We start from the raw sequence: 244,957 nt of genomic DNA on the forward strand, positions 1-244,957 counted from the left end.
CCTGCCCAAGCCATTTTTCAGCTTTCAGCGCTGTCGCATTTTGAATGACAATTGCACGGTCATGCAACACTGCACCCTAATGAAATTTTTAACATTTTTTCCCCACAAATAGAGCTTTCTTTTGGTGGTATTTGATCACCTCTGCATTTTTTATTTATTGCGCTATAAACAAAAGAATAAGGACGAGTTTGAAAAAACACAATATTTTTTACTTTTTGCTATAATAAATATCCAATTTTTTTTTTAAACAAATTTTTTCCTCAGTTTAGGCCAATATGTATATTTCTACATATTTTTGGTTAAAAAAAATCGCAATAAGCGTATATTGATTGGTTTGCGCAAAAGTTATAGCGTCTACAAAATAGGGGATAGATTTATAGCATTTTTATTATTTTTTTTTTTTACTAGTAATGGCGGCAATCTGCAATTTTTATTGTGACTGCGATATTGCGGTGGACATATCGGACACTTTTGACACATTTTTGGGACCATTCACATTTATACAGCGATCCGTGCTATAAAAATGCATTGATTACTGTGTAAATGTGACTGGCAGGGAAGGGGTTAACACTAGGGGGTGATCGAGGGGTTAATGTGTGTCCTAGGGGAGTGATTCTAACTGTGGGGGAAGGGGACTGTCTGGGGGAGGTGACCGATCGGTGTCCCTATGTACAAGGGTCACACATCGGTCTCCTCTCCTCTCTGACAGGACGTGGATCTGTGTGTTTACACACACAGATCCACGGTCCTGCTCTGTTACCCGGCAATCGCGGGTGCCCGGCGGACATCGCGGCCACCAGGCACGCGCATCGGGTTCCCACAGCTGCCTCGTCCCGCCGTCATATGACAGTGGGCAGGCAGCTAGTGGTTAAGCATTACAGACATTACCCACAATGGTTAACATAACATCTATAAATGCTAAGGGACATGAGGCAAAACTTTTATTGTAGATTATTATTAATACTTCTGCCCCTGTTAGGGAGATTCCCCTCTCTATTTGTTCTGTTTACTGTTATCATCAAAAGTGAGAGTAAAAGAAAATCCCAAATTGTGGGTTGTCCCCAGAACAGTAATAGAGGGGAAATCTTCCAATGGGGACACTCGTTCTGGTGACCTGGGGGCCCCTATGGATTCCCCTAACTCACTTTGGAGGGGTTTCCTCTCACTTCTTGTTCTGGCTATGGGACAGGAAGTAAAGGTAAATTTATCCAATGGGACACAGATGGCAGGAAAACTGACAGGGGGCTATCACGTCCCTATCCAAAATGAAATGTAGCGCAAACCCCAAGTTGGCCCCACTGTTTGCCCCAGATTCTACTCCCTAGTGGGTGCATGGCAGCCAGGCACACAGCACTTTCTCAGTCTCTCCCCACAATAACCAGACAGAGGTTCCTTTTTTGGGTTTAAGAACTGGAATGAGTGTAGCGGGTGTCTCATTTCTTCCTCAGCCCTGCCAAGAAGGCCGCCACGATGTACACAGACTTTCCAGACCTGAAAGAGGGAGAGAGCTGCCTGTCAGTGTCTGCATGGGCTTTTCACCCCTCTCCTCTCAAACACACATAGGCTATTTTGTTTCTCCCCTGTCCTTTTCCCAGGGACCCTACGGCTGACTACAAAAAAACCTTGGTTGAATAATTAGATGAGGGTTTTTCATTGGGGATTCTTAATAAAAAAGAGAGAAGCTTTCTTGTCCCTCTGGTTCCTCTATACCTTCCAAAGGTTTACAAGGACCCTGTCAATCCCCCTGGCCGACCTATAGTCAGCGGGATTGATTCGGTCACTGCCCATATTGGAAGATATATTGATTTCCACCTCCAACCCATTGTTCACTCTATTCCATCATATCTCAAGGACACTAGAGACACAGCTCCTTGAGTCAGTTGAATTCCGAGAGGGGATGATTCTGGTAACAGCGGACGTGGCCGCATTTTATAGGTGTATATTCTATGGTTTGAGTTTTGATGCTGTTGAGAATCATCTAAGGATACTAGGTTCCCACTATTACAACGGAACTCTGTCATGCAGCTTCTCAAGTTTGCCACCCAGCACAACTATTTCTGGTTTCAAAATCAATTCAATTTACTGAAGAGGGGAGTGGCCATGGGGGCAAATTTCGCCCCCAGTTTGGCCTACCTCTTCATGGCTCAGTGGGAGGAGGATGTCGTCTATGCCTCCCAGAGACCCAAATTGGTTCTCTGGGCTAGGTATATAGATGACATCCTCCTCCTATGGAGTGGAGACCGTGAAGTTTTGGATAGTATCATGGCTACACTCAATCTTAACGACAGGGGCATAGTTTTGAGCTATGAGGCTAGCTCAACTTCAGTCCACTTCTTAGACCTTGAGATTATGGTGGTTGAGCAACATCTGGAGTTTAAGTCATATTTTAAGTCTATCGACTGTAATGGATATATTCCGGTTGACAGCTGCCATCAAGCTCAATAGCTAAAACCGGTCCCTCATAGCCAGTTCTTAAGGTTATGATGTAACTGTACGAGGACTTTAGATTTTCTTTTACAGTCTCAAGTCCTCAAAAATAGATTTCTAGAAAGGGGTTATAACTGTTGGGATTTAGATGCTGATATCAACAGAGCTTTACTAACAGACAGAAGTTCTACTCTTGTGGAAATTTCTAAAGAAGTTTCTGATTCCAGATTTAGATGGTCTTTTTTCACCACGTATTCCATCCAGTCTAGACAGATTGGAAAATGTTTTAAAAACATTGGAAGGTGCTTTGGAATGACAGGATTTTGGGTCCAGTTCTCCCCGAACAGGCCGCTGTTATTTTTAGAGGCGCATAGTCCATTCAGGGGCAAATTGCCCCCAATGTCATCGACCCCCCTTAAAATGTTTTCTTTTTCCAGCAGTGTAAGGGTTATTACCCGTGTCGAAAATGTAATGCGTGCCTCCATAACATTGGGGGAGACATAAAAGTGACACATTTATGTCCACTGTCACTCTACACACTTACTCTATGAGACACTTTACCACCTGTGCTACCCAATTTATTGTCTATTTGCTTATAAGCAATATGTGGGCCGAACCATCAGGACATTCTCCATTAGAGTGAATGAACATTTTGCAGGGATTAAAAGTGGGAAAAGTAAACACACAGTACCACATCACTATTTACAGTATCATAACAAAGACCCCACTGGCACACTTTTCCAAGTGATTGACAAGTTTGTCCCTCATTGGAGGGGAGAGTCCCGCCTTTGCGGGGTCTCTCGCCTCGAGACCTATTGGATATATGAACTCAGGTCCTACTTCCCGTTCGGGTTGAACGTTAAGTGGGACCTCAACTTATTTATCAATCTTAGAGTCCCTTCATTTATTTCTTTTTCTATTCATTTAGATCTATATATTGTTTTCTGCATTTATTTTATTTTATTTCATTTTCCTATTGATTGTGTATTTTCTCATTATCCTTATTGTTATTATTTATGCTGGACATTTTCAGTTCAATTATTCCAATTTTGATATTTTCTTTTGGGCCACTTCCGGAGTTTGAGACAATTTCCGGTTTGGTCATTGCATCTTTCCCACTTCCGTTAAATTAGATATTTAGAGGTTTAATATTGTTATTTCCTTTTTTTGTATGTATTTGAAGTTTTTCTACATTAATAGGCCCCGGTCATGTGATGTTAGTGCAGTCACATGTTTGAAACTCGGTCGCGTGACCTCAGGCCCGTTTTCACGGGCTTTGTTCAGGAATCACTTCCTGTATGGTCAGATGTCAGTCTTCACATGTCACGTGGCCCTAGACCCGCATTTTCGCTGACTTTTAATCACAATGTCCTACTTGTGGTCATGTGTCTGAGTTCCGGTCACGTGACCTCAGAGCCTGTTTTTCGCTGGCTTTTGCAGGTATGTTTCTTCTGCGGTCATGTGCCACAATCTCCACGTGTCACGTGACCTCATACCCGTGTTTTTGTGGGCTTTTCAACATGATGGTCCTCATTTTGTTTGCCATGTGACCATTCAGTTGTGGCCACATGCTTTTCCGGTCCACCTTCTGATTGGTTCATTTCATTTGGCTCAAGTGCTTTGAATATTCCTCATATCATTGGACTACACAATGAGGCTTGGATTTTAGTGATCAGATGACCGCTATACTCCTATTGGAAGTCCCTATGTGGTTTTCCCTGCTGATTGGTCTTGTAATATTTATAGTTTTTTATATATATAGGCAGTGTGGAAGAGGTGTTTCATGCCCCTGTTGAAGACCCATTGGTCGAAATGTGTAGGGCCATTTCATTACTCTCCATATTGCCCTCATTTTATTTGTGATCACTTTTATTGCAAGTCATTTTTTAGAAATAAAATACCTCCTTTTACCTGCACTATGGAAGCTTTTATTTTTTCCACATATGCTCTGGATGTGAGCGGATATGTCTTCCTGGTGAACCTACCATCAAAATCCTACCCTGACAGTTCTTGGATTGGATCTTTTTGGAGGTCACCTTCGGTTCCCATGGATCCTATCCTTGAGGTCTGAACCATCCGGATATAAGTACATTAAAGTCCACCGGTTCCGGTAAGAGCATTCATATGGCATTCAATTGTTGATGTTTTTTTCCATTTGAGGTTGCCTCTACGGACGAAGTCGTATTCCCATTTACACCGATCTTGGTTTCTTTACATTTGGTGTTGGATCATTGTGTTTATTTTCCAGTCTTTTCCACATCACTTATTATTAGAGATTTATTATTGTTTACAGATGGACTTTTTTCTGTATATGGACTTATGAGTTTATTATTTACTTGACACATTTATCACGATTTTTGTGTTTATTTATTAGTGCTACATTTTTTCACTACTTTATTCTGTTCCTCCCCTGTGTTCCTATTGGCAGGAGGAAAGAAGCCAATGAAAGGAGCAGTTACAGGAACCAATTAATGGGACTTTAACAAGCAGCAGCTACAAAGGATCATGAAGTCTCAGCACAGAGCGGCCTCACTGACTTTTAAAGAGGCAGGAATGCAAATCCCAGCATGCTCTGCTGGCAGGAAAGGAGAGACTCCATTTTGATTCGTGAAGAGATTTCTCAGTCACTATGAGGCAGTGAAAGAGATCAGACCTGAAAAAGAGATGCGGTCTCTCCAGGGCCACTGATAGAAATCATGGGGCCCTTACAGCCTACCTGATGGGGCCCCCTTTACCCCCACCCTCAACCCTACCCCTGGCTCTGCCCCAGACCCAGCTTGCACATGTGCAGTAGGAAACTGGCTGTGAAGCCTAAAGGCTCCATTGCCAGTTTTCCTTAGTTACAATGGCGGCGCCTGCATCTGATCCAATGGATGGATCGGCCTCGAGGTGCCGACATCGCGGGCTCCCTGGACAGGTAAGTGTCCTTATTAAAAGTCAGCAGCTACAGTGTTTGTACAGTGTTTATAGAGTGTTTTTACAGTGTTTGTACAGTGTTTGTAAAGTGTTTGTAGAGTGTTTGTAGAGTGTTTGTAGAGTGTTTGTACAGTGTTTGTACAGTGTTTGTACAGTGTTTGTAGAGTGTTTGTACAGTGTTTTTACAGTGTTTGTAGAGTGTTTGTAGAGTGTTTGTACAGTGTTTGTAGAGTGTTTGTACAGTGTTTGTACAGTGTTTGTAGAGTGTTTGTACAGTGTTTGTAAAGTGTTTGTAGAGTGTTTGTACAGTGTTTGTACAGTGTTTGTAGAGTGTTTGTACAGTGTTTGTACAGTGTTTGTAGAGTGTTTGTACAGTGTTTGTACAGTGTTTGTACAGTTTTTGTACAGTGTTTGTAGAGTGTTTGTAGCTGTTGACTTATAAAATAAAAATTGCGTCTGGAACTCCACTTTAAGATTCAGTGAAAGGGCTGAGGTGGGTGGGAAGGGGTTAATGATGTCAAGAGTTTCCCATGTCTTACTTTGTAAACGTACACTGTTTATTCATATGCATTATATTAGAGCATGCAGCATAGTCAATATAACTGCCAGAAGATACAGATACAGTATGTAGACTCACACGAGTGTTTTGCTACATGACGGGGTCTCTCCAAAAAATCATCATTTATGTAGGGCCCCTCCCCCATGCCACAATGTTGCAGTACAGTAAAAAAACATAAACCTGTGGGCAAAACAAATTAATTTGATTAAAAAAATGTACTAAACCTGCAGCTTATATGTGCTCCTCCACCCCTGATAAATCCCGTTTCTTCTGCTCCCTGTCAGCTTCCTCTCCCTGTTGCCACTGCCGCCACCGCCTCTCTCGTTCTCGGCTGCTGAGCGTGGAGCTGAGCGAAGGAAGATCACTCCACCAGGGAAGGTAATAGGCATCCGGGACTTCACCTGTCAGCAGCCAGAAAACATGTAGATCCAGCGCCGGGCGTGGAATAGACATGCGTCTGCAATTAAAACAAATGTCCCTCAACTGCTCCTCCTCCACCATCAGAGGAGGGCCCTGGAAATCATACTAACCACTTAAGGACCGAGCCTCTTTCTGAGATTTGGTGTTTACAAGTTAAAAACATTTTTTTTTTTGCTAGAAAAATACTTAGAACCCCAAACATTATATATTTTTTTTCTAACACCCTAGAGAATAAAATGGCGGTCGTTGCAATACTTTCTGTCACACCGTATTTGCGCAGCGGTCTTACAAGCGCACTTTGTTTGGAAAAAAATACACTTTTTTGAATTAAAAAATAAGACAACAGTAAAGTTAGTCCAATTTTTTTTATATTGTGAAAGATGATGTTACGCCAAGTAAATTGATACCCAAGACGTCACGCTTCAAAATTGTGCCCGCTAGTGGAATGGCGACAAACTTTTACCCTTAAAATTCTCCATAGGCGACGTTTAAAAAAATCGCGGAAATACCTCACATGTTTAGTTTGAACACCGTTTTCATATGCGGGCGCAACTCGCGTATGCGCTCAATTCTGCACGCAAGCTCGGTGGGACGGGGCGCATTTAAATTTTTTTTTTCATTATTTTACTTTTTATTTTTCATTTTTACACTGTTCTTTAAAAAGCAACAATTGGGTCACTTTTATTCCTATTACAAGGAATGAAAACATCCCTTGTAATAGAAAAAAAGCATGACAGGTCCTCTTAATTATGAGATCAGGGGGTCAAAAAGACCTCACATCTCATATTTACACTAAAATGCAATTAAAAAAAAATGGATGTCATTTAAAAAATAAATAAAAAAATTCCCTCTAAGAGCATTGGGTGGAAGTGAAGTTTTAGACTGCCTTTTGTACATTGTACCTCTACCCATTCACCAAAAAAGTGTCAAAAAGAAATAAAAACACACATACAGTTTTTGACAATTTTCTTTATTAAAAATAAAAAAAAATGTCCCAAATGTAGATCCATCATCAGTCATGATGCCGACGCCACCACCACACCCCCAAAAAAAAAAAAACGCTCCATCTGCTTCGCTATCTGATAGTTCTTAAATAGGTACCACCTAGCGATGTTACCTGGTGGCACTGCCCTCATATGACGTCAATGACCAAGCATGCACCAATCGTTTTTTTTTTAATTTGGTGTGGGGTTCCCTTTAAAATCCATATCAGACCCAAAGGGCCTGCTATGGATTGGGGGTTGGCCCCCACGCCATTTTGTTCACATTTTTTTATTGCAGACAATGGTATTGTATTGCCTGCAAGTTAACCAATTCAATACCGGACACTTTAACCCTCTTCCTGCCCAGTCCAATTTTCAGTTTTCAGCACTGTCACACTTTGAATGACAATTGAGCGGTCATGCAACACTGTACACAAACTTAATTTTTATCATTTCTTTTCTACAAATAGAGATTTCTTTTGGTGGTATTTGAGCACCACTGGGGTTTTTATTTTCTGCGCTCCAAATAAAAAAGACCAAAATGTTTTTCTTTGTTTCTGTTACAAAACGTTGTAAATAAGTATATTTTCTCCTTCACTGATGAGCACTCATGAGGAAGTACTGATTGGCACTGATGAGCTGGCACTGATGGGCACTGATGATGAGGCACCCATATGCAGCACTGATATGCAGCAAGTGCCAGCACTGATGGGCACTGACAGGTTGCACTGATGGGCACTTATAGTTGGCACTGATAGGTGGCACTGGTGGGCACTTATAGGCCCCACTAATGGGTGGCACTGATGGGCAGCACTGATCAGGAGGCACTGACAGGCAATCACTGAAGGGGACAGAGTGCCATTTTAATGGGCACCAATTGGCATCCCTGGTGGGCTCACTTGGAGGTCTCCAGGGGGCATCCCTGTTGGTCTCCACTGGACATCCTTAATGGGTCTGCACTGATAATTAATGCATTGATCATCAGCACACACCCCCCTTCAGGAGAGCAGCCAATGGGCCCTCCTCTACTCACATCTGTCAGTGCGTGTAGAGGAAAAGTCGATAAATGGCTCTTCCTGTTTACGCTGGGATGAGCTGTGATTGGACACAGCTGATCACATGGTGAAGAGCCTACGTCAGAGATTCTTTATGACCGATCATGGTTCCGCGTGGCATTTGGCATTATGGCAGCATGCTTGGATGCTTATATTGGCTGCATGCTTGGATGAGTGTCTGGTATGGAGTTTAGGGATGTCCCCATGCCAATTAAGAAAAAAACAAATTGCCATGGGGTTCCTCTTAAAACCCATACCAGACCCAAAGGGCCTGGTACGGATTGGGGGACCCCCAGATAATTTTCTTTGACATTTTTCTATTGTTGGTAAGGTTTTTTTTTTTTTTTTCATTCAGCTGTCAGCGGGGAAGCCCGTTGACATCTGATGAATCATCAGTTGTTAAGGATGTAGCGGCTGGCTTCCCAGCCAGCTCCTTAGCAACCAACGATTCACTATGCCAGGGATATGCAATTAGCGGACCTCCAGCTGTTGTAGAACTACAAGTCCCATGAGGCATAGCAAGACTCTGACAGCCACAAGCATGACATCCAGAGTCAGAGGCATGATGGGACTTGTAGTTTTTCACCAGATGGAGGTCCGCTAATTGCATATCCTTGCACTATGCCCTAATTGGGCAAATCTTTGCTCAATCAGTGCTTAGAATGCACTGTGCAGTGCATAGTTCATTGTGGGATGCTCAGCGGTCGAACATCCCGCCAAGTGCCCCCCCCCCCCGCAAATTTTGTTGTTTGTCGAACGGGCAAACAAGCGATGTCTGGGTCAAACTAATGCTCAGTCTGTACCGCTCGCCCTACACTACTCACTTTGTCCCTGTATACATGGATGCCTCATTTCAGTATCAGCCAGACCCTGCACTGTGAGCATCCCAACCAGATCCTCAGCAGACTTCCCTCCAGTCTGTTCCTGCAGCCTCAGCAATCAGCCCCCTCAGCTCCCCCTTAGCTGGGACCACATTGAAATATGTGTGAACTCCTACTAAATATTCCAGGAAGGCAGACAGCCCCCCCAGGCTGAGTCTATCTCCCCCAGACAAAGGACCCTGATGTTCTGGGCCCCAACCTATTTATGCACACCTCAGCCCCCTGCTGGTCACCACCCTGACCAGGAAATGCAACAGCCTATGACCCAGAACAGCCCAGAGAGTTCTGAATTGCAGGGAAGAACAATCAAACCTGCAAATTGTGCAACCCAGAACAGCCAAAAGCAATCTACTTGCTCCACTGGCTACGGATAAAACAAAAACAAAATGTACCTAACCCTTTTAGCATCCTAACTACAGTAGGAGGAAAAAACATGATACACTGGTTTCATGTCTCTCCAATCTCACAACCACACTTAAAGGACTTCTTTTGCATTATTGGTGTACCAATTCCTATTGCATTCTTATTGCTCTATACTTTAAAATGTATTTTGAGATTAATGGAACAGAAGATACTTCTTTCTCTATAAGTTGGGTGGCACATAAAGCTTCTATCAGAGGATTCCTTATCCAACTTTCCTCATGATTGAAGAAGGCTCATAATTCCTACTCTTCTTAATAGAATTGAACATGTGCACTCTAGGTTAAACGTCTGACTACTACAGCAGAGAAGTCACTGAGGTGGGCACATCATAGACTTTATACATGGCAAAATAAACCTGGATCTCTCTTGGACAATAAACTTAACCCTAGACCCCATGTTCCAGCATTACCTTGTGGAAGTCCAAACCTAACTAACTCTGAACCTACTTTAAGCCACATTCTAAATCTAATATATCTAGCCCGGTAAAGCAAAAATTGCTATACTTACCTATTCTGCAGCCACTCCGGTCCGGTCCTAGCATCATCGGTCAGTGGCGGCATCAGTGAGTAGGAGTGTGCACCTGATAATGGAAGCCCCATATTAAGTCTATGGGTGACGTCATTTCCCAGGCATTTCACAGCCGTTGTCAGTTTTTTCCTGTATACAGCAGCCATCACTGGAGACCAGAGTGGCTGTAGAACGGGCAAATATATCAATTTTTGATTTACAGGGCTAGATGGATTAGGCTTAGAATGTGGCTGAGAGTAGGATTAGAGTAAATTAGGTTTTGACTTAACTTTAAAGCGGAGTTCCACACAAAAGTGGAACTTCCACTTTTCGGAACACTCCCCCCCTCCAGTGTCACATTTGGCACCTTTCAGGGGGGTGGGGGTGCAGATACTTGTATAATACAGGTATTTGCACCCATTTCCGGGTATAGACTCCGGCGGGAGCTACGTCACTTCCCGTCCCCCCCGCTGTCTGCTGGGAGACACACGGGTCCCAGAGACAGCTGGGACCATTCAGATTGTGCAGCGTGACTCGTGCATGCACAGTAGGGAATCAGGAAGTGAAGCTACAAGTGCCCTGGACAGGTAAGTGTCCTTATTTTAAAAGTCAGCAGCTGCAGTATATGTAGCTGCTGACTTTAAAAAAAAAATTGGCGCTTTAAGTTTAGGTGATGCTGGAACATGGGGTCTAGGGTTAGGTTTATTGGCCAAGAGAGATCCAGGTTTATTTTGCCATGAAATGTCAATGATGTGCCCACCGCAGTGACTTCTCTGCTGTAGTAGTTAGACCTTCAACTCAGTGTGCACATATTCTATTCTATGAAGAAAAGTAAGGATTGTGTTGGCTAACCAAAGCTCAGACTTTACTCCCGCTTTGAACTGGCAGACAGTACAGTGTCCTAAAACTAATTCTTTACAAATTTTAAGCAAACTTTACCAAAAACCAACTGCTAATGTGCAGACCTCTCTTCAAAGCTTTCTGACAAATCTTAATCTTCCAACTCTTACACCACACCAAACTGAACTTATGGACTGACCGATCATTAGCAAGGAGCTAGTTAGAACCATTAACCAGTTTCCGACCGACCTATAGACAAATGATGGCTGGGTGGGACATTCAGCGCTCGGGGTGGATGTCAAATGACGTCCTCCTGAAAATGCACCTAGCATGCTGCCTGTCACCCGTGTGTGTCCACCGGATGACTGATCAGTGTACAAGCCACTGCCGGTAACATGCAATCACTATGGCCAGCAACCACACCAAAGACTCAACCTGAGGCATACTAAAGGGAGGAATTAAATCATTATGGCCATAAGATGTAGCAGGTGAAGGTAATTCAGAGCAAATCTGAATAAAAGTCTTTATTTCTTCAGATGCAAATTTCCCCTGATCAGCTAAGGTATGCAAAATGTCTAACAAGGTAACAGGAAGCCTAGCAAACTATATACAATATGTACAATATATACAGGATAAGGAGCACAGGTAACTGGGAATACCAGGGATGCAAGGAAGAGGGGGAAATAAGAACTGGGATCAGGAACAAGGGGAGCAGGGTACAAGATGCAGAGCTAGAGCAAGAGCAATGATCAGGCGCAGAATGGCAACAGCATCAAATTAGCCCAGCAAGCATATCAAAACACTAACACAAAGGAGTATCAGCAGAAGAGGACCTATATACCCTCTGAGCAGCCAGCATCAGGTGTGAACTGATTACTAGAAACTGCAGGCTTCTGGGAGGCACTCACTGGTGGACACTGGAACTACAGCATTCGGCTCCAGGAAGCACAGTGCCACCAGCAGATGATCCAGGTCCTGACACTCTATGTTCAGATATTTCTGCAACTACCGCTCATAAACAGAGACCATTCAAACATGTAACAAGTGATCTCTGAGTGCAGAAGATTTTCTACAATGGGACTTTGCAACTAAGTTTCTTACCTCTCATCAAAATCAAATTATACCCATCATGACTCTAAATGATGGGATCTCAATTCAGTGTATGGGGTCTATTACATGATACCCCCCACACACCAACAGGCAATGCTCCAGCCTTCTACATTTCTAATGGCTGGTTCAAAGACCCCAAAACTTGACCCTCCTGCCTTACTTGTCCCCATATTCTTTCAGTGACCTTTTGTATAACGAGTCAGGTGATTGGGATACAACTTGTTCAGGTGTTATTTATTCATCCTGTTCAGAATGAGTACGCCAACCACACAGCCATTGTGTTTTTTATTGGTTTTGGATTATTCATTACTGTTCCATGATGTTCTGCATTGTTTATTCAAACATTTGCCCATTCAGTCCTCTCATCACTGATGTACTTACTGTTTATTCTTTGTTCTTAATGTCCTTTATTATTCTAAGAGCCATCTTTTTGTTCTTGATAATCTTTGGTGGGACACATCTTCACACCTACCCCAGGTCCCTTTTCTTTTTGAAGAGGGTTGTCACCTACCCCTGCCTCCTCCCACTTTGCTCTCCTAAGAGGGCTGTTTTATGTCAAATCTTTCAATTTATAACTGACAAGTAAAGCATTCAATCAGTTAAATTCTAAATTGTGTCCATAGGAAGTTCTAGATCTTAAAAGATCCTAAAAGAATTGAGTTCTGTAATTTCAAAGCCATTGTATCTAATTTTTAGGGACTCATTAAAGGCAGAAATAGTACCACTGGATTGACGCAGGGCTAATGTGGTGCCTATATTTAAAAAGGGATCTAAGTTTTTACCAAGTAACTATAGACCTGTTAGTTTAACTTCTATAGTCGGGAAGATACTGGAGCGTTTAATAAAAGACCACATAGACGAGTTCTTGCTGGAAAAAAACATTTTAAGCAACAGACAGCATGGATTCATGAAAGACAGAAGTTGTCAGACAAACCTGATTTCTTTTTATGAAGAGGTAAGTAAAACCTTGGACAGAGGGGTGGCTGTGGACGTGGTATGCTTGGATTTTGCAAAAGCGTTCAATACAGTTCCGCACACACGGCTCATGTGTAAGGTAAATTCTACAGGCTTGGAAATATCAGTTTGTAAATGGATAGAAAACTGGCTAAAAGACAGAATTCAGAGAGTAGTGGTTAATGATTCTTACCCTGAATGGTCTAAGGTTATCAGTGGTGTACCCCAAGGTTCAGTGCTGGGACCCTTACTCTTTAATATCTTTATAAATGATATAGGGTCTGGGATCAAAAGTAACATTTCTGTCTTTGCAGATGACACCAACTATGCAGTGGAATAACGTCCTTAGAGGATGTCTCCAATTTACAAGCTGACCTCAATGCTCTGTCTAATTGGGTGTCTATGTGGCAGATGAGGTTTAATGTTGAAATGTGTAAAGTTATGCACTTGGGGGATAAGAATATGCATCATACATACTAGGGGGAGTACAACTGGGGGAATCCATAGTGGAGAAGAATCTGGGGGTTTTGGTAGATCATAAGCTCAAAAATAGCATGCGATGCCAAGCTGCGGTTTCCAAAGCGAGCAAAGTCCTTTCTTGTATTAAGAGAGGTATGGACTCCAGAGAGAGAGACATCATTTTTCCCCTGTTCAAATAATTAGTAAGACCTCATCTGGAATATGCAGTTCAGTTTTGGGCACCAGTTCTCAAAAAGGATATCGGGGAACTGGAAAAAGTGCAGAGAAGGGCAACCAAACTGATAAGAGGCATGGAGGAGCTCAGCTATGAGGAAAGATTAGAGGAGCTGAATTTATTCTCTCTTGAGAAGAGGAGAATAAGGGGGATATGATCAACATGTTCAAATATATAAGGGGTCCATATAGTGAACTTGGTGTTGAGTAATTCACTTTACGGTCAACACAGAGGACAAGGGGGCACTCTTTATGACTGGAGGAAAAGAGGTGGATCTGGCCAGCTCAGTAGATTTCTTTAAGAAAGGCCTGGATACTTTCCTAAATGTACAGAATATAACTGGGTACTAACATTTATAGGTAAAGTTGATCCAGGGAAAATACAATTGCATCTGCCCGCCTCACAGCCTGTCAAGTCTCACTCTATGGGTCCTGGCTACTACTAGGGGGGAGCAGAGGAAGATCACTCCACCCAGGGAAGGATTGGAGATAAGCAAGCAGGCGGCTGGCCGGGACTTGAGCCAAGGCAGAAGAACACGCGAGCGGATCTGAATGGGCATGCAACCCGAAACTGAAGATATATTCCCTCCACTCTGACCAGCACATGATCATCAGAAAGGGGCACAGATAATGGAAAAAAATACACCCCATAAACTAGTAGGAGCGGCAGAGCGGGTTGTGGAATTCAGATTTTTTTCTTTTAATTCAGCACTGACTGTCCTTGAAATTGCCCCAGCCCCTGTTTAAATCCAACCTGGGGACAAAACCGGGGACAGACTTGGCCCGGGGACGGTGTCCTCAATCCGGGGACCGTCCCCAGAACCGGGGGATGTCTGGTCACCCTAAGCTAAAGGTCCCCTTCGCCCTCCTCCTGTGATGGGAATGTGATGGGAGTCTTTCACGGGCTGTAGGTGGTACGTCCCTTGGCTCTTACTCTTTCACAGAGAAGTTTGTGGGTCCAGTGTGTGCTTCTTTCTTTTAATCAATAACAACGTTGTTATTTGGTGACAGGTGGAGGTTTGATACATTTTATGATGTTTTTCTTTACGATGTTCTGCGTCCAATAAACTGATTTCAATTTTGATACTGCATAAACATCTGGGGTCACTTTATACCAGCCCCTCTGGGAAATTCTCCCATTAATATATTCTGTTAATCCTTTTTCTGGTATGCAGACCCTCCCCTCCAGAGGGGGAATGACAAATGCTTCATAAGTCACAAGTGATTCCCCTCTATTAGGGTGAGTCCTCTCCTTCATTTAGAATATTAAACTACCATATAATGCAACACAACATACTGTATGTATGTTCATTAAGCCTCGTTTTATTGTCTTTGCACTTTGTCTAAATTGATCAGTAATAAGGAGGATTCTCATTTTATATTTTTTTTACTTATTTTCTTCTATTCAAAAATAAATAAAAAATAATCAGAGCCAGGCTATCCCAGCCATATATTGTTCAGTAGTTTGCATGTTTTATTATCTTATCCATAGTGGATGGGAAGTTAATTTTGGAAGCTGTTTTTTTTAATTTATTTAGAACGGTTCTTTGGTGTGATCAATAAGATAGAGATTGCAGAATCTTCCATATAATCAGATCAATGTACTACATTTCACATACACTCTATGTATGTATGTGTCTACATTTTTGTAAATATTTTATTATATCTTTTCATGTTCAACACTGAAGACATGGCACTTTGCTACAATGTAAAGTAGTGAGTGTACAGCTTGTATAGCAGTGTAAATTTGCTGTCCTCCCAAAATAACTCAACACACAGCCATTCATGTCTAAACCGCTGGCAACAAAATTGAGAACACCCCATAGTGAAAATGTTCAAATTGGGCCCAAATTGTCAATATTTTGTGTGGCCACCATTTTTCCAGCACTGCCTTAACCCTCTTGGGCATGGAGTTCACCAGAGCTTCACAGGTTGTCACTGGAGTCCTCTTCTCCTCCTCCATGATGACATCACGGAGCTGGTGGATGTTAGAGACCTTGCGCTCCTCCACCTTCTGTTTGAGGATGTCGCACAGATGATCAATAAGGTTTAGGTCTGGAGACATGCTTGGCCAGTCCATCACCTGTACCCTTCGCTTCTTTAGCAAGGCAGTGGTCATCTTGGAGGTGTGTTTGGGGTCCTTATAATGTTGGAATACTGCCCTGAGGCCCAGTCTCCGAAGGGAGGGATTTATGCTCTGCTTCAGTATGTCACAGTACATGTTGGCATTCATGGTTCCCTCAATGATCTGTAGCTCCCCAGTGCCGGCAGCACTTATGCTGCCCCAGACCATGACACTCCCACCACCATGCTTGACTGTAGGCAAGACATACTTGTCTTTGTACTCCTCACTTGGTTGTCGCCACACACGCTTGACACCATCTGAACCAAATAAGTTTATCTTGGTCTCATCAGACCACAGTTCCAGTAATCCATGTCCTTAGTCTGCTTGTCTTCAGGAAACTGTTTGCGGGCTTTCTTGTGCATCATCTTTAGAAGAGGCTTCCTTCTGGGAAGACAGCCATGCAGACCAATCTAATGCAGTGTGCGATGTATGATCTGAGCACTGACAGGCTGTCCCCCCACCCCTTCAACCTCTGCAGCAATGCTGGCAGCACTTACATGTCTATTTCCCAAAGACAACCTCTGGATATGACACTGAGCACATGCACTCAACTTCTTTGGTTGACCATGGTGAGGCCTGTTCTGAGTGGAACCTGTCCTGTTAAACTGTTGTATGGTCTTGGCCACAGTGCTGTAGCTCAGTTTCAGGGTCTTGGCAATCTTCTTATAGCCTAGCCCATCTTTATGTAGAGCAAAAATTGTTCTTTTCAGATCCTCACAGAGTTATTTTCCATGAGATTCCATGTTGAACTTCCAGCGACCAGTATGAGAGAGTGAGAGCAATAACACCAAATTTTAGATACCTGTTAACAATTCACATCTGAGACCTTGTGACACTAACAAGTCACATGACACCGTGGAGAGAAAAGAGCTAATAATGGTGGACATACAAAACATTGACACTTTGAGCCCAATTTGGAGATTTTCACTTAGGGGTGTACTGACTTTTGTTGCCAGCGGTTTAGACATTAATGGCTATGTGTTGAGTTATTTTGAGGGGACAGCAAATTTACACTGTTATACAAGCTGTACACTCACTACTTTACATTGTAGCAAAGTGTCATTTCTTCAGTGTTGTCACATGAAAAGATATAATATAATATTTACACAAATGTGAGGGGTGTACTCACTTTTGTGAGATACTGTACATACCTCCCAACGTTTGAACTTCAGAATGAGGGACAAATGGGGGACTAAGTGAGCTTCGGCATGCATAACAGCAACATGTGGATGTGGCCAACATCTTAATGGTGGGAGGGGCTGAAGGTGTGTAGTTAAACAAAACCCAGCTTTGTCCCCTCTTAAAATCCCCCACCCTAGCTTTCTCAGCAATCCCCCCCAGCTCTCTGAGCAATGCCCCCCAGCTCTTTCACCAATGCCCCCTCTTGTCTTAGTAATGCCCCCAGCTCTCACCAATGCCCCCCAGCTATCTCAGCAATGCCCCTAGCTCTCTCACCAAATCCCACCCCCTCTCTTACTAATAACCCCCAACTCTCTCACCAATTCCCCCCACCTTTCTTACTAATGCCCCCCGCCAGCTCTCTCACAAATTCCACCCCCCTCTCTTACTAATGCCCCCCCAGTTCTCTCACCAATTCCACCCCCTCTCTTACTAATCCCCCCTGCTCTCTCACCAACTTGTTCCAGCCCTGGGCTCTGGGACTTCAGCCCAGAATTACGGTACCCAAGGACTTACTTCAAATCGTGGGGCAGTCCAGCGGCATCCAGGATGGTTGGGAGGTATGTGCATATACTATATATACAGTATAAATATATACATATCTATAAATATATTAGAATATGCAATGGACATGTACAGTATGTGTTCTCACTATAGGCTATGCTGAGCAGGACCAGACAGGACTAGGGATGGCCCGAACGGACCCCTGTTTGGTTCGCACCCGACTTTCGAACACCGCAAAAGTTTGGACCCGAAGAACGAACCCCATTTAAGTCAATGGGACCCGAACATCAAATATCAAAAGTGCCCATTTTGAAGGCTTAAGTGCAAGTAATTGGGCATACAATGGTTATAGGGGTCCAGGTCCTGCCCTGGGGACATGTATCAATAAAAAAAGTTTGTGAAAAACTTCATTTTTAAATGAGCAGTGATTTTTTGATTTTTAAAGTGCTCAGTTTGAAGCTGTGGAGCTTGGTGTAAGTGGAGCTGGATTAAGTGGGAGTTAAAAACAAGTGTTAGAGTATACAAGTCTTGCTGTCTGTTGGTGTGTGTTGCTGTCTGATGGTGTGTGTTGCTGTCTGTTGGTGTGTGTTTGCTGTCTGTTGGTGTTTGCTGGGTTGCATTTTGGGGACTTTTCCTTTTAGTTTTTAATTTGCCTTTTGCTGTCACTTTTTAAATAGCTTTTTTTTTTTTTTTTTTTCTTGTTTCATCAGTCCATCAATTAAGGGGTGTGGTTAATTGCTCACAGGTGCCTATTTAACTTGTTGTAGGACTCAGTCTGAGCGTGCCCAGTTTGAAGCTGTGGAGCTTGGTGTAAGTGGAGCTGGATTAAGTGGGAGTTAAAAACAAGTGTTAGAGTATACAAGTCTTGCTGTCTGTTGGTGTGTGTTGCTGTCTGTTGGTGTGTGTTGCTGTCTGTTGGTGTGTGTTGCTGTCTGTTGGTGTGTGTTTGCTGTCTGTTGGTGTTTGCTGGGTTGCATTTTGGGGACTTTTCCTTTTAGTTTTTAATTTGCCTTTTGCTGTCACTTTTTAAATAGCTTTTTTTTTTTTTTTTTCTTGTTTCATCAGTCTATCAATTAAGGGGTGTGGTTAATTGCTCACAGGTGCCTATTTAACTTGTTGTAGGACTCAGTCTGAGCGTGCTCAGTTTGAAGCTGTGGAGCTTGGTGTAAGTGGAGCTGGATTAAGTGGGAGTTAAAAACAAGTGTTAGAGTATACAAGTCTTGCTGTCTGTTGGTGTGTGTTGCTGTCTGTTGGTGTGTGTTGCTGTCTGTTGGTGTGTGTTTGCTGTCTGTTGGTGTTTGCTGGGTTGCATTTTGGGGACTTTTCCTTTTAGTTTTTAATTTGCCTTTTGCTGTCACTTTTTAAATAGCTTTTTTTTTTTTTTTTTTTTTTCCTTGTTTCATCAGTCTATCAATTAAGGGCTGTGGTTAATTGCTCACAGGTGCCTATTTAACTTGTTGTAGGACTCAGTCTGAGCGTGCTCAGTTTGAAGCTGTGGAGCTTGGTGTAAGTGGAGCTGGATTAAGTGGGAGTTAAAAACAAGTGTTAGAGTATACAAGTCTTGCTGTCTGTTGGTGTGTGTTGCTGTCTGTTGGTGTGTGTTGCTGTCTGTTGATGTATGTTTGCTGTCTGTTGGTGTGTGTTGCTGTCTGTTGGTGTGTGTTTGCTGTCTGTTGGTGTTTGCTGGGTTGCATTTTGGGGACTTTTCCTTTTAGTTTTTAATTTGTCTTTTGCTGTCACTTTTTAAATAGCTTTTTTTTTTTCTTGTTTCATCAGTCTATCAATTAAGGGGTGTGGTTAATTGCTCACAGGTGCCTATTTAACTTGTTGTAGGACTCAGTCTGAGCGTGCTCAGTTTGAAGCTGTGGAGCTTGGTGTAAGTGGAGCTGGATTAAGTGGGAGTTAAAAACAAGTGTTAGAGTATACAAGTCTTGCTGTCTGTTGGTGTGTGTTGCTGTCTGTTGGTGTGTGTTGCTGTCTGTTGGTGTGTGTTGCTGTCTGTTGGTGTGTGTTTGCTGTCTGTTGGTGTTTGCTGGGTTGCATTTTGGGGACTTTTCCTTTTAGTTTTTAATTTGCCTTTTGCTGTCACTTTTTAAATAGCTTTTTTTTTTTTTTTCTTGTTTCATCAGTCTATCAATTAAGGGGTGTGGTTAATTGCTCACAGGTGCCTATTTAACTTGTTGTAGGACTCAGTCTGAGCGTGCTCAGTTTGAAGCTGTGGAGCTTGGTGTAAGTGGAGCTGGATTAAGTGGGAGTTAAAAACAAGTGTTAGAGTATACAAGTCTTGCTGTCTGTTGGTGTGTGTTGCTGTCTGTTGGTGTGTGTTGCTGTCTGTTGGTGTGTTGCTGTCTGTTGGTGTGTGTTGCTGTCTGTTGGTGTGTGTTTGCTGTCTGTTGGTGTTTGCTGGGTTGCATTTTGGGGACTTTTCCTTTTAGTTTTTAATTTGCCTTTTGCTGTCACTTTTTAAATAGCTTTTTTTTTTTTTATTTTTTTTTTCTTGTTTCATCAGTCTATCAATTAAGGGGTGTGGTTAATTGCTCACAGGTGCCTATTTAACTTGTTGTAGGACTCAGTCTGAGCGTGCTCAGTTTGAAGCTGTGGAGCTTGGTGTAAGTGGAGCTGGATTAAGTGGGAGTTAAAAACAAGTGTTAGAGTATACAAGTCTTGCTGTCTGTTGGAGTGTGTTGCTGTCTGTTGGTGTGTATTGCTGTCTGTTGGTGTGTGTTTGCTGTCTGTTGGTGTTTGCTGGGTTGCATTTTGGGGACTTTTCCTTTTAGTTTTTAATTTGCCTTTTGCTGTCACTTTTTAAATAGCTTTTTTTTTTTTCTTGTTTCATCAGTCTATCAATTAAGGGGTGTGGTTAATTGCTCACAGGTGCCTATTTAACTTGTTGTAGGACTCAGTCTGAGTGTGCTCAGTTTGAAGCTGTGGAGCTTGGTGTAAGTGGAGCTGGATTAAGTGGGAGTTAAAAACAAGTGTTAGAGTATACAAGTCTTGCTGTCTGTTGGTGTGTGTTGCTGTCTGTTGGTGTGTGTTGCTGTCTGTTGGTGTGTGTTTGCTGTCTGTTGGTGTGTGTTTGCTGTCTGTTGGTGTTTGCTGGGTTGCATTTTGGGGACTTTTCCTTTTAGTTTTTAATTTGCCTTTTGCTGTCACTTTTTAAATAGCTTTTTTTTTTTTCTTGTTTCATCAGTCTATCAATTAAGGGGTGTGGTTAATTGCTCACAGGTGCCTATTTAACTTGTTGTAGGACTCAGTCTGAGCGTGCTCAGTTTGAAGCTGTGGAGCTTGGTGTAAGTGGAGCTGGATTAAGTGGGAGTTAAAAACAAGAGTTTAAAACAGGAGGTTATAACAGGGGTCATAGTACCTGTGTAGTGTGAGTATCTGAGTGTTGTCTGAGTAGTGTGTGTGGATCGTTAGTACTTGTGTATTGTGTACCTGTGTATTGTCTTGTCGTGTACCTGTGTATTGTCTTGAGTATTAGTGCCAGGAAGCTAGTTGTTAGGTAATTTGGACAGGGTAAAATCCCCAAATCCTCACCAAATTTAATAGGTACGATGCCCGGCGGGTGTGGAGAGGTGACTCTTTGTACATCTTGCCGCATGTATGCGTTCCTTGATCATCCGATCGAGGGCAAATACTGCTGTGCAAAATGTAAGCACATTGTTTCCCTGGAAGCTCAGGTTCTGAATCTGGGGAAGCAACTGTCAGCACTGAGAAGTCCCTCCATACTAAAGGTGAGCCAGGAACGTACACGGCAGGTGTCGGCAGGGGCCAGCACAGAGGCGGGTGGAGACAAAGAGGTGCAGGCACTAGCAAAGAGTAGATGGGTGACAGTCAGGAGGGGTAGAGGGGGAAGTGCCAGGGAGGCCGATCCAGGACTGGAGCATCCCAATAAGTACGCTCCATTGAGTGACATTGGTGTAACCAGTCAGGGACCAGCACTGCTGGAGATGAGGGACTCTCCTAACTGCCAGGGGAAGAACTCCTCCAGTGAGAGTGGGGGGGCAGCAAAGGGAAAGGAAAGACAGATTCTGGTGGTAGGGGACTCAATTCTTAGAAGGACAGAGAGGGCAATCTGTAACCAAGACCTGAAGCGCCAAACAGTATGTTGTCTACCGGGCGCTCGGGTTCGGCACATCACAGATCTTGTGGACAGATTACTGGGAGGGGCTGGGGAAGACCCAGCTGTCATGGTGCACGTTGGCACCAATGACAAAGTCAGAGGCAGATGGAGTGTCCTAAAGAACGATTTTAGGGACTTAGGAGCTAAATTGAGGAAAAGGACCTCCAAGGTAGTGTTCTCAGGAATACTACCGGTACATCGAGCCACACCAGAGAGGCAGAGGGAGATTAGGGAAGTAAACAAGTGACTGAAGAGCTGGTGTAGTAAGGAGGGGTTTGGGTTCCTGGAGGACTGGGCCGACTTCTCAGTCGGTAACCGGTACTATAGAAGGGACGGACTGCACCTAAATGAGGAGGGTGCAGATCTGCTGGGAATGAAGATGGCCAAAAAGTTAGAGGGGTTTTTAAACTAGGCGATGGGGGGGAGGGTCCAGAGACAGTGATAGCCAGCGCGGAAGATATTCCAGAGGGTAGTATTGGGGGCATTAGTGGTAGGTTAACCAAAGCACAAAAACACAAGGTGAGTATAGTAGCAAGTCCAAGTTGCAATCTTGAAACACCCAATACGAGGACAATATGCGACCGGTCTAAACTATGTGGCATGTTCACCAATGCCAGGAGCCTGGCGGACAAGATGGGTGAACTAGAGATACTGTTGTACAAGGAGGATTTGGATTTTGTGGGAATTTCAGAGACCTGGTTCAACAGCTCTCATGATTGGCTGGCAAACATTCAAGGGTATACCCTATACCGCAAGGACAGAGAGGGTAAAAAAGGGGGAGGGGTATGCCTATATATCAAGAATAATGTACAAGTGAATGTGAGAGATGACATCACTGAGGGGGCTAGGGAGGAGGTGGAATCCTTATGGGTAGAGCTCCAAAGGGATGAAGCTAAGGGGAAAATAATACTGGGAGTATGCTATAGGCCCCCTAACCTGAGGGAGGAAGTGGAGACGGATCTCCTATCACAAATTGGATTAGCAGCAAGGATGGGAAGTGTTATCATAATGGGGGATTTTAATTATCCAGACATAGACTGGGCGGAGGGAACCGCGCATTCATTTAAGGCTCGCCAGTTCCTTAATGTCTTGCAGGACAATTTTATGGGTCAGATGGTAGACGCACCAACTAGAAATAAAACATTACTAGATCTACTGATTACCAACAATACAGACCTGATAACAGATGTGGAAATACGGGGCAATTTAGGTAACAGCGATCACAGGTCAATTAGTTTCAGTATAAATCACACAAATAGGAGACATGAAGGGAACACAAAGACACTGAATTTCAAAAGAGCCAACTTCCCTAAACTACAAACCTTGCTAAAAGGCATAAATTGGGATAAAATATTAGGAACAAAGAATACGGAGGAGAGATGGGTTTGCTTTAAGAGCATATTAAATAAGGGCATTAGCCAATGTATCCCATTGGGTAATAAATTTAAAAGAGCGAACAAACATCCTGGATGGCTTAATTCCAATGTAAAAATGCATATAAAAGCAAAGGAGAAGGCCTTCAAAAAATACAAGGTTGAGGGATCATCCACAGCATTCAGAATTTATAAAGAATGCAATAAGAAATGTAAGGGTGCAATTAGGTTGGCTAAGATAGAACATGAAAGACACATAGCGGAGGAGAGCAAAAAAAATCCCAAGAAATTCTTTAAGTATGTAAACAGTAAAAAAGGGAGGACAGACCATATTGGCCCCATAAAGAATGAGGAAGGACATCTGGTTACAAAGGATGGGGAGATGGCAAAGGTATTGAATTTATTCTTCTCCTCAGTCTTCACGAGTGAATCGGGGGGCTTCAGTAACCAAAACTGCAGTGTTTATCCTCATGACACAACACAGGAAGCACCTACATGGTTAACAGAGGACGGAATTAAAATTAGACTTGAGAAACTTAACATTAATAAATCACCTGGACCAGATGGCTTGCATCCGAGGGTACTTAGGGAACTCAGGTGATTGCCAGACCGTTGTTCCTAATTTTTACAGACAGTCTATTGACTGGAATGGTACCAGCTGATTGGAGAAAAGCCAATGTAGCACCAATATTTAAAAAGGGCCCAAAAAACATCCCTGGGAATTACAGACCAGTTAGCCTAACATCAATAGTATGTAAACTCTTGGAGGGGATAATAAGGGACTATATACAAGATTTTAGTAATAAGAATGATATCATTAGCAGTAATCAGCATGGATTCATGAAGAATCATTCTTGTCAAACCAATCTATTAACCTTCTATGAGGAGGTGAGTTGCCATCTAGATAAAGGAAGGCCCGTAGACGTGGTGTATCTGGATTTTGCAAAAGCATTTGACACAGTTCCCCATAAACGTTTACTGTACAAAATAAGGTGCGTTGGCATGGACCATAGGGTGAGTACATGGATTGAAAACTGGCTACAAGGGCGTGTTCAGAGGGTGGTGATAAATGGGGAGTACTCAGAATGGTCAGGGGTGGGTAGTGGGGTTCCCCAGGGTTCTGTGCTGGGACCAATCCTATTTAATTTATTCATAAACAACCTGGAGGATGGGATAAACAGTTCAATCTCTGTATTTGCAGACGATACTAAGCTAAGCAGGGCAATAACTTCTCCGCAGGATGTGGAAATCTTGCAAAAAGACCTGAACAAATTAATGGGGTGGGCGACTACATGGCAAATGAGGTTCAATGTAGAAAAATGTAAAATAATGCATTTGGGTGGCAAAAATATGAATGCAATCTATGGACTGGGGGGAGAACCTCTGGGGGAATCTAGGATGGAAAAGGACTTGGGGGTCCTAGTGGATGATAGGCTCAGCAATGGCATGCAATGCCAAGCTGCTGCTAATAAAGCAAACAGAATATTGGCATGCATTAAAAGGGGGATCAACTGCAGAGATAAAACGATAATTCTCCCGCTCTACAAGACTCTGGTCCGCCCGCACCTGGAGTATGCTGTCCAGTTCTGGGCACCAGTCCTCAGGAGGGACGTACTGGAAATGGAGCGAGTACAAAGAAGGGCAACAAAGCTAATAAAGGGTCTGGAGGATCTTAGTTATGAGGAAAGGTTGCGAGCACTGAACTTATTCTCTCTGGAGAAGAGACGCTTGAGAGGGGATATGATTTCAATTTACAAATACTGTACTGGTGACCCCACAATAGGGAGAAAACTTTTTCGCAGAAGAGAGTTTAATAAGACTCGTGGCCACTCATTACAATTAGAAGAAAAGAGGTTTAACCTTAAACTACGTAGAGGGTTCTTTACTGTAAGAGCGGCAAGGATGTGGAATTCCCTTCCACAGGCGGTGGTCTCAGCGGGGAGCATTGATAGCTTCAAGAAACTATTAGATAATCACCTGAATGACCGCAATATACAGGGATATGTAATGTAATACTGACATATAATCACACACATAGGTTGGATTTGATGGACTTGTGTCTTTTTTCAACCTCGCCTACTATGTAACTATGTAAAGTGAAAGCCTGAAAATGAAAAATTCCTTCCAATATAGTGCCTGGGGGGATCCCCTTAGTCTAACTGTAAAGTGGCAGATCTGTACCATGTCTAGAATCTGCTGCAGCAATAATTGAATTTATAAAGCCAAAAAAAATGACATTTTTCCTGCAAGCTGCCTTTATTTTGCTCAGCAACAGCTGGGGAGCCACTGTGTATGATGAGGCCACAATGTAGTGCACTGGGAACAAGATTAGAGATTTTTTGGATACATTCTGGTGTCACTTTGACTTTGAATAGAAGTAACGGGTGCGTTAAAATTGGTCTTTGGGTGTAGTGGCGCCTTCCCACCGTAACCCAATAGAGATAATCTTGATGAAAGCAAGAATTTGCCTTGCTGTAATAAAATTGCAATAATATGCACCTGTCAAACAGGTGCTGAAAAATTGGTCTTTGGGTGTCGGTGGCGCCTTCCCACCTTAACCCTATAGAGATAATCTTGATGAAAGCAAAAATTTGCCTTGCTGTAAAAAATTGCAATGATATGCACCTGTCAGACAGATTCAGAAAAATTGGTTTTTGGGTGTCGGTGGCGCCTTCCCACCATAACCCTATAGAGGTAATCTTGATGAAAGCAAGAATTTGCCTTGCTGTAAAAAAAATGCAATGATATGCACCTGTCAGACAGGTGCAGAAAAATTGGTCTTTGGGTGTTAATTGTGCCCATGAAACACATACCAAAAACATTCTTCCAGATGAAATGATTGAACACCCTCAAAGCTAGGCAGCCTCGAAGTCCTGCAGAAATTCCACATCCCAAAAAGACTTAATCAGTGACATTGGCATCAGGGGCTTCATAGCTGGTAATCCAGGACTGATTCATTTTTATAAAATTCAAACGGTCCACGGAGTCTGTGGACAGATGCGTTCTATGATCAATAATGAAACCTCCTGCAGCAATGAATGCCCGTTCTGTAAGCACACTGGATGCAGGGCAGCCCAACAACTCAATAGCATACTGGGCAAGTTCTGGCCAGTGGTCTATTCTCATGACCCAGTAAGCCAGTGGATCATCAGCTGGAAAGCTCTACATCTCTGTTTTGGCACTGAAGTAATCGTTCACCATGTGATGCAGACACTGCCAATGGGATGTGGAAGCTGACAGCCCTGGGCAGCGAGGACTAAAAAAATTCCAATATGCCTCACTTAGATAGATGCCTTCTCCAACGCTCCTTTCTTGACCAACGGAAGACTCAAAATGACGTTTTCCACCACACTGTAACCTACTAGAGTCAGGAAAAACGTTCAATAAAATCCTCTTTAATGTGTCCTCAAGAGATTTTATCCTCTGCATTCTCTTTGGGGATGGGATGAGTTCAGAGACCTTCCCCTTATAATGGTGATCAAGGAGGGTTGCCAACCAGTAATCATCCTTCTTCTTTATGCCATGTATTCTTGGGTCCTTTTGCAGGCTTTGAAGCATGAGGTTTGCCATGCGCCTCAAATTTGCAGAGGCCTGAGAAGCAGACTCCTCAGGGGCACTCAGGATGACAGCATCTTGAACTTCCTCCTCCCAGCCATGTACTACTCCCAAGGGTCCTGGGGTTGGAAAGCCAAAGCTTACAGATTGACTCATGTCTTCCTCTTTTTCAAAGCCTATGAAAGTGCCAGAATCCTCCTCCTCATCCTCCTCCCCTCTCTCCTCCTGTGTGTTCTGTGACATAGGATTGATGTTGTCTGCATAAAGTGCACCTTGAGAGGAAAGGAAGTCCTCCTCTTCCTCCTGCTGTTCTGCCTCCAGTGCCCTGTCCATAATGCCACGCAGAGTCTGCTCCAGCTGGAACACAACAGGGATTGTGTCACTGATGCATGCACTGTCACTGCTCACCATCCTTGTGGCCTCCTCAAATGGTGACAATACAGTGCATGCATCTTTAATGACCAGCCATTGGCATGGGGAAGAAAAGCCGAGGCGGACTGAGCCTGTCGTCATGTTGTACTGACACAAGTACTTATTGATGGCACTCTGCTGCATGTATAGCTGCTGCAGCATTCCCAAAGTTGAGTTCCACCTGGTGGGCATGTCACAAATCAGGCAGTTTACGGCAGGTGGAATTCCCGCTGAATTTCAGCCATCTGAGCACTGGCTATGTATGACGGCCTGAAATGGCTACAGACTCTTCTGGCCTGCTTTAGTACATCTTGCAAACCTGGGTACATACTTAGGAAATGCTGCACCACCAAATTGAGGACATGTGCCAGGCATAGCACATGTGTCAACTTTCCCTGTCTAAGGGCGGACAGGAGGTTTGAGCCATTATCAGACACCACCATTCCTGGCTCCAGCTGGCGTGATGTGAACCACCTCTGGGCCTGTCCCTGCAGAGCAACAAGAATCTCTGCTCCGGTGTGGTTCCTGTCCCCTAAACACACCAGCTGAAGCACTGCATGGCACCTTTTAGTCTGACTCTGGGAAAAGCCCTGAGAGGAGGGCATGGAGGTGGAGAAGGAGGAGGAGGAGGGGGTAGAGCTCACAGGTCTGGCATCATCACCACCAGCTATATGGAGACATGGGGGCACAACAAGCTGCAGCACTGAGCCATGTCCTGCATCCTTTCGAGTTGCAAGCAGCGTTACCCAGTGTGCTATGAACTAAATATATCATCCCTGCCCATGCCTGCTGGACCACGTGTCAGCAGTAAGGTGGATTTTACGGCTGACTGCCTTGCCCAACGATGCCAGAACATTCCCTTTCACGTGATGATAGATGGTAGAGTACGGCCTTACGTGAAAAGTAGTATCGACTGGGAACCTGCCATTGTGATACAGCACATTGTGCAAATTCACGGAAGGGGGCAGAATCCACCAGGCTGAAAGGCAGAAGTTGAAGAGCCAACAGCTTTGACAAGCTTGCATTCAGGCGCTGGGCATGTGGGTGGCAGGGACTGTATTTTTTTTCTGCTGCAGAAGATGGGGCAGAGAAATTTGCCGGTTACAGTCTGCAGCTGGTGGTGTGCTGCTGGCAGATGAGCTGCTAGGACCCTGGACACCCTGTGCTATACCATCATCCCTGTCAGTGGAAGCTGCTGAAAGGTAATGACTCGGTATCACAGGGGCAGACTGAAGTGGGTAAGGAGGAGGAGGAGGAGGGACAGATTTGTGCCCCTTTTGTGTGGCTTTTAGGTGCTCTTGCCAATGGGCTTAGTGGTTGGACGTTAAATGCCTTGTTAGGCAAGTAGTACCCAAATGGTTGATGTTTTTGCCACATTTGATGTGCCTGTGACACAGTTTGCAGATAGCAACAGTGCCATCTGCTGCAGATGTGCTGAAAAAGGCCCAGATAGCTGAGCTGTGTGGAGTGGGCCGGGAGATAACAACTACAGAATGTGATGGAATAGGGTGACTGCTCTCTACCCTTACTTGATATCGACCTCCTTGGGGTTGTGCCACCTCACCTTCATTTTTCCTCCTCTGCTCTATCTGGCACCCGAACCGCATCAGTGACCTCATCATCATCATCATCTCCATCTCCTCCATTTTCATCATTACCACTGGAGATAACTTATCAATACTCTGCGGCTTGGGAAACATGAATGCCAATTTGACTACCAGTGTTCCTCTCTCTCTTTCTAGGCTCATGTTCCTGTCATCCTCAACCTCAGAACCAGCATCTGAATCCAGTAATGGCTGGGCATCATCAAGGTGGAAGTGGCTGACGCTGTGGCCAAATAACTCAGCTGACTCCTCAATGGCTGATGTTAGGGCTATGGCAGGAATAGATGTGGACAAGAAGGCAGGTTTATTCACTCTGACAACTGCAGGGGACTGCACACTTGTCTCTGCTTGTGTGACAGAAGATGAGGAGGATGAGTAAGGTTTAGTAAGCCAGTCCACCACCTCCTCTGCTTGCTGTGGCTGGATAGCATGGGCAAACTCACTAAACAGAGGAAATTATGTCCTGCCTGAGGACTGACCACCACGTCCTCCTTTGCCTGTGGACACATTTGTTGCTGGCCCCCTTACAGTGCCAAGGGAACGTTTGCCTCTCTTTGTTGTCCTCCCAGACATTATTGGGAGGGAGGGGGCGATGCTTATAAGCAAATGTAAAGGAGAAGTTGAAATCTGTACGTAGATGCACTTTAATCAATTTAAAGAGGTGTTTGGTGTACTTTAATTTGAGTACTCACACTACACAGACACACTCCACAGATACAATATAATATACTGCAATATAATGTGCCAAACGTACAGTGACGCACAGAACTATATGGCATTAAAATGTCAGTAACGCACGCAAAAATATATGGTGTTAAACTAGCAATAACGCACACAGAACTATATGGCATTAAACTGGCAGTAACACACAAAACTATATGGCGTTAAACTGGCAGTAATGCACGCAAAACTATATGGCGTTAAACTGGCAGTAACGCACACAGAACTATATGGCGTTAAACTGGCAGTAACTCACATAGAACTTTATGCCATTAAACTGGCACTAACACACGCAAAACAGTATGACATTAAACTGGCAGTAACGCATGCAAAACTATACGGCATTAAACTGGCAGTAACGCACACAGAACTATATGGAGTTAAACTGGCAGTAACGCACGCAAAACGATATGGCGTTAAACTGGCAGTAACGCACACAGAACTATATGGCATTAAACTGGCAGTAACTCACACAGAACTTTATGCCATTAAACTGGCACTAACACACGTAAAACAGTATGACATTAAACTGGCAGTAACGCACACAGAACTATATGGCGTTAAACTGGCAGTAACGCACACAGAACTATATGGCGTTAAACTGGCAGTAACGCACGCAAAACGATATGGCGTTAAACTGACAGTAACGCACACAGAACTATATGGCATTAAACTGGCAGTAACGCACAAAACTATATGGCGTTAAACTGGCAGTAACACACGCAAAACAGTATGACATTAAACTGGCAGTAACACACGCAAAATTATACGGCGTTAAACTGTCAGTGACGCACACAGAACTATATGGCGTTAATCTGGCAGTAACGCACGCAAAACGATATGGCCTTAAACTGGCAGTAACGCACACAGAACAATATGGCATTAAACTGGCAGTAATGCACAAAACTATATGGCGTTAAACTGGCAGTAACGCACACAAAACGATATGGCGTTAAACTGGCAGTTATGTACGCAAAACTATATGGCGTTAAACTGGCAATTATGCACGCAAAACTATATGGCGTCAAACTGGCAGTAACACACACAGAACTATATGACGTTAAATTGGCAGTAACGCACAAAACTATATGGCGTTAAACTGGCAGTAACGCACGCAAAACAATATGGTGTTAAACTAGCAGTTATGCACGCAAAACTATATGGTGTTAAACTGGCAGTAACGCACACAGAACTATATGGCGTTAAACTGGCAGTAATGCACGCAAAACGATATGGCGTTAAACTGACAGTAACGCACACAGAACTATATGGCATTAAACTGTCAGTAACGCACAAAACTTTATGCCGTTAAACTGGCACTAACACACGCAAAACAGTATGACATTAAACTGGCAGTAACGCACGCAAAACTATATGGCGTTAAACTGGCAGTAATGCACACAGAACTATATAGAGTTAAACTGGCAGTAACGCATGCAAAACGATATGGCGCTAAACTGGCGGTAACGCACACAGAACTATATGGCATTAAACTGGCAGTAACGCACAAAACTATATGGCGTTAAACTGGCAGTAACGCACGCAAAACAATATGGTGTTAAACTGGCAGTAATGCACACAGAACTATATGGCGTTAAACTGGCAGTAACGCACAAAACTATATGGCGTTAAACTGGCAGTAACGCACGCAAAACGATATGGCATTAAACTGACAGTAACGCACACAGAACTATATGGCATTAAACTGGCAGTAATGCACAAAACTATATGGCATTAAACTGGCAGTAACACACGCAAAACAGTATGACATTAAACTGGCAGTAACACACGCAAAATTATACGGCGTTAAACTGGCAGTAACGCACACAGAACTATATGGCGTTAAACTGGCAGTAACGCACGCAAAACGATATGGCGTTAAACTGGCAGTAACGCACACAGAACTATATGGCATTAAACTGGCAGTAACGCACAAAACTATATGGCGTTAAACTGGCAGTAAGGCACGCAAAACTATATGGCGTTAAACTGGCAGTTATGCACGCAAAACTATATAGCGTTAAACTGGCAGTTATGCACACAAAATTATGTGGCGTCAAACTGGCAGTAACACACACAGAACTATATGACGTTAAACTGGCAGTAACGCACGCAAAACAATATGGCTTTAAACTGGCAGTAACGCACACAGAACTATATGACGTTAAACTGGCAGTATCGCACGCAAAACAATATGGCGTTAAACTGGCAGTAACTCACACAGAACTTTATGGCGTTAAACTGGCAGTAACACACGCAAAACAGTATGACATTAAACTGGCAGTAATGCACGCAAAACTATACGGCATTAAACTGGCAGTAATGCACACAGAACTATATGGCATTAAACTGGCAGTAATGCACGCAAAACGATATGGCTTTAAACTGGCAGTAACCCACGCAAAATGATATGATGTTAAACTGGCAGTAACGCACGCAAAACGATATGGCATTAAAATGGCACTAAAGCAATAAAATAGATGGTGTTCAACTGTCCCTACTCTAGCTATACACTAATGTCAAGATTACTGACACGGTCTCACTACACTACACAACAGTGAAACTACCTGAGCTGTCCCTACTCTATACTAATGTATGTATAAATGACACAGTCTCACTACACTAAAGTGAAACTATCTGAGCTGTCCCTACTCTAGCTGCACACTATGCAAAGCTGAATGGTGGTCTTCCTCACTACAATCACACTATCTCTAGACTGACACTAAACTAATATTCTACACTGACAATTGAAGCAAAATAGCACAGTATAGCACACTAACTAACTAATAGCACTGAACAGAGCCCTGTTCTATCTCTCTGCACGCCAAAATCACACTGAAAATGGCTGCCATTGAAAGAATACTTTTATGCTGTGGGGCAGGAATGAGCCATGATTGGATAAAGTTATGATCACAGTTTCCATTAAAGACTCTTACAGTGATCTGTGCCCTGATTGGCTGAAGCTTTCACTGCTTCAGCCAATCAGGGCTTGCAATGCACTGTTCAGCACCGCAATGCATTGTGGTCGGTTCGGGGGCCGAACAAACAGGCCCGTTCGTTCAGCTGTTTCCTGAATGACTGAACAACGAAAGTTCGGCCTGAACTTATGTTCGGGGTGAACCGTTCGCCTATCCCTAGGCAGGACAGGACCCACAGGATTGACATGTTCTGCTTTTCTTGGGTAAGAGGACGATTGTAATGTCTATTCAGCTTATATATAATCAGTCAGGCAGTCAGGGGAGAGCTCCAGGTTTGTTGGTAGGACAATTTTATCCTTCCTTATCAGGAAATCTTTAGCAAATCGCAATATTCCACCAATGTGGGCAATGAGGAAAAATATGAGGTGTTACAGGAGAACGTCACTTATCAAGACTCTCGCTGAGTGATGAAATCTATAATTAGTCCATTTATCACAGTTGGGGATTGGCCTAACACCCCCCTGTTCGGTTTGCAGCAGAACTCCCGAACTGGGGAAATGTTCTAACCCAGACAGCGGACCCCATTAAAGTCTATGGGAGCCGAACAGGAAAGTGCCCATTTTGATGGCTTATATGCAAGTCATTGGCCATAAAAGGGATATAGGGGGTCTGGGTACTGCCCTGGGGGACATGTATCTCATATTTTTTTGGCTATATTGTCGCTTGATGCAACAAAAGCTTTTGATAGCATAGAATGGGATTTTCTATGGCACTTTCTAGAAAAAAATGGTTTTGGACCCCAGTTTATGATGGATACAACTTATATACAATGGTCCCAAAATAGTGTCAAAAGTGTCCGATCCGTCCTTCGCAATGTCGCAGTCCTGATAAAAATTGCAGATCGCCGCCATTACTAGTAAAAAAAATAATAACAATAAAAATGACATAAATCTATCCCCTATATTGTAGACGCTATAACTTTTGCGCAAACCAATCAATATATGCTTATTGCAACTTTTTTGACCAAAAATATGTAGAAGAATATATATTGGCTAACTGATGGAAAAAATAGGGATATTTATTAAAGCAAAAACTACAAAATATTGTGTTTTTTGCAAAATGTATGCTTTTTTTTGTTTATAGTGCAATTGTCAGTTAAAACTTTGCAGTGCCGTATCGCAAAAAATGGCCTGGTCAGAAAGGGGGTAAATCCTTCCGGGGCTGAAGTGGTTAGGTGTTTTGGGCAAGTGGGGAGAATCTGGAGTAAGTTGCCTTTAACAATAATAGGTAGAGTTAATCTGATAAAGATGATATGGATGCCACAATTATTATATTTGTTACATACTATAACTGTCCCATATGGCTACCACGGAAAGTTTTGAAACAAATAGATACCTTGTTTAGAGATCTTATTTGGAGATATAAACATCCTTAGATTGGAAATTCTGCCTTAGGATGAAGAAGGTTTGGCTGTTCCTAATGCCAAGTCTTGTTATCTGAGATCCCAACTTCAGCAATTATATGAATGGAATACTATAGATTGTAAATGATGCTACACGACGTGTTTCGACCTGTATGGTGTATATATAGCATGATGACATCAATCATGCCGATTGTACATTTAGTAATTCCGTTCATTAGGGCATATTGCTACAAAGATAAGGACTAATTATATTCTTTATTAAGCTTACACAGGAGTTGTGTGTTGATTCAATAGCCCCAACTCTTTACATATATATTTCCAGAACAAATATTCTTTTAAATATTTGAACATACTGCAATACAGGAGTCTAAAATAGATTTATCCTGATGCATCAGGGAGGGAAAATATAGGGTTTCAATCTGATCCCCCAAAAATGGGTATCTCACTTAGACATGAGGTTAGCCCATCTACCACCCTTAGGTATTTATCATATTTGAAGAATTTGCAATGCAAGAGTTGAGAGAATTGCAAAAGAACACACAGCTCCTCCTAATTAACAAATGGTCATTATTTGGGCACTCGTTGCAGGCGCCGATTCCTCCGTGCCTTGGAAGGCATCCACAGTGTGGCTCCTTGTAAGCCCCCCGGGGTGGGCTCCTCCCTCTCCTGGGGAGGTGGGGGCAGCCATGAAGCCCTCCGGATCATTTAACAGCTTTTAACATTTCTTGTCACAAGATTACTCATTCTATTCTTCAGCAGTAAATATACCACTATGGCTTATTCAATGTGTTGTATGATGATATGCTTCTTTAATTCTGAATATAATTAATGTGTCTTTTACAGCCAATTATTCCCCTGAAGAGACCGCATACAGGTCGAAACGCGTTGGGTTTCGCACACCGTATAGCATTATGTAATGTAACAGTGTGTATAATTGTGTTTGTATGCTGTATTGTGGAATATGTATTGTGTCACCGGACCAGATTTCATTTATATATTGTATTTTCATTATACTATCGGACATTTTTCTAAATAAACAATTCATAAAGCATCATTTATTCTACTTTTTTGACCCTGCTACATTGCTGTTTTAAAGCCCCACTGGGGAAACTTTTCCATATTATCTGTTTTTGGGGTGTGCAACTTTTTCATCTCTCCCATATGTGTCCTTCCCATACTATAGATTGTAAGGATCCCATACAAATTATATTTTCTCAGTCGCTGATAGATCCACTAGTGCAGTTAATAGTAGATTACCATTTTTATAATAAATGTAGATATCCTACATTTTATCTGATACATACGATTTGGACCACTATTCAGCAAGACACTCAGAATGAGGGATATACACAATATATGTGTTTGAAAAATATCTCAATGTGCAAAGAATAAATCTACGGTATTTAGAAGTCAATATGGAAGTGACACGTGTAGTATATACAACACAATATTTAGATTCCAGAAATAAACTAAAAAATAAACAAAATAAAAGTGACTAAAGTACATAAATGAAGTGATAATACCACAGTAATAATAATTACAAGAATGTGAATAAAGTGCCAATAGCGACAAAATCTGGTAATCAGACACTAAACATCTTTGTAAAAGATAAAGTCCAGAGTATAGCTGACAAGTATGTTTGTAGGTAACAAGGTCCAATAATGGAGGGATGATCCAAAACACACTTGAAACGGACATTCATCAAACGCCACCACTCCAAAAGGACTAATATAGTGAATGAGCCACCACCAGTGAACAAAAGGGAGACTTACCAGATGTCGATGACTTGGAGAGGCTTATACCACCCAAGTCATAAAGGCTTTTAGATCAGTTGGCTTGAAGGATGCGCCTGGCTGGGCAGGCACAACGGATCCTGGATTGAATTTACAGCTTGGCACGACCGTTTTCAGACATCAACTTGAGATAATAATCCAGTAGGAGCCAGAGGCTCAACATTCACAAACCATGCGGGAAATAAATTAAAAAACTCACATAACGTGATAACATTTGCAAGGGGTTTATTAAAATTCCATTTTTATATACACAATATATGCCCATATGGAATAATTTGGAATTGCCTGAAGTGGCGAAGCTTGAGAATTGTGATCTATGGAAAAAGTCTGGCATTTTGCTCCTTAGTCAACTTTATGATAATGATGTTTTGCAATCATTTGATAAACTGGCAGTGAATTATCATTTGTCCAATAAATTATATTTTCAATACTTACATTAACGCTTTTGCAGAGTCGAGCAAGAACCTTTTAATTAAAATATAATCCTTCATCAATCCTAGCTTTGGCAGTAACTACAAGATGTGCTAAACAGGTACTCATAGGAAATATATATTCTTCTATACAAATGATAGCTAGAATTAATTAACAAGATGATAATTTTAGACGAATAATGATACAGAATCTTGAAAGAAAATAACTACATATTAATATACAGTGGGGGCGGAAATTATTCAGACCCCCTTAAATTTTTCACTCTTTGTTATATTGCAGCCATTTGCTAAAATCATTGTACACAAAGCACCCCATATTGTACACACAGCACCCCATATTGTACACACAGCACCCCATATTGACAGAAAAACACAGAATTGTTGACATTTTTGCAGATTTATTAAAAAAGAAAAACTGAAATATCACATGGTCCTAAGTATTCAGACCCTTTGCTCAGTATTTAGTAGAAACTCCTTTTGATCTAATACAGCCATGAGTCTTTTTGGGAAAGATGCAACAAGTTTTTCACACCTGGATTTGGGGAACCTCTGCCATTCCTCCTTGCAGATTCTCTCCAGTTCTGTCAGGTTGGATGGTAAACGTTGGTGGACAGCCATTTTTAGGTCTCACCAGAGATGCTCAATTGGGTTTAAGTCAGGGCTCTGGCTGGGCTATTCAAGAACAGTAACAGAGTTGTTGTGAAGCCCCTCATTCCTTATTTTTGCTGTGTGCTTAGGGTCATTGTCTTGTTGGAAGGTAAACCTTTGGCCCAGTCTGAGGTCCTGAGCACTCTGGAGAAGGTTTTCATACAGGATATCCCTGTACTTGGACGCATTCATCTTTCCCTCGATTGCAACCAGTCGTCCTGTCCCTGCAGCTGGAAAACACCCCCACAGCATGATGCTGCCACCACCATGCTTCACTGTTGGGACTGTATTGGACAGGTGATGAGCAGTGCCTGGTTTTCTCCACATATACCGCTTAGAATTAAGGCCAAAAAGTTCTATCTTGGTCTCATCAGACCAGAGAATCTTATTTCTCACCATCTTGGAGTCTGAGGAGAGGCTTCCGTCGGGCCACTCTTCCATAAAGCCCCGAATGGTGGAGGGCCGCAGTGATGGTTGACTTTCTACAACTTTCTCCCATCTCCCGCCTGCATCTCTGGAGCTCAGCCACAGTGATCTTTGGGTTCTTCTTTACCTCTGATAGCTCAGTTTGACTGGACGACCAGCTCTAGGAAGGGTTCAGGTCGTCCCAAACTTCTTCCATTTAAGGATTATGGAGGCCACTGTGCTCTTAGGAACCTTAAGTGCAGCAGAAATTTTTTGTAACCTTGGCCAGATCTGTGCCTTGTCACAATTCTGTCTCTGAGCTCTTCAGGCAGTTCCTTTGACCTCATGATTCTCATTTGCTCTGACATGCACTGTGAGCTGTAAGGTCTTATATAGACAGATGTGTGGCATATACAAAAAGGGGATTTGGGACTTTATATGAAGCGCTTAGGTAGTGGAGATAAAAAGTGCCATATTAAATTACATTATGAAATGTTTATTGGTTGTTGTATTTTCCCCCTTTCCCTTTTGTCTACTCCACTGGCTGTTCCTTTGGGTTCAGATGCCCCCCCCTGGTGATCCCACTTCTTCCTGCCTTTTCCCTCTTTTTCACTTGTCATCTCTTTTCCTTGCACTATTGTCACCACTTCTCATCATAATTTGGCCACCTTACATTTTTCACTTCCACTATCATTCACAGTGTAACATATAGATTTCCAACACTCATTCACTTTTTCATTACACACACTACCACTTTTTTTTTTTGGAGTTCACTGCGTTCACTATTTAGACTGACCATTGCTATTTGTGCAACAATATTGCTAATTTATATATACCTCATATTTTGTTCCCAGATACGCTTGCTCCCATCACCACACACTCCTGATTTTGAGCATATTCTGCTCCATCTTGCCCTTCTTCACCCTGCCCGTTGTTGCATCTATATTTATGCCGCCTCAGCTCCCGTGGAGAGGCTATGTTTCTGGCCCGCCCTACGCCCATTGCCGCGCACCGCACTTGCTGTCAGAGTTGGTGAGTGTGTTTGATCCAATTATTTGGATACATCAAACAATTATAGACATATTTACTTTCTATTTTTTTTACATATGGACATCTTGGTTCATTATATTGTTTTCATGTGCATTTTCTAGGAACTTTGGTTACATCAGCTCCTGATGAGTGGGGAACACCCACAAAACGCGTCGAGCTTTGCTTTTGATGTCCCAGCTATATTCTATATGGAATTCTACTCTTTTATACCATTGTTGTTTTTTCCAACCTCTTGATTCAGTATATACAAATATACCATGCGATTGCACCGATCGGTACCAGGCATGTGTCTGCCAAGAATACTATGCTATTTCAATATCGAACCATGTACTGTATACGTGCATATATATTTTCCATTATGTTATGTGTATAATTCTTATATTTACATGATATGAATACATTTGTTATTGTATTTAAAATGAATAATTTTTTTTTTTTTTTTATTGTTTGTTATTTATTACAACCAATAAACATTTCATAATGTAATTTAATATGGCACTTTTTATCTCCACTACCTAAGCGCTTCATATAAAGTCCCAAATCCCCTTTTGTATATACCAAATATCGGGATGGAGGCACTTAATTGTGCCTCGTTTAAAGTCCCAAACTCCCTTTTTCTTTTTTGACAGATGTGTGGCTTTCCTAATCAAGTCCAATCAGTATAATCAAACACAGCTGGACTCAAATGAAGGTGTAGAACCATCTCAAGGATGATCAGAAGAAATGGACAGCACCTGAGTTAAATATATGAGTGTCACAGCAAAGGGTCTGAATACTTAGGACCATGTGATATTTCAGTTTTTCTTTTTCAATAAATCTGCAAAAATGTCAACAATTCTGTGTTTTTCTGTCAATAGGGGGTGCTGTGTGTATATTAATGAGGAAATAAATTAACCTAAATGATTTTAGCAAATGGCTGCAATATAACAAAGAGTGAAAAATGTAAGGGGGTCTGAATACTTTCCGTCCCCACTGTATGTACCATCTAGGGGTAATAGTGTGATGGAGGGGTCTGAGGAATGATTGAAGCATAGTTTGGTGAGCGCAAACAAGAAGGATTTTATTTTTCTTTCCTGGTATTGATGTTGGTTGAGGCTATGTGAAGGAAATGTTTTATGTGTTTTTTTTTGTTGTAGAATGAAGAAAAATTCTATAAAAAAAATATTTGATAAAAAAAAGACCATCATCTGCTCCATTTTTCATGTTTAGAAGAGCATTGTGGTTGCATTACTCTTTGTTATTTCCACCCCTTGTACCTAGATGATCCCTTATTTGGCATAAAGAAGCTTCCAGGACATGCAGAAATTTTATCATCCGAACTCGGGTCTTTTATATAAAATGGGCGTTTTTTAATTAAATTGTTAAATATTTTTCCTAAAAAAAGTCAGTATAAACAAAATTGCTCCATATTCCTGCATATCAGCGTGAGGACAGAGTGTCACCAAGACAGAAAGTAAAGGTAAAACTCCTCAAAACCGAACCATGCCTGACTACTGAATACTAAAAAGAAAGTTTCATAACAGAGATAGAAATGTCTTGTAGAATCTTCTGAACTTCATCCCGTGTCTATGGATATTACAAGTCTCAATTTGTGTACCATGACCATGCAGGAAGCACGTCCTTTAAATGTAATAAGTCTGCCAACCCATACATATATCACTACACTCTCTACATAGGAAGAAAGCTTAGAAGACACATTGATGACACTGATCACGTTCTCACACCTAAAACTCATATAAAATGAGAGTTCTACTTTAGTAATAAGAACTTACTCTGCTGATGCTCTTGATCTGGATAGGCTCAACATTGGAGTACTGATCATGTAAACCCAAGACCACAAGGTCTAATCAGATCAATGTACTACGTTTTACATACGCTCTGAAAAAATATATAATATTTTTTATGTATTGTATGTTTTAAAAAATTATATAAATTATATATATTACAATGGGCTACAAACATCCAATACATGTACTCACCATAGCCTGGCTCTGATTATTTAATATTTTTTTTTTAATGGAAGAAAGCAAGTAAAAATTCTAAAAAAATTAAAATTCTTCTTTATTACTGATCAATTTAGACAAAGTGCGATAAAAAGACACTTAATGACCAAACAGACGTTGTGTTGTATTATATTGTGGTGTGTAACAATGTATTACTGACAGTTATAATAAGAACATATTTTTCTCAGGTTGCGGTGTTCCCGCCATCAGGCCTCTTATATCCGACTACGCCAGGATTGTGAAAATGCCATCTCTGGTTCTTGGCCATGGCAGGTGTCTCTTCAGGTACGATCATTTCTTAACACATTTTCTTTTTTTTGTTTAAATTATAACATTTCTGTGATTAATGTCATTTCTAGGGATCGGTCAGCTCAGAATGCCATCCATTGAGTACAAACACATGCCAGTCCCCAATCCCCCAGATCTAGGGCTTCCTATGAACACAATTTAGAATTGTCAGTTATAAATTGAAAGATTTGACATAAAACAGCCCTCTTAGGAGAGCAAAGTCGGAGGAGGCAGGGGTAGGTGACAACCCTCTTCAAAAAGAAAAGGGACGTGGGGTAGGTGAGAAGATGTGTCCCACCAAAGATCATCAAGGACAAGAAGATGGCTCTTAGACTAATAAAGGACATAAAGAACAAAGAATCAGCATAAGTACGTCAGTGATGAGAGGACTGAATGGGAAGATGGTTTGAACAAACAGTCCAGAACATCATGGAACAGTAATGAACAATCCAAAACCAATAAAAAACACAATGGGTGTGTGGTTGGCGTACTCATTCTGAACAGGATGAATAAATAAAACCTGAACAAGAAGTATCCCAATCACCTGACTCGTTATACAAAAGGTCACTGAAAGATGAGTGTGAAAAGTAAGGCAGGAGGGTCAAGTTTTGGGGTCTTTGAACCAGGCATTAGAAATGTAGGAGGTTTGAGCATTGCCTGTTGGTGGGTGGGGGGGGGGTATCCTGCAATAGACCCCAAACATGGAGGTTGGAGATCCCATAATTTAGAGTCATGATGGGTTGGATTTGATTTTGATGAGAGAAACTTAGTGGGATAGACCCATTTGTAGAAAATCTTCTGCCCTCAGAGATCACCTGTTTCACATTTGAATGGTCTCTGTTTCTGAGTGGTAGATGGAGAAATATCTGAACATAGAGTGTCAGGACCTGGATCATCTGCTGGTGGCACTGTGCTTCCTGGACCAGAAAGCTGTGGTTCCAGTGTCCACCAGCGAGTGTCTCCCAGCATCCTGCAGTTTCTAGTAATCAGTTCACACCCGATGCTGGCCACTGGGTGGGCATATAGGTCCTCTTCTGCTGATACTCCTTGCGTCAGTGTTTTTATCTGCTTGCTGGGTTAGTGAAATAAATGGCTTAATATTGTATAAAAAGCCTTCAATATTGATGATTCTCGTGAGACGAATTTTGGAATTATTTCTGCTTGAGTCAGCTTAAATCAAACTGTGTGTTTTGTTGAACACACATAAACTTGGAAAATACTCACAAAAATAGTACATTCATATTCAGAATTAGTGTTGTTTCATATATGCAAAAAATGTTCAAATATAGTTCATTTGTTTCAAAGATCTGAAAGTCTTTAGACATGTGCTTCCCTTTTGTCATGGCCTATTAAAAATGGCCGATTAACCTCTTGTGTCCTGGCTTGAATAGGTAGCTTGGAAAGCTGTTTGTCTTGGGAGGAAGATGTGTGTAAAGAGAGCTGTGTCTTGGAAGCAGGATGTGTGTGTCAAGAGTGCCCCAGAAGACTGGATTCCTTGTGTCTATATGAACTCAGTCTTTCAAATTCGCGCCCAAACACAAATCCCTCCCATACACTCCCCTTTTCTCCTCCTTTCCAAGAGTGGGGGCTAGAGTAGATATACAAGCCTCTTTAACATCTGTTTCACTTTAACCAACCCTTTTAAACATGAAACAGGATATATGTGAGATAGACGTTCAGACCAAACATCAGACCTCTTAAAACATAAACGCATAAATCAAACAGAGTATCGGTTACATAGGAAAATTTCCAACCAAAACATATATTATTTACAAAATCCATCAAATTCTGACAGGGTCTTGACCTGCATTTTCAGTCAATGAATGGTCATCTGGATATCACTAGCTCAAAGTCCTATCATTCAAACAAATATGGAAAATGCATATTCTTATTAATAAAGCCAATTAAAATTTAGATATTAAGAATATAACATTCCCCTCTGAAATATGAATAACAATCATATTTTCCAAGGTTTAAATTCATCATAGCATCCATGTCCCATTCATTCAGACTTTGATCCAATAATTCCAAATGTATTTCCATCACCAACCGAGTTTGCAATACCAAAACCCATCTTTCTCTTAAGCTTATTTTGCAATAAATCATCTCCTTTCTTGATTTCATTTCTAATTCGATAATATAATTTTTTCATTCTAAACATCAAACATAACTGGAATATAATGAATAACATAATAATAATAAAAAGAATAACTATAGGATGTGATAAAATATTTCCTGCTGCTGAGGTTATTGAAGTTTTTCCCCAAATTGATACACTATTACTGAATTTTTTCCACCAATTACTTCCTGAAAATTCTGACCATTGATGAGATATCTCTTGCAAATTACCTTGTTCATGTTTAAATAATATTTCTGCATTCTGAAGTTCCTTAGCCAAAGCTATCAATAAACCTTTATCCTTATGAATTACATTTGCCCATTCTTCCCAAGGAAATTCATCTATCTGAGATATATTATATTGTGTGGGAAGAGCATTTATATTTTTCATAAGCATATTTGTTAAATTTGTTCTAAACCCATTAATACTTATTGCTACAATGTCTCCTTCTATACAATACAAGCCTTGATTTAGGTTTTCTGTATTTGTACAAGAAGAGAAAAAAGTTTTAACCCTTTCTGTATCTGACATGATCTGAAAACAAACCTTCTTTTTATCTACACGAGTAACTAATTCAGAAATTGTTTCAACTTTTTCTATTCTTGCTGAACATAATGTATGATTATGATAACAAGAATGAAAAATACTTTTATCTTGATTAGGTAAACAGATAACTTTAGCCTGAAATTGTAAACATGATGACAAATCTAATTGTTCTAATTCAGAATTTTCATTGTTAAATGCAAAATCTGTATACTGTAATTTATAATACAATAATTGTGTATTGCTGACGGGTAATCCCAGGACAGTGATTGGAACCAAAATTTGTTCTTGTCCTGCTATTGGAATCATAGAAGAACTATAACAAACATCCTGTTTACATCCTATCCATTTATTTACCCATAAATCTGTATGATTTATAGCATATACATATTCTCAGGGTAAATTCTGTAAAATGCCAAGAGGGGTTATTCCACGCTGAAATGCTTGTGCGATTATTTTAAAATTAGTGGAATATTCAGTCTGGATCTCTAAACATGCTCTGGCAATATGAGAATGTTGTTCACTTAACATTAAATCAAGAGTAATATTTTGAAGATGTAAAATAGATGGACCCATTATATTAGCTGTTTTAATAACCATATTTTCTAAAATTTCATTTAAATTTCTCTGTATTTTAATCCCATTACTACCCACTAAACCAGCTGTCTCAAGATCAGACTTTAAAGTATTAGTAATACTCCCAATTGTGCCAATCCCTCCTAAAATACCTTCAACAATACCACGCTTATTTCTGTTATGATTTCTATTATTAATTCCAAACCATCTTTCAATACCCAATTCCATATTAACCAAATGTCCTTGACATTGTGGAAACCTTGTAGAAATTTTCCATTCTGAAACATTAAAGTTCCACAATATAATGACAAAATTTCCCTCTCTCAAAAGAGTTCTGGATTGGAAATGGTTAATCTGAAATGGATTTGCTGAGACACTTTTCTTACCAACACATGGAGTTTTCCTAGGAGACCTTACAACAACACTTCCCTTCGCACATTTCATTGGATAATTTACTATTGATATGCAACATTCATATATACTAGTATCATTCAAAGATACTCTCATTTGTTGATAAACAAATGTATTATTGATCCAATTCACACTACCATAAATTCCTTTATGAATTATCATAGTAGAACTGTGAAGAAAACTTCCCAAAAATTCATCGTTTCTTAACCAAGTTACCAATGAAACTTGAGGTACATATATTTTTGTTTTACATATCAAATGCAAACTATCATTATCTTCCAAAATGTTTAAAGATTGTTACTTTTTACAAATACTGACCAAAAACTCCTTCCCAATATATTGTGTTCAAAAGTTCCGGGTTCTGTTGTTTAACCTATAAGATCCCAGCATTTTAACAAAATTTGTTTTGGATTCTATTTTAACATTGACCTCAACATTATTACTATGAATGAAATATAATTCCATACAGCAATCATATCCCTGTCCTACAAATACATATCCATACAATTCTTCAGCTGTATTGTTATCAACGTATCTAGAATTATATTCTGTTATTTGTATTAAGATCAATATCTTTATCACTTTTGTCATCTATATTGATATCAGTATCTAGATCTCTTTCGTCTCTGAATAATGTAATGACTTTGTTGTGTAATTCTTCAATCCTGTTAACCTCTGCATAGCTGGAACAGTTTGTGATATATTTTACCACAGATAAAATTGTCACTAGGGAAAAGATGCATCCTGTGATGATGATAAATCTTCTCTCTTTAACACTTTCTTTGTTGAACTGTCATCTTTCTTCTTTTTTGGAATCCATGATTCCTCCAGGTTAATGATATATAATTCATTCCTAGGAAAAATAAAAGCAGCATCATTTATCTCAGAATATTTCATTTGTTATACCCACATTTTTATTTATCCATGCTTTTTCACTAAATTGAGAAATCCTTGAACTAATACCATTGTCCCTTGAACATCCAAAATGTCAAATGGACCTTCCCAATTATTTTGCCATGGTCCACTTCTCCTGAACCTTTAGTTCCGCCTGTGACGTGTATCTCACCATCTCTGGGTGTGACCTTACACATGGCAACTCTTTAATCACCATTTTTCTTTCTGTATAAATTTATGCTAACAGCATCTAATTTTTGATTTAAATAAATCTTTCCGTTCTTAATCATCAATCTTGATAAACCGTTTATCTTGAATAAAAGATAATTTTGGTTTTAATAATAAAATAACAAAATGTACACAAGAATCAGATATGTGTGTGTGTGAATGTAACAACAGTTTTCATGCTGTATATGTGTCTTGTGTATACTGGAGTGAGTGTCTATTGCAGCATATGCTGGAATGCATGTCTGCCAAAAAACTCTGTTACAGGCATTCTACTCCTAAAAAAACAAACCCCCTCCTTTCTTATTCAGAAAGGTTCTTTTTTGTCTTATAGTCCCACAGATGCAGACCCTCAATGAGTAGTCCCCCCCTCCTTTTTAAAAAGGATGGTGTCACTTCACTCTCAAATTCCTAAGGGTCGGGCTATGTGCTCTGTGAGTAACCATTTAACTTATACAATACAAGTTTCTTTAAACTTTTAAACAAATACTACATATCAGTATATATACTGTACAGGACGCCGTGGCTGGGTCCTGGAAGGACGCTATGTTTCCCCTCTGTTTGGACTGTGGTCCCTTTAAGGGAACAAAAAGGGTTAACTCACCTGTCAGAGGAAGTGGGTTTAAAACAATACAGGAAGTTGGAGTGGATGGTGGAGGAGTGTAAAGGAGAATGTGGATGGTGGATGGTGTTTGTTGTGCAGCAACAAAAGTGAATAGCAGTGTCCTGCCTGGAAGTCTCCTGCCAGGGGAAGCTAGCTGCAACAGAAATTAAGGACTGTTTAACTGCGATAGCAGTTCTGGACTTTGCAAGTCGGTGAGACTAAAACCTTTTTCTTTTGTTTTTGCTGCTGTAAAGCTATTTAAGTTCAATAAATCTCCTTTTGAGTGAAAAGCCTGTGTCCTGCGATCTAGCTGGTCCCCCAAACATTACAAGTGGTGCTCGAATGCGGGCAGGACAGAGTAACAGGCATTTTTCTTGCTGGTTTTTTTTTTTTTTTTTTTTTGTGTATTGGACTTAAAACTGACATTTAAAGGGACAGTACAGTGGATTTATGTCCTGGGTTAAAGCCGCACAAACCCTGAAAGCTGAAGCAATGGAGGAGCTAATTAAACAGCTGTCCTTGGCTAATATACAAGCGCAGACTCGCCATGAGGTACAGCAAGAAAACACTCGCCTGTTGGTGGCCCAGTTGGCAGCCCAGCAAGCGACCCAGCAAGAGGTTATGCAGGCTCAAGTGACTGCCTTAAAAGAAGTAGTGCAGCAGCTTTCTCAGGGCCGTGAGCAAGCGGCTGTTGCCCCTGGCAACCAGGTGACCGTGAGGGCAAGCCATTTTTTGCAGAAATTGTCCCTGAGTGATGATGTAGAGGCATTTCTTGCTACATTTGAGAGGACGGCAGAGAGAGAAGGGTGGCCCCAGGACCAGTGGGCCGGCCTAATTGCTCCTTTCCTAACCGGAGATCCGCAAAAAGCCTACTTCGACCTGCCACCAGATCACGCTAAAGACTATCAAAAATTAAAGGCAGAAATATTGGCTCGTTTGGGGGTAACTACAGCTGTTCGGGCCCAACGAGTGCACCAATGGAAGTATCGTCCAGATCGTCCACCACGGTCTCAAATGCATGACCTGGTGCAACTGGTAAAAAAATGGCTGCAGCCCGAAATGTTGTCTGGCCTCCAAATCGTGGAGCGGGTCGTGTTGGACCGATACCTAAGGTCACTGCCAGACGACCTTCAACGGTGGGTCAGCCATGGAGACCCCAAAACAGTGAACCTCCTTGTCGAGATGGTAGAACGATACACAGTGGTGGAGGATCTGCTTGGCCCTACCAAGCGCCAAGGACCCAGTCTGCCACGGCCTATTCGTTCGACTGCTGCCCTTCGAAAGGACGTTCCCCAGGGCCCTGGAACCAACACCCCAGAAGGTCAAGAGTCACTCCCGATACCTTCTCAGCGACCTGTTCCTGTTCGGAGAGGAGGGGATGTACAATGTTGGCGATGTCATTCCTGGGGCCATACCCGGGCCCACTGCCCACTGCAAGAGGAGCCCATGGAATGCGGGGTTCTTCGGAGGGGGTCTTTTTATGCCCATAAAGCATGTACAACACATATCGATCTTGGAGAAGAGAAATTCGAGTGTGAAGTCCAAGTGAACCACCTCCCTGCCCGGGCTTTGCTGGACTCCGGAAGCATGGTAACCCTGATCCATCCTAGAGTGATTGGGAAGATCGGTCCGGTAAGAAAAACTTTACGGGTGGTGTGCATTCACGGGGACACTAGAGAGTACCCTCTCATCTCGGTGACCATCTCCGCAGCATGTGGCACTGGTACTCAAGAGGTGGGGGTGGTAAAAAACTTGGTACATGATGTGATCATAGGACGAGACTGTCCGTTATTTGCAAAACTGTGGGGACAAGGAGAACTACCTGAACGGTCCAGAGACTGGGGAGAAACTAGTCCCTCTGTTCCTGCGGTTGAGAGAAATAACCCCGAAATGCCGAATGTTCTTGAAAATGCTAATGATTTGGTTAATGGTGATGAAAGTAGTGCTGATGTTATTAAGGGTGTCAAGATGTGTGGTTCACAGACCTACCTGAACACTGAAGAGGGGGGGGAACCTTTCCCACTTCAGGTAATGCTGGGGGAAGAGGATGAAGAAGTGGTCATTACCCCTGCCCTGCCGGATTTGGGTGTTCCGCAGGGGGCATTTGGTACTGCCCAGATGCAGGACCCCACTTTGGCCCATGCACGGGAACAGGTGGTAGTATTAAATGGGGTTCCCCAAGAGCCAGGTGCGAATGAGCGGTGGCCACACTTTGCAATATGTAATGAATTGCTTTATCGGGTTACCAAAGTGAGAGAAAATGTGGTAGAGCAATTATTGGTACCCCAACAGTATAGACGCAAGGTCCTGGACCTGGCCCATGATGATGTTTTAGGGGGACACCTGGGAGTTGAAAAGACGGAGGCACGGATCACCGACCGGTTTTACTGGCCAGGTCTGAAAGCAGAGGTAAGGAGATACTGTACCTCTTGTCCCACCTGTCAGTTGACCGCTCCGGTGACCCACTTCCGGAATCCTTTGGTCCCTCTGCCCATAATTGAGGTCCCATTTGAAAGGATAGCCATGGATATAGTAGGTCCCTTGGTGAAGTCGGCTCGAGGTCACTCCTACATACTGGTGATTCTCGACTATGCCACCCGATATCCTGAGGCGCTACCCCTGCGAAATACCTCCTCTAAGGCTATTGCCCGGGAATTATTCCAGTTGTTTACACGGACTGGTTTTCCCAAGGAAATACTAACGGACCAGGGCACCCCGTTTATGTCGAGAGTTATGGCCGACGTGTGTAAGCTCTTCCGGATTAAACAGCTGCGCACATCGGTCTACCATCCCCAAACGGATGGGTTAGTGGAACGCTTTAATAAGACCCTTAAATCTATGCTTAAGAGAGTTGTACAAAGGGATGGGAAAGACTGGGACTGTCTGTTACCAGCTCTCCTGTTTGCTATCCGGGAAGTGCCCCAGGCCTCCACTGGGTTTTCGCCCTTCGAGTTGGTATATGGGCGGAGACCTCGCGGACTACTGGATTTTGTTAAGGAGGAATGGGAAAGTGAACCTAGTCAGCATAAGAGTGTTCTTGAATATGTTTCCCAAATGCAGGAGAGGATCCGAACTGTGTTGCCACTAGTCAAGGAACATTTACAAAAAGCTCAGGAGGCTCAACGACGAGTCTATAATAGGGCTGCTAAAATAAGGAATTTCCAAGTGGGGGATCGAGTAGCGGTGTTGATTCCCACTGTGGAAAGTAAATTCTTAGCCAGGTGGCAAGGCCCCTTTGAAGTTGTAGAAAAAGTGGGAGAGGTGAATTATAAAATCCACCAACCGGGTAAGAGGAAACCCTATCAAATATATCATGTAAACTTGTTAAAGCCCTGGACAGAGAGGGAACCAGTGACCTCCCTGGCTAGTGCAAGATTGGAGCCTCGGGTTGGGGTGGAGAGTGTCCAAGTAGCAAATACCCTGTCTAAAACCCAAAGCCAGCAGGCAAAGGAGTTCTTGCAGAGAAATAAAGAAAAATTTTCAGACTTGCCAGGGCTCACGAGTACCATAGAGCATGATATCATCACGGAACCAGGAGTCAAAGTTTTTGTCCGGCCCTACCGCATCCCAGAGGCCCAAAGGAAGGCTGTTTCAGAGGAAGTGAAGAAGATGTTAGACCTGGAGATTATTGAGGAATCGCAGAGTGAGTGGTCGAGCCCGATTGTGTTGGTACCGAAGCCCAACGGGACTCTGCGATTCTGCAATGATTTTCGGAAACTTAATGAAGTTTCACGGTTTGATGCCTACCCCATGCCCCGGGTAGATGAGCTTATTGAGAGACTAGGTCCAGCCAGGTATATCACTACATTAGACCTTACCAAGGGATATTGGCAAATCCCGTTGACTAAGGCTGCTAGAGAGAAAACTGCTTTTTCTACCCCAGAGGGGAGTTTTCAGTACAAAAGGATGCCTTTTGGATTGCAAACTGCTCCAGCCACATTCCAGCGAGCAATGGATAGGATTTTACGACCTCACCAGAAATATGCCTCAGTGTACTTGGACGACATAGTCATTTTTAGCAGAGACTGGGAATCACACTTGCCCAAAGTCCAGGCAGTGCTGGACTCTCTTTGGAAGGAGGGGTTTACAATAAACCCTGAAAAATGTGCTTTGGGAATGGAGGAGGTGAAATACCTGGGCTATATCGTGGGTAGAGGGGTGGTGAAACCTCAGGTCAGCAAGGTAGAGGCTATACAGAGTTGGCCCCGTCCCCTCACAAAAAAGCAGGTACGTGCATTCTTGGGCATGGTGGGATACTACAGGAGGTTTGTACCCAACTTTGCCACGTTGGCGGCTCCATTGACCGATCTGACTAAGGGTCGGAAATCGGTCATGGTGGAGTGGAATGCAGACGCTGAGAAGGCCTTTTTGGAGCTCAAGTCGGCACTGTGCCAACACCCTGTCCTGGTAGCACCCAATTTTTCAAAAGAGTTTGTTGTCCAAACTGATGCTTCTGATGTAGGATTGGGAGCGGTGTTGTCACAGGTTATTAATGGAGAGGAGCACCCGGTAGTCTTCCTCAGTAGGAAGTTAACACCAGCGGAAAAAAACTACGCTATAATTGAACGAGAGTGTCTGGCCATTAAGTGGGCTCTGGAATCCCTCAGATATTACCTTTTGGGGAGGAAGTTTAGGCTGATTTCTGACCATGCCCCTTTAACATGGTTGAGACAGGGTAAAGGGAATAATGCCAGGGTTACTCGGTGGTTCCTGGCACTCCAGGAATTTAAATTTGTAGTGGAGCATAGGCCCGGGAGACTGCATCAAAATGCAGATGCCCTCTCCCGAGTCCATTGTTTGAGCTCCACTGTTGCCTCCACCTCCATGGCGTTGGGGCACAGGGGGGGGATATGTACAGGATGCCGTGGCTGGGTCCTGGAAGGACGCTATGTTTCCCCTCTGTTTGGACTGTGGTCCCTTTAAGGGAACAAAAAGGGTTAACTCACCTGTCAGAGGAAGTGGGTTTAAAACAATACAGGAAGTTGGAGTGGATGGTGGAGGAGTGTAAAGGAGAATGTGGATGGTGGATGGTGTTTGTTGTGCAGCAACAAAAGTGAATAGCAGTGTCCTGCCTGGAAGTCTCCTGCCAGGGGAAGCTAGCTGCAACAGAAATTAAGGACTGTTTAACTGCGATAGCAGTTCTGGACTTTGCAAGTCGGTGAGACTAAAACCTTTTTCTTTTGTTTTTGCTGCTGTAAAGCTATTTAAGTTCAATAAATCTCCTTTTGAGTGAAAAGCCTGTGTCCTGCGATCTAGCTGGTCCCCCAAACATTACAATACAAATTGTCTCTTAATAATCTCCTAAACAAGGAATATTGTAAAGTAAAGTAATTATGATCTTTTAACTCAAACTTAAAAATGTGTAGAAGGACCATTTTTCATACAAGTAACTGCATGTAACACAATTCTGTTCAAATTGTCCTGTATCATCTATAACCAAAACACTGTTATGCAAAAGGAGCACAAAATACCAAAAAGAAATATAATTTTCTGAATGACATTCAATACCTTTAAATAACATCCTAATATCCCTTCTCAAATCACAAGCATTACAGTAAAATACACTTCAAAGGGACACTAACAATCCTTGCTGTATATTGCCAACAATAGTTCATTGTGAAAAAGTTAATTCTTCCTGTCATTAATTCAAATGAAGAATACTTTATAAATGAAAAAACTATACCTGCAAACTGTGAATGATATGATACATGAAATCTCTGTCCTAGTCCCAAGATTTTACACATTACCTGCATGATTTTACCTATAAAATGGAATCCTCTGCCACTACTGAGATTTGCTAGTATACCCCAAACTAGAAAAACATGATTAATCCATATCCTGTCAATAATTAAAATATCTTTGTACACAGATTAGACAATATTTAATTACTCTGTCTACCGTCTCTTCCATTTTGTCCCAATAGAATTTCTCTTTAAGAATTTCAAGCAATTTTTGCTTACCAAAGTGATCTAAACTGTCATAGTTAAATTTAGTGAATTCCACCTGTAGGTGTTGTGGTACATTAAAATATAGAAAATCCATCTAAGTCATGATATTAGTTCTAGTTATCATTAACAAAAATATAGATCTTATACCATCCGATGAGGAAGAAAAGATTGATTTACCACCTTTCAAACCTCTGAAAACGAAGGAAAATCTTATATTTGTTTTTTCCACAACATAATTTTGACCATATTCAGGTTAAAATCACTAATTCTCCATACAAATCTGCATCCTTTGCTAATTGAGTACAAAGCTGTTAATTACCCCCTTATCAGATGAACTAAACCTCTCAATGTTCCATCTGAACAAAACATGAAAAATTAAAATCATAATAATCATAACTGGGAAAAATTAATAAAAAATTAATAATCCAAAGGATTATCCTTGAAAATACTAAAAAATATATCAAATAAAAACCAAATCTCTAAACCTCTAATCATAACCTTATTATCCATAGCAAAGAATCAATAACCAGAAAATCCTTACCATCCATGCAGTTCATTTAAGGACTGCTAACATTGTTTTTCACAGTGTTATATGATACATAGTGATACCTTTCCTGTCTTAATGGACTATTTGCAGTTTGCAATCTTTGCATTTGGGTCTTAAAAGGGAAATTAGTTTGATTATTATGGCCTCTATACCTCAAATTACTACACCAGCGCACAGAATACACTTCATAGCGCCTTGGCATCGTTTTTGGATAATACAACCTCTTCTGTATATCGTTATTATTAGCCATCACACAAAACCTAGCTATGTGACCCTCTCTTTTGCAAACTAAACATTTAAGAGTTGTTTTTTTTGCATATACCTTTCTTTGAGTATATGGCGATGAAAATTTACATTTCTGTTGAATATTACTATTATTCAAATCAACAGACTTCACGCTTTCATTGTCTGAGGAAATATTAACCTCCTCAAATGACTCCACTGAGTAAACTCCAGAATCAGCATCATTATCCCTCGCCTCTGACTTTGTCACGTGTTCATAAGCTAAACACTGAGCATGTGCAGAAGACTGAGCTTGCAATAATTGCGTTTTAAGCAAACTTATAACATTCTCTTGTTCAATTTCTTTCTGAGTTAAAAAAGCAATACAACTTTCTTTTTCTTTAACCGATTCCAATAATGCATTCATTTTATGTTCTAATGCATCTTTTTCAATCATTAATTGTTCAATATGTAAATTCTCCTGTGTTTGTGCAATTTCTGTTACACTTTGCCTTTGTTTTCCTGGCATATCAAAAACCATTGCATTGAAGACTGTCACTAATTTCATCACATTGCTTAATTTCTTCTTAGATTTAGCTAATGAAAATCTATTCTTCTCAATTTCTTTATTTGCCTGTAGGCATTGCTGAAACATAGATTTCCATAACTTAGCATCAGAAAAATGACTGGCTAAACCTTCAAATTCTAAATTACTTTCGTCAGCTATAACATTTATAAATTCCATATTTTGGTACTCACCGAATATAAAACTTTTCCGTTTTCCACTGGACTCTAATTAAACCGTCTGTCAAGACTTCTGTATCCAAAATCCTCTGGTCTTCACACAATCATCAAAAACATCAAGCGATTCTAGGTTCTTTCAATAATTGCAAAGTTTTCTCCTGTTCATCACATTTCCCCTCTGAACAACGGAAAAGTGGCAAAAACTTCTGACGATTGAAACTGGCTGGCGTCCACCAATGAAATAAATGGCTTAATATTGTATAAAAAGCCTTCAATAATGATGATTCTCGTGAGACGAATTTTGGAATTATTTCTGCTTGAGTCAGCTTAAATCAAACTGTGTGTTTTATTGTACACACATAAACTTGGAAAATACTCACAAAAATAGTACATTCATATTCAGAATTAGTGTTGTTTCATATATGCAAAAAATGTTCAAATATAGTTCATTTGTTTCAAAGATCTGAAAGTCTTTAGACATGTGCTTCCCTTTTGTCATGGCCTATTAAAAATGGCCGATTAACCTCTTGTGTCCTGGCTTGAATAGGTAGCTTGGAAAGCTGTTTGTCTTGAGAGGAAGATGTGTGTAAAGAGAGCTGTGTCTTGGAAGCAGGATGTGTGTGTCAAGAGTGCCCCAGAAGACTGGATTCCTTGTGTCTATATGAACTCAGTCTTTCAAATTCGCGCCCAAACACAAATCCCTCCCATACACTCCCCTTTTCTCCTTCTTTCCAAGAGTGGGGGCTAGAGCAGATATACAAGCCTCTTTAACATCTGTTTCACTTTAACCAACCCTTTTAAACATGAAACAGGATATATGTGAGATAGACGTTCAGACCAAACATCAGACCTCTTAAAACATAAACGCATAAATCAAACAGAGTATCGGTTACATAGGAAAATTTCCAACCAAAACATATATTATTTACAAAATCCATCAAATTCTGACAGGGTCTTGACCTGCATTTTCAGTCAATGAATGGTCATCTGGATATCACTAGCTCAAAGTCCTATCATTCAAACAAATATGGAAAATGCATATTCTTATTAATAAAGCCAATTAAAATTTAGATATTAAGAATATAACAGTTAGTCTGATGCTGTTGCCATCCTGCTCCTGCGCCTGATCATTGCCCTTGTTCTAGCTCTGCATCTTGTACCCTGCACCCCTTGTTCCTGATCCCATGGTACCGGCAGTGTCCCACCCAGCCATCATTTGTTTATAGGTTGGTCGGAATATGGTTAATGATTCTGACTAGCTCCTCGCTAATGATCAGTCAGTCCATAAGTTCAGCTTGGTGTGGTGTAAGAGTTGGAAGATTAAGATTTGTCAAAAAGCTTTGAAGAAAGGGCTGCACATTAGCAGTTGGTTTTTGGTAAAGTTCGCTTGAAATTCTTAAAGAATTAGATTTAGGACACTGTACCGTCTGCCAGTTCAAAGCGGAAGTAAAGTCTGAGCTTTGGATAGCCAACACAATCCTTACTCTTCTTCATAGAATAGAATATGTGCACACTGAGTTGAAGGTATAACTACTACAGCAGAGAAGTCACTGCGGTGGGCACATCACCGGCTTTTCATGGCAAAATAATCCTGGATCTCTCTTGTTCAATAAACCAGCATCACCCAGACTTAAAGTGAAAACCTAATTTACTCTAATCTCTGCTGTAGTAGTCAGACGTTTAACCTAGAGTGCACATGTTCAATTCTTTTAAGAAGAGTAGGAATTATGAGCCTTCTTCATTCATGAGGAAAGTTGGATAAGGAATCCTCTGATAGAAGCTTTATGTGCCATCCAACTTATAGAAAAAGAAGTATCTTCTGTTCTATTAATCTCAAAATTAATTTTAAGGTGTAGAGCAATAAGAATGCAATAGGAATTGGTTCCCCAATAATGCCAAATAAGTCCTTTAAATGTGGTTGTGAGATTGGAGAGACATGAAACCAGTGTATCATGTTTTTTCCTCCTACTGTAGTTAGGGTGCTAAAAAGGTTAGGTACATTTTGTTTTTGGTTTATCAGTAGCCAGTGGAGAAGGTAGATTGCTTTCGGCTGTTCTGGGTTGCACGAGCAGCAGGTTTGATTGTTCTTCCCTGCATTCCAGAACTCTCTGGGCTGTTCTGGGTCATAGGCTGCTACCTTTTTCCTGGTCAGGGTGGTGACAAGCAGGGGGCTGAGGTGTGCATAAATAGGTTGGGGCCCAGAACAGCAGGTTCCTTTGTCTGGGAGAGAGTGTCCCAGGCTGGGGGGGCTGTCTGCCTTTCTGGAATATCAAGAAGAGGTTCACATGTGTTCAATGAGGTCCCAGCTCAGGGAGAGCTGGGGGGCTGATCGCTGAAGCTGCAGGAACAGACTGAAGGGAAGTCTGCTGAGGATCTGGTTGAGATGCTCACGGTGAAGGGTCTGGCTGATACTGGAATAAGGCATCCATGTATACAGGACAAAGTGAGTAGTGTAGGGCGAGCGGTACAGACCGAGCATTAGTTTGACCTGGACATCGGTCATTTACCTGTTCGGCAAACACCCACATTTGCGGGGGGGGGCACTTGGCGGGATGTTCCCCGCTGACAGCTAAATTAAAACTAAAAAAAACATTGCCAACAATAGAGAAATGTAAAACAAATTGATGTGGGGGTCCCCCCAATCCATTCCAGGCCCTTTGGGTCTGGTGTGGATTATAAGGGGAACCCCATGGCAAACTAAAAAAAAAATGGCATGGGGTCTTCCCTAAAATCCAAAAAGCATGTAGCCCCCAAAAAACAAAAATAAACAAAATTGCTCCATATTCCTGCATATTAGCGTGAGGACAGAGTATCACCAAGACAGGAAGTAAAGGGAAAACTCCTCAAATCCGAACCATGCCTGACTGCTGAATACTAAAAAGAAAGTTTCATAACATGACCATGCAGGAAGCACGTCCTTTAAATGTAATAAGTCTGCCAACCCATACATATATCACTACACTCTCTACATAGGAAGAAAGCTTAGAAGACACATTGATGATGCTGATCACATTCTCACGCCTAAAACTCATATAAAATGAAGGAAGATAGAAGAAAGAAGAAAGAAGAAGCATTTAAATAAAGGAATTATCAAAAACTGTCTCTTGTCATTTTTAACATTTTTGACAGTTTGTTAGTGAAATGGTAGGGCTAAGTACCCCCTTACCATCAACATGGGGACAAGGTGTTTTGGGGGGCTACCCCAAAGCACCCTCCCAATGTTGAGGGCATGTGGCCTGGTACGGTTCAGGAGGGGGGGGCGCACTCTCGTCCCCCCCTCTTTTCCTGCGGCCTGCCAGGTTGCGTGCTCGGATAAGGGTCTGGTATGGATTTATGGGGGGACCCCATGCCGTTTTTTTTGTTGGTGTGGGGTTCCCCTTAAAATCCATACCAGACCTGAAGATCTGGTATGGATTTTAGGGGGACCCCCACATCATTTTTTTTTTTTTAATTTTGGCTGGGGTTCCCCTTAATATCCATACCAGACCTGAAGGGCCTGGTATGGAATTTAGGGGGACCCCCACGTCATTTTTTTTTTTTTTAATTTTGGTTCGGGGTTCCCCTGTGGGGAATTCCCATGCCGTTTTTATCAATGAACTTCTATGTGTATTGTCGGACCGGCAATGCAATAGCCACGAGTAGTTTTAAATGTTTTTTTTCCTTCGAAATGTCATTTTGCTGTCAGACTGTTCTAAACACAGGAAACATGCGCCCCTTTACAGGCATACTATAGACACCCCCCAGGTACGAAATTTAAAGGGATATTACACTTTTATTGTTTGACTTTAAGCATTATTAAAATCACTGCTCCTGAAAAAACGGCCGTTTTTGAAACTTTTTTTTGCATTGATCCATGTCCCCTGGGGCAGGACCCATGTTCCCAAACACTTTTTATGACAATAACTTGCATATTAGCCTTTAAAATTAGCACTTTTGATTTCTCCCATAGACTTTTAAAGGGTGTTCTGCGGCATTCGAATTTGCCGCGAACACCCCAAATTGTTCGCTGTTCAGCCAACTTGCGAACAGCCAATGTTCGAGTCGAACATGAGTTCGACTCGAACTCGAAGCTCATCCCTACTCTCCAGTTCTGTCAGGTTGGATGGTAAACGTTGGTGAACAGCCATTTTTAGGTCTCTCCAGAGATGCTCAATTGGGTTTAAGTCAGGGCTCTGGCTGGGCCATTCAAGAACAGTCACGGAGTTGTTGTGAATCCACTCCTTCGTTATTTTAGCTGTGTGCTTAGGGTCATTGTCTTGTTGGAAGGTAAACCTGCGGCCCAGTCTGAGGTCCTGAGCACTCTGGAGAAGGTTTTCGTCCAGGATATCCCTGTACTTGGCCGCATTCATCTTTCCCTCTATTGCAACCAGTCGTCCCGTCCCTGCAGCTGAAAAACACCCCCACAGCATGATGCTTCCACCACCATGCTTCACTGTTGGGACTGTATTGGACAGGTGATGAGTAGTGCCTGGTTTTCTCCACACATACCGCTTAGAATTAAGGCCACAAAAATTCTATCTTGGTCTCATCAAACCAGAGAATCTTATTTCTCACCATCTTGGAGTCTTTCAGGTGTTTTTTTTAGCAAACTCCATGCGGGCTTCCGTCGGGCCACTCTGCCATAAAGCCCTGACTGGTGGAGGGCTGCAGTGATGGTTGACTTTCTACAACTTTCTCCCATCTCCCGACTGCATCTCTGGAGCTCAGCCACAGTGATCATTGGGTTCTTCTTTACCTCTCTCACCAAGGCTCTTCTCCCCCGATAGCTCAGTTTGGCTGGACGGCTATCTCTAGGAAGGGTTCTGGTCATCCCAAACATCTTCTATTTAAGGATTATGGAGGACACTGTGCTCTTAGGAACCTTAAGTGCAGCAGAAATGTTTTTGTAACCTTGGCCAGATCTGTGCCTTGCCACAATTCTGTCTCTGAGCTCTTCAGGCAGTTCCTTTGACCTCATTATTCTCATTTGCTCTGATATGCACTGTGAGCTGTGAGGTCTTATATAGACAGGTGTGTGGCTTTCCTAATCAAGTCCAATCAGTATAATCAAATACAGCTGGACTCAAATGAAGGTGTAGAACCGTCTCAAGGATGATCAGAAGAAATGCACAGCACCTGAGTTAAATATATGAGTGTCACAGCTAAGGGTCTGAATACTTAGGACGATGTGATATTTCAGTTTTTCTTTTTTAATAAATCTGCAAAAATGTCAACAATTTTGTGTTTTTCTGTGCTGCGTGTACATTAATGAGGAAAAAAATGAACTTAAATGATTTTAGCAAATGGCTGCAATATAACAAAGATTGAAAAATTTAAGGGGGTCTGAATACTTTACATCCCCACTGTAAAACAGCCCTCTTAGGAGAGCAATGTGAGAGGAGGCAGGGGTAGGTGACAATACTCTTCAAAAAGAAAAGGGACGTGGGGTAGGTGAGAAGATGTGTCCCACCAAAGATCATCAAGGACAAGAGGATGGCTCTTAGAATAATAAAGGACATAAAGAACAAAGAATCAGCATAAGTACGTCAGTGATGAGAGGACTGAATGGGAAGATGGTTTGAACAAACAGTCCAGAACATCATGGAACAGTAATGAACAATTCAGAACATTGTGGAACAGTAATGAACAATCCAAAACCAATAAAAAACACAATGGGTGTGTGGTTGGCTTACTCATTCTGAACAGGATGAATAAATAACACCTGAACAAGAAGTATCCCAATCACCTGACTCGTTATACAAAAGGTCACTGAAAGATGAGTGGGAAAAGTAAGGAAGGAGGGTCAAGTTTTGGGGTCTTTGAACCAGCCATTAGAAATGTAGGAGGCTGGAGCATTGCCTGTTGGTGGGTGTGGGGGGGGGGATCCTGCAAAAGACCCCAAACATGGAGTTTGGAGATCCCATAATTTAGAGTCATGATGGGTAGGATTTGATTTTGATGAGAGAAACTTAGTGGGATAGACCCATTTGTAGAAAATCTTCTGCCCTCCGAGATCACCTGTTACACATTTGAATGGTCTCTGTTTCTGAGCGCTTGATGGAGAAATATCTGAACATAGAGTGTCAGGACCTGGATCATCTGCTGGTGGCACTTTGCTTCCTGGACTGAAAGCTGTAGTTTCAGTGTCCACCAGCGAGTGTCTCCCAGCAGCCTGCAGTTTCAAGTAATCAGTTCACACCTGATGCTGGCCGCTGGGTGGGCATATAGGTCCTCTTCTGCTGATACTCCTTGCATCAGTGCTTTTATATGCTTGATGGGCTAGTCTGATGCTAGTGCCATCCTGCTCCTGTGCCTGATCATTGCTCTTGCTCTAGTTCTGCATCTTGTACCCTGATCCCCTTGTTCCTGATCCCAGTTCTTATTTCCCCCCTTCCTTGCATCTCTGGTATTCCCAGTTACCTGTGCTCCTTATCCTGTATATATTGTACATATTGTATATAGTTTGCTAGGCTTCCTGTTACCTTGTTAGACATTTTGCTTGGGGTTTGTTTTGGCATTAATACAGTTATGTCACTATATACAGTGTATGTATCTACACAGATCTGGCCATCTCTGCTGCTGACTCCTGACATGACACTGACACCCACTAACGATATGATCAGCTGCACTTGGGAACTTGGTGATCTCTGTATTTCAAGATGCTCCCAGTGGAGGTTATTTATCATGTACAGTTGGCATTAGGGAGTAAAGATTTTTGATTTTACAGGATTGCATTAGTGAAAAACTGTTGAATGCATTCATGTAGTGCATACCTTAGCTGATCAGGGTAGATTTGCATTTGAAGAAATAAAGACTTTTAATCAGGTTTGCTCTGAATTACCTTCACCTGCTACATCTTATGGCCATGATGATTTCATTCCTCCCTTTAGTATGCCCCAGGTTGAGACTTTGGTGTGGTTTCTGGCCATAGTGATCACATGTTACTGGCAGTGGCTGGTACACTGATCAGTCATCCGGTGGACACAGCGGGTGACAGGCCACATGCTAGGTGCATTTTCAGGAGGACGTCATTTGACATCCACCCCGAGTGGTGAATGTCCCACCCAGCCATTATTTGTCTATAGGTCGGTCGGAAACTGGTTAATGATTCTGACTGGCTCCTCGCTAATGATCGGTCAGTCCATAAGTTCAGCTTGGTGTGGTGTAAGAGTTGGAAAATTAAGATTTGTCAGAAAGCTTTGAAGAGAGGGCTGCACATTAGCAGTTGGTTTTTGGTAAAGTTTGTTTAAAATTCCTAAAGAATTAGTTTTAGGACACTGTACCATCTGCCAGTTCAAAGCGGAAGTAAAGTCTGAGCTTTGGTTAGCCAACACAATCCTTACTTTTCTTCTTAGAATAGAATATGTGCACACTGAGTTGAAGGTCTAACTACTACAGCAGAGAAGTCACTGCGGTGGGCACATCACCGGCTTTTCATGGCAGAATAAACCTGGATCTCTCTTGGGCAATAAACCTAACCCTAGACCCCATGTTCCAGCATCACCTAGACTTAAAGTAAAGTCAAAACATAATTTACTCTAATCCTACTGTCAACCAAATTCAACCAAACTCCAAAGCCTAATCCATCTAGCCCTGTAAAGCAAAAATTGCTATACTTGCCTGTTCTGCAGGCACTCTGGTCTGGTCTCCAGTGATGGCTGCGGTGTGCAGGAAAAAACTGACAACGGCTGTGAAATGCCTTGGAAGTCACGTCACCCATAGACTTATTATGGGGCTTTAATTATCAAATGCACACTCCTACTCACTGATGCCACCACTGACCGATGATGCTAGGACCGGACCGGAGCTGCTGCAAAATAGGTAAGTATAGCAATTTTTGCTTTACCGGGCTAGATGTATTAGGCTTAGAATGTGGCTTAGAGTAGGTTCAGAGTTAGTTAGGTTTTGACTTCCACAAGGTAATGCTGGAACATGGGGTCTAGGGTTAAGTTTATTGTCAAAGAGAGATCCAGGTTTATTTCGCAATGTATAAAGTCTATGATGTGCCCACCTCAGTGACTTCTCTGCTGTAGTAGTCAGACATTTAACCTAGAGTGCACATGTTCAATTCTATTAAGAAGAGTAGGAATTATGAGCCTTCTTCAATCATGAGGAAAGTTGGATAAGGAATCCTCTGATAGAAGCGTTATGTGCCACCCAACTTATAGAGAAAGAAGTATCTTCTGTTCTATTAATCTCAAAATAAATTTTAAAGTGTAGAGCAATAAGAATGCAATCGGAATTGGTACCCCAATAATGCCAAAGAAATCCTTAAAGTGTGGTTGTGAGATTGGAGAGACATGAAACCAGTGTATCATTTTTTTCCTCCTACTGTAGTTACGGTGCTAAAAGGGTTAGATAAATTTTGTTTTTGGTTTATCTGTAGCCAGTAGAGCAGGTAGATTGCTTTAGGCTGTTCTGGGTTGCAAGAGTTGCAGGTTTGATTGCTCTTCCCTGCATTCCAGAACTCTCTGGGCTATTCTGGGTCATAGGCTGCTAACTCAGCCATTTCCTGGTCAGGGTGGTGACCAGCAGGGGGCTGAGGTGTGAATAAATAGGTTGTTGACCAGAACAGCAGGGTCTTTTGTCTGGGGGAGAGAGATCCAGGCTGGGGGGGCTGTCTGCCTTTCTGGAATATCAAGAAGGGGTTCACATGTGTTTCAATGTGGTCCCAGCTCAGGGAGAGCTGGGGGGGGGTGATTGCTGAAGCTGCAGGAACAGACTGGAGGGAAGTCTGCTGAGGATCTGGCCGGGATGCTCACGGTGTAGGGTCTGGCTGATACTGGAATAAGGCATCCATGTATACAGGGACAAAGTGAGTAGTGTTGGGCGAGTGGTACAGACTGAGCATTATTTTGACTCGGACATCGCTTGTTTGCCTGTTCGTCAAACACCCAGATTTGTGGGGGGTGCTTGGCGGGATGTTCCCAGCTGACAGCTGAATGAAAATAAAAAAAACTTTGCTAACAATAGAGAAATGTAAAACCAATCCATTCCTGGCCCTTTGGGTCTAGTTTGGATTTTAAGGGGAACCCCATGGCAAATTAAAAAAAACTTTGGCAGGGGGTCATCCCTAAAATCCATACAAGACCCTCATATGAGCATGCAGCCAGCAAAAAAACAAAAATAAACAAAATTGCTCCATATTCCTGCATATCAGCGTGAGGACAGAGAGTCACCAAGACAGGAAGTAAAGGGAAAACTCCTCAAAACCGAACCATGCCTGAATGCTGAATACTAAAAAGAAAGTTTCATAACAGAGATAGAAATGTCTTGTAGGATCTTCTGAACTTCATCCCGTGTCTATGGATATTACAAGTCTCAATTTGTGTACCATGACCATGCAGGAAGCACATACTTTAAATGTAATAAGTCTGCCAACCCATACATATATCACTACACTCTCTACATAGGAAGAAAGCTTAGAAGACACATTGATGACGCTGATCACGTTCTCACGCCTAAAACTCATATAAAATTAGAGTTTTACTTCAGTAATAGGAACTTACTCTGCTGATGCTCTTGATCTGGATAGGCTCAACATTGGAGTACTGATCATGTAAACCCAAGACCACAAGGTCTAATCAGATCAATGTACTATGTTTTACATATGCTCTGAAAAAATATATAATATTTTTTATGTATTGTATGTGTTAAAAACTTATATATATTACAACGTGCTGCAAACATCCAGTACATGTACTCATCATAGCCTGGCTCTGATTATTTAATATTTTTTTTTAAATGGAAGAAAACAAGTAGAAATTTAAAAAAAAATGAAAATTCTTCTTTATTACTGATCAATTTAGACAAAGTGTGATAAAAAGACACTTAATGACCAAAGAGACGTTGTGTTGTATTATATGGTGGTGTGTAACAATGTATTACTGGCAGTTATAATAAGAATGTGTTTTTCTCAGGTTGTGGTGTTCCTGCCATCAGGCCTCTTATCTCCGACTACGCCAGGATTGTGAAAAAACGCCATCTCTGGTTCTTGGCCATGGCAGGTGTCTCTTCAGGTACAATCATTTCTTACTAAATTTTCATTTTTTTGTCTAAATTATAACATTTCTGTGATTAATGTCATTTCTAGGGAACGGTCAGTGCAGAATGGCATCCATTGTGTACAAACACAGGCCCCTCCCCCAGCCCCCAGATCTAGGGCTTTCTATGGACACAATTTAGAATTGTCAGTTATAAATTGAAAGATCTGACATAAAACAGCCCTCTTAGGAGAGCAAAGTGGGAGGAGGCAGGGGTAGGTGACAACCCTCTTCAAAAAGAAAAGGGACGTGGGGTAGGTGAGAATATGTGTCCCACCAAAGATCATCAAGGACAAGAAGATGGCTCTTAGACTAATAAAGGACATAAAGAACAAAGAATCAGCATAAGTACGTCAGTGATGAGTAGGGATGAGCCGAACACCCCTCTGTTCGGTTCGCACCAGAACATGCGAACAGGAAAAAAATTCGTTCGAACATGCGAACACCGTTAAAGTCTATGGGACACGAACATGAATAATCAAAAGTGCTAATTTTAAAGGCTTATATGAAAGTTATTGTCATAAAAAGTGTTTGGGGACCTGGGTCCTGCCCCAGGGGACATGGATCAATGCAAAAAAAAGTTTTAAAAACGGCCGTTTTTTCAGGAGCAGTGATTTTAATAATGCTTAAAGTCAAACAATAAAAGTGTAATATCCCTTTAAATTTCGTACCTGGGGGGTGTCTATAGTATGCCTGTAAAGGGGCGCATGTTTCCTGTGTTTAGAACAGTCTGACAGCAAAATGACATTTTGAAGGAAAAAACTCATTTAAAACTACTCGCGGCTATTGCATTGCCGACAATACACATAGAAGTTCATTGATAAAAACGGCATGGGAATTCCCCAAAGGGGAACCCCGAACCAAAATTAAAAAAAAAAAATGACGTGGGAGTCCTCCTAAATTCCATACCAGGCCCTTCAGGTCTGGTATGGATATTAAGGGGAACCCCGGCCAAAATTTAAAAAAAAAAAATGACGTGGGGTTCCCCCTAAATTCCATACCAGACCCTTCAGGTCTGGTATGGATTTTAAGGGGAACCCCGCGCCAAAAAAAAAAAAAAAAAACGGCGTGGGGTCCCCCCAAAAATCCATACCAGACCCTTATCCGAGCACGCAACCTGGCAGGCCGCAGGAAAAGAGGGGGGGACGAGAGTGCGGCCCCCCTCCCTCCTGAACCGTACCAGGCCACATGCCCTCAACATTGGGAGGGTGCTTTGGGGTAGCCCCCCAAAACACCTTGTCCCCATGTTGATGAGGACAAGGGCCTCATCCCCACAACCCTGGCCGGTGGTTGTGGGGGTCTGCGGGCGGGGGGCTTATCGGAATCTGGAAGCCCCCTTTAACAAGGTGACCCCCAGATCCCGGCCCCCCCCTGTGTGAAATGGTAAGGGGGTACATAAGTACCCCTACCATTTCACGAAAAAAGTGTCAAAAATGTTAAAAATGACAAGAGACAGTTTTTGACAATTCCTTTATTTAAATGCTTCTTCTTTCTTCTATCTTCCTTCATCTTCTGGTTCTTCTGGTTCTTCTGGCTCTTCTGGTTCTTCCTCCGGCGTTCTCATCCAGCATCTCCTCCGCGGCGTCTTCTGTCTTCTTCTCCTCGGGCCGCTCCGCACCCATGGCATGGGGGGGAGGCTCCCGCTCTTCTCTTCTTCTTTTCTTCTCTTCTTCTCTTCTTCATTTTCTTCTCCGGGCCGCTCCGCAATCCATGCTGGCATGGAGGGAGGCTCCCGCTGTGTGACGGCGCTCCTCGTCTGACAGTTCTTAAATAACGGGGGGCGGGGCCACCCGGTGACCCCGCCCCCCTCTGACGCACGGTGACTTGACGGGACTTCCCTGTGGCATTCCCCGTGAAGAAAAGAAGAAAAGAAGAAGAGAAGAAGAGAAGAAAAGAAGAAGAGAAGAGCGGGAGCCTCCCCCCCATGCCATGGGTGCGGAGCGGCCCGAGGAGAAGAAGATAGAAGACGCCGCGGAGGAGATGCTGGACGAGAACGCCGGAGGAAGAACCAGAAGAGCCAGAAGAACCAGAAGAACCAGAAGATGAAGGAAGATAGAAGAAAGAAGAAGCATTTAAATAAAGGAATTGTCAAAAACTGTCTCTTGTCATTTTTAACATTTTTGACACTTTCTTCGTGAAATGGTAGGGGTACTTATGTACCCCCTTACCATTTCACACGGGGGGGGGCCGGGATCTGGGGGTCACCTTGTTAAAGGGGGCTTCCAGATTCCGATAAGCCCTCCGCCCGCAGACCCCCACAACCACCGGCCAGGGTTGTGGGGATGAGGCCCTTGTCCTCATCAACATGGGGACAAGGTGTTTTGGGGGGCTACCCCAAAGCACCCTCCCAATGTTGAGGGCATGTGGCCTGGTACGGTTCAGGAGGGAGGGGGGACCGCACTCTCGTCCCCCCCTCTTTTCCTGCGGCCTGCCAGGTTGCGTGCTCAGATAAGGGTCTGGTATGGATTTTTGGGGGGACCCCACGCCGTTTTTTTTTTTTTTTTTTGGCGCGGGGTTTCCCTTAAAATCCATACCAGACCTGAAGGGTCTGGTATGGAATTTAGGGGGAACCCCACGTCATTTTTTTTTTTAAATTTTGGCCGGGGTTCCCCTTAATATCCATACCAGACCTGAAGGGCCTGGTATGGAATTTAGGAGGACTCCCACGTCATTTTTTTTTTTTAATTTTGGTTCGGGGTTCCCCTTTGGGGAATTCCCATGCCGTTTTTATCAATGAACTTCTATGTGTATTGTCGGCAATGCAATAGCCGCGAGTAGTTTTAAATGAGTTTTTTCCTTCAAAATGTCATTTTGCTGTCAGACTGTTCTAAACACAGGAAACATGCGCCCCTTTACAGGCACACTATAGACACCCCCCAGGTACGAAATTTAAAGGGATATTACACTTTTATTGATTGACTTTAAGCATTATTAAAATCACTGCTCCTGAAAAAACGGCCGTTTTTAAAACTTTTTGTTGCATTGATCCATGTCCCCTGGGACAGGACCCAGGTCCCCAAACACTTTTTATGACAATAACTTGCATATTAGCCTTTAAAATTAGCACTTTTGATTTCTCCCATAGACTTTTAAAGGGTGTTCCGCGGCATTCGAATTTGCCGCGAACACCCCAAATTGTTCGCTGTTCGGTGAACTTGCGAACAGCCAATGTTCGAGTCGAACATGAGTTCGACTCGAACTCGAAGCTCATCCCTAGTGATGAGAGGACTGAATGGGAAGATGGTTTGAACAAACAGTCCAGAACATCATGGAACAGTAATGAACAATCCAAAACCAATAAAAAACACAATGGGTGTGTGGTTGGCGTACTCATTCTGAACAGGATGAATAAATAAAACCTGAACAAGAAGTATCCCAATCACCTGACTCGTTATACAAAAGGTCACTGAAAGATGACTGGGGAAAGTAAGGCAGGATGGTCAAGTTTTGGGGTCTTTGAACCAGCCATTAGAAATGTAGGAGGCTATAGCTTTGCCTGTTGGTGGGTGGGGGGGGGGAATCCTGTAATACACCCCAAACATGGAGGTTGGAGATCCCATAATTTAGAGTCATGATGGGTAGGATTTGATTTGGATGAGAGAAACTTAGTGGGATAGACCCATTTGTAAAAAATTTTCTGCCTTCGGAGATCACCTGTTACACATTTGAATGGTCTCTGTTTCTGAGTGGTAGATGGAGAAATATCTGGACCAGAAAGATGTAGTTCAAGTGTCCACCAGCGAGTGTCTCCCAGCAGCCTGCAGTTTCTAGTAATCAGTTCAGACCCGATGCTGGCCGCTGGGTGGGGATATAGGTCCTCTTCTGCTGATACTCCTTGCATCAGTGGTTTTATCTGCTTGCTGGGTTAGTCTGATGCTGGTGCCATCCTGCTCCTGCGCCTGATCATTGCTCTAGCTCAGCATCTTGAACCCTGCTCCCCTTGTTCCTGATCCCAGTTCTTATTTCCCTCTTCCTTGCATCTCTGGTATTCCCAGTTACCTGTGCTCCTTATCCTGTATATATTGTACATATTGTATATAGTTTGCTAGGCTTCCTGTTACCTTGTTAGACATTTTGCTTGGGGTTTGTTTTGCTATTAATACAGTTATGTCACTATATACAGTGTATGTATCTACACAGATCTGGCCATCTCTGCTGCTGACCTTTTAACACATCATATGGATATGTCTTGAAGTTATGGCAGTTGAATATATTACAGATAAAACACTGACAGGTAATGAGAAATTTGCCCTTCTTTGCAGGAAGGAGGCTTTCTGGATATTCACATTGAATACTTTGTCCCCCAACGGATTAAACTAATGCCCTGTACACATGATAGGATTTTCAGACAAACAAAACCATGGATTTTTTTTCCGAAGGATGTTGGCTCAAACCTGTCTTGCATACATACGGTCACACAAATGTTGTCGGAAATACCGAACGTCAAGAACGCGGTGAAGTACAACACATACGACAAGCCTAGAAAAATCAAGTTCCATAGCCAGTGCGGCTCTTCTGTCCAGTTTCAGTAAATCTCCCCCCATGTTGGGGGTCCTGTTCAAACTGGAGTCTAGTACAAATAATAGAATACTGAACATGTCGGTACAATGGGGTGTATCCTATGAATAAATGACACCCCAATACTAAACTCACATGTAGGTACAATGGGGCGTATCCTATGAATAAATGACACCCCAATTCTGAGCACACATGTAGGTACAATGGGGCGTATCCTATGAATAAATAACACCCCAATTCTGAGCACACATGTAGGTACAATGGGGAGTATCCTATGAATAAATAAAACCCCAATTCTGAGCACACATGTAGGTACAATGGGGTGTATCCTTTGAATAAATGACACCCCTATTCTGAGCACACATGTAGGTACAATGGGGCGTATCCTATGAATAAATGACACCCCAATACTGAGCACACATGTAGGTACAATGGGGTGTATCCTATGAATAAATGACACCCCAATACTGAGCACACATGTAGGTACAATGGGGTGTATCCTATGAATAAATGACACCCCAAAACTGAGCACACATGTAGGTACAATGGGGTGTATCCTATGAATAAATGACACCCCAATACTGAGCACACATGTAGGTACAATGGGGTGTATCCTATGAATAAATGACACCTCAATACTGAGCACACATGTAGGTACAATGGGGCGTATCCTATGAATAAATGACACCTCAATACTGAGCACACATGTAGGTACAATGGGGTGTATCCTATGAATAAATGATGCCCCAATACTGAGCACACATGTAGGTACAATGGGGCGTATCCTATGAATAAATGATGCCCCAATACTGAGCACTGAACACACATGTAGATACAATGGGGTGTATCCTATGAATAAATGACACCCCAATACTGAGCACACATGGAGAATAATCTCGTGGGGACAATTTTTTGTAAATAAATGGCACTTTAATGTTAATTTGTTGGTTTTAAAAGAAATGTTGGGGAACCTGTTTATATTGGGGGGTGTAGAGAATATTATTTATACCTGAACACATAGGAACTACATTGTTTGGAGGAATTTTATTTTATTTTTTATACAAAATGTTCCTTTCTAATGTTGATTTTTAGATTTTAAAATTACGGTTGTGGGTCCTGTTCAAAATGGGCCCCTAGTGCAAAAATATAACACTTCTCATATTGGAGGTACAATTCTTTGGGACCTTTTTTCTGTAAATAAATTGCACTGCAATGTGATTTGTACATTCTACAATGGATGTTGTGAGTCCTGTGTGAATCGGGACCTAGTTCAAATAATTTATTACTTCATATCTACACACATTTTATTTATTTTTTCTTGAAAAATGTGCCTTTCTAATGTTGATTTCTAGACATGAAAATGCCCATTGGGGTCCTGATTGAAGTGTAAAGAATTGAATATTGAATGTGCACTGAGGTCCTGCAGTTCTTTGGGTGATTTTTATACAAATAAATGATGATGTAATGTTGATTTCTAGATCTTAGAATGGATGTTGGGGGTCTTGTTGAAAATTTGGGCCGACTGCAGTTAATTTAATATTCTTCACATAAACAGAAACATTTCATATTTTTTTGTTTCAATTAATTCCATTTTAATGTTTCTAGATAATAAAATGGCTGTTGGGGTCCCGTTTAAAATGTGCCCTTGTGCAACTTATGTAATACTGTGCACTGAGGTTCTACAATTCTTTGGGGGGAATTTTATACAAATGAATGGCACTCTAATGTTGATTTATAGATTTAAGAATGGATATTGGGGGTTCTGTTCAAAATTAGAGCCTAGTGCACATAATTAATACAGTTGTTACATATGAGTTGATGTGAAATCTCCAATAACAGATGTAAATAATATTGCAATTGGGAATATATTTGACCATTGAGTGTGTCCTTCCATTATTCCGCTCCCAGCTTCCTCAATTTATGTTACTGTGAATATTTTTCTACTTCAAAGACCCCCTATTGCTTTTCCCCAGTCACATCTCACATGGGTTGTAAATAGGGATGAGCTTTATGTTTGGGTCGAACATGAGTTTGACTCGAATATTGGCTGTTCAATAAAGATCGAACATTATGGGGCATTCGCACCAAATTCGATATATATATATTTTATATATATATATATATATATATATATATATATATATATATATATATATATATATATATCCACTGTATCCAGTTTAGCTAGAGCTGACTGCAGTCCATTCCTGGTGTACTGTTTCTAACATACTTCAGGCAGGCAAGTGATTCAGCTAGCTGCGGTGCATTTAATATATATATATATATATATATATATATATATATACGCAGTCAGTCTCATATATATATATATATATATATATATATATATATATATATATATATATATCCACGGTATCCAGTTTAGCTACTTCTAGTCTAGCCAAGCCTATATCTGACTATAGGCCATTCCTTGTGTACGTTTTCAAATACACTTTCAGCAGGCAGGCAGGTGATTCAGTGATCTGCAGTGCATAAAGATATATATATATATATAAATTATCCTACATATATATCCACTGCATTCCAGTCTAGCCAAGCCTATATCTGACTGCAGGCCTTTCCTGGTGTACGTTTTCAAATACACTTTCAGGCAGGCAGGTAGGTGATTCAGTGATCTGCAGTGCATTAAATATATATACAGTCTCCTACATATATATATAACCACTGCATTCTAGTCTAGCCAAGCCTATATCTGACTGCAGGCCATTCCTGGTATACGTTTTAAAAAATACTTTCAGGCAGGCAGGTGATTCAGTGAGCTGCAGTGCATAAAATATATATACAGTCTCCTACATACACATATCCACTGTATTCTAGTCTAGCCAAGCCTATATCTGACTGCAGGCCATTCCTGGTGTACTTTTTCTAGCAAACTTCAGGCGGTGTTTTGCTAATAAAATTTTACAGAATGTCTGGAAGGCCACCAAGGAGAGGCAGATGCTCACAGGCCACTAAAAGAGAGCAAGCAGGCTCTGTGTCTACAGTCAACAGTGCTGCAGGAGGATGCGCAGTGTTTTGAAGGCTCCGATGATGGTACCCAGGTTGAGGAAGGCAGTAACGTGAGCCCAGAGAGAGGGGGTGCCCAAGAAGGAGAAGAAACTGGCAGTCATGTTCCCCCAGCTGCATCATATTGCCAGGTTTGCTCCAGTGACGAGGAGGGAGGGGATGATGAGGTTACTGACTATGTGGGTGCCTGATAAAAGAGAGGAGGAGGAGGCACATCTCCAACGAGGCAGGATGCCCTCCAGGGGCAAACTTAAGGGCAGCCACCCGACTGCATCATACCGCAGAGCTCCGCATGTGCAGGTCTCTGCTGACTCCCCGCATATTTTGAAAAGTTCTTTGGTGTGGGCCTTTTTTGATACGTGTGCAGCAGATCGCACCATTGCTGTTTGCAACATATGTCTGAAGCGTATCAAGCGTGACCAAAACAGCAGCCGCTTGGGCACCACATGCTTGACCAGACATATGTCAACCTCCCATGCAGTCCATTGGCAACAGTACTATAAAGTCCCACACCAAAGAACAAGACGGACCTCTCCTTGCTCCTCATCAGCTGGGATCTCCAACCCCACTATACCTTCAGTCCTCTCAGAAACCTGCACTGAGAGGAATGAAGTTGTAGAATTAGGTGTGCCAAGTACTTGTGGGCAATCTGCTATCGCTACACCAACATCCGATTGTAGCAGGCAAATTTCCCTACCCCAGTTGCTAAACTGTCGAAAGAAATTAGGTCCCAGCCATCCACATGCTCAGCGGCTGAATGCTAGCTTGGCTAAATTGCTAGTATTCCAACTGCTGCCTTTTCAGCTGGTAGACTCTGCCCCCTTTCATGAATTTGTGGAATGTGCGGTACCTCAGTGGCAGGTTCTCAAACGCCACTGAGGGCCATTCCAGCTCTCTACCAGCATGTGGAAGGCAATGTCTTGGCCTCATTGGACAGGGCGGTCAGCGGTAAGGTGCATATTAGTGCTGACTCATGGTCCAGCAGGCATGGACAGGGACGCTACCTTTCTTTCACAGCACACTGGGTAAATCTGCTGGCAGCTGGGAAGGATGCAGGACAGGGTGCAGTATTGTTGGAGCTTGTTCTGCCACACCTCTCTCATCCACCCCCTCCTCTTCTTCTTCCTCTATGGCCTTTTCCTCTGCAGATTTCTTCTTGGAACCAGCGGTGCTCCGTAGGTGTTCAAGGGGCTATGCAAGCACTTAGGCAAAAAGATGCCATGCGGTGCTTGAATTGGTCTGCTTAGGGGACAGGAGTCACACTGAGTAAGATATTCTATTAGCTCTGCAGGGGCAAACTAAGAGGTAGTTGAAGCCATGCCAGCTTCAGCCAGGAATGGTGGTTTGTGACAATGGCACTAATCTTGTCTCCACCCTCCGACAGGGACACTTGACCCATGTTCCCTGTTTGGTTCATGTCCTTAATTTGGTGGTGCAGCGGTTCTTGTGCAGGTACCCAGGCTTACAGGATCTCCTGAGGCAGGCCAGAAAAGTCTGTGGGCAGACTGTGGGTCATATAATGCCAGTGCTCGGCTGGCTGACCTTCAAAAGGAATGCAACCTGCCCAAGAACTGCCTCATTTTTGACACGCCCACCAGGTGGAACTCAACGTTGGCAATGCTGCAGCATTGCACCAGGACAGGGTCAGGGGAGCTTGGCTTTTTTTGCCACGCCAGTGGCTACTGATCAAGGATGCATGCACTTTCCTGTCACCATTTGAGGGGGCCACGAGGATGGTGAGCAGTGACAGTGCATGCATCAGTGATACTGTTGCTCTTGTCTTGCTGTTGGAGCACACGCTTTATCCAGACAGTATTCCTGTGGGCCCGCTGATCACACAGGAAGAGGAGGAGGAGGAGGAAGATGAGGATGTGTCAGCATGGAGGTGGAGCCTAGCACTCAGCATCAGCAGCAGTCTTCAAGGGATCATTTTCAGTCCCCAGAAACCCATGGACTTGTACGTGGCTGGGAGGAGGCGGATGTGGATCATGTCATCCTTAGTGACCCAGAGGACTCCGGATCGAATGCCTCAGCAAACCTTCGCTGCATGGCCTCCCTGATCCTGCAAAGCCTGCGAAAGGACCCTCAGATTTGTGGTATCAAGGAGAGGGATCATTACTGGCTGGCAACATTTCTTGATCCACATTACAAGGGTAAGGTTGCAGAACTTATCCAGCCTTCACAGAGGGAGCAGGGGATGAAACATCTTCGGGAGGCCTTGCAGAAAGGTTTGTGCAATGCGTTTCCAGAGCCTGGGAGGTCACAATTTCCTTGTCCTCCTGGACAACTTGTTGCTGAGGTGGAGAAGGTGGCCATCTGACCGATGCGTTCAGACAATTCTTTAGTCCGCAGCCCCAAGGTCTGATTGGTTACAGCAACCATCGCCAGCGTCTGATTTACATGGTGCAGGAATACCTAGGGGCAAGATCAGACTTGGAGACCTTTCCAACCAAAAATCCACTGGGTTACTGGGACTTGAGAATGGATCACTGGCCAGAGCTTGCACAGTATGCAATTGAGCTACTGGGCTGTCCTGCATCCAGCGTTCTTTCTGAACGCACATTCAGTGCTGCTGGAGGCTTTGTAACTAATCACAGAGTGTGCCTGTCCACAGACTCATTTGATTGGCTCACCTTCATAAAAATGAATCAGTCTTGGATCACCACCAGCTACCAAGCACCTGATGCTGATGTAACCGTTTAATTTTTCTATGAATGTGAGATCCCTTGAAGACTACCTATGCTGAGTGACTATCCTGTCATGCTGAGTGACTATCCCAGGGATCCTCAAACTACGGCCCTCCAGCTGTTGCGGAACTACACATCCCATGAGGCATTGTAAAACTCTGACATTCACAGACATGGCTAGGCATGATGGGAATTGTAGTTCTTGAACAAATTGAGGGCCATAGTTTGAGGACCCTTGGACTATCCTATTCCTCCTCAATGTTCATTTTTTTGTTTTTTTTTTCAATAGATTTTATTGAAAGAAAATGTAATATAAGGTATCACAATAGTGGGTATACAATTTTTAAATGTTCATGTTGATAGCTTCTAAAAACATTTTTGTTTCAGGGCACCACCACCAGTGCCTAAGGCCCAATTTTTTTAACAGGGGAGTGTAATTACAATGTTTGCTGTAATATTTCACAGCAGGGCTCGTTCCTGCCATCAGCTAGAGTATCTGTGAGGGGTTACAGTGTTGTGCCACCACCACCACACCACCACCAAAGGCCCAATTTTCCTGCCCCTGTTCAACAGGGGCATGTAATTACAATTCTTGATCTAATATTTCACAGCAGGGCCCGTTCCTGCGCCCACCAAGAGTAACTGTGAGGGCTTTCAGTGTTCTGGTATCACCAACACCTAAGGCCCAATTTTCTGCAGAGTATATAGGGCAGGCCGCATAGTTAATACAGGCGGTCCCCTACTTTCAAACATCCCACTTACAAACGACTCCTACTTACAAACGGAGGGAGACAACAGAAAGTGAGAGGAAATCTACCCCTAGGAAGGGAAATTCTCTCCTGTAAGAGATAATATGGGAAAAAGGTGTCTCCACTGATGCTTTATCACCAATCCTTGTTTCCCTAATAACCCCAAATTTTCAATTTGATAAAAAGAGGCATGGAGAACTGATCTTGGAGCCTGGCAACCAAGTGTGGTTGTCCACAATGAACCTAAAAATGGCCTGTCCTTCTAGGAAATTGGGCCCTAAATTTATGGGTCCCTTCCCGGTAAAGAGGAAAATAAATGATGTTACCTAGGAACTTGATCTGCCTGACTCTCTAAAAGTGCACCCGGTCTTCCACGTGATGCTACTGAAACCTGCTACCCCTAATCCTTTTACTGGCCGCACTACCGGCCCACCCAAACCTGTCATAGTTGACAACGAAGAAGAATTTGAAGTGGAGGCAATCCTAGACTGTAGAAAAAGGAGAAATGGAATCCAGTACCTTATTAAGTGGAAGAGGTATCGTCCTGAAGACAACTCCTGGGAACCAGAGAGCAATTTGCATGCACCAGAACTTTTACAGACTTTCAAGAACGTTCATGTCTCCAAGCTGGCCCAACTGGGCATCCGGAGGCTTCCCTTAAGGAGTGGGCACTGTCAGAGAGCTCACCTTGCTGGTCGCGGTGCTGGCCGTCCTGGGGCGCGCTGGTGCGAGCTGGCGCGCGCGTTCCTGTGCGTTCTGCCGTGCACGCTCCTGCAGGCGCTGGTTTGTGTGCTGGCTTGCGGGCGCGCACGAGTGTGTGCGCACGCCTGTGAGCATCAACGTGCACGTGTGCGCACTGTTTGGTGCCAACAGCTCCCTGTGCCATAGTTCTCGTTGCCTGTCTTGTGTTCCTGTGTACCTGATCTCCTTATGACCCGGATTGCCTTTGGATTCTCCTGCCTCTACCTGACCTCGGCCTGTTTGACTCCGCTTCTGCCTGCTCCTATTGTACCTTTGCTGCCAGCCTGTTGCCGAACCCTGCTTGTGCCCTGACCTGCCTGTCTTGCTCCTGCTCAGCACTTGTTAGCCTGTGTTCCTGACTACTGACCTGCTGCTTGAAGATCATCTCTCATCCAGTGCTTGGATCCCCTCAGCAGGCTCTCATACCACTCTGCACTCCTGAGCCTCCTGTCTGCTCTACCAGGGTCCGTGAGTCGGATAAGTAAGGGAGTCTACACTCTGCCCAAGCAGACTCATCAGTCTGGTAAGTGGAAGTCTGACAGTCTATAGGCAGGGTGGGAAGTGGTTAATTATTCTGACTAGCTCTTTGCTAATGATTGTCCAGCTTGGTGTGTCTTAGGATTTGGAAAATTAAGATTTGTCAGAAAGCTCTGAAGAGAGGGCTCGGCATTATGAGTCGGTTTTGCTAAAGTTTGGAAGAAATTGTTGAAGTATTTGATTTAAGACCGAGTACCGTCTGCCAGTTTAAAGTGGAAGTAAAGTCAAAACCTAATTAACTATAAACTTACTCTGCCACATTCTAAGCCTAATCTATCTAGCCTTGTAAAGCAAAAATCACTATACTTTCCTATTCTGCAGTCACTCCGGTCCAGTCTTCATTGGCGGATGCTGTGTGCAGGAGAAAACCGACTATGGCTGTGAAATGCCTGGGAAGTGATGCCACCCATAGACCTACTACGAGGCTTCCATTGTTAGCTGCCTCTCCAGCACACTGAAGCCACCGCTGACAGCTGATGCTGGGACCATAGCATGTGCAGAATAGGTAAGTATAGCGAATTTTGCTTTACAGGGCCAGATAGATTAGGCTTATGTGGCTTAGAGTAGGATTAGAGTTAGTTAGGTTTTGACTTTACTTCCACTTTAAGTCTAGGTAATGCTGGAACATGGGGTCTAGGGTTACATTTATTGGCCAAGAGAGATCCAAATTTATTTTGCCACGTGAAAAGTCTGTGATGTGCCCACAACAGTGACTTCTCTACTGCAGTAGTCAGACCTTTCACTCGGTGTGCACACGTTATGTTTTATGAAGAAGAGTAGGGATTGTGTTGGTTTACCAAAGTTCAGCAGGCCTTACTGTGGATTAATGCCCTGTACACACGGTCGGACTTTCCGACGGAATATGTGCGATAGGAGCTTGTTGTCGGAATTTCCGACTGTGTGTGGGCTCCATCAGACTTTTTCCATCGGAATTTCCGACACACAAAGATTGAGAGCTTGCTATGAAATTTTCCGATGACAAAATCCGTTCGCGTAAACTCCGACCGTGTGTGGACAATTCCAAAGCACAAAGTGCCACGCATGCTCAGAATAAATTAAAAGATGAAAACTATTGGCTACTGCCCCGTTTATAGTCCCGAAGTACGTGTTTTACATCACCGCGTTCAGAACGATCTGATTTTTCCGACAACTTTGTGTGACCGTGTGTATGCAAGACAAGTTTGAGCTAACATCCGTCGGAAAAAATCCATGGAATTTTTTGTCGAATGTCCGATCAATGTCCGATCGTGTGTACAGGGCATTAGACTCCATAATCTTATTATGAGCCTTCTTCAGTCATGAGAAACGTTGGATAAGGAATCCTGTGATAGAAGCTTTATGTGCCACGCAGTTTATAGAGGGAGAAGTATCATCTGTTTTATTAACTGCAAAATTAGTTTTAAGGTATAGAACAATATGAATGCTTAATTCAAATGCCAATGAAGTCCTTTAGGTGTGGTTGGGAGATTGGAGAGACATTCAACCACCATATCGTGTTTTTTTCCCTCCTAGTTAGGGTGCTAGAAGAGTTAGTTAAATTTCGTTTTTGGTTCCTCCATAGCCAGTAGAGCAGGTTAATTGCTTTTGGCTGTTCTACATTCCACAGGCTGTAGGGTTGATTGTTCTTACCTACATTCCAGAACTCTCTGGGCAGTTCTGGGACATAGGTGTGAAGTAACCGAATAGGCAGCATGAATATTTATGCTACCTCAGCAAATCCCTGGTCAGAATGGTGACCAGCAGGGGGTTGAGGTGTGCATAATTAGTTTGGGGCCTAGAACAGCTGGATCCTTTGTCTGGTGGAGAGAGACCCAGCCTGGAGGGGCTGTCTCCTTTCCTGGACTATCCGGTAGGGACAGTTCAAACACTGTCCTAGCTTAGGGAGAGCTGGGGAGGGCTGATTGTTGAAGCTGCAGTAACAGTCCAGAGTAGAGTCCACTGAGGATCTGGCCAGGAGGCTCATGGTGCAGAGTCTGGTTGATGCTGGAAAGAAGGATCCATGTATACAGGGACACAGTGAGTAAACGCCTGAGAGATTCTGGAGAGACTGTTGCTGTGTTGTCCTCTATTTGTGAGTGGTACATATTTGCTGGTTCAGGTCTGTTTCCATAGTGAATCTGAAGCTGTTTGTCCACATCCTCTTACACTAGTGGCCTACTTTGAAGAAGTTCAATCCACCTGAGGGTGTCTTTTAAGTTGCATTAACTCTGCAGTATCCCAAGGCTCATCCTATTCCCTATCCCAGTTCTTCAACCAATAAACCAAAAAAAGAAGAGTAAGGAGTGGTTATAGTCCCCTGCCAGTTTTTTTGCCATCCGTGTCCCATTGGGGAGATTAGCCTTCACGTTTTGTCCCACAGCCAAAACAGGAAGTCAGAGGAAATCCCTCCAAAGTGATGAAATCCCTGCTAATTAAGGGAATACATACCCCCCCAGCAGAACTAGTGTCCCCATCAGAAAAGATTTCCCCTTGATACTGTTCTGGGGAATAACCCAAAGTTTAGGATTTTCTTTTACTTTCACCTTTGATGATAGGGAATCTCCCTAACGGGGACAGAAGTAGCAATAAGATTCTAACAGGTGTTCTCATCCATCTCCAGTCTGTCCAAAACAAAATAGTAAAGTTTTTCCTTAAGTCCCCTAGCATTTATAGATGTTATCTCAACCATTTTGGATAATGTCTGTGATTCTTAGAAGGTTCTTCATGGGCCCCATATATAAAGAAAAATATATCAAGCTAATATGCTTATAAAGGACATAAAGAACCAAGAGAGTCAATATACGTAAATCAACAATGAGAGCGGAATGATTTGAACAAACAATGCAGAACATCATGAAACAGTAATGAACAATAAACAATAAACAATGAACTAATAAAATACACAATGGGCGTGTGATTGGTGTCCTCCCTCTGATGGGGTGAATAAATAGTCCCCGAACAAGAGGTATCCCAAACTCCCGACCCATTATACGGAAGGCTACTGACTGGTGAGTGAGAAACGTAAGGCAGGAGGGTGAGTAGCATTACGTTTTTGGGACTTTGGACCAATCACTAGAAATGTAGAAGACTGGAGCTTTGCCTGTTGGTGGGGGAGAAGAAGAATCCTGCAATAGACCCTATACACTGAGGCAGGAGATGCCATCATTCGGAGTCTTGATGGGTAGGATTTTATTTTGATGAGAGATAAGCAGCTTACTTAGATATTCCAATTTGTAGGAAGTCTTCTGCCCCCAGAGATCATTTGTTACACATTTGAATGGTTTCTGTTTCTCAATGCGGTAGATGCAGAAATATCTGAACATAGAGAGATGTTTCTATGGCTTTGGGAGTTTACCAGTTTTCCTGGAGGTGGACAGGAGTCGATCTTTTATGTGGAAGAAATGTTCTCTAGCTAGTCCATCTCTGGGGACCGCAGGTGGGATATGTTCAGGCTTAACAATTCTGTGTGCCCCATCAATAAGTTCCTGGGGAGAGCTCAAATGTAGAATGATTTCATAGAACTGCTGAAGATTTGGAATCAGTTCAGTCTGGGTTATCTCCTCTGGTATGACCCTGAATTTAGAGTTTCTTCTTGATTTGTCCTCAAGATCAGCAATTTTATCCCTGAGCCCCCTTATCTAATGAGCTTGTGCCTGGTAAGCATCAACCAGCTCTTGTTCTACTTGGCCTATTTATGTTTGCATGTGGGGGAATGCAAGTTGTAAATCTTGTTGAATTTCCTGTGCAGGGACAGCAGTATTTGTTTTGCCATGTTTCGCCGGGCTGATCTGGAAAGAAATTCAAGAATCGAGGTGCAATTCTCTACCATGGCGGACACCCCCCCATATTATATTTCATTTTTTTGTTTCTTGACATTTTTTTCAAATTTGTTACCTGTTTTTTGAAACTCTGCAGTAGTCTATATACTATTTATTATAAAATGCACAAACCTCCACCAGAAGATGAAAGTATCACTAAAGGCAAAACTTTTTATTTACTTTTGGATAGAGTGAAGAGGGATTACAACCCTTTTCAGTTTGTATTGCTGTCTGTGTCCCCGTTAAAGTGGAGTTCCACCCAAAAGTGGAAGCTCCGCTGATCTTCTTCCTCCCCCCCTCCGGTGCCACATTTGGTACCTTTCAGGGGGGGGGGGGGGGGAAGGGTAGCTGTTTTAGACAGGTACTTATTCCCACTTTCGGGAGACGGGGCCACGGCGACATCCCTCAGAAGTTAGGCCCCCCTCCTCCTTCCTCTGCCGCCGGGTCAGTTAGAAAGCACAGCTTTGCGCATGCACAGTAGGCAACCAACTGTGAAGCCGAAAGGCTTCACTGCCGGTTTCCCCTACCACAAAAATCAGCTGAGGTGGCGGGCTCTTTGGTAGGTAAGTGTCCTTATATTCAAAGTCAGCAGCTACAGTATTTATAGCTGCTGATTTTTATTTTTTTTCCCCAGGTTGGAACACAACTTTACAGAGATTCCCCTCTCTATTAGTCCTGTTTACCATTGTCTTTGAAAGTGAAGGAAATCCCAAATTTTGGGTTGTCGTAGAGGGGAAATCTTCTGATGGGGACACTAGTTCTGGTGACCTTGGGGCCCCCAAGAAATTCCCTTAATTTACAGGGATTTCCTCACATGTCCTGTTTGGTTATGGGTGGGCTTAATTCACAAAATAATATCTCATAAGATAATTGAATCAGGTGACACATTTTCTCCAATTATCCCATGAGATAATCGTGAAGGGAAATCTCTGCAATGGGACACAGATGGCTAAACAAAAAAAACAAAAAACAGACGGGTTAAAATCCTCTCTTTCTCTATCCAAAATGAAAAAAAATATATATTTTATCCAATGCACATTTTCAGTGCAAGCAAACACAATATGATACCCAATTTTTTGGTAATATATAAAATATGGGGTTGCACCGAGTAAATAGATAAAAGCCTAAAAATGACTCACGTGAAATTGCAAAAAAAAAAAAAAAAAATGATGGTACCCAAGATTCTCCATAAAAGATGATTTAAAAGCCTTTACAGGTTATCAGTTTAAAGATAGACGTAAAATCTTATTTATGTTTACATACACGTGCTTGCCTTATACTGCGTTTTTTATATGAGGTGTGCACAGGGGGGAGGGAGTGCTTTACATTTTTATATTATTTTTACTCATCTTATACAATGTTTTATTTTTTACACTTTTTTTTTTTTTTACTTTATTGGTATCACAAGTGGGCTAACAAGACCTCTATGCATAGTTGTCAATTTTTTTTTTTTTTTTTTTCCCAGAGACACCTTTTTTTACTGTGCGTCAAGCCACCCACTGAAGGGGAAGTATGAACTTAAATTAAGGGTAGGGCATTTATTTAAATAGGTGTGGTTCTAATACAGGCATATCATTACCTTACAGTGCCTTAAAAAAGTATACATACCCCTTGAAATTTTCCACATTTTGTCATGTTACAACCAAAAACGTAAATGTATTTTATTGGGATTTTATGGGATAGACCAACACAAAGTAACAAAGAAATGCTGCAGAGATCCGCAGCTCAGGTGGGAGAATCCGTCCACAGGACAATTATTAGTAGTGCACTCCACAAATCTGCCCTTTATGGAAGAGTGACAAGAAGAAAGACATTGGTGAAAGAAATCCATAAGAAGTCCTGTTTGTAGTTTGTGAGAAGCCATGTGGAGGACACAGCAAACATGTGGAAGAAGGTGCTCTAGACAGGTGAGACCAAAATTGAGCTTTTTGGTCCAAAAGCAAAATGCTATGTATGGTGGAAAACTAACACTGCACATCACCCTGAACACACCATCCCCACCGTGAAACATGGTGGTGGCAGCATCATGTGGTGGGGATGCTTTTCTTCAGCAGGGACAGGGAAGCTGGTCAGAGTTGATGGGAAGATGGATGGAGACAAATACAGGATAATCTTAGAAGAAAACCTGTTAGAGTCTACAAAAGACTTGAGACTGGGGCGGAGGTTCACCTTCCAGCAGGACAACGACCCGAAACATACAGCCAGAGCTACAATAGAATGGTTTAGATCAAAGCATATTCATGTGTTAGAATGACCCAGTCACAGTCCAGACCTAAATCCAATTGAGAATCTGTGGCAAGACTTGAAAATTGCTGTTCACAGACGATCTCCATACAATCTGACAGAGCTTGAGCTGTTTTGCAAAGAAGAATGGGCAAAAATGTCCCTCTCTAGATGTGCAAAGCTGGTAGAGACATCCCCAAAAAGACTTGCAGCTGTTATTGCAGAGAAAGGGGGTTCTACAAAGTATTGACTCAGGAGGGCGCCATACAAATGCCCCCCCCACACTTTTCACATATTTAGTTGTAAAAAAAATTGAAAGACATTTATCGTTTTCCTTCCACTTCACAAGTATGTGCCACTTTGTGTTGGTCTATCACATACAATCCCAATAAAATACATTTACATTTTTGGTTGTAACAAAACAAAATGTGGAAAATTTCAAGGGGTGTGAATACTTTTTCAAGGCACTGTATTACCATACTTTAAAGTTGAACTTCAGGAATACAGCCACTTTCAAAAATATGCTTGCTTACTATTGGATAAGTCCAACGAGGTGTATGCCTCCTTGTGGACTCATCTCTGAGTAAAATTGCTAATTTTACTCAGAGCCGGGAGTACGGCTATCGCTATACTTTCTCACACATCAGCCGCCCTGCCTGCCACTCTATTCTGCTGTCCATTCACAGAAGGCTTTGTATTTTGTAAATGGGTTTGCCCAATACAGAGTGCTCTGTGATTGGGCAAGAAGAGAGAGGGGCGGGCAGAGTGACTGTGGAGGACACTACAGCTGCAGGAGCTTAGCCTTCAATGGCCCCCTCTCAGCACACTTATGTCTCCAACGCACCACCACACCACACCTCTGCCTCCATATCGGTCTCTCTGAACAACTGATAGAAGAAATAATCAGAGCCAGAATCCCTGTTACCCAAAATGAACTAATCAAGATGGCAACTCAGACTGCAGACTTAGAAATCTTTGGAAACAACAAAAAGTTGGAGAAGATGAGGCCTAACATTCGACTGGCCCATTATACTGAACCATCCTCTGTGACAGCCTCAACTCCAGTATATTTTCCTCCTCCAGAATTTCTGGGTGTGCCTGGGCCCAGGTAGTTTGGCTTAGCTCGATGTACCGTGTCTCATGAAGAATAATAATGTCATCGGTAGTCTAATTTCTGCCTCCACTGTGGAGCTCCAGGGCACTTCCTGGGTAACTGTCCAGTGAGGCCAAACAGTAAGAAGATTTCTCCTACCACCTATCTGTCCATATTCCATTAGCTAGATCAGCTCATATCACCCTTTCTTTGTCTCTGCAGGGCCCCAGAAAAATAACTAAAGTACAAGATATCATTCTATCAAGATCTAGCATGTGTTTTTTGAATGATACTCTAGCTTAACAACTCTGGACACCCCTCCATCCTGAGGCCTAATTTCTGTATATTCAGTTAGTCACACAAGAGACATTCTTCAACGACTCACAATGTCTCAGGGTCATTGAGAGTTCTTGAGCTTTGACCACTTTTTTCAATTACTCTGGGTATGCCCTGGTTGCTATGGGCTGAACCCCCCCCCCCCCCCCGGTTCGGTTCGCATGAGAACTCTCGAACATCGCAAAAGTTTGAACCTGAACCCCAAATCCCATTAAAGTCTATGGGACTCGAATTTGAAAAATCAAAAGTGCCCATTTTGAAGACTTATATGCAAGTTATTGGCCATAAAAAGGGTATGGGGGGTCTGGTTACTGCCCTGGGGAACATGTATAAATGGAAAAACTGTTTTTTAAAAAAGATCGTTTTTACAGGAGCAGTGATATTAATGATGCTTAAAGTGAAACAATAAAAATGAAAAATTGAAGTTGGGGGATTAAAAGAGAAAAATGAAAAATTCCTTTAAATATAGTGCCGGGGGGGGGGGTCCTCTTAGTCTGCCTGTAAAGTGGTGCATCTGTACCATGTATAAAACCTACTGCAGGAAAACTGCCAAAATTACATTTTAATGTGGTGGTAAACCCTTTACAACCACTTTTTACTACAAGTAAGCCTATAATAAGGCTTACCTGTAGCTACCCTGGAAATCTCCTAAACCTGCACGATTTAGGAGATATCCCCTGTATCTGCATGTTCCGACGTCATCGGCACATGCGCACTGAGGCAATGGTACGTAGGTGTACAAGGACCGCTGTGGGGGCCTTGATCTAAGGTAAGTAATTCATAATGTGCTAGTATGCTATGCATACTAGCTCATTAGGACTTTGTCTTGCAGGGTTTTTTTTTTGTGGGTTTACAACCACTTTAAATTGCCAGCAATACAATACAAATACCATGCAATACCATTTCTGGCAATACAAAAATGTAAAAAAAAAAATGGCGTGGGGTCTCCCCCAGTACAGTACATACCAGGCCCTTCAGGTCTGGAATGGATTTTACAGGGAACCCCACACCAAAATGAAAAAAAAATGTCAGAGGGTCCACCCAAAATCCATACCAGACCTTGTAGTCCAGCAAGTCAGGAAAGGGGGGACAAGCGAGCACTTATCTCCTGAACCATACCAGGCCACATTCCCTCAACATAGGGGGGTCCTCTGTCCCCCCACCCCAAAGCAAGGGCCTCTTCCTGACAACCCTGGACTGTGGTTGTGGGGGTCTGCAAGTAGGGGGCTCATTGGAATCTGGAGCCCCCTTTAACAAGGGGGCCCCCAGATCTCGCCCCCCATGTGAATGAGTAGGGGTACAATGTACCCCCCACCAAAAAAAGTGTCAATAAGAAAAAAAACAGGCCTTTCCTGGCCTGCCAAGCTGTATGCTCGGATGAGGGTCTGATATAGATTTTGGGGGAACCCCACATAGTTTTTCTTTCACTTTTTCGATTGCTGGCAATGTTTTTTTTTCATTCAGCTGTCAGTGGGGAAGCCCGTTGACAGCTGATGACTCATCCTTTGTTAAGGACACAGCGGTAGGCTTCCCGGCCCTGCTCCTTAACTAGCTATTCACTGTGCCCTGATTGGGCAAAGCTTTGCCCAATTGGGGCTCAGAATGCACTGTGCAGCGTGCAGTGCATTGTGGGGCACTCAGCGGGAAAACATCGCGCCAAACGCCCCGCAAATTCTGTTGTTCCCCAAACAGAGGAACAGGTGATGTTCAGGCCCGAATTTTGTTCAGCCTGAACCATTCTCCTAACCCTACTGGTTACAGGTTCATAGCCAAGTATCAATTAGTCCTCTGGAGAGATATTTATTTTCCTCTAATAATTGTTGTCAGTTCTGACTGGTCAATCCTGGGAGCCTTCTCTGTGAGAACATAAAAAAATTGGTGATGACCCCACTCGTTTACCAAGGATACTTAAAAATATTTGACAAGAAAGGGTCAGACTCTCTTCCTCCAAACTGTATTTATTATTGTTCAGTTGAACTTCTACCCAGAGATTTCATTCAACTAAATCTTCCCATTATCAGATGATTATTGATGAGAATATTGAAAAAGGTTCATTAATCCTGCTTCTCCTTGGGGCACAATCACAATATCTGTGGAAAGGAATGACAGCCCTCCTTACCTTTTTATCAATTAAATGGTCCTCAACAAAGTAATAATAAAGACATTAGCAACTCCTATAAGTTCCCAAGGTTTTCCAAAGATTGAGGTCCTCTAAGGTTTTCACCAAGCTTAACTTCTGATGCCGCGTACACACGAGCGGACTTTCCAGCATACTTGGTCCGGCGTACCGGAGTCCGTCGGACAATTCGATCGTGTGTGGGCTCCAGCAGACTTTTTTTTCTCAAAAGTTTGACGGACTTAGATTTGAAACATGTTTCAAATCTATCTGACGGACTCGAGTCCGGTCAAAAAGTCCGCTCGTCTGTGTGCTAGTCCAACGGCCAAAAACCGACGCTAGGGCAGCTATTGGCTACTGGCTATGAACTTCCTTGTTTTAGTCCGGTCGTACGTCATCACGTATGAAATTGTCGGAGTTTGGTTGATCATGTGTAGGCAAGTCCGTTCATTCGGAAAGTCCGTCGTAAAGTCCGTTGGAAAGTCCGCCGGGCAAAGTATGCCATAAAGTCCGGTCATGTGTACGCAGCATAAGAGTCCTGGGGGTAGATGAATGAAAGAAAACATTTTGCATCCAGTTTGTCTGAGTACACCATGATGCCCTTTGGGCTCTGTAATGCCCCTGAAACACACATCCAATCACTGTCCAGATCATTGTGCCTTAACCTTTGTAACATGTCCAAAATACACCCCATCTTAGCCAATGAAACCACAAACCCACTAATTCTTTCTCTGGTTATCTCTTGCCTCGACTATTGCAATTCCCTGCTCATTGGTTTACCTCTACAGAGGCTTCCCCCTCTTCAGTTCATCATGAATGCTGCTGCCAGAATCGCCCATCTTACCAGTCATTCAGTGTCCACCACCCCTCTCTGCCAATCCCTACATTGGCTTACGCTCACCCAACTAATAAAGGTCAAGATACTAAAAACAACCTTCAAAGCTGTCAGAAACTCTGCACCCAGCTACATCAAAATTCCAACCAAACCATTCTCTTTGCTTCTCCCAAGACCCTTCTGCTGTCTAATTTTCTTCCAGATAGGTGTATGGAAATTGTCCTTATAGCAAGCCTGGAGCTCTCCCCTGATTGGCTGACTGAGTGTATATAAGCTGAACGGACCTTACAATTGTCATCATAGCCAAGAAAACCAGAAAATGTCAATCCTGTGGGTCCTGCCCTGCCTGGTCCTGCTCAGCAGAGCCTATGGTGAGTACACGCATTGTATGTTTGTGGCACATTGTAACATACTGTATGTAGGGATGAGCCCTACATACAGAGACCAAGAACAGATTGGGTTGATTCTTGAGGGTCTCAAAATGGCTATGGAGAGTAACTATTTTTGGTACAAAAAGAACTATTGTTTGTTATGTTATTGTTTGTTATGTTATGTTCAGACTAAGGGGTTGGCAATGGGAACTTGTTATGCTCCTAGTGTTGCCAACCTTTTTGAACATGTGGGAGGAGGAACACATCTATGAGAGCGAACGACCACAATTAAAATTCTACCGAAGATACATAGATGATGTTATTATCTTATGGGAAGGACTTGACATTTACACTATGAGTGTCCCTCCTTTCCATCCATCCACATGCTGATATCCCGTGATTTAACACACCATGGAAAAGGTTCCTGCATTGGATAATGAATGAATAACTTGTATAGCGCTACATATGTAAACTAAATAGTCTCAAGGCGCTTTTGCCACCAGTGTCCATCTGGGTCTTCAGAAGAGATGGGTCTTGAGCTTCTTCCTGAAGGCCAGATGGTTTTCTACCGAGCGGATGTCTGCGGGTAGAGCATTCCATAGCCGGGGGCCTTGGACCGCGAACCTTCATTTGCCTTTTAATTTATAGCGTGTCTTGGGGATGTGGAGGAGGTTCTGGTTAGTTGACCGGAGAGGGGGACCTGGGGTGTAGTGCTTTATTTTTTCACAGATGTATTGCGGGGCTTTTCCTTGTGTACATTTGTGAGTGAGGAAGAGGGTCTTATATTAAACCTGGTCCTTCATGGCTAGCCAATGGAGGCTCCTCAGGGGTGGGGTGATTGATTCCCAGGGTTTTTTCCAGTTACCAGTCTGGCTGCTGTGTTCTGGCCGATTTATAGACGTGAAATTTGGTATTTGGGAAGTCCTAGGTAGAGTGAATTTGCGTAGTCGAGTCGGGAATTGATGATTGTTCCAACTACTGCTGCTGTATCTCCTTCCGGTATGAAGGGGATGAGTCTACATAATTGCCGAAGAAGGTAGTGGGATCTGCTGACTACTGATCCTATTGTGCATCCATTGTCATGTCTGAGTCAAAGATGACTCCGAGGCTTTTGGCTTTAGTGCTGGGGGTGATGGGTTGCCCGAGGATGGTGAGTGGTGCGGACATCATGCCAGGGTTTATATAGATATATATTCTTATCAGCACTTTATTCTGTTTATGGATGAAGATTTTTATTTGGCACTATTTGCAGTTTTGTAAACCACTTTTTATTCTTTATTCTTATTGATTTTTGGCACAATAGGATAATTTGGAGTCTTGGTAACAATTTGCACTTGCACATGCACTTTAGCACATTTTCAAGATCGCTTTGGTCAATCTATTACTAAGTCTCTTGGCAGTGCCACCTACCTCTTTATATTGCACTCTATTTCACGCGGTGAAGGTTCCAAGGGAGGCAGCAGCCATATTTACACCTAAGCGCGCCTATGCATATACAGTATATAGATGTTGCGTTGTATTATATGGTAGTGTGTAACAATGTATTACTGGCAGTTATAATAGGAATGTGTTTATTTTCTCAGGTTTGGGCATTCCTGTCATCAGGCCCCTTATCTTTGGCTACGTCAGGCTTGTGAATGGTGCAAAAACCGCCTCTTGTTCTGGGCCACGGCAGGTATCTATTCAGGTACAATCACTTCTTTCTGTAGGGGTCCCCAAGGCTCTGTCCCTGGAACCCTTCTCTTCTCTATCCACACCTCCTCATTTTGTCATTTGATAACCTTCTATGGCTCCTAGTACCAGCTCTATGCTAATGACACCCAAATCTATCTCTCTACTCCCCACCGCACCCCTTCAGTCTCCTCTCACATTACTAACTTACTAACTGACATATCAGTATCACACCACACCACTTCTTCAAACTCAATCTTTCTAAAACTGAGCTCATAATTCTCGCCCACCCCTCCCCCACCCATGCCCACCTCCCTTACTTTCAATAAAGATCAATAATACAGCTATAAGTCCCTCCCCTCATGGCAGGGTGCTATGTGCAATTCTGGACTCTGACCTGTCCTTTCAGCCCCAAATCCAATCACTGTCCTAACTTTGTAGACTTCACCTCAACATTATCTTCAAAATCTGCCCCTTCTCAGCCAATGAAACCTCTAAGCTACTCATTCACTCCCTTGTTATCACTCACCTTGACTATTGCAACTCCCTTCTCATACGACTGCCTCAGCAAAGGCTATCCTCCCTTTAGTCTATCATGATTGCTATTCCCATGGTCATTTCACTTACCAGCTTCTCAGGGTCTCTGCCAATATTTCCACTGGCTTCCATTCCATGTCTGCCACTTTTCTCTGCCAATTCCTCCAATGGCCTCCATTCAGTGTCCTCCACCCCTTTTTGCTAGTCCCTTCACTGGCTTCCATTCGGTGTCCTCCACCCCTCTTTGCAAGTCCCTTCACTGGCTTCCATTCAGTATCCTCCACCCCTCCCTGCCAATCCCTCCACTGGCTTCCACTGAGTGTCCTCCACCCCTCTCTGCCAATCCCTTCAATGGCCTCCATTCAGTGTTCTCCACCCCTCTCTGCCAATCCCTCCACTGGCTTCCATTCAGTGTCCTCCACCCCTCTATGCCAATCCCTCCACTGGCTTCCATTGAGTGTCCTCCACCCCTCTCTGCCAATCCCTCTACTGGCTTCCATTCAGTGACCTCAACCACTCTCTGCCAATCCCTCCACTGGCTACCACTTAGTGTCCTCCACCCCTCTCTGACAGTCCCTCCACTGGCTTCCATTCAGTGTCCTCCACCCCTCTCTGCCAATCCCTCCATTGGCTTCCATTCAGTGTCCTCCACCCTCTCTGCTAATCACTCCACTGGCTTCCATTCAGTATCCTCAATCTCTCTCTGCCAATCACTCCCTTGTTATCACTCACCTTGACTATTGCAGCTTCCTTCTCAAGCGATTCTTTGCCAGTCCCTTCACTGGCTTCCATTCAATGTCCTCCACCCCTCTATGCCAATCCCTCTACCAGCTTCCACTTAGTGTCCTCCACCCCTCTCTGCCAATCCCTCCACTGGCTTCCATTCAGTGTCCTCCACCCCTCTCTGCCAATCCCTTTACTGGCTTCCATTGAATGTCCTCGACCCCTTTCTGTCAATCCCTCCACTGGCTTTCATTTATCTTTTTCCACCCCTCTATGCCAATCCCTTCACTGGCTTCCATTCAGTGTCCTCCACCCATTTATACCAATTCCCTCCACTGGCCTCCACTCAGTGTCCTCCACCCCTCTCTGCCAGTCCCACCACTGGCTTCCATTCAGTGTCATCCACCCCTCGCTGCCAGTCCCTCCACTGGTTTCTATTCAGTGTCCTCCACCCCTCTCTGCCAGTCCCTCCACTGCATTCCATTCATTGTCCTCCCCCCTATGCCAATCCTTTCACTGGCTTCCATTCGGTGTCCTCCACCCCTCTCTGTCAATCCCTCCACTGGTTTCTATTCAGTGTTCTCCACCCCTCTCTGTCAATCCCTCCACTGGTTTCCATTCAGTGTCCTCCACCCCTCTCTGTCAATCCCTCCACTGGCTTCCATTCAGTGTCCTCCACCCCTCTCTGTCAATCCCGCCACTGGCTTCCATTCAGTGTCCTCCACCCCTCTCTGCCAATCCCTCCTCTGGCTTCCATTCAGTGTCCTCCACCCCTCTCTGCCAATCCCTCCTCTGGCTTCCATGCAGTGCCCTTCACTCCTCTCTGCCAATCCCTCCACTGGCTTCCAATTCCCCCTCAAAAAAATCTAAATGCTAAAAACAACATACCAAGCCATCCATAACCCAATTAACATCTCCAGTCTTGTCTCAATATACCAGTCAAACTGTCCTCTCCAATAATCCCAAGACCTCCTGCTCTCTAGAATCTCCCTTGTGACCTTCTTCAATGCTCACCTTCAGTAAAGGGGTGGAGGGGTAGGTGAGAATATGTGTCACGCCAAAGAATGTCAAGGGGCATAAGATGGCACTAGAAGTACCTAGGAGATGAGCCGTTGGCAAACTGAGAAGGTAGACGCCTGCCAAACATCAAAGAGTGAAGATATGTGGATAAGCTTTCTCTTTCTATCCTCAATGGCAAAACCTCTCTAAAGTCCAAGAAAAGAATACAGTCTTGCTGGCATGGATACATATAACCAAAAGGAGGGCTGAAGGTGCTGCTTTGGATTTCTGCCAGTGTTAGCAGCATGTCTGACTGCCTAGATAATTGCAGTGCCTTGAAAAAGTATTCATACCCCTTGAAATTTTCCACATTTTGTCATGTTACAACCAAAAACGTAAATGTATTTTACTGGGATTTCAAGTGATAGACCAACACAAAGTGGCACATAATTGTGAAGTGAAAGGAAAATTATAAATGGTTTTCAAATTTTTTTACAAATGTGAAAAGTTTGGGGTGTTCGCGGCAAATTCGAAAGACTTTTTTTAGTCTTTTAACCTTTAAAAGTCTAGGGGAGAAATCAAAAGTGCTCATTTTAAAGGCTTATATGCAAGTTATTGTCATAAAAAGTGTTTGGGGACCCGGGTCCTGCCCCAGGGGACATGGATCAATGCAAAAAAAACGGACGTTTTTTCGGGAGCAGTGATTTTAATAATGCTTAAAGTGAAACAATAAAAGTGTAATATCCCTTTAAATTTCGTACCTGGGGGGTGTCTATAGTATGCCTGTAAAGGGGCGCATGTTTCCTGTGTTTAGAACAGTCTGACACCAAAATGACATTTCAAAGGCAAAAAAGTCATTTAAAACTACCCGCGGCTATTAATCACTTAAGGACCAGCCTCGTTTTGGAATTTAGGTGTTTACATGTTTAAAACAGGTTTTTTTGCTAGAAAATTACTTAGAACCCCCAAACATTATATATGTTTTTTTTTCTAACACCCTAGAGAATAAAATGGCGGTCGTTGCAATACTTTTTTTTTGCACCGTATTTGCGCAGCGGTCTTATAAGCGCACTTTTTTTTGGAAAAAAAATCACTTTTTTGAATAAAAAAATAAGACAACAGTAAAGTTAGCCCAGTTTTTTTTTTATATTGTGAAATATAATGTTACGCCAAGTAATTTGATACCCAACATGTCACGCTTCAAAATTGCGCCCGCTCGTGGAATGGCGTCAAACTTTTACCCTCAAAAATCTCCATAGGCGACATTTAAAAAATTCTACAGGTTGCATGTTTTGCGTTACAGAGGAGGTCTAGGACTAGAATTATTGCTCTCGCTCTACCGGTCGTGGCGATAACTCACATGTTTGGTTTTGACCACCGTTTTCATATGCGGGCGCTACTCGCGTATGCATTCGCGTATGCATTCGCGTCTGCATTCGCTGCTGCGCGTGAGCTCGTCAGGACGGTTTTTTTTTTTTAAATATATATATATTTTTATTATTTATTTTAATTTTTTTTTTTTTTACACCATTTAAAAAAAAATTGTGTCACTTTTATTCTTATTACAAGGAATGTAAACATCCCTTGTAATAGAAAAAAGCATGACAGGACCTCTTAAATATGAGATCTGGGGTCAAAAAGACCTCACATCTCATATTTACATTAAAATGCAAAAAAAAAAATCATTTAAAAAAATTACATTGAAAAAAATATGCCTTTAAGAGGCATGGGCAGAAGTGACGTTTTGACGTCGCTTCCGCCCAGCAGTGTCATGGAGGCGAGTAGGCGCCATCTTAGCCTCACTCGTCTCCAGACACAGGACGGAGACGGACGTGATCACCTCCACCGCTACCGGCACCAGATCGCGGCGGGAGGGGGTCCCTCTCCCACCACTGATAAAAGTGATCTCGCGGCGAATCCGCCGCAGGGACCACTTTTATCAGAAAGCCGGCCACCGCACGAAAATGGGGATACCGGGGTTATGGCAGCTAGCTGCTGCCATAACAACGGTATCCCCCTTTTTTGGACGTACATCGTCGTGTGGCGGTCCGGAAATGGTTAATGAATTGTCGGTCCAACAATACACATAAGGGTTCATTCCCACAGGGGAACCCCGAACCAAATAAATAAAAAAATGCGTGTGGGTCTCCCTAAATTCCATACCAGGCCCTTTAGGTCTGGTATGGATATTAAAGGGAACCCCGCGCCAAAATTAAAAAAAAAAGGCATGAGGGTCCCCCTAAATTCCATACCAGGCCCTTCAGGTCTGGTATGAATAGTTAAGGGGAAACCCACGCCAAAATTTTTTTAAAAATGGCGTGGGGGGTCCCCCTCAAAATCCATACCAGACCCTTCAGGTCTGGTATGGATTTTAAGGGGAACCCCGTGCCAAAATGAAAAAAAAAATGGCGTGGGGTCCCCCCAAAAATTCATACCAGACCCTTATCCGAGCACGCAACCTGGCAGGCCGCAGGAAAAGAGGGGGAGACGAGAGAGCACCACCCCCTCCTGAACCGTAGCCACATGCCCTCAACATTGGGAGGGTGCTTTGAGGTAGCCCCCCAAAGCACCTTGTCCCCATGTTGATGGGGACAAGGGCCTCATCCCCACAACCCTTGGCTGGTGGTTGTGGGGGTCTGCGGGTGGGGGGCTCATCGGAATCTGGAAGCCCCCTTTAACAAGGGGACCCCCAGATCCCGGCCCCCCTGTGTGAATTGGTCATGTAACTGGGTGACCCTGCCCCCCTCTGACAACACGGGGAAAGCCTCAGGGAAGTCCCGTGAATTCCCCATCTGTCAGAGGAGGGTGGGGTCACCAGGTGGCCCCGCCCTCCATTATATAAGAAATGTCAGAAGAAGCGTCACACGGCTGAAGACTCCCACTGAGGCGGATCGTGTGGTCGGAGCGGAGAAGAAGCCTGGAGGAAGATGCGGGACGAGAAGAGCAGACGAAGAACAAGAAGATGGAGAAGAAGAAGATGAAGAAGAAGATGGAGCAAGAAGAAGAACACCAAAAGAACACCAGAAGAAAGAAGATGGAAGAAGAAGCCGAAAGAAGAAGGAATTAATAAAGGAATTGTCAAAAACCGTCTCTTGTGTTTTTTAACCTTTTTGACACTTTTTTTGTGAAATGTTAGGGGTACATTTGTACACCATTACCAATTCACATGAGGGGGCGGGATCTGGGGTCCCCTTGTTAAAAGGGGCTTCCAGATTCCGATAAGCCCCCTGCCCGCAAACCCCCACAACCACCGGCCAAGGGTTGTGGGGATGAGGCCCTTCTCCCCATCAACAGGGGGAGGTAGCTTTGGGGGGCTACCTCAAAGCACCCTCCCAATGTTGAGGGCATGTGGCCTGGTATGGTTCAGGAGGGGGGTGCTCTCTCGTCCCCCCTCTTTTCCTGTGGCCTGCCAGGTTGCATGCTCGGATAAGGGTCTGGTATGGATTTTTGGGGAACCCCCACGCCATTTAAAAAAAAAATTTGGAGTGGGGTTCCCCTTAATATCCATACCAGACCTGAAGGACCTGGTATGGAATTTAGGGGGACCCCCACGCCATTTTCTTTTAAATTTTGGCGTGGGGTTCCCCTTAATATCCATACTAGACCAGAAGGGCCTGGTATGGAATTTAGGGGGACCCCCACGCAATTTTTTTTTTCATTTTGGCGCGGGGTTCCCCTTAAAATCCATACCAGACCAGAAGGGCCTGGTTTGGAATGTAGGGGGACCCCCACACATTTTTTTAATTATTTTGGTTCGGGGTTCCCCTGTGGGGAAATCCCATGGCGTTTTTATCAATTAACTTTTTTGTGTATTGTCGGACCGGCAATGCATTAATAGCCGCGAGTAGTTTTAAATGACTTTTTTTCCTTTGAAATGTCATTTTGGTGTCAGACTGTTCTAAACACGGGAAACACGCGCCCCTTTACAGGCATACTATAGACACCCCCCAGCTACGAAATTTAAAGGAATATTACACTTTTATTGTTTCACTTTAAGCATTATTAAAATCACTGCTCCAGAAAAAATGGCTGTTTTTAAAACTTCATTTTGCATTGATCCATGTCCCCTGGGGCAGGACCCAGGTCCCCAAACACTTTTTATGACAATAACTTGCATATAAGCCTTTAAAATGAGCACTTTTGATTATTCATGTTCGTGTCCCATTGACTTTAACGGCATTCGCGTGTTTGAACAAATTTTTTACCTGTTCGCAAGTTCTGCTGCGAACCGAACCCGGGGGGGGGGGGTGTTTGGCTCATCCCTAGTCTGGACTGTGACTGGGCCATTCTAATGCCACGTACACATGATCGGAAATTCAGCCAGCAAAAGAGCACTGAGAGCTTTTGGTCGGAAAATGCAACCGTGTGTACGCTCCATCGGACTTTTGCTGACCGAATTCCAGCCAGCAAAAGATTGAGAGCATGTTCTCAATTTTTTGGTCGGAAAAAGTTCCTATCCGAAAATCCGATCGTCTGTAGCAATTCCGACGTGCAAAATTCCTACGCATTCTCAGAAGCATTGAACTTAATTTCCTCGGCTCGTCGTAGTGTTGTACATCACCGCATTCTTGACGATCGAAAGTTCAGCGAACTTTTGTGTGACCATGTCTATGCAAGCCAAGCTTGAGCGGAATCCCGTCGGAAAAGCCATCATTTTTTTTTTCCGACCAAAATCCTGATTGTGTGTACGCGGCATAACACATGAATATGCTTTGATCTAAACCATTCCATTGTAGCTCTGGCTGTTATGTTTAGGGTCGCTGTCCTGCTGGAAGGGGAACCTCCACCCCAGTCTCAAGTTTTTTGCAGACTCTAATGCCGCGTACACACGGTCGGACTTGCCAACGTGCTAACCTCCGTCGGCATTTCCGACAGAAAGATTTAGAACATGTTCTATATCTAAGTCCTTTGGAAATGCCGACAGAAAAAGTCCGATGGGGCATACACACAGTCGGAATGTCTGACCAAAAGCTCCCATCTGACTTTTTCTGTCAGGAATTCCGACCGTGTGTATGCGGACAGTACGTGTGTACAGGTTTTCTTCTAAGATTGTCCTGTATTTGGCTCCATCCATTTTCTCATCGACTCTGACCAGCTTCCCTGTCCCTGCTGAAGAAAAGCATTCCCACAACGTGATGCTGACACCACCATGTTTCACGGTGGGGATGGTGTGTTCAGGGTGATGTGCAGTGTTATGCCCCGTACACACGGTCGGATTTTCCGATGGAAAATGTGTGATAGGACCTTGTTGTCGGAAATTCCGACCGTGTGTAGGCTCCATCACACATTTTCCATCGGATTTTCCGACACACAAAGTTTGAGAGCAGGATATAAAATTTTCCGACAACAAAATCCGTTGTCGGAAATTCCGATCGTGTGTACACAAATCCGACGCACAAAGTGTCATGCATGCTCAGAATAAATAAAGAAATGAAAGCTATTGGCCACTGCCCCGTTTATAGTCCAGACGTACGTGTTTTACGTCACCACGTTCAGAACGATCGGATTTTCCGACAACTTTGTGTGACCGTGTGTATGCAAGACAAGTTTGACCCAACATCCGTCGGAAAAAATCCTAGGATTTTGTTGTCGGAATGTCCGAACAAAGTCCGACCGTGTGTACGCCCTATTAGTGTTCCGCCATACATAGCATTTTGCTTTTGGACCAAAAAGCTCAATTTTGGTCTCATCTGACTAGAGCACCTTCTTCCACATGTTTGCTGTGTCCCCCCACATGGCTTCTGCCTATGGCTCTCTTTTAACAATGTCTTTCTTCTTGTCACTCTTCCATAAAGGGCAGAGTTGTGGAGAGCATGACTGATAGTTGTCCTGTGGATAGATTCTCCCACCTGCGTTGTGGATCTCTGCAGCTCCTGCAGAGTTACCATGGACCTCTTGGCTCTTCTCTGATGAATGTTCTCCTTGCCCGGCCGGTCAGTTTAGGTGGACGGCCATGTCTTGGTAGGTTTGCAGTTGTGCCATACTCTTTCCATTTTCCGATGATGGATTGAACAGAGCTCCGTGAGATGTTCAAAGCTTGGGAAATTTTTTTATAACCTAATCCTGCTTTATACTTCTCCACAACTTTATCCCTGGCCTTTCTGGTATGTTCCTTGGCCTTCATGATGCTGTTTGTTCACTAAGGTTCTCTAACAAACCTCTGAGGGCTTCACAGAATAGCTGTATTATAAATACTATAAATACTTAGATTAAATTACACACAAGTAGACTCTATTTACTAATTAGGTGACTTCTGAAGGCAATTGGTTCCATTAGATTTTAGTTATCAGAGGTATCAGAATAAAGGGGGCTGTACATGCCTCACTTTTTAGATATTTATTTGTAAAAAATGTTGAAAACCATTTATCATTTTTCTTCCACTTCATAATTATGTGGCACTTTGTGTTGGTCTATCACAAAAAAAAACAACAAAATACATTTACGTTTTTGGTTGTAGCATGACAAAATGTGGAAAATTTCAAGGGGTATGAATACTTTTTCAAGGCACTGTAGTTATGTGATCATAGGCCAAAGAAATGTTTTGGAGTCCATAATGGCGGGTCCTTTTCTCCATGGGGTAGGTGAAGTGGTCTGTATATAAAACAATGACTTCATGATTCTTCTTCCACAGATCAGCCCTCGATCCCACTTTTGCGGTGTTTCCCTTATAAAAAATCAGTGGGTTATCACTACTGCCCACTGCGGATTCAGGTGAGTCTTATATGATAATATTCTACTACATCCAGAGCCTCTGGTTTATAGATCAGATATCTCCTAAATATAGAGCTATTTATCCTACTGTCCATCCAGAGCCTCTGGATTATAGACCGGAAACATTCTAAACATGGAGTCATTTATCTAGTTGACATACCACTGTTAGCTTCCACCAGTATATAGCAGGGACGTGCAGTCAGGGGAGGCAGGTGGCAAAGCCTCACCTGCCATGAACATTAAAAAAAAGACAGGAAAAAAACAAAACAATTGAGCTTCAAGGGTCATAGCTCGGCAACCATGGGTCACAGAGACCCCATATTTTGGGAGGGGGTAGGTAGCTGAAGTCCTACCCCACCACTGGGGCTCCTATCATCTATGGTTCTGGAGATACCGGGCTCCTTGCACAGCCTGTCAGAAGCTACATACAGAGCAGCCAGTTTAAATCCAAGCCGGCACACTCCGTTTGCAGCAGACTGAGAGGATGAGCTCACAGTGCCTCTCCTCACTTCTCAAAGAGAGAAGTCGCTCTAGGCGTCTGTACCTGAATAACACCTTCCTTGCCAAGGGTGCCGGCTCAGAATGTAGAATGCATAGGAGCAAATAAAGATCCGGATAGCCGGAATAGTCGTTTCCTTTATTGAAGATACAGTCTGTACAAAAACAAACTAAAACTGCAAACTGCTAACGCGTTTCACACCGCTCTCATTGGTGCTTAATCAGAGCTGTGAGACCAGTGTGAAACGCATTAGCGGTTTGCAATGTTAATAATTTTTTTGTACGGACTGTATCCTCAATAAAGGAAACAACTATTTTTTGGAGTGCGGCTATCCGGATCTTTATTTGCTCATATGCATTCTCCTCACCTCTTGTCAGAGGCAATGAGCTCAATGGACAGCTTGGAGCCTTGGACCAATGGTAAAGTACCATTTGGCGAAGCTGTCCAATAAAAATGCTGCAGTGGAGGCACGCCTCTCACTGCAGTGTCATAGAAGGGGGAGTGTTTAAAGATACTGTTTCATGAATAAAAAAATGTAAAAAATAAACAAACACTAAAGTTAGCCCAATTTTGTTGATATACTATGAAAGATGATGTTATGTCGAGTAAAAAGATACCCAACATGTCACGATTTAAAATTGCGCACACTTGTGGAATGGCGCCAAACTTCAGTACTTACAAAATCTCCATAGGCGACGCTTTAAAATGTTTACAGGTTACATGTTTAGAGTTACAGAGGAGGTCTAGTGCTAGAATTATTGCTCTCGCTCTGACGATGGCGGCGTATGTAACCCGTGTGTGTCTGGCTCTGATTCTAGCCAGTACCCTCACCAGCCACTCACCTCACCGCACCTCCCTGGTGTATAGAGTACACTTCATGGCTTTTGGTAGTAGGTTCTGGGAAATCCAGACCAGGCCAGAATGTATCCAGGCCAAGAATATCTTAAAATAAGACTCCCAATCCTCACAGTAGGTAACGTTTGTGTTTTCTCTTCCATCCAGACCTTCCAATGCTGTAGATTTTCCTATTTCATTTTCTGAGATCCATAGCAAGAGCTTGTGGAATGCTCGAGTAAGTTCTGATTACTGAGAGGAACTTTTTTTTTGTATTTTATCTATTTTAATACCGGACACGTTCATCCCCTTCCTGCCCAGGCCAATTTTCAGCTTTCAGTGCTGTCACACTTTGAATGACAATTACTCATGCAACACTGTACCTAAATGACATTTTTATAATTATTTTTTTAGACAGATAGAGCTTTCTCTTGGTGGTGGTATTTAAGTTAAGTTGTAGAGTTTGCAATCAATGGTATATAGAGTATATATATATATATATATATATATATATATATATATATATATATATATATATTCGCCTATTTTTGGTTCTCTTTGTATTTTTTAGGGTCCCATTATTTTCTTTTTCTTTTCTTTTCTTCTGGTTGTGTTTATATATAATATCTCTTCTGTCAGTGTTTAACCTTTCACTTGTTTACTTAACACACCTTTCATACCTTGTTGCCTTACACTTTTTGAATTTTATTATTCATTCATTTTTTTCACTTTTATGTCTTCTATGTTTTTTTGTTAAGTATTTTCTTGGCAGACTAGCTGTATAGCTTTTTATTTATAGGAGTTAGGCCGGGTTCACACTATTTCCCTCCACATCCAATTCGCAATATCAGGAGATTTTGACCGGCTCTCTTACATATCTCCCCTGTGGCAAATTGTGCAAATTCCCGTGCGTCTTTTTCAGGTCCGAATTCAGGCAAAAATTTGGGTCTGAAGTCGGACCTGAATCGGTGAATGGGGACGCACAGGAACCCACTGCTGGGAGCCGCATGTGAAGATAGTGTGAACCCAGCCCGAATCAAGTCTATAGGGCCTGCACCTCAGTTCCACCTCTTCCTTATTCCTCGTTTGTTCCCCTTGGTTTGCTCGTGGGTCGACTCTCCTGTTTCCACAGCCCCCCCGGGACAGACAACCAGTTGTAGGTTTCCCTGATGTTGGGATTGTTCGTTTTTTTTCCCCGTGGGTTGCTACCATTATTACTTGTAGCCACTTCCTCCTTCACTTCTTTTTTTCTCATATAATTTGTTCTTCATTTTGTAGATTTATTATAGACACCATGCCAGTGATGAAGTGAACTGTGTTTGACGAAACGCGTTGAGATTATGATGTCTTCCATTCTTCGGTGTTGGTTTACAAACCGTTTATTGCACATTTGTATGAAGAAATTTGTGATTATGTACCAAGAAGGAATATTTGTAATACTCATGTTTCTTTCTGGTGCACTTTTTTGCTCCTTCATGACCAGGCCATTTGTTGCTATGTGGCACTGCGCTACTTTAACTGGGGATTGCGCGGTCATGCAACGCTGTACTCAAATTAAATCGATATCATTTTTCTCACACAAGTAGAGCTTTCTTTTGGTGGTATTTGGTCACCATTGGGTTTTTTATTTTTTGCGATATAAAAACGAAAAAAGGTGAAAAATTTTGAAAGAAATATTTTTTTATTTCCGCCATAAAACACAGCCAAAAAAAAATGAATTTCTGCAAAATGTATTCTGCTACCTGTTTTTGATAAACGAAATCCCAATAAGTGTATATTGTTTTGTTTCACTCCGCCTGTGACAGAAGCTGGTGCTATACAATAAGCATCGGCTTATGTGGTTCTGCTCCGCGGCCGCATGTTTCCTCTACCGCTGCCTAGACATGTACACTGCTGAAAAATGTGTTCATTTTCGTTTCATTCTTTTTTTTTGTTTTGTTTTGTTTTTTTGGGGTCACTCGTTATGATCGAAAATCCGAAATTCTAAAATTTGGAAATTCTAAGATTCGGAAATTTGGAAATTCTAAAATTTGAAAATTCGGAAATGCGCAAATCCTTAAATTAGAATGAAAATCCAAAAATTTGGAAATCCAAAAATGTGAAAATCCGAAATAATAACTAACTAATAATAATAAATAACTATTAAATTATAGGTATTGGAATTTCCTTTCAAATGTGGCTGTTAACATAATGAATACGAATTTATCCGAAGTTACGAATTATCCGAAATAACGAATGCCGCATCTAAATGAATGGAACGTAACACATTAATAATTATAAATAATAATAATAATAATAATAAAAAAATGTTTTTATTATTATTATTTATTACTTTTAATTAATTAAGTTTCATTCATTTAGATGCGGCATTCATTATTTCGGATAATTTGTAACTTCGGATAAATTCATATTCGTTATGTTCACTAACAGCCAAATTAAAAAAAAAAAAGAAATTCCAATACCTATAATTTAATAGTTATTATTAGTTAGTTATTTAATTTTTTGGACTTTTTTCGGGTTTTCAAATTTTCGGATTTTCGTTCTTATTTTCGTTCTTTTGAATATTCGGATTTTCATTCTTATTTTTGGATTTTCAAATTTTCCGAATTTTTTAAATTTCCGAATTTTCTAATTTTTGGACTTTCACATTCTCAATTTTTGGAAAAATGTGTTAAACCATTTTTTGTCAATTTGAATATTTCCGAATTAACTAGTTTGTCGAATTTAGTCAAAAAACGAATTTGGGAAAAAACGAACATGTCTACCGCCGACTCCATCCTAGAGCAGGAGGTTGAGGGCCACATCAGAGGGCTCTCGTTGGGCATCTCTGGATAAAGAAGATTTTTTGCAACAAGAAGTAAAAATAGGATTTTTATAACAGCTTACCTGTAAAATCCTTTTCTTGGAGTACATCACGGGACACAGAGCCACAGTAATTACTGTATGGGTTATATGAAACCTCTAGGTGATGGACACTGGCACGCTCTAGACACAAAGTTTTGCTCTCTATATAACCCCTCCCCTTACTGGGAGTACCTCAGTTTTGTAGCAAAGCAATATACGTGTATTATAAGAGGGGAAGGACCTCTGTGTCCCCTGATGTACTCCAAGAAAAGGATTTTACAGGTAAGCTGTTATGCAAATCCTAATTTCTTTTTTGTACATAACAAGACACAGAGCCACAGTATTTACTGAATTGAATGTCCCAGAGCAATGCTATCTGAGGGGAGGGAGACACAAACAAAAAGTAGGGGGTGCAATCAGACCTGAGGACCTTATACTGCTGCCTGTAGCACACTGTGCCCAAAGGCGATATCCTCATGCCTTCTCACATCCACCTGATAGAATCTGGTGAATGTATGGACTGAAGACCAAGTTGCGGCCTTGCAGATTTGAGCCATGGAGGCCTGGTGATGCACCGCCCACGAAGCACTAATAGTCCTGGTGGAGTGCGCTTTGATTTGAAAAGGTGGAACTTTCCTCTTCAAACCATAAGCTTGAATAATTACATGCCGAATCCACTTAGCAATAGTAGATTTCGACCCTGCCTGTCCTTTTCTAGGATCTTCAGGCAACACAAACAAAACATCCGTTTTCCAAACCTGAGCAGTCGCCTCCAAATAGATTTTGACCGTTCTCACTACATCCAGAGAATGTAGTGACTGTTCTTCCTTAGAACAGGGTTCTGGAAAAAATGAAGGCAGAACAATATCCTGGTTTAGATAAAAACCTGAAACCACCTTCGGTAGAAATCTGACGATGAGGACACAATAATAATCTATCCTTGTTAATGATTAAATATGGCTCCCTACAAGAAAGAGCAGCCGATTCTGATACCCTTCTTGCAGAAGAAATGGCTACCAGAAATATTAGCTTCCTCGTCAAAGGGACCAAGGGAATATGTTGTATCGGCTCAAAAGGTTGTTTCTGTAATGCTGACAGAACTAAATTCAAATCCCAAGTGTTTAGGGGAGCTCTAACCGGTGGATTAAGCCGTGTTACCCCCTGTATAAAGCTTTGGACCAAAAAATGCGAAGCAAGCGGACTTTGAAACAAAATCGATAAGGCCGAGACCTGGCCTTTGATGGTACACAAGGCCAGCTTCATTTCTAACCCCATTTGCAGAAAGGCAAGGATTCTACCTATGACATACTTTCTGGGATGCCAACCCCTGGATTCATACCAAGAAACATATGCCTTCCAGACTCTATAATAAATGACTCTGGAGGCCGGCTTCCTTGCATTAATCAAGGTAGATAACACTGAGCCTGAAAGCCCGCGATTCTTCAGAATGTGGGTTTCAATAGCCAAACCGTTAAATTTAGCATTTGTAAGGTAGGACGGAACACTGGTCCCTGCGATAGCAGGTCTGGACGTGATGGTAGGGTACATGGGGGCCCTATCGCCATCTTTACTATTTCTGCATACCAAGATCTTCTGGGCCATGCTGGGGCCACAAGAACCACTGACTTCTTTTCCTGCTTGATCCTACGAAGAAGTCGTGGTAAGAGGGAATGCATAAATCAGTGAGAACTGATCCCACAGGGTCACCAATGCATCTGTTCCACATGCAAGTTCCCTTCTCCTGAACACTACAACATGGGTGGATTGATTTGTTGTCAAAGATAAAAAAACAAAAAATAAAAAACTGAGTGTGGGTGTGTGTGTGTTTGGGGGTTGATTAGACTATTTGAGGTAACATAGGCAGAGTTAAAAAGAGGGAAAAAATATAACTAACACACCTTGGGGATGCCCTGACCCTGCTGGTGAAGTGGCACATCAGCATAATGTATACAATCTACTACAGCAACATTAACATTTACAAAGGAAAAAAATGCTGTTTAAATTGCTGGCAAATTACAGCTTCAGCCACCTACCAATCAGTTGAAGGTTCACCCAATCTATAGCAGAATCTTATCCCAGGTGAGGGGATCTGGTATAGTGGACCCTGGTATATATAATGGTGGACCCCACACACAAAGTGTATAATTCCCCCTAAGGACCCTTTACCCTGATGAAGTTCTGATAAGGATGTCAAGGGGTACCCAAAAAAATGGCATATGCCCCCCCATAAATATTCATACCAGACCAGTAAGGTCTAGTATTGATTTTAAGGGGAAATTTCAGGCAAAAAAAGAATGTGGTTCCACTCAAAATCCACATGTGGCATTTACTATATATGATCGTGGCCCCTGTCAGGCCAGGAAAAGTGAGAATTCAGCTTCCCCACCTGAACCATAACAGGCCACATACCCTCAGCATGGGGGTACCTTGCCATGAGACCACTGGCAAAGCACCAGAATGATGAGGACAAGAGCCTCTTTCCCACAATTCTGGTCTGGTGGTTGTAGGGGTTTGCATGAATGAGTAAGAGGTAAACAGTAGCCATACTCATTCATAGAATAAGTGAAAAATAAACACACCACAGTTTTTGACAAGTCTTTTTTTTAGCACGAAAAAAAACCTCACAGCATAAATTCATCATCTGTTTGTCCAACATTTCTGATCCAACCCGCCAACACGAATGAATGATGGGGCAGATTATGTTGGAGGTTTCCTAAGAACCAGTCAGAAGGGAAGCAGTCACATTTATCAGCAGTAGTAATACTGATGCCAAATTTATCGCTTTCAGCTGGTGTCTGAGGTTTGACCAGGCCACACTCAAAATTAACAAACGTAGAGTACCCACGCTTAGGATAGTGGCTAGGTTGCTGCCTCCCGAAAAAAGACCTCTTTAGGAGGGGGGTCCAGAAATTAAGTGAGTAAGTAAATGGGGTGAGATCCAGGATCTTTTTGTTGAACCTGGACACAAACAGATCTACGCCCGGGATCCCCCATCTTTGGCATATAGCCAGGAAGATGTGGGGGTGAAGAGACCATTCCCAAAGGAACAACTGCTGGCAACTTAAGTAGTCCTGCCTGCCAGTTCTCTACCCCTGGAATGAAGATTGCCAATATGCATGGCACATGTTTATCTGCCCAGGTTTGGATCTAGTTTACCTCTCCCTGGCCTGCACGACTTATGGTGCCCCCTTGGTGATTGATATAAGCCACTGCTGTGGCATTGTTGGATTGGATCCTGACAGGACAACCCTGCAACCTGAATGTCCAGGCCTTTAGGGCTAGGTACGCTGCCCGAATCTCTAGAATGTTGATGGGTAAGGTCCTCTCGGTTCTGGACCATTTCCCTTGGACAGCGTCTCTTCCAGAACTGCTCCCCAACCCGAAAGGCTGGCAACTGTTGTTACCACCTTCCAGGTAACTGGTAAGAAGGATTTCCCTTTCCGCAGATTCTCGGTTATCAACCATCAACTGAGGCTCTGATGCACTATTGGCGACAAACGCATTGGAAAATCTAGTGCCTGGAGTTTCTTGTTCCAGGCAGACAGGATACTGTTTTGCAACAGTCTCGAATGAAACTGAGCATAGGGAACCGCTTCGAATGAAGCCACCATCTTTCCCAACAACCTCATGCAAAGGCGAATAGAAGGACCCTTCTTCGCCCTGACTACTTGAACCAGCTCCCTTATGGCGCTGATTTTTGCCTGGGGTAAAAACACCCTCTTCTGGGCTGTATCTATAACCAGATCCAAGTACTCTAGTCTTCTTACTGGTTTTAAAGAAGACTTCTCTAGGTTGAGGACCCAACCTAGGTATTCCAGTTAGTTGATTGTGGTGACCAAGCTTTTGTGTAAGCGGGCTGCTGACCAGTCTATTAAGAGCAGGTTGTCTAGGTAAGCTATAATCGTTATACCCAGGGCCCATAATCTGGCCAGAGGAGGGGCCAGGACCTTTGTAAACATCCGAGGTGCAGTAGCTAGAACAAAAGTTAGAGCTACACTCTGAAAATGAAGTTTTTCTACTTCAAAACGCAGATATTTCTGATGAGCGGGGAAAATAGGTACATGCAGGTATGCATCCTTGATGTTGATTGATGCCAGAAGTTCTCCTCCTTGTAGGATGGAGACTACTGATCAGATTGATTCCATGCAAAAAGATCAAATTTTTATGAACCCGTTTAGATCTTTGAGATCTAGAATAGGTCTGACATCTCCATTTGGTTTTGGCACAGTGAAAAGGTTTGAATAAAACCCCAACCCCTGCTCTTCCATGGGAACCACCATGATTACTTTTTGCGACAAAAGTCGCTCCAACGCTTGAAAGAGAGACTTCTTTTTCTGTGAGTCTTTGGGAAAATTTGATCTGAGGAAACGAGGAGATGGGAGTTCTCGGAACTCTAGTTTGTAACTTAGAGTTATTGTGGAGACCACCCATCTGTCCTGAAAATCCTCCTACCAGACCCTTGAGAACTGTAGCAGTCTTCCCCCACTCGAATGAGCGGGGGCACCCCTTCATAAAGAGGCTTTAGTGTTCTGTCTTGTAGATTTCCTCCCCCAGGACTTCTTTTGTCCCTGGGGTTGACTCTGAGTTTTACCTCTTGAACCTGACGGTGGAGGTCATCGCGATTGCCTGGAGGCTGATGCCCCTGGCACTGGAGAAAGAGCCATTTAAATGAGGGACGTTTATTCCTTTTCTTAACTGACAAAAGGGTACTTTTACCACTTGAGATTTTTTGGATATAATTGTCCAAATCATCCCCAAACAGCCTTACACCGTGGAAGGGGAAACCAGCCAGGAGCTTTTTGCATGGGGCTTCGGCTGACCAATTTTTCAACCATAAGGGTCTACGCATATGCACCAACCCAAGCGTAAGGTGAGAGGTCTGAAGGATAGAATCTCTGATTGCGTCAACTGCAAAACACAAAGCCGCTGGCAGCTCGGCTAACTCCTGGGCCTGCTGTTCAGGGAAAACCTTGAGCACCTGTTTCAAGTGGTCTCTCAAGGATTGATATACCCCAATTGCCGCCACTGCAGGTTGAGCTACTTAACCTGCCAAGGAAAAAAAAGTTTTTTAATAGGAATTCCAATTTTTTATCGGTTGGATCCCTAAGCATTTGAGCGTTGTCAACAGGATAAATCAAACTTTTATTTACAGAGGATATATCAGCGTCAATTGCTGGTATACTCTACATCTTAGTACATTTTTCCTCCATAGAATAAAGTGTTGAAAACTTTTTAGGAGGGAAAAAATGTTTATCTGGGTGATCCCACTCAGAATAAATAAGCTTTTCCAGCAATGAATGAACAGGAAAAGCATACGCAGCTTGAGGAGGCCTTAGTGAACGCAAAGAAGAAGTGGGCTTTTCAACCGACTCAGTTACAGGTAACTTAAATGTGGAGCGGACCATTTCAGTAAGAGAATGCACCAGCAATTTCTCAGCCTGTGAAGCTGAAGAGGGTCCTTCCCCACTTGATTCCTCAGAAGAGGAGTCATCAGTCTCTTCCCGGTCCCCTGAGGAGGATTCATCTTCCCTTTCCCAGTGTTCCTCTGTTTGAGGGTGCTGGGTGGTAGAAGAGGACCTAATGCATTTTCTTCCACTTTGTGAAGATGCGATTAAGGCCACTAATTTTTCCTCTAATCCAATCATGGCTGAGGAAAAAACCTGCTGAGTAATATATACAGGGGCTGAAATGCCAGAAACAGTTGCAGCCCCTAACCCCAACGGCTCACTCTGACCATCCTCCCTAGGTCTTTCAGGGGGAGATGGCGTTGCAGTTGCAGACGGGAGGTCCTCAGAGCTTGAGGGAGTTCCCTTTGAGCCCATATTTTTCAGGGTATTTGTACCTCCCTTTCTGCCCATAGTGCTAAGCACAAATGCAGAGGTACTACCAGAAATGCACCCCCTGCTGAGCAAAATAGTTTAGCAACTGCCACTGCTATCAAAGCTCAGCCTGATGCTAAGTACACGTGCCTGGGAATGCCTGTGTCACCCACACTCACATGCCATCCATCTGCTCTGTGTCCCTCCTTTAGCTGTGTGCACCTGCAAAAAGTGCATCTTTATAGCTAAGCATGGCCCGCGTTGTGGGCATTGAACCACGCTGTGCTGATGCTCTGCCCCCCCCTCCTCCGACCACCCCTTCCGCCCCCCCATCTTTTTTAAAAAAAAGACTGCTTTTCAGCACAAGCGGGGGCTCCGATCCGACCGGATCGCACTTGGAGGGGGGTCTGGGGCAGAGGAGAGAGGAGGGCAGGTGGACGGAGAGCCGCCATAATGGCGGCGGCAGCGGGAGAGGTGCGGCATATCGCCGACTGACCCATGGCCTCTAGCCTGGAAGGAAGCTGTGGGGGACATTCCTGAAAAGAGAAACCCCCCACCTGGAGCTTGGGCTCAGAGGAAGCGTGCAGCTTGTGACACAGAGCAAGACTGACAAGCATGGAACAGGTACGTGCTCTTGACCGCCCCCTGGTAGTGACTTTAGGCATAGCAACATTCACTTAAAGGAGAAAACCCACCAGAAGTAGAAAAATTCCTTAGGAATCTCCCTTACCTTATCCGGCTGCAGGGTTCTATGATAAACCAAACAGACCCAATCTTCACCACTTATGGTGGGCTCCGTTAAAAAAAAAAAAATTGTATTTAGTATATGTAGAACATCTGCACCACTTCCAGGGTCAATATAAAGTCACAACCTCACCAGGCCTTCCTAGAAGATTGTCCAAGTGTTTGCTGTTCCCATTACCATTCTATTCCTCACTATGGCGCCTATCTGAAGCCACATTTCTCATATATACATTTATAAGAAAATGTAGTCATGTATTCTAGAAAATTAGTTCTGATTTATTAAAAAATTATTAAAAATGCTACAAAAACTTTTCTACGTCTTTAGACACCCCGAGTACAACATCAGGACCACCCCCGATGACATCGCTCTGATCCAGCTGTCCAGTCCTCTCACCATCAATGAAGATGTGTCCCTGGTTTCTCCGGATTCTGGTTCTGACACCACGAACAAAGGAGACAACTGTGTCACCACCAAATCGGGATACGCCACTGATTCCAGTAAGGGAATATGATATCCTGCAAAAAAATGATTAACCAATTAAATTCCTAGGGCATGCCTCATGTCTGGGTCTCTTCCCATGTTGTCCCCATCCTGTCACCAATATTGGTGAGACCCGGCTGGCTGTGTGTTTTTTTGTTTTTTAATGAAATCCCTTATTTATGTGTATGTAGTGTAGTAAACAGTTACAGATCTGCCTGATTTATCTTGGAGGGGAATTATTACGGAATATTTTTCCTTACATCATTTAGTTTTCCCCAGAACAAGAAGGTATTTACTGTTCTTTTTGATGATGTCATTGTTCTTTTTTGATGATATCACTGTTCTTTTTGATGATGTCATTGTTATTTGATGATATCACTGTTCTTTTTGATGATGTTACTGTTCTTTTTGATGATGTCACTGTTCTTTTTTGATGATGTCACTGTTATTTGATGATGTCATTGTTATTTGATGATGTCACTGTTAATTGATGATGTCACTGTTCTTTTTGATGATGTCACTGTTATTTGATGATATCACTGTTATTTTTGATGATATCACTGTTCTTTTTTGATGATATCACTGTTATTTGATGATATCACTGTTAATTGATGATGTCACTGGTTTTTTTTTTTAGGATATCATTGTTATTTGATGATGTCACTGTTCTTTTTGATGATGTCACTGTTATTTGATGATACCACTGTTATTTGATGATGTCATTGTTATTTGATGATGTCATTGTTAAAGTGGTCTTTTGGACTTGTGCCTACAGGTAAGTCTATAATAAGGATAACCTGAAGTTACAGATAAGATATGGGGTAGAGCGCCCCCCACTAGTACTGCGTAGTAAAACACACTGATAATGTATAATACGACACCCGAAGAGCACACTACATGTGAGGTCCTCTACATCATAAGAACCAAATACAATGTGTGGAATATAGAAATAATCATACCTGTATGTGATTTTGTGCACAGGCTCCGGGGCGCGCCCAAGCAAGCAGCCGGCTGCCAGCTCCCGCTGTGATTGGACACAGCGGGAGCCAATCAGCGGGTCCATCAGACGAGATGTCTGCCGGGACCCACTAATCGTTCTCAGGTGAGGCGGAGCGGCAGTCTGCCTATGTAAACAAGGCAGGCCGCCACTCTGTGAGAGGGGAAGATGGAGATCCTGTGTTTTTGCTAAACAGGAACACAGATCACTGTCTTCCTCCAGTAAAAGCTCCTCCCCCGCAGTTATAAAGCAACCCCCTAGGGGCACATTTAACCCTTTGATTGTGCCTGATGTTTAACCCCTTCCCAGCCAGTGTCATTAGTACAGTGACAGTGCATATTTTTAGCACTGATCACTGTATTGGTGTCACTGGTCCTCAAAAGCTCAAAAGGTGTCATAAATGTCAGTCAGGTGTCCAATTTGTCCGCCTCAATGTCGCAGTCCTGCTAAAAATCACTGACATTACTAGAAAAACATATTTGTCCGCCACAGTGTCGCAGTCCCTCTAAAAATCGCTGGTCACCGTCATTACTGGTAAAAAAATAAAAATACCATAAATATATCCCCTATTTTGTAGATGTGATAACTTTTGCACAAATCAATCAATATACGCTTATTGGGAATTTTTTTTTTACAAAAAACATGTAGCAGAATACATATTGGCCTAAATTGATGAGGAAATTCGATTTTTTTACATGTTTTTTATTGGATGTTTTATAGCAGAAAGTAAAACAATATTGTTTTTTTTTCAGAGTTGTTGGCCTTTTTTTCTTGATAGCACAAAAAATAAAAAATGCAGAGGGGTTCAAATGCCCCCAAAATCCATACCAGGTCCTTTGGGTCTGATGTAGATTTTAAAGGGAACTTCCATATTCCGATAAGCACCCCACCTGCAGACCCCATCAACATGGGACCCCAAAGCACCCTCCCCATGTTGAGAGCAAGCGGCCTGGTATGGTTCAGGAGGGGGGCGGCTCACTTATCCCCCCTCTTCCTGGCCTGCCAGGCTGCTAGCTCGGATAAGGGTCTGGTATGGATTTTGGGGGGAGCCCACACAATTTTTTTTTAATTTTTGGTGTGTAGTTCCCCTTTATGTGTGGTCTTGACTTGGCTGGGCTTTGGAACATGGGGTTGTTTGTTCCTGAGATAGAGAGATCAACATTTCTCCCTGTGATCACATCTGTGATGCCTTGGGAAGCCGCCACTAGAGGCCCAGCGATGGACCGAGTGGATAGGGAGCCGCCGCCATTTTGGTGTAGCCGCTGGGACTCCGGCGGGAAGAAACCGGAGAGTTTATGGTGTGGCAGATGGTCCCTCTTACAGCGGGGAATGGCTGGAGGTGCGAGGAGTGGTGGAGATGGCGGAGAAGCCCAGGCATCTAGGCCTTTGTTGATCTTACTCGGAGGGTGTGAGGAGCAAACTGCTCAGACGTCCATCTTGCCGGATGGCAGCCACGCCCCCCTACAACTCACATTTTTCAGTGCACTCAGACAGCATGCCTAGCACAATAAGGGTGTGCAACCCCTTAAGGATCGCTTGGATGTAGTACTGGCAACCACCAAACAGGGTGCAATCTTCCTCTGAGAAAGTGCTGATGTCACCAGGTCCTGCCCTGACTAGTTTTGTCACACTCCACATGACTTTATCATGGAGAATAGGGCCTAATGACATCCTGGGGCTTATATAGTAAGTTATAATCAAAATTAATCATGGCATGATAATGTCTTATGGAGTGTGCTGAAACTAGTCGGGGCAGAACCCCGGTGATGTCAACACACTCACAGAGGAAGATTGCACCCTGTTTGGTGGTTGCCAGTACTACATCCAAGTGATCCTTAAGGGGGTTTCACACCCTTATTGTGCTAAGCATTCTGTCTGAGTGCACTGAAAAAGTGCACGCCGTGTAAGCAGCCTTATATAGTGTGGGGTGTGGACTTAGACCCCTGAGCCATGATTGCCCAAAGGTACCCTGCCTTTGGCCAACCATGGCTCTCACAGCAAATCACGCTGTGATTGGCCAATTATGCAGGTCATGTGCATGCTTTGACCAATCAGTTCTCCGTAACAAGATCCCTAACTGTCCTCCTATTCTCCTCTTATTTCCGATTTTGCCCATGATTCCCCTGCGATTAGCACCACGCTTGTTCAGGTGCCATTCATTTTCAATGGCACCTAAACCAGGATGCCAGTCTTTTGTGATTGTCACAAGGAAAATGTTTGCCAGCACACCATGGATCAACAAATTCTGTGTATGTGTCAGCTCAACCACATCTTCCACCTTTAATTGAAACTGGGATCTGCTTGCTAAATTCTGTGTATGTGCTTTTGGTGATTTATGCTGCCTTCAAATTCTTCACCTCTGTCCATATCACTGTGATGTTTATTTTACTTTATTATTGTCTATACCTAAATTATGAGCTGTTCCTATCTTTATGGCTCTGACCTTTCTGCTCTCTTGCTGCGTCTTGTAGTGAGCCTTGGTGTGAGAAGTTCATTCTGTTAGCCATGTGTTCCTCCTATGCAATCCTGACTAATGAATTGGCAATACCCCCACCAAAACTCAGTATACATTTAGGCCTTATCTAGGGGATGCACAGGCAGGGATTTTCACAGGCCGGAATTGCATTGGCAACTATAATCTTGGATACACTTCCGCTCAGCACTTCAGCGAATGCACAAAGCGAAAATACACAACAGACTTCTGCAAAACACTAAACAGACTACAGGTGACCTGATTCTCCATCAAACTTTTCCATCTCTCATTCAGGCTTCCTCTCAATTTCATCACTCTGTATCTGTATCATGCACTCCCTACTTTTCCTTCTCACAGTTGCATCCTCTCTCCTTAAACTCTCTCTCCTTTACCCGTCTTCTTCACCCCACAGCTTATATATATCACCCTCACTCCTGTCTTCACCTTAATACTGCACGTACAGTAGGTGACCGCAATATTGTGTCAATCTTGCCACTGTTATCGGCGAGATTTGACACCTGCGAGCCCTGTCACGGGAGCCAGCGCTGAGCTGGCTCGCTCATCAGGAAAGGAAATCTTTTTTCCTTTCGCAATGAGCGACAGGCAGTGCTGTCAGTTGTCTGGTATGAATCATGAGGGGGAACGCCGCAACAAATTTTAAATTAAAAAATGGCGTAGGTTCCCCCCCAGGGGCATACCAGGCCCTTATGTTTTGTATGGATTTTAATGGGAACACCCATACGCTGAAAAATTGGCGTTGGGGTCCCCCCCAAAATCCATACCAGACCCTTATCCGAGCACGCAGCCTGGCCGGTCAGGAAAGGGGGTGGGGACAAGCGAGCGCCCTCCTTCCTGAACCATACCAGGCCGCATGCCCTCAACATGAGGGGGTGGGTGCTTTGGGGCAGGGGGGCGCCCTACGGGTCCTCCCACCCCAAAGCACCTTGTCCCCATGTTGATGAGGACAAGGGCCTCTTCCCGACAACCCTGGCCGTTGGTTGTCGGGGTCTGTGGGCGGAGGGCTTATCGAAATCCGGGAGCCCCCTTTAAGAAGGGGGCCCCCAGATCCTGGCCCCCCACCCTATGAGAATGAGTATGGGGTACATCGTACCCCTACCCATTCACCTGAGGGAAAAAGTGTCAATAAAAAAACACACTACACAGGTTTTAAAAGTCATTTATTAGGCAGCTCCGGGGGGTCTTCTTTTTACTTCGGGGGTCTTCTTCCAACTTCAGGGGGTCTTCTTCTGACTTCTCCTCTCTCTCCGGCCTCTTCTACCAGTGTCTGCTTCATCTCCCGCTCGCCGGCCTCTTCTCCCGGTGTCCGGTTCTTCTGCTGAGCTCCTCCACTATCTTCTGCCGCTCTTTTGCTAGTGGTGGCCCGGTCTTCGCCGTCTTGTTCCTTCTTCTCTTCTTCCGTTGTTGACACAATGCTGTCTCCTGCTGTAATGCTGTGTGAACGGTGCGCGATGACTTATATAGGCATGGGGCATGGTCACTGGGTGCTGTCACCCGGTGACCCCTCCCCTTATGATGTCACAGTCCCTTTTAAAACCTGTATAGTGTGTTTTTTTATTGACACTTTTTCCCCAGGTGAATGGGTAGGGGTACGATGTACCCCATACTCATTCACATAAGGTGGGGGACCGGGACCTGGGGGCCCCCTTATTAAAGGGGGCTCCCGGATTCCGATAAGCCCTCCGCCCGCAGACCCCGACAACCAACAGCCAGGGTTGTCGGGAAGAAACCCTTGTCCTCATCAACATGGGGACAAGGTGCTTTGGGGTGGGGGGGCCCACAGGGCGCCCCCCCTACCCCAAAGCGCCCACCCCCCCAGGTTGAGGACATGCGGCCTGGTATGGTTCAGGAGGGGGTGGCGCTCGCTTGTCCCCACCCCCTTTCCTGACCGGCTGGGCTGTGTGCTCGGATAAGGGTCTGGTATGGTTTTTGGGGGGACCCCCACGCCGATTTTTCAGCGTATGGGGGTTCCCCTTAGAATCCATATCAGACCTAAGGGCTTGGTATGCCCCATGGGGGAACCTACGCTTTTTTATTTAAAATTTGGCGCGGAGTTCCCCCTCATGATTCATACCAGACAGCTGTCAGCACTGCCTATCACTCATTGCGAAAGGAAAAAACAGTTTTCCTTTCCCGATGAGCGAGCCAGCGCGAGATGCACAGTACCCTGTCGCTGAGAACCAGCGCGATGGGATCGCGCTGGAAACACAATCTCGCAGTCAGGTACTGTATCAGCTCCTGCTAATTCTGAACCCATATACCAATAAAACCTGCAGGACACTGGGACATGTCCCCCCACATAAGTCACACTCCCATATCACCTCTCTCACCCTTCTACTTCTCCTAACTTCTGGAGATATTTCCCCAAATCCTGGACTGCCATCATCTCCCTTCAGCCAACATAACCAGCACCCCCCTCCTTTGATAGCAGCTGTAATCCGCACAATGTCATTTCTATTCCTCTTCAGCCTAGAACCAGCCTTCCCTTCTCCTGTGCCCTTTGGAATGCCCGCTCTGTTTGTAACAAACTCATCACCGTCCATGACCTATTTATCACAAACTCCCTGAACCTACTTGCAATTACTGAGACCTGGATTCAAGAATCTAACCTTCCTTCTCCTGCTTCTATGGTGACCTCCTAGTGGATGGAAAGGAGGTGGTGTTGGAATCCTCCTATCCCCTCAAAGCACTTTTCAATTTCTTCATCCAACCCCCTCTCTATTTTCTCCAGTTTCATTGAGACTTGCTGTGATCTATCGGCCCCCTGGACCGGTATCAAACCTCCTGGATGACTTCTCTGCCTGGCTACCCTACTTTCTCTCTTCTGAAATTCCAATAATCATTCTTGGTGACTTCAACATCCCTGTTAATCTTAACACTCCCGTTACTGATAAGCTGCTGAGCCTAACCTCCTCTTTTGACCTAAAACAATGGACAAGCGCTTCTACTCACTCTGTTGGCAACTGCCTTGACCTCATATTCTCTTACCTATGCACTCCGCACAACCTCTCCAATATTGCTTTTCCTCTTTCTGATCATCATCATTAGTTTCACTTTCTCCTTGTCTGCCTCCTCCTTGCCTTCCAACTACCAAACTATTACCTGTAGAAACCTTCACCATCTTAACCCTTCTCTTCTTTTTTCTGCTACAGATTGTCTCTATGACAAAATCTCATCCTTGTCCTGCCCCAACTTGGCCACTTCTGTGGACAACAGTTCACTGTCAGCCACCCTGGATACCTTTGCCCCCCTCACTATGCACAGAATCAGGCCCCCCGACCGCTACAACCCTGGAAGACAGACAATACCAGAAGCCTCAAAAAAACAGAGCTGCGCTCTTGAGCGTCTGTGGCATAAAACTAAGTCAAAGCAAGATTTCAGCCAATATAAATCTGCCCTCCAAAAATCCCATTCCTGCCTCCACACTGCCAAACAGAACTACTTTATCACTCTCATTAACACCCTCTCATGCAGTCCCCATCGACTCTTTTCTACCTTTACCACTCTACTTCGTCCTCCATTACCCCCACCTACTAACTTACAGTAGGTGACCGCGATATTATGTCAATCTTGCCACTGTTATCAGTGAGATTTGACACCTGCGAGCCCCATCACGGGAGCCAGCGCCGAGTTGGCTCGCTCATCAGGAAAGGAAAAATTTGTTTTTTCCTTTCCCGATGAGCGACAAGCAATACTGACAGGTATTTGGTATGAATCATGAGGGGGAACTCCACGCCAAATTTTAAATAAAAAAAACGGCATGGGTTCCCCTCCAAGGGCATACCAAGCCCTTAGGTCTGTTATGGATTTTAAGGGGAACCCCCTACACTGAAAAAATGGCGTGCGTCCCCCCCAAAATCCATACCAGACCCTTATCCAAGCACGCAGTCCAGCCGGTCAGGAAAGGGGTGGGGACGAGCGAACACCACCCTCCTGAACCGTACCAGGCCACATGCCCTCAACATGGGGGGGGGTGCTTTGAGGAAAGGGCGCCCTGTGCTCCCCTCACCCCAAAGCACCTTGTTCCCATGTTGATGAGGACAAGGGCCTCTCCCAACAACCCTGGCCATTGGTTGTCAGGGTCTGCGGGCGGAGGGCTTATCGGAATCTGGGAGCCCCCTTTAATAGGGGGGCCCCCATATCTCGGCCCCCTACCCTATGTGAATGAGTATGGGGTATATCGTACCCCTACCCATTCACCTGGGAAAAAAGTGTCAATAAAAAACACACTAGACAGGTTTTTAAAGTAATTTATTAGGCAGCTCTGGGGGTCTTCTTCCGACTTCGGGGGTCTCTTCCGACTTCTCCGCTCTCTCCGGTCTCTTCTCCCAGTGTCCGGTTCTTCTCCTGCTCTCCGGCCTCTTGTCCTGGTCTCCAGCCTCTTCTCCCAGTGTCCGGTTCTTCTGCCGGGCTCGTCGGCTATCTTCTGCTCTTTTGCCGCTCTTTTGCTAGCGGTGGCCCAGTCTTCTCTAACGTCTTGTTCCCTCTTCTCTTCTTCCGATTATGACGCCACCCTCCCGGGGCATGATGGGACTGTGACGTCATAAGGGGCGGATCGCCGGATGACATCACCCAGTGACCACGCCCCATGGCTATATAAGTCGTTGCGCACCTCACACACTGCATTACAGCGGGAGAGAGTGTTGTGTCAACAATGGAAGAAGAGAAGAGGGAACAAGACAATGGAGAAGACCGGGCCACCGCTAGCAAGAGAGCGGCAAAAGAGCTGAAGATAGCGGAGGAGCCCGGCAGAAGAACCGGAGAGCAGGAGAAGAACCGGACACCGGGAGGAGAGGCCGGAGACCGGCAGAAGAGGCAAGAGAGTGGGAAAAGAACCAAAGTCGGAAGAAGACCCCTGGAGCTGCCCAATAAATTACTTTAAAAACCTGTCTAGTGTGTTTTTTTATTGACACTTTTTCCCCAGGTAAATGGGTAGGGGTACCCCATACTCATTCACATAGGGTGGGGGGCTGAGATCTGAGGGCCCCCTTATTAAAGGGGGCTCCCTGATTCCGATAAGCCCTCCGCCTGCAGACCCCGACAACCAACGGCCAGGGATGTCGGGAAGAGGCCCTTGGCCTCATCAACATGGGGACAAGGTGCTTTGGGATGGGGGACTGCAGGGTGCCCCCCTTCCCCATGTTGAGGGCATGCAGCCTGGTACAGTTCAGGAGGGGGGGAGCTCGCTCGTCCCCACCCCCTTTCCTGACCGGCCGGGCTGCGTGCTCGGATATGGGTCTGCTATGGATCCATACCAGACCTAAGGGCTATTGGAGAGGAATTCTTTCTTGCACTGGCTGCAATAGGAAAATGTATTTTTCTTATTGCAGCCAGCGCAAGATGTATAGTACCCTGTCACCGAGAACCAGCGCGATGGGATCGTGCTGGAAACACAATCTCGCGGGCAGGTACTGTACTCACTGCCCAGGAGATTGCTAATCACTTCAAAAATAAGATTGAGACAATTTGTCTCGAGATCTCCGCTCTACAGGTATCTCCCTCACTTTACACTCCTTGTCCTCCTGCACAATCAGTACTTCCCTCTTTTAACCCAGCTACTATAGAGTAAGTCACTAAACTTTTTTTTCTAACGTCCACCTAACCACCTGCCCCCTGGACCCTGTTCCTTCTCAAATACTACAGTCACATCTGACTCTATCCTACACTCTTTAACTCATATCTTCAACCTCTCACTCTCTACTGGCATCTTCCCAAACCCTCTAAAACATGCGCAAGTCACTCCTATACCAAAAAAGGCCTCAGACCCCACCAATCTTAACAACAACCCATCTCTTTACTCGCTTTTGCCAAACTCCTTGAACGTTTAGTCTACAACTGACTGAGCGACCACCCCATTGAGAATAACCTTCTTGATCCCCTTCAATCTGCATTTCGCCCACAGCACTCCACAGAAACTGCCCTCCTAAAACTCACAAAGGACTTAATAACAGCCAAAACCAATGGTCATTATTCCATACTTTTACTCTTGTACCTTTTCGCTGCCTTTGATACAGTTAACCACCCCCTCCTCCTCAAAAAACTCAATTTGCTTGGTCTCCATGGTTGCGCTCTCCGTTGGTTCAAATCTTACCCATCTCATTGTACCTTCTGTGTCACTTACAACTCCACTTCCTCCTCTCCAACTCCTCTTACCGTTGGGGTCCCCCAGGGTTCTGTCCTTGGACCTCTACTATTCTCGATCTACACGTCCTCCCTGGGTCAGCTGATAGCCTCCCATGGCTTTCACTACCATTTATATGCTGATGACACCCAAATCTATCTCTCTGCCCCTCAGCTCACCCCATCAATCTCGCATCACTGATTTACTAACAGACATATCAGCCTGGATGTCAAACCACTTCCTCAAACTGAATCTATCTAAAACTAAGCTCTTAATATTTCCTCCCCCACGTGCCCCCTCCCCTGACTTCTCTGTCAAGATCAATGGCACATCTATCAGTCCATCCCCACATGCCAGGTTGCTAGGGGTTACCTTAGACTCTGAACTGTCCTTTCAGGCCCACATACAATCCCTGTCCAAATCATGCCGCCTTAGCCTCCGCAACATTTCCAAAATACACCCCTTTTTAACTAATGACACCACCAAGCTTCTTATTCACTCCCTGGTCATCTCTCACCTCGACTGCTGCAACTCCCTCTTCATTGGACCTTTACTTAGACTATCCCCCTTCAGTCTATAATGAACGCCGCTGCAAGAATCATCCACCTTACCAACCGTTCAGTGTCCTCCACCCCTCTCTGCCAATCCCTCCACTGGCTTCCACTCACCCAACGAATAAAATTCAAAGTACTAACAATAAGTTACAAAGCTATCCATAACTCTGCCCCCAGCTACATCACCAACCTAGTCTCAAAATACCAACCAAGCTGCTCTCTTCGGTCATCCCAAGACCTCCTACTCTCTAGCTCCCTTGTCACCTCCTCCCATGCTCGCCTCCAGGATTTCTCCAGAGCTTCTCCCATCCTTTGGAACTCCCTACCCCAATCTGTCCGACTGTCCCCTAATCTATCCATCTTTAGGCGATCCCTGAAAACCCTTCTCTTCAAAGAAGCCTATCCTGCTTCTAACACTGTTTTACTTCCTCCATCAGCTCATCCCCCCACAGCTATTACCTTTTGTATCATTTGACCCTTCCTTTTTAGAGTGTAAGCTCTAACGAGCAGGGCCCTCTGATTCCTCTTGTACCAAATTGTAATGTAACTATAATGTCTGCCCTCATGTTGTAAAGCACTGCGCAAACTGTTGGCGCTATAAAAAAACCTGTATAATAATAATAATAATAATAACAAGGAAGTGTACAAGCGAATTATTTAAGGCATGATTATTTAGTGCAACATTTCGGGGTCACGCAGGACCCCTTCATCAGGCATGTGATAAATGTGAAATTACAGTGACAAGTATTTAAATAGCCATCAACCAATCAAAGGAAAGCAAGAAAAAAAGGATCCACCCGCCCCTTGACAGGAGTGATGTCACAAGTCCTGCCAAATGTATGTTTAAAAAAGTGTCACAGACTAAATGAAAACAAGAATTGCCAGAAATAATGTTAATGCATAAACCAACCTTTGTGTAATGCTTGTAGACCCAACAGTGCGCATCCCAAATGACAGTCTAAACAGGCTTGTCGATCGGGACCATAAGTAGGGGCATTCCGTCGGTACACTGAACAGCGTGAGTGCAGGGATCTGTGGTTTCTAGGCGGCAGGGTGCAGGGATCCGTGGTTTCTAGGCAGTAGGGTGCAGGGATCTGTGGTTGCTAGGCAGCAGGTCGGATCCAATTGAAACAGCGATCGTTGTCTAGCGATAGCTAGGCAACAGGGGGCGCTGCCAGGGTTGGGGGCTGGTGATGTCATGGCTGCCGATGTATGACATCAGGAGACTCCGCCCACCTAGGCAGATTGTGTCCATTCAAAAATTAAGGGAAGTGAAGGAAACGGTGAATTTGAAAGGTGTAAGTGCATACAGAGAAATGTAGCCATCAGATCGGGAGAGCAGCAGCCAAATCTTCCGGGGCTGAAGTGGTTAAGTTGAAGTGATTTAGGAAAATACCCAACGGGCCCCCCTAACATTATAACTGTTACTGATATATTGCAGTCCTACGGGACACTTTTTCCAAGTGGAATAGCGCATGTGCATTTTATATTAGAAGGTGATAGCACAGTCTCAATTATTGAATATACTGTTTGATGTTTTTTACAATATATAGATAGCAGCTGCACTGAGAATAGGAACTTTTATTATTCTTTCTTTATTTTATTTTTCTCTGGCACAATGCTGACATTTTTCTAAACCGTTCACCATGAATTACTAATTCCCTGATAAGTGAACGATCTGTTAATTAACTTTTAGAGGGACCTTTTGGATGTAAACATCCCTTGTAACAGAGGCAAGCATGACAGGTCCTCTCTATTGAGAGATCTGGGGTCAAAAAGACCCCAAAAGTCTCTCCTTTACTTTTTAAAGGAAATGAGAAAAAGAAAAAATGTTGACGCTTTGACTTAAAAAAAAAATGTCTTTAATCCTGAGAACCAGAAGTGACGTCAGAGGTCCCTCCAGTCCTCCAAGGGCATAGAGCCTAGTGAGGGGGGGCATCTTGCCCTCACTCGAATTCCTGCCTAGCTATCACCCGGAAACGACAGGAAAGCAGCGGGAGGGGGAGGGCAGCTCTCCCGCCGACCTCTGAAAAGTGATGCTATGAGGAATCCGCCATGCCAGGATGACATTTAGCAGAACAAAATGATACCATAACCCCAGGATTAAACATCAAAATCATGACATATATATACACTGTGGGCAGTCAGGGAAGAGGTTAAATATGGCATACCATGCAGAGATACCCTCAAAGGAAATATAAAAGTCACAAAATTTCTATCGTATCGCACCAAAAAAGAGCATACTAGTAAGAAATGTATCACTTGCAACAGCACACATACTACCTATATGTGGAATGCACTTGCGGCCACCAGTATGCATGGAGGACTACTAGAAAATTGAGTGACAGTTTTTGACAATTCCTTTATTTAAATGCTTCTTCTTTCTTCTATCTTCTATCTTCTTTCTTCTATCTTCTATCTTCCTTCTAGAGTAGGGGAACATATTATTACAATGTACCTAATCATCTTAGAACTACACACAGTAGGGATCCCAGTCATTTAAAATTTTTTTCTATAGATAAAATAGGGAGACTAATTTAGGAGGGAGCTGTCATGCAATGAGACATTTTGGGTTTTTGAATTGGAAACATTGGCCCCAAATGGACTTAATATTAATTTAGACATTAATTGTTTTTTTTTTAAATAATTATTAGTGTTAGATAGACATGTGCAGAATTAAAAAAATTGTTTTGTTTCGGTTCGTTATTCACATAAATTTGTTCAGTTAAGTTTGTTGAATTCCTTTTTGGATTTTGTTTTGTTTATTCGAATTTGAAAAATTTAAATTTTCGAACTCCATTCGAATTGCATTCAAGTTGGAATTGAATTCCATCTGAATTTGAATCGAATTCCATTCGAAATCAAATTTATTTTTTCATTGTTTTTTTCTATTCTATTTTTTTATTTTTATTTTATTTATTTATTTTCTATTATATTCTATTCTTTTTTTATTTTATTCAAATGTATTCCATTTGAAATTCAAATTTGGAAAAATGGTTATATTGTTATATTCTTTCTATTCAATTTTGGAAATTCTTATATTCTTTTTTTTCTATTCTATTCTATTATTTTCTATTCTATTTAAATTTGAATTTATTCTATTTGAAATTTGAATTTCAGAAAATGGTTATATTCTATTTATTTGTATTCTACTTTTTATTATATTCTATTCCTTTATTTTCTAATCTATTTTGTTTTGTTTTACTCTATTCATTTATTTTCTATTTTTTCCCTTTTTTTCTATTGTATGTTTTTCTATTCTTTCATTTTCTATTCTGTTCTGTTTTACTCTATTATATTCTGTTCTTTTTTTTTCAATTCTTTTCTTTTCTTTTCTTTTCTTTTCTATTCTATTCTATTCCTTTTTTTTCTATTCTGTTTTATACTCTTCAGAAATTCGAATGCGATATGAAAAAGATTTGAATTCAATTTAAAAACTATTCAAATTCAATTAGAAAACTATTTGAATTTCATCCAAAATTTTGGTTCGTTATTTTGGATTTGTTTAAATTTGTTACTATTGTAGTTTGGAAATTTGGATACATCCGAAAATTTCAAATAACAAAAAATCCATCTCATTTTCGATTTAGAACAAAACAAAATGCAGATATCTAGTGTTAGAACCTATTTTTATATAGGGACTGTTTAGTATACATTTTGTACATTTATATTATGTACTGATTTTTGAATATACCAAGTGGGGTGTATAATAGTATATGGTGGGTGGGGAATTGATGAATTAGATCCTATGTAGAAATAAATGATTGGTTTTCTGAATTTTATTTAATACATATTTTTTATGAACATGTAGAAAATTGATTGGATATTGAGGGGGTTGGCTTAAATTGGGATCACCTTCCCTGGGAAAAACGTAGTCCAGATGGCAGCTCTCTCTTAAAAATCTGGCTTGTAGTCAGATTTATTTAATAGGTTGCATGAAAATCAAACAAAACAGAAATATAAATCCTTGCCAAACACTAAACATTTCAGGTTCCTTCCTCACAGGTGAAGGGCTTCTCCTAATCACCAACAAAAAAAAAAAACGTAATGGCAACCTTCCTTTCTCATACGGAGCAATGACAACATCTACAGCTCTTTCAGGTTTGGCTTCCTGAGTCCCAGGCCAAGAGTAACCTCTTGCTCCAGTCCTTCCTTATTTATACCATCTGGTGCTGGTCAGAGGTGGAGAGAAAAATCTGGTTTGGAACCCACACTGCCAAGGTGGCCTGGAAAACCTGGACCAGATTCCACCTTATTTTCCCACATATGAAAGCATGCGAGGTGATCCATAGTGTTCCCCAATCACCTCGCCTTTCATAATGTAACAATATATTATCCTAATTTTAATTTTATTTATTTATTTATTTATTTATTTATTTAATTTCTTATTCTATTTCACTTTTAGGCACATAAAATTGTCTTATAGGAAAAGGAATTGCTAAACTAAATATCATGTTTGCATTGTTTTTTTTGTACGTATATCCAAACTGTAATAGTTCATCCAGCCATTGATACATCGCTGTTTAAATTAATAGATGGGATTTGGGTACTTCTCCCAGTGTTACTATGGCTGAATCTGCACTTCTGGTATCCGCTTCCAGTTGGGAACTTAACACACAGGGTATATATACCAGGAGTAAGATGGCGCCTCTGGCTTCCTGATGACGCACTAGGTGTGCGAAACGCATTGAGGCACAACAGTATGGTCCTGACATCATTTCCAGCATCACCCGATACGTAATTTTTCGGCAATTGGAATGCACACTAGCCCAGGTTGTGGGAACGGCGGGAATTATGCCAGGAATTAAAGATAACAGAACTGCATGCCGACTCACAATGTATAGGAGTGGTCCAAGTGGTCAAACAGAAAATTGTACTTTAAGGCATAGACACCCTGAAAGCAGTACCCACCAAGCTGGACCTATGTGGCTTGTGCTCAGTGAAGGAATCTAAAATTATGATTAAGACAAAATTATCTTTATTACAAAATTACCAGATTACAAAAATAGTATAATTTTATTAAACCACAACCAATATCTTCCCTACAAAGACAATGTTGGTGCTCAATTCATTGCACTTGAGGGAGCTGAAAGCACTTACAAACTAAGCACCCTTCGATTGGCTTTGAGGGCTTATGGTGACCTTCTAACACCTCAGAGCCTATTTAAAGAGACCCTGTCACCAGACTCATTGGGACAAAGTGACAATGTCTATGTAAAAGGTTCTCCCTGAACACCTGTGTCACGTACCTGGTCGGGGGCGAACTGACAAGAGGGCTTCCCCTTATACCTCCTGCCCTCTTTTTCCTGGAAGTGGTGACAGGATATAAGAAGGCACAGAGTGGCATGGGTGCCTAGTAGGAGATCCTGGCCAGAAGAACCTTGCAGCAGGTGCCAAGCTGGCTGATGAGAAGACACAGCAGCCAGCGCAGAACCATGGACAGCAAACAGGCAGAACAGCAGGCCAATGTAGAAAACTCTGGCAGATGAGGAGGCACTGCAGCAGGAACAGCAGGCAGCAAGCAGGTTTGCAAGCAGGCAGATGCAAGATCTTGAGTGGTCAGGCAGGCAAGAGTCGGTATCAGAAGGGCAGAAGAGGTGCAGAATCTGGAACCAAAGCAGAGTCAGAGCCAGGCCGGGGGTGATATTGGGCGAGCAGAGAAGGTACCAAAACAGCAGGCAGAGTCAGGTCACAAGCCAGAATCAGCAATGGGGTATCAGGAACAAGTGAGGTCAAGAGAAGCTGGGAAGTACAGAATCAGACCACAAATGGTAGAATCTGACGACCACTCAGCAATCCTCTGGTCTCTGGAGCCACTTTAAATAAGCAAGTGAGAGGCAAGTATTCATGCGGGCTCACGGGCACGCACGTAAATTAGGGCACATCCGGTTGTCACTTGAGAATTATTATGAGCACGCGCATGAGTTAGGGAATGTCTACTTGTCACTCGAGAATTATTATGAGCATGTGCACATCTTCATGCATACAATTTCCCTGACAAGCTGACACTCACCAATGCTCCACTGTCAATCCTGCCTCCTGCTGCACCTATACACTGTCACATGGGAGGAGGCTATGCGTTCCTTCAATACCTGGAAGCACCGGGTATTTTTGCCAATGGCAGCAAAGGATCCCGATCATCCCTGTGTGACTGGGACATGTTGGTGATGACATGGTCATTGCTGGGAGTACATGACTGACCAAAAGGTACATGATTTCCATTGGTGACTGAGCCCACCAAACTCCCACCAGTAACTGAAATACATCTTTTCACTGACTTTATTCAATGCACTAACTGGTACAAAAAATGAAGCAATCACGAAGGAGGGATGTCCAGGTGTTAGCAGACATTTCTCTGGTTCCATAGTCCTGTAAAAACTGCAGACCAATAATGCATACCATACATTCATTGAAATACTAATGGGAAACTTTCTTAGAACTTCTGATTTTGCTTCTTTTTCAGGTGGACCGTGGTGCAGGTCTTGTGTGCGAGAGGAACGGAACCAAGATCCTGGCCGGTATTGCGTCCTCTTCCTGCTCTACATTTAAGCCTGCCATCTTCACTGATATCTCCAGCTACAGAGACTGGATAGACCAGACTATACAAGATAACTAAATATGGTTTAATCCATGTCTGATAGTCAATAAAGTGACATTGCGGTGAAAGATCTCTGTGGATTTTCTGAATCGCGTTCATACATTCACAAAGAACACATTCTAATTGGGTAAATGAGATGTTATGAGATGTTGGCTTTATGTTGAGGCAGTGACCAGGATGCAAGTCTCCATATTCTGTTTGTTTAAAAAATGTGCCACAGTCTCCCTAAATGGGTACATTTCTAGAGTCTCCACTATTAACCACTTGCTTACTGGGCACCTAAACCCCCCTCCTGCCCAGACCAATTTTCAGCTTTTAGCGCTGTCACTCTTTGAATGACAATCACGCGGTCATACAGCACTGTACCCAAATGACATTTTTTCATTTTTTTCCCCACAAATAGAGTTTTCTTTTGGTGGTATTTGACCAACTCTGGGTTTTTAATTTTCTTGTTAAAAAAATTTAAAAAGACAGATTTTTTAAAGAATAAATTCAAAACCGTTTTATATTTTGTTAATACATTTTGCAAACAGGTAATTTTTCTCCTTCATTGATGTACGCTGATGAGGCTGCACTGATGGGCACTGATAGGCTGCACTGATGGGCACTGATAGGCTGCACTGATGGGCACCGATAGGCTGCATTGATGGGCACTCATTTGGCGACACTGATGGGCACTGATAAGGCGGCACTGATGGGCACTAATAGGTGGCACTAGTGGGCACTAATATGTGGCACTGGTGGGCACTGATAGGTGGCATTAGTAGGCACTGAGAGGTGGCACTAATGGGTGGCATTGTTGGGCGGCACTGAAGGGCATTGATAGGTGGCACTGAAGGGCACTAATAGGTGGCACTGATAGCTGGCACTGATTGGCACTGATGGGTGGCAGTGATGGGCACTGATGGGTGGCAGTGATGGGCACTAATCACACTGGTAGATGACACTGATAGGCAGCACTGCTAGGTGGCATGAATGTTGCACTGATTGGCACCATTGGTGGGCATTGATAGGTGGCACTCATGGGCATTGATAGGTGGCACTGATTGCTGGCAGGGATGTACTGGTGGGCACTGATTGGTGGGCACTGTGGGCACTGATTCAAGGCACTGGTAGGTGACACTGATAGGCAGCACTGCTAGGTGGCACTGATGAGGCACTGATTGGCACCACTGATGGGCATTGATAGGTGGCACTCGTGGGCATTGATAGGTGGCACTGATTGCTGGCAGGGATGCAGTGGTGGGCACTGATTGGTGGGCACTGTGGGCACTGATTCATGGCACTGGTAGGTGACACTGATAGGCAGCACTGCTAGGTGGCACTGATGAGGCACTGATTGGCACCACTGATGGGCATTGATAGGTGGCACTCGTGGGCATTGATAGGTGGCACTGATTGCTGGCAGGGATGCACTGGTGGGCACTGATTGGTGGGCACTGTGGGCACTGATTCATGGCACTGGTAGGTGACACTGATAGGCAGCACTGCTAGGTGGCACTGATGAGGCACTGAATGGCACCACTGGTGGGCATTGATAGGTGGCACTCATGGGCATTGATAGGTGGCACTTATTACTGGCACTGATGTACTGGTGGACACTGACTGGTGGGCACTGTGGGCACTGATTCATGGCTCTGGCAGGCGGTACTGGTGGGCACATATGAGGTGGCTTCGCCTCTTCCACTTTGAGACCGATGTCCCTTCAACAGAAGCCGGTGATCGGCTTTTTTTTCCCCTCCTCCCCCCAAAAAAACAATTACCGATCTTCTGTTTACATCACGTGATCAGCTGTCATTGGCTGACAGCTGATCACATGATAAGGGGTCGGGATCGATCCCTTACTCTGATCTGTGATCACCCGAGTCTCACTGACTCAGGTGATCATGGCGCGTGCCGCGCGCGCCTTTCAGGGGGCGTGGCGAGCATGCAAAGGGGAGGACGTCTATTGACGGCCTCCCGGCAAAGCAGATCTGTGCTGTAGCCGTCATTCGGCTACAGCCCGGATCTGAAGGGGTTAAAACCATTTAGTGTGAAATGCATTAGAGGGGTTAACGGTCAGAGGGGAGATTTGCTGTGCACTCCATGGAATGAATGTGCCTGGAGTGCAGCCTTTCCCCTCTTTTTATAATCTGTTGTAGACTGAGGACACCTGGAGCAGGTAAAATCTCTGGATTGAAGGTGAATATTGCAGCAAAGCTGGTTTTCATTTATTGGTGGATTTTATTTTTTACTATCTTTAAGTAAACACATAAAACACAAATGGGAAAGCATTGTAACAGCAATAAAATCTACAGTAGGTCTGTCATAGAAATGAATGAGCTTATGTCTAAACCAAAACAGCAGATTTATAAGAGGTGGACCAAATACCAAAAACATGTCATCATTATATCATTATCCATATGATTATATGGTCCCTCCTACAAAGGTGTCCTACAAGTCCCGGACTGTGTGTAGGGTTCTGCCGCCATGTTCTCCAGAGGAGAAGTCTACTTTTCTATGAGGGTGAAGAAGGTAGAAATCTATTTCATACTTCAGACTACTGTATAAAGGTTCATGAGACAGGTGTAGCACTCAGAGTAGTGGAATCTGTATGGAAGCCTGTACTAGAATCTACAACGTGGGTGCTCTGGCTCTCTGATGTTCTCCGACCATCAAACACGAGCATCACCTACGAAAATAGTAGAGCCGGCAACTCCTCAGTCCATGCAAATGTCTTTATTGGTACATGGTAATGAGTTAAAAAACACACCTTATGTGTTTCGTCTGAAAGCCTTGATCCCTGCACCTGTGCTGTGGTCAGGGCTTTCAGCTGAAACGCGTAAGCCCCTGTCCTGTATAAATTGGTTCTCACTTTGCCCCTCACTGTGTGATCCTGCCACATTCAGAAATGGTATAAAATGATCGTTTTGCTGTCTTGTGAATCTTAGCTTTTATTTATTACTATTTATTACTATTTATTACGATATTCTATGATTTTTTTTTAACACAAACCCAGAATTCTCGAGAACAAAAAATCAGATCATCTATGTAGCAATAGAACAATTTAATGCTAGACCTGAATGGGTTACCTTCACCATAGATGTGAACCCTCTCCCACCAACGCATGTATAAGTTGGCGAGAGAGGGCAAAAATCTAGAGCCCGTTGACGCACCATAATAAATCCTATCAAAAGAAAATAAATTGTGTACAAGAAGATAATCTAAAGAGTCCAAAATAAATTCACTTTGGATGCATGAAAGGCATCCAAATACCTATCCAAATAAAACTGAACTGCATCCAAGCCCAACCTGTGTGGTGTGCACGTTGGTACGTTGGTATCATCTGGAGGGTGTGTTGGTCTGTATATCCTTGTATTATGGTGTGATATACACTATAGTGTCAAAAGTATGGGAACACCTGCCTTTACACGCAGGCACACAAGTTTCGGCTGTTCACAAGGTTTAGTGTATCTATGGGAAGGTTTGACAATTCTTCCAGAAGCACATTTGTGAGGTCAGGCACTCATGTTGGATGAGAAGGCCTGGCTTGCAGTCTCTGCTCTAATTCATCCCAAAGGTGTATTATCGGGTTGAGGTGCAGGCCAGTCAATTTTCTCCACCCCAAACTCGCTCATCCATGTCTTTATGGACTTTGGACAACACAATGACATGACAAGTTTTGCGGCCATACTGTGCGCCCCCTGGTGTTCATCACATCACCCTTTGCTCATGTTCAGAGGTAATGGAAAGTCGAGTCGGGTGAGTGGTGATATGACTTAACATGGCAAACAATATTCACAATTTTCTTTTCTTCTTTGAACCACTTTGGCTTTATACCTTAGGTTATAATATGTAAATGTAGTGCCTCAAATTATGTTTTGTTTTTTTATTTAGTGATATACATCGTGCTATAAACATATCCCCCAAGGAAGCCCATGGTGGCGAAACATGTCGGGATAACTACATGACCGTCACCTTCTATGTGACAAGATAATTTCCTCTTTGATGGCACACTATAAGACAAGTTGTTTTTGATGTTTATAGTCATTTAATAATAACAAACCTTTTAATTGCCTATTTTTTGTACTAAGAAAATATTTTTTATATATAAATTCTCTGTTTCCAATATGTTGGCACGCAAAAAATAACCCCCCAAAAAAAACCATGTCTGTATCTATTGAATATTCAAAGATGTTGGCGCCTTTTTTGAATTTGCCACAAATCCATATCACCACCCTCCCTTCAGAATGTACCCAAGTTGAGAGCTGCTTGATGAATCGTATGCCTCCTACACGTCCGATAAGGGTATTGATGGATGGAGAAACCTGTAGTTCCACTTTGGAGCTTTTAGACACTGAGCTGATGTCTAAATGTGTCAAGATAACTGGTTCCCGACCAGCCGCCGCAGTTATACTGTGGCAGGTTGGCTCCCCTGGGCGAGCCGTCGTAGCTGTACATCGGCCGCTTTAAGACCACTAGGGGGCACGCGCACGAGCGCTCGTGGCTCGACGACTGAGCTGATGCATGTGCCCGGCGGTCGCAATGTCCACCGGGCACCCACGATCGCTCCACACAAAGACAAAACTGTAAATAGACAGATCTCCGTTATGTCAGGGGTGAGTAGACTGATCTGTTGTTCCTGCTGCTTAGGAACAACAATCTGTCTCCTCCTGCAGGCAGTCCCATCCCCCCACAGTTAGAAACACTCCCTAGGACACACATTTAACCCCTTGATCGCCCCCTAGTGTTAACCCCTTCCCTGCCAATGACATTTATACAGTAATCAGTGGCAGTTTTTAGCTCTGATCGCTGTATAAATGTCAACAGTCCCAAAATAGTGTCAAAAGTGTCCGATCAGTCCACCGCAACATTGCAGTCCTGCTAAAAATCGCAGATCACCGCCATTACTAGTAAAAAAAAATAATAATAAAAATGACATAAATCTATCCCCTATTTTGTAGACGCTATAACTTTTGTGCAAACCAATCAATATACAGTATATGTATATATTTCAAATTTTTTTATCAAGTTGTCTTAAAAGTCCCATGTGATTGGGGGGTACCCTTTCTTTGCACATATTACTCTTGGGGATGTCGGCAACAGATCGGTCCCTTTAAGTGAAACCTCCCCTCTCACTTAGTAAAGTTGGAGCTGTAGTAGGGAGCAAGAGTAGCATGAGCCGATGCATCCTCTGTAGTGCCGGCTCTTGTCCCATGAGGAGTGATACCAACTGCACTCCACCTCTTATTATCCCAGCTAGCGGTCTCCAGAGAGGTGCCAGCAACAGGTAAGAAGAGACCTTCAGGTCAGTGTGAAGCATTACACCGGACACAATAGTATAGGGCTGCTTTCACACTGATGGCCTGTGGTTTACGCACACCGGGGGTGCAGTGCGGTGTACCTGTCTGCAGCTCTCCATGCAGGAGTTTTGGTGCACTTTCAGAAATTGCACCACACCTGCCGCATATAATAGAAGTCTATGGCAAAGCACACCTAACCCAGGAAAGTCGCACATAAACTGCGCTGCACCTGTGGTGCAGGTAAACCGCAGCACATCAGTGTGAAAGCAGCCCTATAAGGGGATCAGAACAGTAAGGGTTCATTTACATTTGCAGTTTGGGGGGTGGTAAAACTCCACAGTAAAGATGTGTTTTTATCAGCTTTGCCCCAAACTCACCCCCTGTAGCTGCAGTGGCCAGGGTAGGGCCTGTAGCTGCAGTGGCCAGGGTAGGGTTGCCACCTCATCCCTTTAAACCCGAACATGTGGGCGTGGTCTCGGCATGGAGGAGTGAAGCCGTGTTTTTCAGAGGGCTCCCGGTCCGCGGCTCATTCACAGCCTACCTGCACAGAAAGACCTGAAATTTCGGCTTCTCAGCATCCCCACGCTACCGGAGAAGATTGCCACGCCGTGCTACCAAAGCAGGGACACAGATGGAGAGATTCCTGGTGCCAAAACAGCTGGCGGCTTCCACACCGGACTTTTCCAAGATGGCGCCGCGCCCAGACATGAGAGAGGAGCATGGAGCACCAGCGGGAGGAGGAGGAGGACATGACCAGGGTAACGACATGCTGCCATTCTCCCCTAATAGTGATCTCTCCCCCTGCCTCCCCCGTTCACTATCCCTTGCATCTCTGGCAAGCCCAGGGGGAGAGCCCAGCTGCTCTCCGCAGTGGGAATTACAAGACAACCAGTGCTCTCAGCCACAGAGCTTAACCCCTGGTGTGCCTCTGCCCATTATACTACAGGACTCCATGAGCTCTGCCCCCCTGACTCTGCCTCCACATGTGCCCCCACCTATGCTTCCTGGAGAGCAGTCTCTATGGACTCTACTACAAAAGCTGCCCACTAGAGATGATCTAGACTCTGTAGCACTCAGAATGGAAGCAGCTTTACGAATAGAGATTGCTGGAATTAAGCAATCTGTAACAGAGGTCACCACACGGGTCACTTCTATAGAGAAGGACACTGCAACCCTGCACCAGGGCTTTACAGAGTTAAATGACACAAGAGAGGAGATGGCAGACAAAATCGCACAGTTACACCTGTTGCTAGATGACCAGGAAAACCGCAGCCGTAGGCGTCACATAAGGATCCGCAGTTTGCCAGAAGCAAGGCAGCAAGCGGACCTAAAGATGACGGTGACTGCGCTATTTAACGAATGTTTAGAGCGCCCGACGGACACACCTATCGCCATAGACAGGGTCCACAGAACCCTTGGCCCCAGAAACAATGCAGAAGACAGACCTAGAGATGTTCTTTGCTGCCTGCATAACTATTCTATCAAAGAGGACATCCTCCAAAGAGCCTGGCGCAGAGGACAAATTGACTTTGATGGAGCCCAGATATCCCTCCTGCCAGACGTTTCCCGCAGGACTCTACAGATGCGCCGCTGCATGAAGCCTCTGCTAGAGAAATTTAGTGAACAAGGAATCACCTACAAGTGGGGCCATCCTTTTCATCTAATTGCAAGGAAGGGAGGTCGCACATATACCCTCCGACACCCTAGAGAGGTCCCCACCTTCCTCAATACCCTCGGGCTACCTTCGATGTCACTACCTAATTGGTTGTCGTTTGTCCTGCCCCCCACTACTAACGTACCGGCAGTGAACCCTTCGGGCAGACCTCAAAGGCCTCGACGCAATCACCGATCACAACGCAGAAGACCGCTGGCCCCTCAGGACAACGAACCTTGAATCCATAGAGATAAGTTGCTATTAAGCCTGAACATGGCCACTTACTTTTCTTTTGTTGTCTCCTTTTGTTTGCAAGCACTCCCTGCCCTTGTCTGGTTGGTACACTACCTCCTCTTTTTGATCGGAGGAGTGTTTTTTTTTTTTTTTCTTTGGCCTATTGGGATTGACTTCCTTACCTCACCGGCCTGATGGTCTCATAGAGACACGTCAAGTTTCCAGTATTTTGGATAGTTGTCTCTTGACCAGGAGCAGAGGGAAAGTATACAGTCTGGTACACGGGTCCCACACCTGGGATCACCCCCGAGAAGACACTTGTACAACTGACAATACTGTTATTACTTAGGGATAACGGACTCTATGTATAGTTGTTCAGCAATCACTCATTAGTTGGGCCCATACTTCCCCCCTCTCCACCCCCTTTTTTTTTTTTTTCCTCTCTCTCCCCCCATCTTGTACCGCACTACAAGACACAGAAATAGATACACATAGTTCACACTGTCTAAAGGTATTGATGCTTACCACTGCAATGTGTCTAATGTTTATAATAAGACTCAGGGGGGCTAGTTGGTAACAATAGTGGAAACTCTAATAACATCCTGAGATGAGTATCTGTCTAGAGATGTAATTATCCTATTGATGGTCCCCTGCTACCCCTCCCTCCCCTCCCAACCTCCCCCCACATTGACCCTCCTCTTCCCTCTTCCCACCCCCTCCCTTGCCCACCCCCCACCCCCCCTCTTCCTTTTTTTTTTTTTTTCCTGGCCAACTACCCTATCTTGGGATTTAAAGATTGCTCTGGATAGAAATTGACCCTTACAGATATGTTGGGTAAGGGGCTGTGGATCGTTCTCAATTGATGTAGATTCAGTGGAATTAGCGGTCTCTATAGCAGACAGAGCTGATAACAAGAGACCAGAAATTGATATAGATATCTCATTTAAGCTACTACTTAATGTCTTATTTCTGCCGGTTATAATGTTAAGACGGGTTATGTTGAACTGAATATCACAAGGTTATACATTATGGGTTTTTAAGGAGCAATCTTATTTCAAAGAAGCCTAATGTAATAATGCGGTTCCTGACAGGACCGCTCCTATTGAGAAGTGGGCTGGTGGGGGGCTCGCGTTCCGGGGGCCCGACCTCTGAAGTGCCTTACCTTTTCCCTCACTAGGCCCTAGCTGCCCAAATAGGCAGTAGTCCTCCGATTGGAGATTTAGTTTGTTCTTACTTCTCCCTTCTTGCTCTCCTTATTTCTCGTTTCTTACCCTTATCTGTATCTTTCCCCACCTACTCTCTATAATTCTCTCACGCTAAGCGGTTTCTCTCCTCCCCCCCTCTCCCCCATAGCTTCAGTTTCTGGCGAGGTCTGAAGACCCGGCCCCGCTCTATCAAACATGACTCTGAAGTTGGTGTCCTGGAACGTGAAGGGCTTAAATGCTCCAGAGAAGTGTTCCAGTTGCCTCTTGGATCTCTGGAGGCAGAGACCCCAGATAGTGTTTTTACAAGAGACCCATTTTCGAGCGGATTGTATCCCCAAACTCTACAGTAAGCATTTCCCAATAGTGTACCACAGTACTTCACCCTCCTCGAAATCTAGAGGAACAAGTATCCTCCTGGCTAAAAATTTGCCTTGGCAGCTGGGGGACCTCCACGCTGATCCTGAAGGTAGATACCTTTTTGTCAAGGGTACTATTCAGTCACAGACATTCACATTCGCAAACCTGTACTTACCAAATGTGGACCAACTGCCGGTACTTGAATCATACCTGGACGCCCTGGCCTCCTTCACAGAGGGAACACTAGTGCTAGGGGGAGACCTTAATCTTACCATCGATCCCCGTAAAGACACATCGTCAGGATCTTCGGCCCTATCTTTGCGATACCGAAAACAAATCAGGGACCTGTTGCATTCTTATCGCTTAGTTGACATATGGCGGATTCTTCATCCGCAGGAGAGAGACTACACCTTTTTCTCGGCTGTCCATAACTCATACTCCAGGATTGACCTCTTCCTAGTCTCCCACGCTACGATTCCACTTGTCTGGGGGGCACAGATTGGGCACATTGCGCTCTCAGACCATGCTCTGATCTCTTTGACCCTAAATTTACAACGCCCGGCTCCCAAGGTAGCCACCTGGCGCCTAAACGAATCTCTTATTCAAGATCCTGAGGTGAGAGCAGACATTTTGAGAGAACTGAATCTCTTTTTTGAGAGTAACAAACATTCGGTCCCCAACCCTCTAACTACCTGGGCAGCACATAAATGTTATATAAGAGGAATATTCATTAAACATGGTCACAGACTCAAAGTAGCAAGAGAAAAAACGCTATCTGAGTTACTAGTAAAACTACATGATTGTGAAAAACGTCACAAAAATCACCCAGACAGGGCCACAGAGGCATAAGTAACCAGGCTTCGAGAGCAAATCAGAGAACATTCTCTGTTTCAGGCTAAGAATAATCTCTTGAGGTTACGTAGAACCTTTTATGAGTTCGGGGATAAGTGCAGCAGATCATTAGCAAACGCCATATGGACCCAACGTAATCTTTCCTAGATCACTGCATTATCTTCCTCTACAGGATCAAAAATTCACGACTCCGCAGAAATGGCTGAATCTTTCAGGGTATTTTATGAAGCCCTGTACAATTTACATTCTTCTCCCTCGGGGGAGCGGAACCAGAATAGTTTAGAAGCTATAGAAACGTATCTGGCAGCTGCGAAACTACCTTCCCTCAATGAGGAAGAGATAGATTTGCTCTCACAGCCTATTACCGCAGATGAGCTCACAAAAGCACTAGCCAACACCCCGACAGGGAAAGCACCCGGCCCCGATGGGTTCACCATCACCTATTATAAAACTTTCCAAACTCAACTGGCAGCTCACTTCGTTACTGCCTTCAACGCCATACTAGATAACCACGCCATACCTACAGATATCCTGCAAGCCAGCATATCTGTCATCCCCAAACCGGAGAAAGACCCGCTGCTCTGCGCAAGTTACAGGCCTATCTCCCTTCTTAATTGTGATCTGAAGTTATTCACAAAAATTCTGGCTGAGCGTATGGGCTCTGTCCTCCAACGCATAATCCCTCTAGACCAAGCAGGTTTCATCCGTAACAGGGAGGCTCGAGACAACACTATCAGGACGATAAACGTGGTGGCTAGAGCTAAACGCCTCAACATCCCATTCATTTTGTTGTCCCCTTCAAGATAAGCAAAGGTACGAGGCAGGGATGTCCACTTTCCCCGCTCCTTTTTATAATTTCATTAGAGCCCCTATTACAACATATAAGGATTAACCAGGACATCAAGGGAATCCTAACGAGCACTTATCACCATAAAATTGCCGCATACGCGGACGACCTGTTGTTCTACATCTCAGACCCCCACACGACTCTTCCAAACTTACTATCGGCAATACATAAATACGGGAAATTTTCGGACTTCAAAATCAACCTCCAAAAGTCGGAGGCGCTAAACATCACTCTTACCCCTAGTTCCAGGGCCGCCATAAGTAGCAATTTCCCCTTTCGGTGGTCTCCCCAGGCCATTAAATATCTAGACACAAAAATTCCCGCTGATATACACCTCATCTATCAACTCAACTTTCAACCACTCCTGAGCGTTTTCTCCTCAGATTTAGACAGGTGGAGGGGCTTGGCGGTGTCCTGGTTCGGTAGATGCAATGTTTTAAAAATGAACATCATGCCGAGACTGCTCTACCTCCTTCAGGCATTGCCTGTTAGGATACCACAGGACTTCTTCCGTAAGATACGCTCAATATTTGTTAGATATGTCTGGCAGGGCAGACCACCGAGGCTCAAGAGATCCCTATTGCAGAGACCAAAATTGAGAGGAGGCGTTGGCCTCCCTGACCCAGCTCTATATTACACAGCAGTCCACATGAACAGAGTAGTAGGCATAAGCTGTGGATTGGGTTAGAACAGGAAACAATCACTTTTCCCATTGAAGGTTTACCATGGAGTGGAACTCACCCTTCCAGATTCCCACCTTCCCACCCATTGCTGGAACCTACTTTGGAAGAACTCCGTAGATACTTCCAACTGGCAGAGACACCTAATTTTCCTTCCCCAATGACAATCCGGATTTCCACCCAGGCCTCTCCGATAGGTCCTTTCGGCTCCACTTGGACCGGAGACTAGTTAGGGCCTCCTCTTTTTGTGGGCCTCTGGAATGGAAGGACCCTTCTAACATCTACCCTAATTTCAACTCCTCCATACTGGGCAGATGGAGGATACTGCAACTGTCACACTTTCTCAGATCTCTTCCGGAGGTCAGCGGTTTCTGTAGACAACCCACATCCTTTGAGGAACTGTGCATGGGCGAGGAGCCAATTCGGAAATCTCTTTCTCAATCTTACAATATTTTACTGACTCATACGTCCCAACAGGATCCCGCGTACCTAGTGAAGTGGGAGAGAGATTTGAACACCACGTTTACAGAAGACCAAAAGACCTGAATCCTCTTCTTTGCACATAAATCCTCTTTATGTAGCAAATACCAAGAAATTACCTTCAAAATTCTGACACGATGGTACAGGACACCTTCGGTGTTAGCATCCATTTTCCCGGGGCAGAGTCCCCTATGTTGGAGATGTGGCACACAAAATGGCACGTTAATCCACATCTTCTGGGAATGTTCGGCCTTGACTCCTTTCTGGAGACAGGTTTTAGGAATCATTCACAAACTCACTGATGTGGATCTTCAGAACAACCCAGCGGCAGTACTCCTGAATCTGACTCCGATGTCTAGTAAGCGGTACCGCAAATCTTTGCTGAAACACCTGTTGAACGCTGCTAGGGCGTGTATTCCCAGCATGTGGAAGCAGCAGTCCCCTCCAACAGTGACACAATGGTTTGGCAGGGTCTGTGATATTCAGCGAATGGAGAGCCTCACAGCTGCTCTTAGAGAAAAAGAGGAGGAACATGGCACCCGTTGGACACATTGGGATATGTTCCACTTTTCAGACGAATACAACTCTTACACATAGGTACCCGGTTTCTGGGTACTCCGGGACCACGGGTCGTCGACCTCGCCAGAATCCGACACCCACCCCTCTTTCCTTCATACTTTTCTATATCTGTTTCCCCTAATTCCTGTTGCTTTCTTCCCTCTTTGGCACCACTGGTGTCCTTTCTCTCTTTTTCCCCACCAGTAGGGGGGAGGGGGAGAGAAAAAACAAAAAATAACTCCAGATTGCAGTATCCCATTTTGGTACCACTCCTATGCTTGTAGGAATGGGCGCCATAATTTTTACATAAGGCAATACATAGTATTAATTCACCATAGGAAAGCAGAGCGCTATTTAGGCCAGAGGGATAGACTAGCGCTACCCCTCGGGAAGGCATTACATTAGATTGTCAGAGCACCCTCGTTCGAATTACGCATAGTTTATGTCTACTACTTAATCTCGGATAGAGGGCATTTTCCTCAGTACAGAGGAATAAATCAAACTGGAACCATCAACCTACGACTACTTGAATCAATAGCACATTTCAAAGGAACCTTGCTTGCTGTTAAACCATTACATAATTGAATTTCTTTTATTTCTTGTGTGTGAAAAATACTAACAGAAGCAGACAAACTGTTATATTGTATTGTTTATTTATATGTATTATCTGCACTCCTTAAATAAAAATTAAAAAAAAAAAAAAAAACCCGAACATGTATTAATTACACAGGTTCTGTGGCTGGTTAAGGTGGTAATTAAACTCACTTGGTGCTTTACCTGCATTATTTTAGCCTCAGAACCTGTGTAACTAATACGTGTTCAGGTTTAAAGGGATGAGGTGACAACCCTAGGCCAAGGGTGTACACATGTCGCAGCCACAGCAAGAGTTATACGCCCCCTCATGGTTGGTGGGTGTAGCACCTGCCAAGCATGAGCCATTCAAGTAAATGAGGCTACTCTGCAAGTGCCCTGCCCCTTGTGAAGTACAGCAAACAAGGGGTTAAAGCAGGCAGCGTTGTGTTGCTTTCTCAAGACTAGGGATGGGCCGAACTAACCCCTGTTCGGTTTGCACCAGAACTTCTGAACACCGCGAAAGTTCGGACCCGAATAACGAACCCCATTAAAGTCAATGGGACCCGAACATCAAAAATCAAAAGTGCCCATTTTTAATGCTTATATGCAAGTAATTGGGCATACAATGGGTATAGGGGTCCGGGTCCTGCCCTGGGGGACATGTATCAATAAACAAAAGTTTGTAAAAAACTTCATTTTTAAATGAGCAGTGATTTTTTTATTTTTAAAGTGAAAGCCTAAAAATGAAAAAATCCTTCCAATATAGTGCCTGGGGGTCCCCTTAGTCTACCTGTAAAGTGGCAGATCTGTACCATGTCTAGAATCTGCTGCAGCAATAATTGCATTTATAAAGCCCAAAAAATTGTAACTTTTCCTGCAAGCTGCCTTTATTTTGCTCAGCAACAGCTGGGGAGCCACTGTGTATGATGAGGCCACAATGTAGTGCACTGGTAACAAGATTAGAGATTTTTGTGGATACATTCTGGTGTCACTTTGACTTTGGATAGAAGTAACGGGTGCGTAAAAATTGGTCTTCGGATGTCGGTGGCGCCTTCCCACCGTAACCCTGGAGAGGTACTCTTGATGAAAGCAAGAGTTGGCCTTGCTGTAAAAAACTGCAATGATATGCACCCGTCAAACAGGTGCAGAAAAATTGGTCTTTGGGTGTTAATTGTGCCCATGAAACCTATACCAAAAGCAAAAATATAAATATACCAAAAGCAAGTGGCTGACGCTGTGGTCAAATAACTCAGCTGACTCCTCAATGGCTGATGTTAGGGCTATGGCAGGAATAGATGTGGACAAGGAGGCAGGTTTATCCACTCTGGCAACTGCAGGGGACTGCACACTTGTCTCTGCTTGTGTGACAGAGGATGAGGAGGATGAGGAAGGTTTAGTAAGCCAGTCCACCACCTCCTCTGCTTGCTGTGGCTGGATAGCACGGGCAAACTCACTAAACAGAGGAAATTACGTCCTGCCTGAGGACTGACCACCACGTTCAACTTTGCCTGTGGACACATTTGTTGCTGGCCCCCTTACAGTGCCAAGGGAACGTTTGCCTCTCCTTGTTGCCCCCCCCAGACATTATTGGGAGGGAGGGGGCGGTGCTTATAAGCAAATGTAAAGAAGAAGTTGAAATCTGTACGTAGATGCACTTTAATCAATGTAAAGAGGTGTTTGGTGCACTTTAATTTGAGTACTCACACTACACAGACACACTCCACAGATACAATATAATATACTGCAATATAATGTGCCAAACGTACAGTGACGCACAGAACTATATGGCGGTAAACTGGCAGTAACGCGAGCAAAACTATATGGCGTTAAACTGGCAGTAACGCAAGCAAAACTATATGGCGGTAAACTGGCAGTAATGCACACAGAACTATATGGCATTAAACTGACAGTAACGCACACAGAACTATATGACATTAAACTAGCAACAACGCACACATAAGTAAATGGCGTTAAACTGGCAGTTATGCAATCAAATAGACCATCACTACACTGACGCTATCTGAACTGTCCCTACTCTAGCTATACACTAATGTAAAGATTACTGACACAGTCTCACTACACTACAGTGAAACTATCTGAGCTGTCCCTACTCTAGCTGCACACTATACAAAGCTTAATGATGGTCCTCCTCACTACAATCACACTATCTCTAGACTGACACTAAACTAATATTCTACACTGACAATTGAAGCAAAATAGCACAGTATAGCACACTAACTAACTAATAGCACTGAACAAAGCCCTGTTCTATCTCTCTCCACACCAAAATTTCACTGAAAATGGCTGCCATTGAAAGAATACTTTTATACTGTGGGGCGGGAATGAGCCATGATTGGATAAAGTCATGAGGACAGTGCCCAATCATGTCCAATCATGTGCCCTGTTTGGCTGAAGCTTTCACTGCTTCAGCCAATCAGGGCTTGCAATGCACTGTTCAAAGCCACAATGCATTGTGGTCGGTTCGGGGGGGCGAACAAGCAATTGAACAACCCATTTGTTCGGATGTTCGCCGAACGCCCGAACAGCGAAATTTTGGCCTGAACTTATGCTCGGGCCAAACCGTTCGCCCATCCCTACTCAAGAACTGCTTTAACCCCTGGGACCCCACAGAAGCATGCAGTTGTGGGAGCGCTTGAAGAGCGGCCCCATTTACTCGAATAGGTCATGATTGGCAGGCGGTATCACCCACCAAAAGCAACAGGGAGCTTAATTCCTGCTGCTGCTGCATGTGTACACTTTTGGCTGCCCCTCAGCAGCTAAAGGGGATAGGGATGGGGGGCGGTAAAACCACAACTCAACTGCAGAGAAACCAGCGCCCCCCCCCAACTTTATGTGTGAATGAGTCCCAAGGGTTCTGCTGCAAAATGCAACTAAGAGTCATTCACAAGTGCAGAAGACACTGCTGCCCCTCTGAAAGCGATATGTTGTCTCCTCACCACCTGATTTAAGCCCATTATTGCCATGCAATGCAAGCTATTGTGAAGCGGTAGCATGGCAATTTAAGGTTTAAATCAGGTGTGATGAGACGACACGGTGGGACACTGTTCCCGATGGTCTTTGACCTCTCCCACTTTATTCAGATAGATCTCCACCTCTTTAAGGTTGCCTACCCCTGGACTGGGGTGATGCAGGACAAAAATATATGCTCTAAGATTCTCCTGTGGGTTCCACATCTCTAGCATCTGTTGGAGACATCTGGATAGATGAGACTTAATTTATCCTGGAGTGTAGTACCAGTCCCAGTATCAAAGTGCAGTACATATATTTTTATTGTAGATATGTTCATAATACAAAAAAGTAAAATATTACTTAGAAGGATAAAAGAATACATTTTCATGTCTCTAAATTATTGTACACCCTACTGTGAAGACCTCTTTGAAGGATCTTGTAGACAGGCAGAAATGGGATTCTTGTACTTATACACTGCATGGCCCGGAGGTAACATTTAAAGCTCCTCTTCTGTAGAATTGTAATGATGCAGAGAAGTGATGGGTCTACCTCACACTGGCTCGGAAGGGGAAGTAGCAGAATGAGAGGCTTTAAAGACTATGTGTGATCTGCTCGATGGATTATTTCTATCTCAGGTTGTGACAGACTCAACTGGGACAGCGGCTTTTGGAGGGAACTAGGGGCTTGCCTCCTATCCACTGATTATGGCCCATGGAGGAGACCAGGGATTTTGTCTGCTTCTCCTGGTCAGAGCATGGTAAAGAGCTCTGTTCAGCCTCTGATCCCATGGAGAGAGCACTTCGTTCTCTAATGATGGACCACAATGTGATGAACGCTGAGAGCGAGGCTTGGATTAATTCTCTGAATAAGGGCAATATTCCCTTCTAGAGTGGATGGAAAGATGTAATATTAATCTTGTACAGGTTGACCACTTCCCGCCCGGCCTATAGCAGAATGATGGCCAGGAAGTGGTTCATTTATCCTGACTGGACATCATATGACATCCAGGATAACGGGGGGGCATGCGCCCGTGGAGGCACACATCTCAGCGATCGTTGTGCCAGTCTGACACACCGCATCTCCGACCTAGGTAAAGAGACTCTGACTCTTTACCACGTGATCAGTCATGTCCAATCGCGGTTGATCACGATGTAAACAGGAAGAGCAGTTTATCTTCTTTTCCTCAGTCGCGTCTGACAGACATGAGTAGAGGAGAGCGATTGGCTGTTCTCCTGAGAGGGGGGGTCTGCGCTGAGTGTTTATCAGTGCAGCCCCCCTCGGATGCCTGACCAGGACCACCAGGATGCCTCCAGAACCACCAGGGATAGTCACCGCACAGGACCACCAGGTATGCCATCCTAGACCACAAGGGATATGCCAATCAGCTGCCAGGCAGCTGCCAATCAGTGCCCAGGCAGGCCAATAAAAAATTCCTGCCAGTGCAGGAATAAAAAATTCCTGCCAGTGCCACCAGTGATGCCTATCAGTGAAATCTATCAGTGCCAGCCATCAGTGCCCATCAGTGCCGCCTTTCAGTGCCCATAAGTGCAACCTATAAATGCCCATCAGTGCCCAGCAGTGCCGTCTATCAGTGCCACCCATAAGTACCCATTAGTGCAGCCTTTCAGTGTCCATCAGTGCCCACCAGTGCCACCTATGAGTGCCCATCAGTGCCTCCTATCAATGCTCATCGGTGCTGCATATCAGTGGCCATTAGTACCGCCTATCAGTGCATAGTGTCACTGTCCATCAGTGCCATCTCATTGGTGCCACCTCATAAGTGCCTCCTTATCAGTGCCCATCATTGCAGCTTATCAGTGCCCATCAGTGAAGGAGAAAACTTACTTATTCACTCAATTTTATAACAAAAACAAAGAAAAACTTTTTTTTTTCAAAATTTTCGGGTTTTTTTATTCGTTGAGCAAAAAATAAAAAACGCAGAGGTGATCAAATACCTCCAAAAGAAAGCTCTATTTGTGGGAAAAAATTATAAAAATTTAGTTTGGGTACATGTCGCATGACCGCGCAATTGTCGTTTAAAAAGTGACAGTGCTGAAAGCTGAAAATTGGCCTGGGCAGGAAGGTGCGAAAGTGCCCGGTATTGAAGTGGTTGATGGTCAGGGGAAATGCGGTGGCCCTCCTGCAGACTGGGGTGGAGAGGCTTCTTCATTTAGGACAGAACTATTTATCAACAATATCCCTCAAGAGATCCATGAAGATAAATGAATTCCACCTTTTCAGACATTGTATGAGTTTGTCTCATAGACTGTTGTAGACTGGTGCCAGACAGTCTGAGGTGGGGTGGGATCATTTATTAACCAAAGCATTGTCTAGGTGACTAGTTGTTCATTAGGTAACTGTTTAATTAGATTGCTGTTCATGTTATGTGTTTATTGTTAAGTGTGTCTCTCCCATTGTGTGCCTCCTAGGTATAAATTCCCATTAATAATTGAGTCACCTATTGTTTCTGACTCCTCATCTCTTGGAGACGGGATTCATATTGTGTCCACTTGACTTCGTTATCTAAATCATTGTGGGTTGTTTATGTGTTTATGCCTATGATAATGTGTAATGTACTTTGTGTATTCAGGGCTGTAGACTGGTGCAGAACGGTCTGGGTGGGCACTGAGTCACCTAGGCGTGTCTAGTTGGCTAGTTGTTTAATTGGCATAAGGTTTATGTTGGCTGTTCCTTAGCTGTGCTAATTATATACCTGTTTACATTTTGCATTGTTAGGGAAATGTGAGCTATGTGAATTTTCAAAAAAGAATTCCAGTTTGCACCTAAGCTAGTGTCGTCTAGTCCTTGGGTGCTCAGCTATAATACCTGGTTCCTGGGTGAAGTCGGGAGGAAGTTGTAGACAATGTAAGACCTCGTTATCTAACATCAAGCATTGTTGTAGACGATGCTTGAAGGAGGCACCCAAGTTGGGTCACACAGGGGTCACCAGAAAATACATAGTAATTGCTTAATATGCATCCCACCTATGACACACGCATGAGATCTGTTTTAAAGCTCAACCCCGGTCACAACATAACCCAAAAAAAAAAATGACACTGCAATGGACCCCTCTACACCACAGGGGTTAAATGATCTTTAAGTCTAGGGCTTTAGGAATACACTTTAATCTCTATGATGATGCCAAGGGACTACTCACAGCCCGGAGCTTCAGAGAAAAGAGAGGAACCCTGGAGCCTGCATGAGCGAGGAGTAAGGTAAGTAATACAGCCCCTTACTCAAACCCCTAAACTTAATGAGCATTTTACTCTTGAAGTGCGGGCAGGAGGGGCTCTGCAGTATGACTTTAAGAATAAAGTTGATGGGATCTTCCATAAAACATGTCTATGAAAACCGCTGTATGGGGTTCATTTACTAAAGCCAAAAAGACTGTTCACTTAGTATAGGAAGTTGCATTTTGGACACTTTTGGGTGAGATTTTTTTTTTTTTCCCCCTGAGCTTAGTAAATGAGGTGAAGCTCTGCTGGCTTCCGTCATCCATCATGTTCAAGTAAAAATGCTGTTTTTTTAAAAAAAAATCTCCTTACATATGACTAGATTTTCTTTGCACGGTAAAACTTACCCTCATTCACTAAGCTCAGGGGAAAATGTCCTTGCACACTGAAACTTCCCTTTCGAAGCGAACAGCCCATTTACCCTTTAGCGTTAAGAGAGAGCAGGGCAGACGTTCATCTTCGAAGATCCCAGAGGCTCCATAAGGGGTTGTTTTCAAGACTAACAAATGTGATTTTCATCTTTGTTATGTCACATACACTTCATAGTCCATCTATTCTTCACACTATCTACCAGTCAACATAACTTTGTTCTATATGGCTTCTAAAAAGAATTTATAATCTGACCCTAGCAAACATATGTTTTCTTGTATTTCTCTCAGGTTTTATGATAATTATATAACATTTAGGGAAAAATATACAGCCTAATATTCCGGCACTGGAAGCCAGTATGGCGAATACCTCCACAGCCACCATGTATTTCCCTTTGGTGCTCAGATAGGCCGGGATCATGGCAATCCAGACACTGCAGAACACCAGCATGCTGAAGGTGATGTACTTGGCCTCATTAAAACTGTCCGGTAATGTCCTCACCATGAAAGCCAGAACAAAACTCACAGCTGCCAGAAACCCCATATAACCCAACATAGAGTAGAACCCGATAACTGACCCTTCATTACACTGAATGATGATCTTCCCAGGATAGGAGTGCATGTCATACTCTTGGTAGGGAGGGGACACTGACAGCCAAATAACACAGATCAGAACTTGGACAGAGGAACAGGTTATGACAACAGAATTAGACAACTTATCTCCCACCCACTTCCTCCAGTAGCTGCCGGGTTTGGAGGCTTTGAAGGCAGTGCAGACTGTGATAGTCTTGGCCAGAACAGAAGAGACAGCGATGGAGAAGAAGACCCCAAATGATACTTGTCTCAGCATGCAGGTTATATCCACAGGACGCCCGAGGAAGAAGTAGACACAGAGGAAGCTCAGCAGGATGGAGGTCAGGAGGATGAAGCTCACAGTCCGGTTATTGGCTTTCACAACTGGAGTGTCTCGGAGTAGAATAAACAACGTCAGTATATGGAGAGTTGCAGCAGAACATAATATAGAGATAACATGAAAGGCTTGAGTCATGGTGTCCGTCTCGTAGGAGAGATAGTCGTATGTTTTGGGAATACAGGACATTTTTCTCTTATCCGGCCACTTATCATCAGGACATTTGTAGCAGGTGGCACTGTCTGTGGGGGGAAAAAAAGGGCAAACATACAAATTTTTTAGTTATAAACTGAATAAAATGATCAATAATGTAGCACATATTAGATACAGTAGTACCTTGGATTACGAGCATAACCCGTTCCCGAAGAATGCTTGAAATCTAAAGCACTTGTTTATCAAAGCGAGTTTCCCCATAGGAATCAATAGAAACTCATATAATTAGTTCCAGTGTCACTGCTAGTGTATGCAGTACCACATGTGGCCAGAGGCGGGAAGGTGTGCCGGAGACACTCGGAGAAGCTCGGAGACACTTGGAGACACTCGGGAACGGAATGTGTTTCTGAGTGTTTCCGAGGGTCTCCGAGTGGCTCCGAGCTTCTGCGAGTGTCTCCGAGCATCACCGGTGCCCCCCCCCCACACCTCTGGCAATGCTCGCAAACTGAGTCAGGATTTAAAAAAAAAAAAAAAGCTTGTATTGTGAAACACGCGTAAACTGCGTTACTCGCAACTCGAGGTTTTACTGTAATTGTTCTTTATTAATAAAATCTTGGTATTAAATTTAACTAGTTCTATGAACGGGTGGCAGATCCAGTCAGGGTGACGGCCTTCCTTCCAGGTTCGGAGCAAGCATGCGCGTGCCCCCCTGCCGACCCGTGCTGTGATTGGGCACAACACAAGTTTGGCAGCTGATTTCAGCCAATAATTTTGGATGAGGTCAGCTGATCGGCTGTGGCCAATCACACACAGAGTTCTATGTTTACAAAAACACAGAATTCTGTGTACAGGGAGCAGCCATCCATCTGTTGTAGATGCTATATATTTCACACAAACCAATTAATATACACTTATTGGAATTTTTCTTCACCAGAGACATGCAGCAGAATACCGTTTGGACTCAATTTATGAAGAAATTTGATTTTATTGGATATGTTTTATAACAGAAAATAGAAGATTTTTTTTTTCTTTTTTTTCGTTTATATCACAAAATATAAAAAAAAAACAGTGGTATCACTAAAAGAAAGCTCTATCTGTGTGAAAAAAAAAAAAATAAAAATTAAAATGTAATTTGGGGTAGTGTGACTGAACCATCCAGCACTCATCTTGGGTACTTCCGTCAAGATACAGCATCCTCCAGTCTTGAACCCGGAACCGGATATTATAGCTGACCATCCAAGACTAGCCGACAATAGCTTAGCTGCAAACCGGAACCCTCTTTATAGACATCTCACACATAATTTATATACCACACAACTTCTGGTATGGTCTGATCACATTACCCCCAACAATACAAACTGTAAACAGGAATATAATTAACATAGCTAAGGAACAGTCAACATACACATAATGATAATTCACATCTAGCAACGAATAGCCGACGGTGATCTAATTAAGCCATAAAGCTAATCAACATAAACACAGATGATCAGACAGGCAGAAACAATAGGTGACTCAATTAACAATGGGAATGCACACATAACAGCTTCAATAGATTATATCAGGAGAGCCCAGTATCAGGTTGCTTTGAGCTGATGGTGATATTAACCACTTAAGGACCGGGCCTATTTTTCAGACTCACAAGCTCATTTTTTTTTTTTTTTTTGCTCAAAAATTACTTAGATCCCCCAAAGATTATATATATATTTTCTTTTTTTCTAACACCCTAGAGAATTAAATTGTGGTCGTTGCAATACTTTCTGTCACACTGTTTTTGTGCAGCGATCTTATAAGCGCACTTTTTTGGGAAAAAAATACACTTTTTTGACTTAGACAGTAAGACAACAGTACAGTTAGCCCAATTTTTTTTAATATTGTGAAAGATAATGTTAAATTGATACCCAACAGGTCACACTTCAAAACTGCACCCGCTCGTGGACTGGCGAAAAACTTTTACCCTTAAAAATCTCCATAGGTGACGTTTACATTTTAAAATTTTTTTTTTAATTTATTTTACTTTTTACTTTTTTTTTTTACATTGTCCTTTAAAAAAAAAAAAACATTGGCTCACTTTTACTTTTATGTAAACGTCCCCTGTAACCAAAAAAAAAAAAGCATGACAGGACCTCTTAAATATGAAATATGCAATAAAAAAAAATGAAATGTAATTTTTTTTTTACAAAAATATTAAAATTCCCCTTTAAGAGCATTGGGCAGAAGTGACGTTTGACGTAAGCGAAGGAGACGACAAATACTGCAGCTGCTGATTTTTATTATTAGGACACTTACCTGTGCAGGGTTCCTGCAATGTCAGCACCCCATACAATTTTCGGATCGGCGCCGTCGCCATTCCTGGTAAGGGAAACTGGCAGTGAACCCTTTCGGCTTCATTACTGCGGTTCCCTACAAAGCATGCTGCCCTTTCTAATTGGCCTGGCAGTGGAGGAAGGAGGAGGGGGCTGAACTTTCGAGGGACGGCGCCGCGGCGCTGTTCTCCGGAAGTGGGGAAGGTGGACCTGTCAAAAACAGATACTCGTTTCCCTCTCCCCCCCCCCCTGAAAGGGGCCAAATGTGGCCCGAATGGGGGGAGGAGACAGATAAGCGGAAGTTCCACTTTTGAGCTTTAACAATCTAAAACAGTCATTGCTGGTTTGGGCATAGAGCCCCTAAATATGTATCTGGTTCCTCCATTCCAGAGTATTTGTGTTTTGGGGAGACATGGACTTGAATCCGAAGCAAGACCACTCAAGACCGCTCCAAGTTTCCCCCTGGCACACACCTTCAAAACAATGGTGTTCCCTTAAAAGCCAGGGCCCATTAGGCAAGAGGCCACCTTGCAGTCCTCTCCAAATGCCTCTGTCCCGGTTGGGTCTGTCACAGGTAGAGTGTTGCATTGACTTTCATTGGTCACTCCAGATTGGCTGGTCTCGGGTTAGGGCAGGTGGCGTTGTTTGGCTAAGAGATGTGGTTTTATAAGGACAAGCAGGGAGGAATCTACAATCCCCATGGAGCACGGCGCTCTGAGAAGAAGAAGTGAAGAACTGTCTGCAGGCTGCACAGGGAGGATTGTGGTCTTTTGGTGCCAGACCAGGGAGAAAGCAAACATCAAGGGAAGAGTACTGAACCACAGGGCCCTCATCCACCAGAGCAGCCCTATCTCTACTTCTGCAGCCTGCCTGGCCAAGCTGGACAGCCAGTCAGCATCAGCACTTGCAGCATTGTCGCCTGAGTTCACTGAGTGTTTTATGCACACACAGCCTTCCAGAGCGGGTTCACTGGTTACCTTCAGGAGGTGGTTCACCTGAGCATGCCCTGCCACCCAATGAGGGGCCCCTCCATTGTTAAAAACCCACTACTAAAGAGCAGGCCTGATGAGAGGGCTCTTAACCCACCAACCATTGCATAGCACAAAACTTTTTGAGACTTCAGTTACTCAGTTTGCCACTGAGGCTCCTCAGGCACCCTTATATATATACTATGACCTACATTACCTACTCTGGATTTCCATAACTGTACTCTGGCCTAGACTTCCTTGTATCTGTTATGCCCTGTACACACGGTCAGATTTTCCAGACAGAAAAAAGTGCGATCGGATTATGTTGTCGGAAATTCCGTTCGTGGGTGGGCTCCATCTGACTTTTTCTGTCGGAATTTTCGACACACAAAGTTTGAGAGCAGGATATAAAAATTTCCGACAACAAAATCCGATCATTTAAATTCCGATCGTGTGTACACAAATCCCACGCACAAAGCGCCACGTGTGCTCAGAATAAATTAAGAGACGAAAGCTATTGGCTACTGCCTCGTTTATAGTCCCGATGCACGCGTTCAGAGCGATGGGATTTTCCGACAACTTTTGTGCAACCGTGTGCATGCAAGACAAGTTTGAGCCAACATCCTTCGGAAAAAATCTGATGGATTTTGTTGTTGGAATGTCCGATCAATGTCCGATCAATGTCCGATCGTGTGTACAGTTCATTACTGTTAAACCTTGCTCAAGTACCTCCTACCAGAACTCTTTAACAAACCTCCACTACCTAAAATTTATGCATCATGAGCTGCTTAGTCACATCATTAGTGCACCACCATACGGGCCTCAACCACGCCGGCAGGAAGCAAATATTTTTTCTTTACTTTTGTTCTTTATTTATTTTTTATGCTGGTGGTCATTCCACTCTACTTACACTGTTTTTCGAGACTTAAACCATAAAGTCACGTTCTCATTTACTTAAAGTCAATTTTTTTTTATCATAGGTGGCCCATTTTGCAGATCTCCTCTGCAATTTCTGTCCTATAGCCAAACAGGAAGTGAGGGGAAATCCCTGTAAATCAGGGGAATTCCTCAGGGGGGGTCCCCAGGTCACAAAAACTAGTGTACCCATTGGAAGATATACCCTCTATTACTTTTATGGGGACAGCTCAAAATGTGGGTAATTTCTCTTACTTTCACTTCTAATGATTACAGTAAAGAGGACCAACAGAGAGGGTGAATCTCCGTAACAGGGGGGGCGGGGTAGTTTGTACTATTCTGCCTCATTTAACCAAATCTTTGCCAATACAAACCATGTTTGCTCAGTCTGGTGTGTTTTTTTTTCAACAGTAGGGGGTGTGTCAGAGTGGTGTGGAGGGAGGCCTGCTCTGAGAATACAAGGGTTAGGTTTCAGAGGACCCATCAAACCAAAATGTCTCTTTTGGGGGTGCGCTACACACAGAAGCTATAGCGAGGCTTCTAGGGATGAAGGCGCTGAGCAGAAAGGCCGGGCATAGTTGGGCTCTCTTGCAAATCACAGCTTCTTCATCTCTATTAACCCCAGATGCACCAGAGGATTACAGCAGTGGGGGGGGGGGCTTCGATGAAGGAGGATTTCAAGGAGACCAGAAGCCAGCAGCATAAGGGCCATGCCACATTACTGGTAGGTTGTGTCCCCTGCGCTGATATTTGTGGGTTTTTTTTTACTACGCCTAGGGTTTAAAGTTAATAGTCATGTGTCTTTTTTCAACCTGACTGGCTATACGACTGTGTATTTATTACCGGTTACGTTGGAGAGTTCTCCATCAGAGCACGGCACACAGCCATAGCAGCAGACGTGGATTCCATCAGTTTGAACTTTCCTGGATCCTGGTGGACACGGATCATTGCACCGAGCTTGGGGAACCTGAGAGAAAAATATATCAGGTGAAATCAAATTAGCCCTTCAGGTAATTCTTTAAGGAAACAACTAAGTGGCATATATACATATACACTGGATTACAAGCATAATCCATTTCAGGAGAATGCTTGTAATCCAAAGCACTCACATATCAAAGCGAGTTTCCCCATAGAAGTCAATGGAAACAAAGATAATTCGTTCCACATTGACTTCTATTGCATGCAATACCACATGTGGCCAGAGGCGGGGGGACGCCGGACAGACTCGGAAATACTCGGAGACCGCTCGGATGCACTCTGAAACCCTCAGCAAGGCTTGTAAACACTCAGGAACGGAGTATTTCTGAGTGTTTTTGAGTATTTCCGAGCGCTCTTGAGTATTTCTTAGTAGTGGCCCCCGACCAGCTTTGAATGGCTCTGAGTGTCACCGGCGCCCCCCCACCTCTGGCCAAATGCAGTACTGCATACCGCAGAGGCTTGAATCCTGCTTGTTTTGCAAGACAACACTGGCAAACAAAAAAATAATAGCTCATATTGCGAAACGCTCGTTTACCGCGTTACTTGCAATCCGAGGTTCCACTGTATATACTGTATATATACAATATATTGTAAAACGTATTAGTAGTCTTTATGGACCTTGCTTTGTGCACTGGTGCGCAGTCATGTTGGAACATAAAGGGGCCATCCCCAAACTGTTCCCACAAAGTTGGGAGCATGAAATTGTCCAAAATGTCTTGGTATGCTGACACCTTAAGAGTTCCCTTCACTGGAAGTAAGGGGCCAAGCCTAACCCCTGAAAAACAACCCCCACACCATAATCCCCACTCCACCAAATGATTTGGACCAGTGCACAAAGCAAGGTCCGTAGAGACATGGATGAGCGAGTTTCGGGTGGAGGAACTTGGCTGGTCTGCACAGAGTCCTGACCTCAACCCGATAGAACACCTTTGGAATGAATTAGAGTGGAGACTGCGAGCCAGGCCTTCTCATCCAATGTCAGTGCCTGACCTCACAAATGCGCTTTGGAAGAATGGTCAAACATTCCCATAGACACACTCCTAAACCTTGTGGACAAGGGGATATCATGTTTTATTAGGGGTTGATAACTTGGATGGGGTAGGGAATTATGGGATGCCCAACTCGAGAATGTCCAAAACACTGAACCAGGGACAACTTCCTCCCTATTTACAAAAAAGTCTTCTTCTTCCTTCCGCCTGCATGAACTTGGTTTCCCCTTGGCAGCAACCCGCTGCTCACTCCTGCTGGAACCAGCAGAATATTGTTTGTTCAGTAAAGGCCCATTACAAGCAGGAGCTTTCAGTCCCTTGACAAAAGTAATACAATGTGAGTAAACAGCATGGCATCTTTCCTTCTGCTTCCTTGTGGGCACTGATTCCACCTCCACTTGCTAGCAGAAAATGCTAACCCACCTGGCTGCCACCAGCCACACCTGGCTGCTTTCTCCCAGTCCTCCTTACTGACTTTCTGCCCCAGCCCTGCCCGACTGGCACACACCATGGATACCTCCCATGGCAAGGTTAGATGAAGACTCTGCACTATGCGGTCTTCAAGAAAGACCTGCTACAGTTGGCAGTCTCTCCCCTTGTCTGTCCCTGCACTGTGATGATCTAATCACTGTCTCTCCTTGCTCCTTCCCGCTGCCTCCGTCTACTGCCTCCTGTGTTAGAATCCTTCCAATCCAGCTTTCCTGAGCACCCCGGGCAGAAACCCCCCGCCCTGGTAAGGGATCCCTCAAGGGTCAACAACAGACTCCCTCAGCACTGCTTCTTCATCTTCCATCTGACTTCCTGCGCTGGAATTGCCCATGTCTATTTATGGGGTTGCCTCAGTTCCCCTGCCCCATAAATATTCATGCCAACTTCTAACCCCCACCCTCTAGTTCTAGAAGGTTCTCCAACCTTCCAGACACCAGGGGGAAGGCACCACACCAGAGAGCTGCCAGGATGAGTCATCCAGCCCTGGCCTCTAGTAACCCTGACCCAATTCACTGATTCAGGTTGTTCCTGGCTAGAATATGGTTTACCTACTCTCAACTCTAGTAGCACAAACTAGAGGGTGCTATGCCCACCTCCCTATAAAAATCAGCCATGTTCCCATTGGCTGGAAAAAAAAAAGAATCTGAAAAACAATGGCTCTTGCACCCAGGAGCAAAAAGGATATCCCATAAGATAAAGGGGAAGGGGAAAAAGGAACCTGGAAAGAAGTAGATTCTCAGTGACCCCAAGATTCCTAGCATCCCTAACATACCAAGTAGATTCCCAGTGACCCCAAGATTCCTAGTGTCCCCACCATTACAAGTAGATTTCCAGTGACCCAAGATTCCTAGTGTCCCCAACATTCCAAGTTGATTCCCAGTGACCCCAAGATTCCTAGTGTCCCCAACATTCCAAGTTGATTCCCAGTGACCCCAAGATTCCTAGTGTCCCCAACATTCCAAGTAGATTCCCAGTGACCCCAAGATTTCTAGTGTCCCCAGCATTCCAAGTAGATTCCCATTGACCCCAAGATTTCTAGTGTCCCCGACATTCCAAGTAGATTCCCAGTGACCCCAAGATTTCTAGTGTCCCCGACATTCCAAGTAGATTCCCAGTGACCCCAAGATTTCTAGTGTCCCCGACATTCCAAGTAGATTCCCAGTGACCCCAAGATTTCTAGTGTCCCCGACATTCCAAGTAGATTCCCAGTGACCCCAAGATTTCTAGTGTCCCCGACATTCCAAGTAGATTCCCAGTGACCCCAAGATTTTTAGTGTGCCCGACATCCCAAGTTCGAATTTGAAAAATGTGTTTTGTTATAATTTATTTTGGATTCGTTGAAATGTGTTACTGTTGTGATTCAGAAATTCAAATACATCCGAATCTCCGAATAATGATAATTTAATCTGAATTTTGATTTGTAACGGAACAAATCACACATGTCTAATTCCTAGTGTCCCCAACTTCAGAGAAGATTTGGAGTGACCCCAAAATTCCTAGTGTCTCTGACTTTCTGAGAAGATTTAGAGTGACTCCAAGATTCCTAGGGTCCTGACTTTCCGATAGATTCCAAATGACCCTAAGATTTCCTGTGCCCTTGTCGCTGGACCTTTCTTGTTCCTAGTGACTTTGCAAGTGTCTTTCAGAACATTCCAGTGTCATCCCTGTACCCCCAGTGATCCCAGTGTAATCCAGCCTGTTCCCAGTTACTGCTGCCGGTAACCGGTATTATTGCACTTGTTGTATCCTCTGAGCATTCCAGTTTACTTGTTTCTAGCATTCCGTACAGTTTCCCTTGTGTGCCTCTTCCAACTTTCAGACTTGCACCTCCATGGTCCCCTGCAGTGGGGCCTGTCCATTAGGGGCGCATGGGCGCCGCCCCCCTCCTGACAATGCATCCAGCCCCCTAATCTACACACAGGGTGCCGGATGCATGGATTCCAATGGGGGGAATGCTTTTTGTTCAAGCATGTGATTAGAGCCAGAGGCTCTAATAGGCTTCAAACTAGGGTGGGCTCGGGGAGGCTCTGAGCCCACCCAGTTGATTGACAACAGCGAATCAATATACGCTATTGTCACACTGATCCTCCTCCCGGCCAATCAGGAAACTGGTCCTGCGACCCGTTACCCGATTGGCTGAAAGGACAGGCGATCCTATTGGACGCCTAGGAGGAGGAAGGAGGAGACGCATGGCAGAAGCTGGTGTGATGCAGAGAAGGAGGAGATGCAAAAGAAGCTGCCGCCCATCGCCCGCTGCCCATAGGAACGCTGCCCACCCACAACCTAGATGTGCCTGGGTGACCGACCAACCACAAGACCCCTCTGGGGGGTGATGCTGGGTGTGGGTGACCCGACCAACAGTGAGCTCAGGAGGGGGGATGGTTGTCTGCCACCCCCCCAAAAAAGCACCAGCCGCCACTGGTCCCCTGTGAGATGCTGGTGATTCCTGTACGTCTCTGTGTATTACTATTCACTCCTAGTGATCCTGTGTGCCTCTGAACACTACTACCTCTTCCCAATGCCTCTGTGTGTTTCCATACACTCCTGTTAGCTTGGACTTTACTACCTACTGATCTGTTATCCAGTGTCTCAGTGTGGCAAGGGACCCTTTCATGCTTATCGGTCCAGGATTCCCAAGAGCTGCCTGCTCAGGTAAGTCAGGGGGCCTAAACCTAGGAGCCATCTAAAGGTGCAACCCCTCATCACCTTCAGGAGCTCTGGAGAAGACAAGACATGTCCTTGGACGCTGCGCCTCTGTCCTTTCAAGGGCCCTCACCTTTGCTGTATGTGCAGGCATGCTGTGATTTCCCTCATAGGTCTCAATAGGTATCTTCCCTGTCCTAGACTCCTCCTTTATTTTTGCATTAATGTTGCAGTGACAACTGATGAAGATTGAATTTGGACGATTGTGGATTTATCATTGTTATGTTGAAGAGGATTTTGGGAAACTCCATTCATGATATATCACAGTAGAAAGCAGGAACTAATATATGCGCATAAAAAACGTAGCAACAATAATTCTCCCTTATATTAGCATGTTTACCAAATGTAGTAAAGTCCCGGGCCTCTTTAGGCCCAATAGTGACCTCCAGAGTTAGGGAGAGCTGACGCCCTTCAGTGTAGAGTGGGTTACAAGGCATGGTGGATGTAATGCAAGATGAACAGGTGGGCGCCAGCCACTTTTTGAATGCTAAGAGATTTATTTTTCTCTTAAACAGAACTGTGGGATAGATGGTTAGGGCCAGGACACCCTTGGGTAGATGCAATGTTAATTGGCAGACTCCGAGACTTCTATACAGGTGAAGGCCTCCAGCCGGACATAGGTATAGGTAGGACCGATGTCTTGAAATGAGAAGATCTGGATGCCGCACACCGGATGTAGTAGAAAACTTGACTTTATTAGAAAGATGGGATCATCAAAAATACAAGACCATCATGCAGAAAGTACAGGATTTCTGACACGTTTCGCACTCGGCCGTCTCAGGGCCTATCCAGAAACAGGAGAAGCAGCGTAGGGTTGGGTCTGTCTGGGTTCTGTCAAAGGACTGTTTATCAGTCCCTGTATCAAAAATACAAGACCATCATGCAGAAAGTACAGGATTAGCACTCAGCTCCGAGTGCGAAATGCGTCAGCTAATCCTGTACTTTCTGCATGATGGTCTTGTATTTTTGATGATCCCATCTTTCTAATAAAGTCAAGTTTTCTACTACATCCGGTGTGCGGCATCCAGATCTTCTCATTTCAAGCCTGTTCCACTTAGCATTCAGCCAGCACCTGGAACTCTTCTACTCTGGAAATCTTACATCAATCTCACACCTGGGTCTGTGTCCACCTGAGCGGTGAAACACCCTCTCTGCCTTGCCTGCATCTAAGGATATAGGACCGATGTCTCCTATGGCAACAATCTTGTAGCTGTTACTAACGGTAATGGTATTCCACTATCTGCAACACGAACAGTTCTCTTTACCCCCCACTCACTCACTGTGGGTCTTCACTCAACGAGCTCCCAATCTCTCTCACTGGACTTCAGATCCACTAGCCACTGGATCCCCTGAGCTCTTTCACCGTAGCACTCAGTAGCTTCCTCAAGCGTCACCCTCGCTTCCCTGCTGGGTCCCTGGCTTGGCCCTCACAGATACTCTTCAAGCTTCACCCCTGCTGACACGTTAGGCCCCTGTCTCCTTGGGTCCCTAACTTGGCACTTGCTGAAGTTTTCCCACTTCTTCACTGTCCCCGGCTGGCAAGAAGCCTGCTCTGGTACTGGCCTCAGCTTGTGATCTGCGGTAGCAATGTGGATGGTCCCTTAATGGAGACAGCTTCCCTTCTACCTTGACCACAACTGGTTTCCTGGCCAGTGGAACCGTTAATTCTGGTTGGACTATGAGCCCGCAGTCCCAACCCTACCCTGCTTCTCCTGTTTCTGGATAGGCCCTTAGACAGCCTAGCAGGCAGATGTACCCGGGATAGGCCTTAGGTTTCTGGCCTAGCAGCCCGGAGCAATACAACACACGTCCACCCAGACTGCTGTCCAGACTCCACCCAAATAAATAGGTTCTCCCAGCAGGCCAAGGGACTCAAGAAAATCCCTGCCCATTGGCTGAGACACCCCATTTATTCCTAATCTGTCCTTGCAATGCCCTTGTCTTATCTAATGTCACCAGATACCCGGCCATCTAGTGACAGAAGAGAGAAGTGCAGCAATTCCAGAATTAGGGCAAACTCAATTGATTTCTTAACAATTGGCCAAGGCAACTATCACTTAGCAATAGCAACCCTGCCTAAACATCCATGTGCTACATCTACAACAAAACATTTTTGAACAGTTGCCCTCACATCTATTAAACTTTGTCCTACATCCCATTTTAAAACCATGGCCATTAATGTGGACCCCCCCCCCCCATTTATACATTTCAGGCACACAAAGGCATTTTCCTTCATCCTCCTTCATAAATCCAGTCATTATTACCCCCAAATCCCCTGGAAGAACTCAAGGGAGGACATTATGCTCTTGTCCAATATGGCCAGAATATATCTATTTGGTCAAAAGTTTCTAGACACCTGACCATTACATTTATATAATCTTATTGGAGTTGACAAGCCTCTTTCTTTGTGGTCCCTACTCTTCTGGGAAGGATTTCCAAAAGCTTTTGGAGTGTCTGTGGGAATTTATGCCTATTCTGTCAAAGGACTGTTTATCAGTCCTCACTAGAGGGAGTTCGATAAGTCCTCCATCTTTGTTTATCCCTCTACTTTCTCTAGAAGAACATGGACCTGGCTCTGTGATCCCCCCAGGATTGGGAATGCTGCCACATCTTATAATGGGGGCCTAAATTGCTCTGTCCTCCAACAGAATATGTTGTACCAATGGATATGTACTCCAACTGACCTTCGCTGCCCAGGAACGTGTCCTTACTCGTCAGAGAGTCCAATCAGAGAATAGAGCAGATAATATGCTCAGAGCTTTTTTTCTCAGAGAATGGGTGCAGGTACTCCCCTCTTCCAAGTCACCCCTTGTCTCCACCTCCTACCCTCCCTTGAGCACCATCTCTTGGTTCCACCCCTTACCCACCTCCCAATAGAACCATCTTTAGAACAAACAGAACCAAGTATCATTTTGTGATGCTAAGTAATTTGGAAATAAATTGTTAATGATAATAAAAAAGCAGTAAAAAAAAGATCCCCTGCAGCCAACAACAATAGCCCCCCTTATAGATACCTTCAGCAACAATATACCCCCCCCCCAGTAACAATAGATCCCCCAGCAAAAATAGACTCCCCCCCCCCAGCAACAACAGATCCACCCCAGGAACAATAGACCCCATAAGCAACAATAGATCTCCCTACATCCAGCATTTATAGACCCTCCAGCAGCCTGCAACAATAGACCCTTCCCCTTAACAGTAGATCCCTCCTAGCAACAACTGACCCCTCAGCAACATAAGACCCCCCCAGAAACAATATACCCCTTCCTCCACAATAGACCCCCATGAGCAACAATAGATCCTCCAACAGCCGGTATAAATGGACACTCCAGCACACCCCAGTACCCCTTGACATTAGATACATTCAGTGCTGGAGGTGCTCTGAGTTCCCACTTAAAAAAGCCAGATTATACTACAAAGGAAAGAAAGAATGTGAGTCCAAAATACAATCAACACAAATAATGGAAATCTCTTACTTTGCCCCGTTTCCAATGGTGATTTACGTCAGAGTCTCTTACATTGCTTGTCTCCAAACTATCTCTGAATGCAAAATGTGAAATGGAGGCTTTCCAATTGTCTGTCTCATGATCAAAAAATACCATATTTCCTACCATGATGTCATAGGGTAATTCTCCTCTGTCATTGAAGACAACGTTATGTAAGAACGGGTTCTTTAACTGAACAGTCCGGATGTATCTGTGCAACTTCGAGAGGAAAAAATACATTGAAATCAATATAAATCTTCACCAGATCACATTTCTCATAGTCACTAAGAGCACACAAAAGGTACAAACATGAATGTGTGACAATAGTGATATGTGGTGATATGTGGTGATAGTGATATTATGTGGTGATATGTGGTGATATGTGGTGATAGTGATATGTGGTGATAGTGATATGTGGTGATAGTGATATGTGGTGATATGTGGTGATATGTGGTGATATGTGGTGATAGTGATATTATGTGGTGATAGTGATATGTGGTGATAGTGATATGTGGTGATATGTGGTGATATGTGGTGATAGTGATATTATGTGGTGATAGTGATATGTGGTGATAGTGATATGTGGTGATAGTGATATGTGGTGATATGTGGTGATATGTGGTGATATGTGGTGATAGTGATATTATGTGGTGATAGTGATATGTGGTGATAGTGATATGTGGTGATATGTGGTGATATGTGGTGATAGTGATATTATGTGGTGATAGTGATATGTGGTGATAGTGATATGTGGTGATAGTGATATTATGTGGTGATAGTGATATGTGGTGATAGTGATATGTGGTGATATGTGGTGATAGTGATATGTGGTGATAGTGATATTATGTGGTGATAGTGATATGTGGTGATAGTGATATTATGTGGTGATAGTGATATGTGGTGATAGTGATATGTGGTGATATGTGGTGATAGTGATATGTGGTGATATGTGGTGATAGTGATATGTGGTGATATGTGGTGATATGTGGTGATAGTGATATGTGGTGATATGTGGTGATAGTGATATTATGTGGTGATAGTGATATTATGTGGTGATAGTGATATGTGGTGATAGTGATATGTGGTGATATGTGGTGATAGTGATATTATGTGGTGATAGTGATATGTGGTGATAGTGATATGTGGTGATATGTGGTGATAGTGATATGTGGTGATAGTGATATGTGGTGATATGTGGTGATATGTGGTGATAGTGATATGTGGTGATATGTGGTGATATGTGGTGATATGTGGTGATAGTGATATGTGGTGATATGTGGTGATAGTGATATGTGGTGATATGTGGTGATATGTGGTGATAGTGATATGTGGTGATATGTGGTGATATGTGGTGATAGTGATATGTGGTGATATGTGGTGATAGTGATATGTGGTGATAGTGATATGTGGTGATATGTGGTGATGGTGATATGTGGTGATAGTGATATGTGGTGATATGTGGTGATAGTGTTATGTGGTGATATGTGGTGATAGTGATATGTGGTGATATGTGGTGATAGGTGGTGATAGTGATATGTGGTGATATGTGGTGATATGTGGTGATAGTGATATGTGGTGATAGTGATATGTGGTGATAGTGATATGTGGTGATATGTGGTGATAGTGTTATGTGGTGATATGTGGTGATAATGATATGTGGTGATAGTGATATGTGGTGATATGTGGTGATAGTGATATGTGGTGATATGTGGTGATAGTGATATTATGTGGTGATAGTGATATGTGGTGATAGTGATATGTGGTGATAGTGATATTATGTGGTGATAGTGATATGTGGTGATATGTGGTGATAGTGATATGTGGTGATAGTGATATTATGTGGTGATAGTGATATGTGGTGATATGTGGTGATAGTGATATTATGTGGTGATAGTGATATGTGGTGATAGTGATATGTGGTGATATGTGGTGATAGTGATATGTGGTGATAGTGATATGTGGTGATATGTGGTGATATGTGGTGATAGTGATATGTGGTGATATGTGGTGATATGTGGTGATAGTGATATGTGGTGATATGTGGTGATAGTGATATGTGGTGATATGTGGTGATATGTGGTGATAGTGATATGTGGTGATATGTGGTGATATGTGGTGATAGTGATATGTGGTGATAGTGATATGTGGTGATATGTGGTGATAGTGATATGTGGTGATAGTGATATGTGGTGATATGTGGTGATAGTGTTATGTGGTGATATGTGGTGATAGTGATATGTGGTGATATGTGGTGATAGGTGGTGATAGTGATATGTGGTGATATGTGGTGATATGTGGTGATAGTGTTATGTGGTGATATGTGGTGATAGTGATATGTGGTGATAGTGATATGTGGTGATATGTGGTGATAGTGTTATGTGGTGATATGTGGTGATAATGATATGTGGTGATAGTGATATGTGGTGATATGTGGTGATAGTGATATTATGTGGTGATAGTGATATGTGGTGATAGTGATATGTGGTGATATGTGGTGATAGTGATATTATGTGGTGATAGTGATATGTGGTGATAGTGATATGTGGTGATAGTGATATTATGTGGTGATAGTGATATGTGGTGATATGTGGTGATAGTGATATGTGGTGATAGTGATATTATGTGGTGATAGTGATATGTGGTGATAGTGATATTATGTGGTGATAGTGATATGTGGTGATATGTGGTGATAGTGATATGTGGTGATAGTGATATGTGGTGATATGTGGTGATATGTGGTGATAGTGATATTATGTGGTGATAGTGATATGTGGTGATAGTGATATGTGGTGATAGTGATATGTGGTGATGGTGATATGTGGTGATAGTGATATTATGTGGTGATAGTGATATTATGTGGTGATAGTGATATGTGGTGATAGTGATATGTGGTGATAGTGATATGTGGTGATATGTGGTGATAGTGATATTATGTGGTGATAGTGATATGTGGTGATATGTGGTGATAGTGATATGTGGTGATAGTGATATGTGGTGATATGTGGTGATAGTGATATGTGGTGATATGTGGTGATATGTGGTGATAGTGATATGTGGTGATATGTGGTGATATGTGGTGATAGTGATATGTGGTGATAGTGATATGTGGTGATAGTGATATGTGGTGATATGTGGTGATAGTGATATTATGTGGTGATAGTGATATTATGTGGTGATAGTGATATGTGGTGATAGTGATATGTGGTGATAGTGATATGTGGTGATATGTGGTGATAGTGATATTATGTGGTGATAATGATATGTGGTGATAGTGATATGTGGTGATAGTGATATGTGGTGATAGTGATATGTGGTGATATGTGGTGATAGTGATATGTGGTGATAGTGATATGTGGTGATATGTGGTGATATGTGGTGATAGTGATATGTGGTGATATGTGGTGATATGTGGTGATAGTGATATGTGGTGATATGTGGTGATAGTGATATGTGGTGATATGTGGTGATATGTGGTGATAGTGATATGTGGTGATATGTGGTGATATGTGGTGATAGTGATATGTGGTGATAGTGATATGTGGTGATATGTGGTGATAGTGTTATGTGGTGATATGTGGTGATAGTGATATGTGGTGATATGTGGTGATAGGTGGTGATAGTGATATGTGGTGATATGTGGTGATAGTGTTATGTGGTGATATGTGGTGATAGTGATATGTGGTGATATGTGGTGATATGTGGTGATAGTGATATGTGGTGATATGTGGTTATAGGTGGTGATAGTGATATGTGGTGATATGTGGTGATATGTGGTGATAGTGATATGTGGTGATATGTGGTGATATGTGGTGATAGTGATATGTGGTGATATGTGGTGATAGTGATATGTGGTGATATGTGGTGATATGTGGTGATAGTGATATGTGGTGATATGTGGTGATATGTGGTGATAGTGATATGTGGTGATATGTGGTGATATGTGGTGATAGTGATATGTGGTGATATGTGGTGATATGTGGTGATAGTGATATGTGGTGATAGTGATATGTGGTGATATGTGGTGATAGTGATATTATGTGGTGATAGTGATATTATGTGGTGATAGTGATATGTGGTGATAGTGATATGTGGTGATAGTGATATGTGGTGATATGTGGTGATAGTGATATTATGTGGTGATAGTGATATGTGGTGATAGTGATATGTGGTGATATGTGGTGATAGTGATATGTGGTGATATGTGGTGATATGTGGTGATAGTGATATGTGGTGATATGTGGTGATAGTGATATGTGGTGATAGTGATATGTGGTGATATGTGGTGATAGTGATATGTGGTGATAGTGATATGTGGTGATATGTGGTGATAGTGTTATGTGGTGATATGTGGTGATAGTGATATGTGGTGATATGTGGTGATAGGTGGTGATAGTGATATGTGGTGATATGTGGTGATATGTGGTGATAGTGTTATGTGGTGATATGTGGTGATAGTGATATGTGGTGATATGTGGTGATATGTGGTGATAGTGATATGTGGTGATATGTGGTTATAGGTGGTGATAGTGATATGTGGTGATATGTGGTGATAGGTGGTGATAGGTGGTGATAGTGATATGTGGTGATATGTGGTGATAGTGATATGTGGTGATATGTGGTGATATGTGGTGATAGTGATATGTGGTGATATGTGGTGATAGTGATATGTGGTGATATGTGGTGATAGTGATATGTGGTGATATGTGGTGATAATGATATGTGGTGATATGTGGTGATAGTGATATGTGGTGATAATGATATGTGGTGATAGTGATATGTGGTGATATGTGGTGATATGTGGTGATATGTGGTGATAATGATATGTGGTGATAGTGATATGTGGTGATATGTGGTGATGGTGATATGTGGTGATAGTGATATGTGGTGATATGTGGTGATATGTGGTAAAAGTATGCCTTTTTGTTGAATGCATCTAGATGCATCTGGAGGGGTGTGGTGTTGCAGTGGTTGAGGGTGCAAAAGTGCATAACGGTGCAGCAGCTGTGAAGTTTGAAGGGCACATCAGTGCAGTGGTGGTGGGGGCAGAAGATACAATCAGTGCGGTGGTGGTGGGGGCAGAAGATAGAATCAGTGCAGTGGTGGTGGGTGCAGAAGATTGAGTCAGTGCAGTGGTAATGGGGGCAGAATATTGAGTCAGTGCAGTGGTGGTGGGGGCAGAAAATTAACTCAGTGCAGTGGTTGTGGGGGGGGGGGATTAAGTCAGTGCAATAGCGGTGGGGGCAGAAGATTAAGTCAGTGCAGTGGTGGTGGTGCCAGAAGATAGGATCAGTGTAGTGGTGGTGGGCACAGAAGATTGGGTCAGTGCAGTGGTGGTGGGGGCAGAAGATAGGATCAGTGCAGTGGTGGTGGGGGCAGAAAATTGGGTCAGTGCAGCGGTGGTGGGGGCAGAAGATTGAGTCAGTGCAGCGGTGGTGGGGGCAGAAAATTAACTCAGTGCAGTGGTTATGGGGGCAGAATATTGAGTCAGTGCAGTGGTTGGGGGGGGCAGAAAATTAAGTCAGTGCAGTAGCGGTGGGGGCAGAAGATTAAGTCAGTGCAGTGGTGGTGGTGCCAGAAGATTGAATCAGTGCAGTGGTGGTGGTGGCAGAAGATAGGATCAGTGCAGTGGTGGTGGGGGCAGAAGATTGGGCCAGTGCACTGGTGGTGGTGCCAGAAGATTGAATCAGTGCAGCGGTGGTGGGGGCAGAAGATTGAGTCAGTGCAGTGGTAGTGGGTGCAGAAGTTTGGGTCAGTGAAGTGGTGGTGGGGGCAGAAAATTAAGTCAGTGCAGTGGCGGTGGGGGCAGATTAAGTCAGTGCAGTGGTGGTGGGGGCAGAAGATTGGGTCAGTGCAGTGGTGGTGGGGGCAGAAGATTGGGCCAGTGCAGTGGTGGTGGGCACAGAAGATTGGGTCAGTGCAGTGGTGGTGGGTGCAGAAGACTGGGTCAGTGCAGCGGTGGTGGGGGCAGAAGATTGAATCAGTGCAGTGGTGATGGGGGCAGAAGATTGAATCAGTGCATGGTGGTGGGGGCAGAATATTGAGTCAGTGCAGTGGTGGTGGGTGCAGAAGATTAAGTCAGTGCAGTGGTGGTGGGGGCAGAAGATTGAATCAGTGCATGGTGGTAGGGGCAGAATATTGAGTCAGTGCAGTGGTGGTGGGGCAAAAGATTGAATCAGTGCAGTGGTGGTGGGTGCAGAAGATTAAGTCAGTGCAGTGGTGGTGGGCACAGAAGATTGGGTCAGTGCAGTGGTGGTGGGGCAGAAGATAGGATCAGTGCAGTGGTGGTGGGCACAGAAGATTGAGTCAGTGCAGTGGTGGTGGTGGCAGAAGATAGAATCAGTGCAGTGGTGGTGGGCACAGAAGATTGGGTCAGTGCAGTGCTGGTGGGGGCAGAAGATTGGGTCAGTGCAGTGGTGGTGGTGGCAGAAGATAGAATCAGTGCAGTGCTGGTGGGCACAGAAGATTGGGTCAGTGCAGTGGTGGTGGTGGCAGAAGATAGAATCAGTGCAGTGGTGGTGGGGGCAGAAGATTGGGTCAGTGCAGTGGTGGTGGTAGCAGAAGATAGAATCAGTGCAGTGGAGGTGGGCACAGAAGATTGGGTCAGTGCAGTGGTGGTGGTGGCAGAAGATAGAATCAGTGCAGTGCTGGTGGGCACAGAAGATTGGGTCAGTGCAGTGGTGGTGGTGGCAGAAGATTGAGTCAGTGCAGTGGTGGTGGTGGCAGAAGATAGAATCAGTGCGGTGGTGGTGGGGGCAGAAGATTGAATCAGTGCAGTGGTGGTGGGCACAGAAGATTGGGTCAGTGCAGTGGTTGGGGCAGAATATTGAGTCAGTGCAGTGCTGGTGGGGCAAAAGATTGAATCAGTGCAGTGGTGGTGGGTGCAGAAGATTAAGTCAGTGCAGTGGTGGTGGGCACAGAAGATTGGGTCAGTGCAGTGGTGGTGGGGCAGAAGATTAGGTCAGTGCAGTGGTGGTGGTGGCAGAAGATAGAATCAGTGCAGTGGTGGTGGGCACAGAAGATTGAGTCAGTGCAGTGGTGGTGGGGGCAGAAGATAGAATCAGTGCAGTGGTGGTGGGCACAGAAGATTGGTTCAGTGCAGTGGTGGTGGGGGCAGAAGATTGGGTCAGTGCAGTGGTGGTGGTGGCAGAAGATAGAATCAGTGCAGTGGTGATGGGCACAGAAGATTGGGTCAGTGCAGTGGTGGTGGGGGCAGAAGATTGGGTCAGTGCAGTGGTGGTGGCAGAAGATAGAATCAGTGCATTGGTGGTGGGCACAGAAGATTGGGTCAGTGCAGTGGTGGTGGTGGCAGAAGATAGAATCAGTGCAGTGCTGGTGGGCACAGAAGATTGGGTCAGTGCAGTGGTGGTGGTGGCAGAAGATAGAATCAGTGCAGTGCTGGTGGGCACAGAAGATTGGGTCAGTGCAGTGGTGGTGGTGGCAGAAGATTGAGTCAGTGCAGTGGTGGTGGTGGCAGAAGATAGAATCAGTGCGGTGGTGGTGGGGGCAGAAGATTGAATCAGTGCAGTGGTGGTGGGCACAGAAGATTGGGTCAGTGCAGTGGTGGTGGTGGCAGAAGATAGAATCAGTGCGGTGGTGGTGGGGGCAGAAGATTGAATCAGTGCAGTGGTGGTGGGCACAGAAGATTGGATCAGTGCAGTGGTTGGGGCAGAATATTGAGTCGGTGCAGTGGTGGTGGGGCAAAAGATTGAATCAGTGCAGTGGTGGTGGGTGCAGAAGATTAAGTCAGTGCAGTGGTGGTGGGGGCAGAAGATTGAATCAGTGCAGTGGTGGTGGGCACAGAAGATTGGGTCAGTGCTGTGGTTGCGGCAGAAGATTGGGTCAGTGCAGTGGTGGTGGTGGCAGAAGATATAATCAGTGCAGTGGTGGTGGGGGCAGAAATATTAGTCACTTGCCGACTGCTTAACTGAGAATATACATGGTTTCCCCTCGGGGGTGGACTTTAAAGGCATGGACTGTGAGACATGCAATATCGTAAAAAATATAATAGTTTTAAGGACTTTATCAAAAAACATAAAACTCATACAAACATATATAGGAAAAATCTGTACAAAAAAGTTCTTGAGTGCATAACGTTCTAAAAAAATCACAGAAAAGTATGCACGCAAGATATGAACATATAACAATAGAAATGCATACAATGTTTCCTACGCGTTACGGAGAAAAAAACTCCTTCTTCAGGTAATTCCGATATGCATTTGATTTTAAGTGTAGCAATCTAAAATATAAGGCTAAGGAATATTTCTATGCATTCCTATGTGACCTCCCAGGCTTCTTGGGTGGGCACACATCTCCCCCTGAGCACCCTATCAGGGCTGATGGTTTTTGTTCTCCCCCTGTCATCTATGTCCCACCCTCCTTGGTCATGTGACTGCCATCGTGGCCGCTACCATTCGCGCAGGCACTGTTGTGTTGTCAGGAGATGCAACACTTCTCTCTCCAGTCCATACCTGTTGGATTCCTGGGCGGCCGCGCCTGGGTGCCGGTGAGAGCGCGGCGCATGACGTCACTCCTCCCACACCGCCATCTTGGATGTGGACAGGGGGTGGCACTCGAGGGACCGCGGTGTCAGCATGTATGACGGGTGTGGTCATCATCCACACCTATCTAGAAGGCAGGGTTTTTGGCATTCAGCCACTACTTAATAGTAAGCTGTAGCAATGCAGCATTATTTGTGTGGCTCTGGATGAGGTAACACATCAGCGGTATACAGGATTTCAGGTGAATTATATTCCTGGCACTCTTTGCTCTGCCCATAGATGGGAGTTCAAACTTTGTTTGCCACATAGACACCCTTTTTCATCCACTCTGTTTAAAGTTTTCTGTTTTGTTTGCTGTTTATAGACCGTGCTCCTTTGAAAATGTGCATTCATGGGTCGCTCCAGATCTTTGTAATCAGCTAGCTGTGTCTGCAATATGGACCTTTGAAGCACCTATTCCTGCTATCCTTTACCGTCTGCCACTGGGGATATTAATCTACCTGCCCCCCTGAAGTTTTCCCATTCATCTCAGTTTGCCCTCATCCGTGCTTATACAGCACCTTTCTGAGGTATACACTTCTTTACATATATTTTATTATGATATCTGTTTATGCAAAAAAATTCTTATTGGTGAGGTTCTTACCAGTATGAATATAGACAGGTGTTTTTCCTAACCCCCAGGCCAACCTCTGTTATGTGAGGACACTTGGCCCTATTGGGATAGTTAGAATCACTAAAATACTTAAATACATTTTGCAGACTATTATAGTCATTTTCTTCATTATATTCCTTAGCCTCCTGCTGTTGCGGTCCCAGGCTGCACCTAGGTGATTGCTGTATCCACTCCTCCCGGCAACCAGGAAGTTCCCTTTTCAGTTCTTCTTGTTTTTACTAACCTGCATCTCTTTGGCCATCTGGTCATTCTTCCGCGATCCGTTGGTCTTGGTTGTCTGTTTGACATGTGAGTATTAAGCAGTACACATGTATTTCTATCTATGCCCGGATCCATCTGTCGCCATTGGATGGACAGAGAAACACTGTTGAAGTATATTTTGTTGCTGAAAATATGTTCTTTTTATATTTTATATTGCTATGCTTAGAATCAAATGCATATCAGAATATCCCTGAAGAAGGAGTTTTTTTTTCTCCGTAACGCGTAGGAAACATTGTATGCATTTCTATTGCTATATGTTCATACCTTGCGTGCATACTTTTCTGTGATTTTTCTGGAACGTTATGCACCCGAGAACTTTTTTGTTAGAATCAAATGCATATCAGAATATCCCTGAAGAAGGAGTTTTTTTTTTCTCCGTAACGCGTAGGAAACATTGTATGCATTTCTATTGCTATATGTTCATACCTTGCGTGCATACTTTTCTGTGATTTTTCTGGAACGTTATGCACCCGAGAACTTTTTTGTACAGATTTTTCCTATATATGTTTGTATGAGTTTTATGTTTTTTGATAAAGTATTTAATAAAACTATTATATTTTTTACTATATTGTATGTCTCACAGTCCATGCCTTTAAAGTCCCACCCCCAAGGGGAAACCATGTACAAAATTTAAGTTTGGGATGTTGGCTGGTATGCACAGCAGACTCTTTTACAACCTCCATTCCTTTTTATAGCTAATGCCGCGTACACACGAGCGGACTTTCCGGCATACTCGGTCCGGCGTACCGGAGTCCGTCGGACAATTCGATCGTGTGTGGGCTCCAGCGGACTTTGTTTTCTCAAAAGTTTGACGGACTTAGATTTGAAACATGTTTCAAATCTATCCGACGGACTCGAGTCCGGTCGAAAAGTCCGCTCGTCTGTATGCTAGTCCGACGGACAAAAACCGACGCTGGGGCAGCTATTGGCTACTGGCTATGAACCTCCTTGTTTTAGTCCGGTCGTACGTCATCACGTAGAAATCCGTCTGACTTTGGTTGATCGTGTGTAGGCAAGTCCGTTCGTTTAGAAAGTCCGTTGAAAAGTCCGCCGGGCAAAGTATGCCGTAAAGTCCGCTCGTGTGTACGCGGCATAACTGAGAATGTACGGCATTATGTTGACTTTAAATAGCGCGGTTATGACTAGCTGTCATAACCCTGGTATTGTTTTTTCCCTTAGCTGACTGGCCTTCATATAAAATTGGTTCCAGTGGTGGATTTGCCACAAGAACACTTGTATAGGCGACGGAAGAGGTGCACTCCCCTTCCCGCTGCTTCCTGGTCGATTCCAAGGTTACTTGAACCGTTTTATTCCCTAGGGTCTCTGTTAAAATATATAATGATTGGGGGTTGGGGATTTCAATGATGTCTTTTGCACCTAATATGATCAATTTTTTCTTTGGATTGTAGACAGTTATATTTATATTTTTTGAACTGTAGGGATAAAGTGTTTTGTGTTTCACCATGTTGTATTCACACTGTTACAGGGCTCACTTGTCTGTGTCAGTTCTGGTATCTCTACTTCTAACCAAAATATACTATAGACTGGATTGCAGTTTAATTTATCCCAAAGGTGTTCGGTTGTGTTGAGGTCAGGACTCTGTGAAGGTCAGCAGAGGCGTTGCTAGGGGGGTGCGGGGGGTGCGGCCTGCACCGGGTGACACCCGCTAGAGGGGTGACACCCTCCCGACGGTGTGGAAAGCACTGGTATTTTTTTTTTTTTTTAATCAGCTGACCCGTCCCGATCATCACCCCGTACTCCGCAGCCTGGTTGAAACACACACCTCCAGCGCCGTGGCGGCGCTTGGTATGTCAGTGTGAGTGTGAGCGTGCTGCGTGTCCTCCTTCTTCCTCCTCCTACTGAGCCAGCCTGAGCCTGTCACATCTCATCTCTCTCACACTGCACTGCAGAGCGAGAGATTACGTCACTGACTGTCTGTGTCTTACACACACACTATCTCCGCCCGGGCGGCACGCTGCCCTCCGCTCTCCGCTCTTCTCTCCAGACCCCAGCCAGCTGCTGCCAGATTCAGAACAGGAGGGGGGGGGTGTGTGTGTGTAGAGGGGGTCGTTGTGTCCTGGTATCCTCCACTGGCCCGAGCTCAAGGGGTGAGGTGAGGCCAACTCCGAGGGGGGTAGGGTGGTTGCCATGGTACCGACATGCCACCAAAGAGCTGGTGTGGGAGGACTCTCACTGTCTGGCGCCCTGGCTGACCTGTGCTGTGTGCAAGTATGATAAGGAAGGGGGGGGTGCAAGATGGTCTGCTAGACACAGCTATAGTTAATATATATATATATATATATATATATATATATATATATATATATATATATATATATAGTGTAATATAGCTGGTCCAGACGCCCCCCCCCCCACCAGCTCACTCAGCTATTGTGCCTATTAATATCTAATATAATATATCTGTGTCCAGCAGCACATCCCCCCCCCCCCTTATCAGACAGACAACACTCACTATATTATATTAGCTGACTGAGCCACCCCCACCCTGAGCTGGTCTGATGATGATGATGATGATGATGGGGGGGGGGGTGCTGCTGGACACAGATATATTATATTAGATATAGGCACAGTAGCTGAGTGACACACCCACCCACCCTGACTGAGCTGGTTTCATGGGGGGGGGTGTTGTGTCCACAGTCACCAGGTACTTAGCGGAGCCGCCCTAAGCTGGTCTGATAAGGGGGGGGTGTCTACAGACCACAGCACAGGTGTAGTCAGACAGTGACCCACACCCACATCAGATCCATCCAGCAAGCAACACGCCGTGTCAGCAGGCCAGTTCCAAAATGCAAATCAAATCATCAATGCCAATGATGCTATTATCTGCTGTCCCCCGGGGACAGACCCAAACCAGAGATCACCACACAGTGGATCAGATCTGTCCCTGGGGACAGCAGATAATGAAAAGTGTGGGGGCAGAGCTGCGATGACGTCACTCATCATGTTGGAGCCCTCGGTTAGGCCCCTTTCACACTGGGGCGGTGGGGGGGGGGTGACACCATGTTATACCGCACCAGGTGACACCAACCCTAGTGACGCCACTGAAGGTCAGTCAAGTTCCTCCTCCCCAAACTCGCTCATCCATGTCTTTTTGGACCTTTCTTTGTGTACTGGTCCACATCATTTGGTGGAGGAGGGATTATGGTGTGGGGTTTGTTCTTCAGGGGTTGGGCTTGGCCCCATTAGTTCCAGTGAAGGGAACTCTTAAGGTATCAGCATACCAAGACATTTTGGACAATTTCAGACTCCCAACTTTGTAGGAACAGTTTAGGGATGGTCCCTTCATGTTCCAACATGACTGCGCACCAGTGCACAAAGCAAGGTCCATAAAGACATGGATAAGAGAGTTGGGGGTGGAGGAACTGGACTGGCCTGCACAGAGTCCTGACCACAGTCTGAAAGAACACCTTTGGGATGAATTAGAGCGAAGACTGCAACCCAGGCCTTTTTCGTCCAACATCAGCATCTGACCTCACAAATGCTCTTCTGGAAGAATGGTCAAACATTCCCATAGACACACTCCTAAACCTTGTGGACGGCCTTCCCAGAAGAGTTGAAGCTGTTATAGCTGGAAAGGGTGGGTCAACTCAATATTGAACCCTACGGACTAAGACTGGGATGTCATTAAAGTTCATGTGCGTGTAAAGGCAGGCATATGGTATTATAATCACAAATACCATAGCAGATCAGTGTTGCTCCAAGCCCACAGTTGAGGTTTCCTAGGTGTACGCTCTTTATTCAGGTGGTGGCAGAGCCAAAGCATATCTCGCTCCAAGATACAATATAGCATACAACTACCACTGCGCACTTTTTGTTTGATGGTGTGAAATGAACGAAAGACAAGCTTCGGCTCAAGTCCCCAGCTCCTCTGTCGGGGCATCCTTGGGCGGGCATGACTGAAACTTGAGCTGAAGCTTGTCTTTCATTCACTTCCCACTAGGGCTGCCACCTCATTCCTTTAAACCCCAACACATATGAATTTCACAGGTTCTGAGGCTAATTTGTTGCAGATAAGGCACCGAGTGAGTTTAATTACCACCTTAATCAGCCACAGAACCCGTGTAATTCATATGTGTTCGGTTTTAAAGGGATGAGATGGCAACTCTACTTCCCACTGGAGTTGAGTACAATGTGCAGTGGTACTTGTAGGTTATACAGCAGTGGTCATCAACCCTGTTGTCAGGGCCCACTAACAGGCTGTCAGAAACCATGAAACCATGAACAAGTTAAATCACACTTGTTTAATAATAAAAGTAGAAAGAACAAACATATTGAAAACATAGCCAAAGTTTAGCAACCGGAACGGATAGTCAGACAAGCCTAACGCCAGGGATCAGTATATGTAGTGGAACAGCAAGCAGGATCTGGAGCCAGAAGGGATGTCAGCAAAGCAAGTCTTGAACAGGATCGCTGGAGATAGTTTCTGTGATGTTGACCAAAGAGAAGGCAGAGATCCTCTGGACTGGGTTAAGTAGGCAGGACTGACGAGCAGGATATCATCAACAGCTGAGTAACTGTGGAGAGAGATGGGAGCTGGCAATTAGTGGACAGCTGAGCGGTCAGCTCAGAGAAGGAAGGCCAGAGTTTTATGTATTACCTTTGGGGAGATGCAGACTAGAATACGGCAATCACTGAGCAGCAAATGATATCGCCTGTGATGGATTTCAGTTATCTTGCAAACCTGGCCTGTTAGTGGGCCCTGAGGACAGGAGTTGATGACCACTGGTCTACAGAATATATTATAGACACAACATCTAGTGGAACAGATAAATCAAGAAATGCACTTACTCTTTTCCTTATTCCATAATTTCCATCTTTATTTCTATGTAATTTCATATCATCCAAAGCGATAGCCAGGGCGTATACCGCAGTGTAGATGAAATAGAAATTCCCATCGTGCTTCTTGGTAAAGCGGTATGCCATGGATTCTGGCCCAGTACAGGTGAAGTTAGAACCAACACTATCTAGAAATAAATCATTTTTCTGGGTGTTTGAAGAAAGACAACGAAACTTATATAGCCAAATATCTTCCAGTAATGGATCATTTGGCCGTTTGGATGGATGTACATTATTCATATAATTGCCTAATCCAGGAATGTAGAAGAGCCCATAGATCGGAATAACGCTGCAGTTAAATGCTTCTTTTAAGCTGATCTGCCGATATCCAAGTACATTCCACGACTGATTGACAATTAATGTTATATTTTGTCTGAGAACTTTTGATTCTTTAGAAAACAAGATGTATTCATACATAAAATGGCCGCATAATATGACCACCTCGGTAGTTGACTTCTCAATAACCATCACTCTCTTTCTGTTAATTTCCTCATTGTTGGTCAGGTACACAACAAATTCTATACAGATCCCGTGTCTGGTCATCTCCTTTCTCAGCTCCCACAATTCCATTTCTCCGGTGCCGTCACTTGACGTGATGATTCCAACCCAATTCCACCCAAACACTTTCAATAATTGTATAACCACCTCATACCAACCCAAGCTACTTGGAAACGTGCGGTAAAAGTTCGGGAACTTTTGTCTGTCACTTAGAAGAGGGTCGGTGACTCGATGGGTGATCTGAAGAGAATCAACATAAGAGGAGGATGTCATCATCACGTATTTGGTCAATGACATCACCTGGGTATACCTTTATTTAAAGTTAGTCATCAGCCAGGATTCTGTCATTTGGAGAGAATTATGGCGGCGATCTACATGTTTTTTTTCTTTCTCTGGGTCACCAAGCATTGTTTATCATGATTGATGGAGATCTACATTGCTGGGGGACGTTATTAACAATAATTTTACATTGTGGGACTTTTTTTTAAATATTAAAGAACTCGTCAAAATGTGCGGCATGTTTATTTTTTTTAATGAGTGTAGGTACTTTGAGCTATTTATTCCTGCAGGTGGGGGGAATGAATACGTTAGGACCTGGACTTGAACCTGGGACCTCAGCTGTGTCTGGCAATGAGTCTTCTCACTGAGCTATCTGAGATGTGGGAGAGTGCCTTGTCGGATCCTTTGGACAACCCTGCCTTTCTGCTGAACCTTGAACTCTTTGCTCCTCCCACGAACTTCCTCATATAAGCCATGTCTCTGCACTTCCTCTTTGCCTGAATATTGTGCGATCTCCAGCCAGTATCTCGCTTCTGTCTTCCCTGCTGTCGTCCATATTTGCTACGGCTCGTTATTGGCCCTTGGCTTGTTCCTCCACTACACTTCTGCCTGATCCCAACCTGCAACTACTCGTTACCGGCCTTTTTGTCTTGTTTACTGACCACGCTTCTGTTTGTGCCTTACCTGATTATCCGCTAATGGACCCCTGCTTGTTCACCTTCTGGTGGGGCAATCCTGGGGACCGAGACCTGGTACTAACTTGCAGCAAAATCCATCTCCACCATCAGGAGCTCTGGTGAACAGTACTTAGTACTTAGACTCCGCACCTCAGGTGAGCCTGTGTCATCTGCCAGGGTGACTGCCTGTGCACCTATCCTGCTGGTCGATGGTAGTCCTGCAACTGCTATAACAACTGGTCTTCGAGCCTGACCCCTGATTGGGACAGAATAACTGGAGACAGGTGTATTTTAAAGGTTGTTTCCTAGATTCTGATATATCCCTTGCCTGCAGGCCCCCATGACAGGCCACTGTTATGGGGAGGTGCCCTTGTCCTCATCAACATAGGGACGAGGATGTCCTATGTTCCCATGTTGGCCTGGTATGCTTCAAGTGGGGGGATTGCATGTGCATCGTCCCTTTCCTTGCCAGTCAGGTTGTATGCCCTGATATGGATTTTGAGATGAACCCCACACTTTTTTCTCATTTTTGGGAAACTCCATATGGGAATATGAGGGATGGCAGATATTCTCTGTTTGTTTTTATGGTAGGTTTCACTTGAAATCCATGTTAGACCCTCATCAAGGATAAGGGTATTGTATGTATTTTTAAACTCATTGCATACTCTGTGACTAACTTTTGTATCCAGAACTTAACTTTGTTCAATGACCTGTCGACCCCAACTGGCTTGTTTTTGAATTTGCTCTGTTGGTTTGCTAACTGCCTACTGACCTTTGACTTACCTGACCTGCATTGCAAGGATTGTCCTGCTTCTGCCCAATCAATTCTGTGGATCTGTGCTTCCTTCACCTCTTCTGGAAAAAAGCGTGGCCAGTAGGCAGGAAGATGGACACAATTTTTAATCCAGTTCTTGGGGACTCTCTTAGGACCTGGCAGCATTGTGGGGGCAACACAATCCACTGTAGCCAGTGAACGGTGAGCATGGCGATCAGCACGGTCCATGATAGGGAAGAAAAAGGTGTATAAGGGGCCCTGCAAACTCACTGATTTTTTTTTTTTTTTTTCATCTCTGCTGGAGCTTCCCCTAGCCAAGATGGTGCTGCTACAGGAGGATCACCTACCTCATCTCCCAGCAGCTCCCCAGGCAGAGATAAGGCCAGCACTGCAGACCAGACCAGACTTGAAAAATAAGGCCACGCCTCTGAAACACATTGTCATAGCAACCACGTCACTCTGTTCCTCCCCCTCCTTGCCTATCGTTTCCGACACTGCTGCTCGTGTCCTTGCCTGCCACTGGCTCAGCCGGGCCCCTGCATGCTGCACTGTCTGCCGTGGCCTCCCAGGTGGTTACTGGAGCAATCCAGCTCCCTCCCAGCTAGTTTGTCCATCCCTGCCATGGACAGCAGGGACCATCCTTGGGTCCCTGCACATCGGTTTGTGTGCCAACAGCCCTGCTGGGAAATTCTCCAGGTCTTGTATCATCTGGCCTGCTTTCTTGGACACCTCTCCATTGGGACCTTGGGATACACCATAGAGAGAGGCAGCAAGGAATTTAGTCATGTCATATGTTGGGTCATGTGAGTACAATGGTATGGTTGAATTTTTTTTAACTTTGTCATTCAAAATAATGGGTGTTCATGAGCTCTCTGTTTCTGTTTTTGACATTTTGTGCACGTGCATACAATGCCTTGAAAAAGTATTCACACCCCTTGAACTTTTTCCACATTTTGTCACGTTACAACAGAGGGGCGTGGTCTGACAAAGTTTACATTAACCACTTAAGGACCGAGCCTCATTTTGAGATTTGGTGTATACAAGTTAAAATCATTTTTTTTTTTTTTTTGCTGGAAAATTACTTAGAACCCCCAAACATTATATATATATATATATATATATATATATATATATATATATATATATATATATATATATATAATTGCAATACTTTGTCACAACTGTTTTTGCGCAGCGGTCTCACAAACGCAATTTTTTTGGAAGAGTTTTTTTGGAAAAAAATACACGTTTTTGACTTAAAAATAAGACAACAGTAAAGTTAGCCCAATTTTTTTTTATTATTATGAAAGATAATGTTATGCAGCGTAAAAATTGATACCCAACATGTCACGCTTCAAAATTGCACCCGCTCGTGGAATAGCGACAAACTTTGACCCTTAGAAATCTCCATTGGCGACTTTTTAAAAATTTCTACAGGTTACCAGTTTTGAGTTACAGAGGAGGTCTAGTGCTAGGATTATCGCTCTCGCTCTAACGATCGCGGCGATACCTCACATGTGTGGTTTGAACACCGTTTTCATATGCGGGTGCGACTTACGTGTGCGTTTGCTTCTGCGCGCGAGCGCGGCGGGATGGAGTGCTTTACATTTTTTTTTTTCTTATTTAATTTACTTTTTATTTTGACACTGTCCTTTTTTAAAAGAAAAAAAAAAATGTGGGTCACTTTTATTTCTATTACAAGGGATGTAAACATCCCTTTGTAATAGAAAAAAAGTATGACAGGGCCTCCTAAATATGAGATCTGGGGGGGGTCAAAAAGACTTCTGATCTCATATTTACACTAAAATACAATAAAAGAAGAAAAAAAAAATGTAGGGTGTTTTTTTTTTTTTTTTTTTTTTTTTACAAAAAAGTTCCCCTTTTAAGACAGAAGTGACGTTTGATGTCGCTTCCGCCATCCAATGGTATGAAGCCAAGTGGGGGGCCTCCAGCCTGTGAGGGAAGAGGACCCGATCATCTCCGCCGCTACCGATGGCTCTGGCAAGCGGCGGAGATGACCAGAGCGCGGCAGGAGGGGGGCAATTAAAAGTAATCTTGCAGCGAATCTGCCGCTGAGACCACTTATTTTCTGAAAGCCAACCGCCCGCTGTTGAAGAGGATACCAGGATTATGGCAGGTATCTGCTGCCATTAAGGATGATATTCCCCTTCAAACAGCCGACGGACAACGGCGGCCGGCGGTCGGCAAGTGGTTAAGTGTCGGTCCCCTACCCTTTTCTGCTGCCTGTTCACATAGACCTCAGTGACTGAAATAAGGTTTGATTGTAGTTAATCACATTGTGTTCTTTGCATTCTACAGAAATCTCTAAATGAATACGAGTGCTTTGTTGTCATTGGATAAGATACTCGTATGACCTTCGGTCTTATCTTATGTATTTTTTATGTGCTACTTTTGCCACAGCAAAGAAATGGAAACCGCTTGATCCATACTGTGTGAGTTACTTCTTACTGGTGTCAAAGGGTAAAAATGAGTGAGCCCAGGTCGTCAGAGGTGTCGGAGGACTTGCAGAGTCGGGGGAACCAGTGGGGTACGGATTCTACCAGCGTCCCTCACGAGGGTAGCGCTACGTTAGCGTTAGAAACCCCACTACACATAAGGGCCTTGACCAGACAGCATGATGGCCACATAAGCCTCATACACACGATCGGATTGTTGGCCAACAAAGCATCGGACTTTTGTCTGAAGGATCGCATGCCGGGAACTTGTCTTGCGTACAAACGGCACACAATTGTCGGCCAACAAACGCGAAAGCAGTGACGTGCTACGAGGAGTTTCAGTTCTTGAGCGCCACCCTTTGGGCGCCTTCTGCTTTTGTCGTGCTTTTGGTGAGCATTGATTCCGAGCATGCGTGTTTTGGACTTTTGTGTGACGGACTTGTATACAAATGTTAGGAAAATCTGACAACGGACCGCTGCCCGCCGAAAATTTACTAGCCTGCCACCCAACATTTCTTGGCGGAAAGTTGGACAACAATTGTCTGAAGGAGCGTACTAACGGTCAGATTTTAGTCTGTCATCACACAATTCCCTGCCGAAAATCCGATCGTGTGTAGGAGGCTTTAGGTGTCTCTAAATTTCTAGTTTGCTTTTATAGCCAATAAGTCGTTGTTGTGGCAGTTTTTTTTTTTTAGAAAGGAGAACCTACCTGTGGGTACTGGTAAATATTCAAGAGTTCAGCCACGGCAAGCGTCGATGGGAAAGTGGCATCCCCCACAAAACCAGCGACTTCGGCACCTTCCGTACACGAGTAGTTTGGAACGCCCATCTTTCTATCACCGCTCAGTATCCGTAGGGTGGAATCGATGGCTTTGGTAGGATACCCACACGTGTCAAACAAGTGATAGCCCAGAGTGACATTGGGAAGGATATCGGGATCCTTATTAATCTCATCAATTGAAAAAAAAAAAAGCCAACAGGTATTCATATTCTGCTATATCGAGCCTGCCAAAGATGTAGAAATGTAATATTTAATCAAACATTAATATTATAAAGATGAAGAAAACTTTTTTTTTTTTTTACTAATATAGAATAAATTTATGTTCAAACTTTTGGACAAAGTTGTACAGTTCCTCACGTTAAAATGAATGCGATAATGTATACATTTCCCAACTGACTCTCTGAGCTATGTGAGAGAAATTTCCTCCCTACACTAAATTAAAAAAATATACAATGGGACCTTAAAAACGGGAGCAATTGAAACTATGGATGCACTGATATCTTTTTTTTTTTTTACGAGTACCAATACTTTTTGTTTTTTACGAGTACCAATACTTTTTGTTTTTTACGAGTACCAATACTTTTTGTTTTTTACGAGTACCAATACTTTTTTTTTTTTTACGAGTACCAATACTTTTTGTTTTTTACGAGTACCAATACTTTTTGTTTTTTACGAGTCCCAATACTTTTTGTTTTTTACGAGTCCCAATACTTTTTGTTTTTTACGAGTCCCAATACTTTTTTTTTTTTACGAGTACCAATACTTTTTTTTTTTACGAGTACCAATACTTTTTGTTTTTTACGAGTACCAATACTTTTTTTTTTTTTACGAGTACCAATACTTTTTGTTTTTTACGAGTCCCAATACTTTTTGTTTTTTACGAGTCCCAATACTTTTTGTTTTTTACGAGTCCCAATACTTTTTGTTTTTTACGAGTCCCAATACTTTTTGTTTTTTACGAGTCCCAATACTTTTTGTTTTTTACGAGTACCAATACTTTTTTTTTTTTTTACGAGTCCCAATACTTTTTGTTTTTTACGAGTCCCAATACTTTTTGTTTTTTACGAGTCCCAATACTTTTTGTTTTTTTTTACGAGTACCAATACTTTTTTTTTTTTACGAGTACCAATACTTTTTTTTTTTACGAGTACCAATACTTTTTTTTTTTACGAGTACCAATACTTTTTTTTTTTACGAGTACCAATACTTTTTGTTTTTTACGAGTACCAATACTTTTTGTTTTTTATGAGTACCAATACTTTTTTTTTTTTTTTTAGTACTCGCCGATACCGACTGCAACTGTTTTGTTTACACTTCAACTATCAGCAATGGTACAAAGCATTGAAAAAAGTTATTTACAAATGAAATACATTTTTTTTTTTTCATTTTGCGCTTTTTTTTCAATGTGAAATGTGTAAATACACGTTAAAGGTGTAAAAATAATAATAAACAAAAAAAAAAGTTTTCAGTAATATTAATTTCTAAAATGGAAGTGAACAAAAAAAAAAATCAGCAGGAAAATAATAATTAAATGGAGGAGAATAAGGCGTTAATTAAAGGGGTTGTAAACCTTTTGTGTTTTTTCACCTTAATTCATCCTATGCGTTAAGGTGAAAAAAACACCTGGCACTGACCAGCCCCCCAGCCCCCCCCTCCCGTTTCACTTACCTGAGCCCTGGAACTTGTCCCGGTTAGGATGTGCTGTCTCTCTGGCCGGGGTTCTCGGCTCTTGATTGGATAGATTGATAGCAGCGCAGCCATTGACTCCCGCTGCTGTCAATCAAATCCAATGACGCGGGTGCCGGAGGGGGCGGAGTCGAATCATACCGAATGCTGGACTCGGGAGCGCACCCGCAAGGTAACCTCCACTGGAGAGTGCTTCTCCTAGGGGCTTATCTGATGTGGGGAGGAGCCAAGAGAGATGCCGGGGGGGGGTGGAGTCATACCGAATGCTGGACTCGGGAGTGCACCCGCAAGGTAACCCCCACTGGAGAGCGCTTCTCCTAGGGGCTTATCTGATGTGGGGAGGAGCCAAGAGAGACGCCGGGGGGGTGGAGTCATACCGAATGCTGGACTCGGGAGTGCACCCGCAAGGTAACCCCCACTGGAGAGCGCTTCTCCTAGGGGCTTATCTGATGTGGGGAGGAGCCAAGAGGGACGCCGGGGGGGTGGAGTCATACCGAATGCTGGACTCGGGAGCGCACCCGCAAGGTAACCCCCACTGGAGAGCGCTTCTCCTAGGGGCTTATCTGATGTGGGGAGGAGCTGAGAGAGACGCCGGGGGGGTGGAGTCATACCGAATGCTGGACTCGGGAGCGCACCCGCAAGGTAACCCCCACTGGAGAGCGCTTCTCCTAGGGGCTTATCTAATGTGGGGAGGAGCCAAGAGAGACGCCGGGGGGGTGGAGTCATACCGAATGCTGGACTCGGGAGCGCACCCGCAAGGTAACCCCCACAGGAGAGAGCTTCTCCTAGGGGCTTATCTGATGTGGGGAGGAGCCAAGAGGGACGCCCGTGGGGTGGAGTCATACCGAATGCTGGACTCGGGAGCGCACCCGCAAGGTAACCCCCACTGGAGAGCGCTTCTCCTAGGGGCTTATCTAATGTGGGGAGGAGCCAAGAGAGACGCCGGGGGGGTGGAGTCATACCGAATGCTGGACTCGGGAGCGCACCCGCAAGGTAACCCCCACTGGAGAGCGCTTCTCCTAGGGGCTTATCTGATGTGGGGAGGAGCTGAGAGAGACGCCAGGGGACCTCAGAAGAGGAGGTTCGGGGCCACTTTGTGCAAAACAAGCTGCACAATGGAGGTAAGTATGATATGTTTGTCATTTGAAAAAAAAAACAAGCCCTTACAATCTTTTTAAGGCTGAATAGAGTAAATGAGGGGTTGAACAGGAGCATTTTATAAAAAACAAAAACATTTTTGTTTTTTTTACTTGGCAGTTTGCTTTAAACTAACTTCATCTGCAGTTTGAAGGTTATCCCTTTTGATCTGTAGATGAAGAAACAGAAATATACAAAAAGAAACAATGTTTCAGCTGCTTTTTTTTTTTTTTTTGACAGCTTCAATTGCCGGACTTCTTTAACACTTCAGCTTTTAACAGGGGAACCCCCCTGACAGCCAACTGAGTCATCGGTTATTAAGGACTTCTTGACCGCTTCCCGCCCGCCATATATTAAATAAAAAAAAGATGATGCTTGTCTCTCAGACACAGCGCATCCCTAATCAGGGTAAACAGCCAATGGAATTGGACACAGCCAGTCACGTGGTAAAAAAAACAATCACAGCCAGTTACAATTCAAAGCACTGAGGATGCGGGCCCCCCCTGGCGCGCCCACCGCGCTAATCACGGATGGCGCGTGTCTCTCGGACATAGCCCATCCCTGATCAGGCTGGCTCTTTTACCACGTGATCGGCTGTGTCCAATCACAAGTGTAAACAACAGATCCGTTTCCAGGCGATCCCTGCTTCCTCTTCTCAAACACCGATCGTGTGAGGAGAGAGCAGGAGATCTGTGAGTAGAAAACTCATTTTTTTACACCTTATTGTGCACAACATGACCCCCCAATAAAGAGAACCTGTCACCAGTGCGGTCACACAGGCCCGCCACCAGTACCGCCATCGGTACCATTACACAGGCCCGCTACCAGTACCGCCATCTCTACCGTTACACAGGCCCATCATCAGTACTGCCATCAGTACCACCACATAGGCCTGCTATCAGTACCACTATCGGTACCGTTACACAGGCCCATCATCAGTACTGCCATCTGTACCGCCACATAGGCCCGCCATCAGTACCGCCATCAATACTTTTACACAGGCCTGCCATCAGTACTGCCATCTGTACCGCCACATAGGCCCGCCATCAGTACCGCCATCAATACTTTTACACAGGCCTGCCATCAGTACTGCCATCAGTACCACCACATAGGCCCGCCATCAGTACCACCATCGGTACCGTTACACAGACCGATCATCAGTACTGCCATCAGTACCACCACATAGGCCCGCCATCAGTACCGCTATCGGTACCATTATACAGGCCCATCATCAGTACTGTCATCAGTACCGTTACACAGGCCCGCCATCAGTACCGCCATCGGTACCATTACACAGGCCTATAATCAGTACTGTCATCGGTACTGTTACACAGGCCCGTCATCAGTACTGCCATCAGTACCATTACACAGGCCCGTCATTAGTACTGCCATCAGTACCATTACACAGGCCCGTCATCAGTACTGCCATCAGTGCTGCCATCGGTACCGTTACAGAGGCCTGTCATCAGTACTGCCATCAGTACCGCCACATATGTCCACCATCAGTACCATTACACAGGCCTGCCAACAGTACTGTCATCAGTACTGCCACATAGGCCCACCATCAGTACTGCCATCAGTATTGTCACACAGGTCCGCCATCAGTACTGTTACACAGGCCCGTCATCAATAATGCTATCAGTACCGCCACATTGGCCCGCCATCAGTACTGCCATCAGTATTGTCACACAGGTCCGCCATCAGTACTGCCATCAGTACTTTCACACACGCCCATCATCAGTGAACAATCAGTACCATCATACAGGCCTGCCATCAGTGACCTGTCAGTACCTCCGCCAGTACCGTCACACAGGCAGGCCATTAATATGGCCAGCATATCCCAAAGAGTTTTCACAGCTGAGGAGACATATCACATCCTTACCATGTCGAATGATGAGAGCAGCGGGGAGCACTCATTATCAGATTCTGGTTTGGAATATGAGCCAGTAGAGGGTAGTGGATCAGAGACCGACTCAGCGGAGGAAACCGTCCCTCCTAAAAGAATAAGGAGATCAAGACCAAGATCAGAAGACATGCCTACCACCAGCAGCGCCAGACCCCAGGAAGATCCCTTATCCACTTTACTGGCCAGCAGTTCAAACAATATATTCCCAGTAAGAGAGCCAGTTATGGTTTAAAACTGAATAAACTATGTGATAGAGCCACTGGATATATGTACACCTTCCATGTGTATGAAGGCAAAGACTCCCAGCTCCAGCCCCCTGTTCAAATTATACAGTATGTGTAATGTATGCTCCTAAAACGCCTGATGGTGCTACTTGGATGTTGGGCCTCTGTATGTGGCCAGGCTGTGTAAAAGTCTCATACATGTGGTATCACCATACTCAGGAGGAGTAGCAGAATGTATTTTGGGGTGTAATTGCAAGTATGCATATGCTGTGTGTGAGAAATAACTTGGTAATATGACAAGTTTGTGTAAAAAAATAAAAATAAATACATTCCTTCTTTTTTCCAAGAATTGTGGGAAAAAATTACTAAAAACTTCAAAAAACTCACCATGCCTCTAACTAAAATACCTTGGACCCCCCAAATGACCCTTAGAGAATGGGTCATTTGGGGGGTATTTGTACTTTCCTGGCTTGCCATGGTCTCAAGAAATGAGATAGGCCGCCAGTACATCAGGTGTGATCAATTTTCAGTGATTAGCGCCATAGCTTGTAAACTCTATTGCCCCGTACACACGGTTGGACTTTGTTCGGACATTCCGACAACAAAATCTTAGGATTTTTTCCGACGGATGTTGGCTCAAACTTGTTTTGCATACACACGGTCACACAAAGTTTTCGGAAAATCTGATCGTTCTGAACGCGGTGACGTAAAACACGTACGTCGGGACTATAAACGGGGCAGTGGCCAATAGCTTTCGTCTCTTTATTTATTCTGAGCATGCGTGGCACTTTTTCCGTCGGATTTGTGTACACACGATCGGAATTTTTGACAACGGATTTTGTTGTCGGAAAATTTTATCTCCTGCTCTCCAACTTTGTGTGTCGGAAAATCCGATGGAAAATGTCCGATGGAGCCCACACATGGTCGGAATTTCCGACAACACGCTCCGATCGGACATTTTCCATCGGAAAATCCGACTGTGTGTACGGGGCATATAACTTTCACACAGACTAAATAATACACACTAATTTGGGCTATTTTTACCCCAGCTATGTAGCCGTATAAATTTTGGCCCAAATTTATGAAAAAAAGTACTTATTTGTAAACTTTTACAAGTAAAACTAAAAAAAAGTGTCTTTTTTTCGCTTATATCGCTAAAAAATAAAAGGCCCAGTGATGATTAAATACCACCAAAAGAAAGCTCTATTTGTTTGAAAAAATGATAAAAATGTTGTTTGGGTACAGTGTAGTATGACTGAGTAATAGTCATTCAAAGTGTGTGAGTGCTGAAAGATGAAAATTGGTCTGGGCGGGAAGGGATATAAGTGCCTTGTATTGAAGTGGTTAACAACCGATAGCTGCCGTGTTTTTTGTTTTTTTTTTCATTTCAGCTGTCAGTGGGGGAATCCCACTGACAGCTGAAAGAAAAGAGCCTGAAAGTATCAGTTTCAGGTATCGGTGCATTTGCAGCAGTACAGATACTCATGCAAAAGTTGAGGATTGGCACCAGTATCCAGTATCAGCATTCTTGCAACCCTAATTTCAACATATTGTGGTTTGGACTTTCGGCCTTAGTGAAGATGATTAGTGAAGATGATTATGCATCAGAAGCTGCTTTAATTTATGCAAAAGTTTCAGATACAACTCCTGTATCCTTTTTAATAGCTTTGTTCCCATTTATTCTGTAAGAGGACAACCTCAAGGTTTAAATACAGTCACCTCATTCTACCTACACATAAGGGAGGTGTTAGTGTACCTGACATTTTGGGCCTGTCAGCTGGTAAGAATAATTGACTGGAGTGTTCCCTAGGGAGGAGCCGAACACCCCCCAGTTCGGTCCGCAGCAGAACATGCAAACAGGCAAAAAATTTGTTTGGACACACGAACACTGTTAAAGTCTATGGGACACTAACATGAAAAATCAAAAGTGCTCATTTTATAGGCTTATATGCAAGTTATTGTCATAAAAAGTGTTTGGGGACCTGGGTCCTGCCTCAGGGGACATGGATCAATGCAAAAAAGTTTTAAAAACGGCCGTTTTTTGGGGAGCAGTGATTTTAATAATGTTTAACCACTTCCCGCCCGGCCCATAGCAGATGATGTGATCAGCCGTGTCCAATCACGGCTGATCATGATGTCAATAGGAAGAGCCGTTGATCGGCTTTTCCTCACTCAGGCACTGATTGGCAACAGTATATTGCAGTGATGCCCAGCAATGCCACCCTTAGGGGCATCAGTGCCACCAATCAGTGTCATCAATGCCACCCATCAGTGTCCATTGGTGCCACCTGTCAGTACCCATCCGTGCCCATAAGTGCACACCTATCAGTGCCCATCAGTGCCCATCTGTGCCACCTATCAGTGCCACCCATAAGTACCCATCAATGCCACCTACAAGTGCCCATCAGTGCCTCCTATGAGTGCCCATCAGTGCCGCATACCAGTGCCACCTATCATTCCTTATCAGTGCCACCTATCAGTGCCCATCAGTGCCGCCTATTAGTGCCCATCATCAGTGCCTGTCAGTGCCACCTCATCAGTGCCACCTCATCGGTGCCCATCAGTGCTGCCGTATCAGTGCCCGTCAGTAAAACCATATCAGTGCCCATCATTGAAGAAGAAAACGTACTTATTTACAAAAATTTTTAACAGAAACAGAGAAAAACTATTTTTTTTTCTAAATTTTCGGTCTTTTTTTATTTGTTGCGCAAAAAATTAATAACGCAGAGGTGATCAAATACCACCAAAAGAAAGCTTTATTTGTGGGAACAAAATGATAAAAAAATTGTTTAAGTACAGTGTAGCATGACCGCGCAATTGTCATTCAAAATGAGACAGCGCTGAAAGCTGAAAATTGGTCTGGGCGGGAAGGTGTCTGGTATTGAAGTGGTTAAAGTGAAACAATAAAAGTGAAATATTCCTTTAAATTTCATACCTGGGGCGTGTCTATAGTATGCCTGTAAAGTGGTGTATTTTTCCCATGCTTAGAACAGTCCCTGCACAAAATGACATTTCTAAAGGAAAAAAAGTCATTTAAAAGTACTCACGGCTATAATGAATTGTCGGTCCCGGTAATACACATAAAAGTCATTGAAAAAAACGGCATGGGATTCCCCCACAGTCCATTACCAGGCCTTTGGGTCTGATATGAATATTAAGGGGAATCCCGAACCAAAATTAAAAAAAAAATTGCGTGGGGGTCCCCCCAAATTCCATACCAGGCCCTTCAGGTCTGGTATGGAAATGAAGGGGAACCCCACACCAAAATTAAAAAAAAAGGTGTGGGGTCCCCATCAAAATCTATACCAGACCCTTCAGGTCTGGTATGGATTTTAAGGAGAACCCCGAGCCAAAAAATGTAAAAAAAAATGGTGTGGGGGTCCCCCCAAAAATCCATGCAAGACCCTTATCCGAACATGCAACCTGGCAGGCCACAGAAAGAGAGGGGGAATGAGAGAGCGCCCCCCTCTTCTGAACCGTACCAGGCCACATGCCCTCAACATGGGGAGGGTGCTTTGGGGTAGCCCCATGGGGACAAGGGCCTCATCCCCACAACCCTTGCTCGGTAGTTGTGGGGGTCTGTGGGCGGGGGGCTTATCGGAATCTGGAAACCCCTAACAAAGGGACCCCCAGATCCCGGCCTCTCCCAGGTGAAATGGTAACGGGGTACAAATGACCCCTACCATTTCACAAAAAAAGTGTGATAATGTTAAAAATGACATGACATGGCTTGGGGAAAAGCAAGTCCTTTGTTAAAAAATAAAAAAATAAAACTGTCCCACGTAGTCTTCTTCATCTCTTGCTCCCCCGATGGACCGAAAAAAAATAAAATAAAAAACGCGACTGACCCACCTACATGGGAGGCACCCGCCATAATGACGGTCCTCTCAGGTGACAGCTCTTTTAAGAGCAGGAAAACACGGTGACGTTGCCGGGTGACCCGCCCCCCTCTGACGCACGGGAGCATCCCTATGGCTTCCCTGTAGCATCAGAGGGCGGTGGGGCCATCTGGTCTGCTCCCTCTGATGCACGGGGACATCCCTATGGCTTCCCAGTAGCATCAGAGGGGGTGAACCGGGTGGCCACGTCCCCCTCTGACGCTACAGGGAAGCCATAGGTATGCCCCTGTGCGTCAGAGGGGGGCGGGGTCACCCGGCAATGTCACCCTGTGGCCCCACCCTCAGTTATAAAAGAACTGTCACCTGCGAGGACACATCATACGGCGAGTGCCTCCCATTGAGGCGGGTCGGTGCAGAGCAAGAGAAGAAGAAGAAGACTTTGTGGGACAGTTTTATTTTTTATTTTTTAATAAAGGACTTGTCCCAAGCCTTGTCATGTCATTTTTACCATTTTGACACTTTTTTTGTGAAATGGTAGGAGTACATTTGTACCCCGTTACCATTTCACACAGGGGGGAGGTCAGGATCTGGGGGTCCCCTTGTTAAAGAGGACTTCCAGATTCCAATAAGCTCCCCGCCCGCAGACCCCCACAACCACCGGGCAAGGGTTGTGGGATGAGGCCCTTGAGTGCCTCTCGTGGGGAGAGGCAGTCGAGCGATGGAGCTAAAAACATGAGGATGGTGATCATGTCTGTTTACTTGGGGAAATGCGAGAGACACGGGTTTATTGAGATGCATTATACCAAAAGGCTGAAAGGGCGTTTAGTAGCGCAGGAGACATGGTTTGAGCATAGCGTAAAGTGAAATCTCTACGTCAGTTGGAAGTAGAGGGGAAGCTGTCGCCACTAAGGAACCATCCACCTTATTACCAGGAACCACAGTGAGTGCTGAAGCAAGTACTGGAGCAGAATTCTCACCAACGGGGGACGGTGAAGAATTGGGAAACTTCAGCGGGAATAAAGTCAGGGACCCATCCAGGAGAGGTGACGCTTGCAGAGCAGCCTTGTGTGTCAAGCCAGGGACTGAGCAGGCCAGTGGAGTGAAGATTAATAAGTATCTTGAGTGCCAAGCTAGTGACCCAGCAGAGAGGCGGGGGTGACACTTGAGGAAGGTACCACCGTGAAGATTGGAGGAGCTCAAGGGATTCTGGCTGTGAATCATCTAGTTTAGTGAGAGGGAGCTCAGTGGGCTGAAGAACCACAAGAAGTGATTTTAGTGGAAATGAAGGAATTGTTACGCCTTGTGTTAAGAACTCTTAAAGACTGGAACCATAGGAGACAGCATTCCTACACATGCAGATGTGACGTCTTGCTAGAGGCCTTTCCCTGTATGGCTGTCCTCCTGTAGAAGTCTCAGAGTCTGCTAATTAGCACTGCAACTACCTAAGGGTGCCCTGGCCTTTTCCCTCTCTCCCAAATTTCTATTTAAGAGAAATAAAATCTCTTTGCACTCAAGAAGTGTCTGGCGCCCATGAATCTAACTTGCGCTACACCCACTGTGCCTTACAACCCACTCTATATGAAAGGATGTCAGCAGTTATTGGCTCTAAAGGTTCTCATTAGACTAGAGGAGGCCTGGGACCTGGCTACACAAAGTAAAGCTCCGTACACGTGGTCCAAATGTCGGGCGACATCGGCCGGCTCAATAAAAAACGTCTGACATTCGGCTCATGTGTAAGGCACTCGGTCTAACAGAAGCCAGCTGCTTGGCCAGCTTCTGTTGGTCAAGCATGCCGGAAAACCAGCAGCCGACTGGCTCCCGATCAGAGCTCTCAGCCAATGGTGGAGAGCGCTGATCGGAGTGTTCTGGCGGGGGGGGGGGGGGCGCCTCCCTTTTTTTAATAAAAGACATGTGAAAAACATCTCTTTTTTAAAAAAATTTGCTTTGCCCATTTTTTTCGATGAATGAGTAGCAGTACTAGGTACCCCATACTCATTCACATGGGGGGGTGGGATCTGGGGGGCCCCCTTGTCAAAGGGAACTTTCAGATCCCGATAAGTCACAACCACAGGGCCAGGGGACCTGGTATGGTTCAGGAGGGGGAACTCCTCTTCAAGCTGTCTTGTTGCTCAGATAAGGGTCTGGTATGGATTTTGGGGGGACCCCAAGCCATTTTTTTCTATAATTTTGGTATGGGTCCCCCTTAAAAAGCAGCTCTTTATTTGTTTGCATTCTGCTGACAGTTGGGAATCCAGCTGACAGCAGACGAGTCATAGTTGTTGAGGATGTGGCGGGCGCCGGCTCCTTAACAACTAGGTATTCCCTGGTTGTTAGGGATGCCAGCAGGTGCCAGACACTTGACAACCAGCTGAAATAAAATACATTCATTAGCTATCGTATACCTGGATCATTTCTTTTTAATGTATTTATTTAGTTTCCTTAGTGAATTGACTTTAATGTTGTTTTGTACGGTATTTACTGAGCATATTTTGCTTTTTGGGGTGAATACCACATAAGGGGATAGTGACTGACATTTTCAATATTGCATGAGATATTTGGGGAAAAATATGCCATGTGACCCAAGTACTGCATGTAATATGCTTTAGTGAATGGAGCCCATTGTTTATAAACATTGATCGGACAGGAAATAGATATATACAAAATTACGTGTATATACATTGTTCAGATAGGAGATAGAGAGATACAAAGTAACATTGTTTATAAACATTGATCAGACGGGAGATGGAGAGATACAAAGTAACATTGTTTATAAACATTGATCAGACGGGAGATGGAGAGAAACAAAGTAAAATTGTTTATAAACATTGATCAGACAGGAGATAGAGAGACACAAAGTAACATTGTTTATAAACATTGATCAGAGAGGAGATGGAGAGACACAAAGTAACATTGTTTATAAACATTGATCAGAGAGGAGATAGAGAGATGTTACTTTGTATCTCTCTATCTCCCTTCTAAACAATGTTTATAAAAATGTTTACTTTGTTTCTCTCTATCTCCCGCCTGATCAATGTTTATAAACAATGTTACTTTGTATCTCTCTATCTCCCATCTGATCAATGTTTATAAACAATGTATCTCTCTATCTCCTGTCTGTTTTTTACACCAGCTGCTGTATTTACACAATGACTCCTGGCTATAATTTTGTATTTTCTGGTACATTTGGGGAGGGGGAGCACCTGATGGGAAGAAGGACATACTACATCCTCCCAAGTTCTTTTGGTCGTGTGTAGTATGCCCAGTGTCCACAGTGGGATAAACAAGGCCACAGCAGAAAGTGTTTAACTTGTGTGGAGTCATAACATTGTTTTCCTTTATTATAACAATTTTATAACAGAGAATAATGTAATCTGAAGATAAAGAGTTTGTTAATAATTCACAAAGAACACAAAGTTCTGTATCGTGAATCTTTCCAGCTTACACAGAAAATGTGGAACATCTGAATACACAATTTACACACAAAAACATATTTTAGTAAATGTAAGAAATGTTTTTAAATGCATACAGAGAGACAGAGAGATCATACACACTCCATGCATACAGAGAGATCATACACACTCCATGCAGACAGAGAGATCATACACACTCCATTCATACAGAGAGATCATACACACTCCATGCAGACAGAGAGATCATACACACTCCATGCAGACAGAGAGATCATACACACTCCATTCATACAGAGAGATCATACACACTCCATGCAGACAGAGAGATCATACACACTCCATGCAGACAGATAGATCATACACACTCCATGCATACAGAGAGATCATACACACTCCATGCAGACAGAGAGATCATACACACTCCATGCATACAGAGATATCAGACACACTCCATGCATACAGAGAGATCATACACACTCCATACAGAGAGATCATACACACTCCATGCAGACAGAGAGATCATACACACTCCATTCATACAGAGAGATCATACACACTCCATGCAGACAGAGAGATCATACACACTCCATGCAGACAGATAGATCATACACACTCCATGCATACAGAGAGATCATACACACTCCATGCATACAGAGAGATCATACACACTCCATACAGAGAGATCATACACACTCCATGCAGACAGAGAGATCATACACACTCCATTCATACAGAGAGATCATACACACTCCATGCAGACAGAGAGATCATACACACTCCATGCAGACAGATAGATCATACACACTCCATGCAGACAGAGAGATCATACACACTCCATGCAGACAGAGAGATCATACACACTCCATGCATACAGAGAGATCATACACACTCCATGCATACAGAGAGATCATACACACGCCATTCATACAGAGAGATCATACACACTCCATGCAGACAGAGAGATCATATACACGCCATTCATACAGAGAGATCATACACACTCCATGCAGACAGAGAGATCATACACACTCCATGCAGACAGAGAGATCATAAACACTCCATTCATACAGAGAGATCATACACACTCCATGCATACAGAGAGATCATACACACTCCATGCATACAGAGAGATCATACACACGCCATTCATACAGAGAGATCATACACACTCCATGCAGACAGAGAGATCATATACACGCCATTCATACAGAGAGATCATACACACTCCATGCAGACAGAGAGATCATACACACTCCATGCAGACAGAGAGATCATACACACTCCATTCATACAGAGAGATCATACACACTCCATGCATACAGAGAGATCATACACACTCCATTCATACAGAGAGATCATACACACTCCATGCATACAGAGAGATCATATACACGCCATGCAGACAGAGAGATCATACACACTCCATGCAGACAGAGAGATCATACACACTCCATGCAGACAGAGAGATCATACACACTCCATGCAGACAGAGAGATCATACACACTGCATGCAGACAGAGAGATCATACACACTGCATGCAGACAGAGAGATCATACACACTGCATGCAGACAGAGAGATCATACACATGCCATGCAGACAGAGAGATCATACACACTCCATGCAGACAGAGAGATCATACACACTCCATGCAGACAGAGAGATCATACACACTCCATGCATACAGAGAGATCATACACACTCCATGCAGACAGAGAGATCATACACACTCCATGCAGACAGAGAGATCATACACACTCCATTCATACAGAGAGATCATACACACTCCATTCATACAGAGAGATCATACACACTCCTTGCAGACAGAGAGATCATACACACTCCATGCATACAGAGAGATCATACACACTCCATTCATACAGAGAGATCATACACACTCCATGCATACAGAGAGATCATACACACTCCATTCATGCAGAGAGATCATACACACTCCATACAGAGAGATCATACACACTCCATGCAGACAGAGAGATCATACACACTCCATGCAGACGGGGAGATCATACACACTCCATGCAGATAGCACCCTGGTGGGGTAAGGATTGCTAATACCAATAGCACTGTGCCTCTCAGATTACAATCCCCATCTCCCTATCCAATATTGGGGTGTCTTTAGGAAGGTCTGATACTCACTCCTCACATATATACTGATCATGAAGAATTCTGCTTTCCCTTTCCACAGGTTTAGTGGCAAAATGTACAGAAACCAGACCTCCGATCATCACCTCTCCTCTCCCGTAATACTCGTATTCAAACACAGGACCTTTACCAGACAGGCCACACATAGACAACATGTCACCTCTAGATGAAGAAGGAAGTCCTTGGAACATGGACACAATGCTAGAGAGGACAATGAGGACCAGAACTCCATCCATGACAGAAGACATCACCGAGAGCTGTGTGTGTGTCCTCCACCCTGGAGGGATCATCTCCACAACTTTATATACAATATCTGAGATTAATATAGAAATGTCTCAACAGGTTTCCAATGACGTGATTCTCAACATGAAAAATAAAATCATTATAACTGTATAATAATATCAATCCTCTGGATGCTTCAGGCTGAAGGCTTAACCAGTTCTTGTCCTACAAAGGTTATCAGATACATTATATTACCAAAAGTATTGGGACGCCTACCTTTACACACACATGGACTTTAATGACATCCCAGTCTTAGTCTGTAGGGTTCAATATTGAGTTGGCTCCGCCCTTTGCAGCTATAACAGCTTCAACTCTTCTGGGAAGGCCATCCACAAGGTTTAGGAGTGTGTCTATGGGAATGTTTGAACATTCTTCCAGAAGCACATTTGTGAGGTCAGGCACTGATGAGAAGGCCTGGCTCACAGTTTCTGCTCTAATTCATCTCAAAGGCATGCTATCGGATTGAGGTCAGGACTCTGTGCAGGCCAGTCAAGTTCCTCCACCCCAAACTCGCTCACCTATGTCTTTATGGACATTGCTTTGTGCTCTGGTCCAAATCATTTGGTGGAGGGGGGATTATGGTGTGGGGGGAGTCCTGACGTCTACCCGATAGAACACCTTTGGGATGAATTAGAGCTAAGAGGCCTTCTCGTCCAACATCAGTGCCTGACCTCACAAATGCTCTTCTGGAAGAATGGTCAGACATTCCCATAGACACCCTCCTAAACCTTGTGGACGGCCTTCCCAGAACAGTTGAAGCTGTTATAGCTGCAAAGGGCGGAGCCAACTCAATATTGAACCCTCCGGACTAAGACTGGGATGTCATTAAATTTCATGTGTGTGTAAAGGCAGGCGTCCCAATACTTTTGGCAATATAGTGTATCTGTCAATGTATTAGGACACCGTGTGCTAAAGCAGGTTTGACCAGATATGTTACACAGAAAGGACCGGACTCTAAATTTAGGGCACCTCCATACATGTGGCTGTACTGCCACTATACTGCATTTGACCCACTGTGCATTGAACGTGGCTGCAGGGCAATTGCTTGCACCCGGCAGTGGTACTGCCATGCCATTTATTTCCTTTCATTTTTGCCATGTTCATGAAGCAAGTACAGCCCTGAGCAGCTGCATTTTTGTGTTCAGGTGGGCGCTCCAGGCTTGACTCAACCACTTACTTTTACTGGCCCCTGACTGTTGGTGTGAACAACCCCCAACTCATAAAAAAAAAACGTTCTATACGAACAGCAAGAGTGAAATGAAACAAAAACAACAATATATGTATGTACAAAGACACGTGAACAATGGAACTGCCTATACACTATCAACTAGCTAAGCTATAAGCAGGTGCAAACCACCTCAGGTATGTACAAAGCAGCAGGGGGAGGTAAAGCAAGGGCAGAACATGGTCTGTGACTGGCTGCATGAAGATACTCTTTGCCCCGTTCAACGAACACCCGAATTTGCAGGGCATTCGGCTGGTGTTCATCCTGCTGAACACCCTGCTGCGCAGTGCATTTTAAGCACCGATTGGGCAAAGCTTTGCCCAATCAGGGTACAGTGAATAGCTGGTTGTTAAGGAGCGGGCCGGGGAGCCTGCCACGTAGGGTTTCCACCTGTCCGGGATTCAGTTCGGGTTTGGAATCATGCGTCCGGGTTTCAAACTGCCTGAAACCTGGACACATTATTCAGTCTGGACTATGGCCTCCCAGCAGGGTTGCTGGCTCCAGTTGTCTAAGCTGAGAGTGTATGTTACATTCTCTTTCACACTGCCCAAAGCCAACAGTAACAATCCCCCCACACACAGATGGGAGAGGAGAGAGGGCTCGATCTGATCCTCTTCCTCCTGCCCCTACCGCTCTATATCTGCCCACACTCCAATCCCCGGCGCTGTGCCTCAGAAAAGGGAAGTGGGGGGCCAGAAATTTGAAGTCCAACAGCCTCCATCCCGCTCCGGCCATTCGGCGCTCCTACCTGCCAATGGCATCACTCGCGATCACTCAGCACGAGCACCAGAAGGTGGGGACACCAGAGGGATCACCCCATGTCAGTGGGGAAGGTCAAACAGGACTTACGGGCACAATTTAACACAATCCCGGCCTCTGTCGAGAATCCCAAGATGGCGGCGGTTCAGCAGCTCCATGAGGAAATACCTGCAGGAATACCAGCCCATTCTTCCTGGTGGGACACGCAATTGGCAGAGGTAGGTGGCTGCAATCCTTACCCCATTCCACTCAGGAGCACAGCATCTCCAGCATCCACGGAGTCCCTTATTAATCATACCCTGGATGATCTTTTACTGTCCCCTATGGCTGCAGCCTCTCCTCAGACTGATGAGCCCTGGCATAACACAGGTCAAATCCCCTCACAGCCACAGGACTTATCTTTCCTTTTCACTAAATTTGCAGAGATGCTATACAGAGGACTTTCCCAGATAGTGGCCAAAATCACTTCAGAAATAAAACTTGACCTCCAGTCCCTGGGCTCCCGCATTGAGACCATTGAGTCCAAAATGGATGCCACAATTGCCCGTTCCAACCAAAACACAGGCTGCATACAAGACCTACACAACCAGCTAGATATTGCAATGGCCAAAATTGATGACCTCGAGAACAGGTCCAGACGATATAATTTTAGGATTAGGGGGCTACCCGAATCTATCATTGATATAACCGAAGCAGTCAGCTCCCTCATCAAGCATCTTATTCTGGAGCTCTGGGTCCCCCCCGATCGGATGGCCTCCCTCGAGAAGTCGAGGTCAAGCCACACTATTACACAGTCAAAGAAGAAATAATGAAAAGGGCCCACTCCACCGCACAACTACAGCTAATGGGGCACCCCATCCAGATTTTCGCCGACATATCCCCCTGAACGATTCAAAGAAGAAGGGCACTCAAACCACTACTAACGGTGCTGACTCAGGAGAACATTAAATACTGGTGGCTCTTTCCCTTCAGCTTGAAATTTGAACTCAACAACAAACCATTCAGATTCTCCACCTTTCCTGAAGGCGAACACAGAAATTGGGCATAATCTCCAAGGATCCTCCTTCCCTGATGCAAACCTCCTCTGCCAACTCCTCCAAGCGACCACCCATAGCTAGTCCACTCACCTCCTGTTGGCAACAATCCAAAACCAAAAAGGCCAAGGAAGGCCTTCCACCCTGAAACGGTCCTATGTTGCCCTATCCCTTTCATCCCCTCTACAGGATTGACCCTGTTTCCTACAGGTCCTGTTGCACCTATTCCGTTTGACTCTTGTTTCCTTTACCATTATTGAGCCTCACCTCCAGGTTGAGAGGAGACCACTTCCCCTGACCGTCCTCAACACCCTTCAGGAACACCTGTTACAAGATACTGGATACAGCGAGACAAACTACCTGGAACCCATGTATAACTTTCCCTCGAATCAACAACTAAACATCTCTCCGGTCTCCGACCTTTCTATGCATAACCTTGCGCTACCAACGGACTGGATGCATCACAGCTATACACTGCACTGGAGGATCCATCACTCTATCGCAGTTCCTGATGATCTCACTGGAGTTTCTCTAGTCACTTCCACCTGGGACTGGGGACGGACTGTTCATAGTCTCAATGTTACCTCATGCTTTCCCTAATAGTTTTGTCAGGCACAGCTCCATCTAATCCCTCTATACTCATACCTCACCCCACCTCCCTCCCCGGCCCTCCCCCCCATACCCCCCTTACCTCCCCCGCCATGACCCCTTGGTCTCCACATACTTTTTGTCTCACCTAGGTTGGATTTATTTGTTTTTTTATTTACAGGTGTTGGCGATGTTGCCGAAGTTTCAGTACTTTTTATCGTTTATCACAAAGGAGTGCTGCGGCCGGAGCGGTACTCATGCACCTCCTCCTGCCCTCGGAGACGCAGATTTTTCTCCTCTCCTGGTCAGGATTCATCCTCTGGCTAGAGGGTAAACGTTTTTCTATTAAGGGCATGGCGGACTTATTCTGCCTATGCCCTTTGTGTTCTCCTTCTCTTATCTCTTTCTCCTAAATCTTTTCTACTGTACAAACTTTTTCTTCTTCCTAGTGACTTGGGTGACCCTGCTTCCCTCCTGGACTACTACCAACATCAGAGTGAATGGGCTCCTAATATTCTTCCCCGGAACCCACACCAGGTTGGGGGTAAGTGACTGGTACTCGCTGGCATTCTATTCCAGGTTGTTCCATGGCTGATACTTCCACGCCACACTCTTCCTTACGCATTGCCTCACACAGTGTTTAAGGAATGAACTCACCAGTTAAATGCAGGAAAAGTTTCCAGTATTACCATACCCAGAAAATTGATATACTATTTCTACAGGAGACACACCTTCCTCGCTCCTACTCCCCCTCATATATTCACTTCAAATTCCCCAATTCCCACCTCACTAATGCAGAAACTAAAACTAAAGGGGTAGCAATACTTTTTTCCCGCTCATGTAATTTCTCCCTCATTTCTGAATTTAAGGATCCAGAAGGTAGATTTTTACTTGTCAAGGGCCTCATTGACGGCCAGCTCTACTCCCTGATCTCCTACTATGCCCCGAACAAGGGTCAGTCTCACTTCTTCAATTCTCTGTTTCGCACCCTAAACTAGCTGACAGAAGGCATGATAATTTATGGAAGGGACTCCAATGTTGCCTTTGACATGGGACTGGACAAAACTCGCCCCTTAGGTAGGGATCTCATACAGCCCACCAGACAGAGCCTTAAGGTAGCTAGACAGATCTTCCAACAGGAATTGGTTGACATCCGGAGAGAGATTAACCCGTCGTTGCGGGATTATACCCACTTCTCTAGCCCCTATAATTCCTTTGCAAGGACTGACCACTGCTTCCTTTCGGCAACTGATATCCCATTTATAACTAGATCCTACATAAAAGATTCAGCCTGGTCGGATCACTCTCTACTCTTCCTGATCTTCGGGAAACCGATAGGAACAAAAAGGAGAGGTATTTGGAGACTGAATGCCTCACTCCTTAGTAATCTGGTCCATGCTCGCGAAATAGAAAGGAGTATTGAGGAATATTTTTTATTCAGTAATGTGGCAAATATCTCCCCTATTTCTTTATGGGCTGCTCATAAGGCTACCATTAGGGGGAACCTTATCCAAATGGCGCCAAGGCTACACAAGGCTAGACAGAAGGACATAGAGCAATTAGAAAAGGAATTCCAACTCCTTAACAAAAGGCACAAAAGTAACCCTACACTAGTATCAATAACACAATTAGACACCACACGTACAGCCCTAAACTTAGCCTTTACCGCTATTGCGGAAAAAAAGCTTACGCTGGAGCGGGGCCCGCTTTTACCACCAGAGGGATAAAACAGGATCTCTACTGGCAGCCAGATTGATGCCTAAAATAAGATCACACACCTTTCCCAAAATCAAACTAGGGAGTGGAACGCACTCTCAAAACCCTCAAAGAATCATGGAAGCTTTCCATGACTTCTATAGGAAATTGTATAGTGAGGGAAGATCAGCCCCCGAGGACTTATTGGCACCCTTTCTTAACTCACTTACACTCCCGAAGCTCAAGGAGCACCACAGGGACAGATTAGAAAGCACCAATATTGACTGAAGAAGTCCTACAAGTCATTAAAAGTTTGAAAACTCACTCGGCTCCTGGCCCGGATGGCTTTTCGACTCCCTACTATAAACACTTTGCCCCCACCCTTGCCCCCTATTTGGCCAGCTTTTTTAATGAACTGCGTAAAGGATCTCAATTGGATAAGTCCTTAAACTCAGCCTTCATCTCGGTAATCCCCAAGCCGGGTAAAGATCCTAGCTTGGTTGCCAACTACCACCCCATATCCTTAATCAATAATGATCTTAAAATCTTGACCAAGATCTTGGCAGACAGCATTTCCTCCTTTATTAAACTTTATGTCCATAAGGACCAGGTAGGCTTTATTTCAGGAAGACAAGGTCCTGATCAAATCAGGAGAGCAATTGACATTATTTCCCTTCTGAGGCCTGGGTGGGATGGCGGCCCCCCTCAAACAGGTTTCCTACTCTCCCTGGACCTCCAGAGGGCATTTGATTCTGTCTCCTGGTCCTTCCTGGTCATGATCCTACACCAATGGGGCTTTGGTCACTCCTTTATGAATGTGATCGGAGCACTTTAATCCAACCCAGAAGCTAAAATAAGACTACAGGGATACCACTCTGACTCCTTTCCGATCTTTAAGGGAACTAGGCAGGGGTGCCCTTTATCTCCACAAATTTTTGCTATTATAATCAAAACACTTACTATAGTTATTAGGGATCACCCGGATATACACGTGGTCAAGTGTGGGCCACAAACCCACAAATGTGCATTTTTTGCAGATGACATTTTACTATTTATTACCTCGCCAATAACCTCACTCCCAAACATTTGCAAATTGTTGGATAACTTTGGGACGCTCTCAGGTCTTACAGTGAACTACGGGAAATCAAGGGCAATAAACATAAATCTCCCTGACCATTTAGTATCACAATTACAGCACAAATTTCAATTCCTTTGGAGCAACACGGTCATTCCATATTTGGGGGTCAATCTGGCAGCCTCTGTGGACCGACTATATGCGGCCAACTTTCCCCCAATATACCGTAAATTGGGGGAAGACCTCACACAATGGAATAAAATGGAGCTCTCCTGGTTGGGTAGGGTTAACTCAGTGAAAATGACTCTTTTACCGCGCATCCTCTACCTCTTCCGGTCACTTTCCATTCCAATTTCGAAAGATCATTTACGCAAATTTCAATCAAAAATGATCAAATTCATTTGGAGTACAAAAGGACACAGAATCGCCAGGGAGACCCTTTATCGACCTAGGGACAAAGGGGGGGCGGGGTGAGACTTCTTTGGTACTACCAAGCAGCACAACTGACCCAAATCTCCAACATTTACTCCAAATCGGCACATCCAGACTGGGTTCATATAGAAAGACAAGCCATACCTCACCACACTCTAGACTACCTGCTCTGGTGCCCCCCTACAGTCAGGCCGGCCATTATGTCTCACACACTCTCCCACTCCCTGGTGCTTTGGGACTCCCTCAAGAACAAGCCACACCTGATCTCCATGTGGTGCCCACTATCTCATCTTTTCCGCAATCCTCTCTTCCCCCCAGGCATGGATATAAAGGCCTTCAACTGGTGGCTCAACAAGGGGATGTATAGAATCGGGCACTTTGTCAACTCCACTGGCCCTCCACTGTGTGAGCAAACTTGAAATGCCCACTTCAGAAAGATACAGACTTCATCAAATCTCCCATTTTATTCATAAACTATGGACCTCAAAACCCAACCCACTTTCTATTACAGATTACGAGCATTGGTGTGGACAGGCCATGGATCAACGTGGGGAAATTTCAGTGATATATCAGTCATTGGCTAAGCTTGACTCTAAACCCCTCTATATGCGAGAATGGGAGAGGGACCTAGGCCAATCCTGGAGCCTAGCGGATTAGCACAGGGTCGCTACCTCCTCATTTAAAGGGATCTTAAATACGGCAATAGTGGAAGCAAACCTGAAAGTTCTCATGCGATGGTACCTAGTCTTCTTAAAGCTAACTAAAATATATCCGACATCCTCTCCTCTTTGTTTCGAAATTGTGGACACATTGGTTCAATGCTGCATGTATGGTGGGACTGTCTGAAATTTTCCACATGATCCAGAAAATTACGGGCCTGCCCATTCAGAAATCCCCCTATATAGCATTACTCAATTTCACGATCCTGGGAACCCACAAATTGTTGCAGCGCCTTATCATGTTTATATTCCTTGGGGCTAAATTATCAATTGCTAGGGCCTGGAAACAACCTTCCGTTTCCTTCACTATGGTTAAACGGAAGATCTCCTGGATCATGACCCAGGAAAAAATGGTAAGTGCCTTACTCAACACCACTGAAAAGTATGAGGCCACCTGGGAACCATGGTCCCAATATGTTCGGCTGTAGCTCACACCCGACACCCATCCACGCTCCTAACAAGGGGGCGAGACTCACCCAGTCACTTTGCTTTCTCTGTTTCTTTTTTTTCTACTTATTTCCTTTTTCCTTCTATCTTTCCACTTCACCCCTTTCTCCCTAGGTACCCCACTACGACCTAGGAGCACTCTTGTAAAGACTCATTGGTTATCTCACTGGTAATTCTCTTATTGTATAGGGCACCTCTTGGCTCTGGTCAGTTCGGAGCCTTGTTAAGGGGCTTCTAAAGTTTACCCATGATATACCTCAATGGCCGATGTCTCCCCCTAGGGGACTATACCCTATTCTAAAGGATGAGGCTCTTGTTTTCAACCCCTTCCCGCCTCATGAACGTTGGGGTGCCTCCCATCTATACCTAGTCATAGTTTTACCTTATACTACAGTTCCACTGGTGGTCTCAGTAGATCAGTTGCATGGACGCTCCTGAGACCCCACTACAGGCCTTAGGGCCTTTGCTGGTATGACATGTTCCACGTTTTTCATTATCCACTAGTTCATATGTAATAACCAGGGGCCTGGGTGGGACGCGCCTCCACCCTCTGACACAGCTAGATCCCATTTGGGGTGCTGGGCGGTGGAGGACGTCTCCCCCTCCAAAACTCCTGGTCCTTTTTTTTTCCTGCTGATATTTTTCAGTCATCCAATACGTGATGTATAGTTAAGTCTTTGTTTTTTTACTGTACTTAAACACATACCTTCGCTATGTACCAAATGTTATGCTGAAAGTCAAAATGCAACGTTGTTGTTTTCTTTTCTGTATACACCAATAAAAAACGATTGAAGTTAAAAAACATTGCCAGCAATAAAAAAAGTAAAAAAAAAAACGGCGTGGGGGCCACCCCAATCCATGCCAGACCCTTATCCGAGCACACAGCCTGGCAGACCAGGAAAGGGGTGTGGGGAAAGGAGAGGGATGAGCGAGTACCCCCTGAACCATACCAGGCCACATGCCCTCAACATGGGGGGGTTCGTGCTTTGGGGCAGGGTGGCTCTGCCCCCCCCACCCCAAGGCACCTTGCCCCCATGTTGATGAGGACAACGGCCTCATTCCCACAACCCTGGGCTGTGGTTGTGGGGGTCTGCCGACAGAGGGCTTATTGGACTTTGGAAGCCCACTTTAACAAGGGGGGTCCCATATCAAAGGGGGCGATCAAAGGGTTAAATGTGTGCCTAGCTGTTTTTTTTACTACAGGAACACAGGATCCATGCCTTCCTTACTGACGGAACGGTGATCTGCCTGTGAACCGAATGGGCAGCGGGTGCCAGCGGACATCAGGTTCACAGGAGTCGCTGAACAGCTCCCCCTGTGTAGAACCACAGTAGGAGCGAGCCGCCGGTGGTGTGCAACTCAGGCCTGATACCCAAAAGTGCAGGATCATGTGAATATATAGGTGATCCTGCACAGCAAGGACGCCCTGTAGCAGTTGAGAGTTTAAGCAGGCATTTAGCTTCCTAAAAAAAAAAAGTGTTTTTTGTACACTGAGAATGAAAGGAGCATACAGGTTTGTAGCCTGCTAAAAATTGACTGAAATTTCTGAGCAGGCATTTAGCATTTCTAAAAAAAAAAAAAAAAAAAAAAAAAAACTTTTTGGACACTAAGGATGGAAATAGCATGCAGATTTACACCACAGCTGGGTTAGACAGCTTGCATATTTGAGAGTAGGGTTGCACCGATATTAATATCAGTATTGGTGCCGATACCAAGCATTTGCACAAGTACTTGTACAAATTCTCAAATACTTGACCCGATACCTGCATCCTCACATCCTCAGCGTAATGGTGGTGGTGGGGGGGGCAGGAAGCCTCACAGATGATTGGTGCGGGCAGTTACAAACAATGATCTCTCTGTATACCTTTTTATCTCCTCCTCTCCCTCCCCCGGCTTTCAGTTGCTTTATTAAAAAGGTATACGGGGAGATCGGTGCTTGTAACTGCCCACACCACTGCACTGATCATCCTTGACTGTCCACTGTGTCCTCCTGTGGCTCCCCAGGTCCTCCTTCAGGTCCTCTGACAACTCCATAGGTCTACTCTGGTCCCTGTGTGCTCCTCCACCCCCTCTGTGCTCCTCTGGTTCCCCCGTGTCCTCTTTCGGATGCCTGAGTCCTCTGCCGGCTCACCGAGTCCTCCTCCGGGTATTCCGCTGGCTTCCTGTGTCTGCTCTGGTAGCCCATTCTGTGCTCCTCTGCCCCCTCTGTGCTCCTCCGGTCCCCCTGTGTTCTCTTTAGGCTGCCTGGGTCCTCTGCCAGCTCCCCGGGTCTCCACTAGAGGGAGTATATGCACATACCTTAATTTGTTGTCTTCACTTCAGCTCAGTGTCAGTCTGTGTGTGGATTCAGCAGCAGCTTGTCACAGCGGGGATTCCTCTTGTAGATAAGAGATCTGCCATGCCGCATTTCTCCCCCTTGGAGGGACCAAGAGGGTTAGGGAATTCAACAGTTGTGGCTGCTCACCTTGCAATACCCCCCCACGCAGGGGGTGCGGAGTTCCCAGTTTCCCCCTGCTTGGCATCATTTTGGCCTCTGCTTCTCCTCCTCCCCTCGTGATGTGAGCTGGATAGCGAGGAGAGCAAGCTGGCTGATCACTCGGGACACAGGAGCGGTGGGGCATGTAAGGGCTGCAAATGGGCATTCCCAATAGAGGAAAGGACATTTTTCCCAGCGCTGAACTTTTATTATACTGTCAGGCTATTGTTCAGCGATTAGTGCATTTAAATAGTACCTCTGCTTTGTGCTTAGGACTATGCCTGCCAAAAAGGACACAAAAACAAACACAAGACACAAAAACCTCAAAAAAGGTACCAAAAACTTCACCCCCAGGCGCTGGGAACTCCAGTCGTGGGAACTCCAGTCATGCCTCCACACTGTCATCTTCTCCTGAAATACCAGATGTGGCAAGCCAGGGTGAGTCATTGGAACCAATTGGTGGTGCAGCTGCTTCTCACACCTCAGCCCCTGTATACGTGACTGAAGATGCCTTTTCCTCCGCCCTGTTGGGGCTAGAGGGAAGATTATCGGCTTTAATCGCATCCTCCATCCAAAGGGATAGGAAGCGTGGTAGATCCCCCTCCCCCACCTTAGACTCTTTACCAAGGGAACAGTGGGTAGAGGATGAGGTGTTACCCTCAGGCGATCAGGAGAAAAGACAAACTGATTACTCCTCTGCGATGAACCCTTTTCAACCTCGCAATCTGAGAAATTGCTGATACAATCTCTTACGGAAATGGTTTGTTCCACTTTCAAGCTACCCCTAACGGAGTCTGCTGAAAGTTCTTCTTTGGGTTCCTTAAAACCTTGCATGCATTTCCCATCCAGGCATTACTAGAACAGCTTATTTATTCTGAATGGGATCACCCAGAAAAGCATTTTCTCCCTCCAAAGAGATTCACAGTACTCTATCCCATGGAGGAGAAATTCACCAAAAAGATGGAATGTACCAGCAGTTGACACTGCTATTTCCAGTGTGAATAGAAGTCTAACTTGTCCAGTAGACAATGCACAAATGCTTAAGGATCCAACAGATAAAAGGTTGGAATTCCTGTTAATATCCTCTTTTTCTTTGGTAGGTGCGGTTACACTGCAATAGGCATCTGTCAATCCCTAAAGGACCAGTTTATACAGGCCCTTAAGGAGGTTCCTGTACAGCAAGCCTGGGGTTTGGCCGAACTAGAAGAGCATTATGTTTTGCCATAGACGCCATTAAAGATTCTATTAACCAGGCGTCCCGCCTTATGCTTGTGCTAGTACACATCCGTAGGATCCTGTGGTTAAAAAATTGGTCAGCCGAAGCACCATGTAAAAGGCTCCTGACTGGTTTTCCTTTTCATGGGGATTGGTTATTTGGGGATGATTTGGACAAATACATCCAAAAGATTTCAAGTGGGAAAAGTACTCTTTTGCCAGTCAAGAGAAACAATAAACGCCCTTCATTCAAGTGGGCTCTTTCTCTTGCACCAGGGGCATCCACCTCTAGGCAGTAGCGATGGTCTCCGCCATCAGAGTCTAGAGGAAAGCCTCAGGGTCAGGCCCAGGCACAAAAGAAGTCCTGGGGGCGGAAACCTGCAAAACAGAATTCTAAAGCCTCATTATGAAGAGGTGCCCCCCGCTCGCAAGGGTGGGGGGAAGACTTCTGCAGTTCTCAAAAGTCTGACAAGGGGAAATTCAGGACAGATGGGTTATCTCTACGGTAACTCTAGGATACAAACCAGAATTTTTGGGAGTTTCCACTGTCTCCTTTTCTGAGGTCAAACATTCCCAAAGATCCAGGGAAAAGGCATTTTCGGGCACTAGACCGATTACTGGCTCAGGGGGTGATCATAAAATCCCCACAGAAGAGCAAGGTTTGGGGTTTTATTCAAACCTCTTTACGGTACCAAAACTGAATGGGGATGTCAGACCCATTCTAGATCTAAAGAATCTAAATCAGTTCCTGAGGATCCACTCTTTTTGCATGGAGTTGATCAGGTCAGTGGTTTCTATCCTACAAGGAGGAGAACTTCAGGCGTCTATCGACATCAGGGATGCATATCTGCATGTCCCTATATTTCCCACTCACCAAAGGTTTCTGCGGTTTGAGGAAGAACAACATAATTTTCAGTTTGTAGCCTTGCCCTTTAGGCTAGCTACAGCACCCCAGGTGTTTACAAAAGTTCTGGCCCTACCTCTAGCCAGCTTAAGGGCGCAGGGCATACCAGTCTTGGCGTACCTAGACAATCTATTGCTAATAGACCAGTTGGTGGTCCATTTGGAGCAAAGCGTGCGCATTACAACCAGATACCTGGAAAGTCTGGGTTGGATTCTCAACCTAGAGAAGTCTTCCTTAAAACTGCTAAAAAGGCTGGAGTACTTGGGTCTGATCATAGACACAGCCCAGAAAAAGGTGTTCTTGCCTCTGGCAAAGATCAACGCCATAAGAGAGCTGGTGCACATGGTCAGGTTGAAAAGACATCCCTCCACTCTCCTTTGCATGAGGTTGTTAGGAAAGATTGTGGCTACATTCGAAGCGGTTCCCTATGCCCAGTTCCATTCGAGACTGTTGCAAAACAGTATCCTGTCTGCTTGGAACAAAATGGTTCAAGCTTTAGACTTGCCAATGCGGCTGTCCCCAAGGGTGTCCCAAAGCCTCAGTTGGTGGTTGGTAACGCAGAATCTGCTGAAAGGAAAATTCTTCAGACCAGTTATCTGGAAGGTGGTAACGACAGACGCCAGCCTTTCAGGTTGGGGAGCAGTGCTAGAAAAGACAACTGTCCAGGGACAGTGGTCAAGAATTGAAAGGTCCTTGACCATTAACATCCTAGAGATTCGGGCAGCAGGTCTGGCTCTGAAGGCTTGGACATTCAGGTTACGGGGTTGTCCTGTCAGCATCCGATCCGACAATGCCACAGCTGTAGCTTACATCAATCACCAAGGGGGCACCAAGAGCCTCACAGCACAGAGGGAGGTGAACCATATCCTAACTTGGGCAGAAAGGAATGTTCCGTGCCTATCAGCAGTTATCATTCCGGGAGTAGAAAATTGGCAGGCGGACTTCTTGAGCCACCAGCAGTTGCTCCCAGGGGAATGATCCCTTCCACTCCAACATTTTTTGGGCTGTTTGCCAATGATGGGGGACTCCAGACGTAGATCTTCTGGCATCCAGATTCAACATGAAGTTGGTCAACTTTGTGTCCAGGACAAGGGATCCACTCGCATGTGGAACAGATGTGTTGGTGACCCCGTGGGATCAGTTCTCACTGATTTATGCATTCCCCCCTATTCAATTGCTGCCACGACTTCTTTGCAGGATCAAGCTGGAAAGAAAGTCGGTAATTCTGGTAGCCCCAGCATGGCCCAGAAGGTCCTGGTATGCAGAAATCATCAAGATGGCGGTGGAGGATCCATGGTCCCTTCCACTATGGCCAGACCTACTCTCACAGGGGCCGATATTCCATCCTACCTTACAAACTCTAAATTTAACGGCTTGGCTATTGAAACCCACATTCTGAAGAAACGTGGGCTTTCCGGGTCAGTTATCTCTACCTTGATTAATGCAAAGAAGCCAGCTTCCAGAACCATTTATAATAGAGTGTGGAGGGCTTATGTTTCCTGATGTGAATCCAAGTGTTGGCACCCTCGGAAGTACAACATAGGCAGAATTCTTGCCTTTCTACAAGTAGGGGTAGAGATGAAGCTGACCTTGAGTACTATTAAGGGCCAAGTCTCAGCTTTATTGGTCTTATTTCAAAGACCGCTTGCTTTGCATTCTTTGGTCTGGGTTTTTATGCAAGGGGTGATGCGGCTTAATCACCTTTAAACCCTTGGGACTTAGTTTTGTCAGTGTTACAAAAACAGCCCTTTGAACCAATACAGCATACTCCCTTAGTCCTTCTGAGAAGGAAGTTAGTGTTCTTGGTTGCTATATCCTCAGCAAGGAGGGTTTCGGAATTGGCTGCTCTTTCTTGTAAAGAGCCATATTTGATTATTCATGAGGACAGGGTTGTGTTGCGTCCTCATCCAAGTTTTATGCCTAAAGTGGTTTCAGGTTTTCACCTTAACCAAGATATTGTCCTGCCATTGGTTTTTCCAAAACCATGTTCTAGGGAAGAGAAGTCATTACATTGTCTTGATGTGGTGAGAGCGGTCAAGGTCTATTTAAAGACGACTGCTCAGATCCGGAAGACTGATGTCTTAGTTGTGCTGCCAGAAGGTCCTAGGAAAGGACAGGCAGCATCTAAATCCACTGTCGCTAAGTGGATTCAGCAAGTTATAATTCAGGCTTATGGTTTAAAAGGTAAGATTCCACCTTTTCAAATCAAAGGGCAGTTGACCAGCCTCCATGGCTCAGATCTGTAAGGCCGCAACTTGGTCTTCAGTACATACATTCACCAGGTTTTATCATGTGGATGAAAGAAGGCATGAGGATATTGCCTTTGGGCGTAGTGTACTGCAGGCAGCAGTATAGGTCCCAGTGGTGGAATTACCAGGGTCGCCACAGTTGCACTTGCGACGGGGCCCTGGCATTCTGTCACTGTGGGGGGGGCCAGCGGGGCTGCTGTTCACAGGGCTCTGAGCAGAGAGCTTGTCTCTCAGGTAACAGCAGCACAGAGAAACCGGCATTGACAGTTTTATATCCCTCTCCGATGGAGACGGTCCAGTCTGTCCTCTCTCGCACGGGATGACAGAGGACACACAGCTGATCTCTCCCTTCTCCCTCCTCCCCTCTCCTGTGTGCTCTGCGGGCAGTCAAGTGTGAAGCTAATGAGCTCACATTTCCCGCGGAGCACACAGGAGAGGGGAGGGGGGAGAAGGGAGAGATAAGCTGTGTGTCCTCTGTCATCCCGTGCGAGAGAGGACAGACTGGATCGTCTCCATCAGAGAGGGATAAAAAACTGTAAATGCCAGTGTCTCTGTGCTGCTGTTACCTGAGAGACAAGCTCTCCGCTCAGAGCCGTGCTGTCCTGAGAAGACAGAGGACTCTGATGAGCACTGATAGGAGGAACTGATAGGGACACTGATAGAGGACACTGATGGGCACTGATAGGGGGCACTGATAGAGGACACTTATGGGTACTGATAGGGGATGCTGATAGGGGAAATTGATAGGGGGCACTGATAGGGGGCACTGATAGAAGATACTGATAGGAGACACTTATAGGGGACACTTATAGGGGACACTGATAGGCACTGATAGGGGGCACTGATAGAAGGCACTTATAGGGGGCGCTGATAGAAGACACTTATAGGGGGCGCTGATAGAAGGCACTGATGGGGGATGCCGATAGGGACACTGATAGAAGGCGCGGATAGGAGACGCTGATAGGGGGCACTAATAGGATTTACTGATGAGCACTGAAGGGAGGCACTGATAGGAGCACTGAGAAGGCACTAGGGGGCACTGATAGGGGACACTGAGAAGGCACTAGGGGCACTGATAGGGGACACTGAGAAGGCACTAGGGGGCACTGATAGGGGACACTGAGAAGGCACTAGGGGGCACTGATAGGGGAAACTGAGAAGGCACTAGGGGGAACTGATAGGGGCACTGAGAAGGCACTAGGGGGAACTGATAGGGGCACTGAGAAGGCACTAGGGGGCACTGATAGGGGGCACTGAGAAAGCACTAGGGGGCACTGATAGGGGGCATTGAGAAGGCACTAGGGGGCACTGATAGGGGACACTGATAAGGCACTAGGGGGCACTGATAGGGGGCAATGAGAAGGCACTATGGGGCACTGAGACGGGCACCAATGGGAGGCACTGGTGGGCACTGATAGGAGGCACTGATAGGAGGCATTGATGGGCACTTATAGGTGGCACTGATGGGCATTGATGAGCACTAATAGGCAGAACTCATAGGCTGCACTGATGGGCACTGAAGAACACTGATAGGCAGAACTCAGGCAGTATTGATGGGCAGCATTGAAGAGTTCTGATAGGTGGCACTGATGGACGCTGTTAGGCAGCATTAATGAGCACTGATAGGTGGTGCTGATAGGCAGATTTGATGGGCACTAATAGGCAGCATTAATGAGCACTGATAGGTAACACTTGTAGGCGGAATTGATGGGCACTGATAGGCGGCATTGATGGGCACTGATGATTGGGGCACTGATTATCAATTTTCTGACATTCTTGACAGTTAATGGCAGTCCTTTCCTAACACAGACACAGCATGGGAGGAAAGGACTGCGAATAACCAGCAAGTCTGTTTACATGTGATCAGCTGACATCACATAGTAAAGGGCCTCTGTGATTGGGATGCACGTCCCAGGGGCCATGCGGGAAGCACGGTTTTGGGACAATGTACATGGACACACTCCCAAAATTGGAAGCCCGGGGCTCGGATAGAAGGGGGGGGGCCATCGTGGTTTCTTGCACCGGGGCCCTGAAGGTTCTAGTTACTCCACTGATAGGTCTTCAAGTCTGGGAGTGCCTTACATGTTGTGTCTCCCTCCCCTCAAATAGCATTGCTATGGGACATCTCATATAGTTAATAACTGTCCCGTGATGTACGATAAAGAAAATAGGATTTTTATAACAGCTTACCTGTAAAATCCTTTTCTTGGAGTACATCACGGGACACAGAGGTCCCTCCCCTCTTTCTGGGGTTTAGTTATATTGCTTTGCTACAAAAACTGAGGTACACGTGGTAGGAGGAGGGGTTATATAGGGAGTGAACTTCCTGTATTGGGTGTGCCAGTGTCCATCACCTGAATGTGCCTATATACCCATATAGTTAATAACTATGGCTCTGTGTCCCGTGATGTACTCCAAGAAAAGGATTTTACAGGTAAGCTGTTATAAAAATCCTATTTTTTGATGGTTTTAATTAGCCATGAGGCTATTGTACGCAAAGATGCTGCTTGTCCCGTCTTAGGGCCATGAGGAATGATCAGAAGATTTTCCGTCTTCCTGAATGGGCTGGTAGCCGTAAGGTATGAGGCAATAGTTGTTTTGACGTCCAAGGGATGTGGGTCCCCTTGACTATAAAGGAAAACTGGTAGGTTGATTTCTTGATTAAAGTGGAAAGCGGATGTTACTTTAGAAATAAACTGATCCGAGGGTCTTAGCACCACTCTATCTGGGTAGAAGATCAGGTGAGGTTCTTTCATCAGTAAGGCTTGCAACTCGGATACCCTTTTGCCTGAGGTTATGGCAATAAGAAAAGTTATTTTAATCATTAAATCCCAAAGGGATGCTGTCTCCATGGGATGAAAGGGAGAATTTGAGAGTGCTTCTAACACTGTGGAGAGATTCCAGGTATGAAAAGTTGGTTTCCTTGGGGGTTTTATCTTTAAGCATGCCCTTAGAAATTGAATGATAAGGGGATTTGAAGCCCATTTGATTCCCATCATAGCAGATAAGGCAGAGACTTGAACCATTAGCATACTAGAGCCTAGAGCTTTGTCTAGGCCCGATTGCAGGAATACTAGAATTCAATGGTGGCCTGTGCATTAAGGGCGCACGGGCGCCGTCCCCTCTCTCCTGTCACCCCTCTATGTAAAATTGATAGATTCATGCATAGCATGAATCTATCTATGGCCGCCGCTGCCACCCCCTATTCAGGCACCCGGCCCCTTTTTGGGTGCAGGGCGCCTGAATTACAGCGGCAGGGGGTGTTTTTGAAGCACCTGATTAGAGCCATAGGCTCTAATAGGCTTCAAAAAGGGTGACCTGCGAGTGCCATGCTGGGCGCTCGCAGGTCACTCAGCTGTGTTAGAAAAGCAAATGACTATTCGCTTTCCTAACACTAAACCGCCTCTCTGCCAATCAAGTGCTCGGGTCTGCTATCTGTCACCTTATTGGCTGAAATGACAGGCGCCGCTACTGGATGCCTATCAGGAGGAGAGAACGGGAGATGAGGACGTCAGAAGACGCATGGAGAACCTGGCTCGTCTCCGTCACCCACTGCCCCACCAAGACAGGGTAAGTGCCAGGCAGATGCCGAGTGGGCGGGGAGCACACTGGCACCATTTAATGGGCACACCGGTAGCATATGATGGGCACACTGGCAGCATTTGATGGACACACTGCCAGCGTTTGGCACAGTGACAGCGTTTGATACAGTGGCTGGGTTTGATGGACACAGTGGCAGCATTTAATGGGCCTAGTGGTAGCGTTTGATGGGCACAGTGACTGCAATTGATGGCCCAGTGGCTGCAATTGATTATTTATTTTCAAAAAAATGTTGCGCCCCCCCCAAAAAAATTTTGAGCACCAGCCGCCACCTGCTAGAATTTGAGATACTGTGGGTTCTAACGAATCCCAGGAAGGCTGCTGTGCGAATGAAGTGAATTTCTCCTACACTTTCTTGTCAGTATTATTAGTTGAAATCTTCTTCGGGGCTTGCTGTAAGGTAGTTACCACCTTGAGTGAGCATCCCTGGCTTAGTAGCCTTTCCCTTTCAATTTCCAAGCCGTCAGGTGTAGTTATTCCGGTGCCGGATGTAGGGATTGGCCTTGTGAGAGTAGATCCGGTGTTACTGGGAGAGGAAATGGGTTCCCTACACTCAGTTTTAAAATGGTTGTGAACCACGGTCTTCTTGACCCAAAGGGTATCACTGCTATCACCGTGGATGTTGATCTTCTGAGTCTGGCTGGAAATTCCGCTATTAACGGTATGGGGGGGGGGGGGGGGGGGTATAGTAGACGTTCCAGGGTTGGTGTAGATAGTCTACCCCTGCTGCCATTGGACATGTCATTCTTGCCAGACATTTAAACATACATTTTCTGCTCTTATTCTATGACATCATAGTGTACAGGAATGTTTCTGACAGGTCATTACATGTACAATTCACTACACAGAACGCCACTCACATTCTTTTATTTTTTTCTTTGGATTCATCTGAAGTATTGTGTGTTGATCTGTATTATGTATTGCACCTTATGGGGGTAAAAGGCGTAAAATCAGCAATAACTAACTGGATATTCAACACCAATAGAAAACTAAGGCTGTAAGGTACACATTGACCATCCTCACATGTATTAATCATATGCAAAAATAGTACATATACAGTGCTTTGCAAAAGTATTCACCCCCCTTGGCATTTTTCGCGTTTTGTTGCCTCACAACCTGGAATTAACATGGATTGTTTGAGGATTTGCATCATTTAATTTACAAGATGTTTTTTTTTTTTTGTAAAGCAAACAACAAATAGGACAAAATAACAGAAAAAGTCAATGTGCATAACTATTCACCCCCCTAAACTCAATACTTTGTAGAGCCACCTTTTGCGGCTATCACAGCTCCAAGTCGCTTTGGATAAGTCTCTATGAGCTTGCCACATCTTACCACTAGGGATTTTTGCCCATTCCTCCCTTTGCAAAACTGCTCCAGCTCCTTCAAGTTGGATGGTTTGCGCTTGTGAACAGCAATATTTAAGTCTGACCACAGATTTTCTATTGGATTGAGGTCTGGGCTTTGACAAGGCCATTCCAACACATTTACATGTTTCCCCTTAAACCACTCAAGTGTTACTTTAGCAGTGTGTTTGGGGTCATTGTCCTGCTGGAAGGTGAACCTCCGTCCTAGCCTCAAATCACACACAGAGTGGTCCATGTTTTGCTCAAGAATATCCCTGTATTTATCACCATCCATCTTTCCCTCAACTCTGACCAGTTTCCCAGTCCTGACTGCTGAAAAAAACTCCCCACAGCATGATGCTGCCACCACCATGTTTCACAGTGGGGATGATGTTCTTTGGGCGATGTGATTTGTTGGGTTTGCCCCAGACATAGCGTTTTCTTTAATGGCCAAAAAGTTAAATTTTAGTCTCATCAGACCATCAGAGCACCTTCCTCCATACATTTTGGGAGTCTCCCACATGCTTTTTCGAAGACTCAAAATGTGCCATTTTGTTTTTTGCTGAAAGTAATGTCTTTCTTCTGGCCACTCTGCCATAAAGCCCAACTCTATGGAGCGTACGGCTTATTGTGGTCCTATGTACAGATACTCCAGTCTCTGCTGTGGAACTCTGCAGCTCCTCCAGGGTTACCTTAGGTCTCTGTGCTCCTCTCTGATTAATGCCCTCCTTGCCCGGTCCGTGAGTTTTGGTGTGCGGCCGTCTCTTGGCAGGTTTTGCTGTTGTGCCATGTTCTTTCCATTTGGTTATGATAGATTTGATGGTGCTCCTAGGGATCATCAAAGATTTGGAGATTGTTTTATAACCTAACCCTGACTTGTACTTCTCAACAACATTGTCCCTTACTTGTCTGGAGAGTTCCTTGGTCTTCATGGCAGTGTTTGGTTGGTGGTGCCTCTTGCTTAGGTGTTGCAGCCTCTGGGGCCTTTCACAAAGGTGTGTCTATGTAATGACAGGTCATGTGACACTTAGATTGCACACAGGTGGACATCATTTCACTAATTATGTGACTTCTGAAGGTATTTGGTGGCACCAGAGCCTTTTGTGGGCTTCATAACAAAGAGGGAGAATAAATACGTACATGACAATTATCAGTTTTTTATTTCTGAAAAAAAAAATGTTATGTATATATTTTTCTAATTTTACTTCACCAACTTAGACTATTGTGTTCTGATCCTTCACATATAATTCAGATTAAAAAAAACACTGAACCAAAGGCTGTAATGTAACAAAATAGGTAAAAAGCCAAGGGGGGTGAATACAGACCATGTAACAAACACTTCCCAGTCCTATCCCTCCCCCACCTCCCTCCCAGAAAACCCTACAAACCCCACCAATTCCCTCACCCCCCCCCCCTACTAGACCTATGAACTGCCTCATCGGGATCTCCCCGAGGAGCTGAAGAATTTCTGGGGGCGTAACGAAACATATGTAGATCTATTTGGAACAGCACCCCTCACACCCCCTGATGTACTGCATCCTGCATTGCCTGTTTACACGATCCCACTGACCTGACGGATTTACCAGTGGGATCATCCCACCTCACTACAGCCCGCTGCTCTGCACCTGTCCTGTGCTCTATAGGATGTCAGTAGATGGGATTATCTACAGGAGATATTGAACACCCGTACTATTCACACGCGACAACTGTAAGGACTTCCACAGTACTTGTGATATAAAGTGCAGCGCTGAGATATGCAAACAAATAAAAGTGCAATAGTGATAAAAATATACAAATGATTGGCACCAATAAGAAGTGAAAATCATACAAACATGATACTGATACAAAAATCTAAACATCAATAAATATTAATGTCCATATAAAAATACACGTGATGAATCAGAAAACATTCCAAGAGAGGAAATACCGTATATACTCGAGTATAGGCCAACCCGAATATCAGCCGAGGCACCTAATTTTTCAACAAAAATATGGGTAAACTAATTGACTCGAGTATATCTGCAGCCTCGCTGTGTCCATTTGCAGCCTCACTGTGCCCATTTGCAGCCTCTTTGTGCCCATCTGCAGCCTCACTGTGCCCATTTGCAGCCTCATTGTGCCCATTTGCAGCCTCACTGTGCCCATTTGCAGCCTCACTGTGCCCATTTGCATCCTCCATGTGCCCATTTGCAGCCTTCTTGTGCCCATTTGCATCCTCCTTGTGCCAATTTGCAGCCCCACTGTGCCCATCTGCAGCCTCATTGTGCCCATTTGCAGCCTAACTGTGCCCATTTGCATCCTCCTTGTGCCCATTTGCAGCTTCCTTGTGCCCATTTGCAGCCTCCTTGTGCCCATTTGCAACCTCACTGTGCCCATCTGCAGCCTCATTGTGCCCATCTGCAGCCTCACTGTGCCCATTTGTAGCCCTCTTGTGCCCATTTGCAGCCTCCTTGTGCCCATTTGCAGCCTCAATGTGCCCATCTGCAGCCTTGCTGTGCCCATTTGCAGCCTCACTGTGCCCATTTGCAGCCTTACTGTGCCCATTTGCAGCCTCACTGTGCCCATCTGCAGCCTCATTGTGCCCATCTGCAGCCTCATTGTGCCCATCTGCAGCCTCATTGTGCCCATTTGCAGCCTCACTGTGCCCATTTGCAGCCTCCTTGTGCCCATTTGCAGCCTCACTGTGCCCATTTGCAGCCTCATTGTGCCCATTTGCAGCCTCACTGTGCCCATTTGCAGCCTCCTTGTGCCCATTTGCAGCCTCCTTGTGCCCATTTGCAGCCTCACTGTGCCCATTTGCAGCCTCATTGTGCCCATTTGCAGCCTACTTGTGCCCATTTGCAGCCTACTTGTGCCCATCTGCATCCGTACCTTTGATTACTACAACAGCAGGTGTCTCCCGCTGTGTTATGAAGTCTGTTTGGCGGCCGTCTATTGTAACAAAGCACCCCCTCCTCCTCATCCATGATAGGTGAAACACTGATACAGTTTCCCAGCATTGTATCAGTGTTCCGTCTATCACGGATGAGGAGGAGGCGGGGCTTTTTTTACAATGGACTGCCGCCGAACAGACTTTTTAGTAAGGTATCAAAGGTATGGCTGCAGATGGGCAGAATGAAGCTGCACCCTTACTCGAGACCCCCACTTGAGACCCTGACTCGAGTATAAGCCGAGGAGAGGTTTTTCAGCTTGAAAAATGGGCTGAAAAACGGCTTATACTCGAGTATATACGGTAAGTGACTGAAGTTAAAAAAAAAAAAACTGTTCAATATGAATTCAAACTTCTACTTCTGGAGAGAAGTTTGGTGTGCTTGTGAAGAGGACCACCAAAAGTGGAAATTGACATCAAATGTGCAGCCACCACCAAACACAATGATTGGGGTACTCTTACCAGATCCAATGGGCTACTAGCAAACAGCCAAATGCACAGAGAAATTGGAGTAGATTGGACTCCACAGGGACCAGCATACACAGAACCATCACACACGGAGCCACCACACACGGAACCAGCACAGATGGAATGCAGCCACTCCGACTCAGCATCCAAAAAATCCAAGGTTCAACCAGGTATGAGAATTGAGGAGGGAAAAATGCCAACATAGCATAAAATCCTTAACAAATTATTTCATTGAATAAGTAATGCACTTACATCAATATGGATGGATACAGGCACTGTATATATGTGATCACAAAAGGAGGATAATGAGGAGCACAATAACATGACTCTATACGTCCCAATGTTTCCTTCACTAAGACATCATATGGGGTATTGATTGTACTTGCTGTGTTTGCCTGTTGAACGAACTGGCTGTGAAGTTCTCTGGCTATTTCCACTAAGGACTATGGACCAAAGGAACAACATATAATGGCTGCTGAAAAACCACGTAACAATGAGTAATCTATACACAGACAGACCGACCATATAGGCAATATTCATGAGGTTCCTCAAGGCTCTGGAACACAGTGGTCTAATACTGGCCAGGTCGGATGTCTATTATGTTGCCAGATATGTTTGAGCTTATGTCCTTGGAAGCTATGTCCTAGTAGTGACTATTTCTTTCTGTGCCTTTGAAATCAAGCGGAGTAAGCACTGAATATCACTTTTATTCCTTATGAGGTGTTCAATAACGATATATACTGTAGCAGATTGCTGGATATCTCCTTAGCACCCGCTGAGTCTGTGTGTTTCGAATCTACAGGCACTTACCATTACCTGAGATTCGGGACTGGATGAAGACTGAAACCTCGTACACACAAGCGGATTTTCCGCAGACAAAGCCTCAGACTTTTGTCCGAAGGCGTGTGCCTGGATTTTGTCTTGCATACAAACGGCAAGGAATTGCCGGCCAACAAACACGAACATACTGACGTACTACGTGGTTTTTCGGCTCTTTAGCGCCACCCTTTGGGCTCCTTCTGCTAATTTCGTGTTAGTAGAAGTTTGGCGAGTGTTGCTTTGCGCTTTTCATTTTGCGCTTTTCATTTCGCGCTTTTCATTTTGTGCTTTCCATTTTGCGCTTTTCAGTTGGTTTCGGAACGGCCGTTCGTCAATCAGCCATGTTGCGGAATCGGAGGAGATAACGTGTTATTTATTATTGGCCTTGGAGTTATTTTTTTTTTTTGTCCATTCCAGGAACAGGAGGAGGAGGATTTCTTGGACCAAAAATTGGTTGCTTTATTAATGGTGACCAATTATGTCATATGCCTTTGCTGCGGGAGCTCCAGGAGAATAATCCGGATGATTTTCGGAATTATCTCCGGATGACGGACCCCTCTGCTTTCACCAACTCTTGGCATTGGTGACCCCCTATATTAAGAAGCAGGACACATGCATGAGGCTTTCATTTTATTTTTTTGGTTGAATAATAATGATTTGATTTGTTATATTTTCTATATTTTTGGATGCATAGAATGCACGTTTTGGTAAAGTTCTATTGGCAGATATCATGTCTAATTTTATTTGTTTTCTTTTTTTAATGCACAATAAAACATTGTGTAGAATAATACTTGGCTATGTGTATTACTTCAAATGACAGTTTGGGAGTCGGCAGTTACATTAAAAAAAATACAATGTAAAATTAACAAGGGACACTAAACATAGTTGTATCTTTGATCTTACTACGAATAATGGTGTTGTGGTAACTTGCACCAAAAAAAAAAAAAATAAAAATAAAAAAAATAAAATAAAAAAAAAACATAATATTATTCTTGATATCACTAGAAAAAAAAGCCTTTGAAAATTTGTTTGCAATAACTCCATCAGTATCACCAGCAAAGCAGCTTCATTATTATCCCATTATAGAAGAAGAGAATTGTGCGCTGCATTTCCAGATTTCATCATTTGCCGCGTCACGAATGTTAATTCTCCATTACGAACGCTCGTTTACAAGACCTACCGGGTTCCGGCTCATCCTTGCTTCCGAACATGCGTGTTTGTACTTTATTTTTTTGTATGATGGACTTGTGTACACACGCTCGGAAAATCTGACAACAGACATTTGTCCGCGAAAAATTTTAAAACCTGCCATCCAACATTTGTCCGGGGAAAATCCGACAACAATTGTCCGATAGAGCGTACAAACGGTCGGATTTTCTGCCTGACATCACACATTTCCCGTCGGAAAATCTGATCGTGTGTACGAGGCTTTACTGTCGTTTTTTTTTTTTTTGGTCTTGTTACAGGACTAACAACGGGGCTCAATTTCATGAATCAGACTTTCCATCCGTCCCCCCAGGTGCAGCCGTCTGTCAGATTGCACTGCATTCACCCCCATAGTGGCTTTAAGGTGCAGTGCTCTCCTCTCAGCTGCTTGGGTGGACGTCTGAGTCCCCATTGTTGAAGGAACGATCGCTGCAGGTGTAGTCAACAGGGGTTTGTCTCTTCTCCGTGAGGGGTTAGCGGCACAGCCGCACATTCTCAGCTCCTCGGGGAGATCCCGGTGAGGCATTTCATAGGTCTGGGGGGGGGTGAGGGAATTGGTGGGGTTTGTAGGGTTGTCTGGGAGGGATAGGAATGGGAAGTGTTTGTTATATGGTCTGTGCTGTTTTTATTTGTATTATTATTGTGTATGATTAAGAAATGTGAGGAGGTAGCCTTTTGGGTGTACACAATTTTTTTTTTTCCGTTTCTATGGTTATTTGCTGTGTTACATACCCTGCCCGCATGTTGGGTGGCACCATTCATCTAGGGTTGCCACCTGTTCGGGATTCACCTGGACAGTCCGGGTTTTAAATCCTGTGTCCAGGTTTTAATCCACCTGAAACCTGGACACATCACAACCCGGACCATCCCCCTCCTCCCTCCCATCGGCTTGCAGTGCTTGTAATTGTATTGGTAGGGGGAGGCTTTAACTGGGGTAAAGACTAATCTGGAAGGGTGGGATTATACTGGGGGACAGACTGACCTGGAGGGGGGAGGAAGGATTATACTGGGGGACAGATGGACCCAGAGGAGGGGATTATACTGGGGGACAGACTGACCCTGGGGAGGGGAATTATACTGGAGGACAGGCTGACCTGCGGAGGTTGTACTGGGGTACAGACTGACCTGGAAGGGTGGGATTATACTGGGGGACAGACTGACCTGGAGGGGGGAGGAAGGATTATACTGGGGGACAGACAGACCTAGAGGGTGAGATTATACTGGGGGACAGACTGACCTGGAGGGGTGGAGGGATTATACTGGGGGAGAGACTGACCTGGGGAGGGGAATTAAACTGGAGGACAGGCTGACCTGCAGAGGTTGTACTGGGGTACAGACTGACCTGGAAGGGTGGGATTATACTGGGGGACAGACTGACCTGGAGGGGGGAGGAAGGATTATACTGGGGGACAGACGGACCCAGAGGAGGGGATTATACTGGGGGACAGACTGACCTGGAGGGGGGAGGAAGGATTATACTGGGGGACAGACGGACCCAGAGGAGGGGATTATACTGGGGGCAGACTGACCTGGAGGGGGGAGGAAGGATTATACTGGGGGACAGACGGACCCAGAGGAGGGGATTATACTGGGGACAGACTGACCTGGAGGGGGGAGGAAGGATTATACTGGGGGACAGACGGACCTAGAGGGGGGGATTATACTTGGGGCAGACTGACCCTGGAGAGGGGAATTATACTGGGGGCAGACTGACCTGGGGGGGTTGTACTGGGGGACAGACTGACCTGGAAGGGTGAGATTATACTGGGGGACAGACTGACCTGGAGGGGGAGGAAGGATTATACTGGGGGACAGACGGACCTAGAGGGGAGATTATCCTGGGCAGACTGACCCTGGGGAGGGGAATTATACTGGAGGACAGGCTAACCTGCGGAGGTTGTACTGGGGACAGACTGACCTGGAGAGGGGGATTATACTGGGGGCAGACTGACCTGGGGGGTTGTACTGGGGGACAGACTGACCTGGAAGGGTGGGATTATACTGGGGGACAGACTGACCTGGAGGGAGGAGGAAGGATTATAGTGGGGACAGACTGACCTAGAGGGGGGAGAGGGATTATACTGAGGGGAACAGACTGACCTGGGGAGGGAAATTAAACTGGGGAACAGACTGACCTGGGAGGGGGAGGGATTATAGTGGGGAACAGACTGACCTGGGAGGGGGAGGGATTATAGTGGGGAACAGACTGACCTGGGAGGGGAAGGGATTATACTGGGGAACAGACTGACCTGGGAGGGGGAGGGATTATACTGGGGAACAGACTGACCTGGGAGGGGGAGGGATTATACTGGGGAACAGACTGACCTGGGAGGGGAAGGCATTATACTGGGGAACAGACTGACCTGGGGGGTGTACTTGGGGACAGACTGACCAAGAAGGGATTATACTGGAGGACAGGCTGACCTGGGGGTGTGGTACTGGGGTACAGACTGACCTTGTTTTATTTAACTACACTCCTTAAGCTTCTCCCATTATTAACACAATTTGGCCACACCCACTGTTCATCACGTCCTGTCCCCACATTGTTCAACTCTGATGGATATGTTTTTCTTATAGATGCACACCTGTCTCCATATATAACAAGCCACTGAAGAAAGGACAAGCTCCTGAAACGCGTTGGGCTCTTTTCTCTTTCAAAAGAAGAGACCATATCTGTTTGTATATTGATATTTTTTTTTATGTCATTGTTGTTACTAATGAGTCAGTTGCAATAGTCATATGCACTAACTCTTTTAAATTTGATACAATAATAAAATATATCTATTTTTACATTTCTTGCCTTTTCTATTATACCTAGTTGCCTTTAAAGTCCCAACCCTCTTGTGGGGGACCCTCAATTTACAACTTTGTACTAGGGATGATGGCAACATTGTGGTCCACTTTCGGTGAAATATTCAGTCTAGAGCTCTGTTCATCACGGGATGCTAAATGCTTTGAAATACTACTCTTCTTGGTCACCCAAAGGTGACCCAGGTCTTTTACAATTCTAAAGTGTAAGCCGCACAAAAAAAAAATGCCGTGTGCCGCTAAAGTGTTCTGGTGTGGCCTGATGAAAAGGTGGCAACCCTACATCCATCTATCCTTCGGGTTCCCAGCTTCCTTTTTTTCTTTAACATCGACACGGAGATGAAAAGATTTCTCTGTATTAGACACAAGAAATACAACATTCTAAATGTGTCTTCAGTGATCAGGGGAAGAATAGTAAATTCAGATTCCATCCCCTGAGAGATTCTACAGAAACTTCCATCCAATAGAAGAAACTCCGGCTGTTCCCTGAAGAAGATGTCTAATAATACTTTACTAAAGAACTGCTTTCCAGGATCAGCAATGCCGAGGAATAAAAGTTATAATGTTTAGTAGTTTATTTTGCTGGATATTTAATATATATTATATGTAACATTCAGATGCAAATATACAAAATAATGTAATTGTTATTAGCATGTAAAATATGAAAAAAAAATGTATATGATAATTAACCACTTCCGGACCAACCACGCGCCGATATACGTCGGCTGTTTGAAGAGGAATATCGTTGTTATTGCAGAAGCCATAACCCCGGTATCCTCTTCTTCAGCGGGCGGTCCGCTTTCCGATAATAGTGGTCTCTGCTGCCAAAACCCCGATATCCTCCTCTTCAGCATGCGGTCCGCTTTCCCATAATACTGGTCTCTGCTGCCATAACCCCGGTATCCTCCTCTTCAGCGGGCGGTCCCCTTTCCGATAATAGTGGTCTCTGCTGCCATAACCCCGGTATCCTCTTCTTCAGCGGGCGGTCCGCTTTCCGATAATAGTGGTCTCTGCTGCCATAACCCCGGTATCCTCCTCTTCAGCGGGCGGTCCGCTTTCCGATAATAGTGGTCTCTGCTGCCATAACCCCGGTAACCTCTTCTTCAGCGGGCGGTCCGCTTTCCGATAATAGTGGTCTCTGCTGCCATAACCCCGGTATCCTCTTCTTCAGCGGGCGGTCCGCTTTCCGATAATAGTGGTCTCTGCTGCCACAAACCCGGTATCCTCTTCTTCAGCGGACAGTCCGCTTTCTGATAATAGTGGTCTCTGCTGCCACAACCCCGGTATCCTCTTCTTCAGCGGGCGGTCCGCTTTCCGATAATAGTGATCTCTGCTGCCATAACCCCGGTATCCTCTTCTTCAGCGGGCGGTCCGCTTTCCGATAATAGTGGTCTCTGCTGCCATAACCCCGGTATCCTCCTCTTCAGCGGGCGGTCCCCTTTCCGATAATAGTGGTCTCTGCTGCCATAACCCCGGTAACCTCTTCTTCAGCGGGCGGTCCGCTTTCCGATAATAGTGATCTCTGCTGCCATAACCCCGGTATCCTCTTCTTCAGCGGGCGGTCCGCTTTCCGATAATAGTGGTCTCTGCTGCCATAACCCCGGTAACCTCTTCTTCAGCGGGCGGTCCGCTTTCCGATAATAGTGGTCTCTGCTGCCACAACCCCGGTATCCTCTTCTTCAGCGGGCGGTCCGCTTTCCGATAATAGTGGTCTCTGCTGCCATAACCCCGGTATCCTCCTCTTCAGCGGGCGGTCCGCTTTCCGATAATAGTGGGCCCTGCTGCCATAACCCCGGTATCCTCCTCTTCAGCGGGCGGTCCGCTTTCCGATAATAGTGGGCCCTGCTGCCATAACCCCGGTATCCTCCTCTTCAGCGGGCGGTCCGCTTTCCGATAATAGTGGTCTCTGCTGCCATAACCCCGGTAACCTCTTCTTCAGCGGGCGGTCCGCTTTCCGATAATAGTGGTCTCTGCTGCCATAACCCCGGTATCCTCCTCTTCAGCGGGCGGTCCCCTTTCCGATAATAGTGGTCTCTGCTGCCATAACCCCGGTATCCTCTTCTTCAGCGGGCGGTCCGCTTTCCGATAATAGTGATCTCTGCTGCCATAACCCCGGTATCCTCTTCTTCAGCGGGCGGTCCGCTTTCCAATAATAGTGGTCTCTGTGGCGGATTCGCCGCAAGATCACTTTTATCGGCTGCAGCCCCCTTCCGTCACTCTCCAGTGCCCTCCGCCGCTTACCGGAGCCGTCGGCATCAGCGGAGGCGATCGGGTCCTCTTCCGTGTGGTATGGAGACCTATGAGGGGAAGACGGCGCCCACCTGTCTCCATACCATTGCAGGGCGGAGGCAACATCAGAACGTCACTTCCGCCCATTACTGTTAAAGGGTAATTTAAATTACTTTTTTTTATTGCATTTTAGTGTAAATATGAGATGTGAGGTCTTTTTGACCCCCCAGATCTCATATTTAAGAGGTCCTGTAATGCTTTGTTTCTATTACAAGGGAAGTTTACATTCCTTGTAATAGGAATCAAAGTGACACAATTTTTTTTTTTTTTTTTAAAGACAGTGTCAAAATAATAATAATAATAATAAAAAAATGTAAACGCGCCCCGTCCCGCCGAACCCGTGTGCAGATACGAACGCATACACGAGTAGCGCTCGCATATGAAAACGGTGTTCAAACCACACATGTGAGGCATCGCCACGATCGGTAGAGCGAGAGCGATAATTCTAACCAAAGACCTCCTCTGTAATTCAAAACATGCAACCTGTAGAATTTTTTTAATCGTCGCCTATGGAGATTTTTAAGGGTAAAATGTTTGTCCCCATTCCACGAGCGGGCGCAATTTTGAAGCGTGACATGTTGGGCATCAATTTTTACTCGGCGTAACATTATCTTTCAAAATATGAAACAAGTTGGGCTAACTTTACTGTTGTCTTATTTTTTTTAATTCAAAAAAGTGTATTTTTTCCTAAAAAAGTGCGCTTGTAAGACCGCTGCGCAAACGACCGCCGATTTATTCTCTAGGGTCTTAGAAAAAAAATGTATAATGTTTGAGGTTTTAAGTAATTTTCTAGCAAAAAAAAAAACCTGTTTTTAACTTGTAAACAACAAATCTCAGAAAAAGAGTCGGTCCTTAAGTGGTTAAAGATAAAATGTTCTGTTCAATAAAATATCAATACTAATAATAATAATAATAATTATAATACATACTATGAATAATGGACTTACGATTTGTGAAGAAAGTTTATATAATATATTATGGAGGTTTTGTTCATGAAATACATCTACAGGGATAAATATCTTTTATCTTTTTAACCCCTTCCTCTCTCACACCTGTACCCCACCTATGGACCAGAGCAATGTTTCCACTCCACTAAGTGGAAACAAAAAGAAGGATGGCAAATCTGTGCTTGAAGGTGCCACATCCAATATATAAAGCGAAAAGAGAGGGGGTTCCCCTAAATGGACTTTTTAGGCAACTGATAATATTCTAATAAATATATGCAAGAGTAATATAATAACAACAATTTTATTTAAACATGATTATAATAGAGTGAAACATTGATTCATTGATTCATTACAGTACAATTCGTTACTATCACCATAAATGAGGGATTTTTTGAAAAGACCTCCTAACACCCAACGCGTTTCGGGATACGGTATAGTCCTTCTTCAGGGATGTAGAGGAAGGAGGAATTCATCTACAGCATAATTCAGATATTAAATCAGTATTTTAAAGTGAAAATACTTTGTCAACATAACATATGTAGCGCCCACCTGTTTAGGTGAGTGCTATAATAGAGTTAGGTGTAGATATAGGCCAAAATTGCCAGTGTTTCACCCTGCGGTGTAAAACTGGTGGGTTTAATTGGCATGGGAGGTTTACTAGAGTAGAGGAGGGTGTGACCCTCTTGCACTTTGCTTGAGCATTTTCCTCTATTTTCCATGTTTTGACTTGGAGGATGGAAGGAATACAAATCTTTTTACATAACAAAACTCCAACTATCAGTTGCTCCCCCCCTCCCGGTGGTCTTTGAAGGCACTTCCCAACCTAGCTCTGTTCCACTTCTACACTGCGGGCCTTTTTCCGTACTAGGCCTCCAGCCGTGTAACACCAGCTCAGAGACAACCCTATACCATCATCCATCTAAACCATGTTAGCTGGAATACACCAGAGGGCTCATACCACTGATGGGTCCCCCACACTTCCATCTCGTAGGTTATCTTGCCACCATCAAAGACCACCACCGTCAATTCCATTGGTGCCATGACATGTCCTTCTTGCACCGCACCTGAAATAAAGCAAAATGAACACACAACAAAAACAGGGAGGGTGGGTGATAAACTGTTCCCTGTCTAGACTTCTCCCGGCAATGTTGAAAAAAAATAAAATGAACTAAACCCCTCCCCTCTTTCCTTTTCTTCCAATCCACCTCTCCCCACTTTTACAGTGTTATCCTTAACCCCTTGGTGTCCCCTTCTCACTCCTGTCATGCCGGCCCATTGCTAGCTCCATTACTTTACACTCACTCCAGGCCTCACTTAGTGGAGTGGAAAAAGAGGGGGGTTCCAGTACATGGACTTGGATCTCCCAGCAATCTCCTCCCCAATATATCAGCTGTTTGCAATCACCAGCTGATTGGGGATTATCTCTTGTATATACTCACCTGGCGCACTTCCATATCCAGCACTTATCTGCTGGGTGTTGGGACATGCGGCCAGCTTTCCATGCTCTTTACAAGCAAGGTAAAACTCTTTTATTACTATACCACTTACTGCCGCCACTACATATAAATTAATGGGTAAAACTAAGAAGTCTTTCTAAAGACCATTTCCCTGTCTCCTCTCCTTTGGGATTTTTCCTATTGACCCATATTATTAAATGGTGCCTACTATATGCTTTCTGAGGCTCTCACCAAAACATACCTCAATGTGACCCACTTATTTACTTATCTTTTGTAGTCGCTGACTTTGGCTCGTCACTTTGTCTGGTTGTTAACCTCACCAGCAAGATTTCCCATACTCGTAGGTATTGTGACAGTAGGAGATACTGTCAAGGTAAAATTGATAGTTTGGGGGACACAGGGTTTGCACATTTGCTTGGTGCAAGGCTACAGAGCATAAATGTGGACTGGAGAAAACTGCTTTTGCAGCTTTCTCCAGGTTTTGGTATTCGGTCATGGGGCTCTGTAGTTTGGAGATTCCATAGTGTCTTGGGTGGGACGGGATGGATAGGAGGGGCAAAATGCAGCACGTCACAGGCAAGAGATTCAACCCACTCAGACTGAGATAAGGGGAAGGGGCTGGGCCAGTAGAAGAGACAATACGGGGATGTGACTTCACTTAACCCGCGCCAAGCTGGATAGAAAGGAGAAGAAAACAAATGCACTTGACTTATCAGCGTTTGGGGCCCTCCAACAATGAATGGGCCCTGGGCAGATGCCCCATTTGCCCTGAGTTAAAGACGGCCCTGATTGTTCATAGCCCACTGGGTAACTCTACTGGAGCCAGAAAAATGAAGGAAAACCTCAAATGGTTACAAAGCTCTTCTATTCTGATTCATAAGATCCTGTAAAAAAGGGAACCTACCTAGTAAAAGCTGCACCACCAGTTTTGAATAAAAACAATATAGATTCTGAGAAGGTGAAATTAGGACATGGCCACCCACCATCCCATCATCTGACAGCAGAATAGAATGAATGGGGCCCAAGTGTTGAAAAAATGACATCCTTTTCCTTCAGCAAAATTAGAGGAGAGCAAGATCCTTGTGTCACATTGACAATGGCTTCCTGCAAAGAGTATGGGGGGTGACAATGGCTTCCTGCAAAGAGAATGAGGGTGACAATGGCTTCCTGCAAAGAGTATGGGGGGTGAAAATGGCTTCCTGCAAAGAGTATGGGGGTCACCAGTGAGGAGGGTGATGTGTTCCAAGGTCACCAGTGAGGGGGGTGATGTGTTCTGAGGTCACCAGTGAGGGGGGTGATGTGTTCTGAGGTCACCAGTGAGGGGGGTGATGTGTTCTGAGGTCACCAGTGAGGGGGGGTGATGTGTTCTGAGGTCACCAGTGAGGGAGGTGATGTGTTCCGAGGTCTCCAGTGAGGGAGGTGATGTGTTCTGAGGTCACCAGTGAGGGAGGTGATGTGTTCTGAGGTCACCAGTGAGGAGGGTGATGTGTTCCGAGGTCACCAGTGAGGGGGGTGATGTGTTCCGTGGTCACCAGTGAGGGGGGGTGATGTGTTCTGAGGTCACCAGTGAGGGGGGTGATGTGTTCCGAGGTCACCAGTGAGGGGGGTGATGTGTTCCGAGGTCACCAGTGAGGGGGGGTGATGTGTTCTGAGGTCACCAGTGAGGAGGGTGATGTGTTCTAAAGTCACCAGTGAGGGGGTGATGTGTTCTGAGGTCTCCAGTGAGGGGGTGATGTGTTCCGAGGTCTCCAGTGAGGGGGGGTGATGTGTTCTGAGGTCTCCAGTGAGGGGGGGTGATGTGTTCCGAGGTCACCAGTGAGGGGGGGTGATGTGTTCTGAGGTCACCAGTGAGGGGGGTGATGTGTTCTGGGGTCACCAGTGAGGGGGGTGATGTGTTCTGAGGTCTCCAGTGAGGGGGTAATGTGTTCCGAGGTCACCAGTGAGGGGGGTTATGTGTTCTGAGGTCACCAGTGAGGAGGGTGATGTGTTCCAAGGTCACCAGTGAGGGGGGTGATGAGTTCTGATGTCACCAGTGAGGGGGAGGTGATGTGTTCTGAGGTCACCAGTGAGGAGGGTGATGTGTTCCGAGGTCACCAGTACAGATGAGCCGAACACCCCCCTGTTCGGTTCGCACCAGAACATGCGAACAGGAAAAAAGTTTGCTCGAACACGCGAACACCGTTAAAGTCTATGGGACACGAACATGAATAATCAAAAGTGCTAATTTTAAAGGCTAATATGCAAGTTATTGTCATAAAAAGTGTTTGGGGACCCGGGTCCTGCCCCAGGGGACATGGATCAATGCAAAAAAAAGTTTTAAAAACGCCAGTTTTTTCAGGAGCAGTGATTTTAATAATGCTTAAAGTCAAACAATAAAAGTGTAATATCCCTTTAAATTTCGTAGCTGGGGGGTGTCTATAGTATGCCTGTAAAGGGGCGCATGTTTCCCGTGTTTAGAACAGTCTCACAGCAAAATGACATTTCAAAGGAAAAAACCCATTTAAAACTACTTGCGGCTATTGCATTGCCGACAATACACATAGAAGTTCATTGATAAAAACGGCATGGGAATTCCCCACAGGGGAACCCCAAACCAAAATTAAAAAAATAAAAAATTACGTGGGAGTCCCCCTAAATTCCATACCAGGCCCTTCAGGTCTGGTATGGATTTTAAGGGGAACCCCGCGCCAAAAAAAAAAAAAAAACGGCGTGGGGTCCCCCCAAAAATCCATACCAGACCCTTATCCGAGCACGCAACCTGGCAGGCTGCAGGAAAAGAGGGGGTCCCCCCAAAAATCCATTTTTTTTTAAATTTTGGTTCGGGGTTCCCCTGTGGGGAATTCCCATGCCGTTTTTATCAATGAACTTCTATATGTATTGTCGGCAATGCAATAGATAGGTAGTTTTAAATGGGTTTTTTCCTTCAAAATGTCATTTTGCTGTCAGACTGTTCTAAACACAGAAAACATGCGCCCCTTTACAGGCATACTATAGACACCCCCCAGCTACGAAATTTAAAGGGATATTACACTTTTATTGTTTGACTTTAAGCATTATTAAAATCACTGCTCCTGAAAAAACGGCCATTTTTAAAACTTATTTTTGCATTGATCCATGTCCCCTGGGGCAGGACCCAGGTCCCCAAACACTTTTTATGACAATACCATGCATATAAGCCTTTAAAATTAGCACTTTTGATTTCTCCCATAGACTTTTAAAGGGTGTTCCGCGGCATTCGAATTTGCCGCGAACACCCCAAATTGTTCACTGTTCGGCGAACTTGCGAACAGCCAATGTTCGAGTCGAACATAAGTTCGACTCGAACTCGAAGCTCATCCCTAGTCACCAGTGAGGGGGGGTGATGTGTTCCGAGGTCACCAGTGAGGGGGGGTGATGTGTTCCAAGGTCACCAGTGAGGGAGGTGATGTGTTCTGAGGTCACCAGTGAGGGGGGGTGATGTGTTCTGAGGTCACCAGTGAGGAGGGTGATGTGTTCCGAGGTCACCAGTGAGGGGGGTGATGTGTTCCGAGGTCACCAGTGAGGGAGGTGATGTGTTCTGAGGTCACCAGTGAGGAGGGTGATGTGTTCCGAGGTCACCAGTGAGGAGGGTGATGTGTTCCGAGGTCACCAGTGAGGGAGGTGATGTGTTCTGAGGTCACCAGTGAGGGGGGTGATGTGTTCTGAGGTCACCAGTGAGGGGGGTGATGTGTTCTGAGGTCACCAGTGAGGGAGGTGATGTGTTCCGAGGTCACCAGTGAGGGGGGGTGATGTGTTCCGAGGTCACCAGTGAGGAGGGTGATGTGTTCCGAGGTCACCAGTGAGGGGAGGTGATGTGTTCTGAGGTCACCAGTGAGGGGGGTGATGTGTTCTGAGGTCTCCAGTGAGGGAGGTGATGTGTTCCGAGGTCTCCAGTGAGGGAGGTGATGTGTTCTGAGGTCACCAGTGAGGGAGGTGATGTGTTCCGAGGTCACCAGTGAGGGGGGGTGATGTGTTCCGAGGTCACCAGTGAGGAGGGTGATGTGTTCCGAGGTCACCAGTGAGGGGAGGTGATGTGTTCTGAGGTCTCCAGTGAGGGAGGTGATGTGTTCTGAGGTCTCCAGTGAGGGAGGTGATGTGTTCTGAGGTCACCAGTGAGGGGAGGTGATGTGTTCCGAGGTCTCCAGTGAGGAAGGTGATGTGTTCTGAGGTCACCAGTGAGGAGGGTGATGTGTTCCGAGGTCACCAGTGAGGAGGGTGATGTGTTCCGAGGTCACCAGTGAGGGGGGTGATGTGTTCTGAGGTCTCCAGTGAGGGGGGTGATGTGTTCTGAGGTCACCAGTGAGGGAGGTGATGTGTTCCGAGGTCACCAGTGAGGGGGGGTGATGTGTTCCGAGGTCACCAGTGAGGAGGGTGATGTGTTCCGAGGTCACCAGTGAGGGGAGGTGATGTGTTCTGAGGTCACCAGTGAGGGGGGTGATGTGTTCTGAGGTCTCCAGTGAGGGAGGTGATGTGTTCCGAGGTCTCCAGTGAGGGAGGTGATGTGTTCTGAGGTCACCAGTGAGGGAGGTGATGTGTTCCGAGGTCACCAGTGAGGGGGGGTGATGTGTTCCGAGGTCACCAGTGAGGAGGGTGATGTGTTCCGAGGTCACCAGTGAGGGGAGGTGATGTGTTCTGAGGTCTCCAGTGAGGGAGGTGATGTGTTCTGAGGTCTCCAGTGAGGGAGGTGATGTGTTCTGAGGTCACCAGTGAGGGGAGGTGATGTGTTCCGAGGTCTCCAGTGAGGAAGGTGATGTGTTCTGAGGTCACCAGTGAGGAGGGTGATGTGTTCCGAGGTCACCAGTGAGGAGGGTGATGTGTTCCGAGGTCACCAGTGAGGGGGGTGATGTGTTCTGAGGTCTCCAGTGAGGGGGGTGATGTGTTCCGAGGTCACCAGTGAGGGGAGGTGATGTGTTCTGAGGTCTCCAGTGAGGGAGGTGATGTGTTCCGAGGTCACCAGTGAGGGGGGTGATGTGTTCTGAGGTCACCAGTGAGGGGGGTGATGTGTTCTGAGGTCACCAGTGAGGGGAGGTGATGTGTTCCAAGGTCACCAGTGAGGGAGGTGATGTGTTCCGAGGTCACCAGTGAAGGAGGTGATGTGTTCCGAGGTCACCAGTGAGGGGGGTGATGTGTTCTGAGGTCACCAGTGAGGGGAGATGATGTGTTCTGAGGTCACCAGTGAGGGGGGTGATGTGTTCTGAGGTCACCAGTGAGGGGAGGTGATGTGTTCCAAGGTCACCAGTGAGGGAGGTGATGTGTTCCGAGGTCACCAGTGAGGGGGGGTGATGTGTTCTGAGGTCACCAGTGAGGGGAGGTGATGTGTTCCAAGGTCACCAGTGAGGGAGGTGATGTGTTCTGAGGTCACCAGTGAGGGAGGTGATGTGTTCCAAGGTCACCAGTGAGGGAGGTGATGTGTTCTGAGGTCACCAGTGAGGGAGGTGATGTGTTCCAAGGTCACCAGTGAGGGAGGTGATGTGTTCCAAGGTCACCAGTGAGGGGAGGTGATGTGTTCCGAGGTCACCAGTGAGGGGAGGTGATGTGTTCTGAGGTCACCAGTGAGGGGAGGTGATGTGTTCCGAGGTCACCAGTGAGGGGGGTGATGTGTTCCGGCTGGTATGCCGGAGAGAAGTTTTCTGGATATTTCACCTCCATTCGCTCCCCACATGGGCTCAGTTCTGAGTGGGACGTCACCCATTTTTATGACTATCCAAATATACATTTTCTCCAGCAGCATATTAACATATATGTCAGTTTTAATTATTTAGTGTTGTTTCTGGCTTTATGTATACTTGGGATAGATGGTCATTCAATTCACCTCTTGAATACAAGTCCCTCCCATAGATCACAGGAGGCAGAGGGACAATTTAGAATTTGGGCCATATTTTTACCACCCATATTGTCCCGTATGCTACTGTTCCTGTATAGATCCAGGATAGCTGGTTGCTCAGATTACTTATTGAATACAAGTCCCCCCCCCCCCCCCCCATAAATTGTAGAAGACACAGGTTTAATCCAAAATTTGGGCCGGGCTATTTACCGCCTCTATTGTTTCATATGATACTTTGCACGTCCAGTCTTCCTGGCCACTCAATCTATCCATTTACTAAATACGAGTCTCTCTTATAGATTGCAGACAACATAGGGACTATATAAAATTTGGGCTGTGTTTTTACCACCCACATTGTTCCATATATATATATATATATATATATATATATATATATATATATATATATATATAAATTTTGAATTTTTTTATCCAGTTAGGATCGACCAGGCTTACTGAGGTCATGCAGAACAGATAACCAATGGTGGTCTTCGCTCTGTATGAACCGTATACCGGCGATTGATTTGGTCTTTTTTTTCTCGTCCTGTACTCCTCCTTTTTCCATCCTTATACCTTGATAACCTCCCCATGTTTGTGATCGATGTTTTTATTGGTGGGGTCAGCTATAATAATACATTTGTATTTACACGGGTCTAATGGAGTGCAGGAAACAGACACTTATCTTTAACCATTGGGATATAAATAGGTTATTATGTTTTTATTATGTTTTTATTATGTTTTTATTATGCTTCCTCTTTTCTATATACACATTTATATCTATTCTATATGTACACGCTGTTTCCTGTTTTCTCATAGCACATGAATTGTCTATATTGGTAAATCTTTATTACTACTAATAATTTTATTTTTAAAGGGGTTGTAAAGGTATACATTTTTTCACCTTAATGCATTCTATGCATTAAGGTGAAAAAACTTTTGACAATACCGCCGCCCCCAGCCCCCCCGTTTTACTTACCTGACACCTCGAAACTCAGCCGCTCGCTCCCGACCGCCATTCAGCTGATCAGCCTGGTCGCTGATTGGCTATACTGGATGGATTGAAAGCAGCGCAGCCATTGGCTCGCGCTGCTGTCAATCACATCCAATGATGCGGCGTGCCAGGGGCCGGCTGTATCACGGGAGCGCGCCCGCAATAACTAACCACCATGCGAGGGAGCTCGCATTAAGGTGGTTAGTTATTGCGGGGAGGAGCTGAGACAGCCGCCGAGGGACCCCAGAAGAGCAGGTTCGGGGCCACTCTGTGCAGAACGAGCTGCACAGTGAAGGTAAGTATAACATGTTTGTTATTTTTTTTTTTTTTTTAAATTTACCTTTACAAACCCTTTAAATAGATACTCAAACATGTGCAAGTTTATATGTCTATGTCTTTCTCTCTCTTATTAATGTTTATGTGAATCACATGTGGCTAAAAAGAAGTCGTCAATTTAATGATCTGTATCACCTGTTGCTATATTAGATAGGTGTATATAAGGAAAACAATGCTGACATAACTTTGTAATGAATAAGCGCACCTGTTAGTGTATGAAACGCGTAGATACCATTTGAACCGTCTGTAACACTCGGGATGTTCGTTTATTAAATAAGAATTTCGATGGATCTTGGAGTGCAGCCATTTCTTCAGTGTTGATGGAATGCGGAGGCGAGGCGAGGCGAGGCGGGCACCCGTCATATCATCAGGCTTCCTGTCTCACCTGGAGCAGTGAGTTCTTTTGTTTGGATATACAGATCGGAGTAAAGGGTCGATCCCGACCCCTTACCATGTGATCAGCTGTCAGCCAATGACAGCTGATCACATGATGTAAACAGAAGAACGGTAATCGTTTTTTTTTCTCCTCACACTGAAAGCTTCTGTTGAAGGGACATCAGTCCTGAAGAGGAAGAGGTGAAGCCACCTCATATGTGCCCACCAGTACCACCTGCCAGTGCCACATGCCAGTGCCATGAATCAGGGCCCACAGTGACCACCAAACAGTGCCCATTAGTACATCAGTGCCAGCAATCAGTGCCACCTATCAATGCCCACGAGTGCCAGCTATCAATGCCCACCAATGGTGCCAATCAGTGCCCCATCAGTGCCACCTAGCAATGCTGCCTATCAGTGTCACCTACCAGTGCCGATCAGTGCCCATCACTGCCACCCATCAGTGCCCATCACTGCCACCCATCAGTGCCCATCACTGCCACCCATCAGTGCCACCTATTAGTGCTCTTCAGTGCCGCCCATCAGTGTCACCCATCGCCTATAAGTGCCCTTCAGTGCCACCTATCAATGCCCTTCAGTGCCGCTCATCAGTGTCACCCATCACCTATTAGTGCTCTTCAGTGCCACCTATCAATGCCCTTCAGTGCCGCCCATTAGTGTCACCCATCACCTATTGGTGCCCTTCACTGTCACCTATCAATGCCCTTCAGTGCCGCTCATCAGTGTCACCCATCACCTATTAGTGCCCTTCAGTGCCACCTATCAATGCCCTTCAGTGCCGCCCACCAATGCCACCTCATCAGTGCCCACCAGTGCCACCTATTAGTGCCCATCAGTGCAGCCTTATCAGTGCCCATCAATGCAGCCTATCACTGCCCATCAGTCCAGCCTATAAGTGCCCATCAGTGCAGCCTATCAGTGCCCATCAGTGCCCATCAGTGCAGCCTATCAGTGCCCATCAGTGCAGCCTATCAGTGCCCAACAGTGCCCATCAGTGCAGCCTATCAGTGCCCATCAGTGCAGCCTATCAGTGCCCATCAGTGTAGCCTCATCAGCGTACATCAATGAAGGAGAAAAATTACCTGTTTGCAAGGTTTTGTGTTTTTTTTTAAAAAAAAATCGGTCTTTTAAAAATTTTTTAACAAAAAATAAAAAACCCAGAGGTGATCAAATACCACCAAAAGAAAACTCTATTTGTGGGAAAAAAATGATAAAAATGTCATTTGGGTACAGTGCTGTATGACCGCGTGATTGTCATTCAAAAAGTGACAGCACTAATAGCTGAAAATTGGTCTGGGCAGGAGGGGGGTTTAGGTGCCCAGTAAACAAGTGGTTAATAGTGGAGACTCTAGAAACGTACCCATTTAGGGAGACTGTGGCACATTTTTTTGTTCTTGTATAATAGATATTTGGGCCGTCCCCATTTGTGTGTCTCCCTTCAGCTGTCATTTACTATCAGATACAAGACAATTAACCAAACAGAATATGGAGACTTGCATCCTGGTCACTGCCTCAACATAAAGCCAACATCTCATAACATCTCATTTACCCAATTAGAATGTGTTCTTTGTGAATGTATGAACGCGATTCAGAAAACCCACAGAGATCTTTCACCGCAATGTCACTTTATTGACTATCAGACATGGATTAAACCATATTTAGTTATCTTGTATAGTCTGGTCTATCCATTCTCTGTAGCTGTCCCCTGAAAAAGAAGCAAGATCAGAAGTTCTAAGAAAGTTTCCCATTAGTATTTCAATGAATGTATGGTATGCATTATTGGTCTGCAGTTTTTACAGGACTATGGAACCAGAGAAATATCTGCTAACACCTGGACATCCCTCCTACCTGAAAACTCACCTCCTTCCTCACCCAATATCAATTGGAAGGCTTCCTGATTGCTTCATTTTTTTTTGTACCAGTTAGTGCATTGAATAAAGTCAGTGATAAGATGTATTTCAGTTACTGGTGGGATATCACCACTCCCCTTCATGTCCGGTCCAACACCAACCAGCACTGAGGATTTCAGCGCATCTGTGATGGAGGCAGGATTGACAGTGGAGCATTGGTGAGTGTTAGCTTGTCAGGGAAATCACATGCATGGTTGTGCGCGAAGATGTGCACATGCTCATAATAATTCTCGAGTGACAAGTAGACATTCCCCAACTCATGCGCGTGCTCATAATAATTGTCGAGTGACAACCGGGTGTCCCCCAATTTACGTGCATGCCCGTGAGCCCGCATGAATACTTGCCGCTCACTTGCTTATTTTAAGTGGCTCCAGAGACCAGAGGATTGCTGAGTGGTCATCGGCTTCTACCATTTGTGGTCTGATTCTGTACTTCCCAGCTTGTCTTGACCTCACTTGTTCCTGATACCCCATTTCTGATTCTGGCTTGTGACCTGACTCTGCCTGCTGTTTTGGTACCTTCTCTGCTCGCCCAATATCACCCCCGGCCTGGCTCTGACTCTGCTTTGATTCCTGATTCTGCACCTCTTCTGCCCTTCTGATACCGACTCTTGACTGCCTGACCACTAAAGATCTTGCATCTGCCTGCTTGCAAACCTGCTTGCTGCCTGCTGTTCCTGCTGCAGTGCCTACATCTGCCAGACTTTTCTACATTGGCCTGCTGTCCTGCCTGTTTGCTGTCCATGGTTCTGCACCGGCTACTGTGTCTTCTCATCAGCCAGCTCTGCACCTGCTGCAAGGTTCTTCTGGTTCTCTGTGCCACTCTGTGCCTTCTTATATCCTGTCATCACTTCCAGGAGAAAGAGGGCAGGAGGTGTAAGGGGAAGCCCTCTTGTCAGCTCAGCCTCAACCAGGTACGTGACACAGGTGTTCAGGGAGAACCTTTTACATAGACATTGTCACTTTGTCCCAATGGGTCCGGTGACAGGGTCTCTTTAAATAGGCTCTGAGGTGTTAGAAGGTCACCATAAGCCCTCAAAGCCAATAGAAGGGTGCTTAGTTTGTAAATGCATTCAGCTCCCTCAAGTGCAATGAATTGAGCCCCAACGTTGTCTTTGTGGGGAAGATATTGGTTGTGGTTTAATAAAATTATACTATTTTTGTAATCTGGTAATTTTGTAATAAAGATAATTTTGTCTTAATCATAATTTTAGATTCCTTCACTGAGCACAAGCCACATAGGTCCAGCTTGGTGGGTACTGCTTTCAGGGTGTCTATGCTTTGAAGTACTAATTGCTGTTTGATCACTTGGACCACTCCTATACATTGTGAGTCGGCATGCAGTTCTGTTATCTATAATTCCTGGCATAATTCCCGCCGTTCGCCGTTGGAACGCTGGCGTGCGTTCCAATTGCCAAAAAATGAAGTATCAGGTGATGTTGGAAATGACGTCAGGACCATGCTGTTACGCCTCAATGCGCTTCACACACCTAGTGCGTCATCAGGAAGCCAGAGGCGCCATCTTACCCCCTGGTGTTTATATCAGGTGTGTTAAGTTCCCAACTGGAACCGGATACTGGAAGTGCCGATTCAACCATAGTAACACTGGGAGAAGTACCCAAATCCCATCTATTAATTTAAACAGCGGTGTATCAATGGCTGGATGAACTATTACAGTTTGGATATATGTACAAAAAAAAAAAACAATGCAAACATGATATTTAGTTTAGCAATTCCGTTTCCTATAAGACAATTTTATGTACCTAAAAATGAAATAAAATAAGAAATTAAATTCAATAAATATATAATGGCAGCGATCTGCGACTTTTATCGGGACTGCAACATTATGGAGGACACATTGGACGCTCTTTACACATCTTTGGGACGATTGCCATTTATACAGCGATCAGTGCTATAAAAATGCACTCATTACTGTAAAAATGTCACTGGCAGGGAAGGGGTTAACACTAGGGGGTGATCAAGGGGTTAACTGTGTTCCCTGTGTGTGTTTCTAACTGTGGGGGGAGGGGACTGACCTAGAGGAAATGATGGATCGTGGTTCCTTGCTATTAGGAACACACGATCTGTCACTCCTCACAGAACAGGACAGGGATTTGTATGTTTACACACACACATCCCTGTTCTGCCTCTCGTGCCTGTGATCGCTCATGGCCAGTGGTCATCCCGACCTTCGGCCATGAACATCAGCACCCCCGCTGTGCAGCGGGCGCGTGCGTGCGCCTTCTATCCCGTGCCGGCCTGCTGAAGTATAATGACAGCGGCTGGTCGGCAAGCGGTTAAACAGGGCAGCTAGTAAATGGGCCAGAAGACAATTTTAATATTTATTATTAGTATTATCAGTGGCGGCTGGTGGTATATTTTGGGGGGGCAAACAATGTACCCACAGCCCTGTGGTGGTTCTGTCGGTCAGATACTACTAGGGATGAGCTTCGAGTTTGAGTCGAACTCATGTTCGACTCGAACATTGGCTGTTCGCAAGTTCACAGAACAGCGAACAATTTGCGGTGTTCGCGGCAAATTTGAATGCCGTGGAACACCCTTTAAAAGTCTATGGGAGAAATCAAAAGTGCTAATTTTAAAGGCTTATATGCAAGTTATTGTCATAAAAAAGTGTTTGGGGACCTGGGTCCTGCCCCAGGGGACATGGATCAATGCAAAAAAAAGTTTTAAAAACGGCCGTTTTTTCAGGAGCAGTGATTTTAATAATGCTTAAAGTCAAACAATAAAAGTGTAATATCCCTTTAAATTTCGTACCTGGGGGGTGTCTATAGTATGCCTGTAAAGGGGCGCATATTTCCTGTGTTTAGAACAGTCTGACAGCAAAATGACATTTTGAAGGAAAAAACCCATTTAAAACTACCCGCGGCTATTGCATTGCCGACAATACACATAGAAGTTCATTGATAAAAACGGCATGGGAATTCCCCACAGGGGAACCCCGAACCAAAATTTAAAAAAAAAATGACGTGGGAGTCCCCCTAAATTCCATACAAGGCCCTTCAGGTCTGGTATGGATTTTAAGGGGGACCCCGCGCCAAAAAAAAAAAAAAAACGGCGTGGGGTCCCCCCAAAGATCCATACCAGACCCTTATCCGAGCACGCAACCTGGCAGGCCGCAGGAAAAGAGGGGGGGACGAGAGTGCGCCCCCCCTCCTGAACCGTACCAGGCCACATGCCCTCAACATTACATAGTTACATAGTTACATAGTAGGTGAGGTTGAAAAAAGACACAAGTCCATCAAGTCCAACCTATGTGTGTGATTATGTGTCAGTATTACATTACATATCCCTGTATATTGCGGTCATTCAGGTGATTATCTAATAGTTTCTTGAAGCTATCAATGCTCCCCGCTGAGACCACCGCCTGTGGAAGGGAATTCCACATCCTTGCCGCTCTTACAGTAAAGAACCCTCTACGTAGTTTAAGGTTAAACCTCTTTTCCTCTAATTGCAATGAGTGGCCACGAGTCTTATTAAACTCTCTTCTGCGAAAAAGTTTTATCCCTATTGTGGGGTCACCAGTACAGTATTTGTAAATTGAAATCATATCCCCTCTCAAGCGTCTCTTCTCCAGAGAGAATAAGTTCAGTGCTCGCAACCTTTCCTCATAACTAAGATCCTCCAGACCCTTTATTAGCTTTGTTGCCCTTCTTTGTACTCGCTCCATTTCCAGTACATCCTTCCTGAGGACTGGTGCCCAGAACTGGACAGCATACTCCAGGTGCGGCCGGACCAGAGTCTTGTAGAGCGGGAGAATTATCGTTTTATCTCTGGAGTTGATCCCCTTTTTAATGCCAATATTCTGTTTGCTTTATTAGCAGCAGCTTGGCATTGCAGAGCCTATCATCTACTAGGACCCCCAGGTCCTTTTCTATCCTAGATCCCCCAGAGGTTCTCCCCCCAGTGTATAGATTGCATTCATATTTACATTATATATCTCTGTATGTTGTGGTCATTCAGGTGATTATCTAATAGTTTCTTGAAGCTATCAATCCTCCCCGCTGAGACCACCGCCTGTGGAAGGGAATTCCACATCCTTGCCGCTCTTACAGTAAAGAACCCTCTACGTAGTTTAAGATTAAACCTCTTTTCTTCTAATTTTAATGAGTGGCCACGAGTCTTATTAAACTCTCTTCTGCGAAAAAGTTTTATCCCTATTGTGGGGTCACCAGTCCGGTATTTGTATATTGTGGGGTCACCAGTCCGGTATTTGTACATTGAAATCATATCCCCTCTCAAGCGTCTCTTCTCCAGAGAGAATAAGTTCAGAGCTCACAACCTTTCCTCATAACTACGATCCTCCAGACCCTTTATTAGCTTTGTTGCCCTTCTTTGTACTCGCTCCATTTCCAGTACGTCCCTCCTGAGGACTGGTGCCCAGAACTGGACAGCATACTCCAGGTGCGGGCGGACCAGAGTCTTGTAGAGCGGGAGAATTATCGTTTTATCTCTGCAGTTGATCCCCCTTTTAATGCATGCCAATATTCTGTTTGCTTTATTAGCAGCAGCTTGGCATTGCATGCCATTGCTGAGCCTATCATCCACTAGGACCCCCAAGTCCTTTTCCATCCTAGATTCCCCCAGAGGTTCTCCCCCCAGTGTATAGATTGCATTCATATTTTTGACACCCAAATGCATTATTTTACATTTTTCTACATTGAACCTCATTTGCCATGTAGTCGCCCACCCCATTAATTTGTTCAGGTCTTTTTGCAAGATTTCCACATCCTGCGGAGAAGTTATTGCCCTGCTTAGCTTAGTATCGTCTGCAAATACAGAGATGGAACTGTTTATCCCATCCTCCAGGTCATTTATGAACAAATTAAATAGGATTGGTCCCAGCACAGAACCCTGGGGGACCCCACTACCCACCCCTGACCATTCTGAGTACTCCCCATTTATCACCACCCTCTGAACACGCCCTTGTAGCCAGTTTTCAATCCATGTACTCACCCTATGGTCCATGCCAACGCACCTTATTTTGTACAGTAAACGTTTATGGGGAACTGTGTCAAATGCTTTTGCAAAATCCAGATACACCACGTCTACGGGCCTTCCTTTATCTAGATGGCAACTCACCTCCTCATAGAAGGTTAATAGATTGGTTTGGCAAGAACGATTCTTCATGAATCCATGCTGATTACTGCTAATGATATCATTCTTATTACTAAAATCTTGTATATAGTCCCTTATCATCCCCTCCAAGAGTTTACATACTATTGATGTTAGGCTAACTGGTCTGTAATTCCCAGGGATGTTTTTTGGGCCCTTTTTAAATATTGGTGCTACATTGGCTTTTCTCCAATCAGCTGGCACCATTCCAGTCAATAGACTGTCTGTAAAAATTAGGAACAACGGTCTGGCAATCACCTGACTGAGTTCCCTAAGTACCCTCGGATGCAAGCCATCTGGTCCCGGTGATTTATTAATGTTAAGTTTCTCAAGTCTAATTTTAATTCCGTCCTCTGTTAACCATGTAGGTGCTTCCTGTGTTGTGTCATGAGGATAAACACTGCAGTTTTGGTTACTGAAGCCCCCCGATTCACTCGTGAATACTGAGGAGAAGAATAAATTCAATACCTCTGCCATCTCCCCATCCTTTGTAACCAGATGTCCTTCCTCATTCTTTATGGGGCCAATATGGTCTGTCCTCCCTTTTTTACTGTTTACATACTTAAAGAATTTCTTGGGATTTTTTTTGCTCTCCTCCGCTATGTGTCTTTCATGTTCTATCTTAGCCATCCTAATTGCACCCTTACATTTCTTATTGCATTCTTTATAAATTCTGAATGCTGTGGATGATCCCTCAACCTTGTATTTTTTGAAGGCCTTCTCCTTTGCTTTTATATGCATTTTTACATTGGAGTTAAGCCATCCAGGATGTTTGTTCGCTCTTTTAAATTTATTACCCAATGGGATACATTGGCTAATGCCCTTATTTAATATGCTCTTAAAGCAAACCCATCTCTCCTCTGTATTCTTTGTTCCTAATATTTTATCCCAATTTATGCCTTTTAGCAAGGTTTGTAGTTTAGGGAAGTTGGCTCTTTTGAAATTCAGTGTCTTTGTGTTCCCTTCATGTCTCCTATTTGTGTGATTTATACTGAAACTAATTGACCTGTGATCGCTGTTACTTAAATTGCCCCGTATTTCCACATCTGTTATCAGGTCTGTATTGTTGGTAATCAGTAGATCTAGTAATGTTTTATTTCTAGTTGGTGCGTCTACCATCTGACCCATAAAATTGTCTTGCAAGACATTAAGGAATTGGCGAGCCTTAAATGAATGCGCGGTTCCCTCCGCCCAGTCTATGTCTGGATAATTAAAATCCCCCATTATGATAACACTTCCCATCCTTGCTGCTAATCCAATTTGTGATAGGAGATCCGTCTCCACTTCCTCCCTCAGGTTAGGGGGCCTATAGCATACTCCCAGTATTATTTTCCCCTTAGCTTCATCCCTTTGGAGCTCTACCCATAAAGATTCCACCTCCTCCCTAGCCCCCTCAGTGATGTCATCTCTCACATTCACTTGTACATTATTCTTGATATATAGGCATACCCCTCCCCCTTTTTTACCCTCTCTATCCTTGCGGTATAGGGTATACCCTTGAATGTTTGCCAGCCAATCATGAGAGCTGTTGAACCAGGTCTCTGAAATTCCCACAAAATCCAAATCCTCCTTGTACAACAGTATCTCTAGTTCACCCATCTTGTCCGCCAGGCTCCTGGCATTGGTGAACATGCCACATAGTTTAGACCGGTCGCATATTGTCCTCGTATTGGGTGTTTCAAGATTGCAACTTGGACTTGCTACTATACTCACCTTGTGTTTTTGTGCTTTGGTTAACCTACCACTAATGCCCCCAATACTACCCTCTGGAATATCTTCCGCGCTGGCTATCACTGTCTCTGGACCCTCCCCCCCATCGCCTAGTTTAAAAACACCTCTAACTTTTTGGCCATCTTCATTCCCAGCAGATCTGCACCCTCCTCATTTAGGTGCAGTCCGTCCCTTCTATAGTACCGGTTACCGACTGAGAAGTCGGCCCAGTCCTCCAGGAACCCAAACCCCTCCTTACTACACCAGCTCTTCAGCCACTTGTTTACTTCCCTAATCTCCCTCTGCCTCTCTGGTGTGGCTCGATGTACCGGTAGTATTCCTGAGAACACTACCTTGGAGGTCCTTTTCCTCAATTTAGCTCCTAAGTCCCTAAAATCGTTCTTTAGGACACTCCATCTGCCTCTGACTTTGTCATTGGTGCCAACGTGCACCATGACAGCCGGGTCTTCCCCAGCCCCTGCCAGTAATCTGTCCACAAGATCCGTGATGTGCCGAACCCGAGCGCCCGGTAGACAACATACTGTTCGGCGCTTCAGGTCTTGGTTACAGATTGCCCTCTCTGTCCTTCTAAGAATTGAGTCCCCTACCACCAGAATCTGTCTTTCCTTTCCCTTTGCTGCCCCCCCACTCTCACTGGAGGAGTTCTTCCCCTGGCAGCTAGGAGAGTCCCTCAACTCCAGCAGTGCTGGTCCCTGACTGGTTACACCAATGTCACTCAATGGAGCGTACTTATTGGGATGCTCCAGTCCTGGATCGGCCTCCCTGGCACTTCCCCCTCTACCCCTCCTGACTGTCACCCATCTACTCTTTGCTAGTGCCTGCACTTCTTTGTCTCCACCCGCCTCTGTGCTGGCCCCTGCCGGCACCTGCCGTGTACGTTCCTGGCTCACCTTTAGTATGGAGGGACTTCTCAGTGCTGACAGTTGCTTCCCCAGATTCAGAACCTGGGCTTCCAGGGAAACAATGTGCTTACATTTTGCACAGCAGTATTCGCCCTCGATCGGATGATCAAGGAACGCATACATGCGGCAAGATGTACAAAGAGTCGCCTCTCCACACCCGCCGGGCATCGTACCTATTAAATTTAGTGAGGATTTGGGGATTTTACCCTGTACAAATTACCTAACAACTAGCTTCCTGGCACTAATACTCAAGACAATACACAGGTACACAATACACAAGTACTAACGATCCACACACACTACTCAGACAACACTCAGATACTCACACTACACAGGTACTATGACCCCTGTTATAACCTCCTGTTTTAAACTCTTGTTTATAACTCCCACTTAAAAAAGCTCCACTTACACCAAGCTCCACAGCTTCAAACTGAGCACGCTCAACTGAGTCCTACAACAAGTTAAATAGTCACCTGGGAGCAATTAACCACACCCTTAATTGATAGACTGATGAAACAAAAAAAAAAAAAACAAAAAAAAAAAAACAAAAAAAAAGAAAAGCTATTAAAAAAATTGGGAGGGTGCTTTGAGGTAGCCCCCCAAAACACCTTGTCCCCATGTTGATGAGGACAAGGGCCTCATCCCCACAACCCTGGCCGGTGGTTGTGGGGGTCTGCGGGCGGGGGGCTTATCAGAATCTGGAAGCCCCCTTTAACAAGGGGACCCCCAGATCCCGGCCCCCCCCCCTGTGTGAAATGGTAAGGGGGGTACTTACCCCTACCATTTCACTAAAAAACTGTCAAAAATGTTAAAAATGACAAGAGACAGTTTTTGACAATTCCTTTATTTAAATGCTTCTTCTTTCTTCTATCTTCCTTCATCTTCTGGTTCTTCTGGTTCTTCCTCCTGCGTTCTCGTCCAGCATCTCCTCCATGGCGTCTTCTATCTTCTTCTCCTCGGGCCGCTCCGCACCCATGGCATGGGGGGAGGCTCCCGCTCTTCTCTTCATCTTCTTCTCTTCTTCCTTCTTCTTTCTTCTCTTCTTCTCTTCTTCATTTTCTTCTCCGGGCCGCTCCGCACCCATGCTGGCATGGAGGGAGGCTGCCGCTGTGTGACGGCATCTCCTTGTCTGACGGTTCTTAATTAACGGGGGCGGGGCCACCCGGTGACCCCGCCCCCCTCTGACGCACAGGACATGATGGGACTTCCCTGTGGCATTCCCTGTGACGTCACAGGGAAGTCCCATCAAGTCACCGTGGCCCCACCACCCGTTATTTAAGAGCCGTCAGACGAAGAGACGCCGTCACACAGCGGGAGCCTCCTTTCATGCCATGGGTGCAGAGCGGCCCGGAGAAGAAAATGAAGAAGAGAAGAAGAGAAGAAGAGAAGAAGGAAGAGAACGCCGGAGGAAGAACCAGAAGAAGAAGATGAAGGAAGATAGAAGAAAGAAGAAGCATTTAAATAAAGGAATTGTCAAAAACTGTCTCTTGTCATTTTTAACATTTTTGACAGTTTTTGAGTGAAATGGTAGGGGTAAGTACCCCCTTACCATTTCACACGGGGGGGTGGGATCTGGGGGTCCCCTTGTTAAAGGGGGCTTCCAGATTCCGATAAGCCCCCCGCCCGCAGACCCCCACAACCACCGGCCAGGGTTGTGGGGATGAGGCCCTTGTCCTCATCAACATGGGGACAAGGTGTTTTGGGGGGCTACCCCAAAGCACCCTCCCAATGTTGAGGGCATGTGGCCTGGTACGGTTCAGGAGGGGGGGGGCGCTCTCTCGTCCCCCCCTCTTTTCCTGCGGTCTGCCAGGTTGCGTGCTCGGATAAGGGTCTGGTATGGACTTTTGGGGGGACCCCACACCGTTTTTTTTTTTTTGGCACGGGGTTCCCCTTAAAACCCATACCAGACCTGAAGGGCCTTGTATGGAATTTAGGGGGACTCCCATGTCATTTTTTTTTTTAAATTTTGGTTCGGGGTTCCCCTGTGGGGAATTCCCATGCCGTTTTTATCAATGAACTTCTATGTGTATTGTCGGCAATGCAATAGCCGCGAGTAGTTTTAAATGGGTTTTTTCCTTCCAAATGTCATTTTGCTGTCAGACTGTTCTAAACATGGAAACATGCGCCCCTTTACAGGCATACTATAGACACCCCCCAGGTACGAAATTTAAAGGGATATTACACTTTTATTGTTTGACTTTAAGCATTATTAAAATCACTGCTCCTGAAAAAACGGCCGTTTTTAAAACTTTTTTTGCATTGATCCATGTCCCCTGGGGCAGGACCCAGGTCCCCAAACACTTTTTATGACAATAACTTGCATATAAGCCTTTAAAGTTAGCACTTTTGATTATTCATGTTCGTGTCCCATAGACTTTAACGGTGTTCGCGTGTTCGAACGAACTTTTTTCCTGTTCGCATGTTCTGGTGCGAACCGAACAGGGGGGTGTTCGGCTCATCCCTAGATACCACCCCAAGAAGTGGTGTGACATCCATATTGATATGTCAAATAGTAGGTTAGTAATCCCTCATTATCCCCTGAGGAAGCCGTCATGGGCGAAACATGTTGGGATTTAACATCTATCTATGACAACCTTCTTTTCTTGGGACA

General features: G+C 44.5%; 2 protein-coding genes across 2 annotated transcripts; one reads left to right on the forward strand and one right to left on the reverse strand.

The window, feature by feature from the left end:
- Positions 1 to 78,381: 78,381 nt before the first annotated feature.
- On the forward strand, positions 78,382 to 124,897 carry LOC141130055 (chymotrypsinogen 2-like). Its single transcript, XM_073618032.1, has 6 exons — positions 78,382 to 78,422; positions 86,139 to 86,206; positions 87,790 to 87,893; positions 96,768 to 96,847; positions 107,913 to 108,085; positions 124,695 to 124,897. Exons 2-6 carry the CDS (start codon positions 86,155 to 86,157, stop codon positions 124,778 to 124,780), a joined length of 495 nt encoding a protein of 164 aa, XP_073474133.1. The 5' UTR covers positions 78,382 to 78,422; positions 86,139 to 86,154; the 3' UTR covers positions 124,781 to 124,897.
- A 19,306-nt stretch (positions 124,898 to 144,203) lies between these two features.
- Positions 144,204 to 192,385, reverse strand: LOC141124121 (vomeronasal type-2 receptor 26-like). Its single transcript, XM_073612199.1, has 10 exons — positions 192,211 to 192,385; positions 182,479 to 182,591; positions 180,733 to 180,765; positions 177,702 to 177,941; positions 172,260 to 173,045; positions 167,413 to 167,466; positions 158,145 to 158,237; positions 157,401 to 157,453; positions 150,218 to 150,378; positions 144,204 to 145,274 (listed from the first exon to the last, which is right to left on the reverse strand). Exons 1-10 carry the CDS (start codon positions 192,383 to 192,385, stop codon positions 144,367 to 144,369), a joined length of 2,616 nt encoding a protein of 871 aa, XP_073468300.1. The 3' UTR covers positions 144,204 to 144,366.
- Between the last annotated feature and the right edge of the window lie 52,572 nt (positions 192,386 to 244,957).

Source organism: Aquarana catesbeiana, linkage group LG01 (genome assembly GCF_042186555.1).
Source record: "Aquarana catesbeiana isolate 2022-GZ linkage group LG01, ASM4218655v1, whole genome shotgun sequence".
Lineage (NCBI taxonomy): Eukaryota > Metazoa > Chordata > Amphibia > Anura > Ranidae > Aquarana > Aquarana catesbeiana.

What these genes read in the sequence shown, in the direction of transcription:
- LOC141130055 (XM_073618032.1), top strand. Translation starts at nt 86,155, where the DNA reads ATGTCAATCCTGTGGGTCCTGCCCTGCCTGGTCCTGCTCAGCAGAGCC. An exon ending in CCTGCTCAGCAGAGCCTATG is followed by an intron (nt 86,207 to 87,789) that starts GTGAGTACACGC and finishes TTATTTTCTCAG; the next exon opens with GTTTGGGCATTCCTGTCATC. An exon ending in ACTGCCCACTGCGGATTCAG is followed by an intron (nt 96,848 to 107,912) that starts GTGAGTCTTATA and finishes CTACGTCTTTAG; the next exon opens with ACACCCCGAGTACAACATCA.
- LOC141124121 (XM_073612199.1), bottom strand. Translation starts at nt 192,385, where the DNA reads ATGTCTTCTGTCATGGATGGAGTTCTGGTCCTCATTGTCCTCTCTAGC. An exon ending in ATATTTACCAGTACCCACAG is followed by an intron (nt 173,046 to 177,701) that starts GTAGGTTCTCCT and finishes GATTCTCTTCAG; the next exon opens with ATCACCCATCGAGTCACCGA. An exon ending in ATTATGGAATAAGGAAAAGA is followed by an intron (nt 167,467 to 172,259) that starts GTAAGTGCATTT and finishes CATGTCAAACAG; the next exon opens with ACAACCAAGACCAACGGATC.